At 49.7% G+C, this 260,438-nt stretch overlaps 2 protein-coding genes, 3 long non-coding RNA genes and 1 pseudogene across 13 annotated transcripts; 4 read left to right on the top strand and 2 right to left on the bottom strand.

Moving 5' to 3' along the window:
- Nucleotides 1-22,933: 22,933 nt before the first annotated feature.
- Chst8 (carbohydrate sulfotransferase 8) lies at nt 22,934-164,494 on the top strand. 3 transcript variants are annotated; one of them, NM_001107504.2, is given in 4 exon segments: nt 22,934-23,255; nt 89,290-89,505; nt 162,569-162,606; nt 163,014-164,494. In NM_001107504.2, coding segments are annotated over 3 exon segments (1,254 nt in total). In that variant the 5' UTR covers nt 22,934-23,255; nt 89,290-89,375; the 3' UTR covers nt 164,100-164,494.
- On the bottom strand, nt 131,462-134,095 carry LOC134483097 (uncharacterized). The gene is made up of 4 exons (XR_015646322.1): nt 134,016-134,095; nt 132,591-133,682; nt 132,168-132,426; nt 131,462-131,590 (listed from the first exon to the last, which is right to left on the bottom strand). It is a non-coding gene; the product is annotated as an uncharacterized LOC134483097 (long non-coding RNA).
- On the top strand, nt 134,150-139,669 carry LOC108349467 (uncharacterized). Its single transcript, XR_015646320.1, has 3 exons — nt 134,150-134,255; nt 135,615-135,775; nt 139,379-139,669. It is a non-coding gene; the product is annotated as an uncharacterized LOC108349467 (long non-coding RNA).
- A 12,031-nt stretch (nt 164,495-176,525) lies between the features above and the next one.
- On the top strand, nt 176,526-178,252 carry LOC147996781 (uncharacterized). Its single transcript, XR_015654825.1, has 2 exons — nt 176,526-176,694; nt 177,885-178,252. It is a non-coding gene; the product is annotated as an uncharacterized LOC147996781 (long non-coding RNA).
- Nucleotides 178,253-184,419: 6,167 nt separating this feature from the next.
- Kctd15 (potassium channel tetramerization domain containing 15) lies at nt 184,420-199,874 on the top strand. Of its 7 annotated transcripts, none has more exons than XM_087581906.1 (7): nt 184,420-185,156; nt 186,725-186,823; nt 188,605-188,697; nt 189,314-189,489; nt 194,151-194,295; nt 196,829-197,134; nt 198,438-199,869. In XM_087581906.1, exons 3-7 carry the CDS (start codon nt 188,632-188,634, stop codon nt 198,594-198,596), a joined length of 852 nt encoding a protein of 283 aa, XP_087438032.1. In that variant the 5' UTR covers nt 184,420-185,156; nt 186,725-186,823; nt 188,605-188,631; the 3' UTR covers nt 198,597-199,869.
- A 21,252-nt stretch (nt 199,875-221,126) lies between these two features.
- LOC148007324 (large ribosomal subunit protein eL32 pseudogene) lies at nt 221,127-222,769 on the bottom strand (annotated as a pseudogene).
- Between the last annotated feature and the right edge of the window lie 37,669 nt (nt 222,770-260,438).

Genomic DNA, 260,438 nt, shown 5'->3' with positions numbered 1-260,438 from the left:
GATCACACACTCAGGGAAAGGGGCAAGAAGGAGAAGCTAGCCTCGGCTCTGGAGTGAGCACTGTGTGGTGGGTTTGGCAAGCGGTGCGTCGCTACCAGACCACAGAGCATCGGACTTCCTCAGCCAGATGTATTTTAGAGTCACAAGTCAAGCAGAGGTAGAGGGCCCATCAGAGGAGTTAAATGGAAACTTGGGTTAAGTCCTTACAAATTGTCAAGTGAGAGGTGGTGGGGACAGGAAAGGTGTGGGCATGTGATGGAAGACAGTCTCATACTCAGTCGTAGATTATATTCAGGTTAGCACAGGGGCCTGAGCAGTACAGAGTAGGTTTTTGCTTTCACCGGAAGGATTCAAGTGAGCCAGAGACCAACCTGTTTCCTGGCATCAATGTCCCATCCAGACCGATGAGCCTTGCTGAGCTTTCCTGTCTCACCCTGAAGAAGATGTCCACACCCCTCGTTGTTTTTCCAAGAAGCACACGGCTTTGCATGTTGTTCTTGTTATTGTTTGTCACACATAACACAAATAATGATCTAGGTAAACTGAATTTCCCCAGTCTCAAGGGACTGTGGCTTTGGCCCTCCAGCATAAATTTACCTCCCGGCTCAACCTCCTCGGTGGTCCAGATTTCCCCATTCTATTCCATAACGTGACCTCCACTGGTTCAGACCTATGTGAGACTGGGACCACAATGCTCATCCACAGGTTGGAGATGGCTGGACCTCCAGAGTGTGGTGTGAGCATGGGAAGAGCTGGGGAGACAGAGCGCCACCTCTTGTGCTGCCCGGCCAACATCTTCCCACTCCCCCCATCGCATCCTCAGAACAGCTATCAGATTTCTTCTCTCCCGTCCTTCACATCCAACACACACAGGAGCAGAAGCGCAAGGACAGCAAGACCAGAATCCATCAGGAGGAGAAGAGAGAAGCTGCTTAGCCTCAGAGAAAGGACACCCACGGCTCCCAGCAGGAGCCACAGACCTTGGCAGTGTGCAAGACAAAAGCCAGGCCTCAGGGTCAGGGCTGGGACCAGGTGGATGAGAAGCAGCAGCAGGGATTCTGTGGGGGATCTGGACAGAGGGGTGCACATTTAAAATAAGGGATTTGCCTATGACTTTAATGGTATCAATGTCCAGGGGTATGACAATCCTTAATATAAACCAAGATCATAAGCTCTAATAAGGAGTCCACTTCAGGTGGTGGATTATCTCTGGGCCGTATTCCAAACCCCACTCAGGTTCTGGCTTTCTGATGGGTCTCCCCCACTCTTATACAGTTGGAGGTAATGCAAGGGACACTGAATGGTTGTCATCAAGGGCCCATGAATGGTTGTATACAAATGCAGCCCTGGGTGATGACCGCGGACTTTGACTTGGTAGATAGCAAAGGGGAGGTCACTGGTGATGTGGGCAGCAGGCTGCTGGGTGGACTGGGTTGTTCCTCTAACGCTGGGTGGTCACAGCTCTACCTGGTGATGTGCTTACCTGAGGGTACTCAGAGTTTTACCTATGCAGTTCAGAAACTCAGATCTATCCCGGAAACAAAAGAGGCAAACTACCTTTTTTATTTGAATTATGAAACAAAAAATTTAATTATATATACTATATATTATATATACATAATATACATGCATATGTGTACATAAACAATATATAATGTGTATTGTATATCAATGTATATATATACAGAATGTGCATAATATATAATATGCATATGCATACAACATACATATACAATATATATGATTATATTTATTACACATATACAATTATATAATAAACGTATAATAAAGTATGAGTATGTGTCGGGAGCACAGTATGTACACATGAGTGCAGGGTCTCCAGAGGCCAGGAGAGGGCGCTGAAATCCACTGGGGTTACAGGATCTCATGAACCAGCTATGCCTCTAGAGAAGTGACCTGGGGCCCTCTGCAAGAACGGGACACACTCTTAACTACCGAGTCATCTGTCCTGCCCCATGCTACTCATTTTTTATTTTGAAATTATGGGCTCGGCTCCAAGGTACCCCTTAAAATTTGGGACTTCCCATTGTATATGAGTGAGATCATGGAGCTGAGGAATCTTTAACTCTTCAGAATGGGGTAAAACACTATGCTTGGGGGTGGGACTTGGTTGCTGGACACGTGGTCTCAGTGTGAGTATCTCAGTGGTGGTGTGAGGAGCTGAGACATTCAAGGGGTGGAGCCCAATCGAAGCGAGTAAGGTCTCAGGGGACGCCACCCTCGTGCACCCTCGGAAGGACCGACCGAGGTAGCTCTAGGACAGTTGGTTCTCTGGTGGGCAGGGCCCCCATCCTGCTTGGCTGGTTCAGAGTCGGCCTGAAGTCTGATTTTGGCTGTGTGCTCACATTTGCTGAGCCCTGGGAAACCAGCATGGCAGGAGCGTTTTTTTGTTTTTTTTTTTTTTGTTTTGTTTTTTTTGGTTCTTTTTTTCGGAGCTGGGGACCGAACCCAGGGCCTTGCGCTTCCTAGGTAAGCGCTCTACCACTGAGCTAAACCCCCAGCCCCGGCAGGAGCGTTTTAATTAACAGAGTTGCTCTGTACATTAGGCTGCCGAGACTTTGCTCAATGCTGACGATGACTGCAGTTTAGCATCAGGGGAAGAAAGCTAGGAAGGAAATGGATCAGATGAAGCAATGCTGGGAGTTTATGAAGTCTGCGCTTTTTCTTGAGGCTTCCCAGGGACTGCTTTTAAACTGGCTGTCACCCATGCATGAATTATCCCCTCCACCTGGGAGGACAGAGGCCGACAAGACATACACCCACACTCGGGGTACGAGCCACGCCAGCCTCATAATTCTTTCTTATGCTGCTAAAGTGGAGAGTGCAGGGAGAGCAGGGAGAGAGACCCGACCCTTGTGATGTCCTCAGAATTAAAAATAAATAAACAAAAAAATAAACCCTGGGGGCAGAGGAGGAAAGAAGAGAGGCAAGAAATAAATAACAAATCAGGATGCTATTTACATACAGAGGGGAGGCCTCTGAGACTCCGCTCGGGGCGATGGGCCTTCCATGTCATAATAACTCCGTGATAGAAATAAAAAGACTCTTCCGCAACCCCACATGGCCTGAGATGCTATCGCCCGGGTTCGCCTTTGTTTCCTGATGGATCCTAACGCAGCAGAGGCAGGGCTGTCAAACGCAATTGTGAGGTGGGGTGTGGGGGTGAGTCCGGTGGTCCCCATGATGACTCAATTATGTTGGCCGTGAAGAGATTAATTAGAATCGAATGTTCTATTGATGTAAAGCTGCCTTTTGCACCTGCCATTGGTACCCTCATTACCGGTTTCTCATTATAGGGGATTATATGGCACAATGAAATGGAGTTTATGCTTCCTGGGGGACACTCTTAAATAGGTTTACTGTACTTAACTGGTGGTGAAGGGGTTACCTAAAAGGAACATGACTCAGTCTCTCTCAGTCTCTCTCTGTCTCTGTCTCTCTCTGTCTCTGTCTCTCTCAGCCTCTTTCTGTCTGTCTCTGTCTCTCTGTCTCTGTCTCTCTTCCCATAAACTATATACATAGATATTCCTAGGTTACAACCTCAGAGGTAAGTCCCATCACATCTTGTTCATCTTGTGCCTGACAGGGTAGGATGATAGAGTCAAAGGAATCCTTGTCAACTCCTTGCAACTACATGAATCCCATCATGTAGCTTCTCTTCCTCTCGAATGAGAAGTTTGGTCCCCAGTGTGTGACTGTTGGGAGATGGGTGCCTGGTGGTGCTTGGCTAAGTCATTGTGAGGGTCGACCCTTGGAAGACGTTAAAGTTGCTCATGTGGGACTGTCCTTTCAAACAGATGGCTGTGTGACAGCAAGCTGTTTCCTTCCTGTCTACTCACTGGCTTCATGTCTCATCATGGACCTGCCCATCTGCATGGTCCCCGCCCCCATGATGCCATCTACCGGGAAGTGATGGAGACAAGGAAGCCCTTACCAGAGGCCAAACAGGTGGGTCTGTCCAATATAGGCTTTCCAAAAATGGTTGACTGTTGTTGTTGTTTTGTTATTATTATTGTGATGATGGTGATGACGATGATGATGGTGATGATGATGTCGATGACGACGATGTATCCAGTTTGGGGGTCGGGGAGGTCGTGTTACGGGAAGATGAAATAGACTAGTGATATGCACACAGGGAAGACTCTCTGGAAGAAGTGAGGTACAGAGTTACAGTCCTTAGGACTTGTGGAGTTTGTCTTTTGGGACTGGGGAAAGAGATGTGTATTTACAGGGGTGGGCAGCATCTGTGGACTCGGAAGAACACTGCCAAGCAAATGCCAGATGAGAGAAACTGCTTCCTGACCCAACAACATTCCTTTCTTGAGAAGCTGAGCTGAGGAGGTTCAGGTCAAGATTAGGACCACCCCAGCCCTACAGGACTCAGCCAATGCTGGTTAAATGGGAAACAGAGACAGGAACCTGTTATTCTATCCGACTGGCTTGAGTGACCTTTGGTACTCAGGTGTCCCACCTACTGAATAGTTGGTCACAGACCAGGGAGGAAGGAGCATCAGGATTCAGCAAAGTCCCAGCAACTGGATCTCATCTAATTCAGCCTGTGGCTGCTGCCGCCTTTCCAACATGCCCTGAATTTGGATCACCTGGAATGAAGGTAGCCCTGTGTGTTTGTCTGAAGGTACTCTTGGAAACCCCATGGTGATGGGCTCTGTCCTGGTCAGTTTTTGTCAAACTGACCCAGCCTAGAGGCATCTGAGGGAAGTCCCAATTAAGGAATCACCTAGATCATCTTGATTAGTAATTGGTGCGGGGGTGGGGCAGTCCACTAAGGGCGGCACCATCCCTAGGTGGGTAGTCCTGGGCTGACTAAGAAAGCCAGCTGAGCATAAGCCAGTGAGCAAGCCAGAGAGTGAGCCAGTAGGCATCGCCCTCCAGGTTCCTGCCTTCAGTTCCTGCCCTGACGTCCCTGGAGACTGATCTTGACCTGGAAGAAACAGATAAAGCAAACCCTAGTTGCTTTTGGTCCGAGTGTTTTATCACAGCAACAGAGCAAACCAGGACAGGGTCTAAGGACCTAGAACTGGGAGCTTGGATGGGAGGTAGAAATCGAAGACACCCACACACACCCCCACACCAGCCAGCATGTACCATCTCTCCCTGATGTCTTTTGGAGGAGTCCTGGGCACCAACGCTCACAGGCATCACTGGGTTCCTTGACCTGCCACAAAGACAGACACATCCCAGCATGCCATGTACCTTTATAGACGGGTGGTGAAGAACAGAGAAGTTTCTGGGGTTCTTCTATCACCTGGTCCAGCTGATGGAAGGGGTGGTGGATCAAGGAAATGACCTTAGCTATGCAAATGCTGTTGGCTCAGAGACAAAAGGGAGCCAGACCTTCATCGTGGGGTCAAATGGGCACTGCACATTTCACAAAACACAGGGAAGAACCCCGAGTCTGGTCTCTGCTGAATATTCACTCAGCTAACACTTTTTGAACTGCTAGGTTCATCTGGGACTACAGCATCGAGCATGCAAGTGTGCTCTGTGGCCTCCAGACCTTATGTTCTTGTAGAAACTCTGCATCTCAAGCGGTCCAAAGGCATCACATTGGGAATTCAGACACTGCTGCCACTGTCGCTGCTGGGTGTGTGCAGAATGAGGAATAAGTTGTGAACTGAAGAATACACGTTAAGAAATATTGGTGGCAGAGAGATGGCTCGCTGGGTAAGGGGATCTTGCAGAGGACCTGGGTTCTGTTCTCAGCACCTGATTAGTATCTCACAACCCCCTGTAACTCCAGTTCTAGGGGATCCGATGCCCTCTCTGGCCTGCCTGGATTCCGGGCATGCGTGGTGCACAGCCACGGGCAAAACACTCAAGCACATAAAATAAAAATATACTTTTAAATTGTTTTAAGAATTAAAGAATTAAAGAAATACATTTATTAGTAAGTCATCAGGAGTTGTGATTTATCATTATTTCCAACAGGTCCTTGCGTCTCTGAACCCTCACCAAAAAAGCTTCCTTAGGTGCTAGGTAAGCATAAGCACAGAAACCTGGTCAAGGTGCAGACAGTAAGAGACTTTAGCATGCTCAGCCCTTAGCTGGAGATCTGGATCACATTGCCACCTCCCCAGGCTCCAGGGTCAGTGCAGAAGAGATGGAGGGAAGACTGAAAAAGCCAGAGATGACCATTGATTACACAGAGGGGAAAAAATGTCTTCCAGACACAGCAGGGCCAGGTATGGCTGCGCTGGCCTTTAATCCCAGCACTCAGGAGGCAGAGGCAGGAGGACCTCTCTAGGTTTGAGGCCAGCCTGGTTTACATAATGGGTTCCTGGACAGTCAGTGCTACATAGTGAGAGCTTGTCTCAAGAACAACAACAACAACAACAACACAACAATAAAAAGCAAACAAAACCCTAATCCAAACAAACAAAACTAAGAATTCTCAGTAGTTATAGCTGTACACAATGAGCTGTACAAGCTCAATCCAGACAAAACCCCATGGAGAGGGGAGGAAAGAACAGCACCCCTCTCCCCTCCTACAGCTGAGGAGCTATGGGCAACTGCCAGTTGGTGGGAGAGGCAGATGTCTTTTTCTTTTAAAGCATTACCCTTGGTAAGTTGACCAGGCTCCAGTGTATGACCCCTGGACTCGATGTCTTTTTTTTTTTTTTTTTGGTTCTTTTTTTCCGGAGCTGGGGACCGAACCCAGGGCCTTGCGCTTCCTAGGTAAGCGCTCTACCACTGAGCTAAATCCCCAGCCCCTCGATGTCTTAATAAACAAAACAAAACACCAAGGACACAAAGTTTGGTGGATGCGAGGGTGGGAGGCTCTGGGTGTTGCCGAAGGACGGCAGTGATCAAGATCCATTATATGAAGCTCTTGACTAAGAAAAACCAAAAAGAAATATGTGTATCATAGACTAAGGCAGAAAGAAAAGGGCCAAGCAGAGGTATAACTTAAGCAATGATAATAACCATGCATATCAAGGATGAAATGTCTCCACCATCCTTCAAGTCCCATGGCAGAAGCCCCTCACCTGACTTTCTGCTTGTGTTTTTGAGTCCAAGAGGGCCTTGAACTCACAACTATCTTGCCTTAGCTGCCGATATATTGGGATGGCAGGCACACACCACCATTCCAGATGCTCTTCTGACAATGAGTGTCTGCTCTCTTCTATTTTGATGGTTCTCTCTCTCTCTCTCTCTCTCTCTCTCTCTCTCTCTCTCTCTCTCACACATACACACACACGCGCGCGCGCGCGCGCGTGCGCGCGCGCCGTGGACACAGCATGAAGCCATTTTCCAGCATCCGAGGTCTTTCAATCCCACCTCAGTTTACAGGTACATCCTCATGCCTTTCTTACAGCTTAGATGTTGCAGAAGTTGCGCCTTTTCTGACGCTCTGAGTTTCTATTGTCTAGATTCCTCTGCCTGACGCGCTTGGGGGAGGTTCAAGATACAAATCTGAGTTTCCTGTGGCTGGTTCCAGAGGTTGGACCAGAACCCTTTTATCAAGTCCTTACAGGTGCAGGGTGCTCATGTGGGGAGGCAGGGGGATCTCATCACCTCCTTAGTATGTGATGTGACTCCCTGATGTCACATGATGCATCAGTCCACTAACTCCCTGGGGAGATCCAAATGGTGATTTTCTACACGTCTTCATGAGGTACCCTGAATGCTCTAAGGCATCTCCACTCTTCACTGTCCACCAGTGAGTTACGCAATGGAAGGGTTTACGTGTTAAACGCAGTAGAACCCCTTGCTTCTTCTCTGCCACGTGCCAGTTTTATTTTTGAGATAAGGTCTCACCCTATAGCATAAACTGGCCTTGAACTTACAATCCTCCTGTCTCCACATCCACCGCTGTACCGGAATGATAGGTGTGGGGTCACTGAGCCTTCTTGGCTGTTTTGAGAGAATGAATTTGTTCTTCATCCTCTGAAAGGTGAGAGTGTTTTTAAAGAATTAAAGATCGAACCATATCTGATGGGGCTCATTCCACTACAATTAAAATCTTTGCTGACGTACAGGTGGCTCTCAGGTTGGCTAGTGCAAACACCCTCTGGGTGCTTCTCATGTCCTTTGGATTCAACCTTTTAGCCTCAGCTAGGGTATCTTCCAAACCCTTCCATCTCTGTAAGATGTCCTGCCTTGCATTGTTGCAGAATCTGTCTGCTGCCTGTCCATCCGTCTGTCTGTCCATCTCTCTATTTCTCACCCACCCATCCACCATCTTTTCCCCCCCACAAATTGTTAAGTGTCAAGATAATGAGAAGATAGGCAGAGATTGGGAGAAATTATCGATGCATCTGATAATAGATTGTTATCCAGAATATCCAAAGACATAAACGGAAATGAGCGGGCAAGTCCAGGAATATCTTAGAGAAAAAAAAATCAAAGTGCACACTGCTAAGTGAAAGGAGTCATTCCGAAAAGGGTATCTACTGTAGGGTTCCACCTCTATGATGTTCCACAAAAGACAAAGTTATAGAGGACAGAGAGAAGACCAGGGGTTGCCAGGGTCTCTGGTGGTGGTGGAGGGATGGGCAGGCAGAGCAGGAAAAACAACACAATTATTATGAACACCACTAACAGTGACTACACACTCTCATCTACATTTCATAATCCACAAACATACAACGAAGTGTGATCTCAGTGCAAACCATGGGCTTTGGTTGATGTCTGTCAATGCTGGCACATTGGTTATAGTGAGCAAATCATACTGCCGTGGGACATTGATGGTGGGAGGGGCTGTGAATCTGTAGCAGAAGGCTCATGGAAACTAGACCTTCTGGTTAACTTTATTAAGACCCAAGGCTGCTCTAAAAGCTCAATGCAATTGCATAAAAACAAAACAAAACAAAACCAACAACAAAAGACTGGAGAGGTGGCTCAGGGTTAAGAGCAATGGCTGCTCTTGAAGAGGACCTGAGTCAGATTCCCAGTACCCACGTGGTGGTTTATATCCCCTGGAATCGGAATGTGGCGCCGCCCTCTTCTGGCCTCCACAGGCACTGCATGCATGTGGTTTACAGACATACACGCAGACAAAATACCCACACACATTTTAAAAAAAGTTAGATAAATAGGGGAATAAACAATGAATGCCTAACGAAGGCCTTGGGCTAGAGAAATGGGTTAGCAGTTAAAGCATTTCTTATTTTTTCAGAGAACTGGAATTTTAGTCCCAGCTCTCATTGGGTAGCTCATGCTCCAGGGAACAAGAGCTCCATCTTCTGGCCAGCCTCTGTGGGTACTGCATACACAGACACAGACACAGACACAGACACAGACACAGACACAGACACAGACACAGACACAGACACACACACACACACACACACACACACACACACACACTAAAAGCTTTAATGCACATGTAATAATTCTTCCAGTTCAAACTCAAGATTATTGGTTGTTTAAATTCTTTCTGATACCTTGTTCTACTACAAAGGATTCAACTGACGCTTACCTGGCTTTATTAGTTCTGGGCCTGAGTGGGGCTGAACATTACCCTGGAGGAGTATGCAAAGGGGTAGCCTGCTCGCCTCATGCTGGTCAGGAAGTGCAGAGCGAGGAAAGGGCTGGGGAACCAGGCTAACTTTCAAAGTCATGTCCCTACTACCCTACCTCCTCCAACTAGGCCCTTTCCCCCCAAATTTCCAGAACTTACTCTCAATAAAAACAACTAAAAAAAAAAAAAAAAGAAACTAAACCATGAATACTCAGAGCCAAACACTCAACACAGGAGCCTGTGAGAGCCATTTCAGATCCCAACCACAGTATACCCGAATTCCTTTTTCTCATCCAGGCATGCTGGCTCTCCGGACACATAGGGGACACAGACTAAGAAGGCCCAGTTCACTTCCTTTACCCCGTCGCCCATAGAATGCTCAGTATAAAGCATAAAGCTATGTCAAGCAACGGCATCATGAAAATAGTTAAAAATTTTCCTACATGCCTTTCTCCTCCTTTTATCCCTCAATGTATGGACAGCTACATTATCTGTATTATCAGAGCATCACTCAGTATATGCTATACTCTTTCTTGTCAATCCTCAGGTACTCCTGTTTCCATTTGGGGCCTATTGTGTTGTATTAATCAATAAATCCCGGCATGGGGTCCTACCTGTCTCAATGGTTTACATTCCAGAATGAAATACCTCCCGACAATAATTCCTTGTTACAACTCACTGATTTCTGTGCTCCATCTTGGCTGTTCTTAGCTGTCTGGGCCACACTTTCTTGGCCCAGAGACTGGGGTGCTCTCCTTGCTTCTCTACCCCATGACAACCTCTGTGTTTCCCTCTCCCAACACTCTCCTAAAACCCACTCCTCCTTCTTCCTCAAAGTCCCAAGTAGGGGAAATCCTAAATTCCTGCCACTCTCTCCTTCCCAGCTACTGGCTGCTGGCGTCTTTATTTACCAATCAGAACCAACTGGGGCAGGCTCCCAGAAGCTACATGCAGACCCCTCTTGTGCAAACAGGATTTTAGGGAACATAATTAGCATTAGTAATATAAGCAGCTGTGTGTGTGTGTGTGTGTGTGTGTGTGTGTGTGCGTGCGCGCGCGCGCGCGCACGCGCGCGCACGTGTGCCACAGTGCACTCGTGGAGGTCTGAGTGTGTGTACTCAAGGTCAGAGGACAACTTTGGGGAGTCAGTTTTTCCCTTTCACCATGCGGATCCCAGGGATTTGAACTCAGGTCACCAATACTGGTGGCAAACACTTTTCTCTGCTGAGCCATCTTGCTGACCCCTCATTCCTCACTTCTAATTCTAGAACTATATATTGAATATTTACCTCCTTATGTCGATGTCGCCCTAATCATCTTTGGCTCTCTGAAATTAATTTTCTAGAAAATTCCTCAGGAAGAACTCATGGGAACACTCTTTCCAAAGTTGTTCTTCCCTGCATGCCTGTAAGAATTTTTCTAGATATAAGAAGTTAGCTCCTTGGGGTTGGGGATTTAGCTCAGTGGTAGAGCGCTTGCCTAGCAAGCACAAGGCCCTGGGTTCGATCCCCAGCTCCGAAAAAAAGAAAAAAGAAAAAAAAAAGAAGTTAGCTCCTGTGTTTTGTGGGTTTGTTTGTTGTTTGTTTTGTTTTGTTTTAATGCTTTGGTACCCAAAAGATTTTTCTTTTTCCTTAAAGTCCCATCATTTTAGGAGATTGTGACCTGGCATGGGTCCCTCTGGGTCCATATTCTCGGGGCACATGTTACCTGACCTTTCCATGTGTAGCTACAAACCTTAGTTTTCTTTGTGTTTCTGGACCGCTTTCTTGAACAGCAGCAGCCAGCGAGTTCTCTCCCCTACTTTGGTTTTCCATTTTTTATTTTCTTTCTTCCTGGATGCCTATTGTCAGTGTTGTGTTGAGTCACCTTGACCTCTTCCAGAATGTATTGCTTTCTCTTTAATCTTTTGGGTCCTGCCTATTATCTCTCTCTCTCTCATCTCTCTCTCTCTCTCTCTCCTCCCCCCCCCCCCCCAGGCTTCATCTGTCATGTACCTTCGTTCTTGCCTCTTACCCCAGGTCCACTTCAGAGAACACTTTTCTCTCGTCAGCTGGCTCCTCCTGGATGTGTGGTTCTGTGTCTGGGTTCCTCTGTTTGTAGAGTTCTGCTGGGTCTTCGGGTCTGACGTCACTGTCTTGGTTTCTTTGTGTGTGTTCTTGACGTGCTCCCTTGCCGCCTTTTGTTTCGTAGGTGTGGTTTCTCCCCTGCATCCTTTCATTCTCTCTGGGGATGCGGTCGACTCTTTATTATCTCTTCTTCATTAAAATCACCCTGCATGGGAGGGGATCTGGGTCCTTTACTGTTGCTCACTTCTGCAAAGGTGAAATTAATTTTTCTGAACTTTTACAAGGAGGTTGCATGCCAGAGAGCCTTTTTAACTTCACAAAGCACCTGTTTCTTTTTTTTGTTTTTTTCTGGCAGTGTTGAAAAAAAAATATGGCAGCCTGTTTTCTGAGATTCTTGGCTTTTACAAAAATATCTCCCCTGTTTCCTGAATCTTCTCCCCCTTTGTTGTTCCTGTTTTATTTATTTATCCATTTGTTGCCATGCTAACGAGCTGAACCCAGGGGCAAGCATATGCTAAGGATGTCCTACCACTGAGCTACATCCAAAGCTCCCTTTATCCAATTGTGATTCTTCACTCAGTCATTTTCTCTCCCAGTGTCTGCATAGAAAAACCCAGACAGGGCTGGGGATTTAGCTCAGTGGTAGAGCGCTTACCTAGGAAGTGCAAGGCCCTGGGTTCGGTCCCCAGCTCCGAAAAAAAGAACCAAAAAAAAAAAAAAAAAAAAAAGAAAGAAAGAAAGAAAGAAAGAAAAACCCAGACAGCTTTGAGACTCTCATGGGTGGGTCCCATCCCTCCTCTTCAGATCATCCCAGTGAGGACCCACTGCACGTGTACAGTGCTGTACGAAGCAGAACCCCTTGGTGGATATCCAGACCTGGTGGTACAGGCCTACCTACCATTCCACCTGTTTTGGAGGCTGAGGCAGGGGGAATCACAAGTTCAAAGCCTGCCTAGAAAGCTTAGACACTGACTAAAATGAAAGCTAACTAGAGGGTTGAGGATGTACTCGCCTTGTGTGAGATCTAGCTTCAAATCCGCAGCTCCAACAAACCAGAAAAGAAAACCACGATTCCAGCTGCCATTCTCAAAGTAGGACTCTGTGCTTTCTGCAAACATGTATTGTCTGTTCCAAGAAGAGATGTCCGGCTATCAAGGGCGGCAAGCCCATCTCTCCCTTTCTTCACATGTATCATGGTCTTGGTTCTGGTTACTATTGCTATGATGAAGCACCGTGACCAAAGCAACCTTGGAGGAAACGGCAAAGAGGCAAAGCTTTTGCAAGTGACCCCAGAAAGCACGTTGGCTTGCACTTCCACCTCGCATCTAAGGACACCAGGACAGGAACCTGGAGGCAGGAGCTGATGCAGAGGTCACAGAGGACGGCTGCATACCGGTTTGCTCCTCACAGCTTGTTCAACCTGCTTTTCTATACAACCCAAGACCATCTGCCCAGGAACAGCACCACCCAAAATGGGCTGTGTCCTCCTCCATCAATCACTAATTAAGAAAATGTTCTACACACTTGCCTACAGCCTGATCTGATGGAGTCATTTTCTCAACTGGAGTCTCCTTTTCTCAGATGGCCCTAGCCTGTGTCAGCTTGACATAAAACCAGCCAGCACAGTAGCACACGGGTTTTGCTAATGATTAGTCTTTGAAACAGGGACTCCCTACGTAGTCCAGTGTGGTTTCCGGCTCCCGAGCCTGCCTCAGCCTCCTGTGTGCCGAAGTAACGGGTGCGTGCCACCATGTCTGGCTGCCTGCTGGCTTTAAGTGTTTCCGTAGGTTTTTGGCTTGGCTCTCTTGCTGGTCTGTCCGCTCTTTACTAGAGGCACATTCAAATCTATGCCCCTAATACTGTTACTGTCCATTTTTAAAACACCCCAATCATAACTTACCATTAACTCAGGTTGTTTTTTAAGGAAAAAAAAACCACGTTAAAGGAGAAAACACATTGAAGTAGTGTTATGTGTTGATTAGGACTCTGAGGCGGACCATTCAGATGCTTGCCTGTATCCCAGCAGCCAACTCAAGTTCAACGCCAGGGCATGGTTCTCTCCTGAGAGCTGTCCCTGCCTCTGCCACAGTTTGATGCCCTGCCACGTGCTTTCTGGGGTCACTTGCAAAAGCTTTGCCTCTGGTATGCTTTTGTCGGGGAGACCACAGCCTAAGACAGACACAGGTAATGTTCCCATAGCACTGGCCTGTCCCAACTGCCGGCGGATGACTTCTTAAGATGGGACAGTGCGAGCTTAATCATGTGAACGGCCTTTGGTGAAGTCTGTTCCTTGTTTACAACGTCCTTATTCTCTCAAGACCTGGATGACAATTGCTTACCCTGGACCTTGACTTTTCTAGCGCTAGGCTTGTTTTCCAGGATTCGGCAGTTGTTTAACTGCCAATTCTGGGTTTATTGTTTTGCTTGTGCGTGTTGCTCTTTTCTGAGTATGAAGCAACAGTTCTTTTGTCCTTCGTCACCAGAACATCCTCAGTGTCTCACAGAAAGCATATTATGATCGCTCCGATTCTCTGGGGACGTGAGTCCTGTTGAGAATGAGAATGGGTCAGGCCAATGCCACACTGGGTCCCTAATCCCAGGGAATGTCCCTTAGTCACTACTAAGCCGGCACTGTCAGGATTTGCTTTGCCTCCTAGTTGGAAGTTCTGCCTGTCTGCCTGTCTGCCTTCTTCATGGTGGGTTTTTTTTTACTTTGCCATCCTGCTATCCTATCCGTAGAAGATTCTCAAAGGCAAGACAGCCTCTGCCTGGCGACAGATAGTACAGGTACCTGTGCAGGGAGCTGGCCCTCACCACAGAGCCTGTCTCTAGCTTGCACACGGGCCTGGAGGTCATCTCTGCACACCTGAGCTGCGTTGTGCCCATGCCCTGCCCCCTGAATCTTGGGATAAGGTATGAATACAGAAGCAAGCGTTAATGGTGGACTCTTGAGAACCCTAGACACCACTGCTAAAGCCCCAGCAGGGAGGGTACTCCATCTGAGTGAGGACAGGGATGGGGGACGGCCAAGCAGTTTGTGACAGGCTCCATGCTGGGATCTTGATGGCTACCTTCACACCAAGAGGCTTTTTGCCTGGTGTCAGAAGAAGAGAGGTGGACTGCCTTGCTTTCTAAAGCTAACTTTAAATACTACTGACAGCAAGATGTCTCCTGAACGAAAGCAGACAGGAAGGCGACTGTCTCTCTGTTTCCATGGCTACAGACAGGACGCCACTGGGCAGTGTTCTGAACTCCTGGCATCCTGGGCTCTGCCTGCAGGATGAAGTTTCCTGAGTTTGGGGAGAACTCAGCAACAACATGGTAGCTGTTTTGGCTCCGGCACTGACTGCCTTATTTTTTCTTTTTCAGTGACAGGGTTCCATTTTTCAAGAGGTACAGGGGTGTCCCCCAGAATGCTCTTATAACCCGGAAATCTTTGGAAACTGGAGACCTCTCTTCTACCCATCACCTGCAGGTCTTGTCACCTGCTTACCGATCTTGACACCTTCTTCACACCATGGGATGCTTCATCAAGCTGAGAGGCCACTCGGGAAGGTGGCAGGCTCTCGGCTATTGTCAGGCATAGGATGGAGGGGGCTGAGGTAAGTTTTCCCATTTACCCGTCTTTAGTGCAAAAAAATCTTCCTAGCAGTTGAGGGAATAAACCCACGTAGGCTTTCTTCTGACCTCTAGAATAAGGTATCAGCTGTCCCTCTAAGGCTTCTCCTGTTGAGATGACAGGGGCTCCCGCTGTGGCGCTGTACTTAGATGCCCCTGTTGGCCCACTCGGCCTGGCGGATGGGTTTTCTCCCTGCCTTGTCTCCTTGGATGCCTTCCTCCACCAGGCTTTTGTTTTCTGTTGCGGTGGAACGAATCATGCCGCCAGGTGTTGTGTGGGCTCCGAGCACAGTGTGAAAATACCACTCGTTCAGACCACGTGGAGCAGGGCCATACCTGCCGCTGCGCTCCCATCTCGGCTGTGGCCGCCCACACGCTTTATGGCACAACTTGTCTGTGCTTAAAGGCTCTGAACAAACCTGGACACCAACCAAGCCACCGCACCGGGGAGGACGTCGGTGTCTGCCTGGAGGCAGAAGTCATTGCGGAGTCGGAGGGCAACTTCGTTTTCTGGCTCTGAGGGTTCCGGGTCTGAAATATGCCTCCGCGACGGGGTCCTTCTAACCTGGCTTTGACACTGTCTCAGGTCCTCTACCTTTATGGCGTAGTTCTAAGCCATTATTCTTACCACGGAGGCAAGGATGTCACGGTGTGCACAGCCTACCCAAAGGCATGTCCCCGCTGGCATCTGATAAATGTTTCTGGAATTTTCCGCTGGAAATATTTTTGTTCGTTTCAAAGCCATCTTTTCTTCTCAAAAATCTCCAAGCCTGATGCTTAATACTGAGCATTAAATTTAGAACAGCATTCAAGTTTGCATTGAAAAAAATTGCTTTTAGCTGTCTTGGGAACTTAGAGAATACTTAAGCCCCACTCCTTTCCTGCCTCACAATGGAGAGGTCCTTGACAAGTGGGAGGAGGTGTGTATGTGTGCGTTTGAGACAAGGTCTCCGTAAGTAGCTGAGTGGCCTTGAATTCACATCCTTCCTGCTTCTGCCTCCCGAGTGCTGGAATCATGGGCCTACGCCATTGTGCCTGGAGGTTGTAGTTCTGAAATGCTGTCTGAGCTGATGTTGTTGGGGATGGGATCCTGTCCTACTAGGCCACACTGTCCTTCTCAGCCCCCCACAGAAAATCCAGGTAAAAGCAGAGCCTAGTTTCCTGCATAAAAGGCCTCTGAGTCCCCCGATCCAGGCTAAGCCAGAAGGAGGTCCAGAAAATTAACAAGCTCTCCAAATTAGAGAGCATTTAGAACCGAGTGCCACACCCTCGTGTTACACAGTCATCTCCCCACTGTAGTGTTCACCTTGGTTAGTGACCAACAACATTCAGGCAGGGAAGAGAGACAGCCAAGCCAGCCAGATTGAACAGAGAAAACTCTTTGTAATGAGCTCATTCCCAGCCAGATGCACAGACATAAGCCCCCTGTTAAGAGGTGTCAAAATCCATTGCCTAGTCCAGGGAGGGGAAGCAGCCTTCTACCAGCCGGGAACACTGTCTCTGACTGACAGTGGAAAAAGTAAACTTGAGCCCAGCCCTGCATGACATGAACGCTGAATTGGTATGGTCCAAGTCAAACAGCATCTGCTGAACTGCGTCAGATAGGCATTCTCAAACTTTAAACTCTTGGGGTTGGGGATTTGGCTCAGTGGCAGAGCGCTTGCCTAGGAAGCGCAAGGCCCTGGGTTCGGTCCCCAGCTCCGAAAAAAAGAACCAAAAAAAAAAAACAAAAACAAAAACAAAAAACTTTAAACTCTTTATCTCACAGTACAAGGCATTGAAGGTAGACAATATTATTTGGACGGAGGGTATATTGGACTCCCCCCCTTCCCTTGGACACTTCCTGTAGCTGCTTCTTCCTCTTCCCACCATAGATAGACCTAGGGAAGGGCTCTCAGCTGAACTACTGGAGGACTCTGGGGAACTTGAGGGCTGACCAGCATCACACACACACTCCAGTGATTGTCTTTTTTATAAGTGTGTGTGTGTTTGTGTGTGTGTGTGTGTGTGTGTGTGTGTGTGTGGTATGCATCCTGGCACATATATAGAGATGAGAGGTCAGCTTTCATACATAAGTCAGTTCTCTCTTCCCACCGTGGGGTACAAGATACCGGGCTTGTGCAGCATATGCTTCCACAGGCTAAGCCATCTAGCCAGCCCCAGAGATGGTTTTGCTTTCTAAAGAGGCATGGAGCCAGGCAGATGGCCAGCACTTGGAAAGCTGAGTCAGGAAGATTAACAGGTTCAAAGCGAACGTAGGCTACATAGCATTTTTGGTTGTTTTTAAAGCATCAAAATAAATTTGAACTTGGCAAGACCTCAACAAAGGAGCCGGGCTGGCTTCAAGCCTAGCTTAGACAGAGAGGCTAGACATGGAGCCTAGGTCCTTCTTGGGCTATAGGGTCAGCATGCTTCCTTGTATGCTTGCCAACTTTAGATTGAGGGAGGAGAGGCCAGGGCTGTTATGACAATGTTTGCCATGTCTAAGAAGGTATCCTTTCCTGAAAACCCAAAGGGCTGGCCCCTCAAGGTATTTGGTCCTTCTGCTTCCCTTCTGACTCCAGATACATAAGAACATCCATTGTTCTGCCCTGAATAATGGGAGAAGTTTCAGGAGTCAGAACAGGTATATGCGTGCTAAGGTCTGACTATAAAATGTTCCCACAGGCTCCCATGTTTGATTTGGTCTCCAGCTAGTGGCACTGTTTTGGGAAGTGGAGGGACCTTTGGGCCTATTCTGCCCCCTAATCCATCCATTCAGATGCAAGGGGTTGCCACTCACATCCTGCTGTAATGGATCAGGCTGCCCCCAGTGGCTGTCCTCATCATTTCGATGAACTCTGTACATGAGGCCAAAGGCTAACTAGCACATGGGGTGTGGGATTGCTCCCCAACTGCTACCAACACTAATGCAGGGGACTCACTGGTGTGCTGACATTGGGAAACTCCAGGCAAGGCAACCTGAAGGACACAATACAATCCCCCAACTCCTTGCATTCCCAAGGGGTGACAGAAATCATGGGATATGGTGGGAAAGGACCTGGGATAAATACCCAGCCAATGGGGTTGCTAAGAGGATTGGTTTTGGGCTTTCTTCCTAGCCCAGGTGCTCTCAATTAAGGGTCCACAACTCAGGCCTTAAACAGAGGTCAAGGGCCTGGGCCCAAGCTTGCTCTCAGTTAATAGGGAGGACAAGGTATGTGAAGAAAAGACAATGGCAGGTGTCCATGCTAGCACCTCAGATGATGCAACTGGGGACCTTAATCATGTTCCCAAGAAAGAGTCGCCTAGCTCATTATCCCTGACCAAGGGCACAACATCAGCCCATTTGCCCACTGAACTCACTTCAGGGGAACATGGAAGCCATCGAAGGTCACAAGAGGGCCACATGCTTGAGGTGGAGATAGCCCATGCCCTGAGGTCTGGCCTTGGGTGGCTTAGGGCAGCCACAGCACACAATGCCAGGCACACTAGTGTCCAGTATGCACTCACAACCTTCACTCTATGGGGCCAGGTCTACTGTCCCCCACGCCTTTGAAATCAGGAAACAGCAAGGAGTAAAAGACTTTATGGAGGCCATCCAGCTCACACTGACACCAGGAGAACCATAACAATATTCTGGTTGTTTCCCATCTTCTCTCTTCTTTCTTCCATGGGTCACCGGGAGCAGGAAAAAGAAGCCAAGCCGTTCAGGACAGTACTGATTTCTGTTTCTTTTATGATTTGTTGTTATTATTTCATACATACACACACATACACATATAAATACATCCATGCACACATTGTTTTGTTTTTGTTTTTTGAGACAGAGTTCCTCTGGATAACAACATTGACTGCCCTGGAACTCACTCTGTAGACCAGGCTGGCCTAGAATTCACAGAGATCCACCTGCCTCTGCCTCCTGAGTTCTGGAATTAAAGGTTTGTGCTACTGCCACCTGGCTTATTACTTGATTTTTTTTTTAAATATAAAACCTCATTAAGTAGCCCAAGCTAGCCCAGAACTGGACACATACTCCAGGATGAACTGGAACTTGCAACCTCCTGAGGGCTGGGATTGTATGCCTGGGCTACCAACCTCAAAAGATAGTCTTACTGTAACTAATTTTTTAAGGACAATTACTATTATTTGCTGTGCTGGAGATCACAACCAGGACCTTGTGTGTGTTATGCAAGCTCTAGTCCAAGGCTACACCCCTAGCTCCTCACTGATGAATTCTAGAAGCACTAGACTGTTGTGCCAAACCTTTCCCCCACTGGGGTGCTCTACCACTGAGCCACACCCCCAGCCCCTCACTGGAGGATTCTAGGCAGGGGCTCTACCACTGAGCCACACCCCCAGCCCCTCACTGGAGGATTCTAGGCAGGGGCTCTACCACTGAGCCACGCCCCCAGCCCCTCCCTGGGGGATTCTAGGCAGGGGCTCTACCACTGAGCCACGCCCCCAGCCCCTCCCTGGGGGATTCTAGGCAGGGGTCTACCACTGAGCCACACCCCCAGCCCCTCCCTGGGGGATTCTAGGCAGGGGTCTACCACTGAGCCACAACCCTAGCCCTTGCCCTTGATCTTCTCACTGCATAGAATTTAGAAACACTCAGTTTTACCTAGGAATTTACAAACACAGTGAGACTCCTCAGTCCTGGCCTTCTAGCTATGTCACCTTCAGTTCTAGGCAAAGGAAGACAGGACTCCCCACTGGCAGACAGGGTAGCTGTGGGAAGCAAGATGTCAACCCAGAGCTGGAGCGAGGAGTTTGCCCCCATAGCTAAAAACCCCTCCTCTCCTCCCTCTCTGTTGAGAGGCTCTGGACCTCTTTCACAGCTGCTCTGGGAGCTTAGACTGTGAACTCACCAGGCCATCCAATGAAAGTGGCTTTGTACCTTAGTTGGGATGCAAAGAGATGTGTTTGCCACAAATCTTTTGGTGGAGACACACATATCAAAACCCGCAAGCGCGAACGGAGCTTCATGCCTGGGCTTTGCAGTGTGTCTCCACCTCCCTCGCTGCAGAGGCTGAGCCTGACTTTCAAAAAAGGGCACTGCAGCCCTTAGCAAATCTCCAGAGGGAAACTCACGCTTGTCCCTGCCAGGGGCCCCAGGTCTCCTTCCGGGATTTCCTCCAAGGGCCTCTGCAAACAAGAAGGAACTATGGGTGAAGAAGAAAAAAAAGCTTAAATGGGGGGAGTGTCAAAGGCACAGAGCATTGTTGATTCCTCTCGGTGCCTGCCTGAATATCAGATGCAAATAAGTGCTAATAAGTACAGTTGGAGAAGCTAATGGAAAAACCACCCCTCCTGGGGGATTGCTGCACACAGGGCAGCTACAAAGGCCCGACTGACTCTCCGTGCTTTCCAGTCACAGGGAAGCCAGTGCGGACTGACTGTGGGGAATGGAGCCATGTAAACTAGTTCTACGAAGGCTCTTGCTGTCCAAAGGCTTTGACACTGGGCTGGGGATGAAAGTTTCCATTATCTCCCCGCTGGCCAGTGTGTGCGAACATGGGCATGAGGGTTGGTTGGCGTGTACAGGCACCCGAGAGTGTGTGTGTGTGTGTGTGTGTGTGTGTGTGTACTTATCCTCCAAAGGGTGCACACCGCTGAGGAGGATCTTTTGATCACCAGGCTTTCTGGCTTCTGAGACCAAATCCCTGTGATAGTTCAGGCCTAGCCGCAGGTGTGGACCGCACTGGTAACTGTCCAGGGGAGCTGTGGCCAGGACTCTGGGTAGGGTGACACGCTGGATGTGGAGGAGCCACAAAAGGCACGGGGACTGCAGCCTCAGCTGGCTGGAAAGCAGGTAGCTTTTTACCCATTCCCTTCTGTCTCCATCTCTTCTACTCTGCTCTGACAGTGTTTGAATATAGGTTGGGGTTTCTACTGCCCCATTCCACCTGACTCTGACTCCCGCCCCTCTCATCCGTCACATTCAACTGAACTTGACCAAGGGGACGTACACTTGCACCTTCCTTCCCATGTACAGCTGGAGGAGCCATGTATGTCACAGCACAGCCCATGCCTCAGACCATCTTGAGCTCCAAAGACAGTACCCTGTCACTCCACTTTGAAACTGGGATACCTGGGCCAACCCCGGCTCAGCGGCCACCTGGATTTGTTGACAGTAGCACCTTGGTGGCATCTCGCACCTTAGTTTCCTCATGTGTAAGGTGAGAACAATAGCACACACTTCATTGTTGCAAAACTGAAAGAGATAAAAGGTAGCTGGGTACAGTGGTACATGCCTGTAACCCCAGAACTTGGAGGCTGAGAAAGGGAGATCGTGTGTTTGTGGCTAGCCTGGGCTACACAGAGAGATCCTATCTCAAAAACAAAACAAAAACAATGGAAGGAAGGCCACCATATGCTTGTTTGTCATCTCACCTGCCCTGAAGAAGATTCTTTTTTTTTTTTTTTCTTTTTTTCAGAGCTGGGGACCGAACCCAGGGCCTTGCGCTCGCTAGGCAAGCGCTCTACCGCTGAGCTAAATCCCCAACCCCCTGAAGAAGATTCTTATATACCCTGAGCTTCACGGGGTCATTAAAGAAGTCCCACGACCACTCAGGCCTTGCAAGATTGCTACTGTTAAGAGGACCTCATGCCCTCCCCACCTCCAGTGTGGCTCTGTTCCTTATCAGGGCTGCCACACCCTTATCTGGTCACTCAAAGGCCCCAGGTCCACCTCAGTCTTTACCTTCATCACCCATCTGGGATGGAGTTAGGCCAACCAGCCAACTGACCAACCCGCCCGTCCACTCAGAGAGGGGAGAGGCTGCAGTCCCCACTCTGTTTGACTGGAAGCTTCTTGGCAGCTTGGGTTTTTGTTTAATTTCGTTCTGTGTCCCTTCCAGACTAGGCTTGTTTACTGGTTTACACAGCTGAGAATGGTTACTAACCTTTCCTCCTAGTGTGTGATTGCCCCCTGCAGGTCGGGGCTCCTCTTCTCTGGAAAACCAAGATTTGAATCCACAGCCCTGGAACCGAGTCCCGGTTCCACACTTGTGCTGTGTGGCTGTGGGTGGGGGACTTCCCCACTCTTTTACTCTGGGTATGGATGGAGGGGAGGGGTTGCTTGCTTCAGCCCTTAGGCTGGTGCCAGACAGACGCTTTAAGTTCTCAAGCGAGAATCCGGATCACTGGGCACTTGTGAATAACTACAGACCCAGAAATTTAGGAGTAAGTGCCAACAAGAGACAAGGCCTTGACCAAATTCCACGCGGACTGTAGTCTGGGAACCTACCTGAATCTTTCTGCGCACCAACCTCTTTGCAAGCTCCGAGGCCGCTCAGCTCTGGGTCTAGAGCACAAGACCCTGCCTACTGGCCTTTTCTTTTTTCCTCAGGTCAGCGCAGGGTTACTCAGTGTCACCACTGGGGCAGTGGCAGCTAAGAAGCTGCGGAGTGGAGCCAAGTGGCAGGTACGAGTCCAGCACTCGGGGATCCCCGGGCTGGGCGCAGCCCGCGCCAATACCGCCCCACCCCCCGCTGCCGCCCGACCGCGCCCAGCGGCAGCTCCTACGGAGCGCGCGGCCAGTCCGGCAGCGGGAGCCGCAGAGCGCGCGTGGGCGTGGCGCCCGTGAGCTCCCGAGAGGGCTGAGCGATCGGGGAAGAGATTTCCCCCATCTCTGCCCTGCCACCGGGATCTCCGCTTTCCACCGTGGGGCGGGGCCCGGACTGGGGGCGGGGCGCCGGGCGGGCGCGGCGCTATTTCCAGCCTTGCCGGAGGCTCCGCTCGCACTTCGCTGGGAGCCTTCCCGGCGCGTGAGCCCGATTCGGTAGCACAGCCGGGAAGAGACAGGACCGGGCGGTGGCGGCAGAGACAGGGGGACGCACCCGGTGCAGAGGACCCAATAGGAGCACGCCGCCGCAACCTCTCCCGCGCGCTCCGGTCGCCGACTCTACGCCGACCGCCCACTCCCCGCACCTTGGACTACGCGGAGAAAGAGACGCAGCCCGGCCCGAACTGGGGCGGAGATCCTTCTTGCTTCCCAAGAACCCGGGAGGAAGATTCTCCCGCCGCCAAGAACCGTGCGGGACCGGAGGAACCCGTGGCCTGGAAAGCTCCGGTTGTGCCAGGTAAGTGGCTGCGTCCCACATCACCCCTGTTCCTTACGCTGGTAGTTCACCCAGGGATGTCCCTGGAAACCCCAGGGTGAAGCCGGGACCGTTCTGAGCGCAAACCCCGCCACTAGACATGGTTCAGAGTCTCAAGCTGCAGGTGCTGGTAGGGCGTGCGGTGCTTGGGTCTGGCGGTACTTTGGGGACCAGCCCCCGTGAGTAGGAACTTTAATTAGACTTTGGATTCTTGGTTTTCTCCGCGCCTGGGAACTGCCTTTCTTTCTCCTAAAGCTCTCCCCGAGGACCCTTCGCTTCTCCTCCTCCTAGCCCTGGATGCTGGGTGCGTGTAAACTGCTTTGGGCGCTAAGCGGTGAGTGCCCGAAGGCCGGGCTGGAGCGTCCAGAGCGCCGAGGCTTTGGCGTGCGCTTGGAACTGAGACTTAGAGGCCAGTTGGGGCGCGTAGGGCGAAAGGGGAAGTTACAAGCGACCTTAGCTCCCTACCAGGAGGCGTAAGGTGTCCCCGCGCTCCAGAGCGCGCATCTCCACCCCTCAACTCTCTAGGGCCCCGGCCTGTTTTGTGCTCCCGGCGAGAGTGCGTGCGTCAGCGATCGCAGGGAGGTGTGTGCATGCGTGTGTCCCCGAGTGCGGGAGTCGGATCCTCTGGCGGCTGTGAGTAGGGGACGGTGAGATGATGCGCTTTGCGGACCGAACCCAGCTCTAGCGGCAGTTGCAACTTCGGCTGCTACGTGGGGCTGTTTGGCTCCTACACCGGCCTGGCTACGAGAAGGTGCGTTCCGGGGTTTGGGCAGGGTCAGAGGTGGCGCTTGGACATCAAGTGACCTCTCTCTATTTCCCGCGCAGTAATCCAAACCCTAACTTGAGTTGTAACCCTGAGGCCCTCACCTGGAGCTGTAACAGTCGGAGGACTGTGCCCTGGATTTCAGGCATATTGGTCGGATCTTGGAACAGTCTGTCCTGCAGCCATTTCAGCATCACCGAGATGCATCTCTGAGCCGCCTCCCAGCAGGACCCTAAACATGATTGGCTCTAAGGGGAACAGGCTTCTGGGGCTCTGTATCTATGGATGTAGCCAGGCATCAGGCCAAGTGGGAGATTCAGTTGGGGACAAGGACGTAGCTCCAGATGGCAGGGGTGGGTAAAGGGGTAAAAGGCAGGTTAACTCTTTCCCCACCTTCCACCACACTCACAGGCATGAGTTTCTGCCACCGAGCCCACTATCTTTGGGTTCACCCTGACCCTTTACTGGTGGGTAAGGGGGCCTTGTCTTAAGTCCCACCCTAGTGCAGAACAATCTTTGACCTGTAGAGCTCTCCTTAAAACTCACCACAGCACCTCCTGGTCCTGTTCCTGTCCCAAAAGCGATGTCGGAAAGAATGAGGGAGGGACGGTGGCTCTCATAGAAGAGCTCTCTTTTCTTTTTAGCCAGAGTCTCGCCCTGTGGCCCAAGCTGGCCTGGAACTCATGACCTCAACCTGCTGAGGGCAGGATTACAGGTGTGCACTGCCTCACCCATTCTCTCTTAACCAAGACATCCCACCACCTACAGGCAGAAGGGCGGGCGGGGTGGGAAGGGGGGGCTTAAGGAGAGTGGAAACGGTTTGGGGGCTTCAGCAGATTGGCTTCCAAGAGAAGTGACACACAGCAGAGGTGCCATTTCAGACCCTGAAAAGATTGAATCAAAACGGGTTGATCAATAACGCAATCGCATTTGAACACAGAAAACCTCAAAGTCTGACCCTATCCCATCGTTTGGCGAAGTCACTCGGGACACATAAATGGTACAACTTATTTATTTATTTACCGGGAATCAGACTTTGTGGGAGTGAATTATGGTCCCTGGCTATTGATTCTGGGTTTTTTTTTTGTTTGTTTGTTTTTTTAAGACCCCAAATTTAAAAACTCAAGGCCTTCTCAAAGCAAGGTCAAGGATTAATTATTTATAGAGAGACATCAATCAGCCAGGGATGGGGGGCGTGTGTGCTCATTTATAAATTCCCTGAGTGGGCAAAATGAAATCTATTTTTCCCTGGCTCCAGCCAGGAGAGAAGAGCTGGCTTGTTTGACCCAGGATGTTTTCTGTTTGAGATGCCTTTTCCATCTCGTAGCCGGAATATCGCTTGGGAAATTTTATGCATATTTGCTGTGTTTCCATAATGAACATTTACTGATTACAGAGTACCAAGGGAATTTCATTTTTTAAACATTTATTCAAATCTCTGTTTATGTAAGCTAATAAGTCTGGGAAAGTTCAGTTAACTATCCCCCCACCCCCGAGCTCCCTGGTTGTCAGGCAAGTATGGTTGTCGGGTTCATCTCAGAGTTTACCTTCCATTCATCAGATGTGTCTGATTGGAAATACGGAGCTGGCTGCCTCCCTGTATACTTGACTTGAGTTGGCTCCAGCCGCTGCTCTTTGTGGTTTTACTGATAGAAGAGAGGTTGGCCCTCAGAGTTGTGATGGCTGCCTTGTTGGCGTATGTGGTGGGAGAATGCTTCTGTGGCCCCTGGAGCGCTAATGAGGGAGACAGAGAAGGTGTGGCCACCATCTTGACTTTCTTGCCTTCTGCTCACCTGGAGTCCGATGCCCGTTTTAGTGCCCATGTATTCCCACCTCTCTGGTTTGCCCATGCACGGCAGCTACAACAGAACAAATTATAGTCAGTAAACACAGGGAACAGTGGCCCAGCCTCTGTGTTAATCAGAAGGTAATGAGTGTTCTAAAAGGAGGTTTATATAATGCGGCCGGAGGAGGTCAAGACGGCTCTGCAGAGGGATGGCCAAAAATAAAACAGATGAGTAAAGGTGTTGCCTGTATGCATATGTGGCCTCAGTATCAGGACATTCGCTGGAGGCAGGTGGCTTCCGTGTGACACTGTGGTGACCAGAGGATCCTGGGTGCTTTGCCCTTGGAGCCGATTTCTAGACGTCTCTGGCTTGAGAGCACCTGTGTCTTTTCCTCCCAAGAAAAAGCTGCCCCCAAATAGAGGAGATTCACTGGCTCAGGTAACCTGGGGACAGCTGCCTGAGCTCAGGTGGCAAATGACACTGGAGACATCAGCTCATTTCTTATTGGCTGAAGGGTAAATGACCCTCCTGTCAGTAAATCACTGTGGCAGAGGATGTGACTTACAAATCACTAGCGTAAAGAAGTTGTGACTTCTTACCCTCCGCAAAACTACCTGTCATTTGTGATCTGGTGTTGTGTAGACAGACTCGCCGGGACTCGATCGTGGGTGGTTAGGAATTCAGAAGAGCCCTTAATGCTGCTGGAGAAGCTGGGGAAGACTGTGTAGCAGTAGACAGCCCTGGGCCTACCCTTAGAACTACCTTTCAGGAAATCACAGAGTACCAGAATCTGGGGGCCGGGGGGCTGGGGCTGTCAACAGAGCTGCCTTCCCAGGCTGCCAGGCTGGGGCTCCCATTCTTATTCCCTACCCAGAAGACCCCACTTCTGGGGAGCTGATGCTGAAGTGGGGGGGTGGTTGTCTGGTGACAGTGAGGGCATGGTATCCGTCTCCTGCCAAACCGTGCTCCTTCTGGTGAATGGCATTTATTTGAACTAAGCTACAATTGTCATTATTGAAATGTGGAGTCAAATGACTCTTGTCTCACACTCCCAGGGCTGGCCCGCTTGTCCGTCTCCTTTATTCAGCCACCAGTGAGTGTTGACTGAGCTTGTATTAGCTGTCTGTCACTGTGCCAGGCCCTGAAGACAAGGTGAGGAAGGGGGTACAGTCCCTGCCCTTGTAGGACAGAAACTTCTCTGTCATTCCTCGCTCCAGTCTGAGCCAGGCAAAGGCATTATCAGAAGCAACTGATGCCTATGGGAGTCTAGGCTTGAGAAAGACCGGAGGGGATGCCCAGGTTGTTTCCTTTCAACAATGGACCCCGTGTGTGCTAAGCAAGTGCTCTACCACTGAGTCGTGACCCCAGCACGAATATCTAGGTTGTTATGAGCCCTACAAGACACAGAGTAGCTGACTTAGACTGAGGGCCTGGAGGTGGGTGGGTTGAGGAAATGAATGCCTTTTCCGCTGAGACAGTTGGTATGTTCCAGGAGAATTGGAAGGGTTGCCAGAGGAAAGAGAAGCGTAGGCATGGCCAGTAGCCTACACAAGGGTCCCTGCTGAAGGAACATAGGAGGAAGTTCTGGCCACTAGCTGTGAGAAGGCCTCTGGATGCCACTGGCAAAGTGAAGGAGAGGACCAGCGATGGCTGGAGGCCTGGCAATGTGGTGCCTTCAAGACCGAGTGTGTTAGGAGTTGGGACATCTTTCACCTAACTGCTGTGGGTTGGGGAGGCCTGTGAGAACGGAGCTACAGTGAGCCTGCAGAATCAGAGCCGCAGCTCCACAGGAATTGGTTTGGGAGGGGACATGGGGGGGTTGTTGAGATGAGGCCAGTAAGACACTAGAGAGAACCCTTGGTTCCCTGAGACTGTGATCCCCTGGGGTCCTGAGCCCCAGTCCATTCTAGGACTGGGCGGTCTAATGGCTGGTATGCCACCAGGTCTCTGCAGCTCTCCCCTACCCCATTTCCTCCCCACCATACTGGTCAGTTAGGTTCTCTTCTGCTATGATAAACCACCAAGACTAGCCAGGTGATTGTGGTGCACGCCTTTAGTCCCAGCACAACAGAGGCAGAGACAGGTGGTGGTGGTGGGGTCTCTGTGAGTTCGAGGCCAGCCTGGTCTACAGAGTGAGTTCCAGGACAGCCAGGGCTTACACAGAGAAACCCTGTCTCGAAAAACAAGATAAAAGCAAGCAAGCAAGCAAGCAAACAAAAAACTCCACCAAGACTAAAAGCAGCCAGGAAAGGAAAGGGTTGATTTAGCATACGCATGTATGTCACAGCCCATTATGGAAAGAAGTCAGGGCAGGAGCTCAAGGAAGTATCAGGAGGCAAGAACTGAAGCAAAGACACGCGGAAGACTCCTGCTTACCGGCTAGCCCTCTTGACTCATGATCAACTGTGCTTCTTATACTTGCCCCTGGAAGGCCATGATAATCATTAATCTAGAAAATGCCTCTAGGACATGCCCATAGGCCAGTCTGGTGGGGGCATCTTCTTAATTAATGCTTCTTCTAGGGGTTGGGGATTTAGCTCAGTGGTAGAGTGCTTGCCTAGCAAGTGCAAGGCCCTGGGTTCGGTCCCCAGCTCCGAAAAAAAGAAAAGAAAAGGAAAAAAAGGCTTCTTCTTCTTCTTCTTCTTCTGAAGTGACTCTAGCTTCTGTCAAATTGACCAAAACAAAACAAACCCCAATAAACACAGTAGTCAAAGCCAGAATACTTTCACTGCCTTACTCTCTGTGGTCATAAAAAGCCACAGCACATAGTAGGCACTTAGTGAGTGACAGCCTTGCCAGGGCTCCCAGGCCCCAAGGGATAGGTGATCTGTAACTGACACCTTTCAGCTGAGCTAGAGTCACTGGGGAGCCGCCTTCCCCCAGGGGAATAGCACAAAGCTTCTGCCAGCAGCCAGCTCTGTCCTGTGTGCTGGCCACTTGCTGGGCTCTGATGCCCACCTTCTTCTGGAGTCCCCAACCTGCTGCCCTTGCCTGTGTCACTTAGCTTCCTAGGTCCCCCAGTCGATTCTCCACCTGTCACGTAGGTGATCTAACCTGACAGTTGGCTGGCATCTGCCCCAGAAAGAACTCTTCCTCGTGTCCCTGTCTTCTTTTCCTCCTACCACACGGTACCGTACCAGCTTCCATCCCTTTGAGAGGCTCTGCCCAAGGCTCAGAGCTCCTCCACTCCCTCTGATGTCTGCATCTCCTCAGGCTGTCTGCAGCTCAGGGACCTGGCTTCCCCACAGATAGCATCCCTGTTCCCCAGGCTCCGTCATCCTCTTCTAGAGCTGGGGTGGGGGAGAGCAGGCCTGTGAGTCACCCTACTTCCTGGTGTACCCATGCTGCTGGCTGCAGGCCCTGAGCTGAGAGGCTGCCGAGCTGCAGGCAACAGCCCAGGTCGCTGTCACCTTGTCCTCACTCTGCCTGGGCCAGAGCCAGCTGCTTCCAAGCTCGGCCAGCCTTGGGGATGAGAGCGATGGCAGGCAAGGAGGGGTTCTAGGCAATACAGTTTTATGCTTGTAACCCTTGGTCTATCTGAGGCTCCCTGCCTGAGGGCAGGCTGTTCTTCTCCGCTCTCTCTCGTAGTGAGTCCCCCGTGGCTGTCTGCAGCTTGCTCAGACTTTCTGTCCAGGCTGGCCTGGCCTTCTTCTGCTGTGACTACTAGCTATCCATGGAGCACTGGGCATGCCTAGAGCCCCTCTGAGAATGTTCTCTACCGCAAGCACAGGTTGACTCATGCCTTACAGACAAGTCATACCCATCTTTGAAGCTCTTTTGGGGGGCGGGGGCTGACTCATTTGTCTGGACAAGATTCATCTGCCCAGTCTTGCTGGGTGTGCTTCCTGTATTGCTGGTGGGGTAAGGGAAGGAGGCAGTAGTCGAAGGGAACATCCTAGAGTTCAGCAAATACTGGCCGAGGTCCTTCTATGTGTAGGGCTTCATACATAGCCTTGGGGAAGCTGGGCCAACGTACCCAGGCCACAGAGCTGGTGAGAAAGTTACTCTTTTCTGCTGGGTGAGCCTTGCAGGGCTTGGCGTGAGGTAACCACAAGTGATTACTGGCTGTCAGGCCCGGAGACCTAAGCTTTCAGTCTGTCTATACTAATGGAGTCAGTGCGTGGCACCGTATATCTACACTAGCTGAGCTCATGTCTAATACATAGAGTCTGTCTCCACTGGCTGAATTAGGGCTGGATGTAGACAGTCTGTCTACCTTGTGAAGCCAGCATGTGGCACATGTGATTTGTGAACCCTGCTTCAACCTTGGGAGTCAGCACTGGAACCTTCCATTTAGTCTTACTCTCCAGGGCCTTCGAGCTCAAAGAGCTCAAACTCTCTAACTTCAATAGACTGGGCTCTGCCCAGGCCCAGACTTCCCTTCAGACAGCAGCCTGACCTGCCAACCTTTGTCTCCAGGGTCTTGGGTGGTTAAGCTAAATGGGCAACACAGTCTGTCTACACTGTTGGAAACCAGTATGTGTAGTCTTTTTCCACAGTTGAGCCAGTATGTATATAGGAGGTGCCCTGTCTACACTGGTTGAGCCCCCAGTTGATGGTTTACCTATTTACACTGGATGAGCCTGGCTTACTATGAAGTCAATGGGTGCATCACTGGAGCCATTCAAAGCCGGTCGAGCCGGTGTTCAAAGTGGACGCTCACGGCCCTGCTTGAGTTTGACATTCGATCCAGGCAGATTGCCATACTGCTTGAGACAATGAGGGAATGGTCGGCCCCAGGCTTGCTGGAGCCAGTATTCTGGGTTTCTCTGGACACGTCTGACCACTGCTAGCCGGTTCTCTCTTCTAAGAATATTTCCCTACCTTTCCGAATCTCATACACATCTGGGTCCCGTATGGACCCCATTTCCTAGTGACAGTCCCCACGGTCTCCCCTCGTCTGTAAGTCCTTTCAGCAGAGGCTGTCTGCATCCCACGATGATGCCACCTCGGCCATCCCTCATGGAGGTCACTCATACGCATTTATCTTTAGAAAGTCATTTAGCGCGGATTGCCGCCTTAGTGTGCGTAGTAAATTGAGTTTCCCCTGCTTGGGTCCGTACTGCTGTTTTCTGCTTAGATTTGGGGCCTCATGAGGTTTGGCTTCATCTGCAAATCTAATTTCATGACCATTCATCCTGTGAAAGCACCGTCTATGCCTATTATTTAACTTTTCTCCATTTCCTCTTCCATGAATTAAAATGTCAACCGACAGCCATGGCAACCACATCCACCCCTCACTCCACACCAGGGGGCCACCTCTGGGCTGTAACCGAAGCTGGTACCCAGAGTCTAAATGGTTTGAATCTCAGCTTTGTCCCTTAGTGATTGTGGGCTAGGACCTGGTTTCTTCACCTGTAAAATGACAATAATGATAGTCCCCGCCTCCTAAAGCAGGGAAATCTGGCAGCTTTTGGCCAAGGACGGGACAGCAGCTGATGTTATTGTTATATTGTCCTTGGGTTTGGTCTCTCAGCCCAACACCCTGGTCGGGGATATAAGCTGATAGCATGAAAAAGACGTGAGGCTGGGCATGTGGCTCCTCTGCCAGCGTCATTTTGAGTCTTTCTTTTAAAGGAATTATTTGTATTATGTGTGCATGTGTGTGTGTGAGAGAGAGAGAGAGAGAGAGAGGAAATGTATGTGTAAAAATGTGTGTGAGAATGTGTACATGCATGTATGTGAGAATGTGTGCATGCATGCTTGCATGTGAATGTGTATGTGCATGTGTGAGAATGTGTGTGTATGTGTGTGTGTGAGAGAGAGAATGAGAATGTATGTGTAAGAATGTGTGTGAGAATGTGTGCATGCATGTGTGTGAATATGTGTGCATGTGTGTGAATATGTGTGCATGTGTGCATGCATGTGAATGTGTATGTGCATGTGAATGTGCATGTGTGAGAATGTGTGTGCATGCAGCAAGTATGTGTGCATACATGTGTGCGTGTGAATGTGTATGTGCATGTGTGCATACATGTGTGAGAATGTGCGTGCGTGTGTGTGCGTGTGTGCGTGTGTGTGTGTGTGTGTGTGTGTGTGTGTGAAGTATACCATGTGTGTGTAGATGCCCAAGGAGACCAAAAGGGTATCAGATTACAGACCGGGCTGCCATTACAGACCCACCCTGTGTGGGTGCTGGGAACCGAATCTGGATCTTCTCGAAGATCAGCAGGCATCTCAACTGCTGAAATATCTCTCCATCCTCAAATATTTTTTAAAAGTTTGAAATTCTTTTAAAAAGTTTAAAAAATAAAAATTAAAAAACCCCACAATTTCCCAGTGAAGTAGTAATGTGTTTCACAACTCCATTTTCAAGGCCTCTGTTCCAATTACAGCAAGCAAACACAAACCTAAGTGGATCGTGTTTGAGCCACACAGTGACTATTCATCCTGAGCTGGGTGGGCTTCATGTTCCCAGCACCAGAGCGGGAATGGATGTGGCTAACACACACCTCAGAGTTCCCCTTTGGATTATTCCAGTCACTTCCCCTTCACCACGTGTAACTAATGGCACAGGTTCGTCGTCCTTGCCTTCAAACTTGGTAACGTCTAGTCGTAGCTGGTGTGCGTGCATGACCGGGTCAGCATCGGGCTTCAGAGACTCATCTGCGTTGGGTGTCATTGCTGTCTTTCCATTCTGGTCATTCTCTAGGGCCCCCACGGTTTGTGGGGTGTCCTTCAGAGGAAGGCTTTGTCCCTAAGGTGGTCTAATCAGAAAGTACTATAAGCCGGTAGGAGATGGGGTATTATGGGAGATCTCTGGGATCATACTGGTCATCTCTGTCTTGCTGCTTCTTGACTCCAGGCTTCTTGGTGTGCTGCATTAACATTTGGCACCCTCACCAGAATCCCAAAGCAGTGGGACCGACTGGTCATGAACCAGAAACACTAGAGCCACAGGCTAACACCTCTATTTCTTTTTACAACTTGATCACCTCCTTTGCTTTGTTATGGCAAAACAAGGAGCTGACTGGTACCACTCCTTTGTGGGGACCTGCTCCTTTATTTACTCGTTCTCCTGTTGATTGGCGTTTATGACTTCCATATCTTCTGACCATTATGAAACACATTGCAGACATTTTGCACATGTTTCTTGGGTACATTTAACATTCCGGAGAAACATGAACTTAGAATTTCTAGGTTAGGGGGAAAACATCTTTTAAAGGACCTTTAGGCAGGTGTATAAATTGGTTAATCACCAGCGCATGCACACCTGTGTTCCCCACGCTCAGAAGGTAAGGCCAGAGGACCATGAACTCGAGCCCAGCCCTGGCTACCTATGGAGACCCTCTGTGCATGTGGGGGAGGGGGATGGTGATGCCTTAGTCTCCTCCTCAGCGGTTGTGTGTGTCGCCACATCCCTCCCAAAGCTGTGTGGTTGACTTTTGTCATTTTAGCCATCCTGTGACTATGTAGAACTGTCACACTGATTTTAATTCGATCCCTCAGATGACTAATATAGCTTCTTTTTTGCCAAGGATATTTTGAACCTGAAAATATTCTTTTTCACAAATCTTGAAATTCCCTCCCACCCCCAGATGATAGGATTTTTAAATGTCTCTAGGTGTGTATGATTCCTTTCTGGGGAAGTTCGGATCTGCTTGTCTAGAAGGCAGGAGGTAGAGTAGACTGACATATCTCTGTGTGAGGCTGGGAACATGTAACAGACACCGTGGCATTGAGTCTGCCTCGCGGGATCCATGTTCACTCTGTGTCCCGGTATCTAAGACCATTTCAGCACAAAGTAAGGCCCCATGAAGGTCCAATGAGTAAAAGCCCACATGATGTCGAGCTGCCTACTGGTCCTCTTAGCCCCTCCTACCCAACCTGACTCAACAGGTATTCCATAAACTGGGTTGTCATAAGGACTCCAGAAGTTGGTCGAAGGTTGGTTCTCAGTCCTTAGGGGGTATCCTGTGAGGGGATCTATTTCCTCTAGTGGTCTACTTCTCCAAAGCCAGCTGTGATGGAGCAGGACCCATGCTACCCAGTGCTATAAGCACTGGCCATTAAAGAGCATCACCTCCTAGCTGGGTCTGGTGCCCGGGTCTGTAATCCCAGCCGTTCCAGAAGCTGAGGCAGGAGGAATCACAAATTCATGGCCTACTTGGGCTACAGAGTGTGTTCAAAGCCAGGATGGGGAACTTAACAAGGCCGGTCCTTGAAAGAAAAATCTGGGAAAATAGCCCAGTGGTCCAGGTAGGAGGTGATTTCCCTTGCCTGGAGTCCAGCAGTGGGAGGCTCAGTGGTAGAGCACTTGTCTAGCATGTGATTGATTCCATCCCTTAGGATCCTTCATCTTCATCCTTGACTGGTACCTGCTGTTGGGTCCCTTTACAGCTGTCTAGAAATCCCCCTGCCCCGTCAAAAGCAGCACATCCAGCCTTTACTCCCAGCACTCAGAAGCAGAGGCAGGAGGATTTCTGTGAGTTCGAGGCCAGCCTGCTTTAAGGAGTGAGTTCCAGGACATCCAGGGCTACACAAAGACGCCCTGTCAAGGGGTCGGGGGCAGCACCCCCTTCTTGTGTCACGGGCTTCACGGCTTCCAACACCAGATTCCTGTAGCGGGCATGCTTTCTAAGTGGAAGCAGAAGGGGAAGCTTGTGTCTGATAAACCACCTCAACCCCACCCCTGCCACCATTTGACCATAATAATGCCTTCTGCCTTTGGCTGTGTCTGGTCAACTTCCTTCCAATCTGACACAAGTCTTTGGGAAAGCAGTGCCTGGCTGGGAAATGGGAGCCCCGGGGCAGAGTCCTTGCAATCGTATGACACACTGCTGGGCTTCATGTCCCTGGTATCCTTAGGAAAGGGAGTAGGCACCCCTCCCCCCACCCACCCCCCAGAACTTGGGTGCAACCTGCACAGAGTGGTACGGTGTCTGAAGTTTGACAAAGAGGGTAAGGGATTCCAGCTAGAGAAGCTGTGCTGACCCTCAAGACACAGAGACCACACCTCCTGGGCTAACCAGACTGAGCCCCCCTCTGAGAACCAACCGTGCAAAGTCCACAGGGGCGAAGACGCTGGGTGCCCAAGAGATGCAGGTGCATAAGATTTGCTAGAGAGTTCTAGAAGGTTTCCTGGAAGAAGCCAACTTGGGACTGCCTATCTCCAAGTCAAAGAGTGAGAGAACTCTAGCTCAGTGTTGGTAGAAACCCTCTCTAAGGTTTGGGATCAGAGGGCACGGTCTGTGGGAGCCAAATCCAAGTCACTTTAAAATAGGGCAACAAATGACTCCACGACACACATTGTTTATGGAATGTGTAGGCGGGGTGTGAAGATGCAAGAGCTAAAAGCAGTTTGGGGAAAAAAAAACAACACCTTTTTTTTTTCTTTCTGATTAGAAGGCAGATTAGAAAGGTTTATATTCTCCTCTGCGATAACTAATATGAAAGGTTTATCAACATTTAAAAAAAAAAAGCCTGACATTTTTTTGTGAAATTGATTTGAAGACTTGGCAGATTTGAGGGATCATTCAGTAACGTTTTTACGGGTCGATGCTAATTTGATGCTGCCGACCGGCACGACGCACCAATTTACTGCCAGACCAGCATTAAGCATGGACCTTCCGTGCGAGTTTTATAGGCGGACAGCTCATAAAGATGTGTGCTTGACAAGTATTCTGCCTCTCCTAGGATGTAGAGTATGAAGTGTTTATCAAAAACCGCCTAAATCGACCCTGCTTTGGACTCGTAAACAATCTGGGGACTTCATTCAGTATTTCATGTCTCACCCATCCAGATCCTGGTGTGTGTGTGTGTGTGTGTGTGTGTGTGTGTGTGTGTGTGTGTGTGCGCGCGCGCGCTGAGGGCCTTTGTCTCCAGAAGTCACTTCCACACACATGACAAACTCCAGGGAGGGGCCTCCAATGTTCTGAGTGTTGCTATGGAAAAGGTCTCCTGAGCATAGCCACCTATGGCCACACAGACGCTCAGGCGGGGTTGTGGGGGCTTGGTATAGTCTCCCTGGGAAGGCTGAAATGTGTCCCTCTTAAACAGCCTCCTATTTCCAAAGGTTCCCTGAAAGAAAGCAAAGGTTACCAGGTATGTTGGTACAAGCCTGCCAGTCCTAGCATTTGAGATGCTGAGGCAGGAGGATTGCTAAGTCTGATGCCAGCCTGGACTACCTTTTGAGACACTATGAGGAGGAGGAGGAGGAGGAAGAGGAGGAGGAGGAGGAGGAGGAAGAAGAGGAGGAGGAGGAGGGGGAGGGGGAGGAGGAAGATGAGGAGGAAGATGAGGGGGAAGGAGAGGAAGGGGATGAAGTAAGGAAGGAGAGAGAGAGAGGGAGGGGAGGGGAGAAGAGAGGAGAGATCAGAGGCTGCACCTGAATGAAATCTTTGGCCCTAGGGTTATACATTTTTGCTTTCATCCCTGTGAAGGATTATAGGGGACTCTCTCTCTCTCTCTCTCTCTCTCTCTCTCTCTCTCTCTCTCTCTCTCTCTCTCTGACAGTCTGAGCCACACCCATTGAGGCCCCTCCTAAGCTTTGCTCTGCACACCAGAAAGTTTTAACAATAAAACTGCCCTCCTTTGATCCCAGACCCCACAGACAGAGGCACTTGTATCTTTGTGAGCTTTTGGCCAGCCAGGTCTATACAGCAAGTTCCAGGCCAGTTAAGGATATGTTGAGAGACCTTATCTTAAAAACAAACAAACAAACAAACAAACAAACAAACTGACCAACAACACCAAAACCAGTGAAAATCCCTCCTAATACTTCTTACAGAGACGGCGTGGCTGTGCACACTTACTTGGCTTTCTCCCCACTCTGGAGTGTCTGGCCCCACCCCAGTGCTAATTGACTGAGCTTAAACAGAGAAGATAGCAGGAGGAGGGTGGGGAGCTTATAGACCTCCATCCGCGAAAAGCCCCCTGGGCTTCTGGCAGGGGAAATCTGATCTTGGGCAAATGTCAAGGAGTCTTTTTGAAATCTGTGTTACGGTATCAGCTTATTGAGGGCATAGGGCTTCATCCGGATTTCATAAATATTGTATGGGCCACCCTTATCGCCACCTTGGGCAGCCTGAGAACACTACAGCGACAGCCCTTTTACACACACACACACACACACACACACACACACACACACACCACGAACCTCCCCATTGCCACTGCCATCAATTGCAGAGTTGTCATGTAAAGCCAATTGGTGATATTTCAATCACAATGTCCCTGTAACAAATTCCATTCAAATTCCCGGGAAGAGAGTTAAGGCTTCATCTTGCTGCGGGGAGAATGGCAGGCTAAATGTAGCTTCCTGGGGCCCTGGCAGCCATCCAGCGCTTTGTAATTTATACTTCTCCTTCCTGGTTCTCCAAGTGACCTTGGAACCTCTGTGCTGCTAGATTTCTTAGGTTCACTGGGTGCTCTTCACCCAACCCCCAGGCAAGCTCTTCCAGACCCCCATCCTGTGGGAGTTTGGAGAAGACACCCCAAAAGCACATGGCTGGTGACAGGAAGATTGCTTGTTGCTGCTGACCTTTTTTTTTTTTTTTTTTTTCTAAAATTGATGTCAGCTGCGAAAGCGTCAAACACGCTGCTGGAAGGTGGCTTGCAGGTGACAGGAGTCTCTCTCCAAGCCCCAGCAGCCGGCAGGTAATCCTGGAAGAACCAGGTGGGGGAGGGGCAGCGTGGCAATTACACTCATCAGTAGCTATTTCTTGGTTGAAGAATAAACACAATGACCCCCCAAACTGCTGCCAGTACAGACTCTAGCATGGGGGTGGTGTGTAAGAAAGATTAATGTACAATTAAATCCCGTGTATGGGCAGATTACAGGGTGACGGCTATCGAATGCAAACACTGCAGCCGTCTAATTAGGAGGAGTTACAGGCTCCCCAGGATGTGTTTGCTGAAGGAAGAGCTGGGGGCGGGGCTGTCTGTGGCGCGTGTGGGTGGGTGAGGACTTGCCCCTGGCACAGCGTGGGAGGCCCTGTGGAGGTAGCAGGAGGGGGCAGTCTCGGGTATGTAAGAGTCAGGGATTAACCTGCCCGCTCTGGTCTCCATGCATCTAGTTCTTTCCTCAAACTGCTCCCATCTCAGTCCCCCTCCTCACCTTTGCCTCCAAGGCAGTGAGAATCCTTGACTATCTTTTTTTTTTTTAAACTGTTTTTAATTTCTCTTGCTTTGTCAGCTTTTTAAGAGATATGTTACATTATGTGGAAATTGGATGCTAACAAGATTTGTATGAATAAATTAGGCTCTTAACTTTTTATGTTATTACAAAATTGAAATGGACTCTAATGACAGTCAGAATTAATGTTCTGTTTCAAATAAATGCTGGGGGTGTGACTGCATTTCCACTGTGGTCCTCCAGAGCCCTTCCTACATGGCTTTGCCCGAGAAGCCACCTCTGCTGTCTTCCTGGGAGATGGGGGGCTGGCGGGGGTCTCTTGCTGTTATGGAATTCCCTTCCCATTCAACGGTCGGGCACATGTGTTTTTGGTTTATATCTTTAGGTCCAGGTTCCCTAGGGGCTGCTGGGAATTCCTGCTACTGGGGCTCCTAGTGGGATCTGTAGAGAGAAATGTCTTGGGCCTGGGGTCATACCCTCACCTGTATGCAGTGGCTGGCTTTGTAGGCAGAGCCACCTTCCAGTCACCAATTGAACTGGCTCACACTTCCATCCAGAGCCCTCTCCTCAAGCGCCCTCAACTAAGTCTTTGGTCTTTATCTCAAAATTTCCAGGGAATGCAGTCTTGATGCTGGGCACTTAGGGTTTTCTCCATCCCTAAACAAATTGTGTGGCAGCTAAGTCCTCCTTGGCTGAGGTCAGCATCCCTGGGGATCTATGACGACTTACTTGACATTGACAAATGGAAAGCGAAGAGGAAGGATGCATTTGTCTTATGATTCAGAGTGTTTGGTACATGCTCAATTGACCCCATGAGTTAGAGAGGACACCATCACAGTGGCGAGGGCATTTCATGGAGGAATTTCTTCATGGTAAACAGGAACCAGGGCAGAAGATGCAGGAAGGGGCCACAGCAAGATAGAGCCCCTAAGTATATACTCCAGAGGTCCTGGGAGACAGCCTAGTGGTTAAAGTGGTTGTTGTTCAAGCCTGAGGGCCTGAGTTCGAATCCCTAGCATCCGGGGGTTGAGGGGAAGCTGATCTATATGTCTGTGACTCCAGCATGGGCAGGGCATGGGAAGGAGACAGGACACAGGGGCTCACTGGAGAGCCGGTCTACTGGAAGTGGGCAGTCTCCATGTTAAGCCAAAGACTTTGGTGCAAAAACTAAGGTAGAGAGATGGGGAGATATCTTAGAGACTGGAATTCAGGTCCCAGAACCTACATAAAAGCCAGGTAGAACAGTGGCCACCTGTGATCCCAGTATCTATGAGGTAGGGACAGAAGTTTCCTGGGGCAAACTGGCTAACTAGACTGGCTCAAATCTGTGGGTTCTGGGTTCAGAGAGAGACCCTGTTCCAGTGTGTAAGGTAGAGAATGATCGAGGAAGACACTGGATGTTAACTTTAGGCTACCACATACGTGCACACATATGTGTCCCCCCGACAGATTGGTGTATACATGCACATATCTCACACACACACACACACACACACACACACACACACACACACACACACATGCACACAAAACAAAAGCAAAAGCAGCCTAAGATGGTGTGGCGGTTTGAATGAGAAAATCCCTCTACGGTATGGAGCGTTTGAACGCTTGACCACCAGTTGGTGGTATTCTATGAGAAGGTTAAGGAGGTACGGCCTCGCGGGGCAAAGTACATCACCAGAGGCAGGTTTTGAGAGTGAAAAGCCTCACCTACTTCCAGGTTGTTCCCTCTGCTTCCTGCTTGTGGTTAAAGGCTTGAGTTCTCAGCTTCCTGCTTCTGCCACCATGCCAGTTGCTTCCAGTCACGCCTCCCTGCCGTGATAGACTCTTGTCCATCTGGAACCAAAGCCAGAGTAAACCCTTTCTTCCATATGTTGCTTTTGGTCACGGCACGATATTATCATAGTAACAGGAAAGGAGCTAAGGCAGATGATGAGCCACAAGGAAGACACCCAGTGTCAACTGTACCGCATGTGTGCCTCCGGGCACACATGAATGGGTGAGCATGCCACCACACATATGTATACACACATACCACACACATGCACACACACGCACACGCACACACATGCACAGTCCAGTAAACTGCTTCTGAAAAAGCACCCAACCATCCCTCTGTCACCTCTCAGTAATGCTGTCATATTATAAACCCAGTGTTAGACTATCCATTGATTAGGTCAGCACCCTCATTATTTGTCTCCGAAAATGCCATCGCAGACAAACCAAGAGGTGGGCTTCGTTAATTGGCTAGGTGCTTCTTTAATGTAGCGACTGAGTCAACTGTCAAGATTAACTCTCTCTCTCCCTGCTCTGGGTCCCTTCCTAAGCTCAGTGCTCAGGTTAAGGTACTGCCATGTTCTCAGCCTCAGTTCAGGCTCCTCCCGGACAGGCCTTGAGCAGTGTTAGTCTGCAGAGCTCCCATGGGTCTAAGTTGCTACAACACAGCTAGGGGTGGGTCATGCCCCCTGGATCTGGGAACAAGGACAGAGTCAGAGGGATTTTCTGCAAAGGAAACTTCCAGGTCTCAAGGGGTAGGTGTGATGGGCTGGGGTGGTGGGGTGTGGATCAGTGCTGCTCCCCACGGGTAGGAGCCTGGGGCAGCTAGATACCAGGACACTAAGACATCTCTAGTGGAATATGCAGCCCAGGGGTCAGTTATAGCTCAGGGGAAGGTAGTGTCTTAACTCAGCTGCCATTATGGAGAACCAGGGTAGGGAGGTATTCAAATACTTAACGATGTCCAGAGTGGGTTGGGCCATAGCTCAGTGGTACATCTCTTACCCAGTGAGCCAGTGTCTCTAGATTCAATCCTGAGGACTACCTAAAATAAAACTACATGAGTATGTAAATTTTGCATGGGTGCCTATGTGCGAGTGCAGGCGTGTGTACACACGTGTGTGAAAGCCAGAGGTAGTCGCCAGTTGTCTTCTCTTGCCCACTCCCTTCAGTTTTGAGACTGGGTGTTTGGCTGAAGCCTGACTTATACAGACTGGCTGACCTGCGAGCCCGCCTCCTGTTTCTGCCTCCCCCCTGCTTCAGTCACAGGCTAAAACCTCCGCTCTGCCTGGCTTTTTTTCTTTTCTTTCTTTTCTTTCTTTTTTTTTTTTTCCGGAGCTGGGGACCGAACCCAGGGCCTTGCGCTTGCTAGGCAAGCGCTCTACCACTGAGCTAAATCCCCAACCCCCTGGCTTTTTTACTATGGGAACTGAGGGTCAAACTCAGATCCTCACACTTGCATAGCAGGCACTTTACTGGCGGACACAACTGATTCCCCAGCCTCTAACTTTGTTTGATTGGTTTTAAGGGAGCTCACTCAGGCTAGCCTCAAACACTCGATCCTCCTGCCTCCACCTCCCAAGTGCTTGGCTTACAGATGTGCATCGCCGCACTAGAATGAGATTTCTACGTATTTCTTATACAGGAGGTGGATCCAGAGCTGAAAGCCACATCCGTGGGCTCACCATCAGCCATCTTCAAATTGCATTCGCCTTCTGGGCTTGCAGATGTCACAGCTGCTTTGCTTGGCGTGGGAGATAATTCACTACCTAAACACCAGGAAGGGGCAGGTGTCTCCTGTCTGGACAGGACAATGGGGAGGGACCGTAACTGCCACGAAATCAGACTGTGGTTCAGAGCAGCAGCTGGGCCCAGCACTTGTCACCTACGGCCTGTGCCCTCAGAGGAATGTCCTCCCCTCCACTGAGGCCGATGAAGTCTTCAGTGACCAGGGGTTTGGGCAGGTGAGTTACCAGCCGGGATTCAAAGTCCTTGGCAACCCCAGCCTTCCAGTTGGACCGCTCTGTGGACAGGTGTGCGTCAGAAGGGGGTCTGCCAAAGCCTCCTACCCCACTTCTGAGGAACCTTAGCTCTCCGCACCCTGCCTCCACCCTTGGCGGGAATGGAAAGGGCGCTCACCGTTAGTGTGGCAAACAGGACTTGGCGCCCTCCAAGAGCAAGAGAAAGGCAATTAAAGTCTTTGCATCCAGCTCCCGTGTTCTCATCTATTGTTACGGAGAGAGGGGCTCCTCCATCACTTTGCATTTATAAATGCATAAGTCACATTCGTTTTATAAAAACGCAATAATCTTTATGCCTACTGCAGATAACCTGGTTAATCACTTTATATATCACGAACACCTTTCCCTGGTAATGGATCTGTTTCTATTCCACGTCTGACATCTGCACAGCATTCCTTGGCGTGAATTTATCATAATTTATATACCCAGTTCCCCACCGGTCATTTTGTTGGTTTTCATTTTTGTTTTTCAATTTTAAAGAGCGCCGAAGTGAGCGTTCTTTGCTCGTATGTATACCTCTGTGTCGGTTCAGCGTTTTAGCGTAGATTTCTGGTAATGAAGGCGCTTCCTCAAAGGGTGGGCACGGTTTTAAGACTGGTAGCACTTGCCGGCAGATTGCTTTCTAGACAGACCCAGCGGTACGTGAGTGTGCCCATTTGTTCTCATAATTGCACCGGCAATTGGGAATCTTTGCTTTTTTAAATCCTTGTCAATTTGACAGGTTAAAGAGGGGCACGGTTATTGCTTTTTAAAAAACGTAAATTTGGGGACCCCGGGAGCTGGCTCAGTGGGTAAAGCACTTGCCACACAGGTGTGAGGACCCGAGTTCAAATCCCTAGGACCCATGGAATGCCAGGTGGGCGTGGAGGTCTGCCTGTCATTCTGGTCTCAGTTGGTGGAGGCAGGGGGTTCTTGCTGGCTAGCAAGACTACCCACACGAGAGCAAACCCTGGGTGCCTCAACAAGTAAAGGGGGAGAGTGAGGAAGGGGGATTCTGGACCTTGACCTCAGACTTCAGGCATGTATACCTACAAATGCAAGCAGACCTCTCTCTCTCTCTCTCTCTCTCTCTCTCTCTCTCTCTCTCTCTCACACACACACACCACGTACATACAAATGGAAAAAGGGAAATAAAACCTTCCTTAAAATTTTTTTCAACTTTTTTTATTGGTTATTTTATTTATTCACATTTCAAATGTTGTCCCCCTTCCAAGTCTCCCCTCTGCAACCCCCATCCCATCTCCCCTCCCCTTTGTCTCCATGAGGGTGCTCCTCCACCCACCTACCCATTCCCACCTCACCGCCCTAGCATCACTCTATGCAGGGGCATCGAGCCTCCACAGGACCAAGGGCCTCCCCTCCCATTGATTCGAGGTAAGGCCCCTCTGCTACATATGCAGCTGGGACCATGGCTCCCTCCATGTGTACTCTTTGGTTGGTGGTTTAGTCCCTGGGAGCTCTGGAGGGTCCGGTTAGTTGATATTGTTGTTCTTCCTATGGGGTTGCAATCCCCTTCAGCTCCTTTAGTCCTTGCTCTAACTCATCCATCAGGGTCCCTGGACTCAGTTCAGTGATTGGCTGTGAGCATCTGAATCTGTATTAGGCGCAGGTGCTGGCAGAGCCTCTCAGGGGACAGCTATACCAGGCTCCTGTCAGCAAGCTCTTCTTGGCATCAGCAGTAGTGTCTGGGTTTGGTCTGTATATGGGATGGATCCCCAGGTGAGCCAGTCTCTATATGGCCTTTCCTTCAGTCTCTACTCCATTCTTTTTTTTTTTTTTTTTTTTTTTTTTTTTTGTCCTTGTGTTTCCTTTGGACAGGAACAATTCTGGATTAAATGTTTTGAGATAGATGGCCCCATTCCTCAACTGGTTCACGCCTCTCTACTGGAGGTGATCTCTACAGGTTCTACTTCCTGTTCGTTGGGTATTTCGGCTAATGTCATCCCCACTGGGTCCCTGGCATCTGAGACTTTCTAATGGTTACCCCCAGTTCTACAACGCCCACTGCTACATATTTCTATTCATTTTTCTATTCATTTTCCTGACCCTCTGGACTTCTCTCCTGTCTCTTCCCATACCTGAAATGATCCTGCCCCCTAAAAATTCATTTTAATTTTATATGTAAGAGTGTTTGCCTGCATATATACATGAGCACCACATGTGTGCAGTACCTGTGGCAGCCAGAAGAGGGTGCTATATCTCTTGGAACTGGAGTTAGAGGTGCTGGTGAGCCACCCGAACCCAGGTCCTCTGGAAGGGCAGAAAGTGTTCTTAACCACTGAGCCATCTCTCCAGCCCCCAAATCCACTGTTTCAGTTATTGTGGCTTACGAGCACTTTCTTAATATCTTAGATGTAAGCTTTATCTTGTTCTTTTTATGTGATGACACATTTGATTTTCAGAGTCTTTTGGAAATATGCAGTTGTGTTTTGAATAACATACAATCGAGAGCTAAAGCGAATTGTGTCTTATTTATAGATGAACTTGGAATGAATTTACAAACATATGGACCTCCTAATATGCGTACCTTGCTGAGTTTTCTGATCTAGCCAGTTGCTCAACAGATATTTGTTGAGAATCAACTGCGTGCGTGGTACTGTTCCAGGCAACAAAAGGCACATGTGTCATAAAATGAATCCAAGGGACATCGCAGCCTCTGTAGACCGTAGTCTAGCAGGAGAGCAAGAACTTGGCTAAGTCCCATGCAAACATTAAACTCTCTCAAGGGCAGTGTTCCAACAGGTTCTCCACTTCCACTAAAACCACCTCCTCTCAGAACTTCCTCTAAAGCTTCTGTCATGTCTCCTTCACCACACTAGGGTTCAAGCTTCTGATACACGAAACTGTGGGTACATATTAAAACGTTATCCACGGGGTTGGGGATTTGGCTCAGTGGTAGAGCGCTTGCCTAGCAAGCGCAAGGTCCTGGGTTCGGTCCCCAGCTCTGAAAAAAAAAAACAAAAACAAAACAAACAAACAAAAAAACCACGTTATCCACAGTATAGCACAGCCCCACTTAGCTCTTCCAACCCATCTTCTTCTTCTCCTCCTCCCCCTCCCACACTTCCAATCCCCTTCATCCTACATGGCTGTTCAAAGCCACTCCCATGTCCTCACACTGAGTAACTTACTGATGGAGTAGTAAGCCAAGAAATAGTGAGATAGGAGGTGACTGACTACTCATGGTAGGTCCCCAAGGACCGACCTGCCTTCAGGATTCTCCAGCTAAGCCCAACTTCCCTGACATTCCACGGTGTCCCCAGATCTCATCACCGGTTAGGGACCAAGCATTCAAAAACAGTGAAACCTGCAGGGGACGGTTCATATTTAAACTCTCATAGTTAGAAAATTGACTCCCTCGGAGAGGCGGACAGCAGCTGCGGGGATTTAAGTGGAGAAGCGCTATTATGGAGTCTTAGCCCGAGAGGTCCGTTCTTTGACAGCTGCTGTGACGTGGCGCCAAGAGAGCTGGCTGGGCTGCCGCAGTAGGAGAGGATGGTCTGCGTGGTGGCAGAGTGGGCATTTCCTGATGGAATCTGAGGAATGGAGTGGGGACTGAGATCCACAAGCGCTAGAATAGCCTGCACTCGAGATAGGGAGACCAGCAGAAGCAACAGCTGGTAGAGGGGTTTGGATAAGAAGTGTGGGTAAGAATGTGTACTCTCTGAAAAGCCCAGTACACCGCCAACTAGAGACCCGAGTGGGCGGATGAACCCGGAATCAGAGAGACGCTGAAGCTGGAGAAGCCCATCGTGATGGCTCGCTGTGTCGAAGGCAAGTGGCAGGGAAAGCGGATCAGTAGGCTGGAGAGATGGCTCAGTGGTTAAGAGCACTTGCTGCTCTTCTGGAAGACCTGGGTTCGGTTCCCAGTGTCCCAAATGGGGTGGCTCACAACTTCCTGAAACTGCAGCTCTAGAGGATCCAGCGCCCTCTTGTGGCCTTTGCGGTACTGCATGTGTAGGTAGACACAACTACGTTGACCAATGGCCTTATCAATGTGATCTAAGCTGGCGTGGGCTTGGTGGGGCGGTGGGAAGAAATGTCTGACTTAGTGGTTATTGGAGAGAATAGGGGAGGTGGATAAAATCAAAGACTGTGAATTCAGGAAACTCAAGATACTGAGTTAGAAAGAGAAGCCAAGGAACGCGGCAACTACTCAAGAAGCAGAGCTGAGAACGTTGTTTGTTACTTTAGGGTGGGAGAAATCACAGTATCTTGATGTTTCTGAAACTGATTGTGAGAATCCGAGGCAGGGGAGGAAAGGCTGCTCAAGTCAAGTCCTTGAGAAAGTGAAGGAGGAGCAGAGCAGGGTGGCTTCCGGTGGGAGCATGCGCAGGTGACTTGTGGGAAAGGTGAGACCGACCCTCACGTGGCGTGGGTGCCTGTGTACCAGATGAGTCTCTTTCCTTCTCCCTCCCGCCTCCTCCTCGCTGGTTCTCATCCTGTTCACAGACTCTCACAACTATCCCTGTTTTCCAGGATATTTTTCTGACCCCCTATAAAAGAAACCCTGCACTCTTAAACGTCACTCTTCACTCCTAGCTGCCCAGCTTTGCGCAATTGCGAATGCTTTCTGTCTCCTCAGATCTATCTGCCTTTTGTACAAGCTGCATTGTATGGTTTTTTTTTTTTTTCTGGCTCTGTTTTTTTTTTTTTTTTATTCTCTCATTCAGCATAGTGGTTTTAAGATCCATCCACATTTTGTTCCTCTATGTGGCTGAGTAATATCTCATAGTATGCACATACCACAGGTATCATTTTATCTATTCATCTGTCGATGAATATTTGGGTTGCTTTCGCCTCATGGCTTCTTGACTGTTATCAACAAAACTCTGTATCCATCTACAAGGTTTTATATTGTCATCTCTCTTACTGCAGTGGTTCTCAACCTGTGGGTTGTGGCCCCTTTGGGCATTGAATGGCCCTTTTGCAGGGGTCACCTAAAAACATCTGCGTATCAGATATCTACACCATGATTCATAACAGTAGCAACATTACAGTTAAGAAGTAGCAGTGTAGGCTGGAGAGATGGCTCAGTGGTTAAGAGCACTGACTGCTCTTCCAGAGGTCCCGAGTTCAAATCCCAGCAACCACATGGTGACTCACAATCATCAGTAATGGGATCTGATGCCCTCCTCTGGTGTGTCTGAAGAGAGCGACAGTGTATTCACATACATAAAATAAATAAATAAGTCTTTTTTAAAAAAAAGAAGTAACAATGAAAATAATTTTGTGGTTGGGAGTCACCATAACATGAGGAACCGTGTTAAGACGGCACGGCATTGGGAAGGTTGAGGGCCGTTGTCTTAGTGTGTCATTGACAGTGTAGCTATTGGGCCACTTGGTAACTCTGTTCGTAACTTTATGAGAAATTGTCCGACTGTTTTCAAAAGTGGCTTTGCTGTTCTGCGTTCCCTTCAGGAATGTGTAAGGGTTCTGATCTCTCTGCCCGTTCTACGTCTCATCGTTGTTTGTCTTTTGGGTATAATTGTCCTAGTGGTCAGGAGCACCTTCTCATGGCGGTTTTGGTTTGCACTCCCCTGATGAAGAGTCGCCTCCTGTGCTTCTGAGTCACTTGTGTGGCTTTGCAGAGTGTCGGTTTACATCCTTTGCCCATGAGTAATTGGGCTATTTGGTTTTTTAATTATCTAGTTTCGAGAGACCATTTTATGTTTTTGACGGAAGTCGCTTCATGGATGCCTGATTTTAAATCTAGGTTCTGCATGCAAGGGAAAATTTGCCGGATTTGTCTTGCCGAGTGTGGCTTGTTTCACTTAGCACGGTTTCCAGTTCCATCCATCTTTCCATGAACGTCAAGATTTCCTTTTTCCTTTGCGGCTTTGTAAAATCCCATCTTGTACCTATTTTCTTTATATCCCATTTACATCCCATCACACGGATGTAAAGTCTGTCTGGAATTGCAGTGATTAAAGTCCTTTGGATAAATATCCAAGAGTGGCACAGCTGGGTTTTAAGCTAGTTCTGCTTGGGGTAGTATTTTTAAACTTAAAGGGAACAGTTTATGTTACTAATGTTTATTAGATAATCAAGGACACCTTCCAGCACACAAATGTATTTAGTCTGTCTGTAAAAATAAACACGATTTTCCTTTCTTGATCTATTGGTTCAATAAATTGTATTAATAGATATTTTAATATTGAACCATTCCATAATGCATCTCTGAATTAAATCATAATTGTTTGGTGTACATAACTGTTGTATTGTATTTCCTGCTCAATAACCATAAAGTTTATAATGTCCTTGTGATTCGTTCTCTCATGAATTATTTAGACCCTTAAACATTTCAAGGACTTTTTCCCCCCTTTTCTGCTTTTAAAAAAACAATTTCCAGTTTCATTTTCTAGTAGTGAGAGGTTGTGGCTTGCGTGATATTGATTATTTAATTTTAGATGAGAATTGCTTTGTGTTCTGGTTAGGGGGTGGTCATTGCCGTCCTTTATGCTCGAAACAATGCATCTCTTTAATTGTTTGCTGCAGAATTCCACGTATATCCACCCATACACATTCTTTAGCTTAGTTTTGTGATATTTTTCTTGTTTGTATCTTCCATGGCTTTAATTTTTTTTTTTGCCCACCTTCATTGATCAATACCAAAATGTGAGGCATTAAAGATCTCCCCACGTGATTATGAGTTTGTTGATTCTATTTCATAGTTTTGTCAACTTTGACTGTTTTTGTAAAACAATGTTGTTAGGGACATACAAGTTCAAGGTCTTTACATTTTTCTTTTTTATTTCTGTAATAATCTTCCAATGCCAATCAATATTCCTTGGCATTAAACTCTAGTTTGCTTTAGAGTAGTACTGTGATAATAACGTGGTGATTTGGCAGGTATGTGGTGGATTGGGCTGTGTGTGAGAGAGAGGCGGCGGGGGGCTAAGGGGAGATAGAGAAACAGACAGACAGATTCCTATTTCTTTACTTTAACATTTCTGAATCATCATACTTTGGAAGTTTCACAGCAACTTTTTTTTTATCTTTATTAACTTGGTTATTTCTTATTTACATTTCGATTGTTATTCCCCTTCCCGGTTTCCAGGCCAACATCCCCCCTACCCCCCCTCCCCTTCTATATGGGCTTCCCCTCCCCATCCTCCCCCCATTACCGCCCTCCCCCCAACAATCCTGTTCACTGGGGGTTCAGTTTTGGCAGGACCCAGGGCTTCCCCTTCCACTGGTGCTCTTACTAGGATATTCATTGCTACCTATGAGGTCAGAGTCCAGGGTCAGTCCATGTACAGTCTTTAGGTAGTGGCTTAGTCCCTGGAAGGTCTGGTTGCTTGGCATTGTTGTACATATGGGGTCTCGGGCCCCTTCAAGCTCTTTCAGCCCTTTCTCTGATTCCTTCAACGGGGGTCCCGTTCTCAGTTCAGTGGTTTGCTGCTGGCATTCGCCTCTGTATTTGCTGTATTCTGTCTGTGTCTCTCAGGAGAGATCTACATCCAGTTCCTGTCAGCCTGCACTTCTTTGCTTCATCCATCTTATCTAGTTTGGTGGCTGTATATGTATGGGCCACATGTGGGGCAGGCTCTGAATGGGTGTTCCTTCTGCCTCTGTTCTAAACTTTGCCTCCCTATTCCCTGCCAAGGGTATTCTTGTTCCCCTTTTAAAGAAGGAGTGAAGCATTCGCATTTTGATCATCCTTCTTGAGTTTCATGTGTTCTGTGTATCTAGGGTAATTCGAGCATTTGGGCTAATAGTCACTTATCAATGAGTGCATACCATGTGTGTTTTTCTGTGATTGGGTTACCTCACTCAGGATGATATTTTCCAGTTCCATCCATTTGCCTATGAATTTTATAAAGTCATTTCACAGCAACTTTAATCTTTACCAATGTATCTGTATGTTGGCTGTTTTTTTAGAAAAGGAATATTTTTAAAGTTATTTATTTATTTATTTATTTATTTATTTATTTATTTATTTATTATATGAATATACTGTCGATGTCTGTAGACACACCAGAAGAGGGTATGGGATCCCATTACAGACAGTTGTGAGCCACCATGTGGTTGTTGGGAATTGAACTCAGGACCTTTGGAAGAGCAGTCAGTGCTCTTAACTGCTGAGCCATCTCTCCAGCCCCTTAAAGATTCATTTTTAACTCTGTCTCTGTCTCTCTCTCTCTTTCTGTGTGTGTGTGTTTGTGTGTGTCTGTGTCTGTATTTGTGTGTTTGTGTGCTCACGCACATGAGTGCAGTACCCTTGGAGACCAGAAGAGGGCACCAGATTCCCTGGAGCTGGAGTTAGAGGAGGTTGTGAGCTGTCCCGTGGGCACCTAGAGGTCTTAGCCACGGAGCCATCTCTCTAGATGCTCTGCATTCCTACTTAAAGCTTTATTTTATTCTACATATGTTAGATTTTCATCATCGTTAAAGTCTGTTCTGGTTTCAAAGGACCGGCTGCACCTGATTCCATTGTGTTTCTCTTTTCTGTTTCTGTGCTGCCTTTGAACCTGCGTCTTCTATTTTTTTATCCTTCTAATTTTCAGCCTTATATTGTTGATCTACACGTGTGGGCTGACAAAGTATAACTAAAATCAAAATATCTACTTTTCTCCCAAACCGCACACTAATCTCAAAGCGCTTTAGTTCTGAACACACTCTTATCTTCTTTTTTTCTTTTTTGCTAATGTTAACCCCATTTGTTTAAACTCTTCCCTAGATTAAAGATTATCAGTATCTGTTGGTTATTTTGACTGTTAACTCTTGGTCAAAAGTCTCTTTACTTGCCTCTGCACACTGAATCCTACTCTTGGTGTGTTCTGTTTGGGTGTCTGCAGAGAAGACCAATGTATGCTCTCCTAACTTTTGTTCATTTAAATTTTATTTTAGTCCTTTAAAACATTATTTGTGGTTATTCTTTGAAAATTCCATACATGCATACACACACACACACACACACACACACACACACACACACACTGTCTCTGCCACACCAGAAGAGGGCATCAGATCTCATTACAGATGGTTGTGAGCCACCATGTGGTTGCTGGGATTTGAACTCAGAACCTCTGGAAGAGCAGTCAGTGCTCTTAACCCCTGAGCCATCTCTGCAGCCTCCTCCTGCTTCATATTTTAATAAGAATAGTTGAGCTAGGCATAGACTTCTGTTGTATGTCTCACTTTTTTCTTTCTTTACTGTCTTCTCTTATTACCCTTCCTCGTCTTCTTTCTTCCCTTCCCCCTCTCCCTTGCTCTCTCCCTTCCTCCCTCCCTTCCTTCCACAGAGTCTCAGTACCCTCAGGCTGGCCTCCATTCCCTGCTTCCTGCCTTTCCTAAGTCTTGCAAGTCTGGTCCTCATAGCCTCAATAGTTTCTTCCCTTTCATATCAGTCAATTTTCTTGTTGCTGTGACAATCTGCAAAAGCCGTCTAGGGAAGGAGGGGTTTACTCCGGCCCCTGATTTGCGGGTAGAGCCCACCCCAGAGGGGAAGGCAGGTCAGTGACTCGGCTCCAGCTGAGAGGCTAGGAGCTGGAAGCGGCTGGGTACATTGTGTCTATAGGCAGGAAAGGAGAGAGGCAGGCTTCTAATCCACTAGATCCTTCCTCTATTCAGTGCAGGACCCCCACATCACTGCACAGCGTCCCCACAGTCAGGGTGCATCTCCCCTCCTGCGTTAAGTTCTTCCGGAAAAGACAAACCACTAAGTTCTGTCTCCTGTGTAATTCAAATCCTATCAAGTTAATAGCCAAGGTTACCAGTCGCACCCCTGTTCGCAGTTCCAGCCTTTGAAATGTCAGTCTGGAGCATAGAATATAGACTTGGATCCTGCAGATGGCTGCTTAGATTTGCCTTGTTCTCCACACTCAATAACTAGGGAAAGCTAGACAGGTGGTGATGGTGGTGCACGCCTTTAATCTCAGCACTTGGGAGGCAGAGGCAGGGAGATCTCTTAGGTTGAGGCCAGCCTGGAGGTCAGGGCAGCCAAGGCTGTACAGAGAAACCCTGTCTAGGGAAAAACAAAACAGACAACAACAACAACACCCAGAGGAAACAATTTCAGCTCTCACACCCGCCATTTAGTTGTCTATAGAACGGGGACAATTGTATGATCAAACTCTTAGGTCATCGTGAGAATGAAATAGGTTTAAATATGCAAGGTGCTTAAGTTAGCTCCCAGTACTCGGTCAGCCTTGGCTCTCAGTGTGGGATCCGGCAGAGACCCGGTGCTGACCCCAACTTCTTTGCCTACATCCTGTTACTGCAAATTATCTGGAAGGCACTTAGCTTTCTTAGGGTCCCCAGGGGGAGCATTGCTGCCACAGTCTCTATGATTAATGACATTGTCTGGGGCTTTTCTTATTCCAATCTCTTATCACTGTCGTCTCATTTTCCCCATATGTGTAACCTGAGTGTTTATGTCGGATTCATCTGCGTGCCAGCGTCTCCTATTTTGCTAACTAGTCTATTCTTAATCCCCGAAAATGTGCTTTTGAAATTCCAATCACTATACTTTTCATTTCTTGAGACTCTGTGGAGATATTGAAAATCTACATGCCTGCCTTTTATGATTTCCTGGGTTTTTTTTCTTTATTGCTTTGATTTTTTTCTCTCTTAAAAAATATATTCCTTCGAGGCAGGGTCTTGTTATGCAACCCGGGTTGGCCTTGAACTTACTACGTAGCCCAAGCTGGCCTCAAATTCAGGACCATCCTCCCGCCTTAGAGAAGCGACTCCAGCCGTGAACCGCCTTCCCTAGCTTGAAGTTTATCTGTACCCTCAAAGGTTTAAAATGGAAATGTTCACATAAACAATAAGTAAATTCATGCAAATCAGATTCTGCCCTGAGCTTAGGTTCTGGTCTGCTTCCTCGTCAACCAGCTTCACCATGACTCATGTCCTTGTGTGGATTATGGTTTCTATGCACTACTCTACAGAAGCAAAAATTACCGAGACTAATTTAAGGTTGGTGGGGATTTTTTTTTTTAATGATATCCCTGTGCTTCCTGAGTTATCAAAGTTGGAGATTTCTCTCTGCTGTGGAGTTTCCGTGCGCGCACAGGTTTGGGATCTATTTATCCTGTTACTTCCGGCACGGGGTGGGGGGGTGGGTCGTGGGTGGATTTCAGTATTATATAGGATTCCACAGCCACAATGTAGGCTAGGGGGGTATGCAGACTCCTTTTTGTTCCAGAAGACACTTTCCCCGTGTACAGCATTTTCCCCCTGCTCTCCCTAGAGTTAACAGTTTTGGGGTTTTTGTTGTTGTTTTTCTTTGTTAAATTGTATTTATAGTAGATGTGAGGATGTGCATGTGTGTATGTGAGTGTATGTGTGTATACATGAGTACGTGTATGTATATGTGCATGAGTGTGTGTGAGTGTGCATGAGTGAGTGTGTGCATTTACATGTATGTGTGTGAGTACCTGTGCATGTGATGTGTGTGTGCCTGCATGCATGTGTGTATATGTATGTACACATGCACTGGTCAAAAGATACCTTTTGGGAATCAGCTCTCTCCTCCCGCTGTGTGGGTTGCAGGGATTGGCGTTCAGGCCTGGTTTTCCTGCATCTGCCTCCTGAGGAATGGGATTATAGGTCTGAGACACCAGGCCCAGCCTGAGGTTGAGCCTAGCTTGCATCAGGTTGAGGTAGCAGACTCCCTGGAGCCCAGCTTGTCTTACAGAGTCCAGGCTGCATCGAATCCATCTGTAGGCACCAAGGCCCCAGGCCCTGACCTCTGGGTCTTCCCTCCATACTTTGGGACTCTTGTGAACACTCACCATTTTCTTTTTCTTTTCTTTCTTTCTTTCTTTTTTTTTTTTGTATTTTTTATTAGATATATTTCTTTACTTACATTTCAAATGTTATTCCCTTTCCCGGTTTCCTGTCCATATGCCCCCCCCATCTCCTCCCCGTTCCCCATACAGGTATTCCCCCCATCCATCCTCCTTACTGCCCCCTCCCATATTCCCCTGCACTGGGGGTCCAACCTTGGCAGGACCAAGGGCTTCCCCTTCCACTGGTGCCCCAACAAGACTATTCTCTGCTACATATGCAATTGGAGCCCTGGGTCAGACCATGTATAGTCTTTCCATAGTGGTTTAGTCCCTGGAAGCTCTGGTTGGTTGGCATTGTTGTTTTTATGGGGTTGCAAACTCCTTCAACTCTTTCAGTCCTTCCTCTAATTTCGAATGACCTCCTCCCTGTTTCCTTGCCCCCCTTCTCCTTTCTCTTCCCTCCTCCCCTTCCTCCTCCTCTTTCTCTTCCCCTCCCTCCCCCTTTCCCCCTCTTCCTCATCATCCTTCCCTGTTTTCCCCTTCCTCTCTCCCCACCTCCGTAACACAGAAGTCTTGTATGTATTTAATTATGTTACGTTGTGTTTTACCCATCAGTCTGTGCCTTGGTGCAGGGGTTAGGTGCCATGCAAGCTGTGCATGTCTAATGCCATCCTTCTATTTGGACTTTCTGCATCTATAGTAACAAACAAGATTAGTCTGTGATTTTATTTCTCCTTCATCTTTGGCAAATTTTTAGTAGCAGGGTTATGTGTTATTCATAAAATTAATTAGGAAGTTTTTCTGCTTTCTTTATCCTCTGGAACATTTTAAATGGGATAGAAAATATCTTTTCCTGGAAGGCTGGAGCTAGGGGAGGACAATGCCTTTAGGGGTGGGGCATGTTCCAGGAGTTGATTTTCTATTCAGATTTCCCACCTTTTAAATCAGTTTGTATCACTTCTGTCTCCTCGCTGGAAAAGTTAAAATACGATCTCTTGTGGCATCTTACATTGTAACAACTTTTTTGCAGGCATGCTATTATCTCTTTGCCATCGGTGTTTTCCCCTCTACCCTTTTTTTTCCCTTTTTGCCTTGCTGGGCACGGAACTCAGGTAGGTAGGAGCGGACGCCTCTGCCGAGCTACAGCCTACTGCATCCTGAGGGATTCTAGGCAGGTGCTTCACCCCTGAACTATACAGCCTCAGAGATACCCACCCCTGATGCTAGGGACCTCTCCTTTCTTGATTAGCACCTTACTGGAGATCTGGCCTTTGTGAGAAGCAGCCACAAGATTTATTCATCTTCCCTCGAACATCTGAAAGGCATCACTTTCTCTCATTATCTTAAATACCTGTCAGGACTGCCGTTCTTGCTCATTTTCACGTTTTTAAAAGTTGAACGTCCAGGTCATTTATTATATTTTTTTTTCTTTTTTAAAACGAATGTAACACTCCAGCTAGTAGTTGTCTGCGTGCGCACCGTGCTGGCTACATTCCATAAGTTTTGATGGGCACAAGTTGCCATTATCATAATTTTTCATAGTCTAAAATTGCTGTTTTTATTTCCTCCTTGATGTGAGAGAAGTGTTCAGAATACCCGAGAGCGCCCATTTTTTCCTTTTATTATTAATTTCCAGCTCAATAGTAATATATCCTGTACATTTCTGAAGAATTACCAGTCTTTCATGAAATCTAAAACGCTGCCGATTATAAGGCACACCATTATCTTTTTGTACCAGTGGAAAAAAAGGAGGGGCAGCACCACTTAAATTCTAGTGTCTCACCAATTATTAGAAGCATCCTGGTTTCAGAGCCGATGTCAAAAAGGGATAAAAACACATGTCAACTGGCTGAAATGTGCATCACGAAAGAGATGTGATCTAAATTACATTTTTAGTGTACTGGGCATGTAGTCTGTCATGACTTTTTAAAAAGATAGTTTGTGTTTGGTGTTTTGCCTGCATGCCTGTCTGTATGCCATGTGCATGCAGTTCCCACAGAGACCGGAAGAGGGTGGCAGATTCCCTGGAGCTGGAGTTGTTGGGAGCTGCTATGTGGGTGCTGGGAACTGAACCCAGGTCCTCTGGAAGAGCAGTCAGTGCTTTTTAATCAATGAGTCAATCTCTCCAATGAACACATACATGTAATATATGTGTATATATTTCTACACATGTGTACACACAGGCAATGTATAAAATCAAGTTTAAACTGTGCGCCTCAAATCTTCTGATCCCTGCCGTTTCTCTTCCTCCATGATCATTCCGAGTTTGAGGGGAACCTGTTGAACCTTCCGGCCTGATGGTGGTATTGTTGATTTTGCTTGTGATTGTGACATTGTAGCTCTCATTCCTGGCTCCTGGCTCTTGACTCCATCTTCAAGCCTTTGGAAACAGGGATTTCCCGTCCCTAGGGAAGGTCAAGCCCATAAGTTCTACTTTCTGCCATCAGAAACAGTGTCGTAGCCAATATTTCCCCTGTCATTTTTAAATATTCGGTTTTATTGCGTTTTGGTTAGATAATGACTTCTGTTGAGGTTTCTTTTTCTGTAGTTCAACATAAGCCAAGTTTCCTAAATAATTTTTGAGCAATTGAAAAAAACAGACTGTGTTCTGTTTGCTGAACACAAAACTGAAAGCAAGCCAGATTTTATTGATCAGATTATTTATATCCCTTTATATTTAAAAAACAATTAATGGTGTGTGTACATGTGTCTCTGTCGGGGAAGGGCTAAGTGCACATGGGTGCAGTGCCCATGGAGCCCACAAGAGGGCACCAGACTCCTGGAACTGGTGTTAACATGGTTGTGAGCTAGCTGCCTACGTGGATGCTAGGAACTGAACTCAGGTCCTGTGTAAGAACAATGCTCACTTTTAACCTCTGAGCCATCTTTCCAGGTGCTAACCCTCAGTGCTTTTTACTTAATTTTGTTTTGACTTCGTTTCACTCTGGAGCCCAGGTTGACTCTGAATTCCTTCCTACATTATTCTCCTGAGTGCTGGGATTGCAGACAGAAGCAGCCACTTCCTAGCTCATCCTCGCTTAATTTTAATCCCATAATTTTCTTATTTAAAAGGTATTAAGATGTGCCGTGCACCTCTAATCCCAGCACTTGGGAAACAGAGGCAGGTGAGTTTGAGGCCAGCCTGGTCTACATAGAAAGATCCAGGATAGCCAAGGTTAGCTAGTGAGACCTTGTCTCAGAAAAACAAAACAAGGGATTAAAGAGGTGGCCCCATAGTTAAGAACACTGGCTGATCTCTCAAAGGACCTGGGTTCAATTCCTGGCACCCACACAGTAGTTCACAGTTTTCTGTAACTCAAGTCTGATCTGATCTGATGCCATCTAATGGCTTCCATGGGTACCAGACAAACACACACACACACACACACACACACACACACACACACACACACACAGAGATACATACAGACACAGACACACACACACAGATACATACAGACACATACACACAGACCGTACTCAGACATACTTGTAGGCAACACACCATACTCATAATTGATAAGTAAATCAATATATATTTTAACCCCAAATAAGTCACAATGCACTAAAATGTGGAGGGCCAGGGATTTGTGGATCCACTTTTGTCCTGGTCTTTTGACCTTTGCTTCCGAGCCTTCAGTGCTGTGTTGTGGAATAGCCTTTGGCAGGTTCCCTCTGTGGGGATGACTCCTGGCTTCCTCCCAATGCCTTCCTCCCTCTAAGAGTTGGGCTTTTGCATTCCTCCCGGCCTCCTAACGTCTGAGTAGCTGCTCAAACCTCTATACTGTGGCTTTCAAGGATGTTTTTTCCCCTCCCCAGTTCCCAATCACCTGCTATGGTTTGGATACGTGTCTTCTAAAAGCCCACAAGTTAAAAGCTTTCTGCCCAGCCCTTGGTGCTATTGATAGGTGGTAGGACCATTAAAGGGTGGGAATGAGGAAGTAGTCCTATGAGGTATGCGCAGGTATGAAGGGGATATTGGGATGTACGCCCCCATCTTTCCTTCCCTTTGCTTCCCGAATGCCATCAGGCAAACCGGTCACTTCTATGACATGTTCCCACCATGATAGGCCACACTGGCACCTTACCAGATGAACGCAGACTGACACCTCTACAACCGTGAGCCAAAATAAACCTTTCCTCTTCTTAAGTTGATTGTGAAGAGCATTTTGTCACAGTATCAGAACCCTACCACGTCAGCTTCCCTCGGTTACAGGCCCAACCTTTCTCTCTCATTTGTGTGCATCTTTGATCCTTCTGCTGGGGATTTGGGAAGAAAAAGGAGTTAAACAAGCAGTGGTATCTTCAGCTACTGTTTTTCCAGAAATGAAAATAGTTTACTGAGATGTGGGCTCGCTTTCCTTCCTCAGCCTCAGTCTCCCACTCACTTGGAATTGATGTCATGGTGAATAAGACTTTGTGGCGGGAAGGAGCCGTTCCAGCACCCTTGGTCTCGAAGGTGGCAGGAGAGGGCTGTGTGTGTAGTAAGCAGATCAGACTGTATGTTTGTAGCCTGGGCACACTGGAAACTTGGGGTGTTACCAAACACTGTATATGTAATTTTTATCCCTATACATACCTATCTATAATAAAGCTTAAGTTTTAAATTGGCCACAGCAAGCGATCAATAATACCTAATAGTATGACAACCACAACGCTATCATGTAATGTGAATCATTTGAAACATAAGAATTGTTTGCAGAACTATGCAATGTTCCAGGTAATATTTGACTATGGCTAGCAGAAACCAGTGGAACCACAGATTTGGGGGGGGGTACCCATGGGGACGGACATGATGGGGATGACAACTGTGCTTCCGTTTTATCGCCCAGCATTATGGAAAGGGACTCTTCTTTATTATTATTATTATTATTATTATTATTATTATTATTATTATTATTAACTTGAGCATTTCTTATTTACATTTCGAGTGTTATTCCCTTTCCCGGTTTCCGGGCCAACATCCCCCTAACCCCCCTCCCCTTCTTTATGGGTGTTCCCCTCCCCATCCTCCCCCCATTGCCGCCCTCCCCCCAACAATCACGTTCACTGGGGGTTCAGTCTTAGCAGGACCAAAGGCTTCGGGAAGGGGCTCTTCTAAAGACTGGATGCTATCAGGTGGTCATCGGTTGGCAAAACATGCACCCCGTCACCCCAATGGGGACTACTGCAGTGAATTGACTACTGTGTTACTGCATGAAGTTCTCACCGTGGACCCCAGAGAACAGCCAGTGAGGGGAACCCTATGCTTAGAACCATGCATGTCATCAGCACAGTAGGATGATCGTAAAGTCACCTCCAGGAGTGCAGCCCCTCCCCCACGGGGGTCCTCGCGGTTCTCCAAGAGAGGGTTACACAGCAGGGCTATCATAAGAAAGATGGCGCCTATGCCCAGCATGGTTCTACCAGGCGGCTGGCCTCTGGAGCCTCTGCTGCAGCTATCTGTGGGCTCCCTACTGTTTCATCTGCCCGCCCCCAACCCGGAGTACACAGTGACCCGCGAGCTGACCCTCGTGACTGGGTTCTCCACGTGCAGCTGAGCTGGTGTTAAAAAGGAAAATTCCCAATGTCCGTCCCCTGGCGACAGGCTGCCCATTAGACCTGTGTGAGGAGTGTGCTTCGCTGCCCCTCCCCTGACTCTGCCTCCCCATCAGGCATCACCCCTGCGCAGGGCAAGGTGGCACACTGGGGTCCCTTGCTCGTCGGGATCACTGGGGACGCTCTAGGGTCAGTCAGGTGTGGGTACACTGAGCAGCACACAGTAGGTGTTCACTGGGGTTTTCTAAGCAGAGAGGATATGAGGGGAGGGGGAGGGGGAAGCGGCAGCGAATGAGAAGTGGGAAGGGAAGGCGGCTGCTGAGCCAAGCCCCGGGCTCTGCTGTTCCAGCTCCGAGTTTGCCGCACTGTTCCCAGCGGGTGCCAACTCTGAATGACTGCTTAAGTCACTCCACGAAGCTCGGCTTCTCAATCTGTTTTTTATTTGCAAGGGCCAGATCCGTCTTCCTTTTTTAAAAGTCAAGCTTCTGAGAAAGTCATTTATATTCACAGTGATTCTCCTTTCAAATCGAGTCTTTGAATGGGGTGTTTGGAGTTGTGGATCATAGGGGCTGTGCCGGAAGAGGCTGCGGGTCCTTGACAGGACTCCTGGAGCACACGTGGGTGGAAGGGACATCCTCGAGTGGGTAAGGTCTGTGGCAGGGACCTTCGGTCCATCTGCTGATGGCTTGATTTCCAACGTGACCTGTGGGCCACTTTTCTGTATTTAGAGAACGCATCCCCATCCGGGTCATATAGTTGAGCTCTTGGTCCCTCCGCTGGTGGAGGTGTTTCAGAGAGAGAGCTGTGGAATGAGCTGGAAAAAGTGAGTGAGTCATGGAGATGGAGGGAGCTCTGGTTCCCACCTGAGGTCTGTGCTCTGGTCTGCCAAGTCTGTGGAGTCTAAGCTGTGTGCACCTGCCTCCGTGAACACCATTGTAAACACACACACACACACACACACACACACACACACACACACACACACCTCACCCACCAGTACAAATCCTCTTCCCTTGGGTTGCTGCTGTTGAAGCAGAGTGGGTACTATTTTGGGGAAAGAAGGGCTGTTTCCCCATAATGGTGATTCTGGTGCCTCCATGTGTGTGTGTGTGTGTGTGTGTGTGTGTGTGTGTGTGTGTGTGTGTGTGTGTAGGGGGTGGTGAATTCTGAGTCCGCACCTTGGAATGTTCTGGCCAGTTAAGAAGCACACAGTAGTACATCTGCTTGTGCTGTCCAAGCAAGAGATCCAAGAGCTACTCTGTAAAAAGAAATTGTTTTAAATTAGTTTATTTTATGTGGGCAAGTGTTTTGCTTGCCCGTGTGTGTCCCTGGAACTGTACTTAAGGGCAGTTGTAAGCCACCCGATGGGGGTGCTGGAAATCAAACCCACGTCCTCTACAAGAACAAGTACTCCTAACCACTGAGCCATCTCTCCAGCCCCAAGATTTATTGTTTTTGGTGTGTGTGTGTGTGTGTGTGTGTGTGTGTGTGTGTCTGCAGGTCTGTGTGTGAATATGTGCACGTATAAGCGCAGGTGCCCACAGAGACCAGAAGAGGGCGCCATACCTTCGGGAGCTGAAGTTATAGGTGGTAACCAGACATGGTGCTAGGAGCCAAACTCCTCTGATCCACTGAAAAAGCAGGGAGCATTCTTAACCTTGGAGCTGCCTCTTCACACACACACACACACACACACACACACACACACACACACACACACACACACACACAGTATATATTACACATGTAATTAATTTATGACTAAAGCCCACATGTGCAACAAAAGCCACCACTGTACACCCTTTGCATCCCTAAGTAAGGACCCATGCAGAGTGAAGTCCAGGAAGGATTCTGCCAATGGTCCCTGTGTGGAGTGGATTGAAGTGGGTGTAGCCTTCAAAGGAATCTTCGCCGTAATCGAGTTGCTTGAAGACTTTCCTTGTGGGGCTGTTTTTCTCTGTGCTCGTGTATGGATTTAGAATTGGGAATCGATGCGGCTTACCCTCAGCTTCTGACATTTTTGCTTTTATTTCCTTGAGTGACTGGGTCGAATGGCTTACCCAAAGTTTAACGGGCAACCCTAAACGTTAATTGACAGGTAATTTATGAAGAAACCCTATGTGTAACTTAGGCCAGAGGTCAAAAAGCTTTCTCTGCGAGGTGCTGACTGTCTTGGGCTTTGGGGCAACAGTTCTCCTCTGAATCTACGTAGCTGGTATACCTCAGTGTGAGGGCAGCCGTGGATGCAGCGGGAACATATGGGTGTGGCTCTGTTCCAGTTTATTTGCACGGCTGGAGATGTGGCTCCAAGGCAGAGCTCTGGCCGAGCATATGTACAAGGCCCTAGGTTCAAGCCCAGGGTCCAGCCCTATAGAAAGCAAATAGAAACATTAAAGTTTAGTCATAAAGACAGGTGGCTGGCATGTCTGGCCCATGGGACATCATTTGTGGGTTCCTGGTTTGACTGATCTGGACGCAGAGGGGTATGAAGAAACAGAAAAGTGGGAAGTGGGTTACAGCAGGCTTTTAATCCAAATGGTTATGCCACAGAGTAGAACCTAAATTTATTAATCATTGTTATTTATAGGATCTTTTTAAATATTGTTATTATTAGATTTACTTATGTGTTTGAGTGTTTTGCTTGCACGTATATCTGCACCACCTGTGTGCCTGGTGCCCTCAGTGGCCAGAAGAGGTCACTGGGTCCCCTGGAAATGGAGTTCCAAATGGTCGTGAGCTGTCATGTGGGTGCCGAGAACTGAACCTGGGTCCTGTGGAAGAGCAGCCCCTTATTAATATTCTTAATAGTGTATACATGTGTGTCTGTGTGTATACATGTATGTCTGTGTAGGTATGGGCATGCGAGTGAGTACAGGTGACCATGGAGCCGGAGGTGTCAGGACCCCTGCCGCTGGAGTTTGGGGGAGTTGTGGGTCACCCGATGTGGGTGCTGGGAACTCAACTCTGGTTCTCTATGAGAGCAGTGTGTGCTGTTAACCACTGAGCCGTCTCTCCTGCTGCCAGAAATGTTTTCTGAAGCATTATCATGCAGTCTCTTCCAGGTGGATCACGGTGAAGCCCGGCCTCCTGAGGCCAGGATTTTCCAAATGGTTGTGAGCCTTCATGGTTGTGGGTGCTGGGAATGGAATCCTGGTCCTCTGGAAGAACAGCCCTTATTAATATTTTTGATATGCATGTGTACGTGTGTCTCTGAGGACTATGCCTCTTGAGGCAGAGAGCCTCTGGAAGGAGCCTTAGCAACTCTCGATTCCGTGTAGGTTTGAGGAGCTTGAGTGACACCCAATACACAGAGAGATGAACAAGACTTGCTCACGTTGTCTCGCAGAGACCCAGAGGAGCCTCAGAAGTCAGACTGGAGCAGACCATGTCTCAATTTGCAGAAGAGGCCTGTGGCATGCCCAGACTCAGAGGGCAGCCCTGGCCTCCCTAGTACCATCAGGACCTGCTGTGCTTCCCTTGGCTTTCCTGAGGATCATGTGTGCTAACACTGAGGCAGCATGGGCTACAGGACTAGGAGAGTCCATTAGTGAGGGGCTGTGTAGGCCACGTTAATTAGTCACATGACTGTAGATAGGCCATGAGGCCTTAACAAACTACACACAGCACGTGGCTGGGGGACTCGGGCCTCCTTCCTCTGCATCCACTGAAGCCCATCAAGCTGCGTGTGAGTGTGCACACATGTGCACCCGCAGGTGTGCGAACACGTTGGTTAGCTTCTCACCGCTGTGACCGAAATGTTCAACAGATACAATTCACAGAGTTAGATATTCATTCTGGTTTGCAGTTTTGTAGTTCAGTCCTCCGTGACAGGGAAGGTATGTCAGAGGGCTCAGTTCATATTCTGTGGCTCAGGGCACTGAAAGTGGCCAGGGACAATATTGCCTCGAGGACTCACAGCCTCCCGCTCGTTCCCACCCCACGAGGTTCTGTAACTGCCCACAATAGTGCCTTAGGCTGGGGACCGGCTTTCAAAATCTGAGCCTGTGGGAGACATTTCATATTTGAATCCTTAACAGTGAGGAAACACAGAGGCCTCCAGCATCTCACCCCATCGTCCCTGAGAGAATCCTTTCCGCCTGGTGTCACTGGAGTCCACTGGATTAGATGGAGGGTGACTCTTAGCAGTCCATGAAGAAAGACAGGGCAGGGTTATACCGACAAGAGCAGGGTCACTGTAGAAAAAGGAGGAGAGTTTAGGAAGTGGGAGGGGCTGAGGCAGGAGACTGCAAGCTGTGCCAGTCACCGGAAGTTGGGCTGCAGGACCAGGAGGAGGAGTGGGCATGGAAGTTATTAGTCACGACAGAGTGGGGAGGGAGCGAGGGCCCCTCACAGGGCCCCTTTCATTAACTTGGTGAGGTCTGAAGACAGACTTAATTAGAAGTTGGTCGTTACATGATATTCTTGTGCAAATATCTGGAAGATGCCAAAAAAGCCAGCCTGGGTGGGTGCTAGGTATTCTTGGGGTGGGTGTGCACCTGTGTGTGGTTCGGAACTGTAGGGAGAGAGCATCATCTGGCCTTGGATAACAGTGTTTGTGCATGGAGATGCTAAGAGGCTGTGTACCTTTCTGTCCCAGCTCAGCCCTAAGTAGACATCACCTGCTGCCGCCCGGTGAGTTAGTATCTTTCTTGTTCATGATAAAAAAAAAAAACACCTGGAAGAAGCAACAAGAAGGAAGGGAGATTTAATTTTGGCTCATTGGTTTGAGAAGACAAAGTCCATGGTAATGGAGAGCATGTTCATAGCTGGGCCAACAACATCATGGTGGGGGAGGGGCGGGGACTGGCAGTTTACTTTGTCATCAAGGAGCAGAGAGCTCAGACTTGGCTAATTACTCAGAAGACCCTTGACCCTGCGTTCAAAAGGTTCCACCTCTGACACTTCGCCACCACCTGGAAACCATCCCAACGCTTGAGCCCCTGGGGGGACCCCTCTACACTCAAACCCTAATACCCAGGGACCCCCTTCCCTGGATCCAAGAGTGGCTGTTATAGGAAGGACATTGGAAAAAGCAGCAGAGGAGAAAGGCTTAATGCATCCCTTGAGCAGAATTCCTCCCCTGCAGGAAGTCGGATCCAATTCACACCCTCACCCAGCCCCACGAGAGCGGGCTGGCGCTGGCTGTGTTTGGTAACATCGAAGCAAAACGGCCACCTTGTCTCTATTTTGGTTCCCGCCACTGCTTCTTTCTGCACCTTTTCCAAAAGTGTTCTTTCCTCCTGGAAGGCTCTGGTGCCAAGCACCCCCAGCTCCTTCCCGTTTTGGTAAATTAGGGAACAAATGGTGCCAAGTCGTTCTCAGCTCTTTCACGAGATGATTCGTAACCAGATTATTTTCTTTTCCTCCATTGAGTTGAACGCATTAAAACTAAAATTAAATCATTACCCGTAGCACACGCGACAATCCCCTTCATAATTACATCCTCTTAATTGGCATCCAAGAGCCCGGCTCATTTATAGTTCTCACTGCAGAATGTCTCAGCCACGTTGGTTTATTTTTTAATTTATTTTCGAAGGTTTAAAGGTCAACAAGAATATCTTACCTTAATTTGACAAGCGTGCGAGAAATGATGCTAGACTCATTTATGTTCAGGTAATGTACAAAGCGATCCATAAATCAAGTGGGATGGGGTGGGGGGTGGGATATTAGACGACGCCATAGCGGAGCCATCTGCCTCCGTTCTCAGGGAAAAAAAATCGATACCACAAAGAAAGCACAGAAGATGTACTGATTCATGCCCCTGTGTCAGGGGAGAGATGTTGGCCATTTTTAGTGACACTTCATATCCTAAAGCAACAAGGCGTGGGGGGGTGGGCTCATGAGGGATAGATGAGAGTGACCGCAGCCTTACCTTCTAGATGTCAAAGAGTAAGCCTTGTGTGTGTTCAAGAAAGGGGGACACTGAGGTCCCTTCATCCCTGTGACTCTGCCTCTTCTAATGCGGTCTTTGCAAAAGCTGCTGCTGCATAAACGATGGTAGTGTGGGAAGGAATTGAATAGACTGTGTCGCAGTAAGTGCCGTTGCCAGGGGCAGAGGCTTCTGCCTGGGGATCCCAGGCTTTCCGTTCTGTGCACGCCTCTCCAAACCTTGCCTGCCTTTTGGGGACCCACATTGACCATCTTCATAGTTGAGCTTAGAGAGAACCCACAGGTTCCACCATGATGGATGCTCGGGCTTGGTCCCCTGTTGTCTGAAACAGGAAGAGGCAAGGTGAGGAGGTGGCTTCCTGGAGCTGGAGGAAAGGCTTCTGTGCAAGCAGAATTTGGAAAAAATAAGCGGAATTATTTCACTTTTCCCCCAGGCATGGTTGTGGGGCGTTGCACACTTCTGCAGGAGGAGGAGAGCCAGACCAGAAGACCCCACGTGACAGTGTATCAGGACTACTGGGGAAAGAGGAGATTAGCTGAAGAACATCTATATTTATGTTCTTCATACGTATAGTATCTAGTGTATAGTTATATAGTTATATATTAGTTATATATAATATATATAATTTATACATGTTACATATAGAATACATTAGTTACACATTAGCTATGTATATAAAATTATATACATATGTCCTATGTATGCTGTGTCTATATAATATAAACATATATTATATATGGTTATAACTAATATAAGGTGTGATTAATTATATATAGCATGTATAATTAATTATATCTTTATTCTTCTGTATACATTATATTTGATAATCGGGGAGACTTTGTGGTGGGGATAGAACTTATATTTTTGCAGCCAAACCGTGGTAGGAAGCAGAGCTTTTCGCTACTTCCCTTGCGTGAGGCTCTGATTTGGGGATTTTTGAGGTCTTCCCTTATGACACCCTTCTCGTGAGCTGTCACCATGCATTATGTTGTCATGCTTCCCGCCACGTGTCATAAAGGTCTTTTCTCTTTCAGCATGAAGAAGTGCTTTGAGGAAAAGTCTGGCTTTTTTTTTTTTTTTCGTTTTTTTTTTTTCCCTCTCTTTTTTGGTTTTGCAACAGAGTGGAGTTCAGAAAACTTGTTCGCACGGCGTCTCTAGTGTTTCGCTCGCATGAGATTTAAGGCAGTCGGCGGGTTAAGTTATCACTGAGATTCCGAGGTCCTGCGAGTCGGAGGCCGAGACGCACGTGCTGATGACTGCGTGCCAGGCAAAACCCCCAACTCACAGACACATTCGGCCACCCTGAGCCTGTTTTAGTTAAGAGTTTCTATGGCTGTGAAGAGAGGCCGTGGCCGAGGTAACTCTTACAAGGAAACATTTAATTGGTGCTGGCTGACAGTTCAGAAGTTTAGTCCATTACCTGCACGGCAGGAAGTCGTGGTGCTGGAGAGGTAGCTGAGATTCTGCATCTGGATCAGCAGGCAGCCGCCGAGTGAGATGCTGGGCCTGGCTTGAACATCTGAGACCTCAAAGCCCCGCTTCCCCACCCCAGTGACACCCTTCCTCCAACAAGGCCGCAGCTCCTAATAGTGCCACTCCCTGTGGGCCCGTGGGAGCCGTTTTCATTCAGACCATCACAGAGCCCAGTATAGATTAGTGCTGATCCTGTTGCGTATCCCTCTGGCTTGCCACAAAGGGCCTCAGTAGTGTCTTCAAATCACACACGAGCAGAAACACTCTTGCTTTTGATTTTTTTGTCCCTTTTAGGGACACCTGAAGAAGAGGCAGGAGGCCCCTGTTACTGAGCTCTCATAATCCTTAAAGACACAGATCTTCATGTGCTTAGGAAATTTCTACGAAACACACACTGAGAACCTCCACATCCCACAGATAGCCCATAGGACGTCAAGATTTTACTATTATTAATATTAATATTATTACATTAATTTCTGGAAAAGGATCATGTGCCACATGTGCACATGGAGGTCAGAGGACAACTTGTTGGTTTTCTCCTCCTATCATGTGGGTCCTGTGGGTCGGTCAGGGGTTGGCAGCAAGCATTTTACCTGATGAGTCATTTTAGCTGTGGGTGGTGGTGCACACCCTTACTGCCAGCACTCAGGAGGCAGAGGCAAGCTGGTCTCTGAGTTCAAGGCCAGTCTGTTCTACACACATAGAGAATTACAGGCCAGCCAGAGCTACATAACCAGGAAGGAAGGAAGGAAGGAAGGAAGGAAGGAAGGAAGGAAGGAAGGAACAAAGACAACGTCAGAGGAGCCATCTTGCCAACCCAGAGGACTTTTTTTTTTTTTTTTTTTTTTACTCAGCTAGCAATTTAATGAAAGTGGCAGGCTTTAAGTTTTGCAAAAGGTCAAATCTATTATTTGGCCATTAATTGTGATGACCAGATGAGGAGGGAAACCACACACAAGCTCCCGACTGTGCCATATATCATTAAAGATGGTTCTTACTAGGAAGGCTGAGGGGTAGAGACAGGGGAGGGATAACCATAGGATTATTCAAGGGACAGCCATTAAGTTATATGCTTCAAAATCTCTAGTAGAGAGGATCTCGAATATTCCCAGCACAGACGACAAATACATGCGGTGATGGATGTGCTGATTACCCTGGATTGATCATCGCACGTTGCACACATGTATTTAAATGCCACATCGTACCCCCATATCGATGTGCAAGCTATGCGTCCGTTTAGAACTGAAAAGACGTAGGCACTGGAGAGATGGCTCAGGTGGTGACGACCTGAGTTTGAGCCCCGGAACCCATGTAAAAATGCTGGGTGGTGATGGCATGTCCGTGTGAGCACACCACTGAGCAGGCAGACACAGAGAGGTGGCGGAGGCTCACTAGGCAGCCAGGCTAGCCCGACTTAAGAGCTCCAAGTCAATGAAGAGACCCTGCCTCAAAGAAGACGGACAGTGTTCCTGAAGATGGCACCTGAGTTTATCCTCTGATCCCCGCATGCACGCATGCATAGGCACACACCCATGTACTCACGTGCATAACTATCCCCATGTGTGCACACACACATGCGCACGCACGCTTATAAAAAATTAAATCTTTAACGGAAGAAATTTTTGTTTTCGTAGGTCTTGGAGACTCCCTTTATGAGCACGAACTGGATTGAATTTCTTCAAGTTGAGTTGGAAAGCAATATTAGTTTTCTATTATAACTATTGCAACAATGCCAAGTTCCAGACAAGACTTGCATGCTCGTGCGTGTGTGTGTGTGTGTGCATGCGTGCGTGTGTGTGTGTGTGCGCGTGCGTGCATGAGTGAGTGTGTGTGTATCTGCAAGAAAGCTTACAAATATTTTCTAAATACACCTGATCATCCTTTGCTACACGTCAACTTTTAGCACTCTCTCAGATGTTTTTAGGAGGCTCCAACCTTGCAACCAATGCAATTAATTATGTAAAAGAGAGGGAAAATTCCTCCCAAAGCCACAAAACCAACCAAACAGGACATTAGGTGTCGTGCCCTTTCCCTGATCTTTTAATGTGGGCCAGTTCTAAGGGTCCACCTGTAGCAGGGCATGGTGGCACACACCTGTGGAGATCGTCTGCTCTGAGACAGGAGAATCGGGAGTTCAGGGCCACACCAGTCGGCGTGTTGAAGTCTTACTGCACACTGGATCCTTCTGAGCCAATTCGAAATCATCAGTGGGGCTTTGCGTGATGTGTGCTAATGGTCACCATAAGCTCTGCTATCAGGGAGGAGACCCGACAGCATCATACTCTCCAAACAGATCATTCTGCACGGAGCCTGGCATCTCCGGCAGACACGGTTCAAAGAACACTTCGAACACACACCGTACAGATAAATACAATCCCCACTGCTCTTTGGGACGCCAGCCAATAGAGGAAGCCCAAGGCCAGCACTGGCTGCAGATACCCAGCCAAGAATGCGGCTGCATCTTTCCCTTCTTGATAAAGTGCTCATAGGCTGTTTCCTGGAAGCTCCTTCCAGGAATATACATTTCTCCGTGCCCGGGAGACGTTTCCTGGGGACCTTGTTGGAAGCGTCTACAGTTCTCATTCCTTGTAGGCATTCAGGTCTTGCCAGGCATGACATGACGGACTTGCCTTGGAGAGGAGCACAGACAGGGGCTTCGTCCATCTTTTTAAACTAGTAGCTAACATGTGGAGGGCTCCTTAGGTGCCTAGTACTGCTTCAACATCACCCTCACTGCTCATATAGTCCTTATATTAACCCAGTACGGTAGCCTCATTTTAAATTGAAATGAACACACAAACAAACAAAACCCAAATGGGGGCACAGAGAGGTTACGTAACTTGCCTCAGGTGCCACAGCTTGAACACAGTTGCCTAGGCTCACACACACCCCACCCCCACTCCGGCTTATTTGCAGAGTCAAAGGCTTCGGTCTGCCATGGGGAAGTAGGCAGGGCAGACATAACTGCTCGCATCCTAACAGCCAGGGAGCAGGAAGCCTGCCTGCCTTCCCTTCAGCTTCCCCTTTCTTCCCCTCTCCAGGATCTCGGCCTGCGGGCTGGTACCTCTGCATCCAAGACGAGTCTGTCCACTTACTTATCCCTCTCTGGTGGAAGCAACGTCATGGGCGCACCCAGAGTGTTCATGACGAGCTCCCAGACGCATGTCTGTAGTCAAGGGCACCATCTAGACTGACCGTCACAGAAGGGGAGCCAGGCGGCCTGGCTGCTCCAGGACCCTCCTTCATGTGAGCACTATACCACAGGGCAGTAGTCTCATTTCATCCATGGGTACCAAGCATCCGGGGCTCCCAAGCATCCCCATTATAGGAACGGGTAGGAAGTGCCAGGGTTGACAACAGACATTGACAGTGTGTTTCTAGGACCCACAATATCTATGTCTGGAAAAAAAAACATAGTGACCCCCAAAGACAGTCCAAGACATTCACCTCTGTCGTAGACCAAAGTAAACAATGCATGTGACTTTCACCTTGACTTGCACCATCCAAACAAAGCTGGCCCCTAAAAGCACCAGTTCTCCCATGAGAAGAGTACACACGGATCCCCACACCAGGGTTAGGACTTCTCCCATGGCTACCGCTCTCAACATACCCAGAGGGGTACTCCCAAAGTCCGAATCAGATTCACCCACCTCTGACCTCACCACCTCCCTCTGTGTGGATGTCTTTCTCCTGACAGGTCATGTTTCAGGAATATCCTTACTCCAGGGCCTCTGTACAAGCCACCCCTGTTTATCTACTTAGCTTGACTAAGCCCCTTCCCAGTGAGGATGTCCTCTGTGTACTGAGGAGCTAAGACCAGTGTCCAGGCTCAGCGACCCATGTTCTCTGTCCCTCACTCTGTTTCTCTCCTCTCTTCATAGTATGGAGTACCTTCCACAAACTATGATTATTATCTGGTTTTCTCTGCTTGGAATATAACTCTCTAAGGGCAGGGTCTTCGTTCTGCTGACTGATGGGTGTTAGTTACCCAGAATAGTCCCAGGCCTGGAATACATGCTTATTAAATATTTACTGCATGGATGAGTTACCTCTAGGGTGGGGGAGGGAAAAGGTGAAAATTCAAGGGGACTACAAATATATATATATATATATATATATATATATATATATTTAACAAAGACATATGTCTTAGTTTGGGTTTCCATTGATGTAAAGAGATACCATGATCAAGGTGACTCTTGTAACAACATTTAATTGGGGGTGGCTTACAAGTTCAGAGATTCAGTCCATTATCATCAAGGTGGAGCACAGCAGAGTCCAGGCAGGCATGGCGCAGGAGGAACTGAGAGTTCTACATCTTCATTGGAAAGCAAAGGGAAAAAGATCAACTTCCAGGCGGCTAGGAGGTATGTCTCAAAGCCCATCCCCACAGTGACACACTTCCTCTAATAAGGCCATACCTTGGAATAGTGCCCACTCCCTGGGCCAAGAAGTTTTAAGAAACTAAACAGTCAGAGGCTGTGGGCGTGGCTCAGTGGTAGAGCACTTGCCTAGAATCCCCCAGTGAGGGACTGGGGGCGTGGCTCAGTGGTAGAGCACTTGCCTAGAATCCTCCAGTGAGGGGCTGGGGGCGTGGCTCAGTGGTAGAGCCCCTGCCTAGAATCCCCCAGTGAGGGGCTGGGGGTGTGGCTCAGTGGTAGAGCCCCTGCCTAGAATACCCCAGTGAGAGGCTGGGGGCGTGGCTCAGTGGTTAGCCCCTGCCTAGAATCCCCCAGTGAGGGGCTGGGGGCGTGGCTCAGTGGTAGAGCCCCTGCCTAGAATCCCCCAGTGAGGGGCTGGGGGCGTGGCTCAGTGGTAGAGCCCCTGCTGGGGGTGTGGCTAAATGGCATATAGTTACCAGTATGTGTATTCATTCTCTCTCCCTCTCTCTCTCTCTCTCTCTCTCTCTCTCACACACACACACACACACAGACAGACAGACAGACAGACAGACAGACAGACAGACAGGCAGGCAAAATGAGAATTCGTAATCTATGCATGGTTTACATAAAGAGAACATCTATTCCCCCACTAAATGTGCATCACACATGGACTGCTCTTTACACAAAATGCTTAGGTCCAGACAGAGTTATCTTGGGTCCCTGAACTGTTCACATTTGACAACATTTGTGTATGAGATGTCTTAAGGGATGAAGCCCAAGGCTGAGTTCAAGTACTGTGTACGCTCTTCCTATACATGATGTACCCAATGCCTGAAAGTGATTTTGTACAGCACTAATAGTAATTTTGTGTGGAAAATCAAGTTTCTAAGGGTGCAATTTTCCACCTGTTTTGTCAGCAGCAACTGGGGCGCTCTGGATTTTTGAAGCATTCTGAATGTGAAAGTTAGGGGTGCTCACCCTACACAGAGGTATCGGTGACTGCACCCGCAGGTTCTTGGCCAGGTGTGTTTGTGACAGGGAAGATGCGTGGGGACGGGCAGGGCAAGCTCTGTGAATGAAGGACAGAAGAATTGAAGGGAGTTGCAAACTGACTGTAAGAGCTGATGCTGGTGTGGTGCTGGAGAAGGTACAATATAAGGCAGATGGACAAGCAAGATGGCACTAGGCTACATCATCGCTGTGGTGAATGAGAACAGCCCCCATGAGCTTATAGATTTGAATGTTCGGTTCCCAGTTCATGGACTGTTTAGGAAGGGTTAGGAGGCACGGTGTTATTGGAGGAGTTGTGTCACTGAGAGTGAGCGTTGAGGTTTCAAAAGTCCATAACGGGCCCAGTCTTGCTCTCTGCCTGCTGCCTGTGGATCAGTTGTAAGCTCTTAGTTCTTGCTCCAGTGCCATGCCCGCCCGCCTGCCTGCCTGCCTGCCTGCCTGCTGCCATGCTCCCGTCATGATGATTATGGACTGATCCTCTGAAACTGTACACAAGCCCCAATTAAATGCTATTTTTTTTTGTAAGTTGACTTGGTCATGGTGTCTCATCATAGCAATAGGACAGTAACTAAAACAATTATTTTATTTTGTTTTCTGAGTCAGGGTCTCCCCATGTAGTCTAGGCTGGCCTCAAACACACAGGTTTTTTTTTTTTTTTTTTTTTTTTTTTTGCCCCAGTCTCTCAAATGCTGGGATTTATAGCTAGTTTTACCACGCCTACCTGTGGATGTTTCTGGGAGCAGGGTACCTGGCATGATATCTGACTACCTTAGGTCTAGTGGCCTGGAGAGAGAGAGAGAGAGAGAGAGAGAGAGAGAGAGAGAGAGCGCACTATGACAGGCCAGGTCTGAACTGAGTCCAGAAATGTATATAAAGATCAAGAAATCATCTGATGTGTCAAGAGGTGGCCAAGCTGGATGCTCAGGGGTCTGAGGGTCCCAAGCAGAATGCCGTCAGCTCTAGGGGCCCCAAGCATCACATGCTTCACTTTGCAGCCCCAAAGCTTCTAAGATTTGTTTTGGGTCCTAGATATGATGGTGCAGGCCTGTAATCTCAGCATCCAAGAGGCTGAGGCAGATGGGTCCTGATTTCAAGATCAACCTGACCTATATAGAGTTCAAGGCCAGACGGGGCTACATGCAAAGACTGTATCAAAAGCAACCCAAAAGTTCTGCTTTCTGGTCTCATTTGCACTCCCTTTGAGCGAGGGGGGTGAATCTCGGCCGTGGGCCGTGCGGAAGCATTGGTCCAGCGCAGGACAGAACAGCCCACGGGCAAGGCAAGCAAGCGAAGGCAGCATCCTAGCCTCTTAGCTGGCAGATCACATCCGGACTCTTTGTGCTCCAGGCAGCTTCCTGGCCATCAATCAGTGTCTCTAGTGAGCACGGTGCCTTCTGAGGAAGACCATTGATCAGAGGTGACGGAAAACAAGTGGCCACAATTGGGACAAGTGAATATTCATTTGGAAATGTCAATGAGCAAGTAAAGATTATGCCGGTGGTGACTTGCCTGGCAAGATCAATCCCCATCATGAGGTGACCCAGATGTCTGTGGATGCTGAGAGTTGGAGTGAGGGACCCCTGGCATGAAGGGGAGAGATTAGCCAAAGAACATCTGTATGTGATGTCAGACGCACCCTTCTGCACCACCATTCCCGAAGATACTGATCAAAGCCAGGGCTGAGTGAGCGCTTTCTGGGTTGTGGGTACCCTGTCCAGGGCCTTTGCCTTGGTGTGGATCATGGTGCAGTGGCTACAAGGCCCAGAGACCTATGTTTAAATGGAAGAGATTCCATGCAAAATAGACTTCAGGGCTTCAAGGATAGGTAGGAGCTGACACCACGTCCAGATGGAGAGGGTCTTTCGTCTCCACTGGGAGCCCTCTTTCCCAGTTGTATATGCACCTCTTTCCCAGTTGTATATGCACCCTCTTTCCCAGTTGTATATGGGGTCCCAGCTGTATATGCACCAGGAGAGGCAGTGAGATTTGAAACCCGGACCTCTATTGTGGAGCCTCTATATCCTGGAATGTAGAGAGACGAAGCTGCCCACTTTGTCCTCGGAAATGTACTAGGAGCCCTGCAGGCACAGTGCCAGGTGCACTGTCACCTAGGTGTGGCCTGTCACCCCCACCCCCCATATAGACACCCAATTAACCATCTGCAGGAACTGCCATGGGCGTGGGGGAGGGACCCGGTCCCGCTTCTCTGTGCAGCCTGCTCAGCTAATGAGGGGTTTGTGAAATTTTTAATTATGGCTTCCATGCCTTGCTTAATTATTTGCATATGGCTTTTACAAGCGAGACAGGGACGTCTGCGTGCGGGCGCTTCTCCTCAGCCCCGCGTTTGACTTTAATTAAAGGCAGAACCTGAGGTCTTCCCATCACTAATGATGGTGGAAAATTAGCTCCAGTTCCCAGGGGTCACCGGAGTGATGTACCCTGAGGCAGAGAGGGGACAGAGCGGACAGTGGAGCTGTGGTGCAGATGGCAGATGGCCCCGCTAGGCTGCTGCTCCTACACTTCCCCCACACTGCCAGCCAGGCCACCCTCCGATGTCCTCCCTCAAGGCCCAGGGAAGAGACAGGCAGAGCTTTGCTGTCCTCTGCCAGAAAGGAGCCTGATTTTCCCACCATCATGAGGAACTGAAGCACCGTGGAGTAGGGGGCAGAGTTACTTGGGGGGTCGTTCCCTCTGGTGGTCTGGAGCAGCAGCTGGACTGTCCTGGCTGGAGGTGATGTCCTAACATCAGAATGAAGAGTTTGGAGATGTAAGTGTATGCATTCGGTACAGAGACACAAGCAGAGCCATATGCACATGTCCATGTCACAGACGTTCAGACCTTCATCCTCACATGGATAAAGGGTCCCCTATGTCCCCTTTTCTAAGGACAGTGGGGTTTTTTACTTTGTTTGTTTGTTTGTGACGTAACCATGTAGCCTTGGCTGGCCTTGAACACACTATGTAAACCACTTTTTAGAGCACAGGGGCATCTCATCTGCTATTCTGTGATGGCCTCATCCTAACTGATAAGTCTACAGTAATTCTAATCTCAGACAAAGTCGAATTCTGAGGAGCTGGGGTTTATGACTTCAGAATATAGACTGGGGAAGGGAAGAACATCACCCAAACTGTAATGATAGGTGTGGGTACCTGTGAGCGTCTGTGTGTGTGTGTGTGTGTGTGTGTGTGTGTGTGTGTGTGTGTGTGTGTAACACAGCACTAGGCAGGGGGTGGGACAGAGAAAGGAGGGGGCAGGTGTGGAGGGGTACCATATATCCCACACCGTATCCCTTCCCACCACACTGATCATCCTCCAGGCAGAAGCAGATGCCTCAGGCTGGAACCCCATGTTTCTGCATGAGCACCATCAGGTTCCAGAGCGGTGGAAGCCAGCTCCTAACCAGCAAGGCAAAGGCAGGTTGGCACACCAACAACTCAGAGCCTTTCCTCTGCTTATCTAATTTTATGTGGCTCTTTGCTACATCAAACCTCACGTCTATCCAGGGGATTCATGCTTCCTCACAGCTGTGGCTGTGCTGTTCATAGCAGAGTGGACCCCAGGGCTAATTGGGCTCAGACATGAGGTTTTGATTCTCTTCGTTTATTGAGGCAAGGCCTCACTGTGTAGACCAGGCTAGCCTTGAACTCACCAAGCTACACTTGCCTCTGCCTCAGAGAGCTGCAATCAAAGGTGTGCGCCACCACGCCCAGCCAGTGCCTGAATTTCTGATGAGTCTCACCTCAGTTCCCACTCACTCCTTGGTGCTTGAACATGGAGTCTCAAGTTCACGATGTGTAGCACTGAGGCGTATACCCCTAGCTCCTCGAATAGTCTTTTAAAAGTCCGCACTGCTTGCCGATTTGAGAATCAGAAGACTTGATGGTAGACAGCCATGTTCCCAGATCGGCAGATCTGAGGGTCAGGATCTGTTGCCCAGGGCCCTCGGCTGTGTCACTTGAAGGGCAATTTTCATTATACAGAGGTCATGTGTTTATGACTGGAAATGAACTGTTTCAGACAGGGGCTCACTAAAGACCAAAGATTGACTGCTTTGGGTCCCTTCACAAGATGCCTTTTATCACCCATCTTCCTTTCTCTTTTGGCAGCCTAAGAGAAGTTGGGGGTTAAGCTATTCCACTGCGGTCAGCTGACAGAGATGTACACGGGCACAGATGTGGGGTCTTGTGGATGCTATCCCACTGTGCGATGCTACTGGTCGGCCAAGGGCTTTTTATAACTGTGACCCACTCCACCTGGCGAACGAATGCCTTGGAACACCACCACGTCCTGGGAGCACCAGGATTTACCACTTTTCTCTCTGGATCACTGAGGCTGAGAAGTGAGACTGTATAGGATTTGGGGGAGTGAGAAAGAGTCTGTGGGCTCAGGGAGAAACCAGACTTCTCTAAAAACCGTCAGCCAAGTTGCAAAGAACAGGGCTGTGGTGGTTTGAATGGGTGCGGCCCCGTAGAGTCATGTGTTTGAGTGCTTGGCCATAGAAAGTGTAGGAGGTGAGGCCTCGTCGGAGGAAGTGTGTCACTGTGTAGTGGGCTTTGAAGCCTCCTGTGCTCAGGCTCTGCCTAGTGCAAAAGAGAGTCTCCTCCTGGCTGCCTCTGGATCAAGATGTAGAACTGTCAGCCCTTTCTCCAATACCACGTCTGCCTGTATGCTGCCATGCTTCCTACCGTGATGATAATGGACTGAACCTCTGAAACTGTAAGCCAGCCCCAATTAAATGTTTTCTTTTGTAAGAGTCGCCTTGGTCGTGGTGTTTCTTTAGAGCAGTAAAGCCCTAACTAACACAGGGACCATGGGGTACTGGAGGGACGGCTCAGCACTTAGGAACACTTGTTGCTCTTGCAGAGGACCCAGGTTAGGTTCTGTCACCCACGTGGTGGCTCACAGCTGTCCCCGACTCCAGTTCCAAGAGATCTAACTCCAGCTTCTCACCCCCACGGGCCCAGGCATTCATGTGGTGTACATACATCGATGCAGGCAAAACACCCAACACACACACACATCCTTTTTTTAAGGGACGGGAACATCTGTGTGGTAGCATGGGCTGTGGCAATAATACTGGGTCCCAGGAACCCAAAAGCCTTCTTGGGTGACTCCCCTTCCCTTCACCCCAGGGCATCAGCCCTCAGAGCAGGAATCCCTAGAAGTACCCCTGTGGGATTGGTCTCCAAGGCACCTACTCACAGCACAGGAAATGTAACGTGAGGATGCTACCCAGTGAGAAATACTGTGCGGAGCACCGGACACTTGGAGGACAGTGCTCTCTCTCCTCGATACCTGCATTGGAGAAAAGGTCTGGGGGACATAGTAGAGAAAAATCGCAGGCTTCATCGCCAGGCACCATCTGGGAATGAGAGATGAAGGCAGGGCTTGGGCCTTACCACAGACTGACTCGGAGTTCATGGGTCACACTGAGATACGTGGATGTGGGGAGCTGGACAGCGCTAACCGTGGGGTGCTTTTGACCAGGGACTTAGTGACTGAAAACACAGTGTGGTTCTGTATTGAGAGGATGAGGGGTTGTCCAGGCCCCCCAGGTGCTGAACCTGGAAAAGATGGGCTCAGATGGCCAGGTCTGCAGCTCCTTGTGGTAGGAGAAAACAGGAAGGGATTGAGGGAGGGGTGTAAATGTCTGCGTTTCCAAGGGGGGGGAGGTCCATCAAGAAGGCAGTGGGCAGAGGTGACTTGGGACAGAGGATGTTGGTAAGATGGGAACCCTCCCACCCCGATGGACTGAAATCTTCCCAGTCATAAGCCAGATAAATATTTTACCCTTCAAGTTGTTCCTGCCAGTACTCGGTCCCAGAGATGAGTAAAATAGCTGTATCACAGGTCAAGAGAGGGATAGCTGAGCTGGAGAGGTGGCTCAGTGGTTAAGAGCCCTCAACCTTTTCTTGCAGAGGACCTGAGTTCTGTTCCCACCAACCACAGTGGATGGCTCTAAACTACTTGTAACCCCCAGGAGTTCTGACCTATCTGGTTTTCTCAGGCACCTGGACAGGTACACACATACACACACACACACACACACACACACACACACACACACACACACACACACACACTAAAAATTACTAAAAACAAATCTTTCAAAAAGAAGTAGAGGAGGGGTCACTCCGCCGCTGCCTGCTGCATCTACGTGTGTCAGCCATATCACTTCATCTGGAAGGACCCAGTGCTCTAGTGTGGGAGTGCCTTCCCCTTCTCCTTGCTCACCACACAGTGCCTAAGCACCCACTCTGTGCCAGGCTTTGCTGGCAGCCGAGTGCCCAAAGGCAAGTCCTCTGGGGCTGCCTTGCACCAGCCACAGGGAGAGGGATTCCTTGGAAAGAGGCCAAGCTCCCCGCCAGTCTCTCCTCCTCCAGAGTCTCTGGATTACTGTTGGCAGCTTGGAGGCAGCTGAGCCCTGCCAGGGGCCGGGGCGCTCCGGTTTTACTCACACACTTCTTTCTGCCCATATTATACCCCAACTTTCAATTTGGAGAAGTAAATATGCAATTTTTTCCTTCCCTGTAATTTTCCCTGCTGTGGCTGTGGATGTTGGAGCAGCTGGGAAATGTGAATAGCTTAACTGCTTGCTGGAAGTAAGAGGAGGCCGGCCGTGCAACACCATGCATTCTCAGCTGCTCTTGGCAAGATCCAGTGGATCTACTGGGAAAAGACGGTCTCCAAGCTATACACCATGGGAGCCCTTCACCCAAATAACCGGTCTCCTCCTCCTATCAGCAATGCAATGGGTGAAAAGGGGTGTGTGTGTGTGTTTGTGTTTGTGTGTGCGCGCACACGCATGCGTACATGTGGCACAGATGTTCGTGGGGGAGGGGCTGGGAGTGTATTTGCTTACACAGCCAAACTTTCCGCATATTCCTCTGGAGACTTCCAAACCTTCCTGTCTCAGTAACTGAAGGTCAGGACGGTCTGATGTAAGCTTTGTTGGAGAAAAGCTGGGGCTGGTGAGGAGAGAGTCAGACAGATCTGGGATGGCTGTAATTTATGGTGTAACCTTGACATGTTTGGTCTCCCTAGATCTTTGTTGTGTCCACTGGGAAACAGAGAGGCAGACTGAAAGATGTGCCCCCCCACCCCATCTTCCCAGGGAGGGCTTGCTGACCTCCCAGTGGATGTGGTCAACAGCCAGACTGGGCTGCCAGTTCCTTGGGGATCTGCCTCAGCGGCAGCAAGCTGCCTCACCTGAGGGCACACCCTTCCAAGGGTAACCCACATCCAGCCACAGAGAATGCAGGAGGGAGGAAAGTCAGCCATTGCTGCCAGTGCAGGATGCTCCAGCAGGCTTTGCCCACGGCAGGGCGTGTCCTTCCCACTTCAGTTTCCTTCCTTTCTGCTTCACAAGTGCCGACCCTTAATAAACACTCACACCTCTGAACTGCATCCCAGCCTGCTCGCAGAGAGCCAAACCTGTGACAAGTAAGGATAATGATTTTCACTTCAAGAAGTTATTGTGAGCAAGCTAAGTGGGCTATTTCTATAGTGTCCTGCGTAGTCTCTGAAACGTTACCAGAGGGAGATAAATATCTGTTCCATTCTCCTCCCTCCCTCCCTCCCTCCCTCTAAAACACACGGAATTCTATTCAAGAATGTAAGCATGTGATCCTAACCTGTGCTCTGTAAAATGGGCTGGGGGATGGGGAGCCCAGGGAGACAAGTAGCTCTGGGCGTAGAGGCCTGTGCTGTGGGGGAGGTCTGTAATGGTGACCAAGGACTCGAGCTAGCCTTCTGTCGTGAAGTTCACTATCCAGGCATCTCGTCAGCCCTCCTCAAGGATCCTCACTGAGAAGAAATTGAGCATGCAGATGTTTTTCCATCATAATCTCCGCGTGTCCACCGGGTAATTCATAAAGGGGTTGGAGATATATTGAAATTCAATATTGTTTTAGTCCAGATCAATATTAATAATTGTTTGCATCTTTAAAGTGCAATTTGCAATTGAAAAACTCAACAAAGATCGGCCAGTGGTTGCTAACACATCAAATTTTCCTATTAAAGCATAGACCCCCTGACTTTAAGATGTTTCTTATATACAATGAGGACTGCACCGATCCATGCTAAGGGCTTTCTGTTACTTACGGGTGCAGTGTTAGAATTCATTTCCACTAGGCATTGAGCTGAAAAGGCCAGAAATATTTTTTTTTAGGATTTATTTATTTTTATTTTATGGGGATGAGCGTTTGCCAGTGTCCTCCCCGGTGCAGTGTGTGCATGCAGTCCCCATGGAGGCCAGAAGAGGGCATTGAATCCTCTGGGACTGGAGTTACAGATGGTTGTGAACCACCATGTAGGTGCTGAGAATCGAACCCAGGTCCTCTGCAAGAGTAACCTGTGCTCCTAACCACTGAGCCACCTCTCTAGCCCCAGGAGACTTTTAATTTTAAGTTTGTGATTTCTTAATTCTTAAAAATTTTAGAATAATTATACATTCACGCAGTTGTTACAGAACAACAACAGAATCCCCTTGTGCTCTTCATAATGGTTCCCTGAATAATAATATTATACATGGTTGTATTGTGTGGTAACTCAGTGTCACAACTGAGATATCAATGGTGCAGCTGTAAAATAGAGGCCACGTCCATCACCAAATGCACTCCCATGTTGCTCTTTTAAAGTTCTTTAAAAATTAAAGGTTTTTAAATGAAAAATCTGGCTGTAGATAAATCATGATCCAAATGATTAAACTGGTTTAAACATCTTCTTTAAAGTGATTTCCATCAGATTCTGTGTGGTAGTGTGCATCTGTAACCATAGCGTTTGTAAGACGGACAGAGGAAATCTCAAGTCCAAACCCAGCCTGGATTCCATAGCAAGTTCTAGACCAAACTAAGCTACAAAACGAGACCCAGTCTTACCATCCAGCCCCAGAGAAGTTTTTAGTTAGTGGGACACGGTCCCAGCAGGGCTGCATGTTGTGTGCACACACACAACAGTGGTCCCCTCCTACAGAGTGGCCCCAGGTGGCCTCATTAGCCAGCAGGCCCTCCAGTGGATGAGTGTGGCTTTGCAGAGCCAAGAATACAGTGTGCAGCTTGACACTAGAGCCCGGGCTGTCAGAGACACCTTTGAGAGGTGTCATGAAGGCAAATGGTTTATCTGGACTCAGTCCACAGGGACCCAGATGCCTCTGCACCGGTGCTTTTGGGTTGGAAGGACTTTAGAGCACAGCCCCGGAAACCTATTGGAGGCTTTTGTATGGAAGTGACCAAGATCTGTGGTGAAGGTCAGGTCTCAGACCTGAGTGACAGACACTCTCTCCAGATGGCCACATGTCCAGCTGAAAGTGACCGTATTTACATATCTCACTCCAGAGCTGCTAGGAACTTGGGAACTCATTCGCAGTTGATCTTTTGCATGAGAACAGATTGTGAGATTAGAGAAATGGAGTCCTGAAGGTTTCCCAGCTGGTTGAAGAGGAAGCCAAGACCAGACCATGAGCTCCCTACCTGAGTCCGATAAACACCTAAATATACAAAATATGTGTCCCATAAAATACGTCATTTCAATCATTTTTAAAAGATTTGGTTTGTGTGTATGTGTTTTTCCATGTCTTCATGACTTTCTCGTGCTGTGATAAGACACCATGACCAAAGCAACTCATAAAAGAAAGTGTTTCGCTGAGCTCATGGCTCCAGAGGGTTAGAGTCTGTGACGGCAGAGTGAAGGCTTGGTACCAGGAATAGCTGAGAGCTCACAACGGCAAGCAGGAAGCAGAAAGTGTGCTAGGGATGTTAAGGGTCTTTTGAGTGCTCAAAGTCCGCCCCAGTAACCAATATCCTCCAACAAGACCACACCTCCTAATCCTTCCCAAACAATTCCACCAACTGCAGACCAAGTGTTCAAACACACAAGTCTATGGGGCTTTTATTTCAGCAGACAAGTCATTCTTATTCAAACCACCGAACCCTGCTTATATGTATGTGCCTGGTGCCCAGAGAGTCTAGAAAAGGGTATAGGATCCCCTGGAACTGGAGTTGCACTTGTAGGTAACAGTTGTAAACTGCCCTGAACCATCCACCTCTCTAGTCTCACTCTTCCCATCTTTAGGTGTGCAGTTTGGTGGCATTAACTAAATTCGTGCTGGTGTGCAGCCACCACCGTGGTCGACCTCCTGACCCTCTGGTCTACCTCCCAACCCGCTCATCGTCCCAGTGTGGGACTCTGTACCCATTGAAAGACAATTCACCATCCCTGGTCGGACCCGGGCAGTCACTGTCTTGCCTCTGCCTCTGAATGTGGCAATTCTGTGCAGTTGTGTAGCATTGTCCTTTTGTGACTGTTCTGGATCACTGTATGGCTGGTATTTAGTGTGTGTGTGTGTGTGTGTGTGTGTGTGTGTGTGTGTGCGCGCGCGCTTGTGAGAGGGCATGTGTGTGCTAGGGTAGGTAAGCATGTGAAGGTCTGAGGACAACTTTCAGGAGTTGATCTGTCCGGCTCAAACATACATTGTCAGGCTTGGAGGCAAGTATCTTTACCCAGTCAGCCATCTTGCCAGCCCTTCCATAGACATTTGATCAACACACATGGACTGTAATTTTGGTCAAAATTTTGGTTTTCTATCATTGAACCACATCGAAAGGTACAACGGTTGTCTTCATTGTCACCTTAGCTGGATTTAAGGTTGTCATGAAAACAGACTTCTGGGAACACTTCATTAATGAAGGTATGCAGGGAAGTTGACATAAGGAGGGGACAGATCCACCCTGAGTGTGGGCGGCACCACCCCATGGGCTACAGTTCCAGATTAACCAAAAAGGAGAAAGCTTACTGAACACTGACATCCGTCTCTCTTCACTTCCTGACGGGAGACTTAACGCAGCCAGCCAGCCACTCCATGCTCCTGCTTCCACAACCCCTCTGCCATGATGGATTGTAACTTCAAACTGTGAACCAAAATAAACCCCTCCGTCTGTAAGTTGCACTTGTCAGGTGTTTAATCATAACAATGGGAAAGGCAACCGATACAAAAGGTTCGTCAATTTTATGACACCCAAATTATGTAAATATTTTATATACAATTTGCATATCTACAGGAGAGAGGTTCTGCTTTTACCTTTGAAAATACAGCTTCAAGTCCCCCCCCCCCCAGTTGTGTGGTTTCGAACTGATGGAAGGATTCCAAGTGCTGTCCTGATGCACAGTGGGCCTCGGGAAACCGACTCCAGGGTTGAAGTCTCCTCCCTTACAGACTCGTCCCTGTACTCAGCCGAGACCCAACCAAAACAAACCCATGGCTCCCTGAAACATAAATGACCTTTTTAAAATTCCAAGTTCATGGTGCACTCCCTCCTGATGGCCCCCCACACCTCCATTTATTAACTCATGCGCATTCCGCATGCACTGGCGCTATTGATCCCTTCTCTGGTGCCAGGCATGGTGCTGAGTGCTGGGAATACAAAGATGGAGAGGGCCTCCAACCCAGCTCCCACGGCTCCTGCTGAGCCCAGTGGTAAACACTCTCTGGTGGGGGGGGGGGGAGGGCTAAACCGGAAGCTCACGGCTTCGAGGATTTGGGGTACTGAGTGGTCAAAACCAGATCTGCCAGGGTGAGGGTTAGGAGGGACTCAGTCTGTCTTTAGAATTCCTATCATCCACCCTATGGGAGTGTGCATCCCTGATCATATAAGATGTCCTGGGGTGAGAAGGTACCTGTCACCTGGCCGTGCCTGCTAGTTCTTGGACCAGGTCCTTGGCAACTGTCAGGGTTGCCATGAATTTTCTGGACTCCTTCAGCCTTCAGGGAGATGTTCAGTGTTCCTACTGGGGGTGAGGCTGGACTGCAAGGTTCTTAAGGATTTGGGGGACAAAGTTCAGAGACATTTGAATCTGATTTAACCTTACCACTAGGGGCCCATTTTTCTGACCTGCAGGAGCATGGGGTGAGAGCTGGATTGGGTGATTAGAGGGAGCCTGGCTTTAGAACAGCGCAGAGGATGGTGGGCCAATCACTACGAGCCCACCTACCTCAGGGTGCAGGTGAGCCACGCGGGATGCTGGCTGTGTAGAAACTCAGCCTTGGGGATTTCAGGACTGCATACAGCACCCCTGAGGCCCAGATTTTGGAGGAGGGCTGGAGCAATTCTGAGCCTGCAACCCTGCCTCCAGGTCTAAGCCCTTGCAGCCATCCATCTTCTGTACCGAGCACTGCAACTTTATGCCTACGCATAAAACTGGAGGGACGAGTCCCAGAGTTTGCAGCCGCCGTTGCTGCCGCTGCTGTTAGAGCGGGTTTTAATTAGCTGCAGGATTTTAATGAGCTGAAATCAAGGAAGAGCCCGGTCTCAGAAGTAAGCTGGAGCCATGCACACGAGGAAGAGGCAGTCTGACAAAAACAGATGGAGGTGGTGCTCTCAGGGGACTGGGCCGGAGTGCTCCCTCCAAACGAGGAGGAGCGGATAAGTACCCAAGGCCAGGAGACGGAGGAGGAAAGACTAGGGTCAGCTACCAGTGCCCAGACGCTGTAATGGGAAGAGCAGGGTGCCAGGTCCCCTCTGCCACCGCAGCAGAAGGCACGGTGCCGGATTCAAGGTGACGGCACTGCCTGGCTCCATTCTCCTCAAGTTGCCATAGCAGCCTGTCTCCCGACGAACCGCATCTCCCGTAGCCCTCAGCCGGGGAGGGACGGCATTGTTTGCTCCTGCCTGTGTGAGAAGGACACACAGGGACAGAACTTTCCTGGGGGCCTGGGGCCCACTCACCACGTGGGTACTCCCAAGCTGTCTGGCAGGAGGTGTGGGGGTGGGTCCCCACAGCCAGAGGGGTCCTCTGAGTGACTGGAAGGAACATCCTGGAACAGCCGCAGCCAGGCGTGTCCTTGGAGTCGTCCGTGTCCCGCTGCCGCCACTGGAGGTGCGTGTGTTTTGGCTGAATTCTCAAGTCTTTGCTTATACCCTAAAGTCAATTTCCCCAAAGAGACAACATTTTAAATCAAATAAATAAGGAGATGGGAGGAATCTTCAGCCTTGTCCTGTGTCCCGGGAGGTGCTAGCATTAATTGGAGCTTTTCTTTCTTAAAGTAAAAAATTGGTGACGCCATTCAGGCCTTGGAGAGAGAAACCACTAGAAGGCTTTGTAATTTTGAGCAGGGTTGAATGTATACTCAACCACCCTGTGAATTTTTCATGTCTTAAGCAACCCCTCTTGCAACCTCTTCTTCGTTGCCAATAATTTGAATTTTCTTATTGTCTGTTGGTTTTGGAAAAGGCTGAAGGGAGGTGAGGGACACTCGCACCTGACACCAGAACAGAGTGTAATTTATGTAGTGAGGACGAGGCAGTCCCAGGTGGGAGCTGAGGTCTTGCAAATTCGTTTTCATGGCCCAGGGCAGCCAGGCCATGGCTTGTGACACATTGTTGTACTGAGACCCAAGGCAACAGCTGGACTCAGAGAAGAGGGAGACAAATGACCTTTGGACCAGCATCTCTCTGTTGTCTTGAAAATACCGCTTGATTATAGAAGAGGGAGGGAGGGAGTCTGCAGGAGGGCTCAGAGACACAGGTCATCTGGAGTGTGTGTCTCAGATCTCTGTAGGAAGAGGGGGCTTGCAGATTCCAGGATGCTGGCCCCCTCCTACAGCATTCCAGTTCACAAACTACTTCCTCAGGAGGCTAGGCAGCTGACCTTTTGCTTCTCCTTTGGGTGGAGCCAGGAGTTAGCTGGCCAGATAGTCCCCAGTGAGAACAAACATGGAGAACAGGGTCCAAGGAAGAAAAGCTGATTGGAGTGTAGAGCTAGGTAGAGAAACCACTCAGCCTCTAATACAGGCTCCTGGAGGTGGGCATGCCCTTGGGTCATCTTGGGGACCTTGGAATTGGCAACTGTTGTACAACTGGGTCTCCTGCCTTCTTTCCTGGATCCCAGGCCCAGGAGCTGCATCCTGTCTCCAGGCATGGATGTGGTGCGAGCTGATTCGGAGTAAAACTGCAGAATCCCTTTAGCTGTTGACAGAACTCTGCCGCGGCTCTAAATGATGGCTGTGTGAGAGATGGGGAAAGAGAGGGGGCGAGGCAGCTGTAGTCACATCTGCAGGGTCAGGCTGGAGACAGCAAGGTGATGTCCACAGGGTTCTAAGTCCCATTCTTTGTCCATCAAATGACACTGGAGGGTGATACCACGGAACACTTAGTTTTCTTCCCAGGTATCTCTGTGCCGGATGTGGCTTATTCTTTCTCCTCTCCCCTGCCTCTCTCCCGCTACATTGTTTAGTTTTGTTTTGTTACTTGACAGAATACCTGACAACGTAAAGAAGGAAAGATCTGACTTGGTTCCTGGTTTCAGACGGTTCACTCCATAGTGGCTTGCTATGGGAGAACATCATGGGAGTAAGGTTATGTGGCCGAGGAGGATCTTGGTCTTGTGACAAACAGGAGAGAGAAAGAAAGGTGGAGGAAAGGAGGAGGTGACATCCAGGGACAAGATAGTCCCAGTGGCCCACCCCTTGTTGCCTACTTCCTTCAGCCAGGTTCCCTCTTTCTCTAAAGTGTCTACAACTTTTCCCCACCTGGGAGCCAAGCCCTTAAGACATGGGCCTGTGGGGTCCTCATCCTCTGTGAGAATTATCCCCTCCCACTTTTGGCCAGATCGGCCTCAGGCGTCTGGCTCCCCAGGAAGCTGACATGGCTTGGCCATTGACGGTGTATGTGTGTAGATAGTCAGCAGCGAGGACATGTGTGGATTTATCTGCTCTAGTCTACAGGTGGGGTCAGTGTGCCTAGAAAGGGCGCAAACTTCGTCCCCTGCTTTCTCTCTGAAAGTTCTCTGCCGTGTCACCTCAGAATGCCACTTTAACCCATCCAACTCCTTTCTGAAACTGTTTTTGAGTCTTCTAAAGGGCTGTGACAGCTGCTGTGTGTGGGGGGGAGTGCCTGAGGGTATGAAACCAGGGTCCCAAGCAGCTTCTAAGGGTGACAGAGAATGGCTCTGCCCCTTCTGGGTCCCTCACATTCCCCAGCATCCAGAGACTGAGACTGATGGACCGGACACTGCAGGTAGTGCTTGGGGAAACAGCACCAGGCATGCTCTGAGGATCTCTCTACATGGAAACTGGCCTTTAGGAAATCCTGAAGTCTAAATGGTGTATCTATGGCTTCATAAGACAATGATTAGAGATGCAGGCCAGTCTACTCTGGGAAGCCCTGGTTATCCCCAGGGCTAAGACTCTGTGGTTCTCAGTCCGGGCACACTATGAGCAAGATAGGATTCCTTACTCCACACCTCATTGATTGACAGGTGGCAACAGTCTTTTCTTAGGGCAAGGCTGTTGCACAGAGGTCATGGCTTGCTCGAAAGCCCCAGAGCCGACTCTACTGATAAACTGAGCCCCCCACACTGCTGCTTCCCAAATATAAAAGCTGGGAGGTCGTGGGAACCACCTGCTCCGTACAGTCCAGGGAGCCCAGCACCAGGCGCACAGACGCCTGCGGCAGGTTAATTAAAGTTAACTGAGTGAAAAAATAATTACAGAGACTGCAGAGGGGAGAAACCCAAGCTGGAATGCATACTTCTCAGCTCCTAGGCTTTGCTGAGAATCAGTCTAGTCCTTGGGAATTTTTTTTCTGCGCATGAAAAGGGCAGGAAAGGACTTCACACACTTTTCTTTCTGCTTAAGGGTCTGCAGGCTGGGAACGAGGTCGGAGGGTCTCCTGGGCCCTATGGCCTTGAGTGGCACCAGCTTCCTTTGGCGCTGCCTTATGCTGGAAACAAGGAGTAACCTTTGGCTATGGTCAGGCCTTTAAGGATCACCCCACCCCCAGCCCTGCTTAAGCCTTGTTCACTGCTTCCTGGTTTGGCCAGTGTGTAAGGCCAGCATCCTGCTGTGCACAAGTGGACCTGTAAGGAAGTTATTTCTACCACACCTTCTCTACAATGCTGGGTTGAACACTCTGACAAAAAGAGACAAAATAAAAGTTTTCCCTATGCACTTTTTATGGTATGCATGCAGTACCCAAAAGGGCCAGAAGAGGGCAATGGATCCCTTGGAACCAGAAAGCTGAGACCTACCATGTGGGTGCTAGGAATCAAAGCCAGGTCCTCTGGATGAGCAGCCAGTGCTCTTGGCCTCTGAGCCATCCCTCCAGCCCAAGCTCTTCTCTCCTAAGTTTGCTCCATGGTTTTATCACAGCTATGGGAAAGTAATAAGCCCTCTGAGACCATCTGTAAGAATACCTGGTGGGATGTAAGTCCCTGCAATGGTGTGGGTGTGGGTAGAATATTGTGAGCATCAGGGATCTGCCTGTGCAGACTTGCAACAGGTATCTGGGGGACTTCCTCTGTCCACTCACCTTTACCTAGCCTACACAGGCCTGAGTGAGGCCCCATAACCTTCCAAAATATCACCAACTGGAGACCAGGTGTCCAGACACGAATCTGTGGGAGACATTTCAGACTCAAACGAAAGTGAGGTGTGCCTGTCTATTTAAAAGAAAAAAGAGAGAAAAGAGTTGCCAGGCAGAGGTGGTGCGCACCTGTAATCCCAGCACTCGGGAGGCAGAGGCAGGTGGATTTCTCTGAGCTCGAGGTAAGCTTGGTCTACAGTGTGAGTTCTAGGAAAGCCAAGGGCTACCCAGGGAAACCCTGTCTCAAAACATCCTCTCCCCCCACCCAAAACCAAATAAGTTGTATTATTTTATGGGTATGATGTTTGGCTTTCGTGTATGTCTCTGCATCATGAACATGCAGTGCCCGTAGATGCCAGAAGAGGGCGTCATAACCCCTGGAACAGATGCTAGTGAACTGCCATGTTGGATTCTGGGAACCGAACCCAGGTCCTCTGGAAAAAGCGGCTCAGTGTTCTTAACCACTGAGCCATCTCTCCAGCCCTGGGGTGTTAACTATCTGGATCCATAATTTGGTCTGATTCATTTGTACTTAGAGCGTTGAGGACATTTCTTCCGTTCTTATGGTAGAGCGAAGGTGACGGACAGCTCTGCGCATGCTCTGAGTCTGCAGCGGCCAGAAGAGCAAGCAGGGATGCAGGAACGCGAGCAGCCTTTGGAGGGAGCATGGTGTTTCCTGGGAGGCTCACGCAGCTGGGCAGGGTAGGGGGGTGCTCACCGGTTTGCCAAGGCTCTCACCACCTTTAACTGTCCCCCAACAACGAGAGAGTGCGCCTCTCTGTGACTTTATGGAAGGTGCAAACAGGAGACCCTTGTAGGGAAGGCAGAGGTGCAGGGAGCAACAGAAGCCCCTTCAGCCTCTGTGGGCTTCAGAAGGTCAGAGTGGACAGGCATGTGGTGAATGGCTGTGATCTCAACACTCAGGAGGCAGGGGTGGGAGGATTGTGAGTTCGGGACCACTCTAGGCTGCATAATGAGTCCGAGTCCAAAAGGAGGAAGAGAGGGATGCATGCACAGGACACACACACACACACACACACACACACACACACACACACACACACACGGGGGGGAGGGGTGGGGGGAGACAGACAGAGAGACACACAGTGAGAGAGACAGACAGAGAGACAGAGACACGGGGCCTTAGCCCGATGGGCTATCCTGCAACTGAAACCTGCTTCTTCCCTTTCGTCTTGTAGATCCCAGCCTGATGGATGTCTGGTGTGGATAATGAGGGAAGAACGTGCCTTTTACACCCAAGAGGTGACCCCGGAGTGCGCCCCGGATGACCCCACGACTCGGAACAATGCGGCTAGCCTGCATGTTCTCGTCCATCTTGCTGTTTGGAGCTGCGGGCCTGCTTCTCTTCATCAGCCTGCAGGACCCTATAGAGCTCAGCCCCCAGCAGTTTCCAGGTGAGCCCCGAGGTTGCTGCTTACCACTGCGGGTCCACATGCAGACTTTCCTGATGGCCTGGGGTGCTGAGGCTGGGAGGATGGTAGCCCCTGTAAACCGAGAAAGGGCCCTGACTTCCTCCTAGCAGGTGTTGGTGTCAGTGTGGGGGTGTCAGGCCTCCAGTTTCAAGGCTGTGGCTTTGGCTTCCATAGCAATTGAGCAGCCCCTGGTGTGGGCGATGGAGAGGCTGCCCATCTGGTCAGCCAGTTTGTTGTCTTCAGGGAATCTCAGGCTCAGGAAAGCCTGCCAACTCTCGGGACGTCTTCCACATTGTTCTGAATACCAGAGGATAAACGTCTTTCTATTTTTAAAAAAATGTCACTGGAAATTGAACCCAGGGTCTTACCCCTTGATCATTTTTTTTTTATTATTTTTATTTTGATTCATTGTCTGGCCTTGAACTTGTGTCCCTACCTTATCCTCCTGAGTCGCTGGCCTTATAGGGCAGCACCGTCAGACCCAGATGAACATGTCTTCTCTTGAAAACTTCTGTTATAGCTGGTGGGGTGGCACACACCTTTAGTCCCAGCACTTGGAAGGCAGAGGCAGATGCAGATGAAGCCTCTGAGTGTGAGACCAGCCTGGTCAACATGGCAAGTCTCAGGCCAGCCAGGACTGTGTGGTGAAATCCCAGCTCAAAAAATAATTTTGTTACATTAGTTAATTACTTTATTGGGCGACAGGCCTGCTGGTGGAAGTCTGAGGAGCCATTCTTCAGACCCCTGATTGTCTTCATGAACTCACATGTCTGGAATATGACTCAGTTTCCCTGTCCAGCCCGGGGTTTCCCTCAAATCTGGTTCCTCTGGCCTGAGACAGAAATGAAGTCACATACTGGCTTTGTGAGGCTGAGACCCACTCTTACCACACACCCCCGTTCTCTCTGTGCCTGTGACCCATTGGAATGGTCAATGTCTGCTGGGGATGGTGGGGTGCAGAGAGTGGGAGGATCATGTGGAAGACTTAAGGCAGATAGGGCGTGAAAGGAGGAGCTCTCCGGTGCTCTTGAAGCAAGCTGTGATGGAGCTGGCTGTCACAGGCTAATCTGCTTAGGAGGAAGAGGAAACCTGGGCTTGCAGGCCACAGCACTAGAAGATCTATTGTGAGGAGCCCTCAGAGATGTACTTCCTCTCCAGGGACATGTGCATGAACACACTTCTTAGGGACAGGATGAAAGAGATGTGGGGGCCAGAGGTTTAGACCGATGGCTTCCCGTGACACTCCGGCTTGCAGCCTGAAGCACAGGAGGAATGGGTGCCCGTTCTCCAGCCAGGGGCTCGTTCCCTAGCACTACCCGCAGCTCCCCTCAACTCAGGCCCCCTTCTTTGTACCACCCACTTCATTGTTTTGCTTCTGCAAAATGGAGCTCTGAACCTCGATACGGTGGCCTTGAGCCCAGATGGAGGGCCGCAGGCCTCAAGAGGAAAAGAAGGAACACACAGAGAGCCCCGATCCTGCCTGGACCCTGCAGCTGCGGCCAGAAGCCCTGCACAGGGCGGGGAGGATGATGAGTTATCCCTTTCATGCCAGTGAGTAAGAAGCAAGCTCAGTGGCAGGCCCTAGAAACAGCCTGTAAGCCACTGTGCTGACGCATTCCGGGGTCAACCTCTACAGCTGGCGACTGTCAAAAATGGGCCCGGCTTCTCCCAGCTTCTGAAGAAGCGAGCGTTCGTGACTGAGCTGGCTCCTCTGGGGGACTTTGTAGCCTCTTGAGAGCTCTAGAATAGCTAGTGACATTGAGTTGGCACAGCTGGGTCCCACAGGACAGAACCATCACGATACAGGAACAAAATGGTCCCTGTGACTCTGTGTAGTCTATGTGCAAAAAGAAACCAGAGAGCAAGGGAGCTTGAAGACTGCTTGGAGGAGTCGAGCCTCTGGTGGATCCCCTAATGTGTGTGGTTGTGGTGTACACAGAGGCCTAGTGTCTAACTATCTGATGTCTGCACGGTGGGAGGGGCCAGGGAGGAAAGGCATAAGTTTATGTACGGTGTCCATGTGGGGCAGGAGGATTCCTTCTGTGATCCATTCCTGGGATAGTTCATTTGTTGCCGGGTGAGATTCTGCTCTGTTGATCCTAGGATATGCCCTTCCGTGCCTACAGCCCGCCGGCAGAGCAGAACCCTTAAATTCACAGGCACTGGATTCCTGTCCCCCTTTCTACCTAGCATTGCCCTGACACTGCTGCCCAAGTGCACAAATGTGTGAGTTACAGGTGGGTGGGAACCAGAATGTGGCTGGGAGTTCTGAGCCTCAGATTCGCAGGGTGAGGGATCAGCGTGGGGCGGCCCCTGCGGTGGGCGGAGCCAGGTGAGGAGCGTGGGTGGGTCTTCACTTGTGAAGTTCTATTGGCAGATGCAGGGGAGCCACCCTCAACGTGCTTACGTGATGGACAGCCGTGCAGGTCTATGTAAATCACACCAAACACAGTCATAAAACTTTAAGTAATGCTTACGTTCCTTTCCCTGAGCGAAGTGCTCCTGACACAAGCTGTTTGTGTTGATTTGTTTCTATTCATTTATTCCTTCCCTGTACCACTCGCAGCAGCCTAATTGTGATTCGGTAGCAAGAAAGCAATATCAAAGTAATTTTCCACAACATTAGTTACAATTTTCTTCTGATCCTTCAAGTGAAACAACCCCATCCTGTTGGCTTCTCTGAGCACACAAACCTTGATTACATTTATCTGTTGGAAACCATTGCTTACAAAGCATATGCGCCCAGTTGCGTGCCGGGTGGCCCGACGGCCCTGACCAAGCCCTCTCTTTGGGAGTCTCTGTTCCAAGGAGGTGTAGGCTACAAGGCTGTTGCCCTGTCAGCAGGGACACCCGGCGAGGACTGGAACACGGGGAAAATCCACACCAGGGTATGAAGTTTGCTGAGAATAAGAATGAGAGTTCTGTGGGTTCTGTAACGTCAAGAAGACGGGAGAGGCTGGCAGATCGGTGCCAAGGAACCAACTTGAGAAAGGGAATGAATTTCGTCTGTGCTTGTGGCTTTTCTGGGTTCCTCTCTGATCAGATCTCGCTGAACAGTTGCTAGGCATTGAAAGCACATTGTTCTAGGCTGCTGCTTTCTGTCACTGTAATGAACACCATGAACAAGGCAGTGTAGGGGGATGTCGTCTTATGACTCCTAGGTCCCTATCCATCTCTGAGGGAAGGTAAGCAGGAATTCAAGGCAAGAACCGTGGAGGAATAAAGGTCATTGGTGCTCTCCCTCTCTGACTCATGTTAGCTAGCTTTCTTGTATAGCCCAAACCCACCAGTGTAGGGATGGGACTGCCCAAGGTTGGTTGGGCTTTCCTACACAATTAACATTTTTAAAAATGCCTTACAGGGCTGGAGAGATGGCTCAGTGGTTAAGAGCACTGACTGCTCTTCCAGAGGTCCTGAGTTCAAATCCCAGCAACCACATGGTGGCTCACAACCATCTGTAAAGGGATCCGATGCCTTCTTCTGGTGTGTCTGAAGACAGCAACAGTGTACTCATATACAAAATAAATAAATAAATAAATCTTTAGAAAAAATGCCTTACAGACAATAGGCACAAACTAATTTAATAGAGACACTTCTTGGTTAAGGTTCCCTCTCGCCAGGTGACTCTAGGTTTGTGTCAAGTTGACAGACGTGGTTAACTGTGGCATATCTGAATCTCTCCAGGGCCAGCTAGCCCATGTCAGCTGAGCTAGGGCATCAAACAGAATCATACAAAATTACCAACTTCTGTAAGGTGGGTGTCTTAGTTAGGGTTTGCATTGCTGTGACGAGACACCATGACCACCCCAACTCTTATAAAAGAAAAAAAAACCCTTTAATTGGGGCTGGCTTACAGTTTCAGAGATTCAGTCCATTACTGTCATGGCGGGAAGCACGGGCGCACCAGGCAGACATGGTGCTGGAGAAGGAACTGCGAGTTCTACATCTCAGGCAGCAGGAAGAAAATGAGACAGGGCAGGGTTGGGGGGGGGCAGGGTGTCATCTTGCTTGAGCTCAGAGCCGACAGCTAGAGACATACTTTCCTCCTACAAAGCCACACCTACTCCAACAAGGCCACACCTCCCAATACTGCCACTCCCTGTGGGCCTATGAGGGCCACTTTTATTGAAAGCACCACAGTGGGCCATGTTTTCTTTTTATAAAAGAGTGCTATATTTTAAGTGAGCCCCTTTGGAAGCGAATTTAGGACCAGACAGAAACAACTGTCTCAGCTCCTGGTTTCAGTCCATCATGGGTGGGGGTGGGGAGAACGTCGTGGCCACAGCTTGAGGCAAAGGCCCCTCCCAGATGGCAGACCGGAAGCTGAGAGCATGGACCAGAGTCGACCAGAGTCTCTGGTGACAGACTTCCTCCAGCCCAGCCAAACCTTCTAAAGCCCCCATGACCTTCAAAATGGGCCATAAACTGGAGGCCCAAGCACTCAGAAGATGAGCGTGTGGATCACTGTAGAATCAGACCACAGCAGATTAGGTATCCGAGAGCTAACCTTCATTCTAAGATTAGATTTTCTTGTTTACCAGAGAACCCTACCTATCTAATTACAATTATTTTTCCAGTCTACAAAATCGCAAGTCCTAAGGCCAGAGCTTCTGCCCCCGGGTGTGTTTGTTTGTGTGACTGTGTATAACCATGTGGTTCAGGCTAGCCCCAAACTCATAATGCTCCTGCTGCAGCCTCTCCAGTGTCTTCTGGAATCACCTAGCTAGGAACACACGCTAGGGTTTGAACCCAGGGCCTTAAGCATCCTACACAAGTGCTCAACTACCAAGCCACATGCCCAGCCCAAGAAGGTCACTTCTTGACCCTTGATAGAAGGCTCGCCCTTCTCCTAATAAAAGACCGGACTGGGGATAAGAGACTCAGCACAATGAGACTTCAGAAGGCCGAGTCTGCATTCACTTTGGCACACCATTTCAACGGCTGTGAACTCTGTATTACATAGAATTAAGATCGGGATGATAGAAAAATGAACCCCAAGTGCCTGCCCCCCTCCCCAGCACCCCAGCCTGGCCAGGCTAGCTCCATCTCTCCCTCTCGGCATGTTTCTCCCTATATCTGAGTTTTGAGGTCCACAGCAGTTATTGACCCAATTCACACATAAATATTTCAATGGTTCTCAGCTCGGATGAGAAGAATTCTTGTTTGTAGCCTCACATCCAACCATCTTACATTCCCTTAAAAGCATCCAACGGCTGAGCGGGCAATCCTTGAGAAGCTGAGGCTGGGGAGTTCCAAGTTTGGGGTGAGCCTGGGCAATATAGCAAGTCCCTGTGTTAAAAAAAACAAAATTATTTTAAAGACTCAAATGACTGGTTGGTGTTGAAACTTTACTGTCTCGTAGATATACACATATGTGCCTCCAGGGTCTTACCCAGGATTCAGGTCTAGCCACACAGTGCGGTTTCCTGATGAACCCGTTAAATCTCTCTCTACGTGTAAGTTTCTGACTCTCCCTGTTTACTCAGGACACTGGGCCATGGGTCATATAGAATGCTCCCATTGCAGTCTTAATTAATTGCAACAATTTGTCCTTTATTTTCTGTGCTCTACCTCCAGTTGGGAGAGCCTCGCAAAGCGGGCACACATAGATTTGGTTTGGTTCCCCTTGGCTTCTTTAATGAGAATTCACATGTGGCTCTGTGGTCTCCTGCCAGGCAGCTCATGCCCTCCTGCCCTCCTGTAATGTCTGTGAGCTGCCAGTGGTCACGCCTCCATCTGCCCCTCCATCAGGGGTCACACCGAGGCCTCATCCGCCTTCCATCATTCCTTCCTCGTTGCTTAGACGGGATGGGGTTTTGTCTGAATGGGGCCAGGTGAGATGCTGTCAGCGACCCATGAAGCTGAAGTGAGTGTGGGGTTGACGGGCCGGTTGGAGTAATAAGAAAAAGTAGTGCCAGGGTTGGCAGTGCAGGCTGGCTTCCCAGCACGAGGGAGACTGAGGCAAGAACATCGAGAGGTCTGGGCTAACTCTGGCCGTAGAGTGAGTTCAAGACCAGCCTGAGGTACAGAGCATTGGAGAGGGGGGGAGGAGGAAGAGAAAAGAGTAAGGGAGAAAGGGAGGGAGGGAGAAAAGGAGGGAGAAGGGAGAGGGAGAGAGAGAGAGAGAGAGGAAGGAGATACTTTATCATGCAGATTCTGTTTTTTATCACTTTTACATAATCCTTTTTAAAAATTTAAGTTAATGGGGGCTGGGGAGATGGCTCAGAGGTTAAGAGCACTGGCTGCTCTTCCAGAGGACTCAGGTTCAATTCCCAGCACCCACAAGGCAACTCCAGTTTCAGGGGATCCAACACCCTCATACAGAAATACAGTCAGGTAAAACACCAGTGCACAGACCATAGAGATAAATAAATCAATCAGTCATTTAGAATTTTAAATTGCATTAATTTATTATTTATTCGGGGCGGGGCACATGACATGGAGCGCTTGTAGAGGTCCGAGGACAGCGTGCAGGAGTCAGTTCTCTCCTTCTGGGTCCTGGGGACTTGGCAGCGGGCACCTTAACCTAGTGAGCCGTCTGCCTGGTCCAAGTTCTGTATTGTTTGGCTCTCGCAGAGTGGCTTTTCCTAAAGTAGGCTCTCCCTGCATTTCGGGGCTCTCTGCTCTCTCCCAGAATGGAGTAGCTGTGGCTGAGGTACCGTTGTCACAGCCCTGTCCCTTCTATGATGACCTCTGGTTTAGACGAAGGGACAGCCACTGATGGCTTCTCTGTCTGTGTGGCACCCTGGAGCAGTCATTTCTTAGAACAAGAATATTTCAGAGTAAAAACCACCAATGTTGACAAGAGCATTTACCATGTGTAAAGTCTTATGCTAAGCAAAGACTTTTTCTTTTTCTTTTTTTTTTTTTTTTAAGAATGGAATTCTCTGTGTAGCCCAGGCTCGTCTGGAACTTGCTAGTAGATGAGGCTGGCCTTGAACTGGATCCTGCCGCCTCTCCCTCCTGAGTGCTGGAATTATAGGCATCCACTTCCACACCCCAGCATGGTTCTTATAACACGTGGCTTCTGGTATGGTATGCCAAATGGTCACTTGGTAGCTCAGACACAGAGATATTGACCAGATAGATACTGCCAGCCTCTGACCACATGTCAGGCCCCACGGCAGGCAAATTACACACCTTGGACACTGTAGAAGTCCCTGGGAGTTACTTACTATTGCGCCATTGGGTGGTGGGCCCCATGAGCTCAGGGAAGTGAAGAACCATGACCAAGGCACAAAGGCCAAGGCTTCAGAGCCAGCCTGTACTGCTGAGCACCTGCTCCCCACATCTCCAGCACACGAGGCCACTGGCATCACTAAATCTCAGGCCCATAGCACAGCCCAGTGTTGACAAATATGTTGAGGCTAGAACGAATATGGCATGTGAGGAGCTCTGAGGGGCTTGGAGGCTGAGACATCACCTATGGCTGAAGAATCAGCCAGGCTCTAGTCCCAGCAACACCTCCCCTCTCCACCTTGGGATACATGGGGCAGAGCTAGTCCTTGCCCTGGGAGATGGGAAACTGGGCACCCTGGACAGAGGAATGGGACATGAGGAAACTCCTTCTAGGACTGGAGAGAGGGGGGCTCAGTGGTTTAGAGTGCTTGCTGCTCTTGCTGAGGACCCAAGTTTGGTTCCCAGTATCCAGATCACGCCACCTACAACTTCCTGTAGTGCCTGCTCCAGGGCCTTCAGCTGCTGGAAGATGCCTTCATGCCCATGTGCACAAACACACATTCACATAAATAAAAATAAATCTTTTATCATTCCAGTGGCTGCATGGGATAGGGAGCATGAGGATGACGAGACATACCTGAGCAGAACAGGTGGACACACGGGATACAGCAGATCGGAGCAGGCGAGAGGAGGATACAGTATTAGTTACTGGTACCATTTCTGAGCCTTGGTCTAGGATTCGAGTTGAAGAGTTTCTACCAGTGTTGGATGAAACAGAAAACAAATGTTGATTTTGTTTTGTTTTATGTTTTGTGTTATTTGAGACACAGAGTGTGTAGCTCTGACCTAGAACTCACTCTGTAGACCAGGCTGGCTTCAAACTCACAGAGATCAGCCTGCCTCTGCCTCCAGAGTGTTGGGATTAAAGACATGCACCATCGTGTCCAGCTTGAAAAAAGACTGATTTTTAAAGTGTGTGTGTGTGTGTGTGTGTGTGTGTGTGTGTGTGTGTGTGTGTGTGTGTGTACCATGTTCATGCAGTGCTCACAGAGGCCAGAAGAGGGCGGCAGATCCCCGAGGACTGGAATTACAGCTGGTTATAAACTAGCGGCCCAGTGTGGTTGCTGAGAATGAACTGATCCTTTGTCCTTTGCCGACAAAGGCAGCCAGTACTCTTATACGGAGCCATCAGTACTGCAAAATGCCTGACAGACACAACTTAAGGGAGGAAGGGCTCATTTTTGGCTCATGGTCTCAGGGACTTTCAAATCATTATTGAGGGACAAGCCCTAGAATGTCTCTGTCTGACGTCGGGGGTGTGGATAGGGTGGAGTGTAGTGACGGTAGACCGGAAATAAGATAGACACATTTCCTTCAAAGGTCTGTGCTAGGGACCCGCATCCAACACCCAGACCCACCTCCTAAAAGCCTCACAGCCTTGAAGATAATGGTACCAACTGTGGCTAGTGTGTTCAGAACATGAGCCTGTGGACAACTTTTCAGATTCAAACTGCAACAGACACCAAGGAGGGTTGTGTGTGAGCTGAGTTGGTGACCTGGTGGGTGGGGGGAGGAGGAAGACGGAAGAAGACGACCTCTGAGGTGTCTGGCTTTAGCAGATGCAGGTAGAAGGTCCCTTTTCCCAGGTAACTCTGACAGGGAAGGGCAGGGATCATGGGTTCTGTTTCAGGCTTAGGGAACCTGAGGCCGTAGGCAGCGTGTGGGGTGGTGCTCTATAACCTCTCTAACAAGGGGCTCCACACCCACAGATCATCGGAAGGTTTCTTCTGCCTCTCTATCCTCTTCATTACTTGAGGTTGGGGTCCTGGGGCCAGTGATGGTGGACAGGGCTATTGGAGCTCTCTGCTCTGGAAGGAGCTGGTATGGATATACGTCTGTACATCTGTTGGGCTAGATGCCGAGGTTGGGATCAGGTTTCTGCCTGTCCTGGGACAGAATCATGGCATGTGGGTCTCTGGTTTGCCAGCTGGGGAGAGACCTGTGTGCACCTCTCTGTGCAGGAACCCCACAAGGTGCAGCCCACCTGAGGTTGGGGGAGGGGCGCAAGCAGAAGTGAAGGTGAGTGGAGGAAGGCTGAGTAGACTCTGCTTCAAGGAGCACACAGTCTGGAGACCAAGGACAAGGTCTTGAACCTTTCCCTAGAGTCCCCCCAGTGCATTGTGGGAAAAACATGGCCCTGTCACAAAGGATCCTGGGAGAGAAATACTCACCTGTGTGGTACTCAAAGGACAAAGGTGGCTGTGAGTCTTGGGTCTCCAGAAGGTGAAGGGGTCAGCAGAGCTTCCTGGAGTCAACCTGCTGTGGGACATCCGCCTAACTTCTCCATCAGCCACTTGGTGCAGACTTCAGGTGTGGGCTTGGGCACAGTCTGTGGGGCTGGGAGACTTTCTTCAGAGTACATGCTGCTGACCCTCTGACCCAAGACTTCTCAGCCCAAGTCTACAGAGCCAAAGTCCTAGTGTCTGACTGACTTTGAGGCTCCCGTGTTGTCCTCCAGAGACAAAGCAGTGCTGGCTAGACCACGTGTGGCCCTCATTCTGGGTCCCACATTACTAGGGGCCATGGCCCTGTCTGTTCAGAGCTGAGGGCCACTCTACAATTCCAGGTCCATCTGGTTTCTACAGAGACTACAGTCGTCTAGGTGTGTCCCCTGAGAGCTTCAAATCCACGGAGCCTCGAATGATCCACAGTGGTGGCAGCCTAGAAACTCTCAGCCAGTCCGTCAAAGTGTAATGACACCCTCCCTGGACCCTTAGCACTGAACTCTGCACTCTCAGAGCTGGGATATTAAAATTCTCACTCCTCCCAGATCTAGGGAGCCAGCCCCTCCCATTTCCACAGAGCTGGCTGCTTTCCCCAAACAGGTGGATTTTCCTGGAATCCTCTGGAGTCTGTTTCCTGAAGCCGTTTTCTAACGGTACTGCAGAACATCATATATATTTCCTCTAAACCTTGTGAGGCTGACACATCCTTGTTGTGACTGTGAATATCAAAAGTGACATGTAATTGCAGCGATCTATCCTGTTAAGTAGCTGGCAATACATCATTGCAAAATCAGCCGGGCTGGGGCTCTCAGATCCCAGTGTTTCTAAACAATAGACCTGTACCATCTTCAAACTTGCTGAGTGTCGCCCACGGCTCAGTGGGGACGCCTTGCCCTCCCTTGTCTCACCTTTCTGGGACCTCAGAGACACAACTTCACTGGTTTTCAGGTCTTCTGGGGCATGCCCCCTATGCATCATGTAACACAGCCAGGTTCTCCCAGCCAGGGCTGTGGGTGGGAATCAAGGTCAACTGCTCCTTCTACACTTATGAGGCCTTGCCCTTCCTGACCCCTTAAACTCTAGGAATCCATGTGTGTGTGTGTTCTTCCCAGGCCAGCTCAGTCCCCACGGTCCAGCAGGAGGAAGGAAGGAAGACTCATTGTACACAGTTGGAGTCAAACACTTGGGCGAGACTGGCAACCCCAGATGGCCCTTTGCGTAACACAGGGCTCCATTCATGTTTAGATTGTGGTGTGAAGGGCCAACCCCTGCAGCTGGGCAGAGGCCAAAAATGAAGGAGGAGTGGACACCAAGCCCTCTGTGGCCATCAGTCAACAAGAGCTAAAAGGAGCTTTCGAGTCCTCAAGCCCTGGTGGGTTTGGGGGTTTCTGGTGGTGCTGGAATGGGAGCCTGTGTTAGTCAGCTCTTTGTTGCTTTACCAAAAATGTCTGAGTAAAACAAGGGAGGAACGATTCCTGTGAACAAGTTTGCAGAGGTTTTCAACCCATCATGGTGGGAAGGGGTGTGAAAGAGCAAAGTACTTCATAGATGCTAGGAAGGAGAAAGAGAGAGACAGAGACACAGAAAGAGAGAGACATAGGAAGATAGAGACACACAGAGAGAGACAGAGACACAGAGAGACAGACACACACAGAGAGACATACAGAGAGACAGAGAAAGGCAGAGCCAGAGAGTCAGAGACACAAACAGAAAAACAAAGACACACAGAGGTGTGGGGTGGGGAATGCCTGGACTAACTGATATTTTCTCCTTATTATACCCAAGTCTCCTGACTACGAGGTGGTGCTTCCCATGCACCACCCATGGTGCAGGATAGATATTCCCTCCTTTCTCAGTTCTAGAGTCTTTCTCCCAAACACAGCCAGAAGTATGCTTCTAAGTCCAACCGAGCCACTCAAAATCAACCATTGGGGCTAGAGAGACGGTTCACGATACTTAGTGATTTTGCACAGGGATTGAGCTCCGTTTCCAGCACTCACAATAGCAGCTCACAACTGCCCCTGGCCTCTGGGGGGTTCCCCGGGCACACACGGCACACATAAACACATCCAGGCACACACACTTTGTATATATTAACCATCGTAGCTGGACCTGGTAGCACAGGCTTGTGATCCTGAAACTACAGAGGTAGAAGCAGGCTAATTGCGGGGCCTGGGCTTCAGAGTGAGTTCAAGGCTATCGTAGACAATTCAACAAGACATGGTCTCTAAGTCAAAGGTAATAGGATGCTGGGATGTAGCCTAGGAGTGGGGCACTTGTTTAGCATGCACGGACCCATGAAGCTCTAGGTTCAATCCTCAATACCAAGGGAAAAAAATCTTTGTTTTTAACCAATCTGGACTGCAGAGGCAGCTCAGTGGTTAAGAGTGCTTGCTGCACCTCCGTTTGGTTCCCAGCACCCAGGTTGAATGGCTCACAAGTCATTTGTAACCCCAGCTCCCAGGGATCTGACGCCCTCTTCTGGCCTCCATGGACACTGCATCCACTTGCACATACTTAAAACACAACAGGTACACATAGATTAAAAAAATAAATCTTTAAAAATAATTAGCTATTGCGGTCCATCCTCGAGTTCTCTTGTGTATTTGTGGAAGTCCTGGAAGATCCCCGTTCTCACACTCTCTGGGAGCACCTAACTTTGGGGGACCACTCGGTGTCTACAGCTAGAGTTGTTCTTCCCAATATTGTCTCCCTTGAGCCTAGACTATTCCTGGCCTGCAGCTTCCCAGTACGTCCTTCCTCCGTGTGATCCGCATGTCCTGCGTTCCCTAGTCCTGCAGATGGAGGGAACTTTCACGTTTTCCTGAAGACACCCCGGGGTCTGCAGCCCGAGCTATGCTTTCCTTTCGTGCACTGAAATACGCTCAATGAGAAATAATGAGCGTGTGGGAACTAATAACAGGAATCACCTAATTAAATTAGGAAACAGACATCATATTACTGTAATCTGAAAATTGATATTAATAGAAAATGGTCCCAGCATTGTTATGCTAAAGGTTCCTAGGGGCGGGGAAATTAGAAGTGAAGACAGAACAGGAAAGCGGGGCAATCGTGGCTGATAGAAGCGTGACATATGCTTTCAGGGAGCTACAGTAAAACGCTAAAAATAGAAGGCAGAGCGGTGCGTGGGTTTAATGAATTAATGGACGGCGTTGGCTTTGAAAAGCCCCCACGGCTGCACGCAGGTACAGGATGGTAATTTACAAAACAAGACCATGTAATTAAGCCTCAGAATGTGTGATGCCGTGTTGTTTTAGGGGTGCCAGGCACTGTCTTGGGTGCTCTCTCTCTATCTGTCTTCACCTCAGGAGGCCGTTAGCTTCCACTTAGACAGCAGCTGCCTAACACAGAACTAGACAGGGCCATCTTTAACACAGATCTGGCATTTTCCATTCTCTCCTTGCCCGTTACCTTCATGCCGGGGTCTCTGGGTCTTTTTTTTTTTAATGTTAGTCTCCTGTCTTTCCCTCCACAGAGGACCTTTCTTGAGTGCACCTTACAGATTTTGGAAACAGCCCAACTCCCTGATTGTAGATCTCCAGGTTCCTCAACTATTATGGTTACTGAGACCCATGGCAGACACCCTCTGAAATTACAGTCCAGCTAGGACTCCAGGTCCCCATTGTGTGTGGACCTGGGCATGGACCCATCGGAGCCAGGCAGTTCTGGTGCCTGCCCTGTCCCTAGGTGGCCTGGTTTTAGATTCTGCCTCTCACAGCGACTCATTGTCCCTCCTATGCAGGGATGAATCAGACTGTTCTTGTGTGACACAAGTCACATGTCCGGAGGGAGTTCTTAGAGGTGGGGAGGCCTCTTTCCCACCCCGTCTGGGCCAGAATGAACTGCAGACTTGGGGATGGAGGCAAACACTAGGATTGTATATAAGATGCCCCAAAATGATGTCTGTTAGGACACCATGTTTGCACCAAGGCCTGATAAGGAGCTCCAGGAAGACAAAAGGAGGAGGGCGAATGTCCTGTCTCACAGCCTGGGCCCCTGTCTTCAGTCACTTACTGACCAGCAGCATCATTAACATCACCTGGCAACCAAGACTCCAATCGCAAAGTAACCTGAGGCTCCAAGAGGGGCCGTCTCATGTCTGTCTTACCTCTCTGTCCCTCAAACTTGTCCTCAGTTCTCAGGTCCAAGACAGCTGAGGCCTTTGAACACATAACGATCAGAACGAGGCATCTGTTTCTAGGGGAGGTGGCCCAGTGGGGTTGTGGCAGCTCCCTCCTGCCTTATGTTCCCCCGATTCTTTTTTTTTTTTTTCGGAGCTGGGGACCGAACCCAGGGCCTTGTGCTCGCTAGGCAAGCGCTCTACCGCTGAGCTAAATCCCCAACCCATGATCCCCCGATTCTTAATGCAAGCAGTAGGGAATTGGCTTGAACTCCAAAGACAAGGCTGTTGTCCTTTCTAAGGTCCCTGAGCTAGTCTTGGTTATTGAAAACCAAAGCTAATTTCACCGTGGCCATTTTGACACCTGAAGTACTAGCGGGCAGAGGCACAGCCGACACGGGGAGAGCCTGGGAGTGAGCAGGATAAGGCTATGCACCAAAAGGTCAGCTACCTATGTGGGTGCACACCAGCTCCTGACATCCCCACAAACCCCGTTCCTGTGCCTTAGGGTCAGTGCTGATCTGTCTCCTCCTGATAATATTTGCAGAATGCCTCAGGCCTCTAGGAAGATCTCATTTAAGCCCCAAGCTCGCCATTACATACCTGCTGATGTTTTCATTAGAAAGCTTACTTCCCAGGATTTGGGGCTCTGCTTTTCTAACTCAAATCACCAGAACACTCTGTGGAAGATTCTATCCTTTAAATTTTTTACCTATACAGGTAAATAGTGGCGCTTGTTTGCACCCATTCTGTGGTCCCTGAAGCTCTGAGAAAGCACTAGTTTCTGATAGAGGGGGCACATGCCCATTCTCACGGTTTGGGTCTTGGAGAGACATTGGGACTGCCTTTCTTTCTCCTCTCAGGCCTGCTTAAGGGAATTTTCAGCCATCCTCAGAGACCTGAAGGTCACTGATAGAGTGGTCTGGCCTTGTCCAGGATATACACCGAACTCTGCTTAGTTGCTCCAAAGCCAGAGAGTCCGGTCCTGGCCAGTGGTCCTCTCCTTGGACGAGTGGTCTGCACTTAGCTGCTTTTTCTCTCTCTCTCCCTCCTCCTCCTCTTCTTCTTCCTCTTCCTCCTCCTCCCCTGCCCTGCCTCTGCCTCTCCTTTCACCTCTTCTGTTTCTTCTTTGTGACAAAGTTTCACCAGGTAGCTCAGGCTATCCTGCAAGATAGACCTCAAACCTTTCATCCTCCTGCCTCAAGTGCCCAAGTGCTGTGATGGCTGGTTTGCCCCACTATACCTGGACCTTGCTGTATTTTTTCAAAGAAGCTGAGACTATAACCTTTTTACCTGGATTCCCCAAGATCTCAGCCATAGCTCTGACTCGGGAACTGTGCAGCAGAGACACCCGCAAGATCTCAGCCATAGCTCTGACTCGGGAACTGTGCAGCAGAGACCCCGAGTCCTGGCACTTGGCATCTCCTGTTGATCACTGGGGACTATGGTCCTGACAGTCTTTGTGCTGAGCTGACCTTCTCATCTTGCTAGACCTAGTAACTACTTGTCCCTGCGCTCTGGAGAAAGCAAGAGAGAGAGGTCAGGGAACCAGGAAAACACGGGCTCTCATCAGGTTAGGGATATTGGTCAGTGGTAGAGCCCCTGCCCAGACTCCCCCAGTGAGGGGCTGGGGGCGTGGCTCAATGATAAAGCCCCTGCCCAGACTCCCCCAGTGAGGGGCTGGGGGCGTGGCTCAGTGGTAGAGCACCTGCCTAGAATCCCCCAGTGAGGGGCTGGGGGCGTGGCTCAGTGGTAGAGCCCCTGCCTAGAATCCCCAGTGAGGGGCTGGGGGTGTGGCTCAGTGGTAGAGCTCCTGCCTAGAATCCCCCAGTGAGAGCCTGGAGGTGTGGCTCAGTGGTAGAGCCCCTGCCTAGGATCCACTAATGAAGGCCTAAAAGAATAGCTTAGAGCTATAGTGAGTGCCTAGAATTAGCCAGGAAGGAGTTTGATGGTGTTACTCACTAGCACAACCCCTGCAAAGAATCTACCAATGAGATTCTAGAGGTGTGGCTCACCAGCAAAATACTTACCTAGAATACAAAGAAACCATGGATATAGATTGGCAGTAAGTTTCCCACCTAGCATGTATAAGCCCTGAACTCATTCCCCAGCAGTGACCACCAAACATAGAGTGACCTTCTATGGCATGGCTGAGTCGCAGAGCTATGGCACCGGGAGGATAGAGTGGGATCAGATAGGAAAAGAATTCCTGATTGTATGCTTTCTATGTAGAGACAGCTCCATTCAGTTCCCTTCCCTGTGGCAGCCATGCCTAGCAAGAACCCCCAGAAGGAGCCAAGCCTGGCCAAGTAGGACTCTCCCATGATGCCTCCTGTCAGTAGCATCATAGGGGCTCTGAGTAGAATTAGAGAGTCTTAATGGCCAATAGGAAGGTTGCGGTTTGAGTGATGGGAGTAGACTGAAGGCTTTCTATATCCCAGACTCTGCATTTTTATATTCTTTACAGAAAGTCTTGCACGGATCCTCCCAGTACCCTTCTCCATCCCAGAGGGACAGAGTCCCCGGACCAAAGTCATACAACCAGGAAGTGGCTGTGTTTGAATTAGAACCCTAGATTCCAGATCGATGAAAATCTGTGGATTCTTATCTGTGACTCTGTTAGCTGCTCTGGGATAGGTAGAGCCGTCTGTAAGACGCATGCGTGCGTGGCCCTGGAGACCAGCAATGGAGACCCTGTTGTTCAGAGCCTGCTTTGTTCCTGAGCTTTGCACACTGTTTCTGGTCCTTGTAACGTCTCACCTTCAATCCTGTCTAGGACCGAGCGTGTCCGTAGGTGTGCTTGCCTCTGCTCCTGCCTGCCGGAGGAAGTGCTTCACACCTGAACTCAGAGCTGTGTGTTCTGTGAAACTTTTCCCTGCTACAAACAGGACATGGCTGCGATAGCCCAGGCAGAGGCAGCTGGGCTTGGAACTCAGCAAAAGGTGGTGACCGTAACCCCTGCTCATAGCCCAGACAGACCGAATAATGAAATTACATTCATAAAATTTCAGGTCGAGTGGTCACGGCTTGAATTAGTTCTTTCGAAGAACCTAGCTAGAAGTGGCAGCGGTAATTAAAGGGTTGGCCTGGCTCAAATCAAGCCGGAACTTGGAGCACGTTCAGTGTGTATGGCAGAGAGCTTGCAGCATGGTGGTGGGCTTCATCCCCTTCCCGGCACTGCGTGGACAGTATGAGAGAACAGAAAGATCACATGACAGGAGTGGGCCTTTATTGCCAGGGTTTTCGCTCATTTGCTTCAGACATTGCTTTGTAGCCCATGCTAATCTTAAACCCATCAAGGCCAAGCCAGGTTGGCCTTGAACTCAATGGGTAGCTCAGGCTAGCCTATTTCAGAGAAATTCTTTATTAGTATGTATTTGTTGAACAAGGTGATGGGTTGGTTACATTATTATATTCTCATGCAGGCATGTCAAGTACTTTAACAAACCCTAGCTTCTGTTGCCTCTACCTGGTAGTTTCTATCCCCATCCCATGGCTCAGTGGTAGAGCCCCTGCCTAGAATCTCCAAGTGAGGGGCTGGGGGCGTGGCTCAGTGGTAGAGCCCCTGCCTAGAATCCCCCAGTGAGAGGCTGGGGGTGTGGCTCAGTGGTAGAGCTCCTGCCTAGAATCCCCCAGCCTAGGGGCGCTCAGCCTGTTTAAAATATACAGAACCCTGGGTTTCTGTCCCTAACTTCCTACCACTGTGTTTAGATTGTATATGAGAACAAAATAAGTGGTCTTCGTCTATCTGGATTTATTTTTACATAATTTAATATTTCCACTTCCATTCATTTTCTTGCAAATGATATAATTTTATTATTCTTATTGGCAGAATACTACATATGTGTTTATGAACTGTTTATAAACACACATATATACATGCATATATATACATATATACATACATATATACATATATATATAAATAAAACACCTCCTTACCTGCTGAGGGACAATTTGGCTGAGTCCATAACTGCCTCTTATGAAAAGTGCTGATTAATGCACAATGAGTGGTCCCTGCTCTGGTGGAGCCCACTGTGGCTAAGGTGAGAGATCCCTGACGCACCTCGCCTCTACCCGAGCAGACATTTCAGCAGTGCCCCTGGTTAAGAATAGGCGTCCTCTCTTCATTCTACTTACAGAGTTGGACCAGAGGCCTTGAGTGTGCTGTGACCTCCTGCTGAGAAGGAACAAACAAGGGAAGAGTCACTAGCATAGCGTGGCTCCTACCAATTACCTCGGTTTTCTGTTGCTGTGACAAAAACCCAAGGCAAAATAATTTACAAAGAGAAAAAATTTAATGATCACCGCTCTGGAGACTGGGTCTGACAAGAGCCTTCCTACAATGTCAGAGAATGAGTGTATGCCGGTGTCATATGATGAGACAGAACAAGCATGCAGCTGTCTGTATCCTACAAACCCACTTGTCCTGCTGTGGAGTCCCCAACCACATGACCCCACCCTAATTACGCCCAAAGTGCCACCTCTTCACAAGATAGACATAGAACTAACTAAAGGATTACATTCCCAATAAGTTTACTGAACACATTCAGAGCAAAGCAGCACCCATCTGATACCCTGCCCCAACCCCTCACTGGGGGATTCTAGGCAGGGGTTCTACCACTGAGCCACGCCCCAGCCCCTCACTGGGGGATTCTAGGCAGGGGCTTTACCACTGAGCCACGCCCCTAACCCCTCACTGGAGGATTCCAGGCAGGGGCTCTACCACTGATCCACGCCCCCAGCCCCTCACTGGGGGATTCTAGGTAGGGGCTCTACCACTGAGCCACACCCTCAGCCCTCACTGGAGGATCTTAGGCAGGGTTTCTACATCTGAGCCATGCTTTATTCAGGTACATATCTCTTGGGGTTGGTTCCAGAACACCCTTCCCTGTATACTCAAGTTCTATGGTTTATAAAAGGATGCAACAATTGCGTCTACAACCTATGAACATCCCAAATATATATTTTGTATCAAATCTGGCCTATTTACAATACATAACACAATGCAAATGCTATGTAAATAGTCATTTATTCAGAATTGTTTAGGGAATAATGACAAGAAAAGGTTGTAACTGTTCAACACAAATGCAATTTTCCCTGAAATATTTTCAGTCGACGGCTGGTTGCATCAGAGATTGCAGAACTCACAGCTATCAAGAGTGAACTGTATAATTTACATACCATAAAACTCACCCCTTTTACATGGCACACTTCAGTGATTTTTAGTAAATTTACAGAGCTGCGCAACCATTACCACCATCCAATTTTAGGATATCTCCATTGCTCTCTCCAAATTCCCTTGTGCTCATTCCAAGTCACTAGTCACCTCCCGCCTCATTTCCACTCCTGGCTCAAGTAACCACAAGTCCACAGTCGTTCTTTGTAAGTTCATGTCTTCAAAACACGTCCATGCAGTGGCCTTTTCCACCTGCCATCTTTCTCTTTCACGTGTTCCTTTTAAAAAAAGATTTTGTTCTTATTTATGTGTGTGTTTGCATGTGCATGTGTGCATGCATGTGCGTGTGCATGGGTGTGTACATATGTATACATGTGCATGCTTATGTATGTGTGCATGTGTGTAGTGTGTGTTGTATTTATGTGTGTATGTGTGTGCACGTGTATATATGTGTATGCATGTGTATGTGTGTGCATGTGTTATGTGTGTGTGTTGTGTTTATGTGTGTATGTCTGTGTACGTACATATGCGTATATGTCAATGTGTTTGTGCACATGTGCGTCTGCGTGTCTGTGTGCTAGTGCCAGATGCCACAGTAGGGCATCAGAATGTCTAGACTTGAGTTATAAACAGTTGTGAGCTGCCCAATGGGTGAGTGTTGGGACCCGATCCTGGCTCCTTAGGAAGAGCAGTAAGAGCTTTTAACCACTGAGCTATCTCTCCAGTCCCTGCTATCATGTTCTTTTGTTCGTTTGTTTGTTTGTTTATAGTTCTGGGCATTTAGCCCAAGATTTTGTATGTCATACAACTGCCTTAAAAATGTTTCTGAGGGGCTGGAGAGATGGCTCAGCGTTTATGAGCACTGACTGCTCTTCCAGAGGTCCTGAGTTCAATTCCCAGCAACCACACGGTGGCTCACAACCATCTGTAATGGGATCTGATGCCCCCTTCTGATGTGTCTGAATGAAGACAGCTACAGTGTACTCCCATACATAAATAAATAAATCTTAAAAAAAATGTTCTGAGATTCATCTCTTCAGAATCTCTTCAGTGTCAGCCCTGCCTTAGTTATGGCTTCTGTTGCTGTGATAAAACACCATGGCTAAAAGCAATTTGGAGAGGAAAGATTTTATTTTAGTTTACAACTCTCCGATTGTACTGCGTCACAGATGAAAATCAGGGCAGGAACTCAAGGCAGGAGGAGCCTGTAGGCACAAGTTGATGCAGAAGCCGTGGAGGGTGTTGTTTCTTGGCTTGCTCCTCATGGCTTGCTCAGCCTGCTTTCTTAGAGAACTCAGGCTCGCTAGCCCAGGAATGGCCCTTCCACCTGCCAATCATTAATCAGGGAGATGAACTACAGGCTTGCCTACAGGAAGAGGCTCCCTCTTCCCAAATGACTCGCGTCAAACTGACCAGGACAAGCAAACTCTGCTTCTTTCCAATATTGTCAATCAACATTGTATTTTATAGCATTCGGCTCACTCTCCCACAGGTTGATGACTAGGTTGTTCATGCCTTGTTGTTATTATGTGTAGTGTTGTGTATGTTTCCATTCACGACCTTGCGTGAACATGTTTGCCTTTCTTTGGGGGGAGATGATTAGTAATAGAATTTCTAGGCTGGGTAGAAAATGTATGCTGACTTTCAAAGAAATCGCCAACCGACTCACATGCAGGGCCGATGTCGCCATGAGGTCACCAGCACTTGTTACTATCTGCCTTTCTAATTGCAACCATGCCAGTCAGTGTGAAGTAAGGAGACCCATTTTGGGCCTTAATTTGGGTTTCTGTAATGACTAGTGATGTTGGACGTATCTGCCTGTGTTTATTGCCTTTTGACTATTTCCTTTAGTGAGGTATCTATTCAGTCTTACAATCATGTGGAAATGGTCTGTCTTTTTACTGAGTTCTGATTCTTTGCTTTTGCAGGCCTGCATCATCAGGTCTGCAGAGGATCTCCGTCTATACCTCATCTTTTTGATTTCTTAGTGGCGTCTTTTGAAATCCAAAATTTTCTAATTTGAAAAAGTACAATTCTTCTATGGTTGTTGTTTTGTTTTTTTGGTTTTTTTTTTTTTGTTTGTTTGGTTGGTTTTTTTTTGTTTTTTTGTTTTTGTTTTTTTTTTTTTGGTGTTGTGTCTGCGACATCTTTGCCTAGCCTAAGGTCAAAGATAGTCACTTAGATTTTCTTCCAAAAATTTATTGAGTTTTTTGGTATGTTTATGATCTGTTCTGAGATATTTTATGTGTATGTTTCCTGTGAACAAATGGCCTGACCTCATCTTTTTCTTTTCAAATTACATTTATCTATTTTTTTTATTTAGTGTGTGTGTCTGTGTGTGTGTATGTGTGTGTGTGTGTATGTGTGTGTGTGTGTTCACATGCTCATGTGCACAATGAGTTGAGGTCAGATGACAGTTTACAGGGGTTCATTCTTTTTCCACCATATGGGTTCCAAGCCCCAGCAATATCAGCCTTGGTGGCAAGCTCCTTCACCCAATGAGCCCTCTTACTGACCCCTGCCTTCATCTTTTTTAATATAGATATCCTATTGTCTCAGCCCCCTTCTTACTCCGTGGTTACTTTTTCCTCCTTTACTTCCTCTCTAAGTGACTTTTCTAGGACACTGGCTACGCACTTAAACATCTATTCATCCATCCATCATCCTTCTGTCTGCCATCTAGCCATCTACCCACCATCTTTCTGTCTATCACCCATTGCATGATGCATCAATCCACCCATCATCCATCCACCCATCACCCATCCATCACCCATCACCCATCCATCCCTTAGGCATGCATCCATCTATCATGCTCTCCCTGTCACCCTCTGAGCTGTCCCCCTTCTGGACAGTGAAGCGTAGTCATCCCTGCCCAGGAGCAAGTCACTTTCATACTTCCCTTTCGAGGCTGCCGTTTGGTTGTGGTCATACATTGTGAAGTGCCTGGTGCTCCTAAAGCCCTCTGGCTGTGACATCACCAGCACATCCTGCCGTCTCCAGCATGATCTCAGCCACCGCTGGAGATGGGAAGTATATATGGGTAACATGGGGCTCTTGGCAAGGTCATAGCAGTTTCCCCTCAGAGATGAGATCGGGAAAGAATGCACTGACTTGCCATTCAGCTTTTGAAATGATAGGATCAGGCCTCGAGGGAAGGTTGATGGACTATAATTTAGCAAATAGAAGACAAGACTTCCCTGGGACTGTCAGCTCTGCATTCTAGCATGCTTCTGGTTGCCTTGGCAACTCAACAGGTTAAACTTCTTCTCCGGGCATCAGTGACTGCTCAGGCAGAAGGTGATAGGACCCAAGAAGTGTGCAGATAGATCATCAGCGGGCAGACAACAGCACACAGGGTGACCTTCACTTCGCTAATGATTTAGCTCACCACCCATCTGGGCTTTGACTCACCACCCCTCATCAATCCACCACCCACCCACCCACCCATCCATCCATCCATCCATCCATCCATCCATCCATCTACCAACCCTCAGACCATTCCAACACCCACCCATCCATCCATCCACCAAACCTTAGACCATTCCAACATACATACATCCATCCATCCATCCATCCATCCATCCCTCCCTCCCTCCCTCCCTCCCTTCCTCTCTCCCTCCCTTCCTCTCTCCCTCCCTCCCTCATTCATCCCAACATATATCTGTTCATATTCTCACCTTTCCAGGGAACTGTCATTGAGCACCTGCTGTGTGCCTGGCCGCTTCTTCAGCAAACGTGTACATTCCTGCAGACCAGCTAGGAATGATTCTCTGTGGGTCCAGAGGCACCTGGGCAAACAAAAACACCATGGAGCAGGAAGTCCATAGAACCTTTACTTGGCACATGGGGGGACCCGTTTAGAATATAATCGTAACATACAAACATTGTAAGTGTGTAGACTTTTACTCAGAAGACCCTTCTTTTTTTTTTTTTTTTTTTTGGTTCTTTTTTTCGGAGCTGGGGACCGAACCCAGGGTCTTGCGCTTCCTAGGCAAGCGCTCTGCCACTGAGCCAAATCCCCAACCCCTAAGACCCTTCTTTTTAAGGTTTATTTTTATCATTGTTAATTATGTGTCTGGGTGTAGGCATGTACATGTGAGTGCAGCGCCTGTAGAGGCCAGAACTATCAGATCCCCTAGAGCTGGAGTCTACAGGTGATTGTGAGTTGCCTCATGCCGGTGTTGGGAGTTGAACTCGGGTCCTCTACAAGAGCAGCAAGCACTCTTTACTGCCCATCCCTAAGGCCTGTCTTAAATGGCTGTCGCTGACATAAACAAATCGCACTCCATAAACTGTGGTTTTCTGTCAGTTCACACTGCATGGTGGACCTCTTTCTAATTGGCATATGCAGATTGTTGTTTCTTTCCACATCCTGGTGGTTTATTGTAACTATATACTGCTTTATTTTGTTCTGTTCCAAGGCAGGCTCAGTAAAGAGCCCAGGCTGGCTTCGAACCTGCAGCTGCAATCCTCCAGCTTCCATGTCTTTGATGATTTGCATTTAAGTTATTCTAGGTTTTTGTTTTGTTTTGTTTTGTTTTTGACTACTGCATGAATTCTTTCTGTTTCCTGTGAGCCATCTTATTCTGTTTGCTCCCTTAGATTCCTCCTATGGTGGAGACTTTCTGGATGCTTGCTGACCCTTAGTGACTTTTACCAGCATGAGTAGAGCCCCAAAGGCCTCATGTAGCATAGGGGGAAGCAGGTCCTTAACTCAGGGTTTTGATGTGAGGAGCCCGCCATCTTGCTGGAGAGTGCTGAGAAAGAGTATACTAGTTATCTACAGCTGCTGTAACAAAAGCACTGTAGACCAGGTAGCTTAAATAACAATCCTAGAATCTGGAAATCCAGGATCAAAGTATTAGCTGGGCTGTTTTCTTCTGAAATCTCTCTCTCTCTCTCTCTCTCTCTCTCTCTCTCTCTCTCTCTCTCTCTCTCTCCTCTCTCCCTCTGCCTTGTAGGTATCACCTTCTCCTTGTGCCCCCCTCTCTCTTTCTCTTGTGTGTGTGTGTGTGTGTTTGTGTGTGTGTGTGTGTCCGTGTACCTGTGTGTCTGTCTGTGGGTATGTGTGTCTGTGAGTACAGAAGCCCTCAGAGCCCGAGGTGTCATAGCCCTAGAGCTGGAGTTATATGTGGTTGTGAGCCTTATGCTGGGTGCTGGAATCAAACTCCGGTCCTCTGGAGGAGCAATGCCTGCTCTTGAGGGCTGAGCTATCTCTCTCAGTGTCTTTACATGGCCTTTACTGTGCATCTAAATCCTATCTTTCTCTTCTTATAAAGACAACAGCCATGTGGGACCCACTCTTGTGGCTCTTCAAGAAGGTCTGGGAAGTTAGGACGTCAACACCGATGAGTTAGGGGGGAGCCCACACCTGAGTCTAGAGCAGGTTTATAACCTCCAGCCTTGGGAAAGGCCTCTCTGTGTACGCGCTGGGGAGGGAGGCTTCTAGTTAACTCCCTCGTTTCAGTGTTACCCCCCTCCCCATCCAAACCTGGAGCCTCCTTGTCCTCTTCTTACTCTTCTAAGGCAGATCTGACCTGTCTGTCTAAGACTGAGAGGGAGAAAATCACCCAGAGTCTCAGGCTCAAGTCCCTTCCTCCCAGCCAGCTGCCTCTCCTGCTCCTTTCAAGTCCTCTTCCTCTACTGCAGGTTTCATCCTGCTTCCGCACGCACCCTATGGGTTAGCCAGAGGTGTCCCTCTCACCCGTGGAAGCTGTCCCCACCCCTGGTCCTTTTTCCACTTTCCATAAATGTGTTGGAGTCTGTCATCTGCTGCCGTCCTCCACTAGTGCTGTTTGTCACCGTGGGCTGCTATCTGTTTTATTCTTTGCTGCCGTTACACTCTGATCTTAGAGGGAAGCTGAGATAAATGTCTGTGTTCAGTCCTCTGTGTTTACCCAGAAGCCTTCTCGGGAAGAGGTAGAAGCTGCAGGCTGCAGAGGAGGGCGAGAAAGCTACACATCCAGGCCAGCCCCCAGCTCTTGAATCCCTGTTAGATCCCGTGGGGCTTGGGACACTTCGTGGGGAGAGGTGACAGCTTTGATCAGGGTCTGGGCACCTCTCTGGGGTTCCTGAATGCCAGGTGCACCCTGCCCCCTGGCTCTGCAGGGTGCCTGCTCTTCCAGACTTCATCTGGGGGTCTAGTTACCCATACTCCATTGCTTCGCTCCCCCCTCCCCAGCCTCAAGTTCCCAAGATGTGCCCAGCCTCCCCTCACCAGTCCCACCATGACATCATAGGTGTGGCTTTCTACAGCGAGACACCAGCGTCTGTCACCTCCCAAATGAAATGTGTTTTCCAATGTGGCTGACATTGATAAATGTTTTTAAAAGCCATTTACACTCCCCCCCCCATATAAGGAGAATTCCTTTTGTCAGCTGGGAGAGGGCCAGGTGGGAAACCCATGCCATATTACAGGACTGTCCTCAGGCCCGAGTGATGGCCAGGGTGGGGTTGCGTCTTGCCTGTTAGCCACCAGTCTGAAAGGCACAGGGCACCTGTGAGACAACAGGAACTGGCTGTGTAGCTAAGGCAAGATCACGTATGTATGTTGGTTCTCAGTCAGGCTTCCTTGTGTCTCTCCATTCCAAGGCCTCAGTGCCCTTGCAAGAAGTGTGCATTCTGTCCAAGGATCCACCCCCACTTGAGGCTCCAGTGTCTGTGGCTGGAGCTCCCTAGCTATTGTTCTCTGGGGAAAGACTGAGAGAGGAGTGCTTTTGAAAGAGCCTAACAGCTAGGCGTGGTGACACAGGCTTGACATTCCAGTACACGAGAGGCTGGGGATGGAGGGTGGAGAGGCCCACCTAAGCTACATAACAAGTTCAAAGCCAGGAGGAGTGTGTAAGTGTGTGTGTGTGTGTGTGTGTGTGTGTGTGTGTGTTGGGGGAAGGGGAGAAGGGAGAGGATCAGGGACAGACAGAGAGACAGAGAGAGAGAGAGAGAGAGAGAGAGAGAGAGAGAGAGAGAGAGAGAGCACTAGTGTTCCCTGTACTGGACAATAAACCCAGGAATGTGACAGGATTCTAGGAGTGATGACTGGGGGCGGGGGTCACCTGAAGAACCTGGGCTGGCCCCAGGGCTGCACTTTATACCTTCCCGCAGAGTCAGGGGAGGAAGGAAGGCCGAGGGCTGCAAGGCGCCCAGCCCCAGGTTTGTCAAGCCTTCAGAACTGCCTAGGGCCCTGGGAAGATGGTCAGGAGTGGATAAGCCTTGTGTAGCAGAATGAGCAAGGGTCAGGAAGCCTCATTCGGCAAGATGGGGCTGGAGCCCCTTGCTGTGGCTACCAAAGGGAAAACAACAGCAAGCCTGGGTTTCACATTCAGTGGAGGGCATCACGCGACAGTCGCTGTGTGTCAGGCTCCTGTGTACTGCTCCAGTCAAGGAAGGTAGATGTCCTGCCTTGTGATGGTGCCACCATGATGGTCACACATCATCTCCTTGGCTGCTGTTTGAGACTGGGAGGGCTCAGACCACAAAGGAGACTCTGGCTCAGCTTCCCATGTGAGCATGACATCCATTCTTCTTGTGAATGACTGATTCCACTGTGGCAGCTGGCTCCACAGAAAGCCTAGCAGCCCCTGCGTGAACCCCTGAAACTCCACAGCCAGGCCCACCCTACTAGGAAGCCCCTGTCTATCAGAAGAGAGAGGAAGGGCACAGGAGGGAGGAACTAGAAGGACTGTCTGTCCCAATGGGGTACACACTACTCATCCTTGTATATACAGACTCACACCATACATGCATATACTACACACATGTACACACAATCCTCAAATCCACATACACCACACACATACACCATTCATTACATACATATATATGTATATATATAATCGAAGCTGCATAAATACTCCATATACACACCACCTACACACAATGAATGCATATATACATGCACACCACATACATGTACATCCCATCTACACACAATGAACACATAGACATGCACACCATATACATGTGGACACCACACACCGTTCATTCCCACAAATACACATATACTAACCATTGCAACATACACACATATGTACATACCATCCATACACAGCACACACACATATGCACAGAGCACACATATGCATACTATATATAAATACACATGTTACACATCATACATATATGAGTCGCCCATACATACAGATATACACCACCATGATATATACATATCATCCACACACAGTGCACACATATGTACATACGTAACACTGTACATGTACAAAAACTCACGTACAGACACACCACATACACTGTCTGTTGGCTTCTACTGACTCACAGAGAATTACCTAGCCCAAGTGATCATGGCGAAGCCAGAAAGATAGAGAGGCAGGAGCAAGTCAGAGCAAGGCAAGCAGTGTCAGGGCACCAGGCCTCTCTGCCTTCCCCCTCAGCTTACTCTCTCCTGTGATAGAGAGCAGAGCCAGGGAACTGGGGCTGGTGTCTGAGAAGCATTTCCTCCATGGTGGACGGTCATGTCCATCATGACCCAGATCAGAGTGGCTGCTGTCACTGTCTCGTCTGGGAGCAATCGAGGACTGATGCCTCTCACCCTGGGTGGGCATGCTATGATCAGAGACACAATTGCCCTTGTAACCATCCCCAGGCTCAATGCAAGTTGATCCTTGAACCACATATTCACAAAGGAAAGCTTTGTGGGACAAGGCAGGGCTCAGTGGAAAGGCTGCCAGTCTCTGAACACCTTTCTGAGGTTGGGGCTGTTCAGTGATGTGTCCAGTGGTGTATTTGCCTTCGTGCCAGCAGAGGGCGCCCTGAGCCAGCTCATGACATTTTTATTGCCCTGTCTTCTGATGGTTCTTGGGGCAGGACTCAGGTCCCGTCTGTCTTTCCACTCCAAGCTTCCTTCGTAGTATATGCCAGGTGATTCATAAATGTTTGTTGAGTGGACAGAAGGATGGATTAGTGGTCAAATGGACAGAAGGACAATGGGTAGGTTAGTGGGTGGAAAGATGGATGGATGGATGGATGGATGGATGGATGGATGGATTGGTGGGTGGGTGAATGGATGGATGGGTGGGTGGGTGGGTGGATGGATGGATGGGTGGGTGGGTGGATGGATGGATGGATGGGTGGGTGGGTGAGTAGTGGGATGGATGGGTGGTGGGATGGGATGGGTGGTGGGATGGGTGGGTGGGTGGATGGATGGATGGATGGGTGGATGGATGGGTGGGTAGTATAAGGAATGAATAAGGGAAGTTCTGCGAGGATTTATTAGATTTAAGGCCACTATCCTTCATGTGGACCAGGCTCTCCTGGGAAGCAGGTGAGTCGCTTAGCATTTCCAGATCTGATGGTTTCCCGTGCCTCATACCTCAGTACCCTTGGGGTCTTGTCACCAGGGTTTTTTTTTTGCCTCTGCCCTTCTCATAATTTTATTCCCTCATGTTATCCCTCCCCCTGCAACAAGGCCTGGGAATTTATGCTTGGTAACATGATCCAGGAGGGACCTGACTGGAGACAACGTTTCCAGAAGAAAAAAGTATTGGGCCTCCTAGCCTAAGTATCTCCTAGCTCAGTGACCCTTCAGGAGGCAGGGGCGACCTGGAAGGAGCACCCCTGCAGCCCTCAGCCCACCCCTGCAGCCCTCACCCCACCGTAGCCCACCCCTGCAGCCCTCGCCCCACCGTAGCCCACCCCTGCAGCCCTCGCCCCACCATAGCCCACCCCTGCAGCCCTCGCCCCACCGTAGCCCACCCCTGCAGCCCTCGCCCCACCGTAGCCCACCCAGCTTCCATGTTCTTCAGCTAATCACGCCTCGGCCCGTGTGCGGCTGCTGATCTGAATGCACTAAGTGGATCAATAACACGGCAGCCTTTTGCTGAGAGCAGGGGTAGAGGGAAGGCTGCATCCATCGAGCGCTGAGTGACAGCTAATCATTTTTCACCCGGTATTCACCCTGCTAAACATCTGCGTGGCTCCCATCCCAGAAGGCACCAGCAAAGTTTCCTGGGCCACACTCCGCTGCCAAGTCTAGGGTGCTGACCTGGCCCAAGTTTCCTCCATGTGATCCTGGAGGGATTGAGGGGGCTGTGTGTGCAGGAGGGAGCAGATGTTTGTCTCTTTCTATCTCTCTGTCTGTCTCTCCGTGTCTCTGATTCTGTGTCTGTCTCTCACGTTGTGTGTGTGTGTGTGTGTGTGTGTGTGTGTGACACGCACACACACGCACTTCTGGAGGCTGAATGCCCGAGTGCCCGGGCCTTTGGAGCATGCCAGGATCCCTCCTGTGTCCATGTGTGCCCATCTGAATGTTTTCCTTCAAGATGGCACAGGCACAAGCTATGGAAAGCATTTACCTGTGCACTCTGCACCTGCATGTGCATGTAGGGGACCTGTATTCGTCATACGGTATGACTGTATACCAGATACTCCCTTGGGGACCCTGAGTCATCTCTCTAGGAGGTGGCATGCCTTCTAGGCTTTCCCAGTCTGGAACATTCCCCTGTTGCTCTCACCTGGGGCAGGTGGCTCTGCATTTGCCTGTTGTCCTTTCTGCTGGAGAAAAGTAGGTTCCTAACCGGGGAGGACCTGGGTTGGATGGGAGCATTTCTTCACAAGGGACAGCATCAAGGAGAGACACACACAGGTGCCATCTCAGTGTCACCGGAACCTGAATGCTTGAAACCCAAATGTCCTTCTCCTCAGGGGAGGCCCTGGCACTTCCAAGGCTTCTCAATTCTTGCCCATCTGAGAATGAGCACGTCAGATCCAAGTCCTTTGACATAGACCAAGCAAGTTGGTCCAGCTGGATTCTGCAACCTGTGTCCGCCTTAGTGTATGATGTCGCTAATTCAGATGGCATGAGTCCTGAGGAAGTAAGTGCTGATGTGCATGGAGGTGGGCAGATTAGAAACAGAAGCAGTAGGTGGGTACCCCCCTCCCTAGTATTGTGCTTGGTTTACTGGGTATTGTGCCTAGACCTGGGTAACCTCCAACTTCACATGGATGCTGGCAGCAGCTGTGTGTGGGTGAAGCAAACCACTCTGGCCTCAGACTAACTACATCCTTCTTGGCTAGGCTTGGCTGTCTGGTTCTAGGAATCAAGAGCCTTCCTAGACTCTGTGCAGATCCAGTCCACCCTCTCCGTGTTGGGCATGCCTTTTCCTGACAGGAGCTGCCCTAAGGCTGTAGCTGTGTCCTGTCCCTTAATCCTGTGCACCTCTCAGAAGAAAGGGGAGATACAAAGAGAGCAGGAGACAGCCAGTTCCTACCCACTAGGGCCAGGAACCGCATGGGAGGGGGGCCTTGCCTTCCCAATGGCTCCTTTATTCCAAAGGAGGACACCTGAGTTCCCCCATGGGGCACAGACAGAGGAGCAGTGAGCTTCTATCCTGCAAAGTGTGGCTGCGGGGCGGCTCCAGGCAGGCAGACAGCTCTTCCAAATCTCCATGAATAATTGAAGACACCTTAAAATGCATGGCAGCAGCCTCCAGGAAGCCCTTCCCCCCACCGTGTGCCGCTGCAAATCTGGCTGCTGCTGGTGGGTGGGCTCCACTCTGCCAGGGGCAGCTGGAGAGCCAGGAGAGGTCAGAGCTCTGACTCCTGCTCAGTGTCCTTTCCCACCTCACTGTTCTCTCCCCACCCTTGGAGCTTCCAGAGCAGAGCGGGCTCAGTCAGGGAAGACTTACTCCAGGTAGCAGTGTAAGGTTCCTAAGCCCGGTGACATAGAGAGGCCTGCTTTGTGAGGACAGGGACAGAAGTGCATCTGGGGAGCCCACCCTTTCTGCAGTTGTCCCCTGGGTATGTCCCAGCTAGAGCTTGAGTGCAGAGAAGTAGGGGGAGGGGTTCTTGCAGTTCCCTGAGGAAGTACCATAGGGCATGATGGGAACCCCAGGAGGAGGAGGTGGTGGTTTTCCAGTGCTCCAGGAGAGCATCTGCCAGGCACAGCTCCCAGCAGGAGTCCTGCTTGGCTCTGGTTACACGTAGGATGTATGAGAAAGCAGTGTCATAATGGATACAGGTGTGTGTGCACGTGGTTTATAGTATGTGGGGGAGGGAGGCTCACAAGTCTTTGAAGCTGAACAGGGTTAGGAAGGGCCTCTATCTCCGTTTACTTGCAGGCTGACACCAGCAGCAGCACCACACCACCCCCCAACACACACACACACACACACACACACACACACACACACACACACACACACACACAGCTTCTGTGGTACCCTGTACCTGAGTGTGCCCATCCACAACTGTTAGGGGCTCTTCCAAAATGGGCTGAGCCAAAAGTTCTAATCCTTCACATTTCAAATTCCCTGTAATGAAATTTGCAAAGGCAAAAACTAAAACACAGTGGTAATGTATGTAATTTAGTGACACATGCCTGTTACTTCAGCACTGAGGAAGCGAGGGCTAGCCTGGGCCACACATTGCAGTCTCTCCTTTCTCTCTCTCTCTCTCTCTCTCTCTCTCTCTCTCTCTCTCTCTCTCTCTCTCTCTCTCTCGGTGTGTGTGTGGGGTGGGGGGTCACTGATGTGGCCCAGGGGCCTGCTGTGTCACTGTGGGGCCTCAGGAATCAATCCCCTTGGAGATTTTCCCCAGAGCTTTAGCCCAGGGATTCCCTGTTTCCTTCTCACCATCTATCCCAGATGTCACTAAGAGGATGGTTTTATTTCTTGACTTCCCAGCACCTCCAGAGACCTCCTCTGGAGGAGTCTCCCAAACCTGGGTTGGAGGGGAGACTCTGGGGATCTCAACTTGGGTGATAAGAGGTGAACTAGGAGAATGGGGCCCGCAGGTTTCAGCCACATTCTCTCTCAGAGTGGCCTGGTCCAGGGTCTGTTCATGGGGTGTAATTCAAGCACAGGGAACCCCAGAGGATGCAGCCAATCAGGCTCTGCCCTGGAGGTGGTCCTCTTTCTGCTGATCTAGTGGGTAGCAGCCAGCATGGAGTCTGGAGGTCACTTGCTGTAGCAAGTCACTTGCATTCTTGGTGGCCAACTGGGCTCCAGCACTAAGCCCTGTCAGTGTGAGGCATCAGTCTGGAGGTGAAACAAGCCTTTGGACCCCCGAGATCCTTTCTGGGTAGGAAGCAGGATGGAGATGGGTCTAATCTATCCCCATCCCTTTCCTTACTTGTTACAGAGAACCACTAGATGGTCCTCTGAATGAATCCCACAGTTGGTTTTGTTTTTTTCCGGAGCTGGGGACCGAACCCAGGGCCTTGTGCTTCCTAGGCAAGCGCTCTACCACTGACCTAAATCCCCAACCTGAATCCCACAGTTGGAATCCTTACAATACTTGCTATTCTTCAAACCACTGCTCACAGGCTGACTTTATGTTCTTAGCATGGGAAAAAACTAGGTACCTCAAACATCCCATCCCAGAAGTCCTCCAAAACAGGCTCACAACTTGTGCCAACATGGCAAGCTAAACCAGGCTGCTATGGTGCTCTCGGCCGGGCCACACTCACCAGGGAGGAGGGTAAGGGCACGTTTTTTACGCACAGAACATAAATGCTTCTGGGCCTTGCCAAACTGTATGTGTGCATCCATGCACAGGAACGTTGGCGCATGCCTATGCTATGAAGTACCAGAGTAGGCTTCCAGAAGCCAGGAGTCTGTGGTAGCCAGAGGACGCTGGAGGCTAGGCCTCGAAGCTTGCTGGAGCACCGTGGCTCCCATTGGCTGGCTTCTTCATCACTCTGGTCTGTGAACAGACTTGGGAGTTCATGTTGTGAATCTGACCGTTTGCTCGTGTCTCCTCAGGAGGGGCCCCCGGGAGGAGAAGCACATGTTAAATATTTGTGGTTTTGCTGCGTTAGGTTTTAAAGTTCAGCGGTAATTACCGTGACCAGGTGCCAAGTGGATCTGCTCTCTGGGGAAGCCTCCTGCAGGAGCAGGCTAGTGGCTGCCTTCCAGCTCCTATACTGTTTGTATAACCTGTGTGCCTTCCCTCCTGGTGACTGTCTCTTCTGGACTCTACTACTTTTGCTGAGCCCCAAACCCAATCAGACTGCACTCTTGGGATGCAGAGAAATTACCAGTTCACCCAGATGGGGTGGCTGAGCCAAGGGCAGACCGGGGGCAATCAGCAGACCAACGTGGAGCTGTTTTGAGTGGAGCACTGAGACCCCAGTGAGTGCCATTAGCTCCGTAGCTGGTTCATGGCCACACTCATGGCAGCTCAAGTGGGTTCTGGCACAGCAGATGTGCCACTCATTACATTTTACATTTTTAGCACTAGACCTACCTCATCCCAGACTATTTAGGTACTCTCCGGTAAACGCAGACGGGATGCCTTGGGCATCATCTAGTTAAGCCTCCTCAAGTCCGAGTTGGTACCCATGCTGCCTTAGGGTGCCACCGATAGCCAAGGGGAGGAGGCTTTTAGAATAGCTTTTTCCTCCCTTCAACTATATCTGCTGTGGTTCGGATATGGTTTGAGTGAGTCATGTTCTAGAAGCTCGGTCCTTCGGGTGGATGTTGGAAGGTCCTCTAAAGGGCTGGGCCTCTTTTTGTGTTGGGGCATCATGGGAAAAAGGAAACTTCCCCCTTGGTAGCATCTCAAAAAGTTGAAGGTAACAAGGAAAGCAGGGATCCCTGAGCTGATGGCAGAGCACTGGAGATTGAACCTAGGATCTTGTACATTCTAGGTAAGCTCTCTGCTACTGACCCACGCCCCCAGGCCCTCATTGGGAGATTCTAGGCAGGGGCTCTACCACTGAGCCACGCCCCCAGCCCCTCACTGGGGGATTCTAGGCAGAGCTCTACCACTGAGCCACGCCCCCAGCCCCTCATAGGGGATTCTAAAGTGGCTGCCTACCGCTCGTGAGATATGACTGAAGTCGTCTTGTGAAGAGTTTATACTATAAAAGGTTACCCTGGCTGCCATGCAAAGAAACAGAGATTTGGCAAGGACAATGCTGAGAGACTACTTGGGAGAAATTTTCTGAAAATAGTTCCTCTCTCTGAAGGGAAATACAACTAGGTAAAGGGAATGAGGTTACCACGGATCCTCCTCAGCTTACAATGAAGCTGTGTCGCACCACAGTCACCCTGTCACCTGCCTTTGCAGGAACAGGACAGAGCGTCTGGGTTTCATTTTCCCTCTCCACATTAGGGCTTGCTGCTGAGTGTCACGTCTAAACTACGTCTGTCTGCTCTCCCCCCTGAAAGCCAGCATTCGGCAGGCAGAGATGGTGGGGAAGAAAGCAGGTTTATTGGAGCACTGGTGGCTGAGGAGATGATTGTGCCCAGAAACCACTGGGAGCTCGGAGTTCCTACTGGGAGAGCTGATGCTGTCAGATTCTTCTCTCTCTGTCTCTGTCTCTCTGTCTGTCTCTCTGTGTCTCTCTGTCTCTGTCTCTCTCTGTGTCTCTCTGTCTCTGTCTCTGTCTCTCTCTGTCTCTGCCTCTCTATCTCTCTCTGTCTGTCTCTCTGTCTCTCTGTCTGCCTCTCTGTCTCTCTCTGTCTCTGTCTCTCTGTCTCTCTGTGTCTGTCTCTCTGTCTTTCTCTCTCTCTGTCTCTCTGTCTCTCTCTGTCTCTGTCTTTCTGTCTCTGTCTTCTCTTTCTCTGTCCTCTCTGTCTCTCTCTCTGTCTCTCTGTCTCTGTCTCTCTCTGTCTCTCTCTGTCTCTCTCTCTCTCTCTCTCTCTCTCTCTCTCTCTCTCGTACATTGATGTTCTGCCTCCATATGTGTCTATGTGAGGGTGTCAGATCCCCTGGAACTGGAGTAACAGACAGGCGTGAGCTGCCATATGGGTGCTGGGAATCAATCCTGGGTCCTTTGGAAAAGCAGCCAGGGCTTTTAACCACTGAGCCAGCTCTCTACCTCCCAATCCTTTAATCCCTTAAGAGACACTTATTTATTTGTATTTTATGTGTATTGGTATTTTTACTACATGTCTGTGCACCATATGCATGACATGGTCACAGAGACCGGAAGAGAGACTCAGATCCACTGGAACTGGGGTTAGTTGTGCCATCATGTGGGTGTTGAGAATTAAATCTTGGTCCTCTGGAAGCTTTTAAGCACTGAGCTATCTCTGGCTCTTCTTGAGGTGTGTGTGTGTGTGTGTGTGTGCGCGCGCGCGCTTATTTCTCAATGGATATATCTACTATGTCTCCTTTATTTCCAGCTTTCTGGAATTTTAAGATATGTGGTTTTTTTAATTTGCTTTGGTTTTGATGGTTTTATTTGTTTGCAGGCTGGCATTGTTGTTGCTGCTGCTGTTGTAGACCAGGCTGGCCCCAAATTGCAAGATACCTGTGCCTTGGTCCTGCATCTGAGAGAAAACATGACTTTTGTCTGAGTCTAGTTTGTATTAAACAACAGCCCCCAGTTCTATCCATTGGGGAAAAAAGTTCTTGGCAGCATTGTTCTTGGCAGCTGAATAAAATTCCACTGTGTATGAAGTAATTTTTTTTTAAAGATTTAATCATTTATTATATATAAGTACACTGTAGCTGTCTTCAGATACACCAGAAGAGGGCATCAGATCTCTTTACAGATGGTTGTGAGCCACCATGTGGTTGCTGGGAATTGAACTCATGACCTCTGGAAGAGCAGTCGGGTGCTCTTAACCGCTGAGCCATCTCTCCAGCCCCGCATGAAGTAATCTTAAGTCACACATACGTTCAGTGCACTCTGCCTACCAAGCATGCTAGCTTAGGAGCACAGCCTGCAATGCAGGGCCACTTGCTTCCCCTAAACGACCATGTGGCCAAACCTGTAACTTGTTGCCACTACCCAGCACTAGTGAGTAAACAAAGCAGTTGAGGGGGAAACATACAAATTCAACCTTCATAGAGTACATATTGCTTCCTCTCCTTCATAAAGTTGAAAGGGGGGTGGGAGAGACTGCTCAGCAGTTAAGAGCACCCATTGCTCCGGCAGAAGACCCAGATTTGGTTGCTAACACCCTGTCAGACAGCCCACAACCTCCTAAAATCCCAGTTCCGGGGGCTTTGATGCCCTCTTCTGGTCTCTTTGAGTTCTGCACTCTCATGCACTTATACACAGACACATGCATATGTCTAATTAAAGGTAAAAGTAACCCAACATTTTCAAGTTGAAAAATCGTACATTGAACCATTGTTCAGTGGGGGATATCTATAATGGAACTTATATCACATGGCACTTTGTGTCAAAGGAGAGAGTGTGGAAACTGTAGCTAGCATGAGGCCAAGCAGAGATGTGATCTTTCTCAGTTAGATTTTATGACTCTGGAGTATGGTGTTCCTTAAAGACAGGGTTCAAGTTCTCTTTGAGTCACTCTGGAGCAGGGGTGGGTGGCTAGATTCTCTGGTTTGCTACGTTATGGTTCAAATGAGAAACATCCCCACTAGCTTTTGTATTTGAACACTTGGTCACCAACACCTGACATGGTTTTGAGGCATGGCCGGCAGTCGTATGTCACGGGGGGCAGGACTTTGAGGCTACAGAGACTGCCCTGGTCTAGCTTTTTGCTTCCTGGTCCACCAAGCTGTGAGACATCTCTGGTGCATGCTCCTGCTGCCACAACCTCCCAACTCCTTCCTTGCTACACCGAGCTGAAACTGTGAGCCCAGACAGATCTTTGCAACCTTAAGTCATTTCAGTCAAGTAGTTTGCCACAGCAACGTGAGAAGTTCTGACACATTCCTACCACAGACCCAGTGAGGGCAGCTGCCACAGCCTCCGTTGTGTTGTGATTGAGGCATAGGAACAAGGGGCTCTCCTTGCTATGTGACCCCTGTAATCCATGGTGGAATTTTTCTTTCACCCAGCCAGGTCTTCCACTGTGTGCACTTGACCTATGAGTTCGCTTCCAAGTTGGGATCCACTACAGTGGAGTCTTTCTTTTGAACCCCTTGAAAACCAGCCCCCTGTAGCTCACAGTTACCCCCGCTTTAAGAACGAGGTTAGTGGGGCTGGGGATTTAGCTCAGTGGTAGAGTGCTTACCTAGGAAGCGCAAGGCCCTGGGTTCGGTCCCCAGCTCCAAAAAAAAGAAGAAAAAAAAAAAAAAGAACGAGGTAGTGTCATCCACTTTGGAGGCCCTATTGTCCAGTCTTTGTATCAGGAATTGTTGTTCCCCATCAGCTATGGGAAGCTCCCACTGAGCTCCTGTTCTGGGCCACCCCCAGCTGGTCTGTGCTGCAATCAAACTGTGACATTGGCCACCCACAGTTAACATCCAACCCCACAAGTTGAGGACAGAGTCCTCCATAAAACTGGTCTTACTTCAGACACCAGCTACACGAGGGGTCCCCAGGCTACCACTGCTTATTCAGACTGGGGAGTTTGTGTGGCTACTTCGTGTTCAAGGATTGTTAGAAAGATCTGAAGAGTTCAGGGATGTGCTTTCCTGACAACCGTTTCTAGAAGGATCCACCTAGAGCAGAGGCTATAGTTGAACTCTGAAGACAAAGCTTTCCTGTCCTTGTTCCCTCGAGTTCAGACTCATGACCATCCCAGCACATCACCCGGAAGGTCCCCAATCGTTGTTCTCCAGAATTTTATTTTTAATTACTATTTTTATTTATTATTTAATTATTATAAATATATTGTTTTAATTAATACACCAATAATTTGTTTATAATTATGCATATGGAGGTGTTTTGCCTGCATGTGTGTATGTGCACCACATGAGTACAGTGCTCACAGAGGCCAGAAGAGGGCGCCAGACCCCTTGGTACTGGTGTTAACAGGCCAATGTGAGTCCCCATGTGTTTGCTGCTGCAAGTTAAATACAGTCCTATGGAAGAGCAGACAATGCTCTTAACCACTGAGCTATTTCTCCAGCTCCCATTTCTCAGAGTTTTAAACAGGGTATTATTTAATTATGAGTAGTCCAGATTTATTGGCCACATGATTGATCTTAATCCCCAGTGCCACTCCTTGGATATCAGTCATCCTCCATTTCAAGTGTTTGATATTTCTGGTAACTGGCCTCCATCTTGAGGCTAAGCGACCTCATTTGCATAATGAGATATTCCGTCGGGTAGGAAATTATAGGAGGTTTTGCAGTCGTGTGTCGGGAACCTGGGGGCAAAGTCCAGATGAGTCCTTAATTATACCACAGCCCATTACGAAATGTGTTAGTCAGCTTCCCACTACTGTGGCAAAATATCAGAGATAATCGACTTACAATGAGAAAAGGTTTCAGACTGTGGTTGCTTATGGAACCATTGCTCCTATGCCTGTGGCGAGGCAGAGGGCATCGGTGTGCGGTTAAACACCTTGCTCAGGTCATAGTTGCCAGAAAGAAAAGGAAGCACAAAGAAAGAAGAGACTGGGGTCCAACAAACCCTCTTGAAGGCACAACCCCAGATGACCTAACTTTCTGCCACTACGTGTCACCTCTTAAAGGTTCCTTAGCCTCCCAATCGCACCATGTGCTGGAGTCTAAGCCTTTTTAACATCCGGGCCTCCGGGGAGACTTCTAAATCCCTGCTCTGAGCCGTACATGGCTGCGAATGGCAGCCTCCGCCTGCCTCCTCTGCAACAGCTCCTACTTTTCTTCCTTTTATAAATGCACTTGCAGTTTATACTCTCTGGCCTTCCTCCCTCCTCACCCTCCTCTTTTTCTAAAATCCACTTGTATTCGTTATCTGACAGTTCCATGCATGGATATAACGTATTTGGATCTCATTCATCCCCTCTTCCAATGGATCTCTTCTTTCCCAACCGCCCCTCCGACCCCCTGCATTCATGTTTTGTTTTTGTTTTGTTGTTGCTGTTGTTGTTATTTGGTGGCCCACTGGGTTTAATTAGGGCCTACTTATAAAGAGAATTACTTACTAGAGCGTACATGGTTCCACCTACCAGTGGATACACCTCTGAAAAAAGTGACTCCTCCTCTCCTAGCAACCGATAGCTGCCTGTAGCTCCTCTCCTAGCAACCGATAGCTGCCTGTAGCTCCTCTCCTAGCAACCGATAGCTGCCTGTAGCTTCTCTGGACTCTTTCACAGTCCTGATGAAATACTGAAGGATGCTGCTTTGCATTTGTGGGTGTGACAGCCGTGTCACGTGGAGAAGACAGTTTCACAGTGCTCCTCCTCACGCTCGTACATTTCTGCCTCCCTTTCTTCAGTGTTCCTGAGCTCTAGGGTTACAGGGGAGTGTCACAGACTTAGGCACAGATGCTCATAGCCTCATAGCTGAGACAACGTGTTACTAAGAGCCCAAACATCGTCCCACTTTATGTTTAGGAGCCCCGTTCAAGACCCTCATGTGGCGCTGCGGCCTGCTGGGAGGGAGACACTTGTGAGCCTCAGTTGCTGATCCTATGCACTCTCTAAGGCCAGGTCCCGCTCTGTGTGAGAAGATGAGGGCTTGGGCCCACAGAGGACGTAGGCACAGGGCTGCACCTCTGGTGGGATGGAGGTGAGGGGATGAGAGTGGCACTCAGCCAGGAGCCAGGCCTGTGACTCCCAGGAGAAGGTTCTTCTGTCTGACTGACAGGAGGGTTGTGTTGCGTGCTAAGCCAGAGCACAGCAGCAGTGAGCGGTCGCCAATACCCTCTGCCTCTCTAGGAGTTCCAGTCCCACCTAAGTCCTGTGTCAGTTACTTTTCTCATCACCGTGACAAAGTGTGTGAGAAAAATCCCTTAAAAGATGGAAGTTTGGGGCTGGAGAGGTGGCTCAGCGGTTAAGAGCACTGACTGCTCTTCCAGAGGTCCTGAGTTCAAATCCCAGCAACCACACGGTGGCTCACAACCATCTGTCGTGGGATCTGCTGCCCTCTTCTGGACAGTGTCCTCATATAAATAATAAAATAAATCTTTTAAAAAAGAGACAGGGGCGAAAGTTTACTGTGGTTCTTGGTTCTGGGTGGATTTCATTCCACCGTGTGGGGAGGGCGTGCAGACAGGAACACGTCACAGGCCTCTCTTCACACAGTGGAACTCGGAGTCGACAGAGCGAGAACCAGGGAAGGTATGGTTTCCATATGCTCTGCTCCCAGCGACCCACTTCAGCCAGCTGCCCCCGTCTCCCAAACACCACATAGCCTTTGAGGCAACCCAGGCTTAGGGCTGAGCATTCAGAACTTCAGCCTGTGAATGTCAAAGCCTAACAAACTCCTCCCAGACCTGGGGCTGGGGGAGCGGATAGCAACCTGAAGAGGGACTCTGGGGACCATGTCTCTTACCCAGCTCGGTCATCAAACAACCTTTGCCCCCAGCATCAGGCCAAGCAGAGGGCGAGTGGGGACATCTGAGGATACTTCAGGCTGCGGCAAGCCCAGAGACTGAAACGCATCAGGCGGGGAAGTTCCCGGCCCAGGGGAGAAGAGGCTTCCTTTTAAAGGCATGTGCTTGCTGGTAAGCTGCAGGGCCAGGCCTGGCTTTGGATCAGAGAATCCCAGCCGTTGGCAGACTATTCTTGCCAACAGTCTGGCTGGGAAGGGATGAAGAGAGAGGGACAGGGAAGCTACAGGTTCCTCCCCTGTCTGCCTAGAGCCTTCCTCCCACAGAGGACTGACCTTGCTCACACGGAGAATGATGGACACATCCAGAAGACAAGGCTTTAAATACCTCACAGGCAGAGCAACTGAGCTGGAAGGGAGACAGTGCAAACCGGGCAAAGTGTCAAATGCCCCCCTGGTGGGAGAATGTGGATGGGTGCGGGAGGAAGCAGGGTGGAGGCCTCCAGCCAAGACATCTCGCCTCTCTGCACATAGAACTCTTGCGCGTGCGCACACACACACACACACACACACACACACACACACACAGAGAGAGAGAGAGAGAGAGAGAGAGAGAGAGAGATTTTATCTTCAGACCCATCAAGAAAAAACACAATCCCATATTCAGTGCCTGTAATGGAGTAGAGTGTCTCTTCCACATGTCTCTAATTAAAAATACTTATTTTCTGCAATGCCATTCATCCAAGTAGTGGTGTCTTTGACTGCTCCCTGCAGAGAGAAGCCATAGGTGACCTTAGTCCAACAATTCATGGCGACGAAGACTGACACCAGGAGGCAGCCCGGGAGTCCATCACCAGCTCTTTTGCAAGCACATCTCCCATCGCTCCCCTGCTAGGGACCCTAAGCCTAGAGACCGTCCACAAGCCCTCTGTCCTTGGAGAACACCTGAATGGAGACAATAGCTGGAATCCTCTGAGGCTGGACTGTAGCCAAAAGTCTACATCAGGCTGAGCAATTTGTTTTCCTTGTCTGAACTTACACGTGGCACACTGGAAGACAGAGGACCAGACAGGACTTCATGGTCTGTTGCAGGATATTTGATCACACTGTGGCCCCCAAGATTGTGTTGTTTACTGGGAAGGGATGTTTCTAGTTGTGGTGTCGCTCAGCCTTAGTACAAACCTTTAATCTCTCTGGCTGGAATACAGATACACCCTAAGTACACACCTTTCATCCCAAACAATGAAGATGAAGTTAATTTGTAGGGGGAAAAAAGTGCCCATGTTTGAAAGTGACATCTAACTGAGGGGCAAAGTGATGCGTCAGAGAAAGATCTGACATTATAACTCAGAGACAAGATGTGCCCAACTCACATGAGAACAGCACAGAAAGGAGAGGCTACTTAGGAGCAGTGTAAGGAAAGAGAGTGGAGTTCAGTCAGTTCGTCAGTCAGCCGAGAGTCAGTGCAGTGAGTACAGCACAGTAGAGTTGAGTTCATTCATGAGTTTGTGCAGTTCAGTGCAGGTCAACAGAGGCAGTTGAAGCCAGAGGATGAGAAGGATCTAGAACATTAGAACAAGTTGCCAACGTTACTATGAGGCCAAGCAGAGCACTTCAGTCAGAAGCCAAGAGAAGCCAGATTGAATCAGTCAGCTTGGAAAGGAGTTTGAGTCAGAACAGCTGAGTTGAATCAGTCAGCCAGAGCTCAGAAAGAACAAGAAAGGGTGAGCTTACTCAGCAGCAAGTCTCAGAGGCTGAAACCACTCTAGGCCTAGATTAGTTTGTACAGACGTTAGACGTTTCCAGGACTAGGCTTGTGTTAGCAGACGGAGGCAGTGAGCCTCAGATACAACAATTACATCAGACACATAAACGTTACTTCTACAGTGGTCAGGTGTGGTTTGGGAAGTCAGCATTGGAGATCAGCCAGGAGTAGATTGTGTTCATTCTGTGGTTCCCATTGCACCCCAACTACTGAACACTTCACTTCACTTAATCATGAATATTGATGGGCAAGCCTAGTCTAACCAGGTGTGTTAGTTACTTTTCTGTTGCTGTGAGAGAAAAAAAAAAACATGACCAAGACAATTTTTAATAGGGGCTCATCGTTCCAGAAGGTTAGAGTTCATGACCATTATGGCAGGGAGCGTGGCTGCAGACAGGCAGGCATGGTGCTGGAGCAATAGCTGAGAGCTTACATCTGATCTACAAGCAGGAGACAGAGAGACACAGACACAGAGAGGAGGAGGGAGAGGGAGAGGGAGAGGGAGAGAGAGAGAGAGAGAGAGAGATAACTGGTAATGCCATGAGCTTTTGAAACCTCAAATCCCACCCCCAGTGGCATACTTCATACTTCCTCCACCAAGGCCACACCTCCTGATCCTTCCCAAAGAGTTCCACCAACTATAGACCAAGTATTCAAATATATGAGCCTACGGGGGCCATCCTCTTTCAGGCCACCACACCAGGGTCACCATGGCTGCATATCAGGATCACACAGGATTCCCCAACCCTAGGCCTTCCTATCAGAATGGAGGAGTGGTGAGTGGTACTTTTGGTGGCTATGGGCGGCACTTCCAGTGGCTATGCGTGGTGCTTCCGGGGGCTATTTAGAAAAGCTCTTGGATCTGGTAACGATCAACAACTAGTTCCTCGCTGTTCTAGTTTTGCCCTCCTGTAGCATGATGGCTCCACTCTCACTGAGAAAGGATCTCCCTAAGGCACTCAGTTGGGGATGCACAACTGCCAAGCCAAATGGAGTGCTTGCCCACTTGGTGCTCACCTGCCCTTGGTTCAGCTGGGAACAGCCAGTCCAGACACTTGTCTCATCCTTACAGGAAGTGTCCAGCACTAACAATCTGGCTACTTTCCCCAATTCCCTACCACAAACTTTGGAAGTTGGGGGTTTGTGGTCATGTAGAAAGTAGCCTATGAAATAATATGTAGTCCATCTGCGTTGCTCCACAACCCGGTGTCATCCACTGAGGTAGACTTTCATGGTCCCCTCCCATGCTCTTAGCTCCTTACGTTGACGTTTCTTCCTGTAACAAAGACCCAGGTAGAAGCAACTTAAAGGAGGACACTTTTCTTTGACTCGGGGTTCAGGGCTATGAGTCTGTCGCCGTAAGGGAGGCACAAGGGCTGCTCTTAAAATAAAATAAAAGCCACAAGACAGATCTCCCAAAACTCCCAGGAAAGAATTAACTGTTCTCGGGGGACGGCAAAACTTGATGCAGTCTTCTCTGAAGTGTGGCCATCATCCCAACTGCCGTCCTAATCAGCTCTTCCTTTGGACTCTCGTTGGTCCCTCTTCAGATGTCCCGTGCCTGGCTGAGTCTCTCACGAAGCTTTCTTACCCCTTTGTGTCCCTTGCCGTCTGCATCTGATAGTCACTCGCCTGCCCTCTGACCATCGCTGCCCCTCTTTTCAAGTCCTAATGGATTCACTCCCATCTCCCAGCAACAAGTGGTTTCAGTTTTCATTATCATAAAACCAAAGGAAAAAAGTAGCAAAAAAAAAAAAAAAAAAACCAGACATGTGTCTTCCACCCCAACACTTGGAACATCTTGACATTTAAATCCAATTACCCTTTTCCCCATTCTTGATGAGGAAATGACGTTAAGCCTGAAGCTCAAGACTAGATAAATATACCATGACTCTGACTGCTTCTAAAATCCTACGACTCGTGTGGGGACTCTGTGATGTCCTGCTCACCATCAACCTACTTGGGGTGCAGGGTCATACACTTGTCAAGTTAGAGGCCCCCGGAAATGTTTGCTGGGAAATATTTAGGACTTTTGATCTCTGCATTCATTAGGATAATGAAAGAGACGTAGAAGTAGAAGGAATCGGGAATCATCTGCCTGAGATTTTGGCAAAATGCCTCAAAACGGGTATCCCAGGTAGGGCAGGATTAAATATGTTCTCATATTACTTCAAAGCTGTGTTCCTCTTAGAAGCAAAGAGTAATTGACTCTAAATGAAGCAGAATCCCGCAAGGAGCCCTTGTGCCGTTATTCTGCTACAGATATTAGTTCTCTTTTGACATCTGCAGAGTCAGGGCCTGAGTTCTTTAACAGTTGCACTGGCTGTTTCCTGGCTAGAGGGGGAAGTGGGGAAATCTCCTGATTCCTTAAGACTCCGGGGTCCCGTTTCCCTGGTCTTCCGGAAGGCCTTCCTAGTCGCGGCTGAGTTCAGGGAATCAGGCAGTGTGCACAGCCCCAGCCTACATCTCCTTCAGAAACTCATTGACCGTGGGAAACTGAGGGGTTGCCTTCACAGTTCGTTTCTTTTCCATCTGCCGAGAGAGAGGCAGGGTAAGCAAGAAAAATGTAAGTTCACGGGGATTCAGAGACACAGTTTAGCTTTTAGTTCCAACCACCCACCTCTGCCTCGTCTGCCTCTGGCCCCGTGCAGTGTTACTGAGCAGAGGACAGTTTGCCTTGACTCTACAGCCTCGCCCGGACTACGCACAGCCACCAGAAGTCACTGAAACAAGAATCCCCTCCTACCCTCCCTCCCTCTCACGGTATCTGTTTGTCATCCTTCTCAGAGAATCTGATTGGCCCCAAATACCCACCACCACCACCACCACCACCACCACCACCACCACCACCACCACCGCCCGCACCTCGATGATTAGGCAACAATCCTTTTGTTTACTTTGTGGGTCTAGTTGCCGCAGGACTGGATGGTGGGAGTGGCTAGTTGCATAGTAACTATGTATCAGCTTTAGTGTGGAATGGAATTCAGAACTGGTTAGTCTCATCCCAGAACACTCCCTCTAGTTGACACTTGCTCCCTGTCTTTTAAAGATCACCTCAGCTCTAATATTTCCAGATGCTAGTGAATGTTTCTAAGTCAGTTTGCTGTGAGTGGCTGTAATTTACCCTGGGATTAGATGGGATCATGAGCTTGGGCTGGTACCTTTCTTTACCTTTCTTTCTTAAGAAACCCTGAAGACAGCTGAGTACGCTGGGCAGTGGAGGTGCAGGCCTTCAATCTCAGCCTTGGGAGGCAGAGGATCTCAAGTTCAAGGCCATCCTGGTGTACAGATCAAGTTCCAGGACAACCAGGGCTACACAGAGAAGTCCTGTCTGGAAGAGAGAGAGAGAGAGAGAGAGAGAGAGAGAGAGAGAGAGAGAGAGAGAGAGAGAGAGAGAGAAAGAGAGAGAGACAGAGAGAGAGACAGAGAGACAGAGAGACAGAGAGACAGAGAGACAGAGAGACAGACACAGAGACACAGAGACAGAGACACAGAGAGAGACAGACAGAGAGAGAGATAGACAGAGAGAGACAGAGAGAGACAGAGACACAGACACAAACACAGAGAGAGACAGACAGAGACAGACAGAGAAACACAGAGAGACAGAGACAGAGAGAGATACAGAGAAACAAACAGAGATACAGAGAAAAACCTCAAGCTAGTTCATGGGAAAACTGTGGATGTGAGGTTCTCTAGCAGAAATTCCCAGTCCTTAGAAGTGAGGAGATCTCTTTAGACCCTAACTGGTGGGCTCCTGCTGTTTTTTTAAAATATGACAGCATCTATCCCAAACTCATGTGTTAATGTTTGGTTCCCAACTGATGGCACTGTTTTGAAAGGTTCCAGAAACCTTGGGAAGTGGGGCCTCGATGGAAGAAGCCAGGTTCTGAGCACGGGTCTCTGTCTAGTCTCCTCTTTGCTCTCTACTTGCTGAGAGAAGAGCCAGCTATGGCATAGTTCCCTCCCTTTGCGTGGTGCTCTGCTTCATCACCAGCTGGGAAGTGGGGAGCCAAGTCACTGTGGGCTAGCCCTCCAAAACCACCAGCTGAAATAAATCCTTCTTCCTTTTAAGTTGTTTGGGGCAGGTACTCCATCACAGCCGTACAAAAATGATTAATATACTGGGACTAGAGCCCAGCCAGGAGTCCCAAACCAGAGATCAGCAAATTTTAACATGAAGTTAGTCTCTGTCTCTCTCTGTCTCTGTCTCTCTCTCTCTGTGTCTCTGTCTCCCTTCCTCCCTCCCTCTCTCCTCTTTCTCTCTTCCCCTCCCTCTCTTTCCCCTTCCCTTCCCTCTTGCTTTCTCCCTCCCTCCTTCTCTCCCTCAGTCTGTCTTTCTCCACCCCATCTCATACACCACACACACACACACACACACACACACACACACACACACCCCTCTTGAGAAAGTCCAGGGCCCCTGGAGTCTAACCCGTGCTCATCCATCTGCCTTCCTCACTAAAGACTGAAGATCTCTACCGGCAAATTATTTTTACATCGGCCCCCAGAATTGGCACCGCACAGCATGCTATGTGTACATATCTTGGCTTCTGAACAAGAAGGACCACAAGGAACAGCCTACGCTGTTGAAGCAGTTGTAGACTATCTGTTATTAATGCTGAGAGGTAGGACAAACTTCCTATCTTCCATTTCCATAGGCCCGCTGTGCCAGAGATAAGGACCTGGGGTTAGTTAGACCCAGAACGGGAGGTGGGCGTGGGAACTATATGGGCAGCTGTCCGTGGTCCTGAAACTGTCTCTTCCCGGTTTATGAGCTGTGACCCTAGGATCTGCGGTGCTGCCTAAGCCTGGGCTGCATTGCTCTAGTGTAACTTGCCCTTCTGACCTTAGACCTTTGCCAGAATGTTCCCTTCTGCTGTCAGTCATGACACTATCTACATCAACGACGCTTGAAACCCCAGCTCCTAAACTAGGCTTTCTGCTTATTCTACCTGTGACATGTTGGGCTTTCTGCAAGAGCATCCGATGCAGCTGAGAGACTGGGGCTGCCTAGACACTGGAGCTGTGACTCTGAGGGTAGAATGCTTGTCCATGATACACAAGGCTCTGGCTTCGATCCCTGGCACTACATAAATTGGTTGGCACACACCTGAAATCCCACACTCAGAAGGTAGAGGCAGGAAGATTAAGAGTTCGAGGGCTATCCTCAGCTACATGGTAAGTTTGAAACCAGCTTGGTCTATAGGAGACCCCGTATCAAAAGCGGGGAGCTTATTAAAACAATAACAGTAATAATTGAGCAGGTGTGGTCGCCCACAATCTACCCCCTGAGAAGCTAGGAAGGGAGGATTTGAGAGTACAAGACAAATCTACCTGGCCAGCTCCTGCCTCAAAACACCAAAATTAGATTGTGACTCTAAAGCAAAATAGAGTTTTCTGTCTATTCACACGAAATAAACAAATAAACAAACAAACAAACACAGAAAAGCAAAGGGTCACTTTCTAAGCTTTCATCAAACATCCCTTACTATGATTGTTGTGTGCACAGGCCAAGGGCACGGAGGCACTGCCAGTTATCACAGGCATCCATTGTGATTGTACCTCCAGGGACAGAGGAGAAATGGCCACCAGACGGGAGTCCATGAGCTCAGCACGAGCTACAGGAGGATCACTTAATCACCCACCTTCGTATGTCCTCACTCTACCAAGGACTCCCAGGGACCAAAGAACCAGGAAAAAAAATCTGTTTGGACCAAAAATCTTGGGATGGTTGAGTGTCCCTTTTCTCCAGTGTATATGTATCCCAGATGTGACAGCAGGTCCCTGGGAGGGATTGAAGACGTTTCCCTGTGTATTTCCTGTGATGTCATGGAGGGCTTCTTATGAGGGATCTGCTCTCATTCTTGATTGTCATGGTCTGGATCTGGGGCATGGCTGTGCCTTTTTATTGGGAGGTCTGCCCTCTGCCTCCTGGCAGCCCTCCTTGGTTTGTTTGTTTGTTTGTTTACCATAGCTGTCGTCAGACACACCAGAAGAAGTCATCAGATCCCATTACAGACGGTTGTGAGCCACCATGTGGTTGCTGGGAATTGAACTCAGCACCTCTGGAAGAGCAACCAGTGCTCTTAACCACTGAGTCATCTCTCCAGCTCCTCCTTGGTTTCTTTTTGGTGTGTTTATTGATCAATACCCTCCCTGTTAGTCACCCATCTCTCTTATCCTTAGAGATGCCATGTTCTATTACCCGTCTGTAGGTGAGCCCTGGGATGACACTGGGATGGGCGTGTGTTTTGGTTAGCATAGATGATCATCGCCTTCTGGCTTGGATTGTTCCAGGATTCTGTCCTTCCCATCTACCGGAGAATCCAGGGCTCTAATGACATCTTTCACACTCAGTCTTGAACCTCTCTTAGATGCCAGCCCTTCACTGAAGGGGGGATATGCCAGGTCTCCCACAAACACACTCAGCAGAGGAATCTCCAGCCCTTCATAGTCTGAGCGTGTGTGTGCCCCTGTGAAGGGGCTGTCTCTGGCAGCCTCTGCTCTCTACCTGCCATCTGCAACAGCGGTTGGATCAGCACTATGGCTTGCTTTCCCCTGTGCAACCCTATGAGCATCTTTCCTGGGGTCCATTCCACAAGCTGAAAGCCCATCTCCCAGGAGAGCACTCCTCTGTAAATCATTCTTCTGCAGCCAAAGTCATGGTCTGTTCTCTCACTGAGCACCCTCAGTGGTAAGTCCTAGGCTCCTGGTTCCTGGCCTGCCTGTTTTCCTGATCCCTTGCCTTTCTCTGGGTATTGGGTATCATTCCTTACTTCCCTTAGCAACAGAACAAGTCCCCAGCAAGGGTCTAGTTGCTGGCTCTGTGGGAATGTGTGGGCAGATTCTACAGAGGACACACGTTCTTACCCAGCAGAGACCTGTGACCATCAACCTAGACTGCAGGAGGCTGCGGTGCTTCTGAGGCCCAGAGGACTCTGGGAAGTCTACAAACATGCCCATGTAGCAATCCTCATGTTCCAACTCATTTTTCCACATCTCGTTCCTAATTAGTCAGGTGCCCAGCCTGGCTTAGAGTAATACCTGGGAGACATACTAGCCCGTTCTCTCTCCTTCTCTCTCTGTCTCCTTCTCTCCCCTCCCTACTGCTTCCACTTTCTCTGCCTCTGTCTCTATCTCTGTCTTTCTCGTTCCCGCCCTCAAGGCCTCCCTCCCTGCCTTTCTCAGTCTCTTAAGTATTAGACCTCAAGTGCTCTACTACTATTTTATCACCATCCATCACCGGGGGATTCTAGGCAGGGGCTCTACCACTGAGCCACGCCCCCCGTCCCTCACTGGGGGATTCTAGGCAGGGGCTCTACCACTGAGCCACGCCCCCCGTCCCTCACTGGGGGATTCTAGGCAGGGGCTCTACCACTGAGCCACGCCCCCAGCCCCTCCCTGGGGGATTCTAGGCAGGGGCTCTACCACTGAGCCACGCCCCCAGCCCCTCCCTGGGGGATTCTAGGCAGCAGCTCTACCACTGAGCCACGCCCCCAGCCCCTCCCTGGGGGTTTCTAGACAGAGGTTCTACCACTGAGCCTCTTACTGGTGGAATCTAGACTTGGGCTCTACAACTAAACCCAGTTGAGAATTTCTTCACAGAGAGGCAGTTGGTAGGCAGCTCACTGTCCAAATTACCATCCTCCCCACAGTCTTCAACTTTTGGATACATTTTTGTGCCCGCCAGAGTATTTCACTGGTGTGTAAGCCTCATTCCCTAGCAGTACATATTCTAACAGCCTCATTACTGTTTCTTCTTACCCGCCCATTCTGGAGTCTCCCGTGCCAGCCGGCTAGTGGTAAATCATCCCTCCTACCTTTCATCTTAGCATATGCACTCCCAGACTCCTGAGGGAGGAGCTTGAGGACATCAAAAGGTACACTGGGTGGCAGAGTAGGAAGGTGGAGGTGGGAGTGACCCTGGAGGCCACTCCTGTGGGGTAGAGAAGGAATTGGAGGAGGACCAGAATCTGGCTGTGATTTAGTCAGCTAATCCCACAAGGAGCCCTGGAGCTGTCATGGCTCCACTGCTGTGTCCTGACTGACTGGAAAGGGAGCCTGCAAACCCTACTGGAACCAGCTGTGGGGTGCAGGTGGCCCTGGGGAGGGAGTGGAGACCTTGGGAGAGGTGATTTCCGCAGCTCAGAGTTATTTCTGTAGGGAGTCTCAGCCTTGAGCAGCCTGGCTGGCTGCCACCATCTTCTCTGGTCTCCGCCTCCCTACAGCTCATCTCTGACTCCAGTGGCCTCTACCCAGGCTCTCCATCCACAAAGGACAAGAACTGCCCAGCGCTTACTTTTCCAGAAAGCAGACGCCACAGAAGGCACTGTTTCTACCTTGCCTGGCAAAGATCATTGGAAAATGAATGGTAACTGACATTGTTGGAAACACTTCCCTTTTCAGATCCATGAAAGGCGTTGGGTTCTGAGATGCAAGCGAGATCTCCCACCCCGCCCCCCCAAAAAACCCAAAATAGCTTTAAAATATTAAATAAATAAGAACAACCTGGCACTTTAGCATTCTGAAATATGTTCACATCATTCTCTGACAACTTAATTAAGATATAAAATGTAAACAAGAAAACACATTCATTGTAGAGGAGATTTGACAGACAGGTACAGTCATCCTAATATGGGCACAAGGAATTTCCCTCAGCCCAGGATACCACTCCTCGTCCCGGCTCACCCAGATCCCCACTTCCAACGTCAGGGTAGCCACTGATCCGATCCCACCACCAGAAATTAGTTTGCCCTGTATGAGAATTCACGTCAGTGACAGGTTCTCTTTCGTGCTGGGCTCTGCTTCTTTGCCAGTGAGAGCCTCAGCCTGGCTAGCATCTTGGCAGTCGGTTTACTTTTACAGGCAAGGCGTTCTTACTTGTGTGGAGAAACTATCATGTTGGATTCCTTTCAGCTTGGCGTCACAGCGCTCGGGGACCCAGGCAGTGTGGCCCTGGTGAGGTTCAGGTGGGAGGAGGCGTAGGTGGGCTCCATGAGCCAGGACCGTAAACATCAGTTACTCCAGCATCATCACATAACAAAAGACCTCGAGAAAACAATCCCACCAAATGACTGGTGCGTTTCACCATCTCTCCCATCAGATGCTCCGAGCGTTTTCTTTGGCTGCGTCCACTGAGGCCACATTCACTCTCCATTTTTGATTCAGGGTCCTAGCCACTGAGAGTCAGGCCTGCACAGCCATCCATTTGGGCACATGCATGTCAAAGGGGCTATATATCATGACATCAGACATTTTGAGAAAATTGCTTTTCCACCCTGAACGCCAAGTCATAAATAATTTCAGGGTAGGAAGAGTTCTGGTAAGCATGTGTTTGACGCCCAAGGAATGGTCTGTAAATACCGCAAGCCATCGAATAAAAAATGAGGGGGCGGGCAGATTTGTGGGGTCACTTCCAATCTGGACCCAGCTATAACTTATTCTACTGAAAGCTTCAGGAGCTTCCTCCAGACAGGTTTTAGCAGGGGGCGGGGGTGTGCGTGCCCATCCCCCACCACTAGGACATCCACTAGATGCTGAGGGGCTCAGCACAGCTGTGTCCTTAATCACAGACTTGACCCCCTTGGCTGGATAGCAGCCTCCTCTTCTGGAAGGTGACTCTTCATCCTGGAAATGGACTAACACTGTTCCCACGCCGGTAGACACTTTCTGTGGGTTGGGTTTGAGGGAAGAAAAGGAAGGCCGCTGTTTGTGGCGTTTACCAATTTCTGTGGTGTAAATATTTCTACTGGTTCCGATTCTAAGGTTCCCACATAAGAAAGAATAAGAAGATTAGAAATACGATATGGAAAAAGCACGCTCAGAAAGCAAGCAAGGGGGCTGGAAGATGGCTCAGTGGTTAAGAGCACCAACTGCTCTTCCAGAGGTCCTGAGTTCAAATCCCAGCAACCACATGGTGGCTCACAACCATCTGTAATGGGATCCAATGCCCTCTTCTAGTGTGTCTGAAGATAGCTACAATGTATATAATAAATAAATAAACCTTTAAAAAAGAATAAAATTAAATAAAAATAAAAATAAAAATAAAGAAGAAAGCAAGCAAGGAACAGGGGCTGGGGGTGTAGCTCGGCTGCTGGGGTGATTGCCTAGCATACACGAAACTCTGGGTTCAATCCCTAAGCACCCACACACACCTGGCATGTTGGTGTCCCCTGTAATCCAAGCACTCAGGAAGGAGAAACAGGAGGATCAAGTCCAAGGTCATCCTCAGCTATACAGGGAGTGTGAAGGCAGCGTCCTGGTCTGTATGAGACCTGTCTCAAGGAAAATAAAAGGGAGGGTGGTGCTCCCAGCAGGTGTAGGAGAGGTGTCCTTCCTAGAGGAACGGAAGGAACTTTAGAGACATCGGTAGACTTTAACGTCTTCTACTACCTGGGTGTTTGCGTTGCCGTGGTTATCTCTCCATCCGGCATGCTGGGCATGGAGCCCAGGCCTCCTGCATGCTGGACCAGCGCTCAACCACTGAGCTACATCCCCACCTCGGCTGTTATTCTTCATAGTGTCAATATTATATATTATATGTTTTCTCTTGCATAAATGAAATATTTCTTGCTGAAAACCCTTCTGAGGGAGTCTTGGGAGCTTTGAAGTTGCTTTCACAGCACACGAGGGTTGAGTTTTGCTGCAGGCTGTGGAAGTGTCCCTTTCCCTCCTGCGTGCCGTTGCCTCGCAACAGACTCTGTTGCAGAAAATGGAACAAAAAAAAAAAAAAAAATGGAGAAGCCCTCTAACCTGCCCATGATCTTGCAGGACCCGAGTGTACGAGAAACAAAGTCTCTGTAAATAAAGATGGGGCACTGAGAGGGCCGTCCAGCAAGATGGAGAGGTTGGGGGGCCAAGATGCTCAAAGATGAGCCGGAGGGCTTTGCCCTGAGGGGGCTCTGAGAAAGCAGGGACTCTCTTTAACAAGGAAGGATCTGGAAACTTGAAAGAATTGAGGAGGGGTAGGAGGATGGGATCGCAGGAATCACGTTAGAGTGTGGCTAAGGGAAAACCTCTAGGAATGGGGTAATGTGTTCTTGGGTACGGCCCACCTCTTGCCCTGATAGTTCATAGCTGAACTCAGTTCCTTTGGGGCTCAAAATTCCCTTTCCCAGCAAGAGTGTGCACTGAGACAGACTTTTCTGCTCTTCTCTCATTGGGCCAAACCCTTCTCCGGGACCACATGGTCTAGACCCAAGGAGGAGCCAGCCACAGGGAGTCCCTCCCTGTGTCCCAGGCACCCAGCTCTGCTCTTTCTTCCTCAGGCTGCAGGCCAGGACATCCTGAAGGCTATCAAAAGAGACAGTTACCTCCCCACACCTACTATCAGCCAGGCTCCTGGGGGCCACCTTATCATCAGCGTCGGGGGCCCAGGCTTGAGTCTCTCTAAATAGGAACAAAGTTGGCCAAAGTCAAAATGTTTCATAACTATGATCACCAAGGCCTGAGGGGTTCTCCCAGGAGACCCTATGACTCAAGACAGGGGAGAGGCACTGGAGGACAGTGGCTAAAGCACAGGGACATTAGATGTCCCATAGGTAGAGCCCTTCCACCAGGCGGGCACCTGTGTCTCTCATACAACCCGCTGCTGGCCCCACCGGCTGGATGGGAAGTGCCTGAGGATTTCATTATGAGCTCAGATTACTATCAAGTCCAAGGGGGCTGCGATGAAGCCAGGAGGTCTCCTTAATAAGGAATCCCATTTCCTTTTGCGTTTTTTTTCCCGTTTGTGTTACTGAAAAATGGAACAAAATGGCAAATCATTAACTTCGCCAGCAAGCCTTCCCAGCAGATGTTAGGGACGGACGGTGTTGGGGCAGGGTGCCCAGGGTCCTCCTGCCCCACCCACCACACCCTCACCGTACCCAGCTGAGCAGCTGCTGTAGCCGACCCCATCTGCTCCCACTCCCGTGTAGCTCTGCCCCTCCGTGTTGAGGAAACGTGGAGCCTCCCTCCTGCTGTTCAATAACTAATGACCATTTTTCTCCAATTAAACTGAAATTGAAGGATCCTCAGACTTCGACGCCCAAGTAAAATAATTAGTGCTTAAAATGTTAATTGTGCAGATGTGCATTTGCCTGCAGAAGCAATCCGCAAGCCAGCAGGCAGGTAGATAATCCCCCCACGCCCTGCCCCCTGCCTAGCAACATGGTCTCCCTCGGGGATCCCAGTGTGGGCTGTCCACGGCAAGACCCTGAGCTCATTCTGACAGTGTGACTTGGGGGTTATGTTGAGAGACCTACTACATTGGCCCCCTTCTGTCCCCCTGATTCCTACTTGACCCTCCCTGTGGCCAAGCCACTCTTCCTTCCCTGGGCGCTGACAGATAATGGTGGCTAATGGCTAAACCCAAGACACCAAGTGATGTGTAGTCTGGACCTCAGCTCTGCAGCCCACCAGGCTGTCGAAGAGGACAAAATAAGGCACAAAATAAGGCACTCAGCACCGTGCAAATGGGGACTGCAAAACCAAGCTGTCAGCAAAGCTAGTGTCCCTACCCTGTGTCCCAAAAGAGTAACTACAGAATTGGTGTTCCCCTCCACCAAGGCCGAGGATGGTGAGTGGAGGCAGGAGCATAGTGCTGTACTGTGGGTAGTGAAGCGTCCCTGCCTGGTTTTTCTGTGCCTGCTCACCCTGTCACCTCCTTACCCAGGGCTTGAATGGGCAACTTTGCAGAGGCCACCTGAGCCCCAGGAGGAAGGGATGTGTGGGCCCATCCATGCTATCCACAGTCCCTCCAACCTGCCCACTGCTGGCTGGGTGGGAAAGAACTCCCCTCCACGGGGACTTGGCGTGTGTGTTGCTTCACTTCCATCTCCTGCAGAGGAAACAGGCCTAAGGGGGTTAGCGGGGTTTTTTTGTTTGTTTGTTTGGTTTTTTTTTTAATTTATTTTTTAAGATTTTATTTTATTGTATGAGTACACTGTAGCTGCCTTCAGACACACCAGAAGAGGGCATCAGATCTCATTACAGATGGTTGTGAGCCACCATGTGGTTGCTGGGATTTGAACTCAGGACCTCAGGAAGAGCAGTCGGTGCTCTAACCACTGAGCCATCTCTCCAGCCCTTTTTTTTTGTTGTTGTTGTTGTTGTTTTTAATGCTGTGCATCCTAAGGAGATCCACTTAGGTGTTCTGTATTCTCTGATCCGCCACCTAATAAGCTTCCTTTATCTCTTGTTGTCATGGGAAGTATATATTAACTGATTAATATTAATGTGATAGCTGATTAATATTAATATCTGAGGCGAGTCCTACTTCACAAGGCACCGATGTTGATGAGTGCGGCCGAGCCCAGACAGCTGTCGAGCTGGATAGTTCCCCCGGGAGAGGACAGAAGCCAAGAATGACCCTTTTCCTCGCTGTCGTTCCGTTATGGACACCCTGTCATTAGCTGCGTCTGTCAGGCCCGGCAAGGAAGTGTGTTTGGACTCTGATTGTAGCAATTAAAATCCTTGCCCGTCCAAGACAGCGCATTTTATCATTTAAATAGCATTTTACATTCTCCTAACATATTTCGCCAGCAACATTGTTAAATTCGGTGATAAAAGGTTATTTTTGCTTTTGAAGTTGAAATACGTTACCATTATCCCTTATCTGCCTGGAATTAGGGAGGTTTTCCGAACTTGACGTTCGGAAGGTTTCATTATCAAAACTCGCCAGGCTTTATAAAGCAAACAGCCCTTCTCCTTTTTCTACCTGTTTTAATCAAAGATGGATGGAGGTGTTGTAGTTTGACATTGGGGGGTGTTTGCAGAAGAAAAAAGGATAGCAACGTCTTTCCCAGGAGCCAGGGTTCTATATTGAAGGTTCACACAGGTCAGTGGGGGGACTTGTGGTTCCATATCTTGCCCTGAGCATCCTGGAGGCTAGAAAGGTCAGAGTCCCCAAGCTTCCTGTATTTAATTCTATGGGACACCACAGCCAGTACCCGCCAGCCAGTAAAATGAGACCAACAGGGGTTGGGGATTTAGCTCAGTGGTAGAGCACTTGCCTAGCAAGCGCAAGGCCCTGGGTTCGGTCCCCAGCTCCGAAAAAAAGAAAAAAAAATGAGACCAGCGCCTGCCTGTAGCGTATAGTTAGACACCAATGCTCCCCCGCCCCCAGTCCAAGCCTCCCACCCCCGTGCTGATGCTTGCTGTCTGGCCTTCTGCCACCCACCCTTGCTGGGAACCCAATTTAAACCGTTTTCTTAAAACTCTGACCACCGCCCACCGTCCACCTCCATCCCTTACCACTGCCATCAGCACACCATCCACATACTGTCCCGCCCCCACACGCATGTGGCACGCACCGCCATGCACCATCTTTGCCACCCCACCTTCCGTCAGCATGCTGTCGTGTGCCCCTCCCCATCATCCATGCTTCATTGCGTCTGACATGGGAGACCTGAGCTCCTCAGCACCTCCCAGTTAAGTGCGCCCTGATCCAGGGCCAGCACCCCATTGCATTTTGTGAAGAAACCTTGACAGAAACAACTTCAGAGAGGAAAGGTGGATTTGAGTCCACGTTCCCAGGAGATTCCATTCGATCTGGAGGGGAAGGCACGGCAGGGCACAGCAACTCCCCCTGTGGTGGCAGGAGTGTGAAGCAGTGTCCTTTCACATCCTGGGCGAGCAGGAAAACAGAGAAAGCGGGTCAGAACTAGGGTGGACATTACATCCAGAGGCCTTTCCCTAGTGGCCTACATCAGCCACAACCTCCCTCCCTCAAGCCTGCAAAACATCATGACTGGACAACAATAACAACAACAGCAACAACAACAATAACGCAAGCCTGTGGGGGACATTTCAGAGTCCCATCATAACTTCACACATGCCTTGTAACAGATCGCTCACCCCTGTGTCATCCGGACTCTGGCCTCTTATGGGCATCCTGCCTTTGCTTTGATATTCTAGGCCATGAGAGTCTTCCCAAGATTTATCAGCTCTGCTGTGCATGAAGAGTCAGTTTTGGCCTGTAACTGGACCCCCATATTATATTGTCCTCCTTCCAATTTCCCTCTATCTTGGTGCCAGAACCGGGATTAGTTCTACCCACAAGGAGGTGCACGCTCTTCCAGACTTCTGGCCGGAGCCGGCTGGGTTCTATCCAGATCTGTCATGAAGTGGGACTTGATGATGCCCTCAGCTCCTCGGAGCTCTCACTCTGCAGCGCAGGGGCCTCATTTCAAGGAGCGCTTTCTGCCCATCATGTGAGACAGAAGCCAGCCTAGGGCCACCCTGCCTGCCACCTGCCATTCTTCTAGGGAGCTCATCCCCGCAGAGCCATCGAGGCCGGCCCATCTCTGCATCTTCCACTTACAGATACAGCAGGGCATATGGCTGGAAGCTCGGAAGACCATCATCAAAACCATCCATCACTCCAAGCTACTCCTTGGAGCTCAGGGGATTTCTGGCTTCTGTAAATCCTTCTCTGAAATCCTTTCTTCACAAAGCCTCAGGCGTCAGAAGCCCTCTGGTGCCCCATCCAAGCTAGCTGCTACCCGACACCAGCCGTATACTGTGCTCACCTTGCTTCCCAGGCACAGTTACCCGGCATCTCCCACTCCCACCCTCCACACCCCAGTCTGCTCCCAAACAAACCGCAGACATGCTAGTCGCAGCTGGAAGGATCGTCGTGATTTATTGCCATTGTTCCAATATTTTGTTTGGAGCAGTAAACCTTTGGATATAAATCAAGTCATTAGAAGGAATGACGTTTAATCCTGCAGAAGTTGCCTCAGTGGGCAAGGGAGCTCGAAAGTCATTAATTCTCGAGAGGATGGCCCACCCACCAGCTCCACACACAGAAGGCCAAAGACACGAGCCTGACCTCTTTGATTTCCTTGAGCGGCATGCGGCATGACCACAAAGAAGGGCCCCAAATATCTGCTTGGTGAATTACTCTGGGGTCTTCCTTTCTCCAGAAACACACATCCAGGAGGGACCACCTCTATGCCTGTCATCAGCTCACTCGATCTTTGAGCAGCCATGATGGTTGGATTTCAAAGGAGGCCAGAGAAGAGCTCAGAATATCTTCAACTGCCCTTCTACAGTGACCCCAGTCACACAGGCGGTCATTACGTGAGGACCAAGTTCTATTTGCAGAGCCAGACCACGTCTAAATGCCCAGCCTCGGTACTCAAGGCAAAGAAGGGATGATCTGGTCCAGAATATTCAGTGTCCCCTGTTTCCCAACCCAGGGGAACACGGGAACCCTTGCACATCCTGCCTGGTAGAACTGGGGATAAAGCTGGGAGCATCTTCACTGAGGGGTTCCTGAGGACGCTGACAAATTCTAAGTACACGTGACAAGGGTGGACATTCTGGATAACCGTCTAATGCTTTTGTGCCGGGTCATTGCTAAGGAGTGTGGTGTTACAAGTGAAGATGGTGTTGGGTGTCGCCAGGCTGCGTGGTGCAGCTTGTTTCTCTGCTGCCTCCCACCGATGAGGTGGGAGATGGGCACGGTGGCTCATGTCTGCGATCCCGGCCCTCAAGAGGCTGACCCATAAGTTTGAAACTACCCTGGGCTACAGAGTGCGGGCCCTCCCTACACTCAAGTCAATAAACCATGAAATCAAGTCAAGGTGTTCAGCCCCAGACTGGCTAATGGGCACTATTAGCGCCCAGCCTCCACTGCCTATAAAGAGTCCTGCACTCAGGCAATGGTCAGATCTGCACTTCGGGTTTGGGCTAGCACAACACCATTCTTCCTCCCCCCAACCCCCAACCCCCAACCCCCAGGGGCTCCTTCGTCCCTGAAAGAATTCACTCTGGAGAGGACCTGACCATTGGTTGGAAGCTCTCCTCACCCTCCTCATGCTCGCCCCAACCCACTAAGCCCTCCATTATTCAACGGAATCTACCGTTGCCCCTCCCCCCGCACCACCCCCTTCCCCGCACCACCCCCTCCTCCGCCCCTCTCCCCCAGAGTTCACGACCTCTCATTCCCGATCCACGCCATGACGTCAATCCGAATCCATTTTCCCCTCTCCTTTGGGCCTCACTCACATCAGGCTGCTTCTGAAGTGCCCCAAGAATGACCTTTGAATATGTAGCCCTTAGAAACCCCTCCTTCACTTCCTCAGGCTCACAGGAACCCTCAGGGCCCTGGGAACGGGCAGCTCTTTTGGCTCTACTGTGCATGGGGCTTGAGGGGTGTGTGTGGAGAACTCAGTGTGCCGGGAAGGTTACTGTCTTCATTGCGTCAGACGGACGCTCTGGGGCCCATGTGCTCAGCCTACTTCTTACAGGCTGCATGAGGTCTCCAGGGAGAGAACCCTGAGGGAGCGCGTACAGGATCTGGACTAGGCAGGGCAAAGGCTGGCCATTATAGAAAAAGGGAGGTGTCTCTCCAGGCATCCATTGTAGCCCAAGGTTCCCATCTGTAGTCTGGGGTCTTACCTACACTCCTATATACAGGCCGGAGCCTCCTGGGTTACTCTTGTCCCAGTCTTCCGCTGTACCTGACTCCAATTGAAAGCCCTTCCTGGGAGATTTCCTTTCCAAATATGGACTATAGCTACTCAGACCCCATGCCAAGCTCTCCTGGACTTCCTGCCCCCCAACCCCAACCCCACCCCTGTGGGAGTGGCCTAGGGAGCTCCTGGACTTTCTTTGCAATCCAATCTTCCACTGAACAGAGGTCCCTGTGGTCAAATGTGGAATGGGATGGTAGGAGGGCCCTGCCGATGTAGTTGCCTGCCCGACCTGCTGGAGTCAGGACTGGAAGACTCCGGATAGAATCAGGGGTGAGCATTGATTACCAGTACACAGCCACCAAGAATCCGAGCAGCCACCCCTGAACCCCAAGACAGGCCTTAGGTGACCCTCTTTTCTGAGAGGTGGTGGGGCGAGCTGCCTCACTCAGGACAGAGTGTGAGCAACATGCCCACTCCAAAGAAGCATCCGCTAAGACCGATTCGCTTTTGTGGCTCTTCAGGGTATCACGGAGAGCAGCTGTGACAGGTCTGACAGCCACAGGCCAGCTCAGTAATTGACGCCACTGCCTGAGCGACACATCCAGAGGCCGGCTGAAGCTGGAAAGATCATTATCTTTCGGTCAAGCCGCTACAGTAATGAGGCTGCCCCACAGACTGCCTCCAAAGGCCAGTAAGGGAGAGGGTGACCACGCTTGTCCTTGGAGTGGTCAGCACAGGGCAGGGCCAGTTGATGCTAGTACGAGGCTCTCCACGGAGGCCCCACAGACTCCAGTTCCTTCATGTTTTCATTCCTTGGGACACGCTACTATTTAAACCAAATTCACCACCTTCCCGCTGAGATGGGAGGAGGGCAATCCGCAGGCACTCTGGCCTGTGAGCAGGTACACTCACCCTGTTGTGTTTAAGTTTGGTTGTTTTAGACAGAACCTCAGCTGGCCTGGAGCCCACTGCATAGCTAAGATTAGCCTTGAATTCCTGTGCCCTTGCCCCATCTCTTAAGTGCTAGGATGATAGGCATGTGATGTCATGGTAAGCACTAATTTTTTACACACACACACACACACACACACACACACACACACACACGTGCACAAATACATGCACACACGTGCACATACATGTGCACACACAGCACCAGCAAGAAATGGGGAAGAACATTTATGTCTGTCTATGCAGCCCCAGTTCCTCCTCTCCTTCCCCTCCTGCCCCTCTCCACTAGGCAATGCCATAATCACTCTCTTGGGACTTGTTCCCTTTCAGCAAAATCACCAAAGTCCAACTTAACACTCAAGCCAGAGAGAGACCAGTAGCTGCCTCTCTCCATCTCGGCTAGCCCCCAGGTCCTGCTGCTGAGCTGAAGGCAGCTTTTACCAGCCAAGGAGGGCTTTGCTCTGTGTTCAGAGCAGCAGCATGAAATCTGCCTCGTGGGAATATTTACATTTTGCAAATCAGCTCCAAGGTCAGGACCCCTCCACCCCCACAGCCCACTGCTCAGGTAGGAGGCTCACCGGTAAGCTGAAGCATCCATCTTGGCCTTTCCTTGGTTTTACTATTGTCTTGGCCAGGCCTCTGGGGTCTCTCTCCTGGTCACAGATGGATCTTCCTGATCTCTCTTCAGGTCCTCCTCATCTCACGGCGGTCCTTGAGTTCAGAACAAGCCCAGGTCTTGAACCCTGGGAGATAAAGTCTGGTGCTTTTAGGACTGTAAAGCCCCTTGCTTGCCACACCCTTCTAGTCTTTTCAGCCCTGCCTTTTCTCAACACCCTTCAGTCTCTGTGTTCCTCCTTCTCTCTGGGAGCTGCCTGGCTCCCTTCGGCCTGTGAACCTTGCTCTCTCGAGGTAAAGCAGCTGAGCTCTGCCAGCAATGCCAACCTCAGGCGCCAACCGCCATCGCTTTGTGTCCTTAGCTAACTGGCCTTGCCTACTGCAGGCTCCAGTCCTTGTAGGCTGCACATGTGAAGTCCCTGGTCCCTGCCTGTCCCTAACTGGGCTATAGAGTTTGGTGCTAAACCGTCCCTTTCCTGGCTATGACACTTTCAGCAATGGCAGCACACAACCAGGCCCGTCTAGGTACTCGTCCATGTTGAGTGGGGGAGCACATGGTGGTGGAGAGCAGGATGGTTCGGCTGTGGTGGCCCGAGGGCCAGCTCCCTGCAGGAGCTTCCAGTATGGGAGACAGAAATGGGAGCTCCGGGGGCCACAGGGTGCTGCTCATGGGTGTTGTGAAGCTTGTCCATGCTTGCTTTCCATCCATTCACTACCTACCACCTACCTGTCCTGAATTTAAGGGCACCTGAAGGACAGGTAAGTCTTCTGCTAAGCCGTGTATGTAGACTCTGAGACCAGCAGGCATGCGACCTCAAGTGCTCCCCCAACCCCGCACACGCCATATCACATAGCAGAAACCTTGCTGTGTGGAAAGTACATGTATGTACACTGTGACACTTCCCCATGCATAGTATACTGGACCGTAAGACATGGGGTGAAATCTCATCACAGCAGCACATACACAGGCACACGCACACACCAGTCACAGTGGGAATCACCCCAGGCTTTAAACAAAGAAGCACTTTGAAGCTGGAGTTCAGGGCCTCTCCTGATAGATGGGCGGGGCATACAAAAGAGTGACATGTTTAGGGCTTCCTTCCTCCACCAAGTGATGGACAGGTTGTTGTTTGCGGGTCGGGTTGGGCAGCTGCTGGGTTCACAGACTAGCCAAGCGGCTGGCAGGCTGACTGACAGACAGCTTCCACAGGCTTGTCTTTGACAGCTCCCAGGGAATTCATAGTGCAGGCTGAGCTGACAGGGAACTACCCAGTTGAATAGAGAATCCTAATCACAAAGGCAGGGAATGGAATTACTAAACAAAACAGGAAGAGGCCAGATTCATCAGACCAGTACCCATCCATCAGAGACAGGCGAGTCCTGCTTCCTTCCTCTACTGACCTGCCCAGAGACCCCTCACCACTACAGCAGCTGTGTCCAAGAACATAGCTGCTGGGAAAGGGACCAAGACATCCAAATACCAGGAGATGGCAGCCTCCAGCTGGTGGCTCCAAATGTCCTGTGCCACCTGCAAGATGAGTGAGACTTAGAGAATTCAAGGTCACACGGCAACCAAGCCTGTCTCTCTCTCTCTCCCGCCCACCTTACAGTTTCTTGCTCTCAGTCTCCCTTTTTGATACGCTGCTGCCTCAGTAAACTATATGACTCGTACCCAGGTACCCATGCCTAGGGCCACATACCCGTTATCCCAACATTCAGGAGGCTGCAGCAGAAAGATCATGAGTTTAAGCCTGGGCTATGCAGCCAGATCCTGTCTCCCATAAATAAAAACAAAATATCCAGACAACTCTTCTAAGCCGTGTCCCAGGATGAGTCCAAACTTGAGGATCAGTGTAACCTCTGCTATGAGTTCATGTGCTCCCCAAATGCATGTGTTTTCCAACTTAATCGCCAGATTCACATGACGCTTGGTACTTTGGAGGGAATTAGAGTTAGATGAGGTTCTGAGGCTAGCCCCATCCCTTGATAGGATTAGGGTCTTAGTAAGAACAGAAGGGGCAAGCTTTAGCGTAGCTCATAGGTAAGAGTACTTTCGTAGAATCCACCAGCAAGAGGCCATGGGCATGGCTCCGTAGTAGAGGGCCTGCCAGGTTTGTGGGAGGCCCAGGGCTCAAACCTTAGAGCTGCAAAGAGAAAAGGAGGTGGGGTGCAAAAGAGAGATAGGAATTTGCAAGCTCCAGCCCTCCTGCCCTGTGCTGTCCTCGGCTGTGCTTTGACACCGCAGAGAGGCCCTCACCAGTGCTGGACCATGCTCTTGGGCTTCCAGCTTTCAGGACTGTGAGCCAAATGAACTGTGCTTGGTCCATTACTGAGTCTTGGGTATCCAGAAAATGAACCATGGCCAACCCTCATCTGGCTTAACTCACTTAGGATCAGAACAACTAGAAGACACCAACCCAGAGAAGCCAAGGCTCCAGGTTGGAGAATAGGCGCCCCTGCAGGGACAGTGACAGCTGAGCGTGTCACCTGAGAATGACTGGTCTGAATCCCGCCTCCCACAAAGTGCACGTGCCAACCTCAGAGCCAGCTTTCGGGGGTCTAGGAACAGCTATGGGGAACGGCTCTCCTGGCTGGAACCCCCCATGTGTAGCCATGTGGGTGTGCACTGTGACCAGTCCAGGCGATGCCCTGTAATCTAGCAATTTAGTAAATTGAATTTTCCTGTGAACACGCGTGAGGATTTAAAGCCCTTCCGTGAGGTTTCTTTCATCCAAATCCGGTGCCTAGAGCCCAGGCTGCTCTCTAATTGCTGAGCACTTGGGTCTTTCACTTTGCATCTCATCTGCATACATTAACGGGGACCCGTGTACAGGCGCCCGCTCACCGAGAGGCATTTAGAGATCCTCCAGGGCAATTCGACCCTCACCCCTGAGCCAGCAGAGGTCAGAATGACCTGGGCTGGAGGGAAGAGAACCACAGGAAGTGTGTCCATAACAAGGCCACTGCCTGGGAACAGGACCCCAGCCTGATGTGCCACAGATGGTGACAGACAGCTGGGGTGTCTAATGTCAGGGGCAGGCAGGGCCCCCCCGGCCTTCAAGCCATGAGTGGTAGGAGATCCTTCAGCTTGGCCACCCCTATCCACCTGACCACCCGACAGGCACCTGCCACTCCTATGGAACCGCACTGAAGAAATACCCCGAAAGGGTTCATGAATCTAGTCAGAGCCCTAGCCACAGTCACCGCAAGGAGAGACCCAACTCCCACCCCACATCTGGTACCAACACAGTCTGGGAAGGTAAACAAGACAAAGTCACACACACACACACACACACACACACACACACACAAAGCACAGTCCTCCAAGAATCCAAAGATTCCATCCCACCCCATTGCCAAGATCTAGGCTGCTCCCTGCGCTGCCCTGGGGCACTCGACAGACCCATAAAAACATCTCTCCTGATTCAGATCGAATGGTGTGCCCTCCCCCAAAGCAGACATCGCCACCCCCAGTGCTCATAACTGTGGCCACACAGGCTCTCCCCATGCATAATCAAGTAAAGGGAGATCTTTGGGGAAGACAGCCACGGCAAGACAACAGACAGAAAGTACATTTACGTGGTCCAAAGCCAGGGAACACCCCGGAACTGCCAGAAGCTGGAAGAGACAGGAAGGATCCTTCCCAGAGACTTGACAGGAAATGTAGCCCTGCCAACACCTTTATTTCTTATTTTATTTTATGATTGTATTTTATATATATATTGAGTGGTTTGGCTGCGTGCATGTATGTGTACTTTACAAGTGTCTGCTACCCCCCAGAGATCAGAAGAGCACCATATCTCCTAGAACTGGAGATGCAGATGGTTGTGAGACACAGTGTAGGTGCTGGGAACCAAACCTGGGTCCTCTGAAAGAGCAGCCAGTGCTCTTAGCCACTGAGCCACCATCTCTCCAGCCCCAGCCACTTCAGGTCTTGACCTCTAGCATTCCAACGGGACCAGAACTGCTTTGATTATTTTTCCTAGATACTCACTAGCAGCCACCATCTAGGAAAGGAAGCCAGCGTAGCTCTGCCAACCTTCATCTGCTTGTTTGTGGTAAATGTACACAGTGGATGTGATCAACATTTAGAGCCTCAGATGCTAAGACTGACAAAGGACTGACTAGTAGTGTGGGTGGGCCTTACCCAATCCACTGAGGCTCTTGAGGGGAAAGAAAGATTCACGTTATCAAAGAGAGAATTCTGCCTCCAAACAGATTTGACTCGATCTATAATATCACCTCCTCTCTGCCTTCCAGGATACCCTGTGTAACGGCCATGACACGAGTGAACTCCTTAAAATCTCTCTCTCCTTTACCCATGTCTCTCCCACTCCTTCCCTTTCTCATTCTATCTTTTCCATGCATGTACTACTTGTTGAGTGTGGTTTTTTTTTTTTTCTTCAGAACCCAAGACAACAACCCCTCAGTCGGGAACCTTCCATGTGTCCTGTGATATGCATGGTACCTGGCTGCTTGCTCAGGCACTCACTGTCTCTGAGCCCAGTGGGCAGAGCACCTTCCCACTCTCAGCCTGCCTCCCTGCACCAGGATTTTGGCCTCTCCTCAGCTCAGCTCAGCATTGGTCACACACAAGGCCTGCCCTGTGGCACTGGGTCCTGTCAGAGCATGTGTCAGGTACACACTTCTCATCAAGAAGTGGTGGAAACCATGTTGCAGACACTGAACACTGATACCCAGGGCACCAGTGTGACTGCTAGTCTGGGAGGGATGGGACAGGGTGGTGAGCATGGTCTCTGTACAAGCTGTGAGACAAAGGGAGACAAGCCCAAGTCTGGGGGAGCAATCCAAACCCCAAAAACTTACCAGGGAAGCCCCGTATGAACAGGCACGTGAGGAGACAGTGTGGACTGCTTTGAGGTATCTTTAGCCAGAAGATTCAAGACTCGAGGGTGAACTTGGACCTAGAACCTGTCCTCTGCCTCTCCTGGCTCTCTCCCACCCCCTTCCTTCTGTTTTTGACTCCTTTGCAGTGGCTTTCCCTCTGTGGACCACAGAGTCCAGAGTGGCAGGACCCTCTCAATACTGTGTGCCAGGACCTGGGACTGGGGTTGAATAGCCCGAGCAGCTGTCACCCTCACATGTGACATTCCTGCCAATGTGAAGCACTTGCAGGCCTTTCTGGGTTCTGTTAGACGTTAGTGCCAAACGCCTGCACCATCTGACCACAGAGCTGGACCCGGTTGTCTTCTGCAGCTTTTCCTGAACATTGGGGAGTGGGGATTTCAGCACGGAACCCAGTAGATCTCCTATCTCTGCAGAGGGAACACATACATAAGGTCCTTCTACCCAGAATCCCCACATGCAAGTGAAGCCCTTCCCCAACTCAGCCACAGACTTTGACCCTCCGGATTGTGAAGAAACTGGGTGAGAGCCAAGCATGTTGTTACACACCTTCAACCCCAGAACCTGGAAGCCTGAGACTGAAAGATTGCAGGTTTGAGGTCAGCCTGGGCTGTACAGGGAGACTGTTTCAAAAATAAAATACAAGAAGAAAAAGAGGGAAAGGTGGAAGAAACCTGGTTTTGTAGGGCTGGGGGCGTGGCTCAGTGGTGGAGCCCCTGTCTAGAATCCCCCAGTGAGGGGCTGGGGGCGTGGCTCAGTGGTAGAGCCCCTGCCTAGAATCCCCCAGTGAGGGGCTGGGGGCGTGGCTCAGTGGTAGAGCCCCTGCCTAGAATCCCCCAGTGAGGGGCTGGGGGCGTGGCTCAGTGGTAGAGCCCCTGCCTAGAATCCCCCAGTGAGGGGCTGGGGGCGTGGCTCAGTGGTACAGCCCCTGCCTAGAATCCCCCAGTGAGAGGCTGGGGGCGTGGCTCAGTGGTAGAGCCCCTGCCTAGAATCCCCCAGTGAGGGACTTATACATGAAACCCTGAGTTTTAACCTCAGTCCAAGAAGAAAAGAAGAAAGGGAGAAAGTAAGGAATGAAGGAAGGAAGGGAAAGAAGACAGAAGGATGAGCCTTGCCTATCATTAGCTTTAGCTTCCCCTTAGCTGGTAACTGAAAAGGTTTTCAGCCAAAAACTGAGAAGAAAAACTCCAGACAACGAAGAGTTCACTGCACGGTACACGTTCGGCAGCCCCCATAACTCGTGCCTTGTTTCTTCTCATGGTGCTCAATCTTCTCACGTCGTGTGTGCTTCTTCAAATGTCATCTTTCCAGAAGGAGAAAGTAACTATTTGTTTCCTGCTGTGCTGAGGGTTGAAGTGTCCTTACAGATTTTTAACGTTGTACTGAGAGTAGCAAGCAGGTAACCCAGATACCGAGAACAGAGAGCGGGTGTGGCTGACCTTAAGGGTCTCCTGTCCTGGGTGAGGGTGGGAGGCAGATACACAGCAGCATCTGTGTCTTTGGAAGGAAGAAGGGCCTGGGGATCCCTACTTATACTGCCCAGCAGGCCCACTTTGCTGTCTTTTTTCCCTGGAGGTGAAATCTAGGACAAGTACCCTACCACTGAGCCACGCCCCCAGCCCCTCACTGGGGGATTCTAGGCAGGGGCTCTACCACTGAGCCACACCCCCAGCCCCTCACAGAAGGATTCTAGGCAGGGGCTCCACCACTGAGCCACGCCCCCAGTCCCTCACTGGGGGATTCTAAGCAGGGCTCTACCACTGAGCCACGCCCCCAGCCCTCACTGCTTAGTCTTAAGTAAACACTTTACCCACGGAGCCATGTCCCCAGCCACTGGTTTTTCTAAACTGATTCAGACTGAGCTTGAACCTACTTATTGCCTAGGCCAACCTTGGACTAGTGCTTCTCCAACTTCAGCCTCCTGAGGACTGGGATTACTATGCACTATGTCTGACAAGATTCATTTTTTATCTAGACTGTTTACTTAGGGCCTTGGGTTGGGTTTGAGGTAGCTGTACTGAAGCCGTAGCCTCCCTCTTCTTATGAGCCCCATGCTACTGATGCCAGACCTGAGGGTCAACAATGGTTAGCTGACCCTTCCTGGTCCTGGAGAGCACGCACATTCCCCACCCAGCCTCATACACTGATGTCTAGCTTTGGATTGCCCAGAGCTTCCACCTTTATTTAAGCAAGAAATGGAAAACTCACTCTCTTGGCGGGAGCTGAACCATTGGCACGAGCCTGTGCAGGAGGCGGGGGCAGGGGATGGGGGTCAATTGCATTCCCTTCTTTATGGTTCTGTCTGTTCAGAAGTGGCCGTGTGGGAGTCGGGGTCATCGTCACCTAATGAACTGCCCTGAGTTTAAGGGTTGAGATTGCACAGCGTTGGACATACTCTCGGCTCCACATGAGAGCAGTGCCTTTATCTGTTTTTAATTGCAATATAAAATTTCTTTGCCAAGTGGACTGTTGCAGCCAGCTTGGCTTGGTGGGCAAATGTGTCTTTGGGTTGTGTCCAGGAAGGAGTTTCCCTTCATCCTGTGCCCTTGATTCCCCAGGAATGGCCATCTGTTGAAGCTTCCCAGTGGCTTGGAGGCAGCATACACGAGACAGGGTCCTCCTGCCCCCTCTGCACAGGTGAAAGGGGACAGGGTCCACAGCCCTAGCCGATGTGGCCTCACTTCACTGAGTGATGGGGAGCCTCTGTCAGTGGCTCTTCAGCCCCCCCTCCTGGTCAAATTTAGCATGACTGGTTTGCTCCAGAAAAGGGAATATAAATAAGTACCATCACACCTTGACAGGTTGACAGGAGTGACAACCAGAGTAAATCCCCGTGTCTGAGACTCTGTGGAGAAGAGGTGATTTAGCAGAGCCAGCTGCCGTCACCAGAAGAAAATAATTAAGGAACGCCGTGGTGGAGAGGGAAACGGAGCGGCTGCAGCGGGTCCCTTCTGGTGAAGGGATCTGTCATCGTTGGCAGCAGGAGAGGACCCCACGCGCCAAAGAGAAATGAGCTCTGGAAGCTTTTGCTGAAGACAGAGAGGATGGGTTGGGGAGGCAGGCGCGGGTGAGGCTGGAATAGAGTCAGGCTGAGGGGACACCTGGCAGGGGCTTCACCTCCAAGCCAGGCGCTCATCCCTCGCCCCACTTCTGCATGGAGATCCCCCTCACCCAGCCTCTTTGGAAGAGACCAGAAGGCTTGTTTACAAGCTTTCCATGTGTGTGTGTGTGTGTGTGTGTGTGTGTTCACATACACACAGATTTGTGAATACCCAGGAAGGTGTATCCTTTATCCCAAAAGAGCATCACTTGTACCCAATCCAAGATTACCAGAAGAAAGTGATGGTGTGCCCAAGGTCTGCCTTTTCTTCCATCTGTTAAGGTTTGGATTCAAAATGGCTCCCACGGGCTCATGTTTTGAATACTTGGTCCCCGGTTTGTAGCATGGTTTGAAGTCCATGGTGCTTTCAGGCGGGCCCTGGCAGGGAGAAGTGGGTCATTAGGGCAGACCTTTGAGTCTAGTTCTGCTCCTTGTCCGCTACTGTGGGAGGAGTCTGCGTGATGCTCCTGTTACCGTGACTACCGCACGCCTCCCCAGTAGGAGTGCACTGAAATCTCTGAGACTGTACACCAAGCTAAAGTCTTCCTCTCGCAAGTTGTTTCTGTCGAGTGTTCAAGCCATGGCAACGAGAAAGTGCCTAATGCATAGCCTCACTTGAGAGTTGAAGAAGGTTCCGGAAGCTATGTGTGGTAGCAGAGAGCCAGCAGCAGGGAGATTGTAGATGTGAGGCCAGCCTGGTATAAAACGGTGGCCCCTTCTTGGAAAAGAAGACTGTGGAGTCTCAGGAACTAATGAGTTCGGTGTTTGTGGTACGAGCATAAGAACTGTCTGCTCAGGGGCTGGGGATTTAGCTCAGTGGTAGAGCGCTTACCTAGGAAGCGCAAGGCCCTGGGTTCGGTCCCCAGCTCCGAAAAAAAAGAACCAAAAAAAAAAAAAAAAAAAGAACTGTCTGCTCACAAGTATCAAAGTAAAAATGCCAGCCCTGGCAGTGCCGGGGATGTAGGATCCCAAGGGCTCACTAGTCCACCAGTCTAGCTGAAGTAATGAGTGAGAGACCCGAGTGAATAAGGTAGCCAGCGAAAGAGGAAGATCTGTCAACCTTGGGTCCCCACCCACACATGCACACACACAAACACATAGGCACACACACACACACAACCTGCAGACACACATGAATGCACACACATAAACCTGAAAGAAATAAGGTAGAAAGCAGTTAGGAAAAACCACACACACACACACACATACACACACATAGATACACACACATTCATCCAGATACACATAAATACACACACAAAACCTGAAAAACAGTTAGGTAGTAGATAGTTAAGGAAAACACCACAGGTATGCTTGCACACCACACACACACACACACACACACACACACACACGTCCAGATACACATACACACACATACACCTGAAAAAAATAGGTAGAGAACAGTTAAGGAAAACACCACAGGTATGCTCACACACAAATGTCTTTACTATACATATGTGCACACACACAGTGACAGTTCCAGGAAGCTCAGGCCATCTGGGTTTTCCATCCCAAGCCTTTGTTGACTTCCTCAGTTGCTAATGAATGAAGTAGACGTGGGGCACAGCCTCAGACAGGGCACCATGAGATCAAGGGAACAACACTGAAGCCAAGAAACTGGATCCCACAGAGAAATCCACTATATGGGTCAGTGACAACCTGGATATCCCCCTTCAGCTTAATATAGCCACTGGCCTCTGCTCGATTCACAGGGGAAGCGCTGGCCCACCAGAACCATTCCTTCCCTTCTCAGCCAGGAACTGGTCAGGTGTGGCTGGGCACAGTGTCCCAACATGCTGGCCATCACTCTGGCTCTCTGATTGTGGGAGAGGTGAATGTTTCTCTGATTGTAACCAGCTTTCGGCAAAGTCTCAGAGTGCAAAATGTCCACTCCAGGACCCAGGAACAGAGTCCCTGATATCTCAGTGGACAGGTGAGATCTGAAGTAGAAGAGCTCTCAACAGAATATCTGCCTACCCAAGCAACCACTCAAAACACCAAATGATTTAAGGTAGAATTACCTAGCCTGGTCAAAGGTTGACTTTCCTAGAACACATTACCCTGACTGACCCCTGTCTAGCGCCTCTGGAACCTCTCTGGTGGGCAGAGAGAACATTCTAGAACTTGGCCGACATAATGGTTTGGATATGAAGTGTTCCACCAAAAGGCTTCTTATAGCTTGAATGTGAAATGTCCTTCACACGCTCAGGTGGTTGTATACTTGGCCACCATGTGGTGGCGCTGTTTGAGAACGCTGCAGAACCTTTAGGGCACATAGCCTAAATGGCAGATACAAAGCTATAGGGACTGGCTAGAGGGCTATACCCAGCCTTTGTTTTCTTGTTGGCTGAGACATAACAGATAATTTCCAACCAGAGATAGAAGCCAAGTCATCTTGCCTCAACCACCATGGAATTATGAAACAAAAATAAATCCTTTCAGGGCTGGAGAGGTGGCTCAGTGGTTAAGAGCACTGTCTGCTCCTCCAGAGGTCCTGAGTTCAATTCCCAGCAACCACATGGTGGCTCACAACCATCTGTAATGGGATCTGATGCCCTCTTCTGGTGTGTCTGACGACAGCTACAGTGTACTCATATACATAAAATAAATACATCTTTAAAAAATAAAATTAATCCTTTTATCTTGCTTCTATCTTAAATTTTTTCTCAACAACAATCAAAGCATTGGTACAAGGTTCGTGTGTTAGAGGCTTGGTCCCCTGCTTTTGGCCCTGTTTAGGAAGATCTGAGAACTTTAGACTGAGATCTAGCTTGAAGAAGAGAGTCGCCGAAGGTCGGTCTTTGAAGGCATCTGCTCCCAGGCCCTGATCCATCTTGCTTTCTCAGTTTCCTCGTGAGCTGTGAGGTGAAGGACTGTCGTCCACCACGTGCTTCCACCGCCATGATGCTCTACCCAAGCACCTGAGGCCACGCAGCCATGGACCGATCCCTCTAAAACTGTGGCCCTAAATAAGTCTTTCCTCTTTTTAAAAGAAAAATGTTATTATTTTAATTTTCTGTGTATGGGTGTTTGCTGCATGTGTGTCCACATGTGTGTAGTGCCCACAGAGGCTAGAAGAGGGCACTGGAGTCTCTGCAAGTGGAGTTACAGATGGGTGTCAGTTATCATGTGGTACTGGGAATTGAACCCAGTTCCCTGGGAGAGCAGCGAGGACTCTTAAACTGCTGGGCAGTCTCTCAGTATTATTCCTCCTCCTCCTCCTCCTCCTCCCCCTCCTCCCCCTCCCCCTCCTCCTCCCCCTCCTCCTCCTCCTCCTCCCCCTCCTCCTCTTCCCCCTCCTCCTCCCCCTCCTCCTCCTCCTCCTCCTCCTCCTCCTCCTCCCCCTCCTCCTCCTCCCCCTCCTCTTCCTCCTCCTCCTCCCCCTCCTCCTCCTCCTCCCCCTCCTCCTCCTCCCCCTCCTCCTCCTCCTCCCCCTCCTCCCCCTCCCCCTCCTCCCCCTCCCCCTCCTCCCCCTCCTCCTCCTCCTCCTCCTCCTCCTCCCCCTCCTCCTCCTTCTTCTTCCTTCTTCTTTTTCTTCTTCCTCCTCCTCCTCCTCCCCCTCCTCCTCCTTCTTCTTCCTTCTTCTTTTTCTTCTTCCTCCTCCTCCTCCTCCCCCTCCTCCTCCTCCCCCTCCTCCTCCTTCCTTCTTCTTTTTCTTCTTCCTCCTCCTCCTCCCCCTCCTCCTCCTCTTCTTCCTCCTCCTCCTCTTCCTCCTCCTCCTCCTTCTTCTTCCTTCTTCTTTTTCTTCTTCCTCCTCCTCCTCTTCCTCCTCTTCCTTCCCTTCTTCCTTCCCTTCCCCTAATCATTCTCCTTCTTCTCCTCCTCCTTCTCCTTTTTTCTTCTTCTTCTATATAACGTTTTTTTTAATGATTTTTATTTATTATGTACAGCATTCTGCCCACAGGCCAGAAGAGAGCACCAGATCTCATTATAGATGGTTTTGAGAATTGAACTCAGGACCTCTAGAAGAGCAGCTAGTGCTCTTAACCACTGAGTCATTTCTCCAGTTCGGTATTTCTTCTTTAATTGATGCATATCAGACACTTTGTCATAGCAACCAAAAAAGTAAAGAGCACAGCCAGCAGCATACAAGTCTCTCCCCGAGTCACCAATCAGCACTTGTTCATGCCTTGGCTCTGCTCGCATTTTGGGGGGACACCAGGATGAGCCAGAAATGGACATCATCCCCGTGACTATACCAAGAAGGCCAAAGTTACACTGTGAATGTCCAGGCAAGGGAACCTCCCAGGAGTATGGAAATGCCTGTCTTCCATGGGGCTGGTCAGGTATGGATCAGGGTGTGGTGACAGGCATGGAGAAAGGCTGGACACGAGCTTTGAAAGGGTACTCTGTGACTTAATGACAGAGTCATGTGGAGATGGCTTGAGAGGGTCCTGACTGTTGGGCTGAGCGGGTATGTGGTACTTCAGTGCTCCCACTGTGTAACGCACTCTTCTCTCTCCTCCGTTGCCTTCCAGGTATAAAGTTCAGCATCAGGCCCCAGCATCCCCAGCATGTAAGTTCCAAGAATCCCATAAATCACAGGTGGGGGTCGGGGGAGGGGGAGCAGGAAACGATGTTGGAGAGGGTGAGAAAGGCAATTCAGAACTCATGCTGAATCCATTCATAGGAAGAAAAATGTGTTGGGTCCTTTCCAGGGACCTTGGGAAAAAAGCCTGGGGCTTTGGCTCCATGAATTTCCCTTCTCTGTTAGATGACTCCTTTGGACTGAACTAACCAACACAGTAAATCTGTGCCCGCCGCCTGCAGGCCACCAACAATGCGCCGCCCCATCCCACCATCGCGCCAAGCCGAGGTTCCTGGGGGGACTGCTCCACCTTGTGGTAGAAATTATATTTGCCGTTCAGGTCCCACATTTCTGCAGTCTTGTATGGACCCTAGCCACTTCTCTTCTTGTCCTAGGATAGCCACTTGAGGATACCCACAGAAAGGGTCACACGAGATTCACCCAGCGGGTCCCCAAGAGGCCTCCAACTGCAGGCGCCTGACCAGCCTGGATCTCACCCGAAGGCGGCGGGGTCTCCTTTGCGACTCCGGCAGCGCAGGCGGAGACTGCTCATCAAAAAGATGCCAGCTGCAGGGACCATGCGAGGCAACAACTCGTCCGAAACCTTTATCCAGCCGAGACCCCGCACCGTGGACAGTCGTTGGCTCAGCCTGCACCAGACCCAGCAGGAACGCAAGCGTGTGATGCAAGAAGCCTGCGCCAAGTACAGGGCCAGCAGCAGCCGCAGAGCTGTCACTCCCCGCCATGTCTCCCGCATCTTCGTGGAGGACCGCCACCGCGTGCTGTACTGTGAGGTTCCCAAGGCAGGCTGCTCCAACTGGAAGCGGGTGCTGATGGTGCTGGCGGGGTTAGCCTCATCCACTGCGGATATCCAACACAACACGGTCCACTATGGCAGCGCCCTCAAGCGCCTGGATACTTTCGACCGGCAGGGCATCGTGCACCGGCTCAGTACCTACACCAAGATGCTCTTTGTCCGGGAACCCTTTGAGCGGCTGGTCTCTGCTTTCCGAGACAAGTTTGAGCATCCCAACAGCTACTATCATCCTGTGTTTGGTAAGGCTATCCTGGCCCGGTACCGCGCCAACGCCTCGCGGGAGGCACTGCGGACTGGCTCTGGTGTGCAGTTCCCCGAGTTCGTCCAGTACCTACTGGATGTCCACCGGCCCGTGGGCATGGACATCCACTGGGACCATGTTAGCCGTCTGTGCAGCCCCTGCCTCATCGACTATGACTTCGTGGGCAAGTTCGAGAGCATGGAGGACGACGCCAACTTCTTCCTGCGTCTCATCCATGCGCCAGGGAACCTGACATTCCCGAGGTTCAAGGACAGGCACTCCGAGGAGGCGCGGACCACATCGAGAATCACCCATCAGTACTTCGCTCAGCTCTCCTCGCTGCAGCGACAGCGAACCTATGACTTCTACTACATGGATTACCTGATGTTCAACTACTCGAAGCCTTTCTCGGACCTGTACTGAGGGCGGGGCCTGCTGGTCAGGGGCGGGGTCTGAAGGTCATGCCCACTCGGCTGTGCATTGGCAGGCCAGTTCTACTACAGGGATCTGAGGATGTGAGGCCTTGTGGCTGTGGGCCTAGGTGGGCCACAGAGGCCCAGACAATGGACCGTGACCCTTGTCCCACACCCGTTTCCTCATTGGGTTGGCTGAGCTTGCTACTCAGTGCTCAGATGGATGCTCTAAGAACTCAGCTGAGTTATGCTGACCAGGGAAGCCTGAGGCCCAGAAGAGGGCCCCAGCGGTAAGGGATGTCCAACATCCCCCTGTCCTTTGCCTTGTACCAAACAAACCGCGTGGTTTGCTGCTTTTCTATGACCCAGGGGGAGGTCTGAATAAAGCACATGGTTTTCAGAGCAGTGGTTTTCAGTCTACTCCGGGTCTTGCTGTAAGTTCATAGGGAAGGACCTTGCCCTATGCTTTGGAGAGTCTTAGATATTTTGTAAAAGATTTATTTAACTATTACTTATGTGTGAGTATGTGGGCACGAGCACAGGTGTCTGTGGAGACTGGAGGGGTCAGATTCCCCCAAAGCTGGAGTGACCAGCAGCTGAGAACTTCCCAGTAGGAGCTCAACTGCTAGAGCACTCTGCGCTCTTAACCACTGAGCCTGCTTTTGTTTTGTTGAAACTGGATCTTGCTGTGTGTTTCCGGCTTGTTTGTTTGAGTTCTTTCTCTTTCCAGACCACCTGTGGGTCCCGCTAAAGCTGAGTCTCCGAGAGAAAAGATCTATAGGCCTGTCCCCACGGAGGGAGTGGAGCCCCTTGTATCTCACCTTGCAGCAGGTCCTCTGAGGACTGTCAGAACAGGGGCAAGCTCCCTGTCAGGTGTCCATGAAGACTGCTCCTGGGGCCCCACAAGGCACTGAGCAGCGCAGTCGGTTTCCCTGATTCTCACCGTGGGGAGCGATGTCTTCCTCAACTTCCTAGACATCTACCCCGAGCTGGCTAAAGCTATAGCCAGTACATCCCTGACTTAAGTGTGACCCTCAGTCTTATCTACTCACCTGACCAAACACCTCAAGGCTGACAGATTCCTCACCCTTGAGGAACCGGCTTTGGGGGAGGGGAAGTACAGTTCGGTGCCATAACGGATTCTGAGATTGTCACGAGCCTGAGCGACACTGGAAAGGTCCCAGTGGAAGTATGCTTACAGTATGGGTGTGACTAGTGGGCTGTGTGGACTGTGTGTCTACAAGGAGAGGAAAGCACTTTGTATTAGGAGCAGATATCCTTTTGCCTGTCTCCCTAGGATTGCCTAGAACCTCTGCCTGCCTTTTTGGGTCCATTTGTGGGGCAGATATACCTAGGTCCTCCTGGGAGACTGTTCCTACAGCTGTCACCACTGGTGAGGAAGCTGATGTTGGGTCCCTTAGGAGAGACAGCGCCAGGTCCCCAGGGCAGAAGTTGGTGCTGGAATCCAGCTGGGCCCACACTCGCTGCAGCTGCAGCTAGTCCGCCTCCATTTTGCCTCCACTGTAGTCGACTCTGGAATCTTCCAGGATTGGAACAAGTAACCCAGGCACCCTTCTGTCTTAGAGCCCTGAGCGAAGGGCGAGGCTACCCTCTGGTTCAACTGGAAGTGACTATCTGATAGGGAAGGACCCAGAGGGACGGGGAGGAGACTAGTCACAGCCTGCGGGACTTAGGAGACTCATTGAAGGCAGATGTCCAGAGGCTCAGAAAGCCAAGAAGGTCACCCTGACCTGAGCCACAACCAGCTCTAGGCAGACCCATGTTAGAGAAAGCTAGCGAGGTCTGGCTAACTGTGGCCCAGAAATAGCAGGCACAAGCGAAACTGAATTCACAATGCACAGAAAGTCTTCCTGGTTGTGGGTATATTTGGCAGAGGCTGGGGCAGGGCATCAAGTAGCCTCTGCTCAGCAGAAAGACACCTAGAGTCCCACCCAGCTGGGCAACTTATACTGCCGCTTGGTGTGCTGCCGCTCAGGGACAACCAGGATTGCCCTGGTCTACCTCCACAGTGAGAGGGAGGACGGGAGGGGGAGGAAGGGAGTTAGGGAGAGAAAGAAAGAGTATGTGTCAGGGATGGGATAAAAATAAGAAACCCTCACAGGGTCTTCAGTGGCACCCAGGCGTGAGCTGAGCTGGACAGACCTACACGCAATGTATCCATTACCAATTTTAAGGGAGGAGGGAACAGGACACATAGGACTCTGACAATAATCACCACCTTGATAGTCCCCCAGGATGACCATCAACTGAAGGCCATAGGCCCAGCCCTGAGGCCCTGCCTGGAATTCATTGAGGTATATGCAGCCCCAACCTCTAGCCTCACAGCCTGGACAGACTGTGGGACACAAAAAAGAATGGGCATGCAGGCGTGTGTGTCTGTCTCTCTGTCATTCCGTATGTCCTATATGGACATACATGACTGTATGATGGGTACATGTGTGGGTGGGACAATGGACATGTCCTGTCCCGTTGCCTCTCTGGCAGCACCTTGTATTCACTACTCAATCCTGTTCGAATTGCCCACATTCTCCCTGAATGGGGACCATCTGATCAAAGTCCTAGGAAGGGGAAAAAACAAAACCAAAACAAAACAACCACTTTGGAGAAAACTGCCCAGTCTCAGGTCTCCTCCTCTAGTGTGATCCTCCCACAGGGACACATCTCTCTCTCTCTCTCTCTCTCTCTCTCTCTCTCTCTCTCTCTCTCTCTCTCTCTCTCTCTCTCTCACACGCACACACACACACACACACACACACACACACACACACACACACACACTTGAGATCCCTACCAGGCCTTTATCTTCAAATGGCTGAACTTCCCTAGATGTAGAAACCATCATCAGGATAGAGAAAACTGGCATCCCTCCGGGGGCCTGAGAGTAGAATTCAAGGACCTCAAATTCCCTGGGGAGACATTCTAAATCCTAACAGACCCGGTAATCTAAGCAGACAGGACAAGCCATTTCCCTTTCCCAGGTAGCTTAACTGCCGCCAACAGGGACTTTATAAGGTGTAGAACCACTCTCGACCAGCAGGTGGGGCCAAGTCCCCGCTCCTGAACAGAGACCAGTGCATTCCCTAACTGGGCCACCAGGTGGCAGCAACATTCCAGAGTGGGCGACGCTGGCCAGAGCGGAAAGAATTGCACCCCCAGCTTCTCTAAAGAGAGATTTCAGTCAACCTCTCCAAAGACCCCAGACGCTACTTTCAAACCCACCAGTTCCAAAAGAATCTCTCCGGGGTTGGGGATTTAGCTCAGTGGTAGAGCGCTTGCCTAGCAAGCGCAAGGCCCTGGGTTCGGACCCCAACTCCGAAAAAAAAAAAGAAAAAAAGAAAAAAAAAAGAATCTCTCCGATTACCAAGCTCCCCAGCACCTCAACTTCTCTTACCCTTCATATGGGCCCAAGAGCCGGGTTACCAACACCCCAGCAAGGCAATGTTTTCCACTGTCCATCCGAGAGATGCCAGGTATTCTCTGACCTCACTGGACACACACACACACACACACACACGCACACGCACACGCATGCGTGTGCACACACGTGCACACCCATTCTCACATCGACACACACCTGTTCTTTTTTTTTTTCTTTTCTTTTTTCTTTTTTTTTTTTCTTTTTTTTTTTTTTTTGGTTCTTTTTTTTCGGAGCTGGGGACCGAACCCAGGGCCTTGCGCTTCCTAGGTAAGCGCTCTACCACTGAGCTAGATCCCCAGCCCCTCTTTTTTCTTTTTTTTTTCCGGAGCTGGGGACCGAACCCAGGGCCTTGCGCTTGCTAGGCAAGCGCTCTACCACTGAGCTAAATCCCCAACCCCCACACACCTGTTCTTAAGAGCTAGATCATATGCACACACACACTCATGAGCATCACTTCTTTCCATATTTTAAATAAATGGGAAAACCCAGGAGGCCCCTACCATCTCATCAAAGGTAGGTATTTTCTGTTGGGTCCTGTTCACCTCCCAGCACCGAGTGTTTTCCACTGCCTACCCTATCTCTCTGTCTTCCCCTCTAAAACATCACCCAAGCACAGCTGGAAGACAAAAATAAAAGAATGTAAAAGACATAGGGGTGGACACCATGTAATCTCAACACTCAGAAGGCTGAGGCTTTGAGGCTCTGGTCGTGAGTTTCAGGCCAGCCTGCACTGCATAGGGCAACCCTGTCTCCAAAAAATAAATAAATAAGTAAATAAGTAAATAAATAAATAAATAAAATAGAGTCTCCCTCTAAGACTTGCCTCAACCCTCTTCTCTCTTTCCCACCAAAATGCATTCCATGGCTCCACTGCCTCTCCTCGACCTCCTTTCTCTGAAAACATCCCCCACCCCACCCCTACCCCCACCTCCTCCTAAACAGGTTGATGCCGGTTCTACAGCAGCCTCCAGTACTCTAAGTCCAGCGGCCATCACCTGCCTGCTCATCCCCTGGAGGAGAGAGCTCTACACCACCCCTTATGCTGGGTTCCCAATTCACACCTCCACACCTGACCTCTAGCTGCTCTTCCTCCCCCTAGGCCAGCCACCTGCCCCACATTTGCATAAGCGCATCCAGAAGATGCCTCAGACCTCCTGCCCTACCTGAGCCCCACCTCTTCCAGTCTGGCACCCCCACTCTCTGAATCCCCACCTCAGCCCACCACCCCTGCACTCTGGCTTGAATCCACCCCCCTTCCCCTCTACTGTCTTTTCTTCTTTGCTTCTTCCTTCTGTTTTCTTAAGGCAGTGTCTAGCTACCATAACCTCTGCTGGTCTTGAATATACTCAGTAGCCCAGGCTGGCCCGGCTCACAATCCTCCTGCCTCCACCTGTAGTGTAGGAATCAGAATCAGGCACATTCAGAGGCTGAGCAAGTCTTTTCCCTATTTGGAGCTGTCATGTGTTTGTTTGTTTGTTTGTGAGTTTGTTTTTCAAGACACGGCTTCTCTGTGTAGCCCTGGCTGTCCTGGAAGTCACTTTGCAGACCAGGCTGGCCTTACACTCACAGAGATCAGCCTGCCTCTGCCTCCTGAGCTCTGGGATCATGCCACCAGACCTGGCTGGAGCTGTCATTTAAACCCACACCACTGTTCTCTCTGGCCTTGGCTCTTGAAGTAATAAGAAGTATGGCTGGGGTACAGTGGTTCACACGTGCAAGCTAGCTTCTCAAGAGACCCAGGCAAGTGAAATGCTTTGAGTTCAAGGCCAACCTGGGCTACATAGTGAGTTATGGATCAGCCTGGGCAACAGAGTGAGGTACTGTCTAAAAAGATAATGTAGCAATGGGGCTTGCAAAATGGCTCAACCGGTAAAGGCGCTCACCACTAAGTCTGACCATCAAGTTCCATACCCAGGACCCACATGGTAGGAGAGAACTGACTCTTGCTGCCCCACATGTGAGTGATGGCACACGCACGCACACGCGAACACACACACACACACACACACACACACACACACCACGTGCATTCAGAATAAACAAATGTAAGAAATCAATTTTTAAAAATGGGGATATAGGTCATGCGTTGGTACGCTGCCTTCCCAGACTTGCCGGTGAGGGGCTGGGAGTGTGGATTCCTCTTAAAGCCTTTGTCAATACGCTTGAGGCCTTAGGTTCAAGCCCCAGCACACATACACAGAAATCATGCTGTTTACAGGCTTCTCGAGAACTGTGCTGCACATTTCATGAATATATTATTTTATTTACTTGCCATTACCACCCTGTACGATAGATACAGTGCAAGTATATCCCCCGGGATCTTACAGATAAGGACATTGAGACGCCGAGGGGTTAAACAATTTACCCCGAGGCCACAGCTTTCAAAGGATCCCCGCCCCCCCGCCCCGCCCCCCGCCGGCTTTCAGTGCCAGCCCTCCCCAACAGTGAGGTCTGGTGTCCAGTCCTTAGCCCTTAGAATACTTAACGGCTCTGTAGGGGGTGGTTGGTGAGAGTGAGTTAGGAATCCAATGACCTCAGGAGCAAGGGCAAGAGAAGCTTTACAGGGAACCGAGATTCCGGACGCCCTTGCCCTTAAGCGGTTGCCTGAGGTTTCTGACAAACACCCCTCCCGCTACTGGAAGATAGCAGCGGGAGAAATAGGAGCTTGTCCCCACCCCTACCAAGTGTGACCGGAAAGATGGGGACAGATCCCTAGTGGAGTTGGTGCACTCTAGAGGCTGAGAGAGGAATGATCGAGAGTTCTAAGCCATCCTTCGCTACCCAACAAGCTCCAAGCCAGCTTGGGCTACACGAGAGACCCTGTCTGGAAAAGTAAAAGTTAAGGGTGTAAGAGAGGTAACAATAAGAGAAACAGGATGAGGAGGTGGAGGAGGAGAAGGGAGAGGAAGAGGAGGGAGAAGAGGAGAAGAGGAGGGAGAAGAGGAGGAAGAAGAGGGAGAGGGGGAGGAGGGGGAGGGGAGGGGAAGGAAGAGGAGGAAGAGGAAGAGGAGGGGAGGGAGGGGAGAAGAGATTAATCCAATCCAAGCCAGCCTGGACCAAGAGGGAGGTCTGAGAGGTAGGAGTGGGGGGTGGGAGATGAGAATCTGGAACCTTCTCTTGGAGTAACAGGGAAAATGATGGACAGAAATGGCCACAGTTCAGGGGCAGTGAGAAGGTCCCATCCCATAAGTGTTCCCTCTAAGGTGTCACACACAATGCCAGCAAACCCTGCCTGGTTCCTGCCCATCGCTGTACCAGCCAGCAACTCTCTGTCAGGAGTCTGTGTGACTATGCAAGCATTTGGTGACCCTGGCAACCTGACCAGGGGACAGTTGCCAAGGCTACGAGATAAGGTTTCTCTCTGGGGTACAGAGGCCCAGAACAGGAGTACAGGGGATGGAATGAATCAGTCTAGCATCTGGAGTAGAGCCCCGCCTGCTCTCAGAGATGTAGGTGGGTGGCGGTCCCACAGCCCCAGAGACCTGCTTGTCCCAACACTGTGGGAAGGAACAGTGCGGTCAAATCCAGGCCAAGAGCAGAAGCTGTGAGATCAGAAATTCTCTCCAAAGCCATGCCCAGATTTTTACTTTGCCTTTTATTTATTTCTTCTTAAATCCTGTTTCTCTCCCCGAGGCTTCTAATCTATTATTTAGCATCGGATTGTACGATTGAAACTCCCAGGCAAATTGAAAATTATTTGTGTTGGAGGTTTCAGGCATGATGCTGAGACTACCATTTCTGGGGGACTCTGAGATCCAAGCAGAGGCAAAGCCCCCCGCATGCAGCTCTGATGCAGGAAGGGGTCGGGCAGAGCAGGGTGGCGGGCAGATCCAAGGGCCTCGGGCACCTGGGGCCGGTTGACTCAAGCCTAGCGCACCCAGAGCTCCGAACAGCTCAGGGCCATTAATCTCCACGCGGCATTTCACTCGGGAAATTCTGCCGAAGCCTCCCACCGGTCAAAGCCCTCAAGAGGCCAAGCAGGTGTGATCAGTCACCTGGCCCCGTGCCCACCCTCGGGGAAAGGCCTCAGTCACAGGAGAATTAATGACACAAGGACAGGACTCGCCATCATTTTTCAGAGGTCAGCTCTCTGCGGATTGGCAGCCAGGTCGGCCAGCCTCAGGGAGTCAGGTGACTGAGGGGCAGGGCTTGGGGTGGCCCAGGGAGGGCGGTGATTAGGATTGTGGTACCCTAAATATGGATAAGTCACGTGATGTAGCTGTGTTCCAAACCAAGGATCAAGAGGCAGGGCAGACAGCTCAGTCAGTAAAATGCCTGCTGCCTAAATTCAAGGACCGGAGTTCAGATTCCCCAGCACCCACGTGGGAAGCTAGGCGCAGCGATGGGTGGCTGGAATTCCAGCACTGGGGAGGAGGAGCTAGGCAGACTCCTATAGGAGCCCCAGCTTCAGTGAGAGACTTTGTCTCAAAGAATAAACTGGAGAGGAATCAACATCAACTTGTGGCCTCCATACACACATGCACTTGTTCCTACACATATACATGTACATACACACACACACACACACACACACACACACACACACACACAATGGGATCAAGATCACCCTGTGCTGTGTTGATGGGTTTGAAACCCATGGGAGCAAGCCGTGGGCACCCCCCCCCCAACCTGGGCAGTTGTGCATATATAGAGAAGGAAGAAGGTTGCACACAGGATATCAGCTCCCCAGTAACTGTTAGGTCCCAGTAAGAAGATGAGATTCTGTGCTGCCCCGGGGAGACATTACCATGATCCAGCATCTGTACCTCCAAAGGATCATGAACCTGAGCCTAGCCTGGCATTGCAGGCCTAGCATGCAGCTACCCCGGGAACATGAAGCAGGAGGATGGTCAGTGTAAGCCGTGCCTGAGCAACATTGAGAGACCCTCTCTTAAAAAGAGAAAAGAGAGAAAGATGGAGCTGTCAGTCGTGGGTAGAGGAGGACTTGCCATTCGTGAGAGGTCCACCTGCGTGACCTCGGCTCTCTCAAAGGCCCCACCTTCTAAGTCCATTAAGGTAGTGAGGTTTTGAACATAGTGCCCTACCGGGGGTGGAGAGGACAGACAGTATTCAACCCATAATATCTACTTACACCCTGGCCACCTGTGTCAGGCGCCATGCTAAGCAGAGAGCATCCGCATCCAGATCACTGTGAAGCACTCAAATGGCCCTCTGCCACCCAAATAGCCACCAGAGGCTCCACTGTGGCTTCAGGAACACGGGTCTGTTACCTGCCTGTGGTGGTTGGAAAGAAAGCAGCCTCCTCTGTGGTCTCGCATGTTTGAATAGTTGTTTGACAGTCGGTGGAACTATTTGGGAAGGATTGGGAGGGTGGCCATGTTGGAGGTGTGTCTTAGGAGTAGACTTTGAGGTTTCAGAAGCTCAGACCATTCCCAGTTATCTATCTATCTATCTATCTATCTATCTATCTATCTATCTATCTATCTATCATCTATCTATCTATCATCTATCTATCATCTATCTATCTATCTATCTATAATCTATCATCTTCTATCATCTACTATCTATCATCTATCATCTATCTATCATCTATCTATCTTCTATCTTCTATCATCTATCTATCTATCTATCATCTATCTATCATCTATCTATCATCTATCTATCATCTATCTATCTTCTATCATCTATCTATCATCTATCTATCATCTATCTATCTATCATCTATTTATCTATCTATCATCTATCTATCTATCATCTATCATCTTCTATCATCTACTATCTATCATCTATCTATCATCTATCTATCATCTATCTATCATCTATCTATCTTCTATCTTCTATCATCTATCTATCATCTATCTATCTATCATCTATCTATCTATAATCTATCATCTTCTATCATCTACTATCTATCATCTATCTATCATCTATTTATCTATCTATCATCTATCTATCTATCATCTATTTATCTATCATCTATCTATCTATCATCTATCTATCTATCTAGTTCTTACTCTCCTCCTGCCCTGCTTATGGATCAGATGTAAGCTCTCAGCTACTGCTCCAGTGCCACACGGCCTGCCTGTTGCTATGTCCCCTGCCACCATGGTGGACTCTAATCTGCTGAAACTGTAGGCGAACTCCCAATAAACTCTTTCTGGCCTTGGTCACGGTGTCTCTTCACAGCAACAGAAAAGTGAGGAAGACATTACCTCACACACATCCAGGCAGCTCTGCAGACCCTGAAGCCACGACTCCCACCCCTTCCATGCAGTCACACCCTACCCTAGCCTAGTCTACCTAGGGTATCCTGGGCTATGTCTGCTGTGGCCACCAGCCTCTTAGGGCTCTGCAGACCATGTGCAGCCTTCTGCATATCCATGCTCTTAATCCCATTCCTGCAGGGAAACTGAGTAGAGTAAGAGAGAGACCTAGTCTGTCTCATGGCCAAGACCAGCATCCAAACTGATGAGATTATATTTAGCATGCATGTGCATGCCCGTACACACACACACACACACACACACACACACACACACACACACAACTTTGCCACCGCCAGAGGCTGTGTCACTATCAGAGTCCTCAGGAGCATATGCAACTTGGTCACAGACCACTGACACACAACATGCTCACATTGCTGGGTAAACTCCCAAGGAGCACGAAATGTAAGTCCCATCTTTAGATAACAATGGTGAGTATCAGTCACTGTTCAGTGGCACCATTTGGAGGTAGAAGTGAAGCCAGGGAGGTTGCTCACATGGTCCCCCAAGTGGAAGCCTAAGGCTGCTGACTAAACATGGAGAGGGCCTGACCAAGAGCTCGGATGATGGATGGAACCCAGGACCTGGGACCTTGCATACCGGAGGCCCTCCCTACAGGAGGTCCCCTCGGTCCCTTCTGAGGGCTGTCTTGTGCCTCTCTGTCCCATTGGGGACCAACTTCCTCTACTTTTCCACAGAGCAGCAGCCTGGAATGGGCTCTGGGTCTGCTGCTCCAGGAGGAAGTGAGCTTATCTTCATTTTTTGTCTTGGGGAGATTCATGAGCCCACAATGCTCCCCATCCGGAAATCCGTCCTACAGAGGCTGCCGGCAGAGGACCACAGTAGGTAGGGAAATAAATGCGGGGCGCAGAATGCGCTCGGTTTATACCTTCGATGAGTGGTTCCGTTTGGTGCTTGAAAAGCCAGACAGTGGCCGGCTAATGACAGTGACCTTCTGAAGCATACAACCCGTTCAGGAGAATGTGCCCCACTGCCCCAGAACAAGACTTTTGCTTGGCTTTAAGCCAGCACTTCTGTGATCTCCTTCCCTAAGGTTTGCACGGAGGGGATCTAGAGAGGGAAACCAAGGGGGTGAATGCAGAAAGATTTCAAGTCCCCAGGTGAGAGGTGAGGGGTGAAGGAGTCATGCCCAGCTTTGAGGAGTCCTGACCTTAGTGGTGGACTGGGGGGGATGAGAGGAGGACAAAAGACAGCTTTTTTTTTTTTGGTTCTTTTTTTCGGAGCTGGGGACCGAACCCAGGGCCTTGCGCTTCCTAGGTAAGCGCTCTACCACTGAGCTAAATCCCCAACCCCAAAAGACAACTTTCAAATGACCTGCAGCTCCTAGTTTACAAAGCTGAGTAAATGAGAGATGGAACCCTGTGGGGGAGTCCGGGTTGGGCGGCCAGCAAGACTGGAGTCTGAGTCTGCATCAGGATCTATGGAGCCTAAGGAAATTTGGATATCCCAGATGAGGCCTTGTCAATCAATCAGTGGGTGGGAGAAAGCATGAATCTGTGTGGGATTAGGCAGATCCAGAATGGGCAAACTGGCTGTGCATACGTGTACTCATGAGACTACACACACACACACACACACACACACACACACACACACACACACATCGCCACAATGGTCCATGGAGCCTGGGGTGGTGACAGATGGGCCGGCCAGGAATAGCTAGCTGATCCCAAGTCACCACACTCCAGCACATAGGACCAAGGAAGGGAGAATTCCAGAGTGAACTGGACGTTCTTGGTCATCGTGAAGGCGGATTTGTCAAGGCGGAAGGATGTTTGTGCTTAGCTCTGTTCACTACTTTCAAACAGACTGACAATTGAATATGGTGGTGCACACCAGAAACCCAGCACTGGGGAAGGTGAATGAAGAAGCAGGATCACAAGTTCAAGGGCAACCTATGCCGAGAGAGAGAGAGAGAGAGAGAGAGAGAGAGAGAGAGAGAGAGAGAGAGAGAGAGAGATCCTGTCAACAACAGAACTAAACAATTACAACAACAACAAAAAAATGCTTAAAACCCAGTGGTGGTAGCACATGCCTTTAGTCCTGGCACTCAGGAGGCAGAGGCAGGCAGATCTTGTGTGAGTTCAAGGCCAACCTGGTCACACAGAGCAAGTTCCAAGACTGCTAATGCTACACAGAGAAACCCTGTCTCAAAAAACACCAATAAACAAAAAACAAAAAAAAAAAAACTGCTTAAACATTTTCAGCCTGGATCTTGATTTGCCCTCTCAGTCTGGACCCCATAAGCGTTAAAATTGGGCAAGCTGGCTTAGCCAGTAAAGGCACTTGCCACTCAGCCCGAAGATCTTTCCAATCCTCAGGCCCCACATGGTGGTGTAAGGAGAGACGGTGTCTTCTGACCTTTACACAAGCACGCTGGCACACATTTACAAAAAAACAAAACAAACAAACAAACAAACAAAAAATCCCAGGCATAATAGCGCACACTTTTAGTCCCAGCACTTGGGAAACAGGCAGGAGGACCTCTGTGAGTCTAGGCCACAGTGGTCTACATAGTGAACTACAGGACAACCAAAACCCCAAAATCCAGAAGTTAGCCTAGGACTAAGATATGAAGAGACACCCGTAATTTTATACAATATTTACAGTAGGAATAACTATACACGGTATACTACTTATCCATCGTGGGCTACTGCATATAACAGCCTCATGGAATTTGCATGTTGTGCGCACGTGTGCATACTCAGGAACACACAAACTCGCACAGTTTAGAGTCCGCCATTATTGCCACGTGACAAACGCGGAATTCAGAGGCCTCCAGAGCCCTTCATTTCTCCTTGGTGTGCGGGTGACTTCCCAGCCCCGCCCTGTACAGCTCATTCCTCAGCTTGGCCTGCAGCACCTCACCGCCTGCAGCATCTCATCTGCCGTCTGCGAGCGCCAGGAACAAGCCCTACAGCGTAAGGACACGTCCCCACATCCAGCCTCTTTTGGCGCCATTCCTTGAAAACGTCCCTTCGGTGACACTAGGTCTGAAGTTCTTCCTGCCCACCACAAAGCCCGTGGCTTGGCCAATTCCGGTGTCTAGGCAGGCACAGACAGCGCTAGGTACTACAGGGCAAGGGGGGCGGGTTAGAATCAATAATTTAACCTCTTACACATCCGAACCCAGCTTCCCTACGAAGAAGAAAATGAGATTGCCGGGGTGTGGGGGATTCGTTTGTAATTAGTTCTAATTACTAAAAGAATCAATGTTTTAATTTTTTACAACGTATTTGAACTCTCCAGCTCCTCCCGTGTGATAAAGAAAAGGGAAAAAAAAGCTTCCATTGCCCCAGTTCCAGCCAAACACCTCCTCAGAGTGTGTGTGTGTATGTGTGTGTGTGTGTGTGTGTGTGTGTGTCTGTGAGAGAGAGAGAGAGAGAGAGAGAGAGAGAGAGAGAGAGAGATTTTTATCAGTTAGCTCCTCTAAAAGACTGGCTAGCTGTTTTGAAAATTACATTTTTTTTTTCATTTTTAGCTCAAGGCCTCAAACCATAGGCGAAAGTTAATTCTGAAAGGACTGAGAGCCTTAAATGTAAAAACAATGTTCTTTTTTAAAAAAAAAAATGTGCAGAGAGATACTGTTTTGAAATGTATCTAAATGCCTTTTCTTTTTTGTACTTCCTTGGCTGACCTTCCAGGGTTTCTGCCAGAGGCTTGCATGCCCTACAGGTAGTGGAGGAGGGGAGAGGAGAGAGGTGAAAATAAGGGAGGGAGAGAAAGAGAGAGAAGGGGGGAGGGCCCTGCAGGGAGGAAGGAGAGAGGGGGGAGGGGTACCAGCTGAGGGAGGGGGCTCAGGGCAGCAGCTATGGAGTCCCTGTGGATCCGGGCAGGGACAAGGGAGGGGGTCTGCCATGCCCAGAGATATGAGCATAGCAAGCGGTGGCCATCGCCCATGATGCGAGCCCAAGCGCCTTTCTAAGCAAGCCATCACCCCTCCTTTGTGAATCCGGTCTTGCCTTGCTATCTGCGGAGAGAAGCAACTTAAGCTGCAAAGGAGGCAAAGGTTTCAAGGGATCTGTCTTATTTCCTTTGTTTTGTGTACTGCAGGTTCTGTTTTGGTTGGGGCTGTCGGCCTGTCTGTGATACTGTTTTCTATCATTTGAAGCACACAGGATGGAGGACGCTATCTCTGAAGCACAACGCCTCCAGAAGGCAAAAGGGCCTAGGCTCCATGGTCAGCACTGCAAGCATTAAGAAGAAAACAACACAACAGGGGAGGAGAAATCATCTGGGGGTGGACGAACAGCTTAATCCCTGATTTGATTTGATTTTTGAGGGCTGGACCTCAAACCCAGAGCCCCACATGTGCTAGCCCGCTCTGCCCGAGACATGCCTCCAGCCTTTCATTCCATATATGAAAATCACGTGTGTGTGTGTGTGTGTGTGTGTGTGTGTGTGTGTATTACACCCTCACAAATGTGTTTGTCCCATGTGTGAGCACACAGGCATCTATTACACACGTGTACAACTGGAGTCCTATGTGCCTTTCTGTGAATTTCTGTGTCTGTGCGTATCACTGTGCCTAGAGTATTAATTCCCCATGCCTTTGAGCTCATGTATTTGTGCATGCACGTCTGTGTGAATCTGGGTGACAGAGAGGCTAGGAGCACACTGTGGGTACACGCTTAGGAAAAGGCTGGGTGGGCAAACTGAAGTGTCGGCGCCATCCCTTTGGAAAGAGGAATCAGGCTGCACTTCCTTTCTGTGCATTTTATCGAGGTTTATTGCATTTGCTTATAATAATAATAATAATAATAATAATAATAATAATAATAATAATAATAATAATATATGGGCCAAGCTGGGCAGTGGTGGTGCAGACCTTTAATCTGAGCACTCAGGAGTCAGAGGCCAGGAGACTCTGTGATCTCCAGGTCAACCTGGTCTATAGAGGGAGTTCCAGGAGAGCCAGGGCTACACAGAGAAACCCTGTCTCAAAAAACAAAACAAAACAAAACAACAACAACAACAAACAAAATCCAACATCAAAAGGTTTTGTTAAATGTCCCTGAAATCTCAGTACATTCAGTGAATGTCCCTCTGCGCACACCCCTCCCAATATTTTTAAAGGCATTTATTAAGAAGGCAGAAAGGCAAGAAGAGGAGGAAGTGGAAGAAAAGGAAGAGCAGGATGAGGATGAAGAGGAAGAGGAGAAGGAGGAAGAGGAGGAGGAGGAGGAAGACCTTCATGCCCTTGGGGACTCCTCCCTGGAGCTATCCTGCCCTTTGCCTCCTGGACCCTGAGGACAGAGAACCCCAGGACACTTCCTCATCTTGCCTCAAAGTTAGAGCCTAAAGCAAATGGGACATTTTTCTGAATCCCTGTATTTTATCTTTAAACCTTAGGCAAACTTTGCAGCCTCCCCCTTAAAGTATATGTGCTTATCTTAATTGTACAGTCACATAACTGTAAGCCCCGACTCCAGAATGCAGGGGCTGCTCTACCGGAACTGGCCCTACCTTCCCATGATCCTCTGTGCCTCCTGCAGGTGAGCAGGAAGGGTGACAGGGCAATCCAGGCTTGATCAGAACTGGTCCAAGGGTCATTTGAAAAGGGCCGTTGCCACGACCACTACCATCATCGTCATCGTCATCATCATCGTCATCATCATCGTCATCACCATCACGTTTGATGCTGGGAATGGAAGCACGCCACCACTGAGCCACATCCCAGTTCTCTGTCAATCATCACTTCAAAACTAATCAGGTCCTGAGCATTTAGCCTAGGCTTGAGCCAAGTTCTTTGCCTGTCTGTCCTTACCTTGAATTTTCCCAGCATTCCCATGAGCTAAGGGCTTTCACCGTTCCTACACCACATGTGAAGACAGGAGAGAGCATGCCCAAGGCTACTCAGGTAGACACGCTCCCCACTCAGGCTCCAAAACAAACCCAAGGAGAAGGAATTGCCTGAGAAGACAGAGAGCCGTCTTGAGAGGCTTTTGTCCTGGAAAAGAGCCTGAGGCTGAAGTGGGAGACCAAAGGTCACTTTCCTCATGGCCTGTAACTCTTGCTGGGAAAAATTTCCGTGGGACTCTTGCAGAAATGTCTACAGAGCTCTGTGTCCTATGAGACCAGATGGGTCACCGGTAGCCACACAAAGTCAGTTAGCAACAGAACTGAAGTGCTGAGCCTTTGTCTCCTCACGGGAGGACCCCAGAGATCTCGAGTCTCGCCATACATCCCTGCCCCACCCCCAACCCCAGTTTGCTGCACAAAACATGTTTGACCCTTGGTGGCCCTTGGGCCTCCTAACCAATGGCAGGCCAGAGTCTGTGTGGACATCCACTAGTCTGTTTTCCTCAGTTCAGAGCAGCAGCCCCATCCCCCATGCCTGGAGGGATCGCTGGGAGGTATTGTAGGCTTCACTGAAGCAGCTCCCTAGAGTCCAATGAGCCTGGAGAAGAAACCAGGTGGAGTGCCTGGGGCCTGGGGCCTGGTTTGGTTACCTGGAAGTAGCCACATTCTACCTGACCACCCCCACCTCAGAGCCTTTTCTCCTGAGGGTGTCGGTGAAAGGTGAGTTAAGCCATCTCCGTCTTGGGCTCGTCTTGGGCTCTGGCTTGGTCTTCCCAGGGGGTTTCCAGGTCAGCCAGAACTACACGTAAGACCCTGTCCCCACCGCCATTTTTTCCCCAAATCATATGAAAAGATACACGCATCTGTATGTGGGGTCAGTATGTACATTTGAATGCTGGTGGCCTAAAGAGTCCCCTAGAAGGTACTGATTTCTTTAGGAGCTAGGATCAATCTCCATCCAGTCCTTCGCAAGAATAGCCAATGTTCTTATCTATGAGGCCATCTCTCCAGCCCTGAAGTTTTAAACATTTCTTGAGACAGGGCTTCATTGTGCAGTCCAGGCTGGCTCCCACCTCGTGAGTCTGTAGCTCAGACATGTGCTACCTGCCAGGCTTTGGTAAGCGTTCTCTCCATCTCGGCTTTTGCTTTTGCTAACTGATCAGACTTCTAGGCAACACCTCACGAACTCTTAAAGATCCATCCCTGAGCACAAAGCCATTCTCCCAATAAAGGGGCCCCAACCTAGGAGGCAAGTCTGATTATTCAAAGCTCATTGGCATGAAACCCATTTGGGGGCAGTAAGGTGTAGCAGGGAGGGCTGTGGGGTCATTGGAATAATTTTTCTTTGTCTAAGGGCGAAGCTTTCTTGAGACCAGGTCTTAAAATCCACTATGTAGCCAAGGCTGGCCTGGAACTCTTCATCCTACCTCTGCCTCTGGAGGGCTGAGACTACAAACATGGGTTACCACCTCTAGCATATTGGAGATAGGGTAGCACTCTGTAGCCCAGGCTAGCCTTGAATCCTCGATGCTTCTGCCTCTGCTTCCTCAGTGCTGGGATCATCACTCAGTCTGTGCGTTCTGGGTCAGCCTGGCTCCGTTCTAAAGTGTAGAGGTGTCCTCTCCGTCTTAAGATGGATACAAACATAGACAAGTCTGGTTGCACACACACACACACGAAGCCTCAAGCTGGAGAAGAGCCATCTCTACCCAATTACCTTACACACTCTTATCCCTTCAGCTACCCATAGTCCATTCATCTCTCGGTCCGGTCCTAGCATTCCTAAGAATGTTGAAGTAAAGCTAACTCATCTTATTTAAAATTCAGTCCCTCTTGCTAACTTCGGGCCTCTTTTGGGGAGTTGTTTGAATCGGGGTCTCAATCCTCAGTCTGGCCTAGAACTTCAGAGAGCCACCTCCCTCAACCTACCACCTCACTCCACTAGCCGTTGGATTTGCATCCTGCAGCTAACAGGACTGCTACAGAAACCTAAAGGGAGTACAGCTCTGGATCCCTTTGTAGGCTGTCATAACTTCAGCACTGGTCAAACCTAAATGATACATGCTCTGCCTAGATTCATCCAGTTTCATCTCATAGACTGTAGTAATGAAAGATATAGCCCACAAGATGTTTCAGTGTGTTTCCATTGACTGGCATTCAATGACAGTCAATGGGGACAGAGACCAGGAGCATCAAGGAAACAAAGGTCCTTCAAAATGGTCAGCCCCTGTTCTGATTAAATTGTGCATTTTTAATATAGTTGGATATATATATATGTATATCCTCAATTTAAAAACATACCCCTACTTCATTGGATACAACAGATCACTAAACACCTATTACAGAGCTATACCAATTTCTCTTGGTTTAAGAGGTGGTTGACATTTAGCTAGAAACTTTAAAAAAAAGATTTATTTTATTTTTGAATATGTATGGGGGTGCGGGTGAGTGCAGATGTCCTCAGAGGCTAGAAGAGAATGCTGGAGTCGCTGGAACTGGAGTGCTGAGAACTGAACTCCTGCAAGAGCAGCACATGGCCATAACTGATAAGCCACCTCTCCAGCCTTAGCCAGGAACTTTTAAAACACCTGAGACAAAAATAAGACCTAAGCTTACTCTTAGCGACACACACAGAGCTCGGCCATTTGATGACAGACAGTGGGGACGGAGACCAGGAGCATCGAGGAAACAAAGGTCCTTCAAAATGGTCAGCCCTTGTTCTGATTAAATTGTGCATTTTTAATATAGTTGGTATCAAGTGGAACTTAAAAAAAAAAACATGTGGGAATTTAAAATAAAGTGAAACCTGCTATTTTTCAGGGTCAGCAGTATCGCGGTGAGATTTGTCTCTTAAACAATGACACTTGCTATCTCTGGAGTTCTATGAATACTTTTGAAGTGTCATATTAAAACCAATCTCGTGGCCTTGAGGCAAGGGGAAGCAATTAGTCGTGGAGTTGTGAATAAATAAAAATCCATTTATACACCCGTCCTTGACATGTGCCTTGCGAATCTTAGAAACTTCATCTAGAGGGAAAAGAAATGTTAAATCATGAATACCGGTCCTAATCACAGTGCCATGTGGCTTCCTGAAACAGTTGAGTTTATTCCAATCTTTTAAGTATGAATTTGTATGAATGTATTCACCCGTATTGAACACAAAACAAAGACGCACCCACAGTCACTCAGGTGACGAGAAGTGAGGGATGCTGGAGCCCACTGGGGCGGTGACAAGTAGTTTTCAGAGGGTCCTTGGTCCTCAAGTGAGCCTAGCATACTCTCCTGGCTCTTATGGGTTTCAAAGCCTAGGGAAGGCTCTCTCTATGAAGCTGAGGGGTAGTCACGTACCAGCCAGCTCTACTGAGGTCACCATTCTTGCAAAGTGGTTTTCACCTTGTTCTAAGGGTCAGCTTCTTCAACACCGGGGTGTGTGGGGGGGTATCTACTGTTTCTAAGTTCCACTACCTTGAACAGCTCAGTTCAAAGCCTGGGGAAGCCAGCAAAGAACTGAGAAGACTATCCAGCAGGGGAACAGGACCGCACCTGCACGCTCACCAGAAGAGAAGCCCTCTTTATGGAATGTTGGTTGCTAGAAGCCCGGGGATTCTGGAGCGCAGGAAGCAAACGTGGGCAACCATGGGCCCCCACAGCACAGATCCCTGACCTACTTCGCGGGCCCCTTTCTGTTCTAGGAGCAGCTTAAAATCCATAAATTAAGGAAATTAACTGATGGGGCCTGCGGCATCTTTGTAAGCTATTTAAATCTATAAATTTACAACATCTTCTGCATATATCAAGTAATTGAACTAACTGCGGGGATGTAACTTTAATGAGAAAATTTCCCCCTTCTCCAGTAGTTTGAGATAATAAATAAATAAATAAATAAATAAATAAATCCCTCAGGAGGAAAGTTTCTTATTCCCGCGTGAAGTTACAGACGCGCGGTAGGATGCACTCTTCGCACTAGAGGTTCACTGCATCAGGGGAACTGGGTCCTCCCCCCCCAAACCCCCATCATATTTCTCCAGTGTTCCTGTCTGGGCTCCAGAGCACCCCCAGGAGTTTGGCCAGTAGAGGGCGCCCAGGCCCGACCGAGTCAGTGAAGGGGGGCCGCGCCGCCGCTCCCGGCCGGAGCGCACCCGCCTTCCTAGCCGAAAGCCTGGCTTTGGCCCCGGCGTCCCGGGAACCAGGCGGGGGCGCAGTCTGGGCAAAGCGCACCGGCCGCGATCCGTTTCCTAGGAGCCGGGAAATGGTCGAGGAGGAGGGACGGGCGGGGCGCAGGGAAGGAGAAGGAAGGAGCAGAGGGGGAGCAGCTAGGGGCATTCTGGGCGCAGGCCTCCGCGCCGCAGGGACCTTTGGCCGCCGCCGTCTCCATCGCGCGGTACTCGTCCAGGAAATGGCGCGAGTGGCCGCGGGCGACCGGCCGGGTGCCCCGCGCTCCCCTCCCCCGCGGTGGCCACCGCGTGTCCGCAGACGTCACGGCCGGCGCTGCTCCCCGGGAGAGGGGCAGCCGGGGCCGAGACCCGGGGAGAGAGGGAGGGAGAGAGGGAGGTAAGCCGCCTGGCAGCCCAGTTTCTCTCCCCTCCCCACACCAAGTCCCGCCCTCAGCCCCGGGGCGCCGCGGCGGCGGCTGCTTCTCTCCTCTTTGTAACCGAGGAGTCGAGAAATGTGAGAAACGTGCCCTGTGTTACTTATTTGGGAGTCGAAAATTTATGCCCAGCTGAAAGCGCCCGGGGAAATATTACATCAGATGAAATGACAATGATTAAAATCAGCCTCTCCCCCCGCCCCCTCCCCGAGCCCGGAGGAGGCCCGGGCGCCGCGTGGCCGGACGGCGGGGGGCTGGGGCGCAGAGGGCGCGGGGCTTGGGCGCAGCGCTCCCGGAAGGGTCCTGGTCGAGGCCCCTGGCACCCAGGCACGGGGCTCCGGGACCCACGGGTGGGGATCGCGAGGTGGGAAGGAAGTGGTGGCGGTGGGGAACGGTACATTTTTTGTCGCGGAGCGCGGCAGGCGCGGGCGCGCGGAGCTAATTGCGACTCTAATCCTCTGCCCCGAGGCGCAGCCGAGCCCCGAGCCAGGAGTCGCCTGCGCGCGCCCGCTCGCGCTCGCCGCGCCGGGGTAATTTGGAACCGGATCGCTGCCCTTTGCAATCCAGGCTGGGCCGCGGCGAGGCGCACAGGCTACCGGCTGATTTTGGGGGGCTGTTTTTCCCCCTCCAGCCATCGGGGGAGGCCGCTGGAGAGAGAGGGAGGAGAAGAGGTGGGAGCGGCGGGAGGGCAGCCGGAGAGCGGCGCGAAGAGGAGGCGGCGGCGGCCGCGGCGAGGAGGGAGGAGGCGAGGGGAGGGCGGGGAGGGGAGGCCCCGGCGCGGCGCGCCGCGAGGGGCCGCGCGGAGCGGGGGCCGGGGCGGGAGGGGTGGGTGGGGGGAGGGTTGGGGGCGAGAGAGAAAGTAACTCCAGGACGAGACCGGAGCGACCCGCGCGCATCGAGCACTAGGCGACGGGGCTGCGCCGGGCGCCCGACACCGGCGGCTGCGGGGGGCGGGGGCTGCGCCGGTGCCCGATCCACCGCTCCGGCTCCGAGGTAAGCCCAGCACGGCGGCCACCGCTCAGTGCCGCACACCCCTGGTTCCCAAAGTGGCTGCAATGCCGAGAAAGTCACTCGGCCCCGGGCCGGGACCTAGGCTGGGGGTGGGGGGGACGGGCTGCTTTGTCCCTCTGCTGAGCGCAGGGGCTGGCGGCGTGGGGGCGCCCAGCACAAAGGCCTGGCGCGCACGGGGCGGGGGGTGCCCACGTGGGCTGGTCCTAGCCGCGGGTGGACCCTCCCCACTCAGCCGGGCTCCGATCATCCTGCCGCGCGGTATATGCGTCCAGGTCCTCCGCACTCTGGTTCCAGTATGGGCTCGAGTGCCCTGCAGAGCTGGTGACTTTCCTGAGTCTGAAACCGGCTCCATGTAGCTGGAATTTTGGGGCTCACAGGACCGGGTTGGCGCCCAAATTATAGAAAAGGAAAAAGTCTCTAACGGGACAGATGTGCGTTTTCTGACGCCCACCCTATGAGTCTCATGCCAGACGCACTGGTAGTGGTTCCAAGCTCAGGAAGGATGTGGGGCGGGGGAACGCGCCGCCCCAAGACCGGACCTCGGTCTCTAGATCTCCGCTGCCCACACGCACCCCCTGACCTGGATGCGAACACCCTCATTCTTCCACTCCCGCGCCTCTGTAGCACCTCTTATACCCTCCCTTGGGAAGCCCCCGACAGTAGAAAGATAAACCTTCAAGTTTTCACTCTGCGTCTCAAATGTGCATGAAGGAATTTAACTGCGCGAGTGAATAACAGCATTAGTTTCAATTAATTTTTTTTAAATCCCGGCAACAATAAACTTTGAGAACAAAAGCGCTTTTACGTCCTTAATTAGGCGAGCTTCCCATCTGTGGTCTTGAAGTGTCTGCCTCTTGATTTAACTTTGTCTCCGCCCCCCACCGCACTCCCACCCCTTCTTTGCTGGGCCCTTCGGGTGCCTTGGCCACCCCGCCCGCGGGGCCGGAGGTTCGGCCCAGCCGATCCTGTAGCCCCGAAGTTCACAACAGCCGGCTGGCTTTGCGACCGGGCTGGCGCGCACCAGGTGGCCCGCCGCGTCCCTCCCGTTCCACCCCTGGACAGTCCTGCAGGCCCCTGGCATTGCCGCCTCGGGCAAGCGCCCAGGGCGTAGAGCTGAAGGGAACTGGAGAGGCGCCTTCTGTTTACCTTTTATGGTTAAAATAACAGCTTAGCAAAAGAAGCGACTTCACGAAGAAGCGATTTAGTGAAATCGTCTCAAGCTGCCGCAGCTCAGCCAGTTTAATCACCCCCAGAGAGCTGAACAACTGCGAGCACAATGGGACACAAAATCATTTTGTGTGTAAATGAGCGTGGCATTCTGCTCACTTCCCTCTGTTCGGGCGGGCGGGGCTCGGCTGCGGGTGGGCGCGGGACCCGGGTCTCCCACCACAGCTTGGAGAAGCGGGTCAATGCTGGGCCAGTTTACAAACCCGCCGAGGTGTCTGCAACAGGCTGCTTGGCCAAACCTCAGCCGCGCCTGGGTCCTGGTGTCTGGTGCAGTGAACTCGTGTGTCTCTTATCAAGTGCACTTTCTATGTTTGTGATCTCAGCAGTGTTCTGGGAAGAAGGGTCGTGGTCCACCACAGATGCGTTTGTCAGAGGGAGCAGTGGAGATTCGGGTCAAGGCTTAAGGCCTGGGGCTTCCAATGGTGAGTCTTGGGTTTGCGCTGTGAGAAACAGGCTGGGGCTGCTTGGGCGATGGGTGCTTGGTGCTACTTGTCACTTCTCAGTTGGGTCCTGGTAGTGAGGATATGTGGTGCTTTGGTAGCATTTGGGTGAGAATTCTCCCATCTCTGTTGACCTTCAGTGGGTGTTCCTCTACGACACCGTCTCTCCTCCATCTCCTACCAGGGCTGGATGACCCATCCCTTGGGTCTGCTTTGGTTTTCCAAAATCTTCCTTGAGATAAATGGCCTTGTTAATGTCCAAAACAGGGGACTGGACCCAACTCCTCCATGAGGCTAAAACACTCTCCCTCACCCCCAAACAGTTTCAGACCAAAGAACTTCCCAGGGCAGTGGGGATGTCAAACAAATCATGGGAGGGGAGGCACTTTCCTGACATTTAGTGGTTCCAGTCTGTGCACCTCAGACCATGTTTTATACTGGGATACTGAACGTTAAGACATAGATCTAGAAGTTTAACAGGAAAAAGCATCATGTGGGTACCCAGGGTACCATGTAGTTGACCCATATGGGTTAAACCTGTATCAGAGAAGTCCAGGGTGTGTGTGTGTGTGTGTGTGTGTGTGTGTGTGTGTGTGTGTGTGTTCTATTTCCCTTTGAGACAGCCCCGAGCCAGTCGAGGGGGTGCTAGAAACCTGTCCTTCTCCACCCCTCCTTCATGGGCCCCCTGAAAAGCCCCCAGGGTAGCTTCTGAGGACTGAGGCACAATTTTATTTCAGGTGTCTGAGGCACATAGGAAAGTCCCAAGTAGCTCTGGGGAGGAGGGGAGAAAGCCCATTTGCTGATTGCTGTCTGGCCAGCTCTCAGTGCCCCAAGGGCCTGTGATCCTGAGGGAGTCTGGAATACATTAGGCCCAGGCAGCACCATTCTGGGGGTCTATTGGAGAAGCAGGCAAACAAAGGCAGGTCCTGTCTGCTGTGGGAACTCTAGGTGACTGGTGGCTTCCCAGTGATGCTTCTGGCTTCTGTGGAAAGAGGTGTCCTATACCAACTGTCTTCCCTGGGTGGTGAGAGATCCTAGGCTGCCCAACCAACTGAGGGGATTGGCACCCCCCCCCCAGGTTCTCTCCACTGATGCAAGAGGAGACACGCTTGGTAACACGGCTCTAACTCAAAATACCAAAGAAATCTGATTTGTTCTGAAACATGGAAGGGCAGTAATGGCGAGCATATGTTTTAGGCTGTCATTAGCCAAATTAGCAGACATGGAACTGCCTAGAAAACGTGTGTGTGTGTTGTGTGTGTGTGTGTGTGTGTGTGAGAGAGAGAGAGAGAGAGACAGAGAGAGAGAGATATGCTATGGCCTAGAAGTCTGCTTTGGGGTGTGTGTGTGTGTGTGTGTGTGTGTGTGAGAGAGAGAGAGAGAGAGAGAGAGATATGAGAGAGAGAGAGAGAGAGAGAGAGAGAGAGATATGCTATGGCCTAGAAGTCTGCTTTGGGGTGTGTGTGTGTGTGTGTGTGTGTGTGAGAGAGAGAGAGAGAGAGAGAGAGAGAGAGAGAGAGAGAGAGAGAGAGATGCTATGGCCTAGAAGTCTGCTTTGGGGTGTGTGTGTGTGTGTGTGTGTGTGACACACACACACACACACACACACATACACACACACTATGCTGTGGCCTGGAGGTCTGCTTTGGAGTGTGTAGGGTTGGTGGGATCTGGGAAGGCTGCCTGGTATACATGAGGCCCCAGACAGCGTCTGTGTAAAAATCATTGGTGGAGCCTGAGAAATAAGTTGCTGCTTCCCACAGATACTCTGGGCAGGGATGGAAGCCTAAATGCCTCACCGCAAGGAGCGGCCGAGCGGGTCCTCGCTTAACGCACACGGCAGCAGCGGCACCGCGGTGAGCTTTGCCTGGTGGGCTGGGTTGGCCCCTCAGCCCCTTTTGCTCTTTTCTAGGGTACCTGCACACTAGCTGCAGGTCTTCCACGCAAGAGATGGGTATTGACTGGCTGTACGATTATGTATTTTTTTTTTGAAACGAAAATGCTCTTAATTTGATGTGAAATTTACTACATGTATAAAGCTCAACGCCTTAGGTGCCGAGGAAGTCACTAATTTAGAGGTGTCTCGTTACTGAGACAAACTTGCAAAAAACCCCTGAATCCCAATTCACAAATTGGTGATTCGTTTGTCAGGGGATATTTCACATCTGACACACAAGCCTGCGACCTTTAATTAGAATTTTGCAGTTTGTTTTATGCCCCTGGAGGCTGACACCTTGGAAAAAAAATTTTTTTTTCTTGATTTCTTATTGCTAATAAGCACCCTCCTCCCATCCCCCACCCCCAGCACTTTGAAGAAAATGATGCAAACACACTTAATTACAGCGGTGGCCATAATTTGTCAGCCGAATATGTGATCAGGCACCAGAAGAAGTGATCTGATTAAATATTTGATCACATTCGAAATAAAGGCCGCTTAGGAAGCCTTGTTTCTCTATGTGTTTCCGTCTCCAGGAGGGAGGAAATATGTCCCGGCTGTCACTCACCCGGTCGCCTGTGTCTCCCCTGGCTGCCCAGGGGATCCCACTGCCAGCTCAGCTCACCAAAGCCAACGCACCTGTGCACATCGACGTGGGAGGTCACATGTATACCAGCAGCCTGGCCACACTCACCAAGTACCCTGACTCCAGGTAAGATCTCTGCCCCTAGTGTGGGGCGTTCTGTGTAAAGCCCGGTCGTCCGTAGGATGCCATTAGGGTATGGTACCAAGGCCTGTCATTCCCCGATACTCTTGACTGTTTGGGTGACTGCTTGCTTGTTGACGGGCACTTCTGATAGTGGCTTTTGACCCTGCACTGATAGCTACCCTTTGTGGCATAACATGGAGTTCCTGACCTTCATGGCGGATCCAGTCTCACATGAGCCTGGCTGGCAGCTGGCTGGGGAAATCTTCACAGAGTGACACCCAGGAGTCAGGTGCGGGTGGACACGGTCAATCCAATTTCCTGTCCTTACCCTTGGGGAAAGGCATGCAGTGCCAGCCGAAGTTGTACCCTCCTTTGTTGGGGGGTGGGGAGGGTAGGGTGATGGCAGCATTTGATCCTAAGTGCTGGGAGCAAGCTTTCTTTTGGAGCTGGAGGACGGTGTGGTGATGAGTTAGCAATTGCAGGATAGTCAGGGATGTTTGCGACAATGACTGAGCATGAGTTCTACACCCTGTAATGTTCACAAAACTATCTGCGGCTGGGACCCTGACAGGACTTACAGGCTCTTCCCAGGAAGGACCCTTAGCGACATGGTGCTGGGTACCACCAGCTCGATGACTCTTACTTCTCATGGATTTACTTCCCAAGGACACACCTTGGCACGGCAGCCGGCGGCCAGATTCTTGGGGGTGGGCTGCGTCTCTGTGAGCCTCTCCTACAGGTGACACCGCACTGCAGCTTGCTGGGCCCATGCTGCTTGCTCCTGGCATGGTGCAGCAACAAGCAGCAGTGACCAGCGGGAGGGCAGGCCTGTTAGGCATCACCTCTCTTTTATACATTTAAAATAAGAAGAGGAATTAATTAATCCCCTAGATACTGAGGGCTCATCACCAGGATGAATGTTCAGCCAGGGTAGATTTGGAGCCTAGAGGATCGCTGTGCAGAGATGTCCGGGCACAGCCTTCGTCGGTACAGGAGTGCCCCTGGAGAAGGGAACAGGGGGAGGAGATTTTGTGTCTGGTCCAGATAGTGGCAGCCCAGAGACTAGGCGCAGGGGTCCTTGTGAACTCGGAGCTTTGGTGGGGCAGGAGCCAGAAGGCCATACGATGCATTGGCCACGTGCTCGCTTGCAGAGCCCCTGTCTAGGCTGCGAGATGGATTCCGTTCATTTAATTTCAGTTTTGCCTTCTGCGGCGTCCCTGAGTTGTGAGAGATAGATCATCCCTTAATCGGCTGACGATGTTTGTGAGTGAAATTCCTTAAAAAAAGTCTCTGCCCACAACCTTCTTGGAAGAGTGTTTTCTGAGATCTGACATTTGCCCTCCTGCAGCAATCACAACCCGGACCTACCTGACGGGCAGGGAGGGGCTCCCTTCCCGTGTTTCTCTCTAATGGCTTCTGGGGACTGAGGAGCATTTATTTGCCCCTCCCTGTTCCACAGTGTAGTTTGTCCTTGCTTACCAGCTTGCTGTACAGTGGGCCATCACCTTCCTCTGGGGAGCTGAAGGCTTGGCCCCGTGATGTGGCACGTGGGACCCTCAACGGGCCAGGTGTACCCAGAGTGGGCAGTGGTCTGTGGACTTTACCAGAGCCAGATTCAGGGTGACTCTGTTCTGCCTGACTCAGCAGAGCTGTTCACTAGGCCTGAAGCTGAGGCCCAGAGCAAGGGCTAGGGCGGCCTGTGAGCCAGCAAAGACAAGGATTCATTGGGGAGTCACACAGCCGCTGTAGAAGTGCCACTTACCGCCCCCCCCCTCATGTTTTTGAAATGAATTATTGCAATTCTGCAAAAGCTGTATCCCTGGCTAGGCAGGCAGAGACATAAGAGTCCCCAATGAAGACAGCTCTAGATGCCAACACCGTTCCGTTTCCAAACGCCGTTGGGAAGCCCTGCAAGACCCAAGGGTCTCCAAGCTCACATCCTTACATCCCGATCTCCAACTCTTGGCTGATCGAGGTGGCCTAGACACAGTGGGCCTGGTGCTAAGTGTCTCCTCTGACTCACCCTGAGGTTGAGAGCAGACTCTTGGTTGAGCTCTCCCTGTCACTCTTCACTGGGTGCCCCGGAACTAATAGAACTGAGCACCAAACCATTCAGGAAGTCAGTCGGTGCTTTAAAGGGAGGCATACGATGGCACCCTTTATATGTCAGGGATAGTGGTCGGATGGCGCAGTATGCAGGTCCCAGCCACCAAAGCGAATTCCCTAGTTTATTCCACAGAGGACCTCCAAAGTCATATCCCATGTGCTCCCCGAGTGTTCCCCGAGAGGGCTGGCCTAGAGGCGGTTCCCGCCGAGGCGTAGGAAGCCACCAAGAGAAGTGAGGAGGCCACATAGGAACTTACTCACAAGACCCTGTGAGATGCTAAGGGCTTCCTCATGGTGACTGTCCAAAGTACTCCTTCAGCCTGGCCCTCTGTAAGACTTGGTTGCTGGGACCACCACAGGCCTCTGTCCTAAGGGGAGGCGCCGTTGGTCCCATAACAGATACCATACCATGGAAGGATCTAGAACTTGCTCACCTCCGCTCAGTAGACAGTCTAGAACCCAGCCAGCCTTGGACTGCTGGTAGACCGGGAATCCTCTAGACCTACAGGACGCTCTGGAAACTCAGCCAACTCCGACGTCAGAGCAGTCTGGAACCCAGCCAGACCCAGCATTTTGCTTGCTACACAGAACAGAGCGTTGGAGCTCAGCGGGGGAAGGATGTGGAGAGAGTTCCCAGGAAGGCTGAGGTGTTGAATTTGCTGACTCACCTTTGCACGAGGCTCTGACCTCTTTCTTGCTAGAGCCTGGTGTGGACCCTCAGCTCTATCTGCCCTGGCATTGATCTCCTGGCTGAGTCAGACCTGTGTCTAGGGATTCTGGGTGCCTCCCCCCCGACACACACCCCTCCATGGCTAACAAGTTTTCCTGGGCCAGGACTCAAATGAGCTATGGAACTCAAGGGTTTTCAGCAGGGATAGAATCACCAGGCAGTGGGACCCTGAGTTCTCATTGACCGACTGGTCAGGATGGCCTGCATGCAGGAGGAGAGTGTCACATACCCCACCCAGAGAGAAAGAGACAGACACACAGACACACACAGAGGGGTGCAGCACCAGTGGCCTGATGTGGAGGGACCCTTAGATCCGCCCTTCCCTTATATCCTGGGTATAACACTGTCGCCAGCAGCCTCCGGAGCCCCGGGGAGTTACATTTGTCAGTTGTACCTCTGGTTCTTCAGGCTCAGGCCTCCACACCCCTAACCACAGGCTCTGACCTGCTCACTCCTGTCCGCCAGGCAGCCTTACCGTTTATACTGCCCCCCTGGGACAGGCTGGGCCGTGTCCCCAGGACGAGAGCAACCAATGACAGGGCCTTGAGAACGTGGGATGGTATAGATTGGGAATACCTGAGAAGGGTAATCGGGGGCTCCGAACCCCTCAGCTCCTGGCAACTGTCATGCTCTGGGTATGCATGGCTGTGACTGGGAGTGGCCGACCTGGACTAAGCAGGGAGTGGGTGGCTGTAGGAATGGGGACAGGGAGAGGGTTCTTGGAAGGGGGACAGGGTAGTTGGTACAGGTCCCACTTATCCCCTAATTACCCCGGTTCTCCAAGGCTTTCTTAGAAACAGTTCTCCCAGGCTCGAGGTCAGCTAGCCGTTGAAGGACAAGCGCCCACCTCCCTCTGCTCCCAAGCCAGGCTCCGAGCTGCTTCCAGCCCCATTTAGGGGCTCCTGACCATGCAGATTAGCCTGAGATTGCTTAGGTCGAACACCACTTAGCAAAAACAAATGCTGCCACTTAGGGAGGCACTAGCCCAGGCTGTAAGGCCAGCTTCTTCCTCTGTGGCACGGAGAGGGGGAGGCATCAGGGACTCCCCTAAGGCCTTCCCACAGGCCTTGTGTCGTCTTGTAGCACTGTGTCTCTAAGTAATTGTGTTCCTTCCCACGGCCAGCCTCCATGAGCTGTAGACCACCTGATCACGGGCTCTGGGGTCGGTGTGTCAGCTGTAGTCCACATGCAAATACACACTCCCTCTTGTCTGTCCCTTCCCCGTGGGCCCTTAAGTGAACAGCTATGGGGGCACTTAAGACACCTCATGTCTCCGAGTCGCCGTGTTAGCTGGCGGGCGTCACTGCCTGGGTCTGCCTGAGACTGTGGCTGAATGTGCTCTGTGGGTTGATGTGGCTTGGGTGAGAAGGTGTGTGTCCCCGGGGACTTGGTGGGATGGCATCGTTTTAGTGTGTGGCTAGGGGCTGGAGTGCTGGGTGGTCGACACACGTTTGTTGGGTATGGGTGTGTGTGTGTTCAGCTCGGAGCAGCTGGTTTATGTGGCTGTCTGTCTGTCTCGTCATGGTTTTCCAGGCCCGTGGTAGGTGTCAGTGGGCCATCGGACATAGCTGGATATGTCCCTTAGCTAGCTGCGGCTTGTGAACACGGCTGGAGTGTATGGCACGAGGGCCCTGGTGTCCTGTGTGTGGAGATGACCTGTCTGCTGTACGTGTGTGTGCTGACAACTGTCAGTCAGGCTTGGCAAGGTCTCTAAGTTACCCACTGGCGGCCTCCTGTCCCTCCAACTGAGTGACCCTAAGGAGTGGGGGCAGGGCAGGTAAACTCAGCCCCACCCTGCCCATATCCGAATCTTGCCTCTCTCTCCCAGAATAAGCCGTCTCTTCAACGGCACGGAGCCCATTGTCCTAGACAGTCTCAAGCAACATTATTTCATCGACCGGGATGGGGAGATTTTCCGCTACATCCTGAGTTTCCTGCGGACGTCCAAACTGCTGCTTCCAGATGACTTCAAGGTAAGTCCGCAACCGGCTGGCGGCACCCCCTGCGCCGTCTGTGTCGTGGCATTTACACGGGGGACGCTGTGACTTAATAAATGGACCCGCGGTTGTCATGGCAACCGCAAAAAAAGTTAACCGATGAAGCCGAGGGCTAAATCAGTTTTTCTAAACTCGTTTTGCTTTCTCACATCTTCAGCGTATTTATCAGGATGTAACAACAATTAAGCTTTGGTACTTTACCCCAGGTTGATGTTCATTGTGCTCCAGGACTGCTGTGTGCTGGAGTAGAGTCGTTAGAGGCCCGAGTGTCTGTTCCTTTTGGCAATCTGCAGCAGGGGCGTGGGTGGGGGGAACCCTGAGAGCCCAGGTGGCCACCCTTTAAACAAACATTACTCCCAGGACTCAGGGCGCGCTCATCAGTGGCTCCCTGTGGTCCTGCCTTGGTGTTGAGTCCCCCCCCCCCCCCCCCCGAAATCCTAGGACTCAAACTCAGTCCTGGCTCTTGCTGGCAAATGTCTGTCTGTCTTTGTGCTCCCTGGCTTTGAGGCTTCCTGCAGCGAACACTGCACCAGCAACCCTGGGGCCTTTTTTCATCCAGCCTAGTTGCTAAATGGCAACAAGTGAGTTGGGTCTGAAAATAGACCTACGCAGGAGGAAGCCATAGGCTTTGCCCCTTCCAGTCGAGAAAATAGAGGTTGAGTCTGGATTGCATGGGGCCAGTACTTCAGAAATAGCGTGTGCACCTGCTGTGGTGGATCATACCTTTATCCCAGGCCTTCCAAGATTGAGGCAGGGGGATTGCTGAATGCTGTAGGCTAGCCTGGCCTACAGAGTAAGACACTACTCTCTCCCAAAAAAGGGGATTGAGGGGCATCGGCAAGTATAATGGCACATGCCTTCAATCCACCACAGGAGGTAAAGCCTGGCTGGGTCTTCGTGAGTTGGAAGCCAGCCGGGTCTATATCTGGTGTTCTTGGCCAGGCAGAACTGCACAGGGAAGACCAGGTCTCAAAACAAAGAAACAAAAACAAACTACTAGTCAAATGATGGGGAAACCTGGCCTGGGTTTGAAAGAAACAGTGTTGCTCTAGGGGCTGGAGGAAGAATGGTGTGGACTCCCCTGAGGACCCTCTTGAGGGTCTGGGATGGTACTGGAGAGGAGGAGGTCTGGAGCCTGGGGCTTTGTGGACCCAGGGTGGGGTGGGGTGGGGTGGGGTGGGGGGAGGGGAGTGGTAGGGGAAGGTTGCTGTGATACCTGGATCTCGGTGGGTGGTTCAGCATTTGGCACTGCTGAGAGCAGGGAAAGAAAGATCAGGTTTGCAAACTGGATCATGCTGGCTCTTGTGTGAGAGAAGCAGGGAACAGGGGCGGGGACAGGTGGCTGGATTACATATGTCAGCTGTGTTTCTGGTTTGCTGGGGGCAAGGCAGAGATGAACGTGTAGGAAGGGGGCACAAAGGCTGTGAGTGGATTATCAGGCCAGGAGGGCGTGCCCAGTTCATAGCTTGAGCTCTAAATCAGCTAGGTAAAAGTCTAGGCATGGAACATTCCAGGCTATGGGGAAAGATTGGGTGTAAAGATGTCACATAAAACTCTGGGAGCTGGTGAGAGCCGGGAGAGCAGAGACCTGGGACGGAACCCAAGGTCTTTATGGAAAACAGGCAAGAGTCACAGCTCATGGGGGGGGGGGGGGGGCTGGATGATGGGTTAGCATCCTGGGCCTTGGGAGCCAACAAACAGAAGCACTTTGGGATTTCAGGGTGAGCACTTTGGGATTTCAGGGTGAGCTGTGCTTTGAGAGTTGGTCTTCCTTGCTTTTCCTTGGGGACCCTCAGAGTCACTACCTGTGTATGCACTAAGCCTGCCCCATGAGTCATGGGCACAGGCTACTTAAAACCAGTACTGGCATTGGTGGGCACAGGGCTAGTGTCAGGGGCTGAGTGACGGTTGCTGTGAGTGGGCTGCTTGGTGAGGAGTAAGCTTTGCCTTTAGTCCCGGGGACCTCGTTGTATTCTCTTCCTGCTTAGGCAGGGACAGGAACTTGGCAGATCTGGTTTTAATCCTCACAGTGCTTCCCAGGGACCGGTGTTCGTATTCATCACAAAGAGGGGGAAACTGGCCCAGGGCAGGCTTTTTCTTCCTTTTTCGTTTTTTTTTTTATCAGAGACAGGGTTTCTCTGTGTAGCCCTGGCTATCCTGGAACTCACTCCGTAGGCCAGGCTAGCCTCGAACTCAAAGATCTGCCTGCTCTGCCTCCCAGGTGCTGGGACTAAAGGCGTGTGCCACCGTGCCCAGCGGCCTCCATCTCTTTCTGTGCCACTTCTGTTTGCCATCCAATGGAAGATCCAGGAAGAGAGTCTCAACAGATGCGCCCCAGCTTTCTCTTTATGTTCAGTGGGGGACAGTCATTTGTTCATCTCCACGGTGGACACACCCACCCATGCATTGCTGTGATGACTATGTAGAGGGAAGGGGCCCCACTGGGGATGGGATGAGCCACCAAGATGAACCGCTGCCTGCTTCCCTGACGCTCTGTGTCTGTCAACAGGACTTCAACCTACTGTATGAGGAAGCGAGGTACTACCAGCTGCAGCCCATGGTGCGTGAGCTGGAGCGCTGGCAGCAAGAGCAAGAACAGCGACGTCGTAGCCGGGCCTGTGACTGCCTGGTGGTGCGGGTCACCCCTGACCTGGGCGAACGGATCGCACTCAGTGGAGAGAAGGCCCTCATTGAGGAGGTCTTCCCGGAGACCGGAGATGTCATGTGCAACTCTGTCAACGCCGGCTGGAACCAGGACCCCACGCACGTCATCCGTTTCCCTCTCAACGGCTACTGTCGACTCAACTCGGTGCAGGTGAGGGCTGTGGGCTGCCACCCCAGGGGTCCCAGAATGCAGAGAGAGAGAGAGAGAGAGAGAGAGAGAGTGAGTCAGTCAGTCCCAGTATGGAATGGACAAAACCCATACAGAAAAGGCAACAATGTGTCAATGCATAATTTATGCCTTGCTCATAATTAAATGATGGTGCCTGGGGGATGGACTTAAAAAAATTGATCAGTACTTTTCTTTTTCCCCTAAAAGGATGTTCTATAAAAAAAAAAAAATGGCCCAGAGTATTTTCAACCGAACATGCTTCATTTAGCATGCAGAGGCTGACTTTGGATTCAAATTAAACCCAGGCACCAGGAAAGGTGGGGAGCCTTCCTAGGAGGCTGGCCCTGGAGCCACTTGACAGGCTATGGCTGCCCAGAGCTCTTCTTTCTGAGACCTATGTATCTTCCTGGGTCTTATGTGTAACCCAGGCCAGTGCAAATTTGAGCTTCTCCTGCCTCAGCTTCCCAAGTCCTGGGATTATAGGTGGCACCCCCACACCCTGCTGATCAGAGTATCTCTGAGCTGGCCTTACTGGGAGGGTGAGAGTAAGAACTTGGAAATCAAAATGATGTAATAATCCCTGGTTTTTGAAAGCTTTTTCCTGACTCAGAGGCACTTAGATTTCAGGGTTAGGACAGAAAAGACCCTTTAGGGAAAGCCCCGCTTCCTGAAGGCTATGGGTAAGAGTTTATTAGTTACAAGACAGGATATAAGACCAGCCCCCCACCTTCCCAGAGACATAAATTCAGGAGGCCATGTCGGCCCACAGAGACACAGACTCTGAGAGGGCTCCCCCTCTTTCCCACCACCTAAAAGTCCTTTGAGCTGATGAGCCCTCGGGCCTCAAACCATCTGGGACTCAGATCCAGGAAGCAGGTGGCTGCCCTGAGGCTAGGGGGCAGGGGCTTACCATTATTGGAGCAGGAGTTGGAGGGGGGCGGGTGCCTGGGGCCAAGTGTGTGTGAAGATGGGGTGGGACACACCTTAGATAACCGAGAAGGGACCCCCAAAGCTCCTTTTCCTTCCATAGTTCTCTGCTGTGCACCCCTGAGGGTTGTGGGGAGAACCCTGGATGGAATTGCAGAGCCCCATGCTGGGTGGCTAAGTTGAGGGGCCCCTGGGCCTGACTGTGCCTATCCCTCCTCCGGTACGATCCAGCTGGTGGTACAGCTAGGACCTTTGTCAGTCCCAGGACGCTGTCATTGGGACTCATCAAAAGGTAGCTTGCTTGGTCTGGCACACTCTGGCGGCTGGGCACTGCTGACCTCTTACTCTACTCCTGCAGGTCTTGGAAAGGCTGTTTCAGAGAGGGTTCAGCGTGGCCGCCTCCTGTGGGGGTGGTGTGGACTCTTCCCAGTTCAGCGAGTACGTACTTTGCCGGGAAGAGCGGCGACCGCAGCCCACCCCAACTGCTGTCCGGATAAAGCAGGAGCCCCTGGACTAGGCAGGCGCTGCCTCGGTGCCCACCTAAGACCCCTCGGTCCTGGGGCAACCCCAAGGACATGGAAATAGTGCTGAGGAGCCCTGCCTGTTTGCGCTGCACAGTAGGCCCAAGACTGAGGGCGGGAACGGAGGGTCTGAGCTCACCCCCGGGAATGCCAGGTGCGGAGGTAACCGGTCGAGGCGTGCCGGAGGCATGCCCACGGAAGGACTGTTAATGTGACCGGGAGATGCCGCGGCTGCTGCAACGGTGCCGCCAGCTTCCCAGCCCTCCCACTCCTCAGCATCCTCTGGTACAGCATCCTCTGCTGGCCCAGTCACTCCAGAGCAGCTGTTTATCCTCCACACTTGGCAGACATATTTTTCTACAGTATTTAAAACAGGACTAACTGTCACTGCACAGGTCGGCAAGGCTAACGAGGACCATTGCTGCTTTTACCTGGTGCTCAGTTCTCAGTCCAACTGTTCAGCAAGCAAAGGATGGGATGCCGGCATTCGGGCCCAGGTGCCTGCTGGGGCTGTGGGGACAGATGTGGGGTGGCGGTGCTACAGGAGGTGGAACAGGGTCCTGGAGGGGCAGGGCAGCCGGGAAGAGGGCAATGGGGGGTGGGGGCTGTGTGACTCTGTGACTTTTATCTGAGACACTCTGCTGCCACCTGTGTCCCAGAATGCGCTTGGTGCACACCTGACCTGCTAACGCCCAGGGGCTTCCAATCCCAACTGACTGTGCTCACATCTGGGTTCTTGGAGAAGTCTCCACCCACCCAGTCAGCATGGGAATCACAGCTTATCTCAGGAATGGGTCTTTCTACCAAGGGTCCCATCTGTCAGCATCACTCTCTGGGTCCCCAGCTCAGGGAACCACCCTCCACCCTAGCTCCAGTTTTCCCATTCATATGCACATCAAGTGTTAATTAAATGTCCTAAAACTAGCCTGTCTGTAAGGCCCAGACCCAGACTTACCTAGTGCTCTTAACCCCAGATTTCCAACAAGGACTGGTCCTGAGAGGTCCTCACAGATCTGCCCTCTCCCAGAGGACAGGCCCAAAAGATGGATACCCTGGCCTTGTCACATCTCCCCTAGCTCCTCCCAAGTGGAGGAACCGCAGAGAACTGACAGATGGGGTGCCCTGGCCGGCACCCCCTTGTGTACAGCGCCTGTAGAACTTGTATATGACTCCTTTAATATTGTAAAGACGCTGATGTACAATTGTTCCGTGTTTGTGTGAACACACCGCGTTCCCGGTTCATGCCATAAAGGACGCTATAAAGCAAAAGACTGAGGCTCCGTCCTATGCAGAAGCTGCAGCCAGATTCCCACCCTTCAGTTCTGGCAGAGGGGGCCAGGGTGGGGGGCAGTTCCCTTCCTGGGTTCTTGTGGTTCGAATGGAGGAAGGAGCAGCCGTCGGTGGGAGACACAGGGTCATAGGCCTGCTGTTACTACTGCATCTGGGTGTTTTTCCTTACTTCTGTGGATCCCTTCTGGGCTACGGGAATTCAGAGTTCTGATTCTTAGCCCCTCACCAGATGCAAAACTGAGAGAGGCCAGCAGGTTTCTGCGGGTTTCAGAACAGGCTCAAATGTCTTGGAGTTTCACGTGGTATTTTAGTTGGAACTGAGTTGATGTTCCTCTTCTCCTCTCCTCCTCCCCCTACCCCCTCTCCCCCTCCATGTCTGTTTTTCTTGAGGGAACTTACTGTGAATCCAGGGTGGCCTGGAACTCACTTGTGCACTCTCCTGATTGGCCTGAGACTCCCAAGTCCTGGGATTGCGTCTGTTTGCCGTATCTAACTTGTTCCCTTTAAACCTGGACACACGTACACAATGGTGTGAGAATCTCCGGCCAGCCAAGGGACAGAGGCTGTGCAGCCATCGTGCAAACTAAATTGCATGATGTCCCCCTTCCAGGGAAGGAGTCAACAACATGTCATAAAGGCCTCTGGTTTTAATGAGATTTGAATTTTTTTTTTACTCCAAGTCCTGTATGTTTAGGCCCATGAGGACCTGTTTTACATGCCTGCCAAGGGCCACCAACCACAGAGCTTGGGAGTACAGGCCAACACCCTACATGGCCACAGAGCCGCCATCCCAGCGTAGAATCTAATTTGCTGGTCAAACTTGTTAGGCTTCTCTGCTTAGCAGCATGCCTACAGCTGGCACATCTGCATTTTGGCATCAGGCAGAGATCTGAGAGAAGGAAAAGGGTTGTGTTTGTTAGCAAGGAAGTCTTGTGGAAACACCTAATGCTGTGTGTGTGTGTGTGTGTGTGTGTGTGTGTGTGTGTGTGTGTGTGTGAGGATTTTTTTTTCCTGGCATAACAGCTAGCGTGAGTCCCGAGGGGTGGAGATTCTCTAGTTCTTGCCATCTTTTTGTGCAAGAAGTTACAGCAGGGCATGGTGGGTACTCCTGAAATCCCAGCAGTTGGGAGGTGAACACAGGAAGGTCAGGAGTTCAAGACCATCCTCAGCTACCTAGCCAAGAAGCATAATTTTACACAGGCCTGGACTCTAGCTAGTTGGGAGACTGGGACTGGAGGATCCCAAGTTGAAGGTCAGCCTAGGCAACTTAGTGAGAGCCTCTCTAAGAGGTAAAGGGGATCTGGATGTCCTCCAAGGACCTAGGTTCAGTCCTCCTAGCCCTCCTCAGTCCCCAGACAAAATAACAAAAACAGACAAACAAACATGATTTTTGCAACAACCGAACAAAGCATCTGAATTTTCAGGGAAATACCATGCTCCTATGGTGATCTTGTCAAAATATTCTTCACCTTCTAAATGGTCGATGTACCCTCTCCTTAAAGCGCAGACTGAACATCTCACCATAATCTCTCCGTGAGATACCGGCACTATTCTCACGGCTCTTCTGTAAACCTCAGAACCAAGTCTTTGTGAGCAACCAGACAGAGAGAGCCGGGATCACACTGCCTCCCACCAAACCTCTGCCAGTCCAGAGCTGGGAAATGTGATAGCAGGTGGCCCCGCCACTGCCCCGTGCATGAACCCAAAGCCAGTTCACAACATTAATAATACCTTTCGGAAAGTGGGGTTGCTTTTTCTTTTAAAGCTATTACTTGAGCGTGTTCCTTAGAAACAATAAAAAATATTTTATAAATAACTCTGCCACATGTTTTCAGCCCTCTGAGGCTGGAAGGCTTGGGTTCTACAGAACCTTGAGTGTGGAGTCTTAGGTTCTAATGCCAGGATTCCTGAGCCGAGGATCCTGGTGAGAGCCGGGACCTCAGCAGCTGTGGTGTCTGCCAACACCCAGTGCGTGCCCTGCTGGCAGGTGTCAGTGAGAAGAATCTCTGGTGCCTTTCCCAGGCCCCAGCCTTACACTCAAGGGGTACAAGGACGGATGAGTCTATTTTTACGCCTGTTGGTATGAATGCCAAGGGTATCCTACAGACGACATTCGAGTACTCATCACAACTGTTACTTGTGGAAGGAACTTGGAGGACATGGTACCTCGCCGTGTGATCAACTCACACTGCCCTCACTGCCAGGCCTCTGTGCCCGCTGTGAGCCAAGATAAATCCTCCCTTAAGTTGCTTCTGCCAGGTCACAGTCATGAGTAAAGTAAGTGTGTGTGTGTGTGAGATGTGAGTATTGGAGTCTTAGGTATGTGGAGTATTGTGTATGTATGTGAGTGGTGTGAATGTGTGTGTGTATGAGACTTGTGAAAGAGTGCTTGTGTCTGTATGTGAATGTATGTATGTGTGAGAGTGTGTATGTGAGTGTGTATGTGTGTGAGTAGTGTGAATGTGTGTGTATGTGTGAGAGAGGGTGCTGGTGTGTGTATGTGAATGTATGTATGTAGTAAGTGTATGTGTGTGTGAGAGAGAGAGTGTGTGTGTGTGTGTGTAAGTGTGACATTCAAGCCAAAAAGGGAACGGAGAGCAAGCCTTTGAGAACCAGGGATACAGACCACTCAACCCCCAACCATGAGAAGACTACCATGGCCCTCAGCAGAGGCCCCAGACTTCCCCTGTGCGTTCCTTGGTGATGTCTATCTGCCAGGATGGTTCCAACTCATCACACTGCCCATCCTAACTCAGGAGACAGGCAAACACTTGCATTGACTCTGAAGGCTACTCCAGACCACAAAGACGCAAGATCCCCTGTTGGGTTTCAAAGAGACCTAGGACAAGTCTCCCTCAGTACCTGTGGTCCCTTCCCAGCACGTCTTACCCCAAATTTCCCAGGGCCTGAGTTTCTTCCTTCCCCAAGCCTGGTCCCTATATAAATGTAGCCATTTGGGCCACTGCAGGTTTCTCTGCTTCTTGGCCTGGGCTTTCTTGGTCTGCCTGCCCTTCTCTCTCATTTAGTCTGCTGGCCAGGGTCAGCCTGGACTCTGTCTTCCCTCTGTCTGCTTTCTCCCTTATATCCATAATAAGAGTCTTCTTCATACTTCAGAGTAGACACACCCCCTTCTTTTATGTCAAGTTTGCATTCAGTAACTGAGTGATGAGGTGGGACATACAGCCAGGCATCGTCCAAGAAATATCAGGACTAGAGGAACCAAATAATACAGGTCTCCGGATAGAGCCAGAGCCAGAGATCCCACTGATGGCCAAGTAGGACAGCTACAGGCACGGGGCCAGTGTGATGGTCATAACCTCAGCTGGTTTTAAGGGCTCCAGTGGCCACACGATACCAATGGTCTTAAGTGTCCTTTCCTGTCCCTATGATAAAGCGCTCTTGGCAAACGCAACTTCAGGGAGAAACCTTTCATTTGGCTCACAGTGCAAGGCTGCAGTCCATAACGGTGGGGAAGTCAAGGCAGCCAGAACTTGAGGGAGGTGCTTATGTCAAATCCATGGTCTCAAACAGATCTGATGAGTGTGTCCCTGGCCAATCCAATCTCAGCTCACTCCTTTTCATTCAGACCAGGGCCCTGCCCTAGAAGTAGTGCCGCCCACATAGAAGATGGGTCTCTCCACCTCAATTAAGCTAATTAAGAAAGTCCTTCATAGGCCTGCCCGCAGGACAACCCAATCGAGAATATTCCTCATTGAGACTCCCTTCCCACGTGATTCCAGACTGCATCGGTCTGACAATTAAAATTAACAACCACACCAGTCTTGTGTCACGTGTGACAAGGACATGGCAGCCTTTCTGCCCCTCAATCTGCAAAGCAGATGACTCCTAGTAGAGAGAGGGCTTGTACCCTCTGGAGGTTGCCCAGTCCTCTGAAGTGAAGATGGGCAGAGCTCTGTGACATTGAAGTCTGGGCTACTAGACTCACAGAATCAAAGCTGAGGCTGTTCACTGCCACAAGTTTTGGTGGTTTTTTTGTTTGTTTGTTTTTACTTTTGTTTTGTCAAGACAGTGGATTTCACTGTGTAGCCCTGGCTGTCCTAGAACTTACAGTGTAGACCAGGCTGGCTTTGAACTCACAGAGATCTGCCTGCCTCTGCCTTCCTAGTGCTGGGATTAAAGGCCTGTGGCGACACTACCCCACAACTGCTACAGGGTTTTAGACTGTCTGCAAATGGATGTCCGTAAAAATATTTGTAAAAGGGTGACATATGATGGCACACACCTTTAATCCCAGTGCACAGAGGCAGAGGCAGAGGCAGGAAGATCTTTGTGAGTTCCTGGCCAGCCTGGTCTGCATATCAAGTTCTAGGCCAGCCAGACCCTGCTCAGATAGAGGGGTTGAGATGGAGAGGAATTGTATCTGTTAACCAAGAAATGAACTCAGTGTAGTTCCTTCCATCTCAGTGCTCCAGGTAAAGGCAGGTGGATCTCTGTGAGTTCAAAGCCAGCCTGGTCTACTAGAAAGAAAGAAAGAAAGAAAGAAAGAAAGAAAGAAAGAAAGAAAGAAAGAAAGAAAGAAAGAAAGAAAGAAAGAAAGAAAGAAAGAGAAAGAGAGAGAGAGAGAAAGAGGGCTGGAGAGATGGCTCAGTGGTTAAGAGCACTGACTGCTCTTCCTGAGGTCCTGAGTTCAAATCCTAGCAACCACATGGTGGCTCACAACCATCTGTAATGGGATCCAGTGCCCTCTTCTGGTGTGTCTGAAGACAGCTACAGTGTACACATCTATAATAAATAAGCCTTTTAAAGAAAGAAAGAGAGAGAGAGAGAGAGAGAGAGAGAGAGAGAAAGGAAGAAATGAATGATTTGATTTTAAGACAGGGTCTCACTCAGTAGCCCAGGTTAACCTCGAACTCTTTAGCATCTTAGTTTCCTTGGTGCTGGGATGAGAGTTGTGTGGGGCCACTTCCAGTAAGGAACAGTTTTAATGTCTGTTCATCAAAAGCAGCTATTGCGTTTACAGACACAAGGTTTCTCATTAGGCCAACCAAGGTTTGTTGTTAGTATCCAAGGAAACCTTCAAAGATAAAGCTTTGACGTTGGACAGGAAACCCAAGACAATCTCTCTACTTTATTTCATAACTTTGCCTGCATCTGAGCGGGAGAGTCGAGGGCACCTGCTCACAGACTCATCTCAGCTGCATTTAGATCAAAATTGCTAAATTCACCAGCTGGTGCAGAGAGGCCTAGAGAAACGCTCCCACCAGGTTCCCTTGTTGCTGGAAGGACATCCTGACGAAGTGCTGTGGTGACTTGGGTGCTCTCTGGAGGACTCGGGAGACGCCACGTGGAACAAGACAAAGATAAAGGTGTTGATATCACAGGGTTTCTTCTTGCCAGGAGTAAGCTCAGCACTGCTGTTTTTTCAGAAGCTTCAGCGCCCAAAAGGGACACAAACCCAGAGAGTTTCAGGTCAAAGAAAGATAGCTGACTACTGGGTATTTCATCTCATCTTGTAAAAGTAATTTATTTATTTTTATTTTATGCATTTTGGTGTTTTGCCTACACGCACGTCTGTGTTAGGGTGTCAGATCCCCTGAAACTGGAGTTACAGACAGTTGTGAGCTGCCATGTGGGTGCTAGAAATTGAACCCAGGTCCTTTGGAAGAGCAGTCAGTGCTCTTAACCACTGAGCCATCTCTCCTGCCCCTCATCTTATTTTTTTTTGGGGGGGGGCAGGGGACTTCCAGTTGGGTGGCTCAGTCATCGCCTTCATGGCCCTGTGAGCTTTCAGCCAAAGCGAGACTCCAGCTCCAGGGCAGCCTGCGTGTTCCCAGTTACCGTTTGCCTGGGCAATGACTCCCTCCGGCTCATGTGTTTGAATCCTTGGTCCCCAGGAGGTAGTGATGGCCGGTGAGGTTGGGGAACTTCTGGGAGGTAGAACATAGCTGGAGGAGGGGAGTCCCTGTGGAGGGAAGTTGATGGAGTTTGATGTTTGTAGGGAAAAACTTGTTTGCAGCTAAACTCTCTCTACTCCCTGATGCACCTAGACACGAGAAGAAGCCATGCCACACATGCTTCTGCTGCTGTGCCTTGCTCGCCATGGCGGGAACCCTTCCTTCCTTTTCTGTCATGATGATGACAGCCCCACACTCTGTCTCTGCCACCTACATCATAAACTAGCCCTTAGATTTGTGAGCCCTGGATAGTGGCTCTTTCCCCACAAGCCTCAAAGCTTAGCGAGCAAGTCACCAGTCTGATCCCCAAACCTCAGAGCCACTGTTTTGGAACAGGTCCTCAGTCCTGACCCATTCCTGAGAGGATGAATCCAGGCACAGCTGTCCATCAGTAGCTGTTTATCCACTGAAAACATAGGCCTCTTCCAGAGGAAGGCTGTGCTCGAATTTATGCTGTTAGAGGGCGAGACATCCAACCATAACTTGAAAAAGTGGTGTTGGACATTAGTTATCAGAAGGGGACCCTGCTGCAGCACTGACCTCTTTAACTCCTGTTATGGTCTGGATATGAAGTTCACACAAAAGGCTCATGTGTTAAAGACTGACAGCAAACAGCAGGGTACCGACTTCATCGACAGGTCAGCCCCTGGATGGATTTCTAGATGGATAGATGTGGCTTCAAGGAGACGGGTTCCTATAGACATGACTTTGAAGGCTGGATCAGGTCCTTGGACTCCTCCTCTCTGGCTCTCTCTGCTTGCTAGATGCTATGAGGCGAGCAACCCTGATCTGTTTGGCCCTCTCTTCTGTGATGCTATGCCTCACCGCAGGCCTGCAGTCATGGAGGCTGTCTTAGTCAGGGTTTCCATTGCTGTGGAGAGACATCATGACCAAGACAACTCTTATAAAGGACAACATTTAATTGGGGCTGGCTTACAGGTTCAGAGGTTCAGTACTTTATATTAAAGCAGGAAGCATGGCAGCATACAAGGAGGCATGGCGCTGGAGAAGCTGAGAGTTCTACTTCATGATAGGACTGCAGCCAGGAGAGGCTGCTTTCCAGGTGGCTAGGAGGAGGGTCTCAAAGCCCACCCCTACAGTGACACACTTCCTCCTACAAGACCATGCCCACTCCCACAAGGCTATGCCCACCCCAATAAGACCACACCCACTCTAACAAGGCCACACCCACTCCAGCAAGGTCACAGGTCCTAATAGTGCCACTCTCTGGGTCAAGCTTATTCAAACCACCACAGAGGCCAAGCGGCTGTGGATGAGAAGTCTGTAATGTTCAGATGAAATAAAATTTTCTTCTATTGTTGACCAGCCACTATAGAGAAACAGTAGTCCATGAGGCTAAGGGAGGCATCTGTTTGTCCACGTGGACTATTTATTTCCCATAGTTCATCAGAAGTGCCTTCAAATTATGCCCACCATAGTGAGAAACCATATTATAGTTTTTAAATTTGTCATATCACTCAACACAGATGACCCCAGGTTACACATGTGTCTAAAAAGAACAATCTCTCAGGCTCCCGGATAAGGGGTGGTGGGACACACAAGAAGAGAAACTCCAGAGAGGCTCCATTTGTCTTTATTTCCATCAGAACAGCTACCCTTTGCGATCCATGAGGTTATTGGGGGGATCGTGTTCCCTGACCCAAAGCCATGGCTGAAGAATTACAGTTGGTCATGGGGGCTGACCTATAGCATCCACTCACCCAAAAATTACAAACCAGGCTGGGAGTGGTAGTTCCCACCTGTCATCCCAGCACTTGAGAGTGAGGCAGGAAGGTTGAGAAGATTTCAAAGCCAGCCTGGGCTACAGAGTGAGTTTCAGGCCAGCTTGGGCTACAGAGTGAGACCCCCCCCCCAACTCCTCCTACTCCACTAAAGAAAACATGCCAAAACAAGACAGAGATCCTCAAACAAGGACAAAAACTTCGGGAGAAGAGTTAGAGCCTGCACGGGCAAAGACCTTCACCCCATGCTGAATGAGGATTTGAGTGTGCTGATCCGATCTTGCCCACAGGAGGACACAGGCCATGTAGGTCACTGGCTGAAGCTGCTGAGGACCGAGCAGGCTGACTGCTTGAAGCCTGTGTCTAGGATGTCACCAGTGCATCCTTCTCTGTGTCCTGGATGAGGTCCAGGGCTCCCGAAGTGGCTGCGGTTTGGGACGAAATAGGCTGCAAGGGCTGGGATGGGCGCAGGGATGGGCGGCTGCCCCTGCGGCGGACGCGGGCCACGCCCTCTTGGACGCGAACACACCCCCATTTCCCGGGGCCCAAGGAGACACGCCTGGCCCTGCAGACAAACAAGAGGCAGATTTGTACGAGTAAGTACAAGGTCCTGGAATGCTCGCCCTGTTACCACACACTATACCAGAATAATTGGGAGAAGGTTGTGCAAGAAGCTGGGGCGTGCAACGAGATCTCCAAGTTCCCATCCCTAGAGTTGGGGGGCGGGGCGGGGGCAGAAAGGGGGCAGCTAGGAACAGCAGGGCGCCACCTTCCGGAGACACGGATGCTTTGCTGAGGCAGGGGTGCAGTGTGGCTCTGCGAAAGGCAATAGAAGCCGGGTCCCTGCTGAGGGTTGGTAGAAGGGACCACGCCCACCGCCCCCGGGTGGCTGCGGCTGCAGTAGTGGCATGGGGCCCCGCCTGGCTGTGCCTAATGAGGCACAAAACCGTCGCCAAGGCCTCCAGGCTGGACGCACACCAGGTCCTGGGGGCGGGAATGGTAGGGGGTGGGGGGTTTGGGGAAAAACCCCACCCAACAGACTCTAAAGACTGACAACCCCTGACGTACCCCAGGGCCTGTCCCTGGCCAGCTGGGCTGCATTTTCAGTCCCACGGAGCCCCCAGAGGTGGGTCCAACCCGGAGGCTCAGTGACTCACTTCCCCAGGCCCTGAGGCCTCAGTGGAAGGTACCTCCCTCTCTTCTCAGGCAAAGCCTCCTTTGTTCTCTTGCTGGCTTCTCTTCACAACCCTTCTCTCTTCTTTGCCTTGCAAACTAAAGTCCTGCGGTGTTTCAGGGGTACCGGCTGTGATCAGGGTGGACCTGGCACAGGCAGGCACCTCTAGAGTGGTCTGGCTTTGCAGAAGACTTGTCTATTCCCTCTGTCCCCTTGGCTCTCCCACTGCCCCAGACACTCGGGAAAGCCCCCACCTCCATGCACAGGTTGTAGGTATGCAGCTTGCTGGAGAGCAGGGCTGCTGGATGGGGACCAGAAAGAGGGGGAAGGTGGTTTGGATAGCTCATCCTGACGGGCACCACCCCGAGCCGCTAAACTGGCCTTGGCACTAATCTTACATCAGGGAGAAGTTTCGAATGCCACCTTACTCTCCTGCGCCCCTCCCCTCCCATGGGCCTCCCCTAGTTCCCATGCCCGGGTGGAGGGACCATGTGGAAAGGCAGGCCCAAAAGGGGCCTTCATTAAGCCACCTCCAGGCACACAGCCTCTTCTTCCCCTTCATGCTCATCTTCCAACCTCCTTTCCCCTCCTGGCTATGTGGGAGGCTCATATCCAGGGGGTCTCACACCCATGGGGGAGGGATGCCCAGCTGTAGAGCTGACCAGTCCTGCACTAAGAGAAGCAACCAGGACCTTGCTGCCTGCCTGGTTTGATTTGAAGAATTAGAAGAAGACAATTTCTTTTATTATTATCATTATTATTTAGTTTTTGAGAATTTCATACTTGGTGTGATGGTTTGAATATGCTTGGCCCAGAGAGTGGCACTATTAGTAGGTGTGGCCTTGTTAGGGTGGGTGTGGCCTTGTGGGAGGAAGTGTGCCATTGTGGGCATGGGCTTTAAGACCCTCTTCCTAGCTGCCCGGAAGTCAGTCTTCCACTAGCAGCCTTCAGATGAAGACATAGAACTCTCAGCTCCTCCTGCACCATGCCTGCCTGGACGAGGTCATGCTCCCACCTTGATAATAATGGACTGAACCTCTGAACGTATAAGCCAGCCCCAATTAAGTGTTGTCCTTATAAGAATTGCCTTGGGGGTTGGAGAGATGGCTCAGCGGTTAAGAGCACTGGTTGCTCTTCCAGAGGTCCTGAGTTCAATTCTCAGCAACCGCATGGTGGCTCACAACCATCTGTAATGGGGATTTGATGCCCTCTTCTGGTGTGTCTACAGCGACAGTGTACCCACATACATGAAATAAAAAAATCATTAAGAAAAATAGTTGCCTTGGCCATGGTATCTATTCACAGTAGTAAAACCCTAACATACGGTTATTGAATTTACATAATTCCCTTCCTCTCTCCCTCTCACATTAGCCCCCAACTCAAAATCACGACCCATTTCATTTTATGTGCTGGAATGTTCTGCCAGCATTTGTGGAAGTGTATTGTGTGTGTGCATATCTGAACGGAGGCCAGAAGGGGACGATGGATTCCCAGGGCTGGAGTTATACAGAATTGTCAGCCAAAATGTGAGTGCTGGAACTTGAACCTAGGTCCTCTGGAGTGGTGGACAGCACTTTTGACACCGAGCCCTCTCTCTGACTCTCACGCCCTCACCTTGTTGCACTCTCACACACAACACAGTGAGTCTGTTCAGTGCTGCTCATGCCCACAAGCGCTCAGGGATCATCCTTAGAGAAAACCCATTCTCCCTCTCTCCGCAGCCATTGGCTTTCTGTAGCTCCTCATCTAGGAGTGGGGCCTGTGGTACTTCCCCTATCTCCGTTGGCACGTTGAATGGTGTTGCCATTATACAGGTCTAGCTCCGGTGGCCATATTGGGGACATCTCATGGGTGCAGCTTCTCATGTCTAGAAGACACTGTCTCAGAGCAGGCATCTTAGTCCTCTGGCTCTTCTCTTTTTCTTTGATTTTCCTTGAGCCTTGGGTGTAGGGTATTTTTGCAGATGCATCACCTGGGGCTGGGCACCAAAATCCATATATAAATACAATCTTCAATTTTATTTATAAGTCAAAAATGGGAGGGTGGTGGTGTCCCTGATGTCCTAAAAAAAAAACAGGGGAGTCAAAACTTTTATGAGCTAGAAGTTGCTGGTGTACATTTAGTGTCTACATCAGCCAGGCAGTCACAGGTCCAGTGACTAGAAGAGACCCTACTAGAGGCTAGGAACTGAACCATCTGGATGACCCGAATGTCCAGCCCCTTCGGTCCACAAACTGACCCCAGCCTCTTCCCACAGGGAAAGAACATTTAATAGTCTAAATTGGCTGGGCATGGGAAGGCAGCCCTGCAATCCCAGAATTCAAGAGGTGGGAACAGCCCAAGTTTAAAGGCTAGCCTGGGCTATAGAGGGAGTCTAAGGCTAGTCTAGACTACAGAGGGAGTTTGAGACCAGTTTACACTACACAGTAAGATTCTGCCTCAAAATTGAACAAAAATAAAGCCAGAAAAAAAAGTCCTATTTACTCAGAAAAGGTGCATCTAGAACAGCTGTAATAAGGAACAATGAGGGCTGGAGAGATGGCTCAGTGGTTAGAGCACTGACTGCTCTTCCAGAGGTCCTGAGTTCAAATCCTAGCAACCACATGGTGACTCACAACCATCTGTAATGAGATCTGATACCCTCTTCTGGTGTGTCTGAAGGCAGCTACAGTGTACTTAGATATAATAAATATATAAATCTAAAAAATAAATAAATAAATAAATAAATAAATAAATAAATAAGGGCCAGTGAAATGGCTCAGCAGGTAGAGGTGCTAGCAGCTAATTCTGACAACTTGAGTTCAATCCCCAAGACCCATCTAGTAGGAGAAGAGAACCAACCCTGCAAGTTGTCCCCTGACTTCTATATGCACTCCATGGTGTGTGTACAAACTCATGCACCTACTCACTCCACACAAAATAAGTGCCATTTTAAAAAAGTCAAACCAAGCAACAGAATGGTTTTTTGCAAAGGCCAGTATATTTTGCCTGTGACAGACTACCCCAAACACTGTGGCACAAAACAACGTTAATGTTTTTCTTGTCCTAGAGGCCAGAGTGTGAAATGAAACTCACAAGACTGTGAGTCATGCCTTCACCTGATGAGCGTAGAGTAGAAGCCTTTCTTTTCTTTCTAGCTTCTAGAGGCGGCCTGCATTCCTTGGCTTGTGGTTTCTCTCTCCAGTCTCAAAGCCAGCAGCCTAGCATCCTTAAATCTCTCTGACCCTTTTCCAAACTCTTGTTGTTACACTGGATCCACCCAGATAACCCAAGCTAACCTCCCTACTTTACTAAAGGTCAAGTGATTGACCGTAATTCAATCTGGAAACTTGAGTGTTCTGTATCTCATAACCCTCCCTGTATACAGTTGCCCAAGCTAAGGGCCCGTGGATAGTTTGGAGCGTTCTTATGCCTACCACAGGGGAGTAGTAACTTCACTTGAGATATCATAGTTGAGGGCTGGGGATGTAGTTGAGTGCTTGCAAGGTTCTAGGTACCATCCCAACATCACGAAGTAATGACAATGGCGACGATGATGACCAAGATGAAGAAGAAGAGGAAGAAGAAGAAGAAGAAGAAGATGATGATGATGATGATGATGATGGCAGTGATTGTGGCTGTGACTGTGGCTGGGGATGTGTGTAGGTCTCCACAGAGCCCAGAAGAGAGCCCTGGATCCCACAGAACTGGAGTTATAGGCAGTTGTGAGCCCACTGACATGGGTGCTGGGTCCCTGCAAGAGGGGCACATTCTCTCTTTTTTTAAAGATTTACTTATTTATTATATATAAGTACACTGTAGCTGTCTTCATGCACAACGGAAGAGGGCATTGGATCTCATTACAGATGGTTGTGAGCCACCATGTGGTTGCTGGGAATTGAACTCAGGACCTCTGGAAGAGCAGTCAGTGCTCCTAACCACTGAGCCATCTCTCCAGCCCGTGGGGCACATTCTCTTAACCCCTGAGCTATTCCTCCGCCCCCAGCAGGACTGTTAAGCGGCTGGAGAGATGGCTCAGCAGCAAAGAGCACATACCACTTGGAAGGGACCAGAGTTTGGTTCCTAGACCCACATACCCACCTGCAACTCTGACTCCATAGGATCCAATGTCCACACCCGGCCTCTTGGGGTGCCTACGTGACTGCGGTGCACATAAGCACACTTGCGAACACATACATTTTAAAACAGATAAATACATAAACCTTTTTAAAAGGATGAGATCTTAGTTGTGTATACGCTAGGCTCTGAGTACTCGTGGAGGTGATCCTAGGATACAGCAGTGAATGGGGAAAAAAGAAACCCACGGAATCACCCCAACCTTACAGCACTGGGACCTTGTGAGAGGAGAGGGGAATTAAAGACAAAAAGGCAAATGAGCCAGAGACGACGACCTGCTGGATCCTAGGGGTGAGCATGAAGCAGGAAGGTGGACGAGCACGTGTATATTACTACTTGGTGCGCGTCGTTCTCTGTTACTATTTGGTGTGGGTCGTTGTCCACGGGGGTTGGGGGAATCTCTATTATCCGCCCTTGCTTCCTGCCTTGTGCCTGGAGGCTGACAGTACAAGCAGGGTAAAGGACTTCCTTGTCCTCCGGCTCCTTGCTTCCTTGCCTTCTGGCTTCTCCTTGGCTGTAGCAGTCGGGAAGCACACTTGAGAGACTGGAGGGCAGAAGGCGGTGAGGTCAGCATCTTTCATCCATCCTCCATCCTCCAAAGGGCTCAGCTCCAGCAGGAGGCCCTTCCACAGGGCCGGTTCTGAGAACTTCTCTTCTTATGGCCTAGAGATGGGGACTGTGGCCGACTGTACCAGCCCCGAGGGCTCTCGGCATCTCTCCTGTGCCTTTGGAAATAGTGCTTGTGTGTGTGTGTGTGTGTGTGTGTGTGTGTGTGTGTGTGTGTGTGTGTGTGTGTGTGTGATATACATGTCATACGCATGTGTTTGTGTTCATGAACATACATGTGTTCATGTTCACGTATGTAAGTGCTGGCATGCGTGTAGAACTTGACAGACAGCCTCATGTATTGGTTTTTGCTTTCCATCTTGTTTGAGACACAGTCTCTTCAGTGTTTACTGCTTTGTCTCCAGGCTGGCTGGCTCTCTAGCTTTCAGGGATTCTCCTGTGTCCACCTTCCGCCTTGACATAGGCACACTCAGGATGTAGAGGCTTGCTACCGTGCTAAGCTTTAAGTAGGTTTGGGGGACTTGAACTCAGATCCTCATGCTTGCCTAGCAAGCACTTCACCCGCTGAGCCATCTCCCCAGCTTATAAACAGTACCTTATTAAAGTGTCTTTAGAGTTCCTTTTTGAAAGGTGACGTGTTCCTTTTCCCAAGGCCTGACCGAAATGGGAACATTTATATAAAGATCCCCAAAAGTCAAGCTTGGGCTTCGGTTACACTTTGTGTCCCAGTGATCAAAATACTTGGGAGAACAACTAGAAGAAAAGAAGGGTTTTGGGGGTTCGTGGTTTTCAAGGGTTTGGTTCACGCTCACTAAACATAAATTCTTGAGCAGTAGGTGTGATGCCTTGGTTCTGTCCCAAGCATCATATAAAACTCTGATGTAAGCTTTGGGATGATGTAAGCTTGTGACCCCAGCACCCAGGGAAAGGCACAGGCAAAGGCAGGACAGTCGGACATTTAAGACCATCCTCTGCTTCATAGTGAGTTCATGAATGGCCCGGGCTCCAAGGAGATGTTGTCTCAGAAATGAATGAATGAATGAATGAATGAATGAATGAATGAATAGCAAGTAAATGCCAGAGGAGCATGAAATGTCCCTGCGGAACAGTCGGTGAGGCAGGGGGAGACAGGGAGAGAAGGCAGGAAAGACCTAGAGAGGAACAACTTGGGTAATGTTGTTGGGAGGTAATCTGATGGATGGCTCCAATGAATTCCTAACCTTCATCTAACAGATACATAGGGACATACGGAAGCTGTACGCATTAGTGAGGTACCATTTTTGAATTTATTCTCACTTATGTTTAGCGTGCCTGTGAACACTGGAGCACATGTGCCACAGTACACCTATGGAGGCCAGAGGACCCCCACCTCAGTCTTTTTTGAGACAGAGTTGCTGTTTCTCTTGTTCTACACCCGTGCTAGCTGGCTGCCCGCTGAGTGTCCTGTCTGGTCACACAGGCTAGGCTTACAGATGTAGGCCGCTGTGTCTAGCTTTTTACCTGGGTTCTGGGAACTGAACTTGGTCATGAGCTCTTTACCCACTGAGTAGTCATCTCTCCCCGGTTCGGTGTGGTGTGGTTTGGTTTCTCGTGACAGGGTTTGTCTGTCTTAGAACTCATCTGTAGACCAGGCTGGCCTTGAACTCTCAGAGATCTGCCTGCCTCTTCCTCCCAAGTGCTGGGATTAAAGGCGTGTGCCATTGCTGCTATCTGTTTTGGGGTTTTGTTTGTTGATCGGCTCGTCCTATGTACCCCAGGCTGCCCTTTGTTGGTGGAGGTATTTTGAGACCACAAGGTCTCATTCTGTAGCCAGAGCAGACCTAGAACTCAATGCATACCCCAGATAGGCCTTGACCTAATGTCAATCTTCCTGCCTCAGTTTCCCCAGTGCTAGGGTGACAGTCATGAGCCACCATGCCCAGCTGTGTTACTGATGTCTACTGCTGGGTGTGATTTAACTATGACCCCTCCCAAGGGCTCATGCAAGGCTTGCATCCTGGGTGGATGGAATCCTTAAGAAATGCTGACTAGTGGGCTCACCCAGGGTCACACTGGTGTGTGTTCTGAGAGGAACTTAGGTACCAATCATGAGATCCTGGAGGCAGAAGAGGATTGATACAAAAGGAGCATTGCCTGTGCCACAAGCTGACACAGCCCACACCCTACGCTACATCCCAAGATGGGAGCTAACTAGACCCTGTTGTCTTCATAAGTACCCGGCGTCAGGTATTCTCTTACAGTGCTGGAAAGCTGACTAATGCAGCCACGATCTCCATGATGAGGAGAGGTGCTGTGGTGCTGGGCCTGTCCTCCAGGAGGTTTCCCTCTTTGTGATTCATACAGACTAGGTGGGTGGCTACTTAGAAGCTATGAGAAGACCCAGCTCATCAAATTTCCCATCTGTTCATGTGTCTGTCAATACTCTGTCCTTTCAGTCACTTGTATTCTCTTCCTACTTAAGTCACGTCCATTCCCTCCAATGGGGAATAAGCTGCTGTTTGCATGATTTATTTTGAGGCTTCATTTGCCCCCTTACTGTTGACTAATCATGCCCCTTTTTGATTAAAAACATATTTTTTAATAGAATAAAGTTTATTCAGGGCATGGAGAGGGGGAGTTGAGAGGGTAATAGAGACAGAGAAAAGCAGAGAGAGAGAGAAGGGGGGGAAGAGAAGAGAAGTAGAGGCAGGCCATGAGCACTTGGAGAGAGAGGGAGGAAGGGGAGAGAGTGGGAACAGGAAGTAAAGAGCATTTTTTTTTTAAAGAAGAGTAAGACCTACGCTGAGCCGAGGTAGCACACGTCGTTAATCCCAGCATTTGGGAAGCAGAGGCAGACAGATCTCTGAGTTCAAGGCCAGCCTGATTTACAGATCTAATTTCAGTACAGACAAGGCTACACAGACAGACCCTGTCTTAAAAAACAAAACGAAATAAAACAAGAAGTCTTAGGCTTGAACCCACCATGTAGCTGAGGAGGACCTTGAACTCCTGATCTTCTGACCTCCACCTCTGCAGCTAATCACACCTGGCTTTGCTTTGACATCCTTTGGTCATGCCACACTCCGTTTTTCTAAAAAGTTTTTTTTTTTTAAAGAGAGATTGGGTCCCCAGGAGCTGGAGTTACAGGTGGTTGTCAGCTGCCTGAGGTGCGTGCTGGAAACCAAACCTGGGTAAGTGTCACAGAGCCTTCTCTCCAGCCTCCCCTACACCATTCTGACAGCACCATAAACCTTGCTTCCTGGTACACAGCCTTTCTATCTTGGTTTGTATTGTCTCGACCAGCCTCAGAAGCTGCCCCACCTCGGACGAACTTTGATCTGCTTTGCTGGAGAACACTATTTGGGCATCAAGAGATAAGTTTGTGGCTATCAGGGTGTCAGTTCCCAGTGGGAATATCCCAAGATGGGTACACACATGTGCTTGTGATTTTGTATGTATTTATTTCTGTATGAATGTTTATAGAAAATGATGGGACCATCCTAGTGCTTCTAATTCTAAACTAACACCTCATATCACAGTCCAGGATCCTTCCTTCCTGGTTGTTTCTCAGCAACCTGTGGGAAACATGACCCCTGAATCCTTAAAATAGCTGCCTGCTGCCCTTCTCTAAAATTCTCGGCCACCTTCCTCACCCTGCTTGGCTCCAGTAAAGACTCAGCCAGTGCCCTAGGTAAGAGCTCCCCACAACCCCACAACCCCACAACCAGTTGTGCAGCCTCCTGCTTCCCAACCCGGTAGCTCTGCTCTGGACCAACCCCAGCTGTGCCCCTTCCTGCTGTCCCCCAGCACTCCGCACGATAAACAAGTCTGCACTCAAGCTTCAGGAGGGAGCGAGTGAGAACTCTGAAAGGACAGTGACCATAAGTTGGACATGGCTAGGCATCAGTCTACTCCGGAAGGTGAAGCAGAGGGGACTGCAGACTCAAGTACTGCCTGGGCCATAGAATTAGTTCAAGGCCAGCCTGAGCAACCACGCCTCAAAGTAAAAAGTAAAAAGAAGTCTGAGGAGCTAGTATACCAGTAGACCACCTGCCTTAGAATACCTCAATGAGGGGCTGGAAATGTGGCTCAGTGGTAGAGCCCCTGCCTAGAATCCCCTAGGGAAGGATTGTGGGCGTGGCTCAGTGGTAGAGCACCTGTCTAGAATCCCCCAGGGAGGGGCTGGGGGCGTGGCTCAGTGGTAGAGCCCCTGCCTAGAATCCCCCAGGGAGGGGCTGGGGGCGTGGCTCAGTGGTAGAGCACCTGTCTAGAATCCCCCAGGGAGGGGCTGGGGGCGTGGCTCAGTGGTAGAGCACCTGCCTAGAATCCCCCAGGGAGGGGCTGGGGGCGTGGCTCAGTGGTAGAGCACCTGTCTAGAATCCCCCAGGGAGGGGCTGGGGGCGTGGCTCAGTGGTAGAGCACCTGCCTAGAATCCCCCAGGGAGGGGCTGGTGGTATGCCCAGAGAAGAGAGCACATGCCTGTCTTCTACCAGTGAAGCTCTGGGAGAGTTGGCTTAGCAGTACGGCTTCTGCCTAAGATGTATAGGACCCTGGGTTTGAGCCCCAGCACCACCATAAGTAGATGCTGAGGGGCCGGAAGTAGAGGGCTCTGATGGGCTCAGAAAGTAAAAACCACAAAGGGGCTGGGCATCTGGCTCCGTTGGCGAAGTGCTTGTTATGCACACACGGAGATCTGAGTTCGGATCCCAGTATCTATGAAGCTAGGTGCAGCAGTACGCATGTGACCCTGTAATGACAGGGCACCGGATACAAAGGGATCTCTGGGGCTTGGTGGCCAGCCAGTATAGCCAGTCAGCCAGCTCTAGGCTCAGTGACAGACCCGTCACAAAAAAATAAGGTGGAGAGTGATTGGGGAAGATACCAGGCATCGACTTCTGGTCTTCGTGTCTCCCCATCATCCCTACCCCACCATGAGCATGTACACATTCAAGCAAGTGTGTATAAGAACAAACAAGCCAGGTGGTGGTGGTGCACACCTTCAATACCAGAACTCGGGAGGCAGGGGCAGGGGCAGGGGCAGGGGCAGGGGCAGGGGCAGGGGCAGGGGCAGGGGCAGGGGCAGGGGCAGGGGCAGGGGCAGGGGCAGGGGCAGGGGCAGGCAGATCTCTATCAGTTCAAAGCCGGCATGTTCTACAGAGCAAGTTGGACTACACAGAGAAACCATGGAGGCTTGTTTCTTCTGGACAGGGATGTGCTCAGAGAACCCCCAAGAGCAGCACAGGACACATTTTCAGAACCTAAGGGAACAAAGCTGATGTAGAACTAGACTCTGGCCCACCCCACTGCTCCTAGGCTGCGAACACACACAGCTTTCCCTGAGCTGACTGAAAAACATGGGGCAAATCTCTGTGTCTGAATATCTCCGAACAGCCTTGTACGTCAGCCTTATCCCAAACATGGGTAGGCTGCATTGGGCGTCATGATGGCTACTGGGTCGTTAGGTGGCAGGAATTGTGGGCTCCACTATAACCATGCAGGACCACGGTAGTATAAATGCTGTTACTGGCTAGAGTACTCTAAAGCAGAGACTGACTGCATTTACTAACATAATGGACAAGCCCAGGGACCACGGAGCAGGTTGCTTGACATGACGTCTCTGGACAGACGTTCTCTGGGGCTCTGCCTGCTTTTCTGCCAGTTCACCTTTTTAGGGGTCTCTTTTCTCTCAGATACTCCAAAGACTATCCTGGTACGCAGCCAGCTGACGTGCTGCCCAGCTCCCTACACAAGACTGTGCTTGTAACGCTACAGAAGATAGCCTTGGTTGGTGAGAGTCTCTGTCCTGTTGGTTTGCTGGCTTCCCAGAGAAATCTTTTTTCTTTTCAACAACTTATTCTGTTAAAACGAGTCATTGACTGTCAAGATGAGTTCAAGGTCATATAAGTAGGAAGTTACACTCCATGTAGAAATATCAGGATTATTAAAAATTATGAGAGCTTGGCTAGAGAGACGGTTCAGTGGTTAGGAGCTTGCTGCTCTTCCAGAGGACCAGAGTTCAGTTCCTTGCACTCATGTCTGGTGACCCATCGTTTCCTCTAACTTCAGCTCCAAGGGATTTGATGCCCTCGTCTGGCCTCTGAGGGCATCCACATGCGGGTGCAGACACCCACACACAGTCACACACACACATAATTAAGAATAAAATAAACTTGGGGGGAAAAGTCAGAAAATAACATAGCCTTCCATCTCGGCTTCAACCTGGGCCGAGGAGGGGAACCTCTATGCCCACGATGATCGCGCGTGAGCAGTGGATGAGACTGGGTGAGAGTAACTAATCTTCGTAGTTAACAAAAACCCTTTGAACGCATTGCATGGTGCAATGTGAGAGAATAAAGGGAAATTCAGGTCCCAAAGGAGCAGAAAAGGAGCAGAAAGCCAAATGCAGAACCGTTGGTTCAGGGCGGAGGCTGAAGCAGGTTCTATCTGGAGCTGCAGGCAGAGGTCAACATCTGTCAGATGTAACTCCTGAGGCCTTGGGTGGCTCAGGATAAGGACCTAAAGCTAAGATCTTTGCATGAACCCGGGACCCTAGAAAGTCTGTCCACTCTTGTGAAGAGGAATTCTAAAGTTGAGAAGACTGCTTAGGAGAGCGACTGGGATCCCTGGTCCCTGAGTGGGAACATGCTTGTGCATGCCACTAAGAGCAAAGACACAGCACCTACAGAGAGTGCCTCAACATTCCTCCCGAGACCCAGAGCCAGGGCTGCGTACATATATGTGAGTAGCACATCCAGGCGCACTCAACACATATGACAACAACCCCGGGGCAAAGAGACATAAACCTGGAGCTAAGAAAATTCAGGGCTTTCTAGTATTAAAGAAGCCCACAGTTCTGGGCTAGGGAAATGATTCAGACAATAGAATTCTTATCATACAAGTATAGGGACCAGTGCTCCGTACCCAGTACCAATATAGAAAAGCTGGGCACAGCCTCTAGTCCCAGCACTGAGAAGGCAAGACAGGCAGATCTCTAGGACCTGCTGACAGCCAGCCTCAGAGCATAAGGTGGGGAGTGACTAAGAAAGATAGCCAATGCAGACCTCTGGCGCACATCAGTGTACACCTGTATGCACGTGCACACACATACCTGTATGCACACACATACATCTGGATGTGTGCGTGCGCGCATGTGCGCGCGCGCACACACACACACACACACACACACCTGGATGAACACACACACATACCTGGATGCACATACCTGTATGCATACACACAGCTGTACTCACACTCATACTCCTGCATGCACACACACCTGCATATATACATACACACCTGTATGCACACACACACCTATCTGAGTGTACACACACATCTGTATGAGTGCACACACACACACACACACACACACACATAGAGTTGTGTGGGGACACACCCATAACACAGAGTATACAGGTTGCATTTCCATATGGGACAAGAGTGGGGTACAGCTCTCCATTGAAAATAGACTTCTAGGGCTGGAGAGATGGCTCAGCGGTTAAGAGCACCCGACTGCTCTTCCAGAGGTCCTGAGTTCAATTCCCAGCAACCACATGGTGGCTCACAACCATCTGTAAGGAGACCCGATGCCCTCTTCTGGTGTGTCTGAAGACAGCTACAGTGTACTTATATATAATAAATGAATAAATAAATCTTTTAAAAAAATTAAAAAAAAAAAGAAAGAAAATAGACTTCTAGCCATGAAATGTGCATGCACAAAAAGACTAGGACAGCGGCATAGACCTATTTTTCTGGGTATTTGGGAGTCTGAGGCAGGAGAATAGCTTGAGCCCAAAAAATGCAAAAGGAAGCAAAGGGAGATGTTTTCCCAAGAAATATCAGGCCAGATCGTCCTGGAATTGATGACAGAGTTCCACTCATAGTTCGACCACTCTCAGCATCCTGAGAACAGAACAAGTGCAGAAAGTCAGCAGGAGATGGCTGGAAGATGGCGGATTGTAAGGGGATGTGAAAGCAGTTACCTTTTAAAAATTGAGGTAAGGTGAGTTTATTGTCCAAATGGCATATCCTAACATGTCCCAAATCATTTCCTTATTTTATTTTATTTTATTTTATTTTATTTTATTGAGATAAGGTTTCTCTGTGTAGTCCTGGCTGTCCTAGAACTCTCTATGTAGACCAGGCTGGTCCTAAACCCCTCAGAGATCTGCCTGCCTCTGCCTCTGTTTTAAAGCTAGCCTGGTCTACATAGAGAGTCCCAGGATAGCTAGGGCTACACAGAGAATCCCTGTCTTGAAAAAAATAACAAATGATGTTTACCTTCATGTCTGTCCAGAGATGAGGATCAGATCCTCTGGACTGGGATTACAGACAGTTGTGAGCTGCTGTGCGGGTGCTGGAAATTTATCCCAGGTATTGTGGGACAGCAGCCAGTGCTGTTTACCGTTGAGTTATCTCTCCAGCCTCACAAATAGTTTTCAAATATAACTTTAAACTATTCAGGCTGGAGGGATGGCTCAGTGGTTAAAAGCATCACCTCTCTTGGGGAGGACCTAAGTTTGATTTTCAGCACCCACACTGGATGGCTTACAACCATCAGTAACTCCAACTCCAAGGGATCTGGCCCCCTCTTCTGGCCAACACCAGGACCTTCACTCATATACACATGCACATTTACAAGAAGCATGAACACATACATAATTAAAATAAATCTCTAAACGATTCTGGTTGTTAGTGTTTTCTGCAGTGCTTGTGGTTTTATTTGAACACAAAACAGGCACCCTTTTCATTTTTTTCCACTGTGTAGCCTGGCCTTGGGATTGGTGACTCTGATGGCCAGCTGTGCTGCACGCTTTCTTTCTTTCTTTCTTTCTTTCTTTCTTTCTTTCTTTCTTTCTTTCTTAAAGATTTATTTATTATATATAAGTACACTGTTGCTGTCTTCAGGCACACCAGAAGAGGGCATCAGATCTCATTACAGATGTTTGTGAGCCACCATGTGGTTGCTGGGATTTGAACTCAGGACCTCTGAAGAGCAGCCAGTGCTCCTAACCGCTGAGCCATCTCTCCAGCCCTGTGCTGCTCTTTCTATGATGGCTTTTCGGTTCTTAGAGGACACACTGTGAGCAATCTCAGCACAGTAGGATTTGTTCCATATCAGTAGCACTTCCAGCTCCTCGACATTGTGGACCAGAAACTTCCAGAAGCTACTAGGCAACATGTGCTTGGTTTTCTCATTACCCTTGTAACTGATGTCGGGCATCAGGATCTGGCCCTCGAATCTTCTCTGCACCCTGTTGTCGATGTCTCTGGGTTTCCACCGGTTTCACTTAATTCTCACATATTGGTCTGACGGGTGCCTGATGAACTTCTTGGTCCTCATTTTTGACGATCTTGGGCTTCACCAGAGACCAAAGGGCAGCCATGATGCCACAAAATAGGTGGCAGCCACCTCTCAGGCAGTGCTGAGGATGAAGGAAGTGTGGTTTTAGTCCACTAAAGATGGACCCCAAGGCCTCTTACAAGCTAAGCAAGTGCTCTTTTGGGGCCACTGAGATATGACCCCAAAAAAGGTTATTTCATTTTTCTGAATCACTCAACACAGAATAGAGACATCCTAAGAAAAGGCAGATGGCTATAGCATGCCACTGTCCTAGACATTATAATAACCATATTTTAAAGACATGCTATGTAACAGGGACTATATGTAAGGGTTAATGCTAAAGTGACAGGAATAATGTAATCAAGAGGTACAGGGACTGTTCAGTAGTTAAGAGTGCTGCTGAGCTTGTGGAAGACCCAAGTTGGATAGCCAACGCCCATGCTGAGTGCCTCACAACCACCTGTAGCTCCAGCTCTAGGGAGTATAACACCCTCAAACTTCCCAGTACACACACACACACACACACACACACACACACACACACACACACAAATAAATCAAGGGGAAAAAAACCCACAATCTTTAAACTCTGTTTGAAGGAAGAAAGGTTAGTATTGCTGGGTATAGAATTTCCAGGACTTTTCCACTTCAGGAAATGGTAGAAGAAAAGAAGAAGAAAGAAACAGTAGAGGAATAAAGTAGAGTCCATGGAGGCGTTTCCTTCCCTCTTTGTGGTTCCTGTCAAAGAAACATGAACCTTGAGATGGGGAGAGGCTGAGGGATGTAAAATTGAATGGAAACTCAGATCAACACAAGGAAGAATGGAGAGGTGGGAATGGTAAGTAGGTGGGTAGTTATAAAAACTTCCTTTCTCTCGTTTGTTGTTTGTTTTGAGACAGGGTCTTGGGAATCTTCTTGTCTCAGCTGCCTGTGATGGAGAAGCAGGGGCCGGGCACAGCAATAGTTCCTGGTGGTAGAATTGCATGGAGAGGCTATTCACACCTGGACAAACCAGGAAGCAGAGGGAACCAAGGCCTGATGGAGCCATCAATGACCCACTCCTAGTGACTTGCTTTTGCCAGTCCCTACCTCAACTTCTAAAGACCCCACAGCTTTCAAAACTAACGCAAACCAGCTAGACCAAGAGTTCAAAACCTGGGCTTGCAAAGTATGTTTAAAATTCAATCCAGGGGTTGGAGAGATGGCTCAGTGGTTAAGAGCATTGACTGGTCTTCCAGAAGTCCTGAGTTCAATTCTCAGAAACCACATGGTGGCTCACAACCATCTGTAATGGGATCTGATGCCCTCTTCTGGTGTGTCTGAAGACAGTGACAGTGTACTCATACATACATACATACACACACACACGCACACACACATATGTATATATTAAAAATAAATAATTCTAAAAACAAAAACCAAACAAACCCCTCAAAAGATTCAATCCAAACTCATTCGTGCACATATATCCATGCATATACTATATGTACTTGGTTCTCTTTATCTACTATATTTCCTTATCTTTTCCCTGTTCAGTGCAGTGAACCAGCCATGAGCAAGGCATTGTGTTAGCAACAGAAGTTATTTAGAGATGGTTTAAAGCATTTGGGAACGTATGGGTACTTTACATGCAAATATTATACCATTGCATATGAAGGACTTGAACATCCTCAGATTTCAGCATCCACAGGAGTTTCAAAACCAATCCCCCATGGATGCTGTAGGACAACTACATCTATGAGGGAAGAAAGAAAGAGGAGAAGGAAGAGAAATAGGGGATGGGGTGAAGGGGAGGGGAAGTGAGGAAGAGGGGAAGGGGAGGACTGGGGAGGAGAGAAGAGGAGGAAGATCTAAAAAGGTTGTTTAAGGCTCAGAAAGGCAAGCGTGCTGCAGTACCCTAAGCTCCCCGGAAGCTCGAAGCTTTGGAGAACACCCTGTGATTTTCCAGCCCTAGGGCGTCCCCACAGATACCCCTCTCTAGCTCCCCATCAGCCAGGCATTTCTTTGGAGTATGTGGGCTGCAGGTGGCCAGAGCCTCATCAGTGGACAAAACTAGGGACAGGCACTGCACTCCTGCACCGCCTGAGCGTTGCGGAAGGGTGGGATGAGCAAATCCACAGGGCCTCCAGCCATTTTCTCCCCTCCTGTCATCCAACTTACTCAGGTTCCACACAAGTTCCTCTGAGGTTCATCAATGTCATGTTTAAAACAAAACAAAACAAACAAACAAACAAACAAACAAAAAACCCCAAAAAACTACCAGCTCAGAGTTTTAAAACAGCAGCAGCAAATCCCAGTCTAAATGACCCAACCAAAAGATCCAACTTCCTAACTGTGTTTATAGATTGATGCTTGTTCCCTCTAAAAGAGAAAAAGAAAGCTTTCGTCTCCATTCACACAGTCTAACCCCAGTCATCAACCATCAGTTCAGGGGCTCAACCAGCTATGGTTTTACAGACGTGTATTCTGATCCCTCACTTAGAGCTGGTTGTAGGGAAGAAACAGAAGGATTTGAAGGTTGCCTCTAACCAGTCCCCTCTTGATTGCTGCTCTTCTGAGGGGAAGTTAAAGAGCCTCAATTGAGCTGTTGGTGGTGCACACTGGCAATCCCAGCATTCAGAGCCCCCCGCCCCCCAGAACTAGAGTTAAAGATGGTTGTTAGCTGCCATGTGGGTGCTGGGAACCAAATCCAGATCCTCTGCAAGAGCAGCCAGTGCTCTGAACCACTGACCCTTGAAGTCAGCTACTGTGTAAACTGATTCAAAATAACAAAAGGGGGGAGGGGCTCAGTGAATAAAGGCAGCCAGGGCAGGAGTTGGAAGGAGAGAACCAACTCCTGTAAGTTGTTTTCAGATCTGCATACATGTGCTGTGGCATGTACCAGCGCACACTTATACCCACACCCCACACAGAAAATAAATGGATGAATGTTAGATAATGCTTAGAAATGAGGATATTAATATGAAAAAGCAAAAGAAGAAAACACAGCTAACAAACTTACAGGATTGGGTTCAAGGTCTAGTGGATACTTTGTAACCAGGAGTGAGAAAGTGCTAAGATCAGTTATGCTGGCTACTTTCCTCTTAATTTGTCAGGAGCTGAAGTCATCTGAAAGGAGGAGACCTCAACTGAGAAAATGCCTCCATACGATCTGGCTGTAAGTCATTTTCCTAATTAGTGACTGATGGGGGAGGGCCCAGCCCATTGTGGGTGGGACCATCCCTGGGCTGGTGGCCTTGGGGTCTACAAGAAAGCAGGCCAAGCAAGCCAGTAAGCAGCACCCCTCCCCTCCATGGCCTCTGCATCAGCTCCTGCCTCCAGGTTCCTGCCCTGCTTGGGTTCCTGTCCTGACTTCCTTCAGTGTTGTGGAAACTTAAGCCAAGTAAACCTTTTCCTCCTCAACTCACTTTTGGCCATGGGGTTTTGTGGCAGCAACGGAGCACTGTTTTGTTTTTTATTTGTTTATGAAAGAAGCTGAAGCAGGAAGATGGCAAGTTTGAGCCCAGCCTCAACTACATAGAGAGACTTTGTCTCAATTAAATAATTATAAAATGCCAAACCCCAGCATCTGAACCAAAGGGGATTATTGCCTTCTGTTCTGATCTCAGGAAACTGCTAAGAAGTGGAGCCCACTTCCTACCTTACCTCTGCCCTCCACAGCCGTTCTATACCAACAGGTGCCTGAGATGCTGTCATATTGATGGCAGAAGGGACTCCTGTGCCCCAGGCATTCAGGTCAGCCCAGACCCTGGGAATCTTTGACTTAAGAAGAAAATGAGAGGGAAGAATGAGGGGACACATTTGTTTCCTTCAGGGGTTGCCCTAGTCCAAGGTCCCTGCCTAGAGGGGCTATTATGAGCTCACATAACCAGTTTCTTGCAGTGGCCTACAAGGAAAATAAACTCATGCCGCCATTTTCTTAGCAATTTCTACCTTCCTCTTGTTTTACGGGTTCATTTACAGCATCTGGCAGATGAGGAAAGAGACTGCTTCTTAGGGGACATTTGAATCGGGAGATACAATGACTGACAGCAGGAGGTCTTCAGACACCGAGGCATTTGAAAGGTGGCCCCTCAGGCTTCCTCTGTACTATGGGAAGATGGAGTAAAAAAACTTGAATAAATCTTCATCCCTAAAGAAGACAAGGCACCAAAACAGTGCCAGCCTCCCACAAAGTCCATATTAAGCACCCCCGTGTCAGGGACAGGTGTGTATGTTGGGACACAGCCCCTTTTCTTGTACTTCAGAGTGTCTAGGTTCTTGGGGGAGGTTGTGGGAGTAGACATTCAAGCCGTTGAAGGGTCTCTGGGGAGGAAGCAACCACCCAGCATGGGCGAACACAGCCACTGGGCCCTGGCTAACGCAGGGGTGGCTCTGGAGGAGGATTCCAATGAGACTGTTCTTACACATTTACCAGAGTCTAGAAAAGCATTTATAAAACAAAGTGGTATAATCTTAAGCCATTCTTGTGACTAATTAGTTTCCAACCATGAAAGGGAAGTGAGTACTAGAAAGTTCTCAGCTGGTTGGGGATTTAGCTCAGCAGTAGAGCGCTTGCCTAGCAAGCGCAAGGCCCTGGGTTCAGTACCCAGCTCCAAAAAAAAAAAAAAAAAAAAAAAAAAATTCTCAGCTATGGGAGCCCTACAGCACTTGTCTTTATTTTCCCAGGGGCCCACAGGAGCAGGTCAGAACAGAGTGACTTTTATTTTTTAACAAAGATTTTTATTATTTTTTAAGATCTCTCTCTTTCTCTCTCTCTCTCTCTCTCTCTCTCTCTCTCTCTCTCTCTCTGTGTGTGTGTGTGTGTGTGTGTGTGTGTGTGTGTGTGTGAATGCAGGTGCCCAGGGGGGCCAGAAAAGGGTTGATTCCTGGGACTGGAGTTATAGGCATCTGCCTGAAATGGATGCTGGGAATTGAATTCAGGACCTTTGGAAGAGCTGCAGATCCTAAAGTATCTCTCAAGGTTGTGATTTTTTTTCCCCCAGAGCTGAGGACAGAACCCAGGGCCTTGCACTTGCTAGGCAAGCGCTCTACCACTGAGCTAAATCCCCAACCCCTTGTGATTTTTTTAAAACACCACAACTATCTACGTAGTGTTATCTTGACAAGGCTGGGAAGGGGGATTTGGATATTACCTTTTAGGGATCAATATGGATAGTGTCCTATGACCCCAGGAACCTGCTTTCAGCATTTCCTAAATGATGTCATTTGCTCTTGCGACTCAGGAGTGGTGGACACACCGGCCACCTTTGTTTGAGAGCCTGACCTGTTTCTATTAAACCAGCAACAATTTCAGGGCATGACAGCAGTCAGATGGCAGACACAGGAGGTTCACCACTTTGAAACCAGCCAGGACTATATAGCAAGACCCTTCGTCAGAGAGAAATAAAATACCCAACAGAGAGGCATCACGAGCCAGCCTACCAGCAAGCACCCACCTCTCTCCAACCTTACAGCCACTGTTTTGTCCCCTTCCAGGCAAGGTTCAGGGAGGGAAAAGGCTTGGATGAGGACAAGCAGCATTGAGTCCCCAGGCCAGATGGCGTTTGGAGGGGTTGTAAGGAGTAATAATCACAGTATGGAGAAGGTATGAGTCGTTCTAGAAGCATCCCATGTCTATGTTGAGGCATCAGGTGACATGTCATACACAATGCTGGGCTGAGGCCCCTGAGGTAGCCTCCATGCCATCCCTGCTCAGGGTGGTGAATGCGAAGTAGAAATGGATGGGCACCTGCCTCTAGTGACTCCAGGATGTGCTGAGCATAGGTACAGCACTGGGTACACAAGGGGTAGGTACCACAGCAGGCCAGGAGGCACAGGAGGCCTGCAGGGGAGAGTCTGTGAGGACCCCCCTGGAGAGGGCTTCCTGGGTTCAGCAGAGAGGTCAGGAAGGCAGGCAGAGGAAGAGGGGGTGGGGTAGAGCCCAGAGAGCAGCCTCACCAGGGCAGCCCTGTAGGCAGAAGCCACCCTCCCACCAGCCCCCTTTCATTCACATAAAGCTGGGTTTGTTTCCATTTATCTGCTTGACTTTTCAGCCAAGACGCTGTTAGAAAAACATATTGCTCTAATTTAACCCACATGTGCAGGCTCTGCTAAAAGGAAACGTCAGGGGCTGGAGAGATGGCTCAGCAGTTAAGAGCACTGACTGCTCTCCCAGGGGTCCTGAGTTCAATTCCCAGCAACCACATGGTGGCTCACAACCATCTGTAATGAGATCTGATGCCTTCTTCTAGTGTCTGACGACAGCTACAGTGTGCTCATATACATAAAATAAATAATGTTTAAAAAAAAAAACAAAAAAGGAAACGCCAGGGCCTGAGTCCCAGACCCCATAGTCTTAGACCCATGGATGTCAAGGCTCTGGCATCACAGGTGACCCGGAACACCTTTCAAGGTCCTCCCTGCAATCAGTGCCCTGGGTGTGGGATAGGGGGGAGTGGACCAAAAGGGATGTTATAGTAGCAACTGTTGCTAGTCTCCTGCACCTGCTCACGGTCAGCGCCACTGCTGAAGGAGAAAGGTGGGGCCAAGCTGCACTGCTGCCTTACTTTTGACCGGCTCCATCTTTCTTCAAAACCTAGGTCTCCATTCTGAGACACAACATAATGTGACCTGTTTATGGGGTGGTAGTGGGGCTTCTGTCCACATAGCTGACGCGACAGATGACCCAGTGTCAGCCCAGTCTCACTCTGATGCTTGGCTGTGCATAGTATGAGGTTAAGGGAACTGTAACCTCATTGGTCCAAACTCAACAGAGAACAGCGCTGTGTGTGCTCATCCCAAGATGGTTTCCAGGGCTGTTCACACTGCTCAGCCATTACTAGCATCCTATGTAGGGCTATAGGACCAGTTCCAGAGGACACAATACCTCTCCTTGCCTCTGAGAACACCTCCTCTCACAGCACACCTCCTCCCCTGCCCCCATGCACACAGTACATTTGAAAAAAAAAGCCACAAATAGGGGCTGGAGAGATGGCCCAGTGGTTAAGGGCACTGTCTGCTCTGCCAGAGGATCCAGGTTCGACTCCCAGCACCCACGTGAGGGCTCAAACCCATGCATAACTCCAGCTCCAGGGGATCCAACTCCTCCTTCTGGCCTCTGAGGGCAGTGCACCCATGTGGTGCACAGAAACACGGGCAGGCAAAACACCCATAAACACAAAATGAAAAAAAATATTTTAAAAGGTTGTTTTCAATATTTGCTTCTGTAATAACTTATTTAGAATCAGACTGTACTACTGTTTGGATGATTGGTTGGTATCTGTAAGTGAGAAAACAGCGAAGACCTGCCTCACAGCTGGATTTTTTTTTTTTAAATCCAGGACAAACACTGAAGGACAGAACCAAAGAGTATAATTTTGATTCAAGATCTAAGGCCCTTTTGACGGGTTTAAGCCCTAATTCTGGCAAGGTAGCCCACACCGAACAATTCTCCTTCCTCGTGTTTGCCATCCCTAGAGTTCTTCTTCCTACTCCAAGATTACCGGTCTGGGTGGCATGCTCCTTTTTTTTTTTCTTTTTTCTTTTTCTTTTTTTCGGAGCTGGGGACCGAACCCAGGGCCTTGCGCTTGCTAGGCAAGCGCTCTACCACTGAGCTAAATCCCCAACCCCAGCATGCTCCTTTTTACACCTTTTATTTATTCATTCTTTTGTGAGTTTCACATGATGCACCCCAATCCCATGTAACCCCAATCCCACTCATCTCCCTCTCTCCTCATTCTCACCCTCTACCCTTCTAACCTCCCAACAAAAGAAAAACAGTATTGTGGAAGCGGTAGTGTGTTACAATGTGTCCCACGGTACACCCTTTTGTCCATACCTCTTTGCTTGCAAATGCTCATTGCAATGAGCCGTTGGTCTGGTTTGAGGTCTCTGGCTTCTGCTACGTTGTCAATACTGAATCATCGGTGGGACTGATCTTGGGTATTTTGTTGTTTCCCTGTATCATGGAGATCCTGCAGCTTTGGATTTGTAAGATGGGCACCTTCATGCACTCGAGTGGTTCACAGATAGGATAGATGTTGGGGGTGGGCCAACTCAAAGCCCTGGATCTGGGTCTTGGCGGTAGATGAGTTAGTCAGCCCATCAGCTCTCCAGCGCCCACACCAGCAGGGTAAGCGCTCCAGGATTACCCTGGCCAGCTCACCCAATGCCACAGAGCACAAGGGGCAGGTCCCGATCTCCTGCTCTCGTGTCCTCAGGGTATCCACACCAGCAGGGCTCTATTGTGCTGCCCAGGCAAGGTACAGGGTCCACTTTCCTGAGTGCTGCATTCTTCATTTGTTCTTTTCGGGGCTGGGGACCGAACCCAGGACCTTGCGCTTCCTAGGTAAGCGCTCTACCACTGAGCCAAATCCTCAACCCCCGAGTACTGCATTCTTAAGGCGAAAGGAAACTCCTTTGTGCAGTACCCATAGAAGCCAGAAGAGGGAAGCAGATACCCTGGCGCTGGAGTTGCCGGTGGTTGTGGGCTACCTGAAGTGGGTACTAGGAACTGAACTTCAGTCCTCTGCAACGGCAGCAGACTCTTTTGACCCATCTTGTCAGCCCTGAGACGAGAGGAGTTTTCAGTGGTATTAAAATATATTTCTATCTGAATTGGCAAAGAGGAGCTATGAGTGTAGCTCAGTGGTATAGAACTTGCCTAGCATGTGCAAGGTCCTAGGCTTGATCCCTTGCATGGAGAAGGAAGGTGGGGGGGCATAAAGGAGGGAAGAGAGGGAGAAAAGAAATGATAAAAGAAATGAAATCAGTGTTGAGAGTATTAGGGTACAACCAGTTCCCTTAGCTGCCCCCCCCCAAAAAGAACACTCCTTGCTCACATCTGGGACAAAGCAGCATCTGTTGACTTGCTCCATCAAGGCAAAGTAAGACTTTTTGAGTCTCTCAAGCCTCTCAGCTTTACAGCCAGTATGTAGCTACCCAGAGTTCCCTCTAGGCTAGGAACGGCCTAGAAGGTTCTCCTGGAGCATGTCACAGGCCCCTCTGGGCCTTTCCCCTCCAGATGGGCAAAGATAGGGAAGTCATACTTGCTCTTGGGAGGTCAAGGAAGCATCCAGGCAGGTTTGGGAGTCGGGTGGAATGGGATGATGGTGTTCTGGTTCTCTGGTAGTAAGTTTGCTACATTGTAGCCAGAGCTTTGGAAGATCCGCATGTGGGGAAGCCAGCAGACAATCACATAGCTGAGACACTTGGCATGAGCCCAGGTTGGGCAAACGGTCTGAGAATGGTGTGGGGATTGGAATAGCCGATCACAGATGTTCAGCCTGAACTACGGATTCCAGAATGATTGGAAGCCTGCAGCTGAGGGGAGGATAGAAGGCAAGGAACTACCATCCTCACCTCCACCAGTACAGTACAGTACCAAATCCAATGATGGATACAGTTGCTACATGCAGATTCTAAGAAGTCTGGTCTGATGCAAAGGCGGTTGTGCCCGTTAGCTGGGGCTGGTTCTAAATCTGTGCTTATCAGATTGGTCATTTCAGGTTCCGGCGACCAATTACAATGAAACTGCTTACCATTAACTGGGCTGGTAATGGCTGGACAGATGTGTGCCTGATCCTAAACCCATGGGCATCAGGGGTACTGTTGGCTGCCTCTCTTCCTCTGATGGAAAATTTCTTAGGGTTTAACAAGAATTTGATGTGATATTTTTATCCCCTCCCACAAAAGCCTGGGTCTCAAGACACCAAGCTGTACAGTAACCCTGTAATCTTGGGGCGTAATCAAAACATATTCCTACAACCTATTCTGGCGCTCTGAATGAATGTTTATTTTATAGCAATTTGCTATGGTTCTTTATTTTATTTTATTTTTAAGGGAGAGAAAGGAGAGAATTACTTGGAGCCAGACTTTTCCCTGCCCCTAAGCAGGTCTTTCCACTCGAGAGCCTGTGTCAGATGCTCTGCGCCTAATTAACCGCAGAGCCGTTTGAGGAGAAAGAGGGAAGGACGGGGCATGTGACAAAGAGTTAACAGATGTCATTTTCAGTGGCGGCTGGCCCACTGCTGCTGGGTCATTTGTTGGATGGAAGCCGACTCAACTGCTGTCGTAGACATAGAGAGGAAATAATTATATGCAGGCAGCATTAGCCATAACAATTGGCTGCAGAACATTTTATTAAAAAGCTGTTCCTATCCTGTTCCTCCTGAGCGTCCGTGGAGATGACCCCTACCTCCCAGCTTTAAAAGTGGCCTCCAAGGGGGCTTTATTGGCCATCCCATAGGGAAATAGGTTAAGTACTACCCTGGCAAATTCTGCCAAGGTCTGGAGGTGACCTGTGCTCCTTACCTAAAACTTGCTTCGGTAAGCCAACCCTATGCGGAGCCACCGCAACTCACATTTGCTATTTGAAAAATGAAAGAATTAAATTCAAAACAAACAACTTCAATTTAACACCAAACTACAGGATAACCAATCTTAAAAATGTCACAATGTAATGGATCTTAATACCCATTGAAAATACAAAAAAACACTGGACCATTGTTCCCCAGCCATGCAAAGCAACCTCACAGAATCTCAGTGAAGGAGAAAGAAGGGAAAAACACCTTATTACTTCCAACCCCTGCGAGCCATTTTGGTCTCCAAAGGTTTTAGGCTGCCCGAGGCCGTGTGTCTGCACTGTTTCGGGAAATGACTTGCCTTCGCACGAATGCTGCTCTGTTCTGCAGCGAGGCTGCCTGCCCCGGAGCAGCGCCGCTCCATTTCTGGTTAACTCTTCCTTCCCGGGCCTGCCTGCCGCTCAGGAACAAGGCCCAGGGATGCCAAGGCCACTGCAGCCAGGCCTCCTGCAGGGTGGCAGGGGCTACAGCTCCTAGGACCCAGCAACTTCTCAACGGAGGCAGCTTCAGCGGCCAGGCAGCTCTCTTTCCTTGCTCTTAGGAGAATCTATTCTCCAAAGCAACTGTCATCAAAATACACATGTGCTGAAGCCAGGGGACAGAAGTGGGAATTTGGGGGCCAAGGGTGGGCAATCAGATCTCTGTGAGCATTCAGCAGAAGGCAGCTCCCATTTCAGCTCTATCTCCCGTTCAGGTGAAACTCTTCTCGTTAACAGCAAAGAAGATCTAGCCTGTTACCAGTACATACCTCGAGCCTGAGGCTTTTGCTTTTGTGCTTTTTTGGGGGGGGGGGCATACTGAGAATTGAACCCAATGCCCTGCACATACTGGATAATTGCTCTAGAACTAAGCAACAACTCCCTCCCAGTCCCCCATCCCCTCATTTTGGGTATTCTTGGCAGGTGCTGACCCACGCCCCCAGCCCCTCACTGGGGGATTCTAGGCAGGGGCTCTACCACTGGGCCACGCCCCCAGCCCCTCACTGGGGGATTCTAGGAAGGGGCTCTACCACTGAGCCACGCCCCCAGCCCCTCACTGGGGGATTCTAGGCAGGGGCTCTACCACTGAGCCACGCCCCCAGCCCCTCACTGGGGGATTCTAGGCAGGGACTCTACCACTGAGCCACGCCCCCAGCCCCTCACTGGGGGATTCTGGGTAGGTGCTCTACCACTGAGTCACACCCTAACCTTACCTCACTAGGGGATTTTGGTAGGTGCCCTACCACTGGGGAAATCTCCAATTTTTGTTTTTTGAGACAGAGTTTCACTAAGTTGACCCGGCTAACCTCTAACCCCCTGTATAGCCCAAGTTGACCTTACAGTTATAATCCTTCCGCCTCAGCCTCAGGCCTGAGAATTTTCATTTCCCCTCTGACACTGGATAAGGAAGGTCTGGTGGCAGAAGCCTGTCTGAGTTACTGGGGACGACAGAAACCCACTTAGCACTGAAGAGGTTAACGCGATTCCTAAGTGTTCGGCAATCACCGCGATTTAGTGCCATTTCGATTATTACACAATAAACAGACCATGTTGTCTGGAAGCAAATTTTTATGAGTATAGCTGAAGGGCCTGCAACTTATTTAGCTGCTGAAACTCGGAAGGAAAGAGCGTTTCTGAACACACAGGCCTCAGAACAGAAATACAGGTAAGCGGGGAAGGGTCTCAGGTCACCACCCCTTCAGCCCCACACCACGACCTTTAAAATGAGGGGTTGTTACAGGAAAACAAGACTCACCGAAGGTTTGTTGTATTGTTGTTGTTGTTGTTATTGTGGTGGTGGTGGTGGTGGTGGTGGTGGTGGTGGTGGTGGTGGTGGTGTGTGTGTGTGTGTTTAACTTAACACAGGACCATTTTTAATACAATGTCATTGCATTCCAGAGTGAGGGATTTGAGAATTTCCAAGGCTATGTTAAGTTCGGGAAAGAACAGCATGTTAACACGGGCCGACTGGGGGTTATGAGAACTGGTTTTGTCTGCCTTGAATATCCATCTCCCCCCACACTTCACCTCTCTCATGCACACCGTTCACAGACACTGGTGACCATTGTATTTATTGTGTTTTATAGAAGACCTTTGGGGCTCAATGATTACAAAGCCAAGCTCATTCCTAATATAAGAAAATTGAACGTTTAAAACTTGACAACTGGGGCTGGAAAGATGGCCCAGTGGTTAAGAGCATGTACGGGTCTGTCTTCCAGGAGACCTGAGTTTAATTCCCATCACCCATGTTAGGCCTCCTCAAATACTTCCACTCGTTTGCACATGCTCCTCTGACACACACACACACACACACACACACACACACACACACACACACACACACCAGACATACACATCATTAAAAATTAATAAAGAAAACTTGATAACAGAAATGTGGAGAGGTATTGCAACTTCCAAGTGCTGTGTAAGACTTCACGGGCAGCCTAAACTCCAAGAGCCCCATCTCCCACCCCTGTGTCCTCCAGACCTGACATTGGCTCAGCCTTGAGGAAACGAGCATCATCCTGTCTGCACCAGCAAGAGAAGGGAATGATCCTCCGTGTACAGCTTAAGGGCTCAAGATGTAAGGGATCATGTGTGAGCCTGTGTGTATAGGCTTGTCCTTCCAATTGCTTGGGAGGCTGAGGCAGGAGGATGGAAGAGTGAGGTCGAGGTTAATGGGGGCAGCTCAGATCCTGGTTCAAGGCAAAAAGATATTTTTTAAATGGCTAGGGAATAGTAGTTCTTTAGTTTGGTGATGGAGTGTTTGCCTAGCAAGCTAGGGGCCCTAAATGTAATCCCTAATACCAAATCAGATGAATGTAGAAGCTTCGTGCTTGTACATTTTACACCTTGTAGAGATCTCTCTCTGTCACAAGGCGACTGCATAGTGAGACAGACTGGTTATCATTTTCACCCCCACTTTACAGATGGGACAAATGAGGCTTCCAAGAAGAAACTGCATGGTTATTTACACCACCTAAAGTGCAGGAGTGGCTTCCAGGAGGAACAGCCTGTGAAGAGAAAGGCCACTGAGACCTCCCTGAAAGAGCTGGATGGTGTCGGCTAATTCTTGTGCCTAAGCTGCAGGCCAAGGGGAAGGGAAAGGAGGAGAAGGGAACCTTCAGTCTCAAGGGGCCGTTGGGACGACTATACAGCTGGATTTGGGTAGCACAGGGCCAAACAAAGCCTGCTGAGGGAGCTGTGTGTGTGTGTGTGTGTGTGTGTGTGTGTGTGTGTGTGTGTGTGTGTGTGTGTGTGTACAGCCACAAGCCAGGTATGATTGAGTAGGAGAACTTACCTCCTGGAGGTCAGTCAGCCTGACTCTTTAGAGAGCCGTGGTCTCAAACACACAAATGCATAAGAATCTCCCAGGGATGCCTCTCAGAAAAAGCACGTTTCTGGTTGAGTGCCTGGGTAGAACCTAAGCCTTGAATGAATGGGGCACCTGGGGGATTCTCAGAACAGGTAGACAGAAGAGCGCACCTTGAAAAATCCTAGTGCCGAGTTGCTTGGGGGCTGCACTCCTTCCATGGGTTATGAGAGTTGGTTAACTGTCTGTGTCCATCCATCTTTCAGACTGGCTCCCTCCTACCCACTCGTTCCTCCATCTATAAACCCACCAATTGACCTGTCTGTCTGTCTGTCTATCTACCTGCCTATGTATCTATCCATCCATCTTTATCTGTATTTCTATCATCTATTTATTGTCATCTATCATTTATCTACTTATTATCTATTTATCATCTATGTATGTATCATTTATCTATTATCTATTTATCTATCTATCTATGTATCTTTCATCTATCCATTCATTCATCCTTCCTTCTTTTTCCCTTTCCATCTCTCTACCCACCCACCCTTCCTTCTTTCCCTTCACCTACCACACACACACATCCTCCTCTCAGAAGATCTTTCCAGCGCTCCTATTCCACGTGAAGTGTTGTTTTAGGTGCTGGACTGACAGTATCCCAACAGGCACATGATGAGACAGACCTTAGGGGAGCTGGTGTCCAGAAAAGGGGACGCCAGTGTGGGAGTCCCAGAGACGGCTGAGTCCACCACAGGAGTACCTTGCTAAGCTGGTGGCTTTGGCCTTGGAGTTCCAGATGGCTGGGATATGTATGTGGGGGCACAGTTTGGGTGCCACCTGTCTCCTTAAGGGGTCACCTTCTTCCCTCTCAGAAGGAAACATGCAGTTCATCATTGTGAGTGTGACAGAGAGGACACATGGACTTTTAGGAATAAAAACAAGAATAACAATGGCAGCTACAGAGAAAATTCTGTACCTAAGGCCCCTGTGTAAACCCAGGTAAGCCCTATTAGGATCCCAGAAGCCACTGGGCTCAGAGTCTTGCAAACTATATTTTGAATTCTCTTTGAAGTGTTTATAATTGGCCACTTGGAATAACCACAGTGTTTCTATAGAGTCATCACACGCAAGGTCCTGTCTCAGGGCAGGATTGCAGCTGAAGAATATGGTTCATCCTCTGAAAAGAATTTCAAAGTAAGGCAGGTTCAACCCTGATCATCATGGACCATGCAGGAGAGACTGATGGAAACACTGCTCCTTAACCTTCCCCGGGCAGACCTGGCCCTTGTCTGGATACTGCAGTGACCTGGTCTTCCTCATGATTGACAGTACTCTTCCCCAGGCCCCACCTTCATTATGCTGTATTGAGAAAGTCTCCATATATAACCTGGGCTGGCATGAACCTTGTTGTACAACTAAGGCTGGTTTCGAACTCACCAACCTCCTGTGTTGGTCTCCCAAGCCTCTGAGATGCAGGCCAGCACTACCCATTCCCTCTCCATTCCGACTCTCTCCCTCTCCCTTTTCTATTCTGACCATGCTGTGTGAGGAGGAGCACTTGCTGGTGCTTGGGGCTCCCTGGTAGTCTTAATCTGGAAAGCTGAGACAAAACTACGATCCTATGGGTCTGTGGGGAGAGTTCAATGAAATATAAATAAAGCATTTAATAAAGGAATTAATTAAATATGACATTTCATAGGAAAATCTAAATGTAAAGAGGAAAAATAATTACCTCAGGTTTTATCATTTTTTTTTTCAGAGAGATTTATTATTTCATGGGTTGAGGGAGTGGCTTGGTGGTTGAAAGTGTGCCTAGCATACACAGGGCCCTTGGGTCAAACTCCAGTGCCACATATATAAAAAGATGCATCATTTCATATAAAATGATTTTCAGTTAGGAAATGACTTTTTAGGGGGAGGGTGGGGAGGAGGGATGGCTTAGTGCTAAGAGTGTTTTTTTAATCTTTCAAAGGGTCTGAGTTCCCAGTGTCCATACTGGGTGGTGCACGGCTGCTTACAGCTCCAGTTTCAGAATCTGATGCCCTCCTTTGGCCTCTCTGGGCACTGCACTCACACACACACACACACACACACACACACACAGAGAGAGAGAGAGAGAGAGAGAGAGAGAGAGAGAGAGAGAGAGGATGCATAAAAATCAAATACTTAAAAAGATAAGACAAAACAGATTTTCTAAATTTGGAGATGGTGTTGCAATAATTTATGGCAAAGAGAACGAAAAAGAGAAGTCCCAAATTGCTATTCCAAGAAAAAATAGGCTCCCCCAAATTCTGCATTTTTATTATGTAGGTCTATGCCAACGTTTATGTTCTATTCTGAATTAGCAAACATCAAATGCTAAAAAAAAATTACAAATGCATAAAAACCAGGGGGAAAAAAAGGATATACATCTTAAAAAAAAAATCTCAGTGGAGCCTACACAAACCTCCAGCCGTCCCAGACATGCCTAGATAAAATACATGGTAATTCTGAGTCAGCTGAAATAGTGCACAACAGGACAACAGGAAGACTGGAAATCAGGCTCCTACCTTCTAATGAATATCGTTCTCAAGAAAGAGCTGCTGGCTGGCCTCCTTCCTACGTGTGGAACGAGACCTCAAGTCTTTTTTTTTTTTTTTTTTTTTTACAAGAAACCCACAGCAGAATGAAAAAGAAGCCAGAAGACCAAACTTTAAAACCCTGTGTTATTATTATTGTTGTTAGTGTTTCTATTATCATTATATGCTACTTCTGACTTCTTAAAACTGATCAAATAAAAAGCTGTGAAAAGAGAAAAAAAATTAAGCCAATGAGAAAAATGTGACTTGGTTTTAATATTTTATAATCGCCAAGGGACAAATGGAGATCAATGGTTTTTTTTTTTTTTTTTTTTTTTTTTTTTTTTTGCCCGAGATGAATGTCAGAGAGAGATATACTTCAGTCTTTTAGGGAACATCAGGCTATTTAATTCTTGTGTCTGATGCATGTGAAATAGGCCTGCCTCGGCCTTCTTTCTTTGCTGGGGGCATGGCTGGCAGCCGACATTACTAGTTATAATAGGCCCTCGTCTGAGGCGTGGCAAGGGACCTGATAACCCATTCACCCTAAGAGATCTTCCGTTTGTACACTCGCACTTCTCTCCCTCCCTGGGCGGTTTTAGTATCGCTCGCTCAGTTGTTTCACTTTGAAATCATGAATAGAAACAAAGGGGGGAGGGGAGGCTGCAGAACTGATAAACATGGGTTGTGTTCCAGATGGTATCGTCCTGGTACCAGATACTGACATCCTAGCACAGATTTGCTGGAGATGATGGGTCCTCCACTCATTAGAGAAATTCACATTTTACCTGTGTTTGAATCCAGAGAGAGAGGGGGGGGGGGAAATGAGATGATTCAAATTGCTTTATATATGATGTTGCTTGTAGTAGATGTGAACCACTGGCCTCAGGCCCCAGACGTCCTCGTCCTCCAATTTCAGACATTGGCCAGTGACTTTTCCAGCCCCTGGGGGTGCCGCCCCAGAGCTCTCTTCAGGGTCACACAAATGCCGCATCGCTTTGCTCTGTCTAACGAAAAATCAGAGAGACACAAGAAGGCTATGCTAGGTGCCCTTACACAAAAACAATGAGTATCAGTGATTTAAAAACACCCCTCCCACCAAACCCTTTTCCTCTGCCCAGAGAGTTTGAAGAAAATTCTAGAAACCTTTCAAATGATGCTCAACCAGATTATGAGAGAAATAAAGATGTCGGATATTTGGGGTGGGAGGGGAATGCACAATTTTTTCTTCCTTTTTCCTCTTTCAGTATTGGAGATTGAATTTTCACAAGTCCCTACCATGGATCAATCTGCCACCCCCACCCCCTCCGACCCCACTTCCTGTAGTTTTTAAAAATTTTGAAACAGTGTCTCACTAAATTGGTCATGTTGGCTTTGAGTTCCCTCCACAGCTGGGGCCTTGAACTTGTACTTTCCTTGCCTGCCATGATGTCCCACTCCTCAAACCCCAAGATGCTGGGGTGACAGGCCTGCATCATGGGGTCTGACCAAGTGGTTTGGAGAAGGTTGTCCAAGAGACCTGGATGAAGTAGACAGCACCCAAATCCACACAGAGCCAGCAGTTCTGAGGGGCGTCTACCTGGAAAGCCAGCCTGGGGCTGCTCTAAAAAAAAAATTTTTTTTTCCTAGGGTAGGAAAAAGTCCTGCTCTCCTCTAAACCAGGAGGTCCCTGGCAAGCTGTTCAGCCTCAAAGGCACACGGTGTGGCCTCCCGGCAGAAAATGAAGTCCCTTTGCCACCCCCTCAGAAGAGGAGAAAATTCACACTGTAATCTAGAAAATACTGAGAAAATTTAGACTAGCCAGGAGAAACAGAATATGATCTGTCACTAAGCCAAACAAAACTAGGTTTCTGTAAGCTCTAAACAGCTCTCGGGATGAAATCCTTTTAGACAAAACAATCGCTGGATACCCTCTCCTGCCCTCACATGACTGAAAGATGGAGTCTCTCTCTCTCTCTCTCTCTCTCTCTCTCTCTCTCTCTCTCTCTCTCTCTCTCTCTCTCTCTTCTTTTTGGTTTTTGTGTTTTAGATCATGCCTTGAAGCTGTAGTCTGTCACCGAAAGAAGAAAGCCTGAGGCACCCCAGCTGTATCTAGTTTCTTACTACGGAGTTTCTTTTTCCTCCTTCATTCTCAATAAAGCCAGAAGCCAGTCTGCCTATGGTCCCTGCAGATGTTCTTAGACCCAATTCTTCCTCCCCCAACCCCCTCCTTCTCTCTCATTTCCTTTTTTCTTCTTAGGACAAGGCCTGGCTGTCTAGTACCAGCCAGCCTCCAACCCTTGATCCTTCTGCTTCAGCGCTTCTGGAGCGCTGGGACTATCGGCGCGCACCACGGCTCCCGGGCTTGGACTTGAGGGTATTTTTTTAGGTGCGTCATCTTCCTAGCAACGCCCACACTACTTAGTGATCTTTCCTTCAGTCAGCGGGCGTCTTTCCTTCTTAGGTTTATTCGTTCGTGTGTGTGTGTGTGTGTGTGTGTGTGTGTGTGTGTGTGTGTGTGTGTGTCATGTGGATGCACACAGGAGACCAGAAGAGGGTGTTATGGATCTGGAATTGAAATATAGCAGTGATGAGCCACCTAAAGTGGGGGCTGGCAATAGCAGTAAATATTTTTCCTTTTTCTTTTCTTTTCTTGAGATCAGTCTTTACATAGCCCAGGCTGTCCTGGAACTTACTGTATAGACCAGGCTGGCTTCGAACTCTTGCCTCTACCTCCCAAGTGCTGGGACAGAAGGTGTGCATGTCACCACACCTAGTACAGTAAACACTCCTACTGCTGAGCCTGTCTCTCCAGCTTCCCCTTTAGCCCCTTTAGTTCCACAAATACCCATGGTCCCAAACGCCGCGCCCAAGCTCTGGATTAGGTATTTAATTTTTCCCATGGAGGTGAAAAGACACACTTTTACATATAAAGACATGAAGAAAGGGCTGGGGAGATAACAGTAGGTAAGAACACCCACTATGCAAGCACAGGCCCTGGGCTCGGATCTCAGCCCTCACCTGAAAGCTATGCAGGGCAGAGACTGCTCGGAACCCCAGTGCTGAGGACAGAATACTGGGGCTCACTGGCCAGTCAGCTTAGTCGATAAAACCAACAAACACACAAACAACACAGCAGCACCACTCTAATTCCAAGTTCAGGGGGAAATCCTGTCTCAAGGTAGAGAGTTATACAACAGGACAGTCAAAGGCTTTTTCTGTCCTCTGTGTGTACATCCAGGTCTCACATACACACACACACACACACACACACACACACACACACACACACACACACACACTATGACTCTCAATGTTCTTCCAATTGAACTATTTGGGATCATGTAAATAAAATTAAATTAAATTAAATTAAAGTAGTGTATAGGGTCCCCTGCTTACTTACCAACAGAATGTCACTCACCCCAGCTTCTATACGGTCCCTCTCTCCTTCCCAGTCTGTCTCCCTCCCTCTCTCCTTTATCAATGTTCGAGTTGCAATACTGTAATTGTAAGGTAGTAGGTCCACAGTGTGCCTAAGCTCCAGCCCAGAGGTGGCTTCACATGCCTATAATGCCAACCTCCTGGGTGGCTGAGACAGGAGGCTCTGGAGTACGAAGCTCGCCCTGGGTTACATACTGAGACCCGGCCTTGAAAAAACCAAAACAGGTGCTGGAGAGACGGCTCAGTGGTTAAGAGCACTGACTGCTCTTCCAGAGGTCCTGAGTTCAAATCCCAGCAACCACATGGTGCCTTATAACCATCAGTAACAGGATCTGATGCCCTCTTCTGGTGTGTCTGAAGAAACTGACAGTATACTCATATAAATAAATAAATCTTTAAAAAAGAAAGGAAAGAAAGAAAGAAAAAAAGAAAGCAAGAAAGCAAGCAAAACAGGGCTAAGTGGAATTGCAGCTTAGCAGTAGAGGGTTTGGCTGGCATCTGAAAGGCCCTGGACTTAAACTTCAGAAAAGAGAAAGAACTGCCCACAGTGTGTCTACTGCAAGCACAAACCCCAGAATCCTTCTTTCCCCGCGCTCACCCCTACTTCCCACCCCCATTTGCATGTGGACCTGGGCACTCACTCACAGACCCAATGTGCAGAGCCACAGGAACAACAGGCTCAAGTTAGAAGTGATTTACTTCATTAGCTGGGATTACAAGTTTAACTCACAAACCAGAGGTCAACATTTCTCATTAACAAGGGGGCTGTGAGTCGCTGCGGGCTGTGGTTCAAGAGGAGACCACTCTTATTACTAACTGCACATTTCAATCTGTCTTTGATGTTCTCCTTCTCCCTCCTCTCTTTTATTTTTTGGCAGAGGAGCTGATTTTAATTGTGGCACTCCAACAAGGCTCTCTCTCCATCCCAGGGAGCTGCCTCTCGTCTGCTGCTGCTGAGTGAGAGAGAGAGAGAGAGCCAGGCTGCAAGATTGGGTGCAGTCCATTGCTCTGGGCACATTTTAATGGCTCCCCGTTCCTACAAGGCTGGGATTGTTTTCCACGTGATTCTGGTTAATTTAGCTGCGGGAAAGGGCATCGGTTTTCCTTGTGAGCTTCTGATCCGTCTGCCTCGGCGAGGTGAAATACATTAAAACAGGGAAGGAGGCATCACTGTAAGTTTCCAGATGCCAGGACCAGACCTCATACACTCTCCAAAACCCAGAATCGGGAAAGGAGTTCCACTGAGGTCATTAGGCTGTTAAAAAGCACTCTCTTGATAAATCAGCTTTGGTTGTTGACAAAATCCTCAAACTGTCTTCTCCGGCCTCCTTGCTTCAAAACCATTGCCAAGGGTTAAAAGAAGCAAGTCAAATGAAATAAACCTTTGTGGAGTGTTCTATCCTTGGAATCTCAAAGCACAACACCACAAAATTCATTCCCCAAGAGAGCACCAGGAAAATATAGCGACTGCTTCAGAGTCTCTCCCTCTAGCTTCCTTTCTTTCCTCTTCCTCCCTTCCTCCTCTCCCTCTTCTCCTCCTCTTCCTCCTCCCCTTCTCCTCCTCTTCCTCCTCCCCTTCTCCTCTTCTTCCTCCTCCCCTTCTCCTCCTCTTCCTCCTCCCCTTCTCCTCCTCTTCCTCCTCCCCTTCTCCTCCTCTTCCTCCTCCCTTTCTCCTCCTCTTCCTCCTCCCCCTCTCCTCCTCCTCCTCTCCCTTCCCCTCTTCCTTTTCTCCTCCTCCCCCTCTCCTCCTCTTCCTCCTCCCCTTCTCCTCCTCTTCCTCCTCCCCTTCTCCTCCTCTTCCTCCTCCTCCTCTCCTCTTCTTCCTCCTCCCCTTCTCCTCCTCTTCCTCCTCCCCCTCTCCTCCTCTCCCTTCCCCTCTTCCTTTTTCTCCTCCTCCCCCTCTCCTCCTCTTCCTCCTCCCCTTCTCCTCCTCTTCCTCTTCCCCCTCTCCTCTTCTTCCTCCTCCCCTTCTCCTCCTCCCCTTCTCTTCCTCTTCCTCCTCCCCTTCTCTTCCTCTTCCTCCTCCCTCTTCTCCTCCTCTTCTTCCTCCCCTTCTCCTCCTCTTCCTCTTCCCCCTTCTCCTCTGCTTCCTCCTCCTCCTTCTCCTCTTCTTCCTCTTTCTCCTCCTCTCCTTCCCTCTCCTTCTCCTCCTCCTAATTGATTTTTTGATAAGGTCTCACCATGCAGCCCTAGCTGTCCTAGAATTCACTATGTAGACCAGGCTAGCCTTTAACTCAGATTCACCTGCTTCTGCTTCCCAGTGCTGGGCCCAAAGGTGTGGACTACCACAGCTGGCCTCCTTCTCCTTCTCAAGATAGGGTCTCCTTAAGAGGCCCAGGATGCCGTTTAACCCGAGCCTTGTCTAGAATTCTCCATTCTCCTGCCTCTTGAGTGCCAGTAGGAATGAACAATGCCCCGCCCCAAACACATACTTCACCCCCATCCAACTTGTGCTCTTTGTTTCTGAGGCCCAATGATCACAGTAACAGAACCAGGGCTTCAAATGGAATCATCAGAGATGATGTTAGTATCTACTAATTTAAAAGCATAGACAATATTAGAAACAACTAAATTGTCACTCTAGTTTAGTAAGGTTACATACAAACCACTTCACCTTACAGCATTCTTTAGTCACTTCAGGAAGACCAGTAAGTGACAGGGATGGGTATTCACTGTCTGGTGGGGGAAGCTCCCAGATTGCTTCTATGGGAGAGAGGAGAGTCAGTTTCTAGAACCCAGACTAGTCCATTTTGCTGCACCAGCTTCCAGGCATGGTCCAGGACAGGCAGTTGCTATTGAGGCCACAGAGCTAGAATGGGTGACTACAGAAGCTGGCCCTCCTGGTTTATGGTTCCCATATGGAGACCTGGGGACTTCTCATCCTCTGCAGAAAGGGAGTTGTTTCTGTTCTCTTGGTTAACACTCAGGGAAAGGCTCCAGTTTGTCGAAACAACAACAATATTTACTAGTACTAGAGAGGCACAGGGCCGGAGAGGTGGCTCAGAGGTTAAGAGCAAATACTGCTCTTGCAGAGAACCTGAGTTCAGGTCGCAGCACCCACTGAGAGGTTACTCACAGCTGTCTGTAACCAGCTCCAGGGGATCCAAGTCCCCAGGCTGGACTCTGCAGTCACCGGGTACTCCTGTGGTGTACACACACATCCCTGCAGACAAAACGCTCCCTCCCCTGCCCCCACACAAAGCATCGGCTTCGATATGTCAGTAAGCGCCTTAGTTAGCTGTTTGTCCAGGATTGGAGACCTGCCTGACCCACAAAATTGGAAAAAAAAAATCTTCAAGAACGGGGAAGAGACATTCTGAGCCAGTACCGGTCTGTGGCTCAGAACCAGGAATCCACAGGAGCTGTTACCAGAGGGACTGCAGCCATAGATGCTGGAGGTCACATGGCACGGTCCCATAACATTCCCCAGCCAGGCCAGGAAGTCACCTTATTGGAGTTACTAGGGTATCTCAGTCACATGCTGGGCATCTCCTCTGGCAACCTTTGGTTTGCCTCAGGGGGCTACATCAACACTGAGACACCTAGAAGGTTATTATCGCTGTCTAATTTCAAACAGGCTCCACAATGGAGGCCCGTCTTTGTGTGGGATTAATTTTCAAACCCCAGGATTTGATGTCGGTGGGAAAGCGGCAGCATGGGACTCCCTCTACAGCCTTCTCCCCCTTCCGGCCAGCGCCAGGGGCTCCATGGGAGATGAAAACCCTGACAAGCCCTTCAGTCAAGCTGAAAGCAGGCAGCGGTCCAGTAACACCCACAAGCCCCCGGGGCATCCCGTGACCCTTCCGAAAAGTCACGTTCACTTTGCTCTTGAGAAAGGAAAAATATCGCCGGAGGCATTTTATTTTAAACCATGTGAAATAAGGAAACGTGAAGATGCGAGAATGAAGTGGAAAAAAAAAAAAGTTCGAATTCATTTCCGTTCTTGCAACGGCTTAGAAACCAAACTGGTTCATTTCGAAGGCGTGTGAAAAGAGAATCCGATCCATTCACCAGCAGGCAGAGACCACGAAGTGCTTAAGGTAAAATATGTAAATACGGGAAATTATCTCTTGAAAACCATCTCCTTTTGTGCTTGGAAGAATTTTTTTTTGAAGCATCTTTATTTCTATTCTGCATTAATATACCGTTGAACAGAAAAGTTGCTATTTTGGGCAAAAATAACAGAAACCAAGGTGCTGGGAAAATTGAGGCATTCTAAAATGAAGTCCACGGGTAGAGGGGATGTCTATCGTCCTGTGCACCTGGGTGGCATTTTTTTTGTAATAATTTAAAGAATGTTATTAAGATGGTAAATTACAGAGTCCGTGTTGAGAAAGCGTTCTTTGTATGAAAACTTGACCCAAGACTTCCGGTCTCCACTGTGATTTTCTTTGGAAATGGGAACCTCTCTCTCCTCCATTTGTCCCACCCCCAGCCCTTCTGTCTTTACCAGTAGAACTGGGACTCTACTTAGTAGTGTGTTTACAGACGTCTCACAAATAACTGGCTACAGGTAACTAAGGTGACCCCGTCAGCAAAGTGCTTGTCACACAAACAAAAGGACCTGGATTTGATCTCCGTATCAAAAACGCTAGGCATGGCAGCTTGTGCTTGTAATGTGGTTGATGGGGAACTGAGACAGGCAGGTTCCTGGGGCTCCTTGGCCAACCACTTAGCTTAATTGGTGAATGACAGGTCAGTGAGAGACCCTGTCTCAAAAAAAAAAAAGGTGGGGGTGGATGACTCCTCTCCTGAAGATTGACACTTGAGGTTGTCCTCTGGCCTTCACATGTATGCACACATATGTACACACACACACACACACACACACACACACACACACACACACACACACAGATGCCAGATGGCATTGTTGTCTTTGTTAGGGTTTCATTGCTGTGAAGAGACACCATGACCACAACAACGTGCCCTGTGACCTCATCACTCAGAGAGGCCAAGGCACAAGAATGGTGTGGATGGGAGGCCACCCTGGACAATGTTGCCAGATTCAAAAAACAAACAAACAAAATCAGCCACTGAATTAAACGAGAACTTTTCTTGCTCGTTAAACCAAAGAAATCATTCTGTTTAATCGCAGTCAGAATCACATTTGTATTATGCAGTCATTTGCTGCTCTGTTAAGATCTTTAAGGAGCTGGAGGAGCAGGTCATGGTGGCACACGCCTGCAACCTCAGTACCTGGGAGGCCAGGAGTTCAAGGTCTCCATCCTTGGCTAAGTAGCAAGTGTGAAACTGAAAGGGGATACAGGAAAATGAATATCACTATCTTTGCTGTGGCTTCGAAGGCCCGACTCGCGGAGCTGAGGGCTCTCTCGGGCGCTTTATTCTGTACAACTCCTGGCAACCGTGGTGCAAAACTGGAGGAGGCTGCAAAAGTTACACAAGCCAGCCACCGGGAGAGGATGGAGCACGATGCCTAGCCACAGGGAGAGGATGGAGCACGATGCTAGCCACGGGGAGAGGAAGGAACACGATGCTAGCTTGTGCCCCCAACACCAAGGAACCTTGGAATACTTTGCTTTCATTCTTTCTCTGGGAGGGGATGCTGGCCCCTGAGGCTTTGATCTGGATCCGCACAGTGACCCTGCAGCTGGCGGTTCCTGACGTGGTAGGTTGTCTGTGGTGTGAAGGGGTAGATTTGCTCTCCTAGAGGCTCTCAGCAAATGCCTATCCAAATCAAAGGGTCACTTCTTCTGGACCACGCCTCCTAGGGCTCAGCAGCAGGCTCAGTGAATGTGGTTTTTATTTTTTGAGTGTGTGCATGCGTGCGTGTGTGTGTGTGTGTGTGTGTGTGTGTGTGTGTGTGTGTGTGTTCCAGTGCATGTGCATGCCTGAGGAAGCCAACAGATCCCCTGGAGCTAGACTTACAGATGGTAGTAAGTCTCCTGACTTGGGGGCTGCTACCCAATCCCTGGGTCCTTTGGAAATTCAGAAACTGATGGCTCCTAAACCCCACACCATCTCTCCAGCCTCCCCGGTATTTCTTTCAAAAATATTTAAACTGTGTGCCAAGCCCACGTGTCTATCGCCCTTCAAACTTCCCCCCTGCCCCTCAGTGCTGCTTTGGTCTGTGGCTGCGTGGGTGGTGAGAACAGTTCTTACGCAATCCGCAATCCGCCGGCTTGAAACATTTGAGATGGGATGAGGCCTTGTTCGCTCTCGGCCGCACACCTATCTGCAGAACCTCCTGTGTATTTTGACTTTGGACTGTGACCATCGCCTCTTCCCCTCTCCAGCCCCTGGCAGCCCCATTCTACCTCTGTGCCTGAGAGTCTGCGGACTTCAGATTCCGTGTATGAGATCATGCAGTCTCGGGCTCTCTGGTCGAAAAGCCGAATACTCCACTCTGCCTTGATGCCCCCACCCTCTCATACCCTCACGCATTTTGACTGCTGTGACTTAATTCTGCAGTGAATGTAGGATGCGGATAGCTCTTTGAGATTCTCATTTAAATTTCTTTAGATATTTACCCAGATGTGACACTGCCAGATGACTTTTTTTTTTTTTTGGAACCTCCATACAATTTTCTACAATATCTGTATCAACTTATATTCCTATTAACAGTGGCCCCATCTTCTCACCTCTCTTCGTCTCCACTCTGTTTGTTTGTTTGTTTGTTTAATTGTGTGACTGCATGAATGTTTGCCAAATGTGTGTGGTGCCTCCAGTGGCTGGAACAGGGCACTGGATCCCTCTGAGCTGCAGTCAGGGGTGTTTGTGAGTCAGTTAATGTGGGCGGTGGGAATCAGTCTCCCCAGATCTCCGGAAGAACAGCCAGCACTCCTAGCCACTGAGCTCTCTCCAGCCCCTACCTTCAGTTTTAATAATTGCCATGCTAAATGTCTGAGGTCTCAGTGTGGCGTAGATGAGCATTTCTCTGGGCATTCGTGATGGAGGAGTGCACTTGCCCAGGGTAGGAAGGGGAATACGGGGGGGGGGGGGGCGGGGGGGCGGGGGGGGGCGGCGGCGGTATTTCCACTTGCGTCTGCTGACCATTTGCACATTATATGTTCTGGTTTTTTTTTTTTTTTTTTTTTTTTTCGGAGCTGGGGACAGAACCCAGGGCCTTGTGCTTGCTAGGCAAGCGCTCTACCACTGAGCTAAATCCCCAACCCCATATGTTCTGGTTTTAATTAATTACTGTGTGTTCCTGCACATGTGAGCCACAGCACACGTGAGGTCAGAGGACAACTTGCTGGAGTTGGTTCTCTCTTTTTACCCTGTGGATCCCAGGTCTCCATCTCCGATTGGCCGGCTTGGCCTCAGACACCTTTATTGCTGGCCCATCTCCCCAGTTCCTCTTCCCCCACCAAACCAAACCATGTGACTTCTATGCCAAAGGCACATGAGATTGCAGAGCACCCTGTTTCCATCGTGGGTGGGCACAGCAGCTTTGGGCCACGCGCCCCTCACAGGTTCTTTCAGGGAGAGGACAGGGAACCCATCTTCCGTGAAGCCCTCCCAGTGTTTCCATGGGATCTGGGGACGGTGGATGCTGGAGCCAGCCATGGTCGGGACTGGCATTACCAGGATCCCCTTGAAGGGTGACAACTTCAGCACACCCCCATCTCCGGCTCCCATCGGATGGAACTTCCATATCCAGCTCATCCGGCAGTGCAGCTGTGAATGGGCTGGCCTCAGCCTTGGCCTTGACCTAGCACATGAGACATAATGGAGTTCCACTAGCAGAAGGCCCACCAGTTGTCCACTGTATGTAAGTCAAGTCACCATGTCCTTTAACTTAGATACACTGAGAACACCTCATCCCTAACCTGGAGTTGTAGGGTTTTTTTTGGTTTTTTTGTTTTGTTTGTTTGTTTTTAAGAGAGGGTTTTTATATTAGCCCTGGCTGTCCAGGAACTCTCTATATAGACCAGGCTAACCTTGAATTCATAGGAATCTGCCTGTTTGACTTTTACTTGTTTGACCTCCTGAGTGCTACACCACCACCTCTCGCTGTGATATGATGGTTAATCTTCTGTCAACTGTGGGGCGGCAAGCTGTGAAAGGTACCCTGATTCCCGGGTCGAATCCCAGGAAACCCTAATAGGGACGGCAGGCGCATTCCTAGCCTTCCAGATCAAGGCCTCACTAGCTGCAGCCCCCCCGCCCCCCCCCCCGCAAACCCCTGTAGAGATGTTTGAGACAGACCAGTCACATAGGGCAATGCCCCAAACCCCTCCTCCACAGGTGAGGACGTGACCTGTGGTCACGTAGGCTCAAGACAGATCAATCATAGAAGCAGGACCGCACCTCCAAATATGTGGATGAGGTCTTCCCAAGCTCTCAGGCCAAACCAAAAGGAAGCACCTGCTGTCAGACACTGTCCCATCCAAAAGTTGTATCCAAGGATTGTGTTCAGAATCAAAGGTGTGCAGGAATTATTCCATCGTCTGAGAGCTTCTGTCAGAAGAGCTGTAACACTTGGGGAAAAGATCCGCTCTCCCAAAATCACCGCCAGAAGCTTCCCTGCACCCCAGGCGGGCTAGTCCGCATCCTGCTGGCTTAGCCACCAAAGCGGCAGTGGTGGAAAGGAGCAGGACCGGAAGCTGGGTCGGCAAAAGCTCCTCCCCCTGCCCGAGTTCTCTCCCGGTCCGCTGAGCCCACGCACCTAGCCGGGCAAGAGGTCACTGTGAAGAGCTCCCGGGCGCCAGAGTCAACTCCATGCAGTTTAGAACCACGTAGGAGATCCAAGCCTGGGTGCCTCTCCAGAGAGGTTTAGCTGAAGAGAGAACACACTCACCAAAAGTGGGAAACACCGTCTCAGGGGCTCGAGTCCCAGTATAGATAAAAAGGAGAAAGGGCACCAGGATTCATCTCTCTCTGACTCCTCAATGGAGATAATGTGACCTCATGCCCTGTCGCCATGGGTTCCCCACCAAGATGGAAATAACCTCAAACTGAGACCAAAGCAACCCCCCCCCCCCCATGGTTCTAGTGATTATTTGGGAATTGCACCAAATAATACCCCAATTATACTCACTTTCCAGTCCTCACAGGTCGGACCCTCACCCTTGTCACCTCCCCTTCCCCCTCCGCCCAAAGAAGAATAAAGATGGCGGAAACAAACAAGTCTAATTTGTGTTGCGTATATACTCACTGGAGCATGGTCAAACTCCCCGTGGCCAGCCCCTTAAAGAAAACTGATCCTTTTCCCACCGGCACGCTCACTAGAAGCTATCCATTGCGGAGAGCTACACTTCAGCGTCTTATCCCAATTTTAAAAAAAGATGTATTTATTTGGTGTGTACGAGTGCTCTATCTGCATGTACAGCTGTGTTCCAGAAGAGGGCGTCAGATTACTTTATGGTTGTGAGCCACCATGTGGTTGCTGGGAATTGAATTCAGGACCTCTGGGGGTGCAGCCAGTGTTCTTAACCGCTGAGCCATCCCTCCAGCCCTTTCGTATCACAGTTTTAAGAGTTCTCTTCCATGGTTTCTTGTCTAGGATGTTACTTTTGGGGGGTTGGAGGTGAGGGTTGTTGTAGAGGCCTACGTCCTTTCTCAATTGTCTGCAGTCATGGATGCAACTGCAAAAGTACTTTCCGCGCTCTTTACCAGCCACAGGAGCATGGATCATGGACTTGCACATGGTTTCTGCCCCACAGCATGGACCATAAACATCCGCGTTTTTAGCGCCTAGCACAGATCTGTGTGGTCTCAATATAGATCACGGGCACCAACACAGCCCTCTGCTGTAGCACGAGCCACAGATACCTTCATGGCCCTAGGCAGCAGCGAGACTCACGGACATCCACACGGCCCTCGGTGGCAACAGTGGCCACAGAATCGACATGGTGCCCAGCTGCAGCAGGACCACGGACCCAGACGCTGCCCCTCATCGGGACATCAGCATGGCCCCTAGCTGCAGTGGGACCAGGAACCCTTTCCTTTTTAGGTTGTTTTTGCTAGGTTTGTGTCACAGGAACCAGAGAGTGACGAATACAAGGGCGTTGGGAAGAGTCGGGTTTGGACTCCCATCATCCTGCCAGCCATGAACCTGGCAGTGAGCACCTGAGTCTGGCTGCGAGCGCCTGAGTCTGGCTGCTTCAGAAGTGCAGACCTGTGCAGTCAGGGTCAGCCACAGTTATCCACCCTCTCCCCATGGTCCTCAGCTCTTTGGATCCCAGAGGATGGTGGGTAATAGACCCACATACCCAGCACCTTCCCTCAACATGACATTGCTAGCTGAAGCCTCAAGGAGCTTTAGTGGACAGAGGGTCCTGAAGGTCAACAGATGTGATTTGGGGCAAATTTTAATAACTTCCATGTAACATTCAATTTGATACTGGAAAATCCTAGTGACCTGATTCCTTCCTCTGAATTCCAGCCTTCTAAGATCTCCTATCTCTCGAGGTGATGCGCTGGTGGTATCTGAATTCATTACTTCCTGATTAATTATGCTGCCTCCGTGTAAGGGAAACCGGCTTCAATCAGCTGTGGTCACTACTTCTAGCCCTGTTGCCTCAACAGGCTGGCCACTATCAGAGCCAGAATTTGTAGCCAGGAAACTGGAAAGACTGGCTATGTATGCTAGCAGCAGGCAGAAGACCCGTGGTTTGGGGCAGTGTCTAGTCATGCAGTGGGGTCAGTGAGTCCAGAAATGGAGGGTGGAGGTCTCTTTTTGTGTGTCTGATTCTTTGAGACAGGGTCTCTCTATGTAGCCCTAGGTGGATGAGGCTGACCTTGAACTCCTGAACTAGATCCTCTTGACTCTGCCTCCCAATCTCTGAGGTTAAAGGGCTGTGCCAACACACTCAGCTTTGTTCAGTGTAGAGACTAGTTTTCACCCTGTCATCCAGACTGGCTTCAAACTCACGATCCTCCTGTCTCTGTCTCCAGATTGTGGAATCACAGGCGGGCACCACCATGCCTCACTAATCCACTGGGAATTCTCTGAGTCTTGGTGTTGCCCCCTCAGCAAGAGGCTCCGGACCCCGGCAGATGCTGCTTAAAGCACGTGCATCCCTCGGGACGCACAGTTATTTCGTCAAGTATGAAGGATTACTCTCCGGCTACCCAGGCCTACACAAGAGGCCCTTATGGGCAGGTAACGGAATCACTGTGGTGTGGGGGAAGGAAGAACAGGCAGCTGCCAGCACCCGGGCGTGGTGAGAGTCATTAGCTGTGGACACCCAGGCACAGTGAGCACCATAACCCCTTGGCTTTGTTAGCTCCCTGGTTCCCTAGGGCTCCTGTCCTGTGCATTCTGTGTCTGACAGCCGTCACACTAGCAGAGCCCAAGAGTGACATCCTATTTCAAAGAAGATAATACATAATCGCTGTCAATTGTCACTCCTTAGCACTGGGTTTGGGTTGCAGAACTGTAACCCCTACACTTGGAAGGCTGGGGGTGGGGGAATCTAGAGTTCGAGGTTGGAGTTCCATGGCTGAGCACTTGCTTAGCATGTGTGAGGCCCTGTCCTGGCACTCTATTTCTGGTGACAGACAGACAGATGGACAGACAGACAAATATCACCCCTTTGTCTTCCATTTGTGCCTACACATCACGTATCTAAGGACAAGAGATGGCACAGGCCAGCTGCACTGCTCCCATGAGCCTCAGAGGGTCTACCCACCAGACTGTGGTTAAACTAAGAAAAAGTCCAAGTCCAGGCCTCTCAGAAAAACACCAGAAATCTTTGGTCCATGAGAAGGTCTGGGGCTCAGACACCCTGACTTTGGTCCAAGGTACAGGCCCAGAACCCTAAGTAGGGTAGGCCTGGGCCCCCTGAGCCTCCACTTGTAGCCCTGTGTCCACTGCAGTACAATGGGTGAGGACCTACAGACTGGAGTGGCTCAGTCTCCCGCAGAGACATGGGAGGAGCAGGAACTGAGGCAGAGACTGGCTACATCACTCCATGGTCAGGCGTGATCTCCCTGTCACGGTGTTTAAACATCTCCCAGAGGCTCCGGTGCTAAAGAACTGGTCCCAGAGAGGTACTACTGAGAGGCTACAGGGCCTCTAAGAGGTGGGACCTTGTGGGTAGTTGGGAAATGTCTGTTGGAAGGGGTGCTATGAGCCAGGCACTCCAGAAGGAGAAGCAGGCAGAGTTTGAGGCTAGCCCAGTCTATGTTACAAGCTTTAGGCCAGCCAAGGCTATGTAGTAAGAACTTGTCTCAAAGAGAGAGGGGGGGGGGGGGAGGGAGAGGAGGAAAGAGAAAAAAGAAAAAGAGTGACACCCCACCTTTCTTCCTGGCCATAAGGTGAGATTTTGCTCTGCCATGCATTCCTCCTGTGCTCTGCGATCTGCTACTTGTCCAAAGCCCAAAGCAATGGAACCGATCAACCATGGACTGGGATTTCCAAACTGTGAGCCCAAAAAAAAAAATGAACCTTTTATACATATGTCAGCTTATCGAAGTATTCTGTTACGGAAAGCTGACTGATACAGGCCTCTATGAAATCTCCATGTCCAGTAGATGGACATACAAGTTCAATTTTGTAAGTTTATAAAGAAGGTTAATTTAGAAAGTTGAATAGCTACAGAGGACACTTAATGACACGAGCTCTTCTGAACTTCTGGGTGGCTTGGACTTCTGGGTGTCTGGACACGCTCAGACAAGGACTCGCCCTCCTCAGCTCTCTACTCAGGTAGGCTCACATGGGAAACAGTATGGATTCCCCTTGGGAGCATTTTTCTCAGCAGGGTAAGTGGAGAGCTCTTTTGCTGCAGAGCCTCCTTTGAGAAGAATAGAAGTTAGGAGAGCAAGCATTGGCAAGAGATGAAGGGATCTGTCTAAATAGGAAAAAGCCAGTTTCTAGGGACAGAAGTGCAGGTCCCCAAATTCACCTGTTGGCACACGGCACCCATGTGTTGGTGACAGATGGTTGGAGACAGAGCCTTTGGGAGGCCATTAGATTTAGATGAAGTAGTGTGGATGCAGCCCTCATGGTGGGATTATTACCCTCATAAGAGAAGATGTCAGGATTCAAATTCTCTTCCCAGTAAAGATAAAACAAGTCAAAACCTTACTAGAACCTCAGCATATTGGTACATTGACCTCAGATCTCTGGCCTCTAGAGGTATACATTTCTGTTGTTTAAGCCACTCAGTCTGTGGAATTTTCCGGTAGCCTAGGCATACACAACCGAATGCTCCCTTTCTCCCCATCCGATATTGAAGCCATACTGCTGGCCTGAAGTACCAGGAGAGTGCCATGTAACATAGTTTGTGTAGACACGGGTTTCCGATGGGTACGTGAACTTACGAGAAACATCTAAGGAGATGACAGGACCCTAATCTCCAAAGGATCTCCTGATCTTCAGGGTTTCTTCCTGTCACCTGCTTGCAGACAACATGCTGGGCAAAGTCCCCAGAGATGGGGAGAGGAAGGGGTAGAGCCAGTAACTGATGCCCCTGGTCTCCTTGTTTCCTAGATGCCCCCTCCAAACCCAAGGGCCCCTGATTGTAGGAGAAGGTCCTCTGGAAACAGCTTCTCAGCTGCCTGGTGATCTGGGATCACTGGGTCAAGAGTCCATAGATGTGGTGTCTATGGATCAGTTCTTCAGCGGGTCCGCTGGGGTTTGGACAAACTGCCTGGTCTCTGAGCTTTGATTTCTACTCCTAGTGTGTCAATGCTTCCCTCACTGGGTTATTTCGGGGACCAATCAGATAACAAACAACAGGTCCTTACAAAACCAGACACTTTTGTTCCTTTGTTTTGACCTCCTGTATCAGCTGGCTAGCTCTTAATTTTGTCTGCTTTTCCCATGCATGGATGAAAATCTTTGCCACTTTTTTTTTAAAGCTGAAACAGTATTATGAAAAGAATGTGGATCTTCGGTGAGGGAGGAAGAAGAATCAAACCGCATAGCTATTTGATCAGGCTTAGGTCAGAGGGAGAAACCACACCCATGTGGTTGTTCCAGCTCCTGTGCAGGTTCTCACCGCCATTGGCCAGCTTCACAGCTTCACCCCTGCCTGACGAATGAGGAGATGAGTCCTGCCTTGTGGTTCTGAGAACAAAATACGATGATGCTAAGTATCTCTCTCCCCTTTACCCCTGGAACCTAGTCCCTCATTCATGGTTGGCAAGTGCTGTTCCCCTGAGCCAAACCCCCAGCCCCTCACTGGGGGATTCTAGGCAGATGCTCTACCACTGAGCCACGCCCCCAGCCCCTCACTGGGGGATTCTAGGAAGGGGCTGTGCCACTAAGCCACACCCCCAGCCCCTCACTGGGGGATTCTAGGAAGGGGCTGTGCCACTAAGCCACACCCCCAGCCCCTCACTGGGGGATTCTAGGCAAGGGCTCGCCCACTGAGCCCTGACCCCACCCCTCACTGGGGGGATCTAGGAAGCATGAGTGTAATGTCCATTTCATATCTGAAGACATTTTTTGGAGGCCCTTCTCCCACCCTTCTGCTCTTATATTCTTCAACCCACTCTTTCAAAGTGTTTTCTGAGCTTTAGTGGGTGATACAGGTGTTCCCTTTAGGGTTGAGTCTCAAAGTCACTTATTCTCAGTGCTTTGCCCTGTTATGAATCTCTGTATTTATTACCAGAGAGCATCATTGTCTGTGGACATGAGTGTATGTACTTTAGACTGCAGTTTAACAACACATCCATTTGACAAAACAACAATAAAGGTCCCCTTACAGCCTATGATGTCCCTAGACAAGGGCTTCTTACTAAGTGTTCAGTGACAAACAAGAATTCCCCCTCTGTGGAAGAGGCCTCAGATCTAATCAGAAAGCAGTTGAGAGCCAGGTATGGTTCCAGTTCTTTGGAAGCAGGCAGATCTCTGTGAATTCAAGGCTAGTCTGATCTCCGCAGAGAGCTCAGACTGCCAGGATTTCAGTTACACAGTGAAATTCTATCTCAGAAACAACAAACAAACAAACAAACAAACAAAACTGGTTGGTTACTGCTGTAATAGTCACGCCACTATTGTACTAGTGGGAACATCTCGCTTGGTCACTTATTGGATTATCATCAACTTTAACAGTTGATATTAAACAGTTATTTCACTAAACAGTTTCAATTCTGTGGTCACAGAATGACAGACAACTGCCTTACAATTTAGCAAAAGCTGTGTGTTTGATCTGGCAACAAAAAATTTATCACCTTGGGAACCTTAATTAGGAAGATGTCTATTGCACATTCTCTATAGAATCATCTGTTTTCTTTTTCACTGTGTTCACTCTATCAGCAAGAGTCAGAAGATTCCACTTTGGGAATCAGGAATTCAAAATCAAAAGCATTGTTCTGGACAAGAAGGCTCCATTTGACTTCTAGAAGATACCATGCAGGCTTTACTTTCAGATTCTTGCTAAGCTGATGCTGGGTTCTTCCATGGGGAAGAAAATGAGACAGACCCTCCCACAAAGACCCTGCCTCAAGAAGAGAGAGGCAAGGTTCAAGAGGGCTGACAGGGTCAGGTGTGGTGGTGTATGCCTGCATCCTGGCACTAGGGAGGCCTGAGGCAGGAGGATCTCAAGTTTGGAGGTAGCCCAGGGTACCTAGAGGCTGTCTCAAAAAAGAAAAGCAAACTGAAAAGATTGGGGGAGGCACTATGCATCCTGCAAAGAGATTTCAGTCCCCAGGCATCCTTTGTTCCATGACTTAGGGCAGCTGGGCTGTGGAACTGTGGCTGGAGATTGTACAAATGCCCACAGGCGATATCCTCCAAGAACATCCCAGGACCAGGAGACAGGGACAGGGCACGGCATTCAGATTACCATACAGGCAGATTTGGCAGTGTGGATGTAAGGAGGGCTACTGAAGACAGTCAGAGGCAGAGAGGAGGAGAACCCAGTCTTTCCCTTAACAGATTCTACCATCACCGAGATCGTTACTCCTCACTCCTGTCCCACTCCTAATGCTTTAGCAATGCTCACACTTGCCCTTCGCTCGTGGCTGAGGTCTCTGCCAGGAAGACTTGTCTCGTCTATGGACCTGCAGCCACCTCTCCATGTAGTTAAGGTTGGCTGAATTGGCACATCCTCTGAGGTGTCCTCTTTAGCACCTGAAACCCATGACTTCTTTGGCATAGATGCCACAATGCCCAGCCTAAATTAGGTGTTCTGTAGGCATCTCAGCAATGTCTAAAGGAAGGGACCAACGAACTCTACTCTACAGGAAGAACAGGCATGTTTTTTTTGTCAGGATACTGTGCCTTTGTGGTATTGTACTCATCATGACCTTCAGGTCTTTTCTGCATGTCTGTCCATCTCTGGAGCAGTGAAGATGGATGGTTCAGGGGCCAAGGCCTTCCCTTGCCCTCTCCTTTTCTTGAGACCCAACATCACACTGTTATTCAAGCTTCCGTCAAATGCACAATCCTCCTGCCTCTACCCCCGAGTTCTGAGATGCCAAGTATACACCAGCCCATCTAGCTTCTACCTTTATGCCTGAGGTGTATCCGGTAGGCTTACATTTTTCTTTTTCTTTTTTTTTTTTTCGGAGCTGGGGACCGAACCCAGGGCCTTGCATTTGCTAGGCAAGCGCTCTACCACTGAGTCAAATCCCCAACCCCTAGGCTTACGTTTTTCAAAACCTACTTTAATGATGGTTCTTCAACACTTCAACCTCCCTTGCAGCCCACCACCAACCAGAGGTATGGGGAGAGAAAAGTTAATAGGAAACGGGGGCTGAGGACCTATTTAGAAATAGTTCTTTGGGTCAACCTTAACCTTCGTATTCGGCAGTCCAGTCCACTTGGCAAACACCAAACATGAGCCAGTAGCAGCTGATCTATCCAGAAGAAACCATGAGGATACACTGCTCATGAAGTTCTTTGGGTTGATGCTAATATTCATTGTTAGCAGTCCAGTCCATTAGCAAAGCACAAATCAGCAGCAGTGGCTCAATCCAGAAGAAACCCTGAGGCTCTGCTGATCACCATGAGTCCACCGATGCAGTAAGGAGCAGCTAGAAAACCACCAGGAGTTCTCTGGTGCGTTCCTCTCTGTGAAGGCACGACAGGGAAAGATCAGCAAAGAGTTGCAAGGTGAACCGATGCCAGAGTGTTGTCCATTGTCTGCTGCGTCGCACTTCGACTCTTTCCAAACATAACAATTCCTCTCAAGTGTCTGCTCTAGCAAAACATCGCATGGCCTTTCACCAGGCAGCTTCCAGAAAATCACATGTCTGTTCTCAGCAAAATGTCCTATCAGAAGACAGTTTCCAGAAAAACATCACATGACACAACCGAGTCTCCAACAAAACCAGAAATACCCACTTCAGTATCTCAACATATAATTGGGTTTAATTATTCACCCCCTCTGGAATATCTCTGTAGTCTGATGGCAATATTTAGTTCAATTAAATTTAGTCTAGTTCTTCTATATTTAAGGTTAAATCTATATTTTTTCTATTTGTGCTATTTAGTTCACTTTTAAAAAGATTTATTTTTAAAGATTGTGTGTGTGTTCAATACATTATTTATTTTTTTTAATTTATTTTATTTATATGAGCACACTGTAGCTGTCTTCAGACACACCAGGAGAGGGCACCAGATCCCATTACAGATGGTTGTGAGCCACCATGTGGTTGCTGGGAATTGAACTCAGGACCTCTGGGAGAGCAGTCAGTGCTCTTAACCACTGAGCCATCTCACCAGCCCAATACCTGTATTTATACTGTGCTGTGTGTCCTATGGGTGTGCGTCTAGTATTCTCAGAGGCTAGAAGAGGTTGCCAGAATTGGAGTTACAGATTGTTGTTAGCTGCCATGTGGTGCTAGGAACCAAACCTGGGTCCTCTATCAAGAGTAGCCAATGCTCTTGACTACTGAGCCATCTCTCTAGCACCAAGATCTATATGTGTGTGTGTGTGTGTGTGTGTTTATATGCTCTCTGTTTGTGGAGGCCAATGGGGAGTTGCATGGCTTACATTTGAAATAGGGTATTTAACATAGAAGTGATTAAGGTTAATCAAGGTCATAAGGGTAGCATCCGGACACTATAGGATTAGTGAATGCAACTCTTAGAAATGACACTACTCAGAAGACAAAAAAAAACAAAAAACAAAAAACAAAAAACAAAAAAACAAAAAAAAGCAAAAAACAAACAAACAAACAAACAAACAGTAGGAGCACATGTTCAAGGCTAGCCTGGGCAACTTAGACTCTGTCC

This window comes from Rattus norvegicus, chromosome 1 (genome assembly GCF_021556685.1).
Source record: "Rattus norvegicus strain SHRSP/BbbUtx chromosome 1, alternate assembly SHRSP_T2T, whole genome shotgun sequence".
Classification (NCBI taxonomy): domain Eukaryota; kingdom Metazoa; phylum Chordata; class Mammalia; order Rodentia; family Muridae; genus Rattus; species Rattus norvegicus.
The sequence above is the reverse complement of the archived record's forward strand: the minus strand, read 5'-3'. Positions and strand labels throughout refer to the sequence as shown.

Bases quoted from the DNA above. Each gene is read 5' to 3' on its own strand.
- Kctd15 (XM_087581906.1), top strand. From the start codon at position 188,632: ATGCCTCACCGCAAGGAGCGGCCGAGCGGGTCCTCGCTTAACGCACAC. The intron at 189,490-194,150 runs GTAAGATCTCTG...TCTCTCTCCCAG, and splicing joins ACCAAGTACCCTGACTCCAG to AATAAGCCGTCTCTTCAACG. The intron at 194,296-196,828 runs GTAAGTCCGCAA...GTCTGTCAACAG, and splicing joins TGCTTCCAGATGACTTCAAG to GACTTCAACCTACTGTATGA.
- Chst8 (XM_087555176.1), top strand. From the start codon at position 89,376: ATGACCCCACGACTCGGAACAATGCGGCTAGCCTGCATGTTCTCGTCC. The intron at 89,506-162,568 runs GTGAGCCCCGAG...GTTGCCTTCCAG, and splicing joins CAGCCCCCAGCAGTTTCCAG to GTATAAAGTTCAGCATCAGG. The intron at 162,607-163,013 runs GTAAGTTCCAAG...TTCTTGTCCTAG, and splicing joins GGCCCCAGCATCCCCAGCAT to GATAGCCACTTGAGGATACC.